General features: G+C 40.6%; 1 protein-coding gene and 1 non-coding gene across 3 annotated transcripts; one reads left to right on the forward strand and one right to left on the reverse strand.

Moving 5' to 3' along the window:
• Positions 1–25,054: 25,054 nt before the first annotated feature.
• Positions 25,055–197,503, reverse strand: MYO6 (myosin VI). Of its 2 annotated transcripts, XM_075554868.1 has the most exons (33): positions 197,276–197,503; positions 169,969–170,112; positions 129,682–129,824; positions 119,815–119,884; positions 114,116–114,189; positions 109,854–109,983; positions 107,678–107,783; positions 104,943–104,998; positions 97,201–97,298; positions 96,490–96,654; positions 90,697–90,777; positions 87,800–87,980; positions 83,774–83,918; positions 81,259–81,416; positions 79,740–79,831; positions 76,259–76,331; positions 74,609–74,736; positions 71,133–71,228; positions 70,451–70,624; positions 67,573–67,611; positions 66,353–66,446; positions 63,397–63,527; positions 63,227–63,304; positions 61,354–61,483; positions 59,099–59,189; positions 58,035–58,185; positions 55,870–56,078; positions 55,149–55,227; positions 48,768–48,928; positions 36,115–36,218; positions 34,966–35,097; positions 29,755–29,970; positions 25,055–29,050 (listed from the first exon to the last, which is right to left on the reverse strand). In XM_075554868.1, exons 3-33 carry the CDS (start codon positions 129,796–129,798, stop codon positions 28,851–28,853), a joined length of 3,759 nt encoding a protein of 1,252 aa, XP_075410983.1. In that variant the 5' UTR covers positions 129,799–129,824; positions 169,969–170,112; positions 197,276–197,503; the 3' UTR covers positions 25,055–28,850. The 2 variants fall into 2 exon arrangements, with proteins under 2 accessions (XP_075410983.1, XP_075410982.1); XM_075554867.1 differs by lacking the exon at positions 169,969–170,112.
• Positions 186,660–186,849, forward strand: LOC142453883 (U2 spliceosomal RNA). The gene has a single exon (XR_012785456.1). It is a non-coding gene; the product is annotated as a U2 spliceosomal RNA (small nuclear RNA).
• Positions 197,504–209,166: the final 11,663 nt, after the last annotated feature.

Genomic DNA, 209,166 nt, shown 5'->3' on the forward strand with positions numbered 1-209,166 from the left:
TATGGCCTTAAAAACACGTGGTGCCGAACGTGAGCCCTGTTTGCTGCCAGTGGTGTTTTAATGAACTATTGAAGTTAATGTTTACAAGTGATAAATGGAGAGAATATTTACAACACTGGATGCATGGTGCTTGAGACACTGTAAGTGTCCAACGCTGCCTGAAGGACCTCTGGTGACAGTGGTTCAATGCCGAAAAGGTGGTGTTCGGAACTTGCCAGCTGTTTCATAGAGAAGCATAAAGCAGTCTGCTTCTGGAAAGATTTACAGCTTTGGAAAAGTTGTGGGACCGTTCTACTGCGTCCTAGAAGGTCAACTGGACATTCCTTAGCTGGTTTCGTATTTTTGGCTTCATCTTACCTCGTTATAGCAACCCAACCCCTGCGGGTTTCCGAAACTGCAGCTGCTTACGGGAGTAGATCGCCCAGTGTTTCTCCCAAAGAGCTGCTGGTGGTTTCAAGCTGCCGGTCACGTACTAGCCCACCTATAGTATCGAGCCACGTGCAGGTGTGAGAGCACGTGGCAGCAGCAAACCCAGTCCAACCCCCTCCAGATCGGACGATGAGGTTTTTAGTAGACAATTTATCAGCTGCTGCCATGTGATCATTTCATTAAATTTTTTTCCAGAATAACGCTTATCTAAATCCCCACACTATTTTTTCCTGTTCCTTTCTTTCAGTGCGTTTGCTTTGTTGTTTCCCCCTTTAGAATATTCCCTCCTCTCTCTGGGTACTGTAATTCACTGCAACATCTCACAGAAACTCATGGAACCTTCAGGTGTCAGACAGTTTTCAAGTTACATGAAGTCCCAAATTCAAAGGTCCTGCTCTTCTTGCTTCCATCAAGGCTCAGTCAGGAAAGGGAGGTCACAAACAAGGGAAGGCTTTTATGGAGATGTGTTTTACCTTTCAGCTGATCGTGATGTTGTTGCTGGGTGCCATGGAGTCAGCTCCCCCTCAGAGCGACCCTAAGGGCAGAGAATGAAACACGGCCCGGTCCTGTGGCAGCCTGGCAATCCCTCCCATGTTTGAGCCCATTGTTGAAAACTCTGTGTCAATCTATCTTGTGTATGGGCTAGCACATTGCTGCCCCTCCACTTTTTCCTCCAATGCCATGAGATGAAGTCTCGCCATCCTTCCTTCAAAGGAAGCGTCACTCAAGTCCCACCCTCCAGGAAAGTAGGGTCTAAAGATGCATGCCACCCTGATGCTGTAATAGAGAAACGCACTGCCAGGTACTGGATTCCTCCTCCTAGTGACCCCAGAGCACAGAACGGACCTGCCCCTGTGGATTGTGAAACTGGAAATAACTCTTTAAAGGGGTAGAAGTCCTTGTCTCTCTCCCATGGGTTCAACCTGCCAGCCTTGGGGTTATTGGCTCAATGCCTAACCCGCTAGGCCACCAGGGATCCATAGTGGCGCAGCTCCTCCAAAATGGGATCAGGTCTACCAGCACCAAGGCTAGAAGCTACAGCTCGACACAAAGTGTGTTGTGGCAAAGGAGACACTGGCTAGAAGGGCCGTATTACATAATGAGCTACATTTCACTTTCATCTTGTTTGGGGAGGTGGAAAGAAAAAAATAAATGCTTTAGAGAAAGCATACGTGCAAACTCTAGTACACACAGTGGAAAATTCCCCTTCAATTGCAATAAAGCAAGGGCCCACGTGAGACCAGCACCCGGTCAGATACACACACTGTTACAGACTCCCAAGCACCCACTGTGTTTTATGGGGGGTGGGGGGGGTAGGGGGTATACTTTCTTGTAAAGCATTCCTGGTATCACTAAGTCTATACCATTTTCTTAGGAGGAAATAAATACAAAATTAGTATTTTGGTGAGAAAGGAACAGGAGTCTAGAATTAAATGTAAGGAAACATGCAGGTGACGATTTTCTATCACTGTCTCTCCTTTCTTGCAATCCAGCCACTATAGCAGCCATTTCACTCCTGGTGTTCCAGAGTGACTGGCTGATCCCGACTTTCCCTTCTGGCAGTCTCCTTCAGTGTCAGCTGTCAAGGTGACTGACAGGCAAGCTGATTAGAATGCCCTCCTACTACAACCAGCCAGTCCAACTGGCTGATCATGCTGCCTATTAGGTCTCTAGACCCCAAACGGAGATAATTACTTCAGGTTCCCGGAGAAAGGACTTCAATTCCAATTGACACTTTGTGTGGCTCTATTGCTGGTGTGGTCTTTTGTAGTGCTGAAGCAGAGCCGTTCCCATCCCCCAGCATCTGAGCGATCAAAATCTCAGCTAATACTGGGAGGTCCTTTCAGCAAATACAGAAAATCTCCCTGATTCAGGTTTTGGACTTTCCAGCATCTACTTGAACTCATGGGTGCTAGTCCTCTTTGCTGAGGAAACTCTCCTTAGAAGAGAATTAAAAGGGGAAATCTTAGGAGAGAAAGAGGGCATCTCCTGGAAAGACGTTCTCTTTGATAGTAAATACTTAGCTTTGCCGAGAGGAGAGGATCTCAGTAGCCCATCACTTTAACCTTTTCCCAGTCAGGACTGCTCAATAGAGCGAATTGAAGTTACTGGGACTCACACTGCTTGTCCGTTGCTTCCTTCCCTCTTGGCAGAGGTAGGAGATTCGCGTTTGACCCTTGCAAACTTCATTCGCACAACCAGGGAAAGGTAAGCACTGCTCCTAAAATCACCTAGCCTCCTCTGCTCCCAGCCTCGCCAAGAATAACCCTCAAAGTGTGAATGAAACCCCTATGCTCACACAAAGAGGCCCAAGTTTGTTTGGCCTCATTAATAAGAGAACTCTTCCGGTGACAGCTTTGGTTTAAAAGAGGGTATGAGAACAGAGATTTGATATAGCAGCAGAACAAAAAAAGGATGAAATAAAATTAGGGTAAATATCAAGCAAAACAGAATCATCTGACCCATTCTCTATGCACTAAATAATCATTTTAGAGACTTATGAAACAACTGAGCTTTTTAGTGATTGTTGTTAGACGCCATTGAGTCGGTTCTGACCCATAGTGACCCTATGCATAATAGGAGATACTGCCCAGTCCGCTCCATCCTCGCAATTGTTCCTTAGGCTTGAGCCCATTGTTGTAGCCACAGTGTCTGTCCATCCATCTCCTGGAAGGCCTTCCTCTTTTTCACTGTCCCTCGACTGTACCAAGTATGAAGTCTTTCTCCGGGACTGGTCTCTCCAGACAACATGTCCAGAGCATGTGAAATACAGTCTCACCACCCTTGCCTCTAAGTAGTGCTCAGGCTATTCTTCTTCCAAGACACAGCATTCTGTCCTTTTGGCAGTCCACGGGTCTTCAACTTTCTTTGCCAGCACAATTCAAATGTGTTGATTCTTCTTTGGTCTTCCTTGGTCAGTGTCCAACTTTCCCACACAGATGAAGCAACTGAAGACACTATGGTGTGAGTCAGGCAAACCTTAGTCCTCCAAGTACCATCTTTGATTTCAATACCATAGTTTTATTTTTTTTTAATCATTTTATTGGGGTTGCTTATTTCCATGTGCTGCTGGTTTCTTCTTTGGAAATAAAGCACAAAAGATGACTGCACAGGTTGAAGGGTTATAACAGGTCCTGTTTGCTACTTAACAGAGAGATAGACATCTCCTCTGGGTCAGGATTCCACGTAGACTTGGAGCTATTTACATGGTCTTTCTCTGTGTCTTTGTGTGTGTGTGTGTGTGTGTGTGTGTGTGCATACTAAACCATTTTTAACTGTTCTTAAGTATATAAAACAAAATCATAGTTTAACATTCATATAACAGGTGAAATTTGGAAAATGCATAATATAAATATATAGTTACAGATTGTGTGTAGCTTAACTCCTCACTGCCTCGAGGTGACTGGACAGAGCACGATTGTACCTGCTATTGCGTTATTGCGATTGACACAGTTCGTGCCCTGTGGGGTTAGCCCAGGACCTGAGACTGAGAGCAAATCGGGCAGCTGGGGCCAGGAGGGAAGGTTTGTGCACAGACCTGTCTAGCAGCATTCGGCTTCCAGGCCAGTGGCCAGGGGCTCTCCTGGCGGCCGGGATCGCTCTGTGGCGGCGGTGGGGCCCTCGCCCAATCAAACGCTCCTTTCTCCCCGGGCCAATCCCCTAGGGTCACTCACTGGAAGCTCTTGGTTATCCGAGTCTGTCCAATAATCCCATCAGCACAGAAGGGCTTTCTCTTCCGCACCACACACACACACACACACACACACACACGCTCAGTCCTGCCTCCTCTCCTCTGCTCCCCGCCCCACCACAAGTCTTCTCTTCGCTGCCATCTCCTGGTCCTCCAGCAAGTGCTCGCTCCGAGTGTTTCTTAGCGCATCCCTGTCACCCCCTCTGCGGCCATCCGCTCAGGAACCATTGTGTCCATAGGCCTCAGGAAGAGGACAATCCGGCTCCTTGGGGGGGGGGGGGGGCTAGATTTCTTTTTCTTCTTTTTCCAAACTTATGGATTATAAGAATCTTGAAATAGTCAGTTACTGGTTTTTTGTTTGGTTTTGTTTTAGCTGTTACAGACACTCAATGCCCAAGCAGCAAAACACATTTGGTAACAACTCCCACCCCACTCAGCCCCTGTTCTGACGCAGGGTCCACCCTAGGCATCAGGGGCCAGGCCGGTCAGGGAGTGGTACAGCAGTGGTCAGTGGAAGCGATCTAGAGCCTCAATGGGATCAGAGACCACCTTGTCTGCCACAAGGACCGCAAATACCGCTGGGGCCCAGGCAGTTGCTTGTCGCTTGTTATGTAAGGTCCTTAGAATTCCCAGCCGACTCTGTGGCAGCGCCTGACAACAGGGAGAGGTAGGATTCGGTGCCTGCAGTGAGGGAAGGAAACAGAGGTTCCACATCACTTCAAAAAGGAATCTGGGAAGGAGATCCCACAACCTTGGGAGGGAGAGCACCAGACCCTAGCCAGCAGCAGAGAGTGGAGGTGGCAGAGGAAGTACCTCCGTCCCACTCTCACCCCATCCTTCTATCTCCTGCCAGTCTCCCACGGGCCAAACGGAACCTGGAGCCAGAGGGTGAGGAAGCCGGTTGATACAGGCCTCTGAAGCGGGTCCCCAACACAGTATGACACCCCCCCCACCTGCCATAGGAGTGTACCAGTTCAGGTTTGTGGCTTCCCTGATGAAGGAAATCGTGTGGAACTGGGCATCAGAGGACACTTGTGTATCTAGATTCGAGACCAAGTGAATGAGCAGAAAGCATGCAGCATCTCACATTTTATGATGTTTACACACATCGCTCAGTCAGACCAATTATTTCGTTTCATTTGCAAAGTTCGAGACAAATTCCAATCAGGTCTCTTTCTTTTCACCTGAATTCATCTCACTGAGCTGCGTAAAGCCCGGGTGGAAAGGCCATCGTGGGAAAGGGGTAAATCTTCCCCCGAGCCTATTTTTGAACTACAGAGAAGATGAGAGAACTTGAAGATTCTGAGGAGCTTTCTGGGTGAGGACCGTTCTGCACTCAGATTGGTGACAGAGCTCTGGGCCAGTCCTTTAAGTGCGGGTCAGCCATCCAGTGGGTCACTAACGCCTGCAGGGGTGCCGATGTGCAGGAGCGACGGGTTCCCACTGCACTGGGGTAGCAATGCCCCTTTGCAAGCCCCTGAGTGACTTACTCTAGTACAAAGAATGGCCAGCGATGTCAGCACTTCCTGTGACATATTAACCGGAAAGCAGAATAAATCACGTTCGCTCATATTGCACCAGCATCCCGGGCAACTGGGGCCGCCTTCCATTTAGACCATGATGAGAATGCATCAGGAGCTTCACGGGTTTTTATGCCAGTTGACTTTGCAGGTTGAAGGATTTTAAAATGCAAAACTATATGTAAATTATCCTAACTGATTCTCTTCTTGAATTCCTAAGAAGCTTCTTCAAAAACGGGCAGACCCACAAAGAGGATAAATGGGAAACAGTGAAATGAATGATTGTCTGGCATCTAGGATGCATCCAGCTCACATGTAGAACCACGAATTCATTCTCTCTGGGAAACACATACTTTTCAAAACTCCTGCTTTGGATGGAATTGTGCTCCCCAATACGGTGTGTCGATAGCCTAACCACCGTACTTGTAAGCATGACCCTTGTCCACATGGAAATGGGGCTTTCTTCATTGATTAACCAGGTCAGACCTGAGTAGAGTTGGTCCTAAGCCAAATCACTTCTGAGCTAAAAAGAGCAGATCAGGCTCAGATACACACACATACGCACGCACAGGGAGAAGACAGACATCAAGGCACGTCAAAGATCTCAGGAGACCGGTAAGGAGGGACCTCTCACTAGAGCCCAGCACTGAGCTCAGGTTTCTAGTCTCCAGATCTGAGAGAAAATGAATTCCTCTCTTTGTTTATTTAGAGTAGCAGTAGATAAAGAGTACTGTGAGTACCATAGATGGCCAGAAGGACAAACAAATCTGTCTTGGAAAAAGCACAACTAGAATGCTCCTTAGAAGTGAGGCTAGCCAGACTTCAATGTACTTGGGGCAAGTTTTCAGGAGAGACCAGTCCCTGGAAAAGGACATCCTGCTTGGTAACATAGAAGGGCAGCAAGAAAAGAGGCGGCTTTGGGATGGACATGGTAGCTGCAGCAATGGGCTCAAACATAATCTGAAAATTAGAGGATGGCCCAGGGTAAGTTTCTCTTGACAAGAGTTAGAGTGGATTGATACCACTAACAACCAGAACAGCAAGCTAAGACAACTCTCATCAGATCCCCACCTCTCTCTCATTCTCTCTTTATTCATAGAGAACCACCAGAGAGGCAGCTGGAGATGTGAGCAGGAGGGACGTTGGTGGGCACTTGGTTTCAATGGTGAGTTCTATAGCAGGGAACACTGAAGCCCAGGGATGCCAACCTCACTCCCAAAGTCGCAATTTCTGATGGATCCGAGTTTTTATGCCCCAGTACTTTCCATGAGGCTTCAGCATTGACAAAGGGAAGAGCAGGTCCACTCGGCCCAGAAACTGTATGTTCTCAGGAGGAGAGGAAATAAACCCAATAGACTGCTGTGGGTTCTGTGGTCCCTACATGCCATCCCAGATAACCTCTCAGTCAAAGGATGTGTTTGCTCACATGAGTGTTGGGTACCAGCCATCGCATTGAGACACAAGCTCTCCTGCCATCAGGGCCCCATGATGGTTTTGTAGACCATTCCTTTATAAAAGAATCTTTTTGAAATTTCATTCTATACTGTGTTGGTGTGATGGTGAACTATATCCAGGCTGGGCTGGGCACATTTGGTCTTAGGATTCAATGAAAACATTTTCATTAGCTGCCTGAACTATGACAGACACTAGCAGTGTGTGTGTTAGTCTGGGTAGACTAGGGAAACAAATTCATTGACACTCATATATGTGTAAGAGAAAACTTCATATCAAGAAGTAATTATGCATCTATAAGACATCCCAGCCCAATCCAGATCAAGTCCATAAATCTGATATTAGACCATATGTCCAATACCACTCTATGAATTCCTCTTCAGACTCACGCAACACATGCAATGATGCCAAATGACACACAAGTGGGCACAAAGTTTTGGGGATCCAGTGGCGGTGGAAGCATCTCCAGGGCTCTGGCTGCCATCAGCAGGGCTGCATGTGGCTTGTGAACAAGAAGGTGTAGCAGAGTGCCTGTGCCTGGAGGAACACAGGAGTTCCCCAGCATCCTCAGGAGAAGGCCATGCCCACACAAAGGCCTCATTGGCTATGACTTGATTGACAGGCTAGACTCCACCCCTGCACTCAAGTTGACAGATTATGTAACTGCCACAGTGTGTTTTCCTGTACCCTGAAGAATGTGAGTGTCATTCTCTGATTCCCAGGCAAGGTTTTCCGCTCCTAGCAAGACTTCCAGGCTTGAAAGCCACAAGGGCTACGAGGACCTATGGAGCGCCCAAAGTCCGATGGACTCAATGGCAGTGAGTTTGTCTTGTTAGTTTGAAAATAGTGCTTCTGGTCAACTCAAACCTCCACCCTTTCCATTAGCACTACCGTCCACTGGTATGCTCCTTAAAGCCATGCCCACAAAGCCTTGGTTACAAGCTGGTGTTGGGGTACGGGTGGGGGGTTACGAGGTGACACTAACAGGTACCTCTACTGCTGGTGGCGTGCCTATGTGGCCCCATTTACCCAGCTTCTGACTCATCTAAAATCGGATTACTTCTGCCATGAGGCTTGGTCAGCCTCCAGACACCAGAACCACTCTAACTCTGCCTTTTTTGAAATCCACAAAGATGATCAAGGAGTTTCGACCACATTCTGCCCGCTGGGCAGGCCTGACCTGCCACTGTGAACCGAAAGTACTAATGGCTCTATCAGAGGTCCCCTGGAGCTGCTTCCGCCTCCGCGCCAATTCCTTCTAGGCCTCGCTTCTCGTCACCGGTGGCCTGCACCGTGGTGTTAAAGAAGACAGAAATCAGGCTGGGCCTTTTACATCCCATCCCAAAGTCCAGCATCCCTGCTTCTGTTGCTCTTGCGCGCCATCTAGTGAACAGTAGGCGTCATCACGTCGTCAAGGGAAGCCTTGCACAAACTCCGGTCACAGCCGGTCAGCCCCTGCCCAGCCCCGGGTTAACGGCCTTGGACAATTGTCCTTCCCCGGGAGATGACACAGACACAGAGCCAGTTCGCTTTCTAACACTTGAGAGGGACGACTAGAAGACAAGAGAATGATGAAGTCACAGACTAAAGACTGAGGCAGAAAGAGCATCAACCTAGCCTCCAGGCGGACAAAGCACAGGATCCGCAGTTCCAAACCACCAGCGGCTCCTGGGGAGAGAGATGAGGCTTTCCACCTGGAAGGACGACCGGAATGCTCCTCAGAGGCAAGGATGTTGAGACTTCGTCGCACGGTCTGTGGACACGTTGTCAGGAGAGACCGGCCCCTGGAAAAGGACATCACGCTTGGTAGAGTAGAGGGGTTGACGCAGTGACTGCACCTATAGGCTGGGGCGCAAGAACAAAGGTGAGGGACAATGGCCAGGACTGCGCCGTGCTTACTTCTGTTGGACCTAAGGTCGTTCTGGTTCAGAACTGACTCAATGGCACCTAACGACAACCCACTAACAAAGAGTTGCCGTCCCGGAACCCCATGGGATTCTGTGTCGTCTGGGATTGCCCTGTCCTCCGGGATTGCTCTGCCGTGGACTGCAGTAAAGACAGTGAGAAGGTTGACCCAGGAGCCCTGGCCCCGCTGTTGGCGAAGCTCTGGCTGCTGAAAGCAAGGTGGGCTGGGCAAGGATGCCAGGATTGACTGGGTGGCAGACTGGCTTGAAGGAAAAACCATCAGGGAGGCGAGGCCAATCAACGCAAGTTGTGTGGAATGCAGAAGGCCTGCAAGGCTGGGGTGTGGGGGTACCAGAAGCCCTGCCCTCTTGGGTCTGGCCCGTAGAAAGAACCTGCTTTGTAAGTCTAACCAAGATGCCTGTACCGCTGAGATCCAGGATCTTTGCCAATATATAAACCACTTGACTTTAACTGCAAGCACCCCAAAATGTTCCACACCAGCAACTTTTACATAATTTTTTTCTTTTTTTAAATCATATTACTGGGGCAGGGGTCTTACAGCTCTTATAACATCCATACATCAAGCATATCGAGCATATTTGTACATATGTTGCCATCATCATTTTCTTTCTATTTGAGCCCTTGGTATCAGCTCCCAAAAATGCTGTTTTTGATCACATGATGGAGAGCTGAGAGACATCCTTCCTCAGCCAGCCTTTGAAATTCACACAATAGATATTATATAATGAAATCCAGGGAAAGAAGCTGATATACAGAATGTGCTTATGTTGAAAATCTCAGACTTCCAGCACTACAGGGAAGCTCCCTTGTTTCAAGCTCTGTTCCTTGCTGTCCCATTGGAACAACTTACAAACCTCACTGCCAGAGGCCTGATAGGGCAGGTAGAACTGCCCCTGTGAGTTTCTGAGATTGTAACTCTGTACAGACGGAAGAAAGCCTCATCTTTCTCCCTCAAGGTGCAGCTGGTCGTTTCAACTGCTGACTTTGTGGTTAGCAGCCGACCTGTAACCCATTGCCACCAGGGCTCCTACTGGGCGGTGGGCAGAGAAAATGGAGCCACTTCGTGTCTAGTACAGTGGTTCTCAACCTTCCCAATGCCCATACCCTTTACTACAGTTCCTCATGTGTGGTGATCCCCCAGTCATAAAATGATTTTCATTGCTACTTCATCACTGTCATTTTGCTGCTGTTATAAATTGGGTAACCCCTATGAAAGGGTCATTCGACCCCCAAAGGGGTCTCAACCCACAGGTTGAGAACCACTGGTCTAGTATCAGGCTACACTTCCTACAAGGGAACATTCCATCCCTTGGAGTGATAGCAGACCGTGAATGTGGAGCTCTTTTTGAATCGAGAACGTTTTGTTCAAAGGGACCCATTCTCCAATTAGCACCTGGAGCCTGAAATTCCATTTTGAAAACCATTAGAAAGATGTCTGAAGCCACACATTGTAAGCAGATAAATCCAAAGTTAATCTGGGTTCATACTTTCTAACTAAAATGAGCTTAATTTCCCCACCCATTTGGATGAGGTCGGCAATAGCTCCTTTGTCTAGTCTGGAAGACTTGTGAATATTCATGAAAATACATGCCAAGCAATAACTGGGTCTTCAATAAATGGGAGCATTTTTTTTCTATGTAAAGAATTCTCTTTGCTACTCCTGGGAAGGCAGAGGCACTTCAGACACAAAAGTCTAAGAGAAATGACATCAGGGTCCTGATTATGGCCAGAATCCACACAGGAAGCACCGGGACATGTGGGAGCCGGGATGGACATGGGCCTTGCCCACCAGTTGCCTACGATCCCTCACCATCTCCCTGCCATAGAGTCAATGACGACTCATAGCGGCCCTGGAGGACGGGGTGGAACTGCCTCGATGAGCTTCTCAGACTGTACGTACCTCGTTACGGGAGAAGAAAGCCCCTCTTGCTACTGGTTTCAAACCACTGCATTGGCAGGTAGCAACTCCACTCCACTGCTCCACCTGCTGCTGCCTATCGGCCCCCTGACACTTCGTGACTCACTTGGGTTGAGGGCCCTGGGCTGCCTCTTCAGACATATTGTCAAAGTTGCTCTGCAAAAGAGAGATCCACATGGGCCAAGGATAGAAAATGAAGAAATATTGCTAGTAAGCAATTACTATCAGCCCAGAGGATGCCCCAAACCATAGCAGGTATTTATTAAGTGAGGTACAGTCTCATGAAACCCCGCTAGTGCCAACCATAAAAATGAGCTCTTTAAAGGAGATTTATGCAAATCCAGGAAGCTAAGGCAATTACAGACCCATTAGTCTACCTATCCATCATGAGGACTCAGATCCACGCACAGTTAGGTTATGGCTCAAAAATATTCTTCTAGGAGAGGGCAGCTGGCTGTTCCCCTCCTAATGCACCCCTGAAGGAAGGGCGCTGATAGCTCGTCCTGCCTCTTGACAAGTCTGAGCTCGTGTCCAGAAGAGAGCATCTAGTGGCATCGTGTTTACATTATTGACCAAATCAAGGGCAGGGGAGGGAGCTCCGGTCCATTTGTTCCGTAAACTTACCCAGGGATGCGTTATGGGAAAAGACAAATATTTGTATGGCTCTCAAATGATGAGTCCATCTTTCTAAGAAAAACAATGCCTTTGGGCTACGGCCAAGAAATAAAATAACAACATAGGGGACGCTTTGCTAAAGAAAGTTCTGCTCCCTAAAATGTCGCTCGTCTTAGACCCAAGTTCTTCTCTTTCGTCTCTCCCAAGGCACTTGCCCCCCAGAACCAGCCCCCATCTGGGGCTCGGCTGTGGCCTAAAGCCCAGTGTTGTCGCTGCCCCTTCAAGAAACCTGGATGTAGAGGGAGCTGTCAACCAGTTCAGGAAGAATGTTCTTCCGGCAGTGACCGTCGCAATAGTATGTGTTGTTTCACAAATTAATGGGGTTAAAAAAAAAATGGTCTCTTTCCATTCTAATTCTAACCAGTTGCAAATTGCCTGCGTGGGCCACATTAGCAGGCGGTCCAATAGCTCCCCCGTGTGGCCCTTCCCTTCCTGTGACTTCCCTTCACACAGTCCACAAAGGGAGGCGTGGTCCTCTGACCAGTGAGCACCAACGTTCAAGGCCTTGGCACAGTCCAGTTTCACCAAGTCGCAGTTTCTTCATCTGCAAAGTCAGGGCGACTCGTGTAAATAAACTAAAAAATACCTATGTCTAAAGTTCCATCTATCTAAAATACGAATTTTCACATAAGGATAAAAATATAAGCCTAATATATATAAATATATATATACGCCTAAAGCAATATGCTGGTCTGAAATTATTAGTGCCGCAGGTTTTGAAGGGCCCAGCTGATATCTGTTGGCTGAATGAATAACACTTGTTGAAAGAACGAATGTTGTCTTAGCACCTCAAAAAATAGGTGTAGCTAGCAAACAAAACCTGAGCCCGGTTTATTGATGCTTTCTGCATCTGCAGGCTGCTCATGAATAAATGACATGGAGAAAACTGGGTGCCTTTGTTCTTCAAATATAGCTGATTCACGGCCCCCCAGTGTGGGCAAAATTCTCTTCCCGGATGATGCCGCTCCCTTCTCTTAGAGGAGAGCCTGTGTGGGAGGCGGGGACTATGCCTGCCCAGCTGAAGGAAACTGCGGCAAAACAGAAACCTTTACTTTCATGGGGAAACTCTTGAATTAATTAATGCTTTCTGTGATCAAAAACGCCCTACTGCTCTTCAGTGGGGCAAAACCTACGCATGCAGTCAGCTTGCTTGGCTCAGCCTATTTCTCCATGCAGAGAGAGAGGGGCAGAGCCTGTGTAATTCCCTGCTGGCTGCCCCTGGTTTTCAGGACCATGGCCCTAAAGTTGCCAACAGCTGCGAGTGAGTGACTGAACCAGACCCTGGAGGTGAAAACACCTGGGTGGTCAGGCAGGTGTGAGTTTTTCTCTAAGGAGTGGCAAGGCCCCTTTAACCCAGCCGGCTTTAAGAAACAAACTCTCTGGGGAAGTCAGCATTCCCAGTTGGAATGCCTTTGCGAGTGTTACTGGGTACCAACCAATACACCACACCAAACTCTCCAGCCACACTCTGATTCCGAACGACCACAGAGCGCAGACTAGGACTTCCCCACGGAGTCTCTAAGGCTGGCAATCTGGAGAGGAGCAGACGTGACGCCTTTCTACTGAGGAGCTGCTAGTTTTAACTGCCCACCTTCTGTTAGCTGTCGAGCACTTGTACCACAGCGGCACTTGGGTTCCTTCTACAAAGGCAGCCCCTCTTTAAGCAGGGTTCAAAGCCCTGCCCTTCACCATGATCTCTCCTCTAACCTCATCCTCATGGACTAGACAATGGACTGGGCGTCTGGTCTAGAATGATCCGTACCCTGTACATTCCTAGTTAGCTTTCCCAAGGCTTCTTAGAACTCAATCCTATGGAGCCAAGGGGAGTCAGAGAAGAACTGCTCCCAGGTTTGCCAAGGAGAAATGGCTAAAACACACACGCCTGCCCTGCAGTTCTTCAAGAGAACAAGTGTTAGTAAATGCTTGTTGAAAGAATAATCTGAGGATAAATGCTGGGTGTGCTTCCCCGGAAGACCCTTCCCGGGCAGGAAGAACTGGGGCCTGAGGAGCAAGCAGCCTGTTCTGGCTCCCCCCCCCCCCCCGAGACCATTGCTGTCTCTACCCCAGACGTCACTGTGTGCAGTTCTAGACAGACAGGCCAGGGCTGAAACCTTCTGACATTCTCTTGCTTTAGTATAGTCTACACCTGAAAGAATTTAAGATAACTATGAAATTAGAGTAACGCAGAACTAATGATGAAAGCAGAACAGAAACAAGAAGTCTTTTATTAATAGGAGGGAGTGATTACCCCAAAGGAAAGAATCTTTCACATTAAAGTCTCAGCAACTAGCAAAAACTCCAAAACCCATTATCACGGAGTCAATCCTGACTCATCATGACCCTATAGGACAGAACAGAGCTGCTCCTTAGGAGTCTGAGACTGACACTCTTTCTGGGCACCAACAGACTCATCTTTCTCCCACGGAGCAGTTGGTGGGTTTGAGCCACTTACCTCCCCGTTGGCAAGCCAGCACTTAGCCCACTGTATACCAGGGATCCTTGGAATCAGCAAACAATTGTGCACTATGCATTCATTAAAGTAAGGAGTCATTCTGAGTTCTCAAGATTGTCCACAGAATAACTGATTGCTATGTATAAAATGGAGTGCTGGTGGTGGTGTGGTTACGTGTTGGGCTGCTAATCTCAAGTTTCACAGTTTGAAACCACCAGCCACTTCCCCCAAGAAAAACTGGGTTTACTGCTCCCGTAAAGATTTACAGTCTTGGAAACTCACCGGGGCAGGTCTACCCTGTCGTTTAGGGTCGCTATGGAGTTCCACTCAATGGCAGTGAGTGAGTTATGTACACTTTCATAAACAGTTACAGTCTTAGAAACTCACAGGGGCAGTTCTACCCTGTCCTATAGGGTCACTGTCAGTCAGCACTGACTTGATAGCAGTGATTAAATAAATAGAGGTCCTAAAATAAGTTTATAATGTATGCCTGCCTTAAAAAAAAAACTAACAGCAATAAGAACAACAAACCTCTACTTTCTAAAGCAGTTGTGCCCAAACCCTCTACTTCCTGCAAGCAGTTGCTCTCCAAATCAGCAGCATCAGGAACAGTCTTAGAAATTCAAAATCCCCACCCCCATCCCGAGTCCCCTGAATCAGGGACTCTGTGGCAGGGCTGGCGTTCCATATGCTAACAAGGCCGCTAGGGGCTGCAATGCACAGTCACGTTTGTGCAAACCATCCGGGAATAAATATGTCATCACAGCGGCTGCGATCTCGTTCAAAGATGCGGAAGTCTGCAGTTCTCTTTTCACTCCAAACTGGTATCCAAACTGAGCGACCCACTCCCAAATGAGGGGAGGAGGGGAAATGCTTCCGATCGGGCCACCACCTTCTGCCAGTTCCACTGCTTCGGCATCATGCATTAAAGATCTGCCCTGTCTCTTACAGCTGACCAAGCAGATCCCTGCAAAGCCCTGGTCTGAGGTCAATGTGCCAAGTGTGTGATGAATGAGTGGCCCGAGGAAGCAGTGTCGCTGCAATCCGGATCACCTGGACGCAGGCCTCTGTGGCCGCACAGCGGGATGTGAGGACATTCTGGGAGAGGGAGTCACATGCAAGTAAGTCAAGCACACTAACTCAGTGACAAACCCAGGCATTCATGGCTGAAAACAGTATCAGTTCTGTAAACCTGTGGTTCCCAAACTCCAACAGGTGTTGAAATAACCAAAAGGAGGGCTTGTTAAAATGTGCATGGCTAAGTCCAGCTGTGTTGTTTCTGATAGAGTAGGTAGGCCTGGGTTAGGGCCCAGGGGAGGCTGATGCCGCTGATCTGAGAACCAAGTTGAGAACCATTGCTGCGCACGGCCTGCACAGGCTTTTCTTAAGACCAACAGGGAAGAAAAGAGCATCAGCTTCAGAACTACTACATGGGCTACCCTAAGTAGGAGATAGAGAGATATATATGAATGGGGTCACCGTAACTCAAAACCACTTCAATGGCAATGGATATGTGTGTGTGTGTGTGTCAGCAAGTCATTTGCTGATGTCATTGCATCTGTTACATGTAATATTTCTACCATAAAGACAAAATTAAAGATAAGATGTATAAAGATACTGATCATAAAAGACAATAATGGAGAAAACTTTTTTCTAATGAAAACTTGTTTTACTAATGAGATATTCAACTTACAACAGAGCTGTCAAAACGGAGCCCCATCGTACAGTGCCTATTTCTTGTACTTTCTTGGGTGTCACCACCCCCACCCACCACCCCCCCCCCCCTTGCAATCATCAAGTCACCATAAAAAGATCTGGGAAATATAGCACAGTGCTATGTGAAATTGATCACATAAATCACTATTATCTTTCGGTTTAAATGTTTCTACAGCATTTGTTCTTAAGGCAACATGAAGCCATGTTAAGCTTACTGTTTCAAAGGCTGCTTTTTTAAAAAAACTAGGACATTTTCTTAAATGTGCGATACACTATCATTTTAATGAATGCCTAGTTCATTATGCAGATGTGTCAGCACGTCTAATCATGCCTTCACTTGCAGATGGTGAGGCTTTGAGACGCTCCTTAGAAGGAGGGAAGGGATTGAGCTGAAATTGGTGTGAGGCAGACTTTAGCCTGTAGGGGGAACCTGAAGGGGTCTAGTTCTCCAGGTGCCTTGATGAACAGAGTAGCTCCACCTGCTAATTGCTGCCCTCTGAGGCTCCTGCCGAGCATTCCCTGGTCCTTCCTCGAGGAAGGCTGCCAATGCTTTCCCACCTTCATCTTCTAATCACACACACCTGAAAGTTTCCTCAAGGACTGGCCTCTTGCTCACCCTAGTGACCATCTGCTTTTTTTTTTTTTAACAAGATAAATTATACTTTATTATCGGATGTACCATAAGGATTCCTTAAAAACTTCACTTAGGATATGCCTCGGTGAATATTACACAGCTTGTAATAATGAAATGAGTATTTCAAGCATATGATAAGATTTTGATATTTATCAGAAGGAGATTTGAGCTAAAATATATATATATTTTTTTAACAATTTATTGGGGCTGATACAATTCTTTTCACAGTTCATACATATACATACATCAATTGTATAAAGCACATCTGTACAGTCTTTGCCCTAATCATTTTTTTCTCTTTTCTTCTTTTACATTTTATTAGGGACTCATACAACTCTTACCACAATCCATACATATACATACATCAATTGTATAAAGCACATCCATACATTCCCTGCCCCAATCATTCTCAAGGCATTTGCTCTCCACTTAAGCCCCTTGCATCAGGTCCTCTTTTTTTTTATAGTCAACAAGAAACCAAAGAGATTTTCGCCTCTTCCTTAATGGCATGTAGCCTGTCCCTGTGAACACTTCAAAGATAATTGCTGTACCCCATAGTGGTTCAGAGGCAAGGTACTGGTGTCCAGACAAGTCATGATTACGTTTTTGACTCAGCAATTTACTATTCAAGTGTCCTTTAGCAAATTACTTAACTTTTCTAAACCTTGATTTCCTTATTGGATGATGAGACCAACAGAGCCACCTCATTAAATAATTGAAAGCAGTATAGAAAATTATGCTTATAAAGCATCTTTACAAAGAATATAAAGCGCAGAGTATCCACTCAGGGAAGTAAGAACGACGATGATGTGAATTCAGCCAAGTGGATCCCAATGAGAAGCCCAACACGGTTCGTTATAACATGTGACACGTGCTTCTAAAGTTCCTCTGCAAATGACAATGTAGGAATGAATGTTTATGGAACAAGCATTTCAAGCCAGCAGTAAACACACGGACTACTCAATATCAAAAGTAAAATTAGTTCCTTCCACCCACTGCGATGGAGGCTATTCCAGCTCTGAGTGAGCTACAGGACAAAATGGACTGCCCCTTTGGGTGTCCACGTCTGTAACTGCATACGGGTGAAGACAGCCTCATCTTTCTGCCATTGAGGGGCTGGTGGAATCAAACTGCCGAGCTGTGTCAGCAGCTCAACGGGTACCCACTGTGCACCAGTGCTCTGCAGCAACGATCCAAGATGAACATCAAAACTATCTATGTATGAAAATACTTTAAAAATAGTTCCATCATCTTCGGCTAAAAAAAATAACTCTCTAATTAAGACCCCTACCCTCATGTGGACTTCCGTAGGAAAGAAACACACCATGAACAAACCGACGAGAGGAAGATCTGATCGAGTGAGAGGAAATAGTTACAGCATATGATAGACAAAGCTCTTCTCAGTCATAAGAACTCTTTCAACATTAACAAAGAGACAACTGCCTTAACATTAAAACGGGCAAAGGGATGCAAATTCATACTCACACAGATGCAATTTATAGCAGAAATGCTAATGGCCAAGAGACATTCAATCTCACTATACTCCAGGAAATCTAAAAACAATGGATTTGCAAAAGAAGGCGGACACTATCCAGTATGAGTAACACTGGGGGAAACTGGATCTATGAAGCCTCGTCGGTGGATGTAGATTAGAACAGCCTTCTCTCAAGAGGAAGCTGTCCATCAAACTTAAAAGTGGACTCGTTTTAGGCAATTATACGTGTAAAATGAGTCACACGTGTGCACCACGCTAGGTGTACAAAGAGCTCACATCATCTCTTTGAATCTTAAAACAGTTGCCCGCCCTGTCAGCAGAGGATGGCTAAATAATCTACCATTCTTCACGGTGGGATACAGCAGTTAAAACATCTCCGGCTCTACTGTGTCTGGCACAGGAGAAACCCATAAAGAGAAAAGAGTAACAAGGAAGCAGATGCGCTTTATGTAATAAATGAATAATATACCTTCGTACTTTTAAGTATATTAGATTTAACCGTATGGCACTACCATATTGTCGTCAGCAGCTTTGTTGAGTTCAATCCAATGGGCAAGTACCTGCAGACCCAAATCTGAAATGAGACGCACTTGACCGATGCCCGTTCAGAGAAAAGGGGTTGGAGGCCGTGTTTTTACCGTGAAATGTAGCAGGTGTGTGATTTTAAAAGAATGAAGGAGGAAAAGAAGGGGAGGAGAGAGAGGAAGGGCCACAATGAGCTCCTCCCTCGTAAGGAATAAGACAAGGGTCACGGTGCGGGCGGAGGGGAAGGAGGCAGTTGCAGACCTCTCGCTGCATCTGAGCGTATGTGCCTTCGTCAAGGAGGCGGGCCGTGGTGCCTCGGTTGAGGGCTCAGCTGCTGACTATAGAGTCAGTGATTAAGCCCACCAGCTCCCCACCCCCTCACCCACGCCCCCACCCCCGAGCAGGAGGAGGCAGCCTGCTTTCATTGGATTCATCGCCATGGAAACCCCATGGGACTCTTCCACCTTGCCCCACAGGTGCAACCTGAAGTTGAGTCTGGTCATTTTACACGTTCCTTTTTCTTAGGTAAGAAAAATTGCTTTCATTCTAGGTTGTGATAGGGAGATCATAAAGCAGGCTAGAGGGCTCTGGGCAGGACAGCACTCAGTGTTTGCTGTGTTCCTTTTCCTCCTCGTGTCCTGCTTTTGGTGTGGGAGAGGGGAGGAGCAGGAGGCGAGTACTGATTGAGGCGGCTGAGTTGGAAGAGCTGATGCCCTCAAACCAATTCAATTAAACAAACATTTTGGAGTACTCCTCTGCCAGTCGAACTCCCTGCCATTGAGTTCATTCTGACTCAGAGTGAGTCGATAGAGCAGAGCAGGGCTGCCTGTCTGGGTTTCCCAGGCTGTAACTCCTTATGAAAGCAGAAGGTGGATTTGAACTGCAGACCTTGTGATTAGCCATTCAATATGAAAACCACTATCCCCCACCAGGGACACTCAGCCAGAATTGACCAATGGCAGTGAGTTTACGGACGTGCTGGACATCATGATAGGGGATGGGCAATAGGAGGAGAGAAAGAAACTCAATTTCTTTCTAGAAAATTAGAGAAATCCTCAACCACCGCAGTTCTGCCCTCTCTGGGACAAGTATTTACCGATGGCTGTAAGAGAACGGTAAGTAGTGAACCGACTCTCCGTGGCCCCAGGACAAACGCTCAGGAACGAGGAAGAAGAGGGCAGGCGGGGCGGCCTGAGAGTCCGCCGGGGTCTCCAGCTTCCCAAATCCCCATGGCCGGGTCCCCTTCCCATCAGTTAGCTCAGTCCCTCAAGGCATGCCAGCATCTTTGTGACTGGCAATGTGCTTACAGGGGTCTTCTGCCGTCGTTTAAGTCTCATCAGCTGTATAGGAAGACAATGCGAGGTTCGAAGTTTCGCTCCGCCCTCACTAAGCCTAACCATGGACAACCTGCTGCCGCCTCCTCCGCCCCAACTCTCATGCTTATAACGGGACCAAAGGAATAAACTCATAGGTTTCGGTAATAAATTAGATCCCTCACAGGGTTAATTCCCCGAGCAGGCCGGCTGCTAATAACATGGGTTTTAAGGGATCATTCCTAAAGAAGTTCATTTCTCAGGGAAATCAGTCCTTACCTGCCCCTTCAACCTAAACTTCAAGCAAACCAGCTCAGAACACTGTGACTCAGAACACTGTGACGTGGTCTGAAGAAGAGTCAAGGCACCTGGTTGTTGTTGTTGTAGCGCCTGAGAGCGATGAGCGATTTAGCAATGATGCTGAAGACAAGGCCAGGACGCTGAGCCCATTGACACACAAGCACTTTCAACGGAATCCGCTCTTCCTGTCTCCCACAAAGTCATCACCACTCATTCTCTTTCACCCCTATTTTCTCTTCTATTTTTTCCTGCATTCAATATTTATGAATACACTCCATACATTTTTCATTTCCCTCAAGTTTAGAAGATCTATACATAGCTTCCGTTGCACGAGGACTTTATAAACATCGTCCAAGAATAAGCAAAATTTTCATTTTCAAAGGTCCCCTTCTTGAATTAATGAGGTTGACTTTTACTAATAACAGTTTTCATTCTACATACACAGAAAAAGCAAATCCAGAGCTAATTTTGAGTAAATAATTTATGACGTTTCCTCTTCAAATAAAAACATTTTCACTTTTGCCCTTTAATACGCGTAATGTATTCTCTGTGCCACTATTTGCAATAATGAAAATTGTTTCCAAATATAGGAACCAGACTAATCAAGTGACAGTACAAAATGCCATTAATGGGGAGATATTAGTAATATGGAAGCACTTGTTACTACTCCAACAAGGGCACATTTTTACTCACATTTTACTCAAATATGGAAAAGGAGAATCATTTTTTTTCTGTAAATACCTGCCTAAAATCTTTTATGAGTCCTTTTTATGAATAGCATTGGAGGTCCTGGGCTGGGAATATAAGGCAGATTCAAAAAGTTTATGGAATATTTCCATCATCTTTTAATTTCATTATCCACAGATTTTTTTTTAAGATCCCTTGAATGTATGGCAGGGATTAAAAATCTGGTTCAGTGTAGAATTTGAAATGGTCTGTGGTAGTTACATAACCTGGTATCAACTTTGGATTTGAGAGGATTAAGAGTGAAGGAAGGAAAAAAAAAAAAGAGTGAAGGAAGGAGTCTAGTCTGTCAATCAAGTCATAGCAACAAAGCCTCTGTTGGGGGCATGGCCTTCTGAGAATTCTGGGAACTCCTGGATTTCCTCTTTGGAGGTGGGAGAAACACTCTCTTGGCTCATACCCTGGAAGACATAACAGCTGACAAGACAGATGGGACTACACTACTGACCCGGTCTTGGCACAACAGACTCCATTTTAAGTCCTGCACCTCTACCTTAGCTCAAGACTGACCCCTAACCGACCTCCCCTCGCCTGCTCAACCTCAAATTCTGGGAACCAGCTCGTCCCAAAGCCAGAATATTTTCTGAAGATATGGTCACTCCACCCATCCCTGACATATAGATAAGATTAACGACCTTTTCCCTTCTGAAGAGCCTGTGTACGCAGATCCTCCCCAGCTGTGCCTGCCAGCAGTGGGCACAAAAAACACCACCAGGATTTTTTCCCCGGTGCAGCCTCAATAGCTCAATACCCTGAGTTGCTGAACCCGCCTGCAAGCTTCTCAATAAAGCCTGCTTCTAAAACTTCGTTAATTGGGTCTTTGATTCTCTTTTCACGTCCAAATAAACCTTATAACTACTGCCCGGAGTTGGAGAAGCCACATGGAGACCCCAGTCAGGGCTGAGATTCTTACAACGCCACTGGATCCACAAGACTTCCCACCCACTGGCCTGTGATCTTCCTGCATTCTGCATCATTGCATTTGTTTCATGAGTCTGAAGAGGACTTTTGTAGATTGGTATCAGACTTATGGACTTGATCTGGGCTGGGTTGGGCTGGGCTGCTTTCTCAATATTCAACTGCTCTTGTATATAAAGTTCTTTCTTATGCATATACGATTGTCTATGAATTTATTTCTCTAATCTACCAGACTAACACACCCTCTGATCAACAACTCATTGAAGCAATCACTTTAAGTCTCTCAGCTTCCTTGGGAAAGGGAGGCTCAATGATCCTCTCCCCTTCCCTTTTCTCCAAAATGTGATTTCTGGACTCACCGTGTCTTTGGGAAGTTCCGTTTCCCTCAACCTGTGCTGTGATCTCTCCATTCTGAGCCAAGACCTCTGCCCACCCACGGGTATTCTCAGCAGCCAGCCATCCCCCACAGCCCCCAATCAAGACATACAGGAACCAACGAATGATGCCCTGCTCATAGTGGGAGGAACAAGGAACTCTTTGCCCTATGTCCTCAAACCACCTTCTCCCTCTCCTTTGCTCTTGTCCCATCAAGTACTGGGATTGACATAGGATTCTCCCTCCTTTCTACAAGGATAGATTCCAGCTTCCTTTCCCAAAACTATAGTGGGCAGAATGTTGCCAGAAGGCAGTTTTGTAATAAGGTAACAGACAACGGGGCTTCAAAAAGTTAGCGGGAAATTACTTTTTCATTCCATTTTTCCACGTACCCTTTCTGCAATGTAATGAAGAAAAGTGTCTATATTGCACTCAAATCCTACTGCATCTATCTAGAAGTGCCTCTAATTATACTTGACCTTCCAATTTTAGATATTTTAAAACTGCGCAAACAAAATGCCCTGTTACAGAGTTGCTTTCCAGAAACCACAACTCAGAACTCAAAAAGTAACCCCATGTTTGCAACCTGAGTTTAAAACTCATGTCTCCCCTGAGCTCTGCTCATTTTTCAGCAACCACTGACTACGACACAGTAAACCACCAGTAAGCTCAGAGGGCAGGCAGAAAGTGTGCTGTGACCAAATGCTAAAGAAATGCCCTGTACAAATATGTGATCCATTTTTAGGTATCATAATTTCCCACTAAGAAGGCATAACGTAACAGCACTGCTGGTGTTTACAAAGCCAGGAGACGCGCTGTCATGCTTTCGCTCTCTTAAGTAGGTCACCAGACCACCCAAAAAGCCCAGCTTCTAAAACAGAGGTTAAAAAGTTCCAGTGTCTGCAAAATAACAAGGTAAAATCCTGCTTTTATATGTTGGATTTAATCACTGAATTTCAAGGCAATTAAAAACATTTCTGTGCCCAGTGCTGTTTCAAGTAGAGATAACTAAAAACACTTTTCCTTTGCCAAGAATTTCTAGTTTGTTTTCTTTAAGGAAAATATGCATATGTATATTTCCTTAAAACTATATATGTATTTGTAAAGGTTTCATAGAGTAATTCTGATTGAAAAGGGAAATGCAGAATTCCAAATTTTCATGGGCTCTTTACTTTCTGGAGTAATGAACGGTGCATGCCCTTCTGAGACTATGGCTCTGAGAAAATATTTCAATTTAAACCAGAAATAATCTTAAATGAAACAACAGTTTAACTTAAGTAGTAAGGGGGGACAAAAAATGATAACCTTTAAAAAATCTCTTTATGGGATCAAATTGGTACCAGGGACTCTAATTGTAAGATTAGCTGGGAGCCTGAGGGTGCAGACAGTTGATGCTAACGAGGGGACAATTCGAAAGGGATGTTGAGAACGGCTGCACAGCCAGAAGTATGAGATCAACGTCACTACATTGTCCGTGCAGATATGGCTCAATTGTTCTCTATTTTGCTACATGTATTGTCAACAGCTGTAAGAAAACAAGGACGACTTAGAAGAAGAAAACAATTATGATACATCAGGTGCTTACGGAAACTGCTTCTAATGTGTGAGTAGCCTGAGCTGCAGGCAGCAGGATTGCTAAGCGTCCAGTCTTGGTTCTGAGGAGCACCGCCATCTTATGTGACGTCACTGCTAGCCTGTGACCTCGCAGCAGTTAGCAAAGATGGTTGTCCTACTTTCTCAGTCCAAGAGACGACAGTTAAAGCACTTCCACAAAAAGCAAATACGCCCCTTTTAATAAGATCATTGAAAGTCATTGACACTGGATAGCATGACTTTTCAAAAGCAATCAATGCAATGTCTGTGCCGATTTTACCACTGCCTGGCAGTTTGTCATTCTGGGGTGACCTGTGTTACGATGCTGGAAACACCTGCCACTGGCCTGGTGAATGCTGGCACTTGTTAAAATCGTGGTAGGCCCCCTTAAACACATGAAAAGTTGAAAAACCTATCACTACTACAGTCTGATAACACTCTCCATCCTTACATTTCAGCTGTGCCAACTAGTGTAGGAGATGTCACGCTGGGGGGCAAGGAGTAGTTCAGAACACTACCATCTGTGGGCAGGCAGTCCTCTTTGTGCGGTGCCTCTCACTCTCTGTCTCGCCCATTTTTTGCAATGAGCCATTCTAAGCAGCCAGAAGGGAAAAAAAAGGCAAACTAAGACTGTCTGTGTCTCCTTCTAATCTCAGAAGACGCACAGGGATCACAGTAAGTTCCAAGCAACGGGCATGGGGTAGGCTGTGCAGACCAGCTGTCTTCACAGCCTTAAGATGTCTTCATTTGGGTCCTCAGTCCCTATACCTTGTGTCTTTCCACAGACAGGATGAGTAGGGCCCAAAGAAAGGAAGCCAAGATTTGGCTTACATCTTGTATAAGCAAGGAGGAGTTGGTGTGGCTCACACATAGTTCTTCCAGTTACCTGTGGAGATCTTATATGAATATGGGCCAAAGCCCAAAGATGGTTTAATTACCATAATTCCTTGCCTCTTCTTACAGCTACCTAGGAAGGAGCTTCTAGTCCTGGTGACTGGTTGAAGTTTCAGGATCCCAAATAAATAAAAAGCTCACGATCATCAAGTTGATTCCAACTCACAGTGCTCCTGTATGACAGAGTAGAACCGGTCCTTTGGGTTTCCGAGGCTATAAATCTTTACGGGAACAGAAAACCTCCTCCTCCTCCTAGAGGCAGCTGGGGGTTCAAACCACCCCCCTGCCCCCCCCATAACCAGCATGCCACATCTTCAATTCATCCCATTTGAGGGATGCCAACAAGTGCAACATTTACAATTCTTTGTTTACAATGTGCTATTAGCTGTATTAAAAGCACAAGATGCAAGAGGAAGTTCACCATTGAAAGCATTTATTATTTGTATTACTGGTACATCAGTAACTTAGGCAAGAATCTGATTTACATTTTTAATGGCATGAGGAAAAATTAACAGTTGCAACTAAATAAATGTTCTTAAGTATAAGGAAATGACCAATTAGCATGCCTCGTTTGTATTTTGAAGGTGAGATTCTGCATCTGTACAAATTGGTAGGAGAGACTCTCATTGAGAATATGCATTGAGTGTTCTTGATTATCTCCCAAAAGACTTTGGAACTACCCAAATTTATTTCAAATCTTATGAAGACAGAAGAATAAACCTGATTTTATTCAAATATCTGGTCCAGGCATGGGCAGGCTCTAGGTAGGGCTGAAAATATTTCCACTTTACCTTTTCATGAGTCTGTGTGCAGAATGGTTAAATGGTGTAGACCTTCCCCAGTGGGGCAGCGCCGTCTCGGCAGCAAATGACTAATCTGCCAGGTTGCTATCTTGACCCAAGTTTTAACAACTACAGATTATGCTCTTCAATTACACACAGTTGTAAAAGACAGCAAACATCTATAAGATCTTTGGTGCCTAAAATGTCTCAATGTTTTTCCCATCTGGGGGTTAGTCTTCGTGGGCACATAAAACTTCCCCTTCCACCACCGCTCTCTTCCTGCCTAGGCTCTTACAATTGTTCACCCTGGTTTTTGCTTATTTTTTATATCCCTTGCCCCCCTTCTCCCTTTTTGGTTTATCTTCTGGAAGAAATTATGTAATAATTTTTATTAATGGTAAATAATAGAAAAGACTATCACACTTGAAGATACAGAATGCTAAGAGAATCCCTTTGTAAATTCTCAGGGAGCTACTAAAAATATTTGCTTATTTTATTTCTCAATATAATTGGGGGGAAAGGCATGTATATCTCCTTAATGATTTACTAGTAAATTGTTTGACCTCTGTGGATCTCTGTTCTCTCATCCATAAAAGGAAGTAGGCCTGCCACTAGCATCGTAGGAATTGACCAGCTGATTGATTCGGTATTCATTCTGCAGATCCAACAGTACTCTTCATGGCCTGTGGGTAAAGAAGCCAATGATCCACCTATTCAGATACCCTGAGAACCACAGACATAACCTGTGAATGAAAATGCCTATCAAGAAATGCCTAATTAATGAAATGATACAAACAGTACATCTTCATTATTTTTCTGGCCTGTGGTTTTCTATTCTCTAGGCAAGCTTCCACAAGCACTACTCTTTTTCCACCAAAGATGCTCTTTTCTTGGTTAGTTGGGGGCGTGGGGGAGACGGAGGGTTTTCTTTTGTTATCTTACTGGGAAAAAATTAGCTATAAAATGTCATTTGCAGAAGAAACTGAATGTGAATAACAAGCCCTTTGTGTGGGCTCCAGCTTCTAGTTCACAAATCTTAGCACTACAACTTCACAACCCAGAAACTGTAGGGTTTCTCTTGCCTTGTGTGGGTTCAGGAAATGTCCTTCTCTCAAGGTATACCACACCTCACAATACAGGCCTCATTTGTCAGTGCAATTAGGAATTATATCTGCAACTGAACCAAAGGTGAAAGTATTATATGCTCACATCTTAAAAAATCTATATGTACCTAAATAATCTATATGTACCTACCTCTGCACGAATATCTTAAGGCAGGAACTGCTATTGAGCAAGACAAACATTTCAGAATTAAAAGAATTTTCTGGTTCAAACTTTTAAGTAATTTTAAAATGATTGATGAATACATGAATTTACTTTTGATTCCTACAGTTTTCTCCTACCTCCTAGGGGCCTGATTATGAATACAGTAAAGCAGCTGCATTAATGTTTTTTAGAGTTCTACATCCCTAAAAAGTCCAATGAAGTCCTACTTTCTCCAGCAATCAGACCATCTGCTATATGTAGGTTATGGAAAGTCTACGAGAATTAGGACAAATCTCCTGATAGCCAAAATTAACACGGGAAACTATTTTAGATAGATAAATTCTAGGATAGTCTTGTAACAGAATTAGAAACAAAATGACTTATAATTAACTATGCCTTTATTAACTATTAGAGTCAAAACTAAGGACTTGTAACAAGGTTTTCCTATGCTATATTTCTTATGTCGCTAAAAATGTTACTTCATTACAATGGTTTCAGTAATTTTATCTAGTGGTTATTAATATATCTAAGGGATACATAAACAGTTTTTGGAACTAGGATAAAGGGGTAAGTCATAGAAAATCAATTTGGATACTAAATTTTCTTCAAGGAAGAAATTTGTGACTAGTTAGAAACAAAGCTTTATTATACCTTCCCTTATACAAATAAACAATGATTAAAGGCCAGAAATCAGAAGAGAGATAATCGGTCATTTATTTCAATAACCACATCTTCTGTCACCGACCATGGGGACCAAGTGACCCAAAGGTGGGTGACTCAGTGCAGTACTTCATACAATAGACAGGACCATCTGCTTTCTCTCATAGAAGACAATGATTTGCACAGTGTCATAATAAATTAACATTTCTGTACTAAGACATATTATCAGAGAAGCAGTTCTTAAAATAGTGTTTATAGCTCAGAAACACCAATCTAATCAGTCAGAAAATATTTCCTAACTGAGGTATCCTTTCTAAGGAAAAAAAATCACTGTGAATGTATTCAAAGGCTAGGGTCTTTAAAAATTAGAAGAACAAAGTACAGAGAATAATTTTATTTTCTAATTTTATTCTAAAGTACAAACAAGACTTCTCAAAATTATGTCAACACAATTCCATGATGCATTTTTTGTCTCCAAATTCCTAAGAAGAAAGTCATAAATATTAAGCTTGAGTCAGCTGACGTTTGATCACAAATAACAGCACACGAAGAAAACTTCTTTGTATACGTTCTTGGTCTTAGTGAAACAAGCAATTACTACATATAAGGCTTGTGAATTACAAATTCTATAAAAGAGCTCTACTAGTACCCAAATCTCAAAGGCCAATAAAGAATGTAGGAATGAAACAACAAAGGTTTGAAGCAGAACATTAGCTTAAACACATGAAACAACTTGGACAATATTCTGATACTAAATTGTAATTGAAATGAAATTGAAAAACTATTTGAATTTCATCCAGTTAAATCACAGTGCCACCAAAAATATGTTACCTATTCTAAACAAAAGTTATTTCAAAACTTTCAGGTATTTTAAACTATCTGAATTTACTTTTTTATTTTTTGTCCAACATAAAATGAACAACTTTTCAGCAAGACTGTACTAGATAAGAAAAAAACGTCTGTGCAGGATACTGCAAGCACTGCCTTTATTACAGAGTATTTCAAACACACAAATGTCCTTTCTAGAACTCTAGACCTTAGAAAAATTGTTTTACTCAGACGTAGGCATGTTAGGAAAGAGGGGAAAAATATAAAAACTTCCGCCTTTGGGGAAATGTCCATGAATTTCTGAAAGAGTGAAGAAATTAAACAGCTTTCCAGACCAAAACATCAGTGACTTGGCCATTTTAAGTGCCCTAATTCTTGTAAAAAAAATTAAATTTAGGTTTCATTATTCCAGTTATACGGTACTATGTCATCCTTAAAAGACAAGTATTAGGACTTTTTAAAATTTAATTTTTTTGAGAACAATTATGAGGGGTGTACTTATGGTGGTCGGTTGGCAAAGAGTGAGATATGCCAGAATCCACCCAGGGTACTCAGTGTGATCATAATGGGAAGTTTGAGAGAGACAGTGGAAAATAATCTTTAGGTCCCAAATTCACTACCACAATTAACCTTAAGCAAATTAACAAAAACCCATGATTAATAAAATCTCTTCGCTTTGTATGGTAGCTCTAACATGATCATGGAGTGATGGAACAGCTGGGACACACGCCTTCACGACACGGTTTACTTTAATAGATTCTGCAGCATGGCCGTGGCATAGGTGGGCCTCGCCTGCCTGCTCTCGATCGCATTCTGAAGATACTGGATGCCTCCACAGCGCTCCCAAACTTCTTCAAACTGTCTTGGCAAAATCTCAGCCCCGCGCTTTCGAGTGAGGCCTGTCTCTTCGAGACTGAGCTCACACATCTCCATGTCATCCTTGCCTGCAAAAATGTGACATCAGAAAATCACATCGCTTTCTCAGATAACTTCACATCATTTTTCACATCACTCCATGCCCCAAATGATCTTCATTCTAAGTGATTCGAGAAGTCTTTAGTTTACAACTTCTAAGCTCACAGTAGAGTTGGGCTGCTAACTGCAAGGCTGGTGGTTCAAACCCCAGGTCACCGTGTGGGAGAAAGATGAGGTTTCTGCTCCCAGGAGACATCCAGGCTCACACACTCTGCAGAGGGTGGCTATGAGTCCCGGCTGGCTCAATGGCAGTGGGTCTTTTTTCCCCTCTAAGATATATATCTGCTTAGTGAATTCACCAGAAGTAATTAAATGTGTTGCCACCAAAGACTCTTCCAAAACTAACATTTTAGTTGATTAAACAAGTTGTTGAGGTGAATAAAAAATTCTTACTTCCTCAAGCCATTATAATTCAACAGATACAATGAATACCAATGGAAAGGATCTTAGGCCAAACAGCAAGTCTGTGCTCTTTATGTGGATGCAATACATTCAAGCCATTGTGCACCTTATGAGCCAGCTCACCCTCCACTAATTGGAGATGTGCTTTAACTGCAATGCCCCACCCCTTCAAGCCTGAAATTTAATGAACTATTACACATATATTATAATGTTTCAGAGGGTTATAATCCATTTTTGTTTCCCACATGATTTTTATGTGGACTATACACACCAGCCACAAGAAGGATGGGTGGTTTGTCAGGATGGAGTTCCATTTGGCGGGCAATCCAGGGCCCATCAAAATGGGCATACCACCAGCCTTTCTTCTTGCTCTGCGGGTCTTTGTACTGGTCAGCAGGGCGGATGAAGGGGATGCGGAAGAAGCGCTGCTGCCGGTTCATTTCGATCTGCTGCCTGGCAGGGAGCTGAGCGGTTGGGTTCTGCTGAGCTGTGACACAGGGCAAGGAAAGTTACACTGGCAGCCCAAGGGAGAAGGAAAATGACCTTTGGTCCTAAAATGCACCCAGGGGGAAAAACTCCCAAGGAGGCAGAGAGGTTCCTAGCACAAATTTTAAACAAAATGTAAATGATAATTTATTATAAATATAATTAAGATTACAACTTCTTAGCATTGTCTTTCCCTAAAGATATTCCCCAGCAATGCAAACACACACACACACACACAATCACCACCACTAAACCCATAAATGCCTACAGTAACCTACAATAAACTCACGTGGCAGAGAGAAAACCTAGTATTATCTACCAGATTCATATGCTCCCTCCAAATAGTTCAACTAGAGATTGCAAAGCAACTTTTATAGGACTATGATGAAACAAAAATGAACAATAATTAACAATAAAAATAGGTCCATGGAACCACAATTTCCATAAGAAACACCAAAAAATTTTATTTACCAAATAATTTTGTCATTTAAAATGTCTAACCAAATAGAAATATTTTATTAATGCTATTTAGACAACCCAATGACAATAAACACAACACACACACACAGAGCACATGCGTTAACTTTCCCTCCAAGATATTTCCTTGCTCTGAAATCAACTTTTTCTTAGTCTAAAATCCACAAAAGCATTTGGAGAGTGTATAATACTTGGTTCCCTTAGGAAAGTCCTTGTTTTTCTACAGGTATGGGGAACAGCATTCATACCAATCTTTCTTTCACTGCTCAATTTTCATTACTGAATAGTTCTGTTTTCATTTTATCAGGAAATGTAAATATTCCTCTGGGGCAATGACTTTCCATCCTTAGCAACAATTTTAACAATTTTTTGTTAGCCTGTCTAATATGCTCTATACTCACAGCTTTAAACGTGTACCAACAATTTACTTAAAGGCTAAATGTATCGGTGAAAAATGATACACTATATCTGATATATGCCAATAACAGTATCCTGGCCTTTGTGAAAATTTCCAAATAGTGAAAAGATAAAAATACTCTTCTACTTTTTACATCAAGAAAGAGCAAAAGCCTGGCAAATGAATTTATTTGCAAAACAGAGAAAGCACAAGGCAGCTAGCAAAGCAGCTGGCAAAGCTACTTGCCCAAGGAGAACAGAAAGGAGCCCCGTTTTGTTAGTGACTTTAAAAGCCCTCATCCCTTTAGCATATGAACAGAAACGCGCCTTGTCTGCCTTGGTCCCCGCCCCCACGGTGGGCCCCTCTCGGGTTTTCAGAAAATTACTTACGTTGCCGGGAAAATACACTAACATTTTAAAAGGAGGAAAGTTCCAACAGCTCAAACAGTTAAATAGGTCTTTCTCTCCATCGTCGGTAGTGACCTGGACCCCAATGTTGGTTGAGAAGAAACTTACTCTCAGAGTGGTGTTCACTCGGGATTTACTGCCCCTGCTCTTTGGTAACTTCAAGGCACATGGAAAATAAGCGCCCTCCGCATGTAAGGCAGGGGTCAACAACTAAGAAACCATCAGGAAGCCTCTCTCCTGATGGACAGGGACTGCTCTTTTGCTAGGAAAGCCTGCACAGTACAAAGATAGACATGAAAAACTTGTTTCTTTCCTATCGGCCCGTTTTCTCCGAAAGTGTGAAATACGTTGCACAGGTCGTGTTGTAAGTTATTTGAAACAAACTGAAATTAAAAATACAAAACGGGTGCAACTAGTAGTTGGGTGAATATGGCACTTTGCCAAATCATGACTACTCATCAACTGATTTCACAAGAAATTTACTGTACACTACTGCGGCCTGAAGAGGCCTGGTGGCACAATGGTGAGAGCTCTCCCCTGCCCGTCAAGGCTGGTGGGTGCTGGGAACCGGTCAACCAGCTACTCCACGGGAGACAGCTGTGGCAGCCTGCTTTCCTAAGAAGGTTCAGTCCAGGAAACTGTGATGCAGTTCTTTGTGGTCGCTGTCAGTCAGAATTGACTCAATGGCAGTGGATTCAGGGGACTTAATGCTTTTAAATGCCGAAAGATGTGCATCACAGGAAGCTAGTAAAGTAACAGGATAATCCCTTCCTCCTTCACGGCTATCATACTGCCGCTGTGCACGTTATCATCTCACAGCCAGTGAGCCAATTCCAATTCAGACACGCCACAGGACAGAGCAGACCTGTCCTTTGGGTTTCCGAGGCTCTGCACCTTAGCAGGAGCAGAAGGGCCTACGATGCCAGGGCTCTGTCCCCGTTAGCACACAAACGGACGTCCTGTCACAGTGACCGAAAATAGTATTTGAAACCAGCACCTAGTTAGTGTCCATTCTAAAAGATGAGCTGCCCATCTAAGAGAGTTTTGCTACAATAAGATAGTGTATAAGCACAACTTAAAATGTTATTTTTCTAAAGAAGAGCAATATGATAAAATGAGTTCGATTTTGTTTTGCGTCTATAGAGTTCTAATACAAGAAACATGACAAATTAAAATATATTTGCTTACAAATCAACCACTAATGTTGTACACTTAAAATTGTAGCAAAACGGAGTTTAAAAGACGTTAGTAGTTTATAAAGTATTTTAACCCATCTTCCAGTTAGCTCATGAGTTACCACCTTGGACTTACGTGAATTGTTCAAAAATGGTGCAAAATCTGCGAACAAATATTTTATGTTGAATAAAATATAAAAATGCCAAAACTGTTACATGAGCATTGTTCTAATGACTAAATCTTTCCCAGCATTTGAGGTGGTGACTAACAAGTAACTATGTAATCTACAAGCCAAATAGTCTCAGAAACTACAAGTGCTGCTTACTGAGTTTTTAGCTACTTGATTCATCGTGCTTTTGAAACTCTTTTTTGGCGCACATATGAATGGGATCAAAAATTTTAAATTACATTTCATTCTGAATTTTGTGACAGAAATAGCCAAAATAAAAGTCCAACACCATGATTCAATGACAGACATTATAGTGTCTTTTAAACAACACCAGATTTTCAAAGGAAAAATAGTGACTTTTAAATTCATCAAAAAATTATGTCCTTTTGGCAACATATGTACAGGTTTGCTTGATATAATTGATTTTTATAATATCTGATTTTTAAAATTATATTCTTTGGCCAAGGAAAAACCTGAAATGCTTTTGGAATACAATACTTTTTAAAACAAAGTATATTATAATTTATTCAAAGTGATAAATCTTAAATTCAGGACTTTTTGTTTCTGGAACTATAAAATAAAAATATCTTTCAATATCTTTGGTTTACACAATTAGATATACCCACTCCTCACTTATCAATATAGCTAGGATCCAAAGGCCAGGTTGTTATTCAAAAATCAGTGTTACGCAAAAATCGAAGATGACTACTTTAAATCACCCAAGTGACAAATTACAATCATCCCATACTAACAAATTCCATCATCACATAACTTCCAACTTAGCATCACTGCATACTAACAGATTCCATCACTGCATAAACTGCCACATTTTGTCATTACATAATTGGCAATTACAACACCACCTAACTAGCAAATGACATCATTTCAAATCTGTCAAACGAGTGAAAATCATGGCCCAGTCAGTTGACACAGCCGTAACTACCAGTCACCATGCTTCACACCTTGCCATATCCTCCTGCTGAATGTGCGCCATTAATAAGAAAAGCAATCAGAGGTTGTTTCTATTGTTGTGAATGTGAAACGTGAGACAAGCAGACAGATAGTCAACACGTGAAAAGTGGGCATGTGACCTTTAAACTGTAGTTCTGAAAACCCATCCCTGCAGTAAGTGAAATGAGGGCAGACAGAAAGGCGGCCCGAGGCTCCTTGCTCATCGGGACAGGAGTTCACTGTGCTCCTCCTCTTAAAGTCGGCAATACTCATTTATATGTATTTTTCTTTGAATTTTTTTTTTACTTTGGGGGATTTGGAGCACATATATCATTACAAATTTCAATCACGTCAAATAGAATTGTACAATACTAATTTATATTTTTGTTAATCAGATGTTGCCATTATTTATTCTTCTGATACATGATGAGTCCCGGTCTTTCTAAACATCACACAACAACACACAAGTTCGGTTCCTGGTAGGAAAGGGACCAGGACAGCTTGTTGTCAGTGGAGCCATTTGGCAGTGTGCTTCCTACCACCTTCCCTTGGGACTATATTCCTGGGTCAAAACACTTTATATGAAATTGTGTGTGTGTGTGTGTATGTATAAATAGGTATACATACACACACATGCAATGCATATTTTTCAATTAGAAGTTACTTCTATCCTAAAATGGATCTAAAAATGGTCCATAAACTAATTCTCTCAAGGTTAAATTTATGTAAATTGTATACAAATCACATTGGACTATGTTCTTAAATAATTCCTAAATCGTTTCATATACTTGAGTGGAATGCTCAGAAAATTTTCTTCACCTACTCTTTTGTTCTTCTAAATAAGAAAAAAGCTTTTGTTTAGATAACAAGATCTGGTTTTGAACATATTAATATATTTCAAAAATAAAAATTATTTCCACAAGCAAAATTCATTTCACATGTAAAGTAGAAGATTCATGATGTTTATATTTTCACATATAATCTTTATGTGTATATCTACATGATAAGAATATGTATTCACAATTCTATCTATAAGCTCTTCAGTAGATAAGAAAAAATTTTACCTCTAAATATATTAAAACAAGTAAATTCAGTATTTCTAAACAGATATGGCATATTCTATTGAATATTTAAATATAAGGGAAGTTAAAAATGTTTATGAAAATATAGACTTGAAATACACTGAAATTTTCCATTGAATTTTTTGAAGCCTGCTCATACATATTCAAGAGAAATAATGCTTATAAAAGATAGGTCTTTAAAAAAAAGATAGGTCTTTATGTTTATGTTAGGTTCAAAGAGTCACAATTCTGAACAAAGATTGTTTATGTGTACATTTTACCCAAATGTCTTACATATAGCTATATGCAATTATATCCATATACTTGAGAAGACTTAAAAATACAGATTTGGTTTTACCATAGTCAGTAACAGACTTTGGAGCACGTTGCTCTGTTTCTGTATTTCTCTTCTTGTTCTTGGATTTCCAAGCATGATACACTTTTAGTCTCCTATGAAATTCTTCTCTGCAAGCTGCCAGGAGCTCAATATCTATCAAGTGCATAGAAAGAGAAAGAAATGAGCATTTTAAATAAATCATCTCCCAATTAATTATCTGTAATATACATGGTTTTTGTTTTTAATAGTACTAAATCAAATATAAGCTCTCAGGAGAGAGAGGTGAGCATTCTGTAGGCATTTGCTACACTTTACTACTATCGTCTGAAATTTGTTCCACACAAAATCACAGGTTAAATAGGCTTTTTTAGGTGAGTACCATATATACTTGAATATAAGCCAACCCGAATATCAGCCTAGAGGCACCTAATTTTACCACAAAAACTGCATTAAAGATGTGCTAAAAAGCACAGCTTATACTCGAGTATTTACGGTAAATCTAATTGGAGACATTAAGGGACTTATACAAAGCCCGAGACCTTGGCAATATAATAAAAAGTCACAGTGTTCAAATACAAACTTATAGTTATGTGCAGCACGTTTTTTGTTGTAACAGTGATTGTTATTTGTAATTATGCCAATAAAAATCAGTGAGGAAAGAAAACAAAATCAGTGACGAATTTGGTACAAGCTTTGACAACTTAGTTCCTAGTTGTAGTATGTTGAACCTAAATACCATGATTTAAACCTGAAAATGACTATGTGGCATATGATATTGTACTCTAATTGCTCCCTTGGAAGAAAACTGGCTTTACAAAGAAAGGATGGCCATTATTATCTTACTTTGCATTCACAGATCAATATATTCTGATATTAAACATTTCACTAGTATGAGTAACTTTAAAAGGGTCGGTCATTAATATAACCCAAACCGTAATCTGTCTTTGCTTGTCCTTGTCAACCTATTCCAGAGATACACAAAACAGACTGAATAAGCTCGTCTTTCTTCTGGCTTTGTGAGTAAGCTAGGTCTTGATGTCAAAAGCAAAGTAGAGATAGAGGGTAGGTTAAGCTGATTCACATATAAGGACAACAAACACAGCACCCCACTCCAGGTACTTGCTTTCTCAGCGATGGGCCCTTCCCACTGCAGTCCGCTCCAGCACTCACCACAAGAAGTGTTGATGGTATCACGCAGCTCTGCATATTTCCATTTACTAAGGTCATGCTTCTTGGTACCGGCAGCTGCTTTGGTAGCTTGTACAGCAGGACCTCTGTAATTATTAGATATTTTTATATATTTATACCAGAAATATAAATGAGATGTTGACTACAAAGAAGGTCAGCATAAATTTGGGAAATGGAAAAAGCTACTAGGAAAACATACAATCATGTGTGTGTCCTTGACAGATGAGACTAAAGAATGGTGTACACAAAAATGGCAAGTGTAAATTAAAATTTTCTACCACACTTCTTAATAATCATGCTTGATTTTAAATGAGAATTTTCAATCAGTATTCTATACCGTACACTTCCTCCATGCTCTACGTTTCAATGGCATTACTGATTCTAGTGCCTATATGAACTCCTGCAGTAGAAAATGCATTTAGATAGCTTTCTGGCAATCAAAAGGAAAATCCTCAACATACTTGAAACATCAGTAAAATACAAAATCCACTAAAAGAAAAGTAAAACAATAACCCATTGCCTTTAAGTGGATTCCAACTTATAGAGACCCTACACAGGACAGAGTAGAACTGCTCCATAAGGCTTCAAAGAATATAAATCTATAAGGGAGCAGAGAGCCTCATCTGACCCCCCTGGAGCAGTTAGTTGGTTTGAATGGCTGACCTTGTGGTTAGCAGCCCACATTAATGGTTTATGAGCAACTACACCACACTGCTCAACCACCTGCAGAGCCAACTGAAAGCTACAGATGGACAACTTCCCCCAGAATGCCCTGGGCACTTGCAAAGTTCACAGGTGAGTCGCTGAAAGACTACGCGCGCTGCCAGGGACTTGAAACCTTGTGACTTCATAATGTCGCCATGAAGAAAACTGCTACAAGCAGATAAAATGACACCTTCTTGAGTGTTAGGTGGGCAACGATAACTAGTAAATGGCAGGGTGAGAGAAAAAGTTTATTCAGCAAATGAGGCAGAAACGGGCATTTCAAAGGGCTCGAGGACTGGCTCTTGCCCCACGTGTCAAACATTTGTGTGGGGAAAGAGAAAAGAAAGCTAAAGCACGCACATTAAATCAGCTTTTTCAAAACAATGCCGCTTGGTGCTTAAGGCTGTTGTTTTGTTTGTTTGTTTTAATGTAGATAATTTGAGATCCTTATTTAGCTAATTTAAGACAGAATAGAGTTTGGGGTCTTAAAGGCTGTTTGCCAAAGGAGCAGCCATTGAAGTGAGATGTCAACACTAGTATCAGTGACCAAAGGATTAGGAATCATATAATCTGAAGCCAAAAGAGAGAATAGCATCAGAGCCTAAAATGTGAGAATCTGGTTTGCAGAAGGCTATGGATGACGGTAGAAACCCAAGATTTGCAAGACCTCCACAGGAAAGAAGTCTCTGGTGATTTCCCTCTATCCATAATAGAGGGATGGGAATAGACTGGTTACCAGAGAGTATTGGAGAGATGATTTTAAGAGAGCAAAATGATGAACATGACTAGATAATTAAAACCTTGTCACATGATCCCACCTCTGATACATGTTGGTCCTGATCTGGTTTTCCACATTTTCTGTTTTGCTTTGTTTGGGGGAGGTTCATATTGGGCTTTTTTTTAATGTATTTTGTTGTTGGGAATAGTAGCTCTCGTGAATTTTTTATGTTTTTCTGATTTTGGGTACTCAAGATTGATGAACCTACAGAGATAATGAGTACACTAAGGGTTCCTGAGGGGTACAATGGGGAAGGGGAGGTAGCGGGGAGCTGATATCAAAGTTAAGAAGGAAGAGAATGTTTGAAACTAACTGTGGTAGCAAATGTACAATACTGCTGTATGTGACTGAACTATGGAATGATATATGTGTATTAGTTCACAATAAAATGGTTTTGAAAATTTTTTATATAATATATTGAAACTTATTTTTCAACAAAAAATCATATCATTGTGAATGTAGGCAACTGGACATCCCCTTACAGAAAGGTCATGGGGAGGAGATGAGCCAGTCAGGGTGCAGTATAACACCGATGAAACATACAACTTTCCTCTAGTTCTTAAATGCTTCCCCCCACACACACACCAACTATCATGATCTCAATTCTACCTTACAAATCCTGTTAGACCAGAGGACGTACACTGGTACAGACAGGAACCAGAAACACATGGAATCCAGGGCAGATAAACCTCTCAGTGCCAATAATGAGAGTAGTGATACCAGGAGGGTAAGGGTAAGGTGGTGGAAGAAGGAACCGATTACAATGATCTACATGTAACCCTCTCCCCTGGGGGATGGACAACCGAAAAGCAGGTGAAGGTAGACATCGGTCAGTATAAGACATGAAAAAAAAATTATAAATTATCAAGGGTTCATGAGGGAGGGAGGGAGGGAGGGAGGGTGGGGGAGGGTATGGAAAAAATGAGAAGCTGATACCAAGGGCTCAAGTAGAAAGCAAATGTTTTGAAAATGATGATGGCAACAAATGTACAAATGTGCTTGATACAATGAATGAATGGATGGATTGTGATAAGTGTTGTAGGAGCCCCCAATAAAATGATTTTTAAAAGATACGCCAAGAAAAAGCTGCAGACAAAATTTTAAGTTCAATGAAAAAGAGGAAGAATGAAAACATATCACATTTTAAGACAGGAAAAGATGCAGAAATAGTATATGGGCTAACATGTTACTTCTGTTATCACACAAGGAATTTCTCCTCTATTATCTCTGTTGTAGTTAAGTGCCATCGAATCAGTTCCAACCGATAGCGACCCTGTGAACAACAGAACAAAACACCGCATGGTACTTCCCCCTCCTCACTATTATTCCTATCCCTGAGCCCCTTGTGGTGGCCGCTGTGTCAGTCATTTCGGTGAGGACCTGACTCTCTGTCACTGTTCCCCTTCTTACTGAGCAGGCTGTCCTTTTCCAGGGACTCGGCTCTCCGGACAACATGCTCAAAGGATGATTTATTACTTGCAAAGCAAGTTCTCCTGAACAGGGACAGTCAGAAAATGAGCTAATTTATCCATATCTGATCTCATCAGTTTACATTTTGGAAGAAACTAGCAATCTTGGTAAACTATCAAGTCACAGATGTGTAATGAGACTGTTACTGAAAAAAATGACATTTGAAATTGTATAACTGTTCTTGAAGTAAAGAAAATCATTCCTGTAATGTTGAGCTTAACAAGGAAATACAGTGTTTTTGCACCTTTGAAAGGTCTGTTTATGCTTTCATTTAGAGAAATAAAAAATAGCACCCTATACAGTTAAAAATTGCTAAGCAGAGTTATGATTAATCACATATAAGACTGGCAAAAGAATAATGCGTGTGGCCAGTGGCCCTTCTTCCACCATTATGGTTGAAAGCTGGTTTAGGCTTGTGGTATGATCTCTACTTTTCAAAAGCTGTGACGAGTGATTTTCCATGTGGCTTTCTGTTCTTAATTGCTTTGCTCAAGAGAGCCAGCTGTGTGTCAGCAAGGTCTCGCTGCTTCCCTTCCCAGAAATCGTGCTGTAACACTTATTCCAAAATCTTTTCTTTTCTTTTCTGCTTCCTTAAACCACCATTCAATAAACTAACACAAAAATCTCTTTTTTCTTGCACTTCCAGGAGTCTTTTCTAACTGAGCAGCTGAAAATTATTATCGCTTCTTTTTCTTTTGAAAAAGGAAGTAAATTTACATAATATGCAGTTTTGTAGATTGGCAGAATATACATGTGTTCTGAAACTTAAAAAAATAACAATGACTTCATATGATGTCTTAAAATACAGTTTCAATATTCTTAACTTTTCATTCGCACACCTCATACAAAAATATGCTTGCTGAAACATGTGTGCAACATCCTGAGGAGCACGTGAAAGCAATGAACTTCAGTGCTTTTAATAACTCTGGAGATATTAAAATAGTGAAATAGCTCTAGAGATATTAAAATAGAGAAATAAAGATGCAATCTGGTTGCTGAGATTGGTTATAAAGGCAATCATATAAAAGATAGAGTAAGGTAGTAGCAAAAGTAACTTCTGATTTTAAAAATATATTAATTTAGCATTTTAATTAATTCCACAATTTATGATTGGCAGGTAAAATGTTATTGATTCGTATCCATTTATCAAGGCATTGACTAGACCCTGCCAGGGCTGCATTTTCACACTAGTGGTTCTGAAACTACGTGCTACGGTGCAGCACCTCTCAGGCATCCACACTCCCTGCCCATGGCCTGTAACAAGCACGGAGCTGCCCAAATACCAGCCCTAGAGAGAGGTTCAAAATGATACAACGGTCATTTTGTCGCAATGTGACAGAAGGTCCCCTTACACAGGACTGGAATGGTGGGGGACACTGATTCTCAGGGCAGTGTCACAAACAAGGAATTATCCATCCAAAATGACAACGGTATACAGATCGAGAAGCACAGATTTTAAAAACATTGCTTTTTACCATTTCCCATGTTAGGGTACAATTGAAGGGGAGTGATATTTTTTATACAGAAAATTTATATGGAAGAGACAGACTATTCACATATCAGGTACTGGTCCAAGTAATCAAAAGTGTTATGCTCATATAGAAAATTTACATGACAGAGACAGACTATTCATATATCAGGTATTGGTCCAAGTAATCAAAAGTAATTTAAAAATATGATTTTGAGGTATGCTTTTATTTCCCAAATTATACTACACTAACCTATTCAAAATTTCTGACATTTCTTTGGCCATTTGTTCCCTGTAAAAAACAATAATACACCATGGTTATATAAAAGACATGCTATATAAATGACTTTAAATGCTAGCATCTTCCCTAGGGTTATTGATTTATTACCAATTTACAATTACTTTACTTTACCCGAGTCCATGATATAAAATACAGCAGAACTTCTATTTAAATTCAGCTGAACCAACTTGAATACTTCTTCTTTAGCAACAAGTAACTTCTAGATAAAATCCCCTGAGAACCAAGCTTTGCAGTATTTTTAAGCATAGGATGCCAATAGCTCTCTCTAATTGCACAGAGAAACCAGGCAGTGTATCTTCTAGACACAGATTCTTGTCCTGTAGTTGCTCAGTAAACATGAATTAGACAAGACAGAAAGGTGATAAATCAACCTGCAGTGTTCTACTGTGTGTGAGCTTAATAATATTCTGAATTCAAAGCTCTAACATTCGAAGTCAAAGCATGCTTAAAAGAAGAAGAAAAAAGAACCCTACAAGTACATGAAGCTCTTGTTAAAGATCTGAAGCATTCTGACCTTGCAAGCCATGTTTCCCAAAGGCAAAAACTTATTTTTCTTTTATTCCCCACAAGAGTGTAACTTTTCTCAATATTTGCTTAATTCTCTGGAATGTCCATTACAGTTCATTAATGGCCTTATTTTCTTTTCCTGCTCTTTGTTCTCTTCCTTCCATAATTAATAATATTCTTGCGTATTCTACTCCTCAGACTCTGATAACCTCAGAACGTGAAAAATCCATACAACTTGTAAGAAAAAGTAGGTGTGTTTGCTTTTAGACGAACTTTCGTTTCCTAGATGCCTGGCACCAATTAGGACCCGTATTGCCAAGGGAGAGAGGACTCCTGCATCCCAATTTCCTCGCAATGAACAACGGCTACAACTGGTCCTGATAATCGTAGTCTAGCCAAGTAAACACACTGAGAAAAAATTTTGTATTTCAAAACCTATGATCAAGTGTAACATAGACAAAATACACAAACACAATTACCGTATATACTCAAGTATAAGCCAACCCAAATATCAGTGGAGGCACCTCATTTACCACAAAAACTGCATTAAAAATATGCTGTAAAACTCGGCTTATACACAAATATATATGGTAAATAAAATTTATCTTTTTGTTGTGTTCCCCAATCTCTTCATAAAGTTGTAGTTTCTCGGGATTTTCAAATTCAGGGTGATTTCAAACAATATTTTCAGTTCTATTCTCACTCGACCTCAACAATTTCTGTCTCAGTGTCAAAGGGCATCCCTAGTTTTTCCCATCTCTTTCTTCTGGATTTTCCTCCCTTTCTTTTCCCACAGCAGGTTTCAAGCCTTTTAGAGCTCTTCCCACTTGATCTTTGACCTTCTGTAGAAATCTCCTTCTGCCAGGTCACCACACAGGATGACAATGGCTACTGACTCAGCACTCCACTGGGTCCTCTGCACTGGGGTTTACCACCAAATGCCCTGGTCAAAAAGACTCATGTCTCTGATGATGTTACCAATCAGATGTCACTAACCGAGGCTTTCTTCTTCTGCTTTGACCAATGTGGAATTAAATGCTCACAATTTTACCTTAGATGTAAGTTGCAGGACTTATTTAATACACTGTTTGTACTCTATTATGCAATCTTTTCAGAAATTATTTTCTTATAATTATTTTGTGTACTAAATTTTTATTTCATTCCAGTGTAAAGGGTAACTCCAGAGCAGCTATTCTTAGGGAGGCCAAAAGTGCCCCCATGAGAGTCTGGTGGCAGGATGGTACCAACAGCGCTGTCCGAGCAGTCTAATGGCCTGGGTGGAGATGGGGCAAGAATCAAACATTCTTCACAAGGAAAAATTGTCCCACTGTCAGGTGACGTCACTGTGTCCACCAAAGTACAGAGATTGAACTGTCATATACATGTACAAGGGGTACCGCCCCCCAAAAACAAACAAATCCTCACACCGTCCTGAGCTATGTATTTAAATTTTTTTCAAAACAATCTTATCATCTTCAAAATACTCTCCAGTACACTTAATATATTTGTCAAATCTGAGATTCCATTTTTGGAAACACTTTTCAAATTTATCTGTTTGGATAGCTGACCGCATCTCCCTTATTTTTTTCTCCATCTCTTGTAAGTTGTCAAATCACTGTTATTTCATGTCCCACTTCATTTGTGGAAACAAAAAGAAGTCGCATAGCATGAGGTCAGGTGAGTAAAGTGCGTGGGACAATGCATGTTGCTTTTTGCCAAAAACTAGCACACTGAGTTGACTGTGTGAGCAGGTGCATTGTCGTAGTGGCAAAACTAGTCCCCCGTCTGCCACAAATCAGCCTTTTTTTGTTGTACATGATTACGCAATCTTTTCATAAATTCTAAATAGAACAATTGATTAAGTCTGACCTGGTGGAACAAATTCTAAATGCACTATCCCCCTCACATCAAAAAGACAAATGAGCATCATCTTGATTTTTTATTTCACTTGACAAGCTATTTTTGGGTGAAGTGATGGATTGGTGTTTGCTTTCAGGGTCGAAACTAGCACCATGTCTCATCACCAGTAATGACCTTGGGAGGAACGTCTGGGTGCTTCAGGGCTGTTCTTTAGAAGCACAGCATGTTCGAGTTGATGCTCTTTCCGGCTCAGTCAGATCCCCCGGCACACATTTCACAGAAACAATTCTCGTTCCCACACCTCCCATGGAAATTCGCTGAGCCGAGCTCCCAGACAGTCCGGATGACTTCCCCATCTCTTCAATGGGCCATGGGCTTCGAACACAGGTGCGTGATTTTCATCCATTCAGGATGTTGACGAATGTCCAGAACAAGGTTTGTCATCAAATCGACATTTCATCTTTTTGAAACGAGAAATCAACTCCTACACTTGAGTTTTCCCCATAGCGCTGTCCTTGTAAACGGTGTTCAACATCACAACAGTTCCTACAGCACTTTTCCCATGCAAGAATCAAAATGTCACAGTTACATGCTGCTCTCGTAAATCAGCCATCACCAAAAACGAAGTTCAAGCGAAACTGCTTTCAAGAAAAAGTTCACTGTGACCAGAGAGAACCTTCCCAGGCACTGCCACTGGGTGCACTAGTTCAGTGAGTTGCTCAGTGTTCACCTAGTGAGAAATGTGTACTACAAAAGGTCTGTGTAGCGGAGATTTTTCTGATTCAGCAGGGAGGGGGGTATCCCTCACACATATGTGTTTTCAGAGTCTAACATGTAAGTAACATCTTTGCATGGTTTTAATAGTCACGGAATTTTTCTGCGGCTGGAACTATCGTTTAATCTAGAAGAAACTGTACTTTGCTTCATTCAATACATTACCAAGGATAGTTAAACATTTCATTTGGGTGACTGCACTGACCTGCTGTGTACTTGTCAAATTCACAGTGGTTCGTTGTTTAAGTAAAAGCGTTTCTGCATTTACTTATGTCTTCTGCTGCTGTTGAGTCCATGCATTGTCATATTAAAATAAGTATTATTTTATTATAAGTGCCTATACTATCAGTTCTCTATATGAATTAACAAGCGGGCCTCGAAAAAATTTGTGGAAAAATTTAATTAAAGTTTAATGCAATTTTTCCACAAACTTTTTGAAGCCCCTCATATTTGAAAGGATTTTTTATATAGACCATATCATTTACAAAACATTTGCTATTGATATTAAAGATGGACATAGTAATGAACCATCACTTAAAAAGGGTTAGCTGAGGTCCTTAAAGCTGTTAAAAAATCAGATATTCTATGTATTCCAAATGTTATTTGGATTCTCCCTCTAAACTTTTATAACAAAACATTAGCACCAAATTTAGAATTATAATGTCAGATTATGACATCATTTGGATACTGGTGGAATGAACTATTTTATATTAAAAACTAAGCTTTTACCTTGGGGAAAGCATTGACATTGCTTATATGAACCTATCAGGGATGAGAATCTGCCCAGTATTTAATTGCTAATCATGCACTTTTGACTGGGTTTCTTTTTATTCTGTGGTGACAGAGGCTTCCTACTATAATCTACCTGGATTTTAGATTTGACTCTGAGTTGTACAGCATTCTCCATAGGCCACATCAAAAGCATCTGATTCAGGAAACAGTAAACAGGACTTAACCGTAAACACACCCATTGCAGATTAAAGGAACTGCACTACTTCCTCCCTTGGACTGCGGGCTGTAAAGCCCAAGGAAGAGAAGGTGAGAACCACAGCTACCCCAAGGCCATGGGTATGGGTGTCAGTAAGCTTCCTTCAGACCTCTTGATTTGGAAGCTGGCCAATAAGAGGCAACTTAAGACCACCTTCTATTTGCCACCTCTGTATGTTCTTAGTTTTTGAGATAGGTCTTAGTTCTGCAGACAGAGTCCTGCCTTAGAGAACTAGTGCTATTCAAATGTGTACCTAATATCTAACCCCCACTGATTTCTTTACCAAAAAAAAACCCTAAGCTAAAAAAAAAAAAGACTTTATGACTTAACTACTGTCTTGGCCCCACAAAAAGAAAAATGAGTTATATCGTTCTCTTTATCTAATAAAAAAATAACTTGAAATATCCTTCAATAAGTAAACTTACTTTTCAAAAAAAAAAGCACTCATACGCTATCTAAAATTTTTCAAAACAGTACATGAAATATTGAAAGTGGGAAATGACATACGGGGTCATTTTGGGTCTTGTTCCATCATTTCTGTGAAAAGAATATACTTTAGTTAATACCACAAACAAATGATTGTGAACATTTTGACTGTGAGAATTTGTTTTAAGTACTTCATTTATTTTAGAACTCTATTATATTTACTCTATGTATGAGAATTTTAATATATTTTTAAATCTTGATTAAAATTGATTAGAAAATGAATTAAATTGATTCAATTCAATGGAAATCAAACAAAAATATTATATCTAGATTTAAAAATTCATATGTAGTGATATTTTAAAAAATCAAAAATGTTACTTTAAATAATTTAAAATCACTTTGTATGAAGGATCACGTATGCCATAGAGTGAGATAAGATTTTAAAATATACTACAAATGTGGAAAATAATTCTTACTTATAAATTACAGGATGAGAATCCACGCTGAAAAAGTAACTTAAAATTATTTATTGCAGCAGATCCCATGTATTTATTTTTAATCTGTCACAGAACCGAGCAACTACATTTTAATACAATATGTTAAAAAACGGTTTATTCCGAGTCCTGATTAATCCGCTATTGAGAGACTCGTGCTAGCAAAGATAAAGATGCGTATTCTGAAACATTCTGACCACAGTGCACCACATTATCAAGCATGAAACTGCGCACAGAACATCACCGTGATAAAGTGCCACAGCCTGTAGCGAGGTTGTTCTTACTACTTAGTTGGTTCTGACATGTGGCAATGCCAGGTGCAGCGTACACAGAGCACAAAATAACCATGAGGGTCTTAGGAAGAGAGTCCTTCTGAGCTGCTGAAGGGTCAGGCGGAGCTCTGGGAAAGACTTAAACAGCCATTCCTGGTTCTCCTAAACCACAGGAGAACAGAATCCTTCTGCCTGTCAAGGCCAGAACGTCGGAAATAGATGCTAATTACTTAGTAACAGGCTTTCCCAGATAACCTCTCATTAAAGGTCCTAAATGGTCCACACTTTCTCAGACACCACCTACCCTGGGAGTAGCACACCTTTTTGAAGATAAAAACTGGTCTGCCTAGGAGCCATGTGGCTCCACTGAGCCCCCAGCAATGAATGTCAACCACACTGAAGTCAACCCTGTCAAACGCAGTGCTTCCTCGGAGAGTCACACTTACGGCGGCTAGAGCAGACCCGCCTCATCGGGTTTCCACGCGAGTACTATTTATGGAAGCATCATACCACATCCTTGTCCTGTGGGAGGTTCAAGGTGTTGATTTCTCAAGTAGTAGAGAGGAGCTTTCATCACTGCATCACTGCATGCCTTACCCCACTGCCATCTAGTGCACGCCGACTCACAGCGGCCCTATCGATCAGAAGAGGACTGGTTCCTTATGGTTTCCGAGGCTGTACATTTTCATAGGAGCAGACAGCCTCACCTTACTTTCATGATACAAACAGTGGGTATGAACCACCAACCTTGTCATTAGCAAGTCTATGCTAAGCACACTGCTACCAGGGTTCCGTCAAAGTCATAAACCAAAACCAAACACACTGCCATCCAATCAGCTCCAATTCACCACCACCCCAGAGATCTAAGCACCTACGAAGCTAAGGGACAGCAGCGTGAAGACTTTCATGACAATGAAATGCTAACAGGCCAGTCATCCAACTCAAATCCAAACGTGGATCGTTATCATATTTATATTATATTTATATTTCATTTATTTGAGATGGTCAAGAGTTAGAATCAACTCAGAAGCAATTAACAAGAGCAATCTAAAGTGTTTTCAGTACATTTTCATATACAACTGAGACCCTCAAAAAAAAAGTAAGAGGAAAGCAAACTATTTCTGTTGTCAAGGAACCCTAGTGGCGTGGTGTGTTACACATTAGGGCGATAGGCACAAGGTCAGCAGCTCAAACCCCCTGCCGTACCACAGGAGAGAGATTCGGTCTCAGAAACCCCCAGGAGCAGTTTTACCATGTCCTATGGGTCACTGTGAGTTGGAATTGGCTCAGTGGCAATGAAGGGGTACTTTTGTTTTCCCTAAAGTAAAACTAAATCAAACTCACTATCAAGTCAGTTTCAACTCATAACAACCCCATATAGCAGAGCAGAACTGCCCCATAGGTTTTTCAAGGCTGTAAAGTTTACCAAAGCAGGTTTCTTCCCAAAAGTAGCTGGTGGGTTCAAACCAGCAACTGCCTGGTTAGCAGTCATGTGTTTAACCACAGTACTGTCTACACACTCACTGCTATGGAGTTGATCTAACAACAACCCTTATAGAGTTTCTCGGGCCATAAGCCTTTACAGGAGCAGACAGCCTCATCTTTCTCCCAGGGAGTGGCTGCTGGGTTGGAATCACCAACCAGCCTGTCAAACCAGTGCTTGACAGTGCCACCAAAGCTCATTTTGGTACCAGGGCTCCTTACAATCTAACCACTGCCCTGCAATTAGAAGCCACGAGTTTCCTTTCACAAGGAAATAGTTCCACCTACTGGTTGTGCTTCAATTATATTTAAATTCTGAAAAGCATGGTTACAGATATTCAGATTGATCTCCTTAGATACATATACACTCGCACATACAAGGATCCCACAAACTAATTTTTCTTTTTTTTTTTTGCAGTGTGTATATAACTAAACAAAACACTATTATGTCCATTTTTAAATAATGAAGCAAAAAAAAGAATAATGAAGCAGACACAGTAAAACTTTCCTATAACTTTCAACATCCACAATCCTCCATACCATTCTAAAATACAAAGACAATGGAAAAAACAAAGGAGACAAAATATTTCAACATGCTTAATCACTCTTCTGGGAAAGGACAATCCATTTATTGTGAGACACAGAGGAGGGATTTACCCTCATTTTAAATGTTGGGATGTATACTGTCTTCAGCACACAGTAGCACCTTGGCATTAGGAAACTCATAACCTCAACCTCAAATAATTTAAACTGCATTATACTAGATCCACTTACACCTATACCAGTGTATGACAGGTATGCAAAAGTTGTATTTCTTTCTATTTAATATTCTCAGAAAATTTCAGCATAGAATTTGCAATGTTTTCTGAACAAAGGGCTTGCTAACTGAAATATCAATTTTAATTTTCAATAGCTTGACTCTGTGATGGAAAAGTAAATGTTCAATGCATGAGGATATGTAAGAGGGTAAAATAATTTTCAAATACTTCTCCGAGAGGACCTAAAGAACATGACTCCCCCCACTTTCCTTTCACATGGAAATGAGAAGCAGAGAGGTGAAGAAAGCTACACAGAGGACCCCTGCTATACCACGCCCAAGGACCCGAGTACCTCCGTAGCGCTGGGTCGGCCTGGCCTTCCTCAGTAATGAGCTCCGCTTCACTCTGGGCGATCCGCAGGGCCAGCTCCCGGTCCCGCCGCTCCTGTTCCAGAACGGCCTGCTGCTGAGATTCCTCCTCCCGCTGTCTGGCCAGCTGCTCCTCCACTTCAGCCTGCAGAGGGCAGAGAGCCAATTTCACCCACAGACCTCTGCTTGTTTACTTGATCATCATAATTATTTTTAAAAGAAGAGTCCTTTATTAGAGAATACCAATTGTTCAGCCATAATCTCCTTAGTCCCTGTCTCATCTAAATTAAGATTCATGCTCTCAAACCATCTTCTGCTTTCTCCTAACCAACTCCAAAATAAGGTAGAGAGACCACAGCTTGGACAATTCAAATGAGTATCTCAAGCACCATTGATATTCTAGGTATCACTAAGACTAGGAAGAAAGGCCTGGAAATCTACTTCAGAAACTCAGCCAATGAAAACCTTAGAAATCACAGAAACTGTTCAATACAGTACTACAAAATGAGCCCCCGAGGGTGAGGTCCAAGTACTACGATAGGGGCCAAACTCAACCCAGGGATACATATGGCAGCCAACTAAATAGGAAGGGAAAAGGTGTGTGTGGAGGGGGGGCGGGGGGGGTGGAATGGGACACTAATCCACCCACAGGAGAGGGAGAGAGAGACCAGGCTTCAACCCGGTACACCAAGATGTAAATACAACATACTGGCATGTACCAGTGAACTAAGAGCGAGGTCTGCGGAGGCAGCCCCAATCCCAACTATGTGGGCTGCACCCCACCCCCACCCCCAGGAACACACTTCAGAGGACAGTGCTGAAGCTACAACTTGATGAGAAGGATACGTCTGATCAGAGCACATGGGAGCAAATGCCGGGGGGTGGAGTGGGAGGGGAACACATCCAGGCCCACCAAGCCCCAAGGATGATATTCCTGCTCAGAGCAGACAATGCAGAGAGAGGACCAGAGGGACGGCCCCACCACGATGTCCCTCACTGAACCATAAGGCTACGGGGAACAACCCTGGGGACACAATGCAGGAATTGTGCCTGATCTACCCCATCAGACTGGGGCAAAACACCAAGGGCATTCAAAAGAGCAGGGAAGCAAAGCGAGGAATCCCTGGGGAATACTGAAAATAGACTTGGGAGACAAAGTGTGGAACCCCATCAGACTCCACTGGAAAACACTCCTAAAGGTCAAAAAATAGACTTGCAACTATTTGTCGGCTTTTCCTTTTTTGTCATTGGCTTTCTTTTTGTTGTTATTCTGTTTTGGGGGGTTTTGTTGTTATTGTTTTGTCTTCCTTTGTTGTTTTGTTCAGTGTGATAGTTAAGGTTTATTGTGCCAACCTGGTCGATAAACACATGTGGAATTTTAATTGAAGGGCTGAAAGCAGTGAGCTTCGCCTTTCTTGATCTCTGGTCTCTTATTCTCTGGTGGTCAGAGTAGTGTGTGGCTGCCTTAGCCAGTTCTTTGCCTCAGCTGGCAAGGCTCACTTCCTGCAAGACAGCCCTGAGGAGAAGCCACATGGACCTACCCTGATACAGCTCTGGGTGCAAGGAGACCTCTGCCAGCCCCATGGAGCCCCCTGCCAGCACTGAGATGCTTATAAGCTCACTGATTCGGGTTTCCTTCTGCATTCCGCATTATTGCGTGTGTTTTGTGAGTTTGAAGACTACTTTGTGGATTGGTGTCAGACATATGGGCTAATGTCAGACATATGGGCTTGGACTGAACTGGGTTGGGATTCTTGCATATTGTACACTTACCTTTTATATTAAACTCTCTCTTATATACATGAGTTTCTGTTGATTTGCTTCTCTAGTCTACCCAGACTAACACATTTGACTTTGTCTGGGTTTTGCAAAGCTTAATAATGTCTCTGCATGTCTATATAGATAAGCAGGATAAACAATTCAGAGGCAAAAACAACAAAACTGATGGTTCCCGAGAGATACGGGAAAAGCGGAGGTGAGGGAAGGCAACCAACCCAGGGACAAGGGAACAAGTGAATTAAAATCAATGGAGAGAAGGACGTAGGATGCCTAGTGGGGCGTAGCAGCAAGGAATTAGTAAACCTGAATAAAGGCCGAACATGACAGTGGGACAAGAGGAAAGTAAAAGGAAACAGAAGAACCAAGAGGCCAAGGACAGTTATAGAGGTCTAAATATATGCATATTCCGAGATGTGAATGTAACATACTGACATGGACAGGGAACCAGTGGAGAGGTCTGAGGTGCCAGCCACAATTCCAACTACATGGACACCCTCCCCTCCCCCCAGAAGAATTTATTTCAGAGGACAACACAGAAGCTGCAGCTCAGGGCGAGGGACATGTGTGATCAGAGCACATGGGAGCAATTGAAGGGGGAAGAAGAGAGAGTGGAGCACATCCTGGCCCACCAAACCTAGAGGACGATATCTCCGTTCAGAGCAGCCAATCCACAGAGAAGACTACATGCCTGGTGCCACTAGGAGACACGACATCCCTCACTGACCAATAACCCTACAGGGGACAACCTGGAAACACAAGGTGGGAATTGCGCCCAATCTGATGCCATCACACCAAGGCAAAACACTAAGGGCATGCAACAGAACAGCAAGGGGAACAGAGCAAAGAAGTCCCCAGGGAATACCAAAAACAGATTTTGGGACCAGGGCATGACACCCCATCAGACTTGACAGGAGAACACTCCTAAAAGCCAACAAACAGACCTTGTACAGGCTTTTATTTTTTGTCATTAGTTTTGTTGTTTTGTTTTATGTTGTTGCTTGGTTTTGCTGTCTTGTTTTTGTGCATGTTATTTTCTCCACAGGTCTGTCTAAATAAGATAGGCTGGATAAACAATCTGGAGGAGAAAACAATGGGACCAACGGTTCTGGGGGGACATGGGAAAGAGGGAAGTGGGAGGAAAAGAAGTGGTGTTAACAAACCCAGGGACAAGGGAACAACAAGAGAACCAAAATAGGTGGTGAGGAGGGTGTAGGTGGCCTGGTAAGGTTTGATCAAGGGCAATGTAACCGAGAGGAATCACTGACACCCAGATGAAAGCTGAGCATGATAATGGCACAAGAGGAAAGTCAAAATTAATAGAGGAAAGAACTGGGAGGCAAAGGGCATTTATAGAGGTCTAAATAAAGGCATGTACATATGTAAATATATTTATGTAAATATATAATTATAAGGAAATAGATCTATATACATATATTTATATGTTAAGTATTAAGGTAGCAGAAGGACATTGGACTTTTTACTCAAGTACTCCCTCAACACAATAACACTTTGTTCTAATAATCCGGCATTCTGTGATGCTCACCTTCCCAACACAATCGCTGAAGACAAATGGGTGCATAACCAAATGTGGTGAAAAAGCTGATGGTGTCCGGCTACCAAAAGATATAGCGTCTGGATTCTTAAAAACTTGATGGTAAACAAACTGCCATCTAGCTCAGAAGCAACAAAGCCCACATGGAAGAAGCACACCAGTCTGTGTGATCACAAGGTGTCGAAGGGATCAGGTATCAGGCATCAAAGAACAAAAATATCTTATCATTGTGAATGAGGGGGCGTACAGATTGGGGACCCAAGACCCATCTGTAGGCACTGGACATCCCTTTACAGAAGGGTGGCGGGGAGAAGACAAGCCAGTCAGGGTGCAATGTAGCAATGATGAAACATACAACTCTCCTCTAGTTCCTAAATACTTCTTCACACACACATACCCACTATCATGATCCCAATTCTACCTTACAAATCTGGCTAGACCAGTGGATATACACTGGTACATATAGGAACTGGAAACACAGAGAATCCAGGACAAATGAACCCTTCAGGACCAGTGGTGAGAATGGAGATATCTGGAGGGTAGAGGGAGGGTAGAGTGGAAAGGGGAACAAGGATTTGCATATAATCTCCCTGGGGGATGGATAACAGAAAAGAAGGTGAAGGAAGATGTCAGACAGTGTAAGATATGACAAAATAATAATAATTTATAAATTTTCAAGGGTTCATGAGGGAGAGGGAGTGGGAAGCGAGGGGAAAAAATGAAGAGTTAATACCAAGAGCTCAAGTAGAAAGCAAATCTTTTGAGAATGATGATGACAACAGATGTATAAATGTGCTTGACACAATGGATGTATATATGGACTATGATAAGTTGTACGAGCCCCAATAAAATGATTTAATAAATACAGGCATGGGTACATATAGATATAAAGGCTGCAGATTGACATGGGCCTCGACTCAAGTACTCCCTCAACATTAAGAACACCTTGTTCTAACAATCCAGCATTATGTGATGTTCACCTTCCTGACACAATCGCTGAAGACAAATGGGTGCATAAGCAAATGTGGTGAAGAAAGTTGATGGTGCCTGGCTATCAAAAGATATAGTCTGAAAGGCTTGAAGATAAACAAGTAGCCATCTAGCTGAGAAGCAACAAATCCCCCATGGAAGAAGCACACCAGCCTGTGTGATCAGGAGGTGTCAATGGGATCAGGTATCAGGCATCTAAACCCAGAATAAAATCATACCCAATGTGAATTGGGGATTGGGGGGATGCTATGGAGCAGAGACCCAAAGCCCATTTGTAGGCAACTGGACATCCCTCACACAAGTGTCACAAGGAAGAGATGACCCAGTCAGGGTGCATTATACCACCAAGGAAACATACAATTTTCCTCTAGTTCTTTGGTGTTTCCTTCCCCCCCACTATCATGACCTCGATTCTACCTTACAAATCAGATTAGACCAGCGCATGCACACTGCTATAGATAACAGTCCGAAACACAGGAAATCCAGGATAGATAAACCCCTCAGGGCCAATAATGAAAGTAGAGATACCAGGAAGATGGGAGAAGGTGGGGGGAGAAAAGGGGAATCAATCACAAGGATCAACATATAGCCACCTCCCGGGGGGACAAACAACAGAAAAGTGGGTGAAGGGTGACAGAGGACGATGTAAGATATGAAAATAATAATCTATAACTTATCAAGGGTTTATGAGGGAGAGTGGGGAGGGAGGGAGGAAATGAGCTGATATCAAGGGCTCAAATCGAACGGAGATGGTTTGAAAATGATGATTGCAGCATGTGTACAAATGCGCTTGACACAACAGATGATTGTGTGGATTGTGATGAGATGTAAGAGCCCCAATCAAAGTATTTAATTAAAAAAAATGAGCCCCTGAGGTTGGAAGGTCCTAACAATACACCACAGCCGCAACAGTGGATTCAAACACATCAACAATTATAAAGATGCAGGCTGGGCAGCATTTTGCTACATTTGTACATCCTGGGCCAGGGGCACCTTGGTGGCAACCAAGGATAACAACTAGATAGACTATCAAAACCAACACCTAGACATCACGTGCCAGAAATGTTAAGTCGTGGATCTGCTTTTTATTTATTTATTTATATTTTATTTTTAACAATTTATTGGGGCTCATACAATTCTTTTCACAGTTCATATATATACATACATCAATTGTATAAAGCACATCTGTACAGTCTTTGCCCTAATCATTTGTTTCTCTTTTCTTCTTTTACATTTTATTAGGGACTCATACAACTCTTACCACAATCCATACATATACATACATCAATTGTATAAAGCACATCCATACATTCCCTGCCCCAATCATTCTCAAGGCATTTGCTCTCCACTTAAGCCCCTTGCATCAGGTCCTCTTTTTTTTTCCCCTCCTCCCTCCCCATTCCCCCCCCTCATATGCCCTTGGTAATTTATACATCGTTATTGTGTCATATCTTGCCCTATCCGGAGGGATCTGCTTTTAGAAGATGTTCTGAAAGTCAAGACAAATACATGATCTGTTACTCTCAGACACAGGACTTTTTTTAAAAATGTGAGCATGAAAAAATTGGAATTCTAATTGGTTAATACCAATAGCTACAAAGTTTTTAAAATTATTTTTAAAAATAAGTAACTTTGTTTCAAATGAATATTCATTTGACATTCTACTAGGTAATCTAATAGCAACACAATACCAAAAAACTAACATTTAGTGAACTAGATACTACTCTCAATGCTCTGACATGTCTTAACTCACTTAATGCTCACATCTACTCTTTATCCCCAGTCTAGAGAGAAAGCCACCGCCCAAAGGGTCCTAATTGTGACTCCTGCAGTATCACATTTGCGCCAGTGACCGAGCAGGATGTGGACTGACATCCTTTCCTCCCTAGTCCCTGCCATCGCCACCTCAGAAAGTGCGTTTGCTCTCAGAAATAAACTAGTGATGGCTTACTTAGTCCACCAAGTACTTGTTTGCACGTCTCCTCTTTTAAAACTTGGAGACTATTTTCATACCATCTAATCCAATCATTTAACAAGGGCACACCTGAATACGTTTTTCATCATCTTCCCTTTTCTTTCTCTCTTCTTCTTCTTGTTTTCTCTTTGCTTCCATCTCAAGTTTCCTAACAACGATAGAAAACTCTTTAAAATGCAGTAGAAAATAAGAAATCCTTTGGAAGGCAATAAAACAATTACTAAAGAAGGGTTATGGAATGGGACCCACCTTAGCCTCCTGCTCATATGCATTACCAACACATTTTGAATAAAATAAACTCTAACTCTACTAACAGTAATTTTGCTAAAAGAAAACAAATATAATTAATTATATTCTACAATTTTTCAAACTGCAGATTGGCTTGGTTACAAATCCTAGCAGCAAGCTCCTGATTACATGTGCATCTCTCACTCCTTCAACTATAAAACCCTTACATTTTTTCAGTCTATCCTATCGTGAAGACTTCAAAAAAATTGCTAGCTTTTAAACTATAGAAAAATAGTAGTACCTTTCTCTCAAGCTTACAAAGTAAGATGTAAGCAAGAACTTTTAAAAAGAACTTAAGAAATCCTCAGGGAAAATTTGGGTTACAGTTGGTTTTATCCTTCTTATACAATAGACTATAGTCTCAACTTTTAAACCTATTCAAAGATTAATTTTTAAACAGAAATATTTGTTTTTAAATAACAGTATTCATGTCACCCCCAATATCAAGAGTTCACTATTCTGGACATGTGCCCGTCGAGCGGCCACGCGGGGAAAGCCTTACATCCGCCTCTCCTCCTCCTCCTTTCTCCGGCGGTGCTCTTCTTGCTCGCGTCTCTTTCGCTCCTTTTCCATTTCTTCCTGAATACGTCTCAGCCGTTCTGCCTCCTCTTCCTGCTGCTTTTTCTTCTGCAGTGCGCTCAGGAGGTCCTCTGAGCTTTTAACGAGTGCATCATACTCTCTCTGTATTTGGTCCCTTGTCATCATAGTGGACTTACAACAAAAGAAGAGCAGTGTGCTTTAAAAGCCATCTCTTCACACAATCATTTAACCCCACTGGAGAAAGTAACAAGTTCTAGTTTTTTAAACACCTGAGATTAGCTATTTCAGTTAGGTGTTTACTACTCTTCAGCAAAATGTTCGAATAGTACCAAAAAGTCTTTGCGAAATTAGGAACGCCATCAAAAAATAGCTGGTTGGCTTACTTATGTTAGTATTTAAGCTTATAGCTGGGTGACTTTAATTGATAATGGCATTGAATAAACAGAGACAGCCTCTGATTCGTAAAGTCATCAACATTATCTGCAGCACTAGGTCTCACCTTTCTGATACCGCGACCCTTTCACACAGCTCCTCCTGCTGTGGTGACCCCCAGCCCCAACCATAACATTATTTTCACTGCTACTTCATCACTGTAATTTTGCTACTGTTACGAATCAGGTGACCCCTGTGAAAGGGTCGTTCAACCCCCAAAGGGGTCACAACCCACAGGTTGAGAACAGTGTCTAGTCTTCTTTCTCCGTTCTTCTCCCAGAACAGTACTACAGTCTACATAAAAATATTTGCAAAAATATTTGCAAAAAATAATACTAGAGGCTCACATTAAGGCATTTTCCTATTCCAGCTAAATCTAGTGAACCGAGAATGTACAAGTCACAGTTGACCAATGGTTTAACACTCAGTTGCTAACTGAAAGGTTGACAATTCCCTGAAAGTTCTATCACATCACAAGGTCACTATGAATCAAAATCTACATGATGGAATCTAAAAATAATAAAACAATCAAACACTCATGTTTTTATTATATAAAAACATGAAATGAGATGGAAAATGTAAGACCCTCAAATGCAACTTTAGTAATAAAAATTAAATATAATTCATAAATAAGCACATAAAATTTTAATCTCACTAGTAATCAAATAAGGGAAAAACATTTCTTTAAAAAGAGGACCCATTTTTCACATAAAATTTAAAAGGAAAAATTAATTGCTACCTTTTCTAAGTCACTGCCACTGAGCTGATTCTGCCTCACAGCGCCCCTATGGGACAGAGCAGAATTCCCTCGATGGGTTTCCAAGACGGTGGATTTGAACTGATGACCTTGCAATTATCAGGGCAACATATAGCCCATGACACCACCAAGACTCATAGCAGTTTAAATAAATTATGTCATATTTAAGAATGGTGGTAACTCCACTGCCACAGAACCACGCAGCCTCATCTTCTCCTATGGAGAGGCTGGCGGATTTGAACTGCTGGCCTTGTGGGTGGCAGCCCAATATCTAAAACACCCATCACCAGGGCTCCTTATTTTATAACATATAGAAGGTATATAACACAAGACTAAATGTTGATTATGGGACACAGGTTAAATGTTGATTATGGGAGGAGCTACAAAAAAGTATGAGTAAGTAAAATAAGCTAAATGTGTTGGTGTGGGGGGATTTAAGTTCTTTTGGATGGTTTTATCCAAAGTTGCAATAATATAATATTTATTTTATAATTTAAAAATTAGTATTAGGAAAGCAGAAAGCATCAAACAAAATAATTTTGGTCATCAAAGAATCGAGAGAGATTTCAAGATTCTTGACCTGTTTATTAGCTTCTGGTTTTCCATCATTCAATGTGCACTGATTCTCAGTTGTGATTATGAAAAGCTTATAAGCAGAACATAATATTTAATTATTGTTTGGGATACTAATTACTATTTGAGGACTAAAATCTTTCATAGGAGTAAATGTGAACTCTTCCTTTTTTTCTTTTTATACTGGAAAATTTTAAACATAGAAAATACCATATACTCCACATCCACTTGTCACCATATGGAATTAATACTCATTATTGATTTATATCTTTAAAAATAGAAATTTTCTTATAAATTTCAAGGTAATGAACAAAAGATATCATATTACATTAAAAAGTGAACATTGTTGGAAAAAAGGTGCATACCTTAATTTTAGCCATCAAAGCATCAATAGAAATTTCAAGATTCTTGACTTGTTTATTCACTTCTGGTTTTCCATCTTTCAATGCGCTTACTACTTCGTTAAATTTATCAAGTCGCTTTTTCAGGGTGCCCACCTTAACCAGGCCATCAATGCTGTAAAGATGTTATGTCATCAGTTTAATTTTTATCATTTAATATGTTTTTAACAAGGAAAATGCTAAACAATGTAAAAACTCTACTTATTTTTCCACTATTATTCATTTTTTTCATATCTCTTGTTAAGGATCAAAAGAAATAACCAAACATGGGTGTGAATGGCATCAATGCTCGATCAATGGAATTCAAGTCTTATATATTTAGAATGACAAAATCTTAAAACTCAAATTCTAGACTAACAGAAAAATGATCTAATTTCTTGGAAAGCTTTCAAAATTAATAGTTGCAAGTTTAAAACGTGCAAATGCTGAACAGCTAGCTATGTAGTGCCAACCAAAATTCAAACCCACTGTCATCAAGTGGGTTCCAGCTGATATCAACCTTACATAGTTCTTAAGAGCTATATATATAAATAAAACTTAAGAACAATAGACATATAATTCTTTACAGGAGCACACAGCCTCATCTGGCTCTCAATGGCCAGATGGTGGGTTTGAACTGCCAACCTTATGGTTAGCAGTTCAATGCCTAACCCACAGTGGCACCAGGCCTCCAGATAATTCCTATAATCTTAAAAATATGGTCAAAATATTAATGAGTTAGTGAGAATATGTTTTAGTAATTCAGTAATCAGCCTCTAGCAATATCGCTTTGGCAGACATCAGGAAACTCAAGTCACTAAGAAAGTCAAAATTACCACTCTGTAACCATTCACTTTAACCCTTTATGTTACATTTCTGTAAGTCCTTTTGTAGAAAATGAGGGAATGAACTAATTTCAAATAAATATTATTAATAAAGACTATTTTCTCTTTCCACAGAGGACACGAGAAAAGAGAAAACTTCTCGAGCTTCCCGTGGCACCACTGTCGGATGAGGCAGTTCCATCACGGCACTGTTCATCATCTCACCGAGGTTTGTGTCTCCGCTTGCAAAGCCACATTCGAACAGTTTTCTGCATTTTGATACAGGCCTCCGCTCGATATTTTATTTTGTTTGTCACTGTATATGGATATAATAAAACACTTTAAAACATGCAGTTTAAGTTAGACATCAATTTACAAAATATACACATTCACTTACAGAAAGTTATACTCAAGTCAAAAACCCACTGCCCTAAAGTTGAGTCCAAATTCTGGTGATCCTATTAGGCAGAGTAAAAATGGAATGTTTCCAAGGTTGTTCAACATGTTACAACAGACAAGAAAATCAAGACCCAAGTTAATTCCTTATATTTAAAAATAAAATCCTGGATAAAACGTACTATTTTTAATTGCCATTAAGTTAATTCTGTCTATCTGACAGATTCACATTTTAAATACATCCCTATTAGACCCTGCTGGTTCCCAAAATCTCCTGAGGAACATCCGTTCATGAAACATTAATAGGGTATGCTTAAAAAATAGACTCACTCAGTCTATTAAGTTTAGAAATGGCTATATCCTACTCTTCATCTTACAAATTCATAATGAACACATCAAATGGGGCATATGAGATCATTCTGTACTAGAGGGATCTATTCAATTTGCTACCCAGAATTCTCTAGAGTAATCTGAACCTGAAATATTTCTTTGAGCAACCTAGGAAGATGCCTGCCCAGTTACTGCCTTCAATATTGCTACCCGCAAGCCCAAGTGAATAGGACAGCAAAGGCGATTTCAGACAGTGTGTTTAAATACAACATACAAAGGAAAAAGCGTTGAACAATAATGACTTGCATTTATATTTTACTTGGAAAACAATGGTGGGGAAAAAGAATCTCTTTGACCTTTACTTGTTTGTTTGCTTCTTTTACATTTCCTGTTTCTCTAAATTCACCAGTGCTTAACAAAGGCCCCAGTGATAATCTGTGCTTGTAGCATGCCTTTCCATTGTAGATGTTGGTAGTCGCCATCCAGTCAACTTGACACCTAGCGACACCAGGTGACAGCATGGAACTGCCCCAAAAGGTTTTCTGTAACCTCTCAACTAGCACCAGCGGGGTGGGTTAAAGGAATGTAACTTTTTGTGCGACCAGCACTGTTCTCAGTGCTGTCATCTGTATGAGAGTGAGGGGGCAGACTAAATTTAAATGAAGCCTCTGATTACCACATTGCAAAGATTTCCAAAGGCTAAAGGGTGTTCTAAAATTACTCTGTTCTTCCCCTTTATTTTGGATCATAGTTAAGTAGTTGCCATGACCTGATGGAAACACACACAAAGGCAGTTCTGCCCAGGCTGTCAGAGACCAGGGGCGGAAATCGCTGATTAGAGGGAGAACACTCTACAAAGGCAAACTGCGGTCAGTGTGAGAGCCACTGAAACTGCGGTGCAAGAGAGCACGAGAGGCTCCAGCCAGCTGCTGGTAACAGAGAAGAAAGACTCCACGATTTAGAGGCAGAATCAACAAGAGTCTGTTCAATTGTGAACTCTGAATGACTGTCTATTGATGGTGATGTTATGCGTGTGGAAAAAGAAAGTCTGAGAGATCAGTGGATGGTATGGGATGGAGGAAGAAAGAGAAGATCAAGACATCAAGGGTGCTGCGACCTGATGAAAACTGCCGTTCCTAGAATACATTCAGTCCCTGGGCAAAGCAAAGTTAGCCTGGCTGCCCAATCATAGGTTGATGGTTCAGGACCATGCAGAGTTGCCTCTGCAGCAAGTCCTAATTATCTACTTCTGAAAAATCAGCCGTTGAAAACCTCATATAGCTTAAGTGTCTGACACTCATGGGTCACCAGACCCAGAATCACCTCCAGGGCAGCTAGATGGTCATAACACATTCAGATCAAGTGAGAAATAAACTCTCTGAAATGCACACATGAACATAGCCTGTAATGACTAATGTACCACGTACTACATGTGAGGTGCTGCTGAGGATTCAGGGACCCAAGGAGCAGAAAGGCAGCCCCAGTCCCCCTGCACTCACAACTGAGGCAGCTTTCAGCACTCCACTCTCGGCCATGCAGCCCAGTCTGACTCAGAGCAACCCTCCATAATAGAGCAAGATGGCCTCTGTGGGTGTCAGACTGTCAACTCTTCACAGGAGTAGAAAGCCCATCTATCAGACTGCAGTTAGCAGTCCAATGAGTAATGCAGTATGCCACCTGGACTCCTTTGCAGCACCCACACACCAACTCGTTCCCAAACACGGAGAGCTCTCGGTGTGAAAGAGAACACCTACATTTGATGACTGAGAGTGAGCACCACTGAACTTTCTTCCAGCGACTGCAGGTGAGCCAGTGATTGACTCTCTTCACCAACTCTGCTAAGTGGTCAGGGTCAGACTTCATGATCTGATCAAACTCTGCAAACTAGGAAGCAAAATAATTTAATATCAGTATCAAAGGATAAACTGTGTTTAAATATTCTCATAAACAGAATAGATGGAACATGAAGCCCAAATTGTGAACTTCCTGGAAATGCCCACATGCAACTGACGCAGGTGCAACTCCAAAGGTCTGAGAACAGCCAGACACTCTCGGCTACTCTGTGGCCTTTCCCCTCTGTCTTTCTGTTTCTGTGGAGACTGTTACTATTAACTAGCAGATTTGATAACAAAGTTTTCAAGAAAAAATGAAATGAGCTAATTAAGAATGAATCAAAAAGCCACTATACTGGTAGCTTTGATTTTGGTCTCCCCATAGTCTCAGACATCCTTTATTGTTTATCAGTAAGTGAAGACAAGCTAAGCATTATCAGATAACACAATTATTTTGTCTCCCAACCTCCACCCACGTTGCAATCAGAGGTATGAAATTGCTAGTAAAAGACAACACAACTACTCTAGCTAAAGGTTAATAATAAAATGTCCACTGTCTAAACACAAAACTATGTACTGAGCAATAATTTCTATCACTTCTCAAATTTCCCACTTTAATATTAAGGATTCCATAAAGCTATCAACTTCCTGTCTACTGTTTGGGTCAAAATTAAATATAATGAGATTAAAGATCTTTGGATCTTTACCTTAACCTTCCAACTTATCTTTCAATTGTTGACTCTTTCTGGACATGAACAATATCAACTGTTTCCTCTAAAAGCTATTAATTCTGACTTAATTACTGTAGCTCTGAGTTAACAGAAATGCTGGTTTTGTGAAAAGCACATAGAACACCTAACCAAGGACACACGTGTACATCCTTATTCTCTTCATGTTTCCCTCTGAAGGAAGCAGGATGAGTTCTCTGACATACGAAGATTCACAGGAAAGTACATGCATTGGTAATGTAGAGTAACATTTCATCTCATGCCCCAAAGTGTGAAATCAGTTATTTATTATGATTACGTCAGACTTAAATGCACTAAAGATATTTGATGATTCTGTCAAAAACAAGAATGATCAACTATTTAAATATAGTAACAGCTATTTTTAAATTTATGAGACTGAAATTATAATTATTCAGTCCACATTAAAGAAATTAGGAATGTTGAAAAATACTACTGATTGTGAATAGAGTTCAAAATTATCTGTGTTATATATGTTTATTTATGAGGTATTCTAGAACTTTCTTGCAACTCACTATGAGGCCCTGGATATATTACAGCTCTAGGGTTGTATGTTAGTCTAAAAATTAAATGTTGCATACCAAACTCTGTGTGTGTGTGTGTGTGTGTGTGTGTAATTCTAGGATTTGAAAGAAGCTGGCACAAAATTCAGTCCAATATCTTATACTTTTCTGTTTGCACAATGAAGACTCAAGAATATTATGAAATCTTAAATCATTAAAAACAGAGTTAATGTTTTTAAAGCCTTTAAGTATGTTTGAAATTAAGTATTTCTGATTAACTCTTAAAAAAAAAGTAAATGAAGTACCCAGAGTCTGACACTTACAAAGCTGAGTAACAACAAAAACCGCAGAGAGAGTATTACACCTTGTAAACACCTCCCAAGGAGGAAGACTATGTGCACACATTTTGCTCATGTATGTTTTTATGCACGGTGTCAGTCACCATATGATTTAAAAACAATACAAACAACTAAATATTTTAAAATATTCACTAGCATTAACTTGTCACTCTTTATGACATCCAATTTCAAACAAAAATTTGTTTACCTTGCCAGGTCGAAAAAATACTTTTGTTAACCCAAACTTATAGTCAACTTCATTTAAGCCCAAAGCTTTAAACAGAGCCTGAAAAGGAAAATAATAATGTCAGAAGGTAACTAATTAACAGGACAGACAGCTTATATAACTCCAGAAATTTCATCATGGATGGATTTTACCTTACAAAATAGTCTTGGGTCCAATCTTGCAAGCTTGTCTGGCATGTATTTTTTATACATGTTATAGAGTTCATGAAATGAAGCTCGTGAGGGAAAACCACCCTGCATCAGGTCCAAAACAGACACCATACCTAGATTCATAAACAAGCACAAATCGTTATTTATACTGCACGGAAATCCAATCACACTTCATTAGTGATCAAACTATTACAAAATGAGATTCACAAAGGGGAAATTTAAAGGAATTACCAGCAATGCAATATTACATAATAAATGTTTTTATATTCAATACACCCCAACTTATCCACTGCTTGAATCTTGAGGGCAGTCAGTGGTGGTTCAGTAATAGAATTATCTCCTTCCATGCCCAAGACGTGGGGTTCATTCCTGGCAAATGTAGCGCATGCCCAGGACCATACATGTATCAGTAGAGACTTAGGTACTGCTTTGATACTAAACAAGTTTCAGCAAACTAGAGAAGAAGCCCCAAATCTATTTCTGAATATCAATCAATTAAAATCACAATATCATTATTAAGCAGGTCATCGTTTGAATCAAGGGCCATCTCAGCAACAGTAGCTAACGACAAAATTGTAATAGACAAATTTCTATTAGAATCAAATGTGACCACTTTCTAGGGGCAGAATGCTAGCTCCTAGAAATCTAGCAGACTTTGTATCTCTTCTTCCACCAGAAACTCCCATGGCACAACCACATGTATAAGGCAAAGGCCTGCTTCAGGTCACTCGGGAAGCCCTGAGGTTGAGAATAAGATTCCTGACATTGTCAGGTGTCAACACGTCATTTCCAACTCACAGGGACCTTATTTATGCACAACAGGATAAACCCTGCCCAGTCCAAGGCTATTTTAACGGAACTTGTTTCGGTTCATTGTTGCAACCGCTGTACAGATCCATCTTGCTGAAGGGATTCCTCTTTTTCACTGCCCCCCTACTTTACCAAGCATGATGTCCTTCTCCCAAGACTGCTCTCTTCTGTAACATGCCCAATGCATGTAAGACAAAGTCTTGGCATCCCTTTCTCTTCAGAGCACTCGGGCACGAGTACAGAAAAATGGAGAGGGCCGAAGCCTTCAGAAAAAGCAGGATGCTGGCCAATGGACAGAGTCACGGAAAAATAGTGAGCCTCGAATGCAAAGCTGTGACTGAGGAAGGTCAGAATGTGGGACGGCAAGAGGGAAGAAATGGTAGTCTAGCCAAATGCATATCAGCTTCACGGAAGCTGAGGGCACTGTATTTACTGTCTACAGTTTTCTAGAGAAGAGGTTGAGTAGGAGTCATGGGACCATCTGACCTGAGGTTGTGATGGGAGAGTTCAGAAAGGGGCTCTGCAGAGCGGAAACACAACGAAGCAGCCCACGGAGAGGAGCTTGAGGTTTGTAGTTAGCTTTTACACATTTCATTTTAGTGATGTAAAATTGTTTCAGAATAAACCCAGTGTTGCTCAAGTAATTTTCAAGCAGCATTTTTAAATCATTTTATTGGGGGCTCATACAACTCTTATCACAATCCATACATACATCAATTGTATAAAGCACATTTGTACATTCGTTACCCTCATCATTCTCAAAACATTTGCTCTCCACGTAAGCCCCTGGCATGAGCTCATTTTTCCCCTCCCTTCCCACTCCTCTCTTCCTCGTTGATAATTTATAAATGATTATTTTGTCATATCTTACACTGTCTGACGTCTCCCTTCACCCACTTTTCTGTTGTCCGTCCCCCAGGGAAGAGGTTATATGTAGATCCTTATAATCGGTTCCTCCTCTCTACCCCCACCTCCTCCACCCTCCCAGTATCGCCACTCTCACCACTAGTCCTGAAGGTACCATCCGCCCTGGATTCCCTGCGTGTCCAGTTTCTATCTATACCAGTGTACATCCTCTGGTCTAGCCAGATTTGTAAGGTAGAACTGGGATCATGATAATTGGGGGGGAAGGGGAAGAAACATTTAGGAACTAGAGGGAAGTTGTATGGTTCATCATTGCTGCACTGCGCCCTAACTGGGTCATCTCTTCCCTGCAACCCTTCCATAAGGGGATGTCCAGTTGCCTACAGATGATCTTTGGGTCCCCACCCGGCACTCGCCCCTCATTCACAATGCTATGATTTTTTGTTTTTTGATGCCTGATACCTCATCCATTTGACACCTTGTGATCACACAGGCTGGTGTGCTTCTTCCATGTGGGCTTTGTTGCTTCTGAGCTAGATGGCCACTTGTTTACCTTCAAACCGTTAAGACCCTAGACTTTTATCTCTTTTGATAGCTGGGCACCATCAGCTTTCTTCACCACATTTGCTTATGGACCCACTTTGACTTCAGCAATTTTGTCGGGAAAGTGAGCATCATGGAATGCCAGTTTAGTAGAACAAAGTGTTCTTGCATTGAGGGAGTACTTGAGTGGAGGCCCAATGTCCATCTGCTACCTTAATACTAAACCTATAAATATATGCACATAAATCTATTTCCCCATCCTCATATATAAATATATTTACATATGTGCATGCCAGTATTTAGACCTCTACAAATGCCCCTTGCCTCCTAGTTCTTTCTTCTATTTCCTTTTACTTTGCGCTTGTCCCACTATCATGATCAGTCTTCATTTGGGTTTCAGTAATTACTCTTGGTTACATTACCCTTGACCATGCCCTACCAGGCCTCCTACACCCTCCTCACCATCGATTTGGATCACTTGTTCCCTTGTCCCTGGTTTGTTAACACCACTTCCTTTCCCCCACTTCCCCCTCTCCCATGTCCCCCGGAACTGTCGGTCCCGTTGTTTAAGCAGTATATTTCTCATAACTAAAGTAAATACAAGATAAAGATCTTGTTGCCCTTAGAGAAAAGATAGTTATAAACTATTTGAAAACACTAGACCTAATAAGATGTATCTGAGTTAAGATAACTGGCCTATATTATAAAAGTATAGAAATACCTGAGCATTGAAGTTGAGACAAAATTTGAGCGCCTTCAAAGTGATGGCTTGTCATTTTTAAATTGGGTTTGATGCAACGAATAAAGCTTGCTCCCTGAGGGTACAAAGATATTTTTGAGATAACCAATTATTTTTCCATTTCTATGAATAACAGATACTTGCAGAGCATGCCATCATTAACACATGAAACTCTCAAAATAATCACTAAGGAATCTAACATTTTAGTAGTATGTTTTTATAATTAATAAAACATGGAATGAGTTTCCGCATGATATATATTAGACATTTTATTTATGCTTTGAATGTTAAACACTGCTATTGGTAGAAGGGAGACCTTTCACGGTGCATTGTTTGAACTTATTTAAACGATGCATTTCACAGGCTGACGTACATGGGATTTTATTTTGGCTTCCAAAATATTCATGTGCCATGTATTTTTTTATAAGAAAATACCCCTTGATAACAGAAGTATAACTTGAAATCATGATCCCAAAGGTGAACCATCACCCACTTCAAAGTTTTGTTTGAAAAAGACTATTTTCAAAAGCATAAAGGCATTCATTTGAATCAGTGATCAATCACATCAAGCTGAATGAGGCAGAGAATACGGATTACGTGGAAATGAAACTGAGGGCTCTGGCTAATACACTACACAGCCAAAAATTGCTTCTCTTCAAAGCAGTCACCTTGCAAAACTGTACAGTTAATTCACTGCTAACAGTTTCAGAACACATCTTAGAAATGAGTTCTGCTATAAATCACAGAAGTATCCTTAAGGTGTTAGAGCAAGGAGACACTGGAACGAACTGAGTGGCCCCGAAGCAAGGCCAGCACTAAGGTACAAGCAAAACCACGTGGCCGGCAGAAGGGCTCTGAGAGGAAGACTATACTCAGTGAAGCAGGTCTCGGACAACATGTCTTTAACTTGGGACCCCCTCATTTACACCCGCCTCCAATAGGATCCTCTCAATTGAAGAACATTTGATGGGTTTTACATATTTACAAAATTATTTGCAATTGCATATTACTTGTCCGTTCTACTGAAAAGCCTAACAAAATAATAACTCTTTTAAAATGCAACTTTTGAAACGAAAGAAAGGTAGATAAACATGCATTTCTGGGCAGCGCAGGTTTACTGGACTTATATTTAGGTAATCACTCATAATAGCTTAGGAACACCATAAAGCAATAAAACAACAAATCCTTTTAAATATACTCACAGTACTTCGAAGTTTATCCAGAAGCAAATTTAACTGTGTCTGTAAAATAAATCAGTTCACCATTTCAGAAATTTGAAGTGCCCAATGACATCACTTAATATGTATAACAATTATAGAATAAAATGGCATGCCACAACAACCACATACAACATATTACAATTTGGCAACTTCCGTACAAGCTCTTTAACAAACAACCTCATGCAAAATGGCTAGTGTAATGTCAAAGCCAATAATGTACTATAGTTAGACGTGTATGATTAAAAGATAGAAAATTAGCAATTCTAAAAACCATTCATGCTTACTCACAGGTGAGGTGACTATGGGAAACATGCACACACAGTGGAAGAACTAACGATGACTACCTGTTTGACTATGTGGCAAGCGAGGCGCCGTCTGAGCCACATGCCATTCAGGATGAAGTCACTAGCAATCTACACGAGGGCTGCTCCTATGACTTAGAATAAATAATACCGCCCTATCTAGCTACAGAAACTCTTTGCACAATTCAACTATTTTTCATACTTGGGCAATTTCCTCAAAATAACATTTGAAAATATATATTTCAAGCTACTATGCTGCCCTGCTTTTAATAATATTATCTAATTATAATTTTCCCAAATTCAATACATTAAAGCTATTTATTTACTACTCTGCAAAGTGAATTAACTACATAAAATTATTTTATCAGGGTTTTATACTGATGTGCTCAATGTGCTACTTACAAAGGAGGAATTAAGATGTTAATTCTTAAATTATCATACTGGATTTATCGTGTGTTATAATTAATAACAAATATAGGTGACTTTTAAGCTTTCCATGGATATTATTGTGTTTAATTTTAATTAAGGATATATTATTAGTCTCCACTAGAGGTGAAAACACTGAGGTCCGGGAAGGTAAATAGCTTTCCAAGATCATGGTGCTAATAATGGCAAAGACAAGACTCCAACACAGCCTAACATGAACGCTTATCCTTGATACTACAAGACCCTTCACGCACGAGAGCGCAGGATTAAGTTATAAAAATGGAATGAATTCACCATTTTAAAAAAATTACGTCATTTAAAAATCTTATCTATCTGGCCGGCCAGCATATACAACTAGAAAGAAAGCACAGAGCTGCATGAAAAGAAAACCACTGTCACCAAGTCCATGCCCCTTAATACACAGACTAAGCACAGTACCCTTCAAAGCAAGGGAGAGAAAATACACCGGGGTCGGAGCAGCCGCAAAAATAAACTAACAGCAACTAAGAAGAGAGCAAGAAAGACAATGACCCCCAAACAGGGGCCAAGGACCATGCGCATGAGGACAAACAACTGCCTTCTGCACCTCGTGCTGTTAGTAATCGACTTTTAATTTCAAAAAAATACAACATCCATGTTTATAATCACTGATTAATAAAGATTTCCATCAAAAGAATTACTTTTTCTTAGATACTGGCAGCTATGTTTCAGTACGTGGAAAAAAACCACTTCTTTGGAAAACTTTTTGTTCCCACTGATGTTGGGCTTACTAGGTTTTACCGTTAACAGCTAGTCTGGATTGGCTTTACTGCTCCCTGCAGCTCGAGCAGGTGAAATGTTTTATATTAACGTCTGCTTTAGCTCTCAGCAGTGTAACATGTGGTAAGATGTTTAATGAATCAGATCCATTTCATGCAAATTGCTATATTTAAGCCAATCTCTTATTAAATGTTTATGCAGGAAATTTAGACGATTCAAATAAGAGAAAAAGTACAACTCATCAAAATAAGTAGGTGCTCTTAAATAATATAATTTATAATAAAAGTTAAAGGGTTTCAATTTTATTTCAAAAGTTTTCTTGTATGTTTATGTTTAAGATTAAAACCATCAGTTTTTATAATCTGATTTTTCTGAGTAATTTACAATCCATTTAAACTCCAAGGAGATTTGAAAAAGCTTGCATACATCAGTTAATAACATGTAATTTAAAAGACATCACACTTTACTTTAAAAATGTTTTAACGTCAAGGCATATCCAGCATTCTTTTAGAAATACTTTGTAGGAATTTTATTTCTTTGTCCTATTCATTTAGTTCAATTTTCATTAAGCTTGTGACAAAGGTTTCTCAATTATTTTTCCTATGCTAAAGCCTCAGTAGTACCCCATTGCTAAGACACATCTTGTGGAAATTCCTTGAAAGGGCACACCAAAAAAATTCCTGATCTGAAATTCATGAAACAAATTAAATGTTCTTCAATGTTAAATCAACAACTTGAAGGGTTTGCCATATCCAAGCATTTATCTTTCACAGAAGTTATTAAAAGCTTTAAAATCAAATTTTCGTGTAATATGCACATCCGTGAAGCCACTGTGAGAGAAAACACACCGAAAGGAAGGGCAAGCTGAGTCATTAATGTGAGGTGGGCTCTTTGCGGCTTTGCAGCCACTCTGTACACAGGGAGTCCATGAAGGTGAGCATTTACCTGAAGCCCCTGGCTGTGCCTGCTTTTCCTCTCTCAACTCAACTAGTGCTCAATCTCTAGCCATCTGGAGCTGGACTACTCCAGCTTAAACCAACGCTGAATCAGGAAGGAAACAGAAAACAAGTGGGAGAGAAAAGGTTGGAAAGTCAATCGGACAGTCAGCAGAAGCAAGAACATTAGGACAGGCGATCAGAGATGCTAACTAAGCACCAAGAAAGAACATATTCAGAAAAGTGCAAGCATTTCTGTATGTTCAATAATTAGACATACTTTATGATGTTTTACATACACATGTCAACCTTGTAGGAACTGCTACTGAACCTTTCTCCGGGCATTTGTAACAAGTGGTCTACATTATATCTTTTAGAGTATAAAACAACATAATTTATCTGAAATAAACTTAGAAATCACATTTTTAACACAAATACCTTAAACTTGTTTCCCACACTGATGAAACTGAGCTTTCCTGCTTTTTGTTTAGTATCTTTGTTGTTATTTGTGGATGACTCAAACAATTCTCGAACAAACTTATCTCTGGATTCACATATTAAGGACTCAAGAGACATGTGTAGGGCATCATTATTCTTCTCAACAAACTGGGTCTGAAAAATCAAGAAGCAGGAATGATTCAGCCTCTCTTGTGATAATATTCCTTACCACAGTGCCCTCCCAATGAACTTACTGTGACGAGGACAAGAACTCCAACAGGGCCTGACACGTGTGTGGCACAATGGTTAGGCTGCAAACTAAATGTCTGTAGTTCAAAGCCACCTGCCTCCCCCTGGTAGATAGTTCACAATCTGCTCCCCTAAACACTGCAACCGAATGAACTCGGTGGGGCTGTTTTACTGCATGCTACAGGATGGCAGAAAGTCAGAGCCGACTTGATAGCATCCACGAACAACGATGAGGAGCATCGGGTCCAACAGGGGCCAGCAGGCAATGTAGCTACTGAGCACTTAAACCATGGGAACGGTGGAGGAGCTAAATTTTATTTGAATTAATCTCCATTTTAAACTACATCTCGCTAGTGATAATCATGTTGGACAGCACAGTTTCACCATCAATCCAGCCCTCCCCTTCCACCCCCCAAGTAAAAGATATACTCACTGTTTCGTAGCACACTGCTCCTGCAAAATGCCTAATAATGAAGCCTTCATCATCCCTAATATTCCTATGGACTGCGAGTTTAGATTTCCTGGGAATCTGAAAAACAATACATAACCTAGTCATTGATTTATCAAAAAATTACGTAATATGCATTTACAAAATGTGTGCTATAAAGTATCTTCAAATTTACAAAGGAACTTATCACAGGCTCCAAAATTACATTTCTTTTAAACTTAAAATGTGTTTTAAAGTTCCAATGAGATCTAGAAAATATTTGGTTCTAATTTCTTAGAGACAAAAGGAGCACGATATATATATATTTAATAACAAGTACATATAATGGATTGTGATAAGAATTGTATGAGGCCCCAATAAAATGATTTCTTAAATAAATAACAAGCACATATAAGATGTAAGAGGCATTTTTTAAATTAACTGATTTTTGCTAAATAAAACAGGAGGTCTCAATATGGGTTACTTACTTAGATTCACCCGGAGAAGGCTTGTAACTCTCACTGTCTATTTCACTTACCCATCAGGTGGTTCTTCATTCACAGTCAGAGCTGAGAACCATTACTTCGAGAGTAAAACCCTGAAATCAGTCTCAAGCAATTTGACCGATTTAAACCATACATCCTAACATACTTAGACAATAGGCCTGTATTTATTGGAGGAACCCTACGGAGCAGTTCTACTCCGCACATATGGGGTCACCGTAAACTGAAATCGACTCAAGAGCAACCAACAGGTCACTTGAGAGGTGGTGGTGGGGTGGGTTACATCGTCAGCAGTGCCAGGGAAACCACAGGCTGCTCCTCAGCTCGGGGAAAGCCGGCCGGCCAGCCTCAGAAGCCCCAGGAGCAGTTCCACTCGGTCCTGTAGGACCACTGTGAGGCAGAATTGACTCAATGGCAGTAGTCTATCAAAGTGCAACATGTCTTACGTGTATATTGTTTATTAATTTGGAAATGCTTTCTGAGTCAAAATTACATCTGACCTCAAACTAACCTTAGGTTAAGAAAGAGAGCGAACTAGGACTTCTCATTTAAACGGGAGCAAACTAGGACTTGGGGGGGGTCTTAGGTGGCTAACTTAAGATCAAAGAGCTAACAGACTCCATGCTGCTTTTCTCTCTGTAGGGGATATGTGAGAGTCTGGGGCCTAAGCCAAGCTGCCAGGACCCGACTCCCCAAGCTACCACGTCCACACTGGGGGATTCACAGCGGCTACTTACCCTCTCTTTGTTATCAGTTGGGCTGCTAACCTCAACATCATCAGTTCAAAATCACCAGACGCTCAAAGGGAGAAAGACTAGGCTTTGAACGCCCAGAAAGAGTTACTGTCTTGGAAATTCACATGGGCAATTCTGCTCAGTCCTGCCAGGCAGCTTTGCATCAGAACTGACTCTATGGCAGTGAGGTTTTATTTGTATGACTCCTACTAGTAACTACCTAATATGATTGTTGTGAGGATTGTATTTTAAAAGTCAAGCAAAACCTTAGAGCAGTGTCTAGCACATATTAAGTGTTCAAGAAATGATTTCTTTAAATTTCTCAAATTAATAGAACAAAAGCAATGGCCTATACATTGCCTTGCTCGGTTCTAAGAAAAGTGGCCACAGCACAGGCCTGGCACTTGCTGTCCTTTTGGTTAGAATTTCATGAGCAATTTGCTATCCGCTACTAACAAAAATGCTAAGGGTTCAAACTCACCTGGAAATTGCACAGAAGAAAAAGTCTGGCAATCTGCTTCCTGAAAAACTACAGCCCAGGAAACCCTACAGAGCAGTTCTACTGTGTGACCCCAGCATCACACGCAGCGCGGGATGACTGACGACAGCTAACAATGACCAGGGGCGGAAGGACAGATGCAGACAGACAGATAGATCTCAATCATCTTCCATCTTATTCCGGAGTTGATGAGTGTATACGCATTGCTCTAAACCAATCGAGTGAACGCACAGAAAAAAGGCTCCGCGTTTCAAGGACTCTTTAGGAATACAAAGTTCCAGGTTAATGGGAGAGGAGGTTGTAGGATTGAGTCCGTAGAGAAGGGTAACAGAATTACATCAGTTTTCAAACAAATCCACTTGACCTTTGGCCCACAGATTCTTAACTTGGCTAATGAGGCATCGAAACAAGAACGCCCACTACCCCTCAATCTCCTGGGTGCACTACAGCACCAAGTGCTACCCTATGGTCAAATCTCAAAATAATGTATGATCTGGGAGGCATCTGCCGGTCGGTTCCTTAACTCCACTAAGCAGTGTTCTCTCCTTGGCGAGTGTGCAAACACTTTACCTGTTGCTGTGTCTGAAACTGACATTCCATTTCTTTGGCGCTAACCTGGCTCTTTCTGACCCAATAATAAGCTGTGCTTGTATTATTAGCCCCAGTGAGACTGATTGACTGTAGCAATTAGAATTGGAGCTGCACAGGAAATGCACACAGTGTGGCCTCAGGGATACCTGGTCTCCTGCCCAGTGCTGCACAGGTTCAAGCAGAGCTCTCTGACCCACAGCAGTTGAGGGAAGCAGGGTGTCTCCCTGCTGCTCCGTGTCTATTTCCCTCTAGTCCTGCTAACGGCTCTACTGCCTCTGCCTCTACTCCCTCTCCAGAAAAGAAGACCAACACGAATCTGCCAATGGTCTAATACAGACTGCTTCTACCAGTCAGGGCATTATTCTAAAGGCACAAGCGTCATGCTGGCCTTACACGTGGACAGACAGAGGGCTGTGACCTAGGATCCCTTGTGATTCCTGACGTGTGGTCAAGGGCACAAGGAGACAGCAGGTAACTCTCTTCTGTATCACAGATGGGGAAAGATGCCCAACATGGTAAGCAACTGCTGGACAGAGGCAGTACCCTGTAGACAGAGTTTTTCGATTCACCCACCATCTCCATCACCGCCAGTCGCTGCAGTCGGCACATCAGCTGTCCCATCACCACTGCAAGTTAACACTTAAGCCTGCTGGATACACCCACTTTCATTCCCCCCCCCCCCCCAGGTCCGGAAGACTTTGGTGTGTGACCTCTTAAATGTAAAGCCTGGAGGACTCTCTGATCTCATACTCCAGCCTCTCCTCATACCTCTTTCCACCCAGAGGGAAAAAGCCTTCCTTAGAAGATCATCAGCATCAAAACAATGCATCGGCATTGACAGAAGATGCTGCCCTGGATATGGTACAGTCATTTTAAACCCCATATAATGGGGTTTAAACATTTCTTTTCCCATCCCAAATTTACTGCTATTGAGTCAACTCTCCAACTCAAAGAGCCCTAATAGAACAGAGAGAGGTGGCCCATGGGGTCTCCAAAGCTGCAAATCCTCATGGAAGAAGCAAGCCTGCCACATTTTCTCTAGCGGAGCAGTTGGTGGCTTCCAACTGCCAATGTTTCTGCGAGCAGCTGGACGATTGATCCAGGGCCCCTTTCTCTTCCCAATTACCAGTCTCAATTTTGGAATGGTACACTCACAGTGAGCCGGAAGTGATCCTTATGCTTCTGGTGAACTGCAGATGTAAAATGCTGGTCACTTGGCTGGGGAAGCCGGTTTTCTTCATCCAAAATATCCAATATTCCCACTAACTTTGCTTCAATTAAATCTATTCCAATGGGGGGGGGATTTAAAATGTTTACAATAGGATAGAAACTTAACATTATAAAAATACATAGTTAATAACTGATCACAAATTTCAAGAACCAGTAAGAAGTACTGTAAAAGATGGCTCTATACAGTCTCTAAAAGTCTATGAAAGGTAGACATCTAGTATTTCAAACCTGACAATTTATTAGAAAATGAAAAGATATATTTTACAGAGGCAAAAGGAAAAAAAGTCACTCCATAAAGAAAGCAAATTAATCTAAATATATTTCATCTGTAAGCTGGGACAAGAAGCTAAAAACCTAAAACGATCTCCTGTTCCAAGTGGCATCTACACTCCAGATGAAGCAGCCCCAGGAAGCTTTGCAGACGCCGCTTTTCTCCTGCCGGCAGACATATAGTCAAAGTGCGCTCACAGAGCAAATCTACCCAGTAACAGCGCGTGTCCTTGCTCCTTCTATCCAAGCTTGCATTTTCCATGTTGCTCCTTCTATTTGCTATCTTGCTCCTTCTATTCAAGCTTCTATTCAAGTTGAAAATTCGACAGTTTGAATTTTCCTGCCTGTCAAACACAGCTATAAAATGTGGACTGCTTAAACGATGGGATTTAAGAATTGTTGAAGACTAAGTTTCAAAGCTACGTGACACACAAATTCAAGACTCTGGTGATGCCGATCAGAGAACGGCGCTCGTGGAGAAACTGGAGGGGTGTTCTTAGCTGAGCCATTGATGGCACTCCTGATTGGTTGGACAGACGGTGACGAGAGCTGAAGGACAAACAGGAGAGGAGTTCCACACAGCCCCCGGCCCAGAGGAGGGAGAGGATCTGGTGTGCCAAGTGGACTTTGCAGGTAAGATAGGCACGTGCTCTGATTAAAGTTACACTGATAAAATAATAGCACTATTATTATAATACCGTCTTGTCCAAAGCTAATGCATGAGTACTATATGGTCAGATTGCATTATTTGATGCTTTTAGAGATGGGATCGGAAAAGGAAAGGTGACACAGTGCTTACTGGAAGTCTCCAGGGAAATACCTGACAGTTAAAAACAGAGAATAAAAAGGCAGATGCGGTTCTGCCACTGCATAGACGTATCTGGATGTGACATGTAGAACTTCTGGAGCCAACCTGTAACCAGGTCGAAGACACCGGCAACGAACTGAGGGTGGAACAGAGCTACTCACAGGAAAACCAAGCCTGGCCAACGCGCGGAGCCTGGCCAACTGGGAACTCATGCGCCCCTCTACTCCTCAAGCAGCTCAATCTCTCCAGTAAGTGATTTCCATTGCAACCTCTTCAGTAGGAAGATGTCCATCATCATACGTAGAACAGACTTTACAAAACTGTTCAGATAATCGAGTTTGAGGCCTTGACAGAAACCACTCAAGAACCTCTCCCAAATATCATGATCTCAAGTCCCTTAGCCAGTCATAACAACTACAGAGGACAGAAAAATTACTACTAAACTCATTCACTGTATCTTCCCATATATGCTGAAAGTAGAGCTACATCATACATACCTATACAGTCCTGGTTATCGACATAATGTACTTCATTAACTCCTAGGCCTTCTTTCTGATAGAGTTCTTGTTCCTAATAAATGAAATAATCACAATAAGCATACTTGTATTTACTCTGCAACATGAAACATTCTGTGTTCTGTACCATGTCTGCCTATAACATTTATTGATTTGTCAGAGTATAAAGATTTCTATCAAACTTTGAGATAATTAAGGTTTATTGTGCCAACCTGGCTGATAAACACGTGGGATTAACTGTAGGACGGAGAGATAAATGGCTCTGTGAGCCTCGCCTTTCCAGTTCCTGGGCCTCTTGCTCTCCAGGGTGCAGATGCCTTAGCCAGTTCCCTGGTTCAGCTGGCAAAGCTCACTTCCTGTAAGACATCCCTGAGGAGAAGCCACATGGACCTACCCCGATGCAGCCCTGGGTGCTGGAGCAGCCGTGTGGAGACCCCCGCCAGCGCTGATATGATTACACATTCACTGACTCAGCTTTCCTCCTGCAGTCATATCATTGTGTGTGTTTTGTGAGATGGAGGAGGACTTTGTAGAGCAGTGTAGGACAGAGGGGCTAATGTTGGATTTATGGGCTTGACAGCACTGGGTTGGGAGGCTTTCTTAATGTACACTTACCCTGTATATAAAACTCTCTTTTATACATATGAGTTTCTGTGGATTTGTTTCCAGTTTACCCAGACTAACATAAACTACTCTGGGATGGAGAGGGGAATCTTACAAGACACTAAGGGTGTGGGGGAAACCTTGCCCAAAGCAATGTGCTATTAATATAAATGGTTAACAGACATTTATCTTAAAGATAAGCACTTTTCTTGAAGTTTCCAGAGCAGTGATCAACACAGAGAACCCTACTGATAACCACTCAAACTCCAAAACCATGACTTTGAAATATCCTTTGCAATGTTAAAGTTGGGGGACTTCTCAGTAAAACAGACTATGTGTCAGGGCCAGATAGTAAATACCATCAGTTGGAAGATCATACAGTCTCTACCAAATTGCTGTACTGTGTCACTGGGTGAAAGGAATCACAGATAATAGTAAACAAAGAAATAAAAATTTATTTGCAAAAGAGGTGGCTAGCCAGATGTGACCCCCAGGACTGTAGTTTTCTGACCCATGGAATTTTCAAGGGAACACAGGAACTTAATTTAATCAATCTTTAAAGTATATATATATATATATATATATATATATATATATATATATATATATATATATATATATATATATTTTAAAGGAAGCTTCCTTTTGAAAGTATCTCTTACATGTCCCAGTAGCCCTATTTTCAAAAATTGGCTAGTGTCGATTCTGACCGTCTGTAGCAAGACACCCAAATCAAGTAAAGAGCGGTTTGCTTTCCCAGACCTTCATGCTGATAGACAATGGTGTCATTAGGTGCTGACTCACAGCAACTCTATGTGTGTGACAGAATATACAAGTACATACCAAAGAATATACAAAGTACATATCATTTGGAAATAAATGTAATTTGGAAAAATGATGTATGAACCAAAATTGAGTCCCTATATTTAATATGTCTAATATCTTCATTAAATATATACATACACACATAACCATTGATAGATATGACATGCAATGGGCTTAGATTAATGTGTGTTTTAACAATCTCTGATTGTTGAAAACATTTCTGTCTTTCTAGAGGGTACTGTCCAGTTAAATCCAATCCTGAATTTAAAATGTACATATTTAAGACTATAATAGAAAATAAACATAAATCAAGACACGGTTCCCTCTAATACAGTTCTTCTTTGTAAATACAACCTCTCACTAGGTTTTATGTGAAAGGCAAAGGTTAGAGATTGCTAAGCAGAAAGGATGCGCGTAAAACATCTCATGGTAACTGAAGAACGAATGCAGTTAGATGAAATATTTTTAGGGAAAATATCTCGCTCAGAAAAGCCATGGTGTTGTTAGAGAAGCACTAGGCTGGTAACTGCAAGGTATGCAGTTCAAACCCGCTAGTCGTTCTGCAAGATAAAGATGGGACTTTCTATTCCCATAAAAAGATACTGTCTTGGAAAGCCAGAGGGGCAGTTCTACCCTGTCCTATAGGGTCACTATAAGTCAGAATTGACACGATGGCAGTGAGTATACTATATAAGAAAGATTTTCTCTGTGGCACAAATAGTTATGCTCTCAACTACCAGTTGTAAGGTTAATGGTTCAAACCCATCCACTAAAGCCACCTCAAACAACAAGCCTGGCAATATGCTTCTGAAAAGTTACAGCTGTGAAAACACTATTAAGCAGCTCTATCTAGAGTTGGAATTAACTTGACAGCAACTAATGACAACATTATATACGTAAAGGAGACCCAACGGTGTAAGAAGTTAACAAAAGTTTGGCGGTTCAAGTCCACCTACATGGACTTTTGAAATATACTCTTGTTTCTAAAAAGCCAGGCATGTGAAACCTAGTGGAGGACCGTCCTTCTGATATACATGGGACTGCCATAAGTCGTCCTAATGTAGCTGGTTATATAAGTAAAGTGTACAAACTTAGAATAGTGCAGGAAGCCCATAAACAATGAGACACTAAGGATGGGGGAGGGAAGCTGGAATAGGAAAGAGATATCTCACATTCCTGCAACCATATAGACCAACAGAATTCTGGAAGACAGCAGTTAGAACACAGAAAGGAGCAGTCTTGTTGGCCAGCAGCCATGAGTATAAGCTCAGACTCCTGTGACCTTGTAAATGGCAGCATGTACAGAGAACTGGGTTTCTTCTGTAAAGAAAATGCAAGGCTTGAAGACCTCTGAAATTCATTTAATTCTTGTGTCTTCATTCAGTAAAACTTATCTCCAAAAGTACAAATGAGGCAAGCTCAAGGGTCCTGGTAGGAAGCACTGCAGGTGTGAACGATCAAAGGAAAAAGTAGAGAGACTAACAACAAATCACCTGAGGCAAAATCAACTTGACAGACTTGCACTTTTGTACTCTTTAGATAAACATAAAGTAGCTTTATTCGACTTGGGATTTTGAGTGCCCGCCATGTGCACAGTAATTTACTAAGGAGCAGACAGTTCTTTATCGGACTGGAGACATGCCCAAGCCAAACGCTCCACAGCCCATCAAAACTCCTGGCTGGAGGGTTTGCTACCAGAGAGAGCATGTCGAGTGGGCAGAAGCAGAGAGACTTGTCAGAAGGGCAATAATGAGAGTACAAAGCTGCTTAGAAATAGACAACAGAATTAGAAAAAGAGACAGCAAAATTAAGCTTGATAAAAATCACTACTAAGAAGCAATGGATGTTCCTGGCTTCTGACGAAGCATCTAGCAAGGACTGGAGCCCAGAGGTCCAGCAATGCCCGAATTGAGGCCAATGTGCCTGAGCAGCAGCAAGACTTTAGTGATGACCTGGGTCACCAGGCAAGGGGCACACCTCTGGGCCTTGAAATTTTAAGTTGCTTAATATAATTCTTAAATATAATGGCAATTACCTCCTTCAGAATCCTTTCATTAAAAAACTGTTGAAGTTTTTCATTGCAATAGTTGATGCAAAATTGTTCAAAACTGTTATGTTCAAAGTACTCTGAAAATATAAAACCAGAAGCAAGAGTCATCACTAGGGCAACTTCCTACTCAAATTCCCTGCAGGATAGAAATTTAATACGTCAATGCTTAATTGAATATTAGGTAAAAATAAATAAATGTAACTGTTCTATGCTACACAGATACTTATTTCAAAACTTGACTTTTGTTAAGAATTAAAGTAATATTAAAATACCTTGTTTCAATTGACAAAAAACGTTTGTGTCATACGGAATATCTTAATATCTTATGGCAAAGTATGCTAGAGATAAACCACTTTTAGCATAATTTTTAAAGCAGGAATTATTAGAGTACTCCAGGTTAATTAAAACAAAAAAAGGCTTAAAATATAGGAGCTTTGAAATATTTTTGCTATTGGATCTAATATTTTATGTATCCAATCTATGGATACTAATTGCTAAAATTAAGAAAGTGTACTAGATAAACTCTAAGCTCATTCGAGGTCTAACTTTTTTTGTGTCTCTGTGTGTACTACATTAAACGGCACAGATCAGGAAACAAATGTCTGAGGACTGTGAAATCCTCATTCAGTCACAGGTGCGCCTCTGCATTCAAACAAGAGGTTTACTATGAAATCTAAAGCACCCAATGAATTAGACTGGCAAACAAAAACTCTGCCCCTCCTAAAATGTGAATACAGACACCTTCCTTAGACAAAGGCAAATAAATCACAAAGGAGTAAGATGCCACTCCTCCACAGCCAATGAAACAATAAAGCCCAACTCAAAATTGGTCCCCAAAGTCAGATTTATTTTGGAGATTTTACAAGCCTTTCAGAAGAAAGCAGCGACACTGAGATGTAAGAAACGCATTGCAGGTCAGGTTGCACAACTTCAAAGGTGATCTCAGATATTATTTATTTTGGTCTTCATCTGGTATAAAATTAATTTGAAATACCTATTTTTTCACAATTAAAGCTACAAATTTTATACAAAATAATCAGGTTGGCTTATAATCAAGGTCAGCCTACACCCAGCTTTACATACTAGGCAAATATCACATTCATGCAAATGAGAACACTCTGTACTTTCTGCACAATTTTTCAAAGCACATCAGAAAGTATATTAAAAATGCTCGTGACTTAATTATGAGTTTGAGTAGCACTCAAGAGCTTACTTTACTCATTTGTATTAAGAGTTTGGAGCCATCCCTTTATGACAGTAATTTCAATAACCGTGTTTAATTTTAGCATTAGTGTGACCAAAACATACCATGAATTTTTCAAAAAGCATCAGCTTCTTATTTAAACTATATTATGAAATGTACGTTTGTGTGTACAGCTTAAAGTATATTAGGTAAAAAGTATTACAAGAGAGACAAGCTCACTTTTTAGTATTTTATTTTACAATAATGTGGAAAACCAAATGAAAATTTATTGAACAAATACAAAGTCACAGTTATACTCACCAAATCCAGCAATATCTAGAACTCCAATAAAATAGGATGATGTTTCAAAAGGGAAGCACTGATTTACTCTGTTCACCACATGATCAAAGAGATGGCTGTAGACTGTCTTTGCCAAAGCATCGCGGGCATTGTTGGCTTGCTCCACTTTCAAGGGCACCCTAGTACAGGAACATGACACCAGTGAGAATGCTTTGCTGTGCGGTTTTGTGAAAAGGATGCCTGACACCTAAGCACAATCACTATAAACAACGAAATACAAAGGTACCTGAATCACGTGTAAATAAGCATAAATGAGACTCTGAGAAACTGTAAGAGAAGAACTAAATGAACTGCATGCTATTAAATTAAAATATCATCTCAGTCCACTGCCACTGAGTTCATGCCAACTCAGAGACTCTACACGCAGAAAAAAATGGCTCCTTTAGGTTTCTGAGACTGTCCATCTTTACAAACAGGCAGCCTTGTCTTCATCCTGCGTGGCTTATGGGTTTGAACCGCCAACCCTATGGTTAGCACCACCAGACTCCTTTTAAAAAAACTATCACCTAAATTATAAATATAGATATATTATTGGTTATAAGAACTTTGGGCCTGAAAAAAAAAAACCCTTTCGAACCTTAATTTACACTTCCCTACAGAGCACTGGGCAGAGTGATTACGAGTTGTGCTTCTATCCTAAAGGTCCGCAGTTCAAAACTCCTCAGGAGAAACACAGGGCTTTCTACTCTCATAAACAGTTACAACATTGAAAACCCGCAGGGGAAGTTCGACCCTCTCCTGCAGGGTCACTATGAGTCAGCATTGACTCAATAGTAGTGAGTTTTTTATTTATGCAAGCTAGATACATAAAAAGTTACTCAGATAATGGTCTTCCTTTTGATTTTCCATAAATACAAAAGAAATTATACTTAACTGGGGGTTATTTTAAAATGGTAACTTGTTTATATTGGGGGAGGTTACATCTTAAAATGTGAATTATCCACCTCTATTATGTGATACTAAGTAACCACAGTGTGCCAGTACTTGATGCTGCATATTCAGACGCAGCCTCTCCCCTTCAGAAAACTACAGTCTTAGGATGGGAGAGGGGCATCAAGGAAAATTCCCAAACACTGTGCTAAAAGCTGTTGGAAAGGGATGCGTGGGGTATCACAGGAATACCAGAAAACAATACATTTCAAAGGTTCCTTGAAGTCATCCAGGTCAGTGTGACTCTTGAATCCTTTCTCAATAGTGGGGTCTGAGAACTAAAACTTCCCACAGGAGAACCCTTTCTCAAAGTGAACCCCCTGTGGACACCTCATACCCATACCTAAGCCCCAGAAAGAAATGTTTGGGCACAAAGGGCAAGTAGCAGAAGCGATCCCCCAAGGCCTGCATAAAACCTTTATGGGTCACTCACCAGGCCTCTGAGCAACTATGTGGTGCTGCTCTATATCCGCCTGGCCAGGTTTTTCTTTATAGTAAAAATAAATAACTAAGGATTAGCAAAGAATCAGACTAAGAATACTTTGCTAAGATTTTCAGAAACGTTGGCACTACGGTATTCTTATGGTTCATAGTTCTACTCTAGGACCCACTAGGACCCACGAATTGGGCTCAAGTCAATAACAACTGGCTTAAACATTCTTTTTAATCCATCTTGTTTTAATTTGTTGGGAAAGTTACAGAAATATGTCACTAAAACCCACCGACTCACTGCCATCAAGTCAACACTGACTCATGGTTACGCCCTGTCGGCTTCCACGAGTAGGACGCTTTAAGGGAGTAGAAAGCCTAGTCTTGCTCCTGCAGAGCTTCTGGTGGTTTTGAACTGCCAACCATGAAGATTGCAGGCCAATGCATAACCACTATGCAACCAGGTCTCCTCTAGAATCCACAACCAGTCTTATTTAGCAAGCGATGTAGGAGCTGAAAATTTTATCGTGTCTCAGCATAATAATTCAAATAATATCTTAATTTCCAGTGACAAAAGCAAAAGGGAATTAAAATATGACACTGAACCAAATACATGGCATATACCGAGACACAATCTAGAAGTGGCTGGTTGTTGATGTTTATCTGTAGCTATGCCCGCATTCTCTTGTCATTGCAGTTTTCTCTCAATAATCCTAAAGGTATGGGGAAATTCCATTTGCTAGGTGTTTAACATCACTTTTACATAGTACATGCACCTTTTGTTTGCATGGAAATACACTCCTAAAGTAAAATGATCTAAAGCATACAGCAAATCTTGAATTATACAATTAAGTCATATTTTAATAGTTCTATAAAAGTAAACCTCTTTTTTAGCTTATAAATTTAAAGTTTGTATCTTCAAAGAACAATTTAGTAGCTATGAAAATCCCCATCTATTTATAAGGTATTTTATTACATGAGAAGCACAGAATTTTCATCTACCCAGAGGGATTTATAAGATTATAATAAAAAGAATGAATTATGCACACAGCCCAACTTTAAGATTCAACTCCGCGACAAAGAGCACACAGCATTTCTAATGAGTTGAGGAACTTACTTTATAACTGTTCCTTTGGTGCCCCCTGCTGTCGTAAGCATGACTCTCGTGGTTAAGCTCACACGAAGGTCGTCTTGGTCCAAACCCAGTAACTCAGCACAATGCTCCAATGACTGAGTGGATTTATTCTTCAGATTACAACCACCTAAGGACATATTAATGAATACACTAACTTAATAATTTTACATCAATAAACATTTGCATATCATTTTAAAGCCCCTTTTTTAATTACACTTTATTTATATAAAACTATCGTGTATGTAAATTCTTGGTTTCACCTCACTTTTTCACCACCCTTGCCAGACATGCAGAATGTCAAGGTCACCTCAAAGCCTTCATGTAGAACAAGTCCGTCAATACTAACCTGACAGCATTTCATTATGATGATCCTGTAAGCAAAATGCACTGATGAATTAGTCTTTGTGACATATATTAAATATATAGAGACATAATGTCCTATTAAAATTGGTAAGTCTCCAAACCTTCAAAGAAAAATGTTGTGTCAAAAGTAAAATAAGTTTTAATATGTTCACTTGGATAAGAATTTGTGTCTATGCATGTGTGGACGTATGTAGGTATTTGTGTTGCTTAGAGATGAAGGGAGAGGGTAAGCAGCGGGCAATTATTACTACCTGTTCATCATAACTCTATCAATTTCTATTTATAAGACTGTTAGAAAACAATTTTATAGGAAGACAGTTTCCTACCTCACTTTTAGCCAGTTGATAGGACTCTATCACTTTTAGTGCTTGACTTTTCTCATCTATAAACTGGGGACACTAATAATATCTCATTTATAAGGTTGTTATAATTTTGAGTAAGTTAACATATGCAAAGTGTTTGCCTGGCATACAATAAATAGTGCCTGATACACAGTAAGAACTACATAAAACATAATTACTATTCCTATATTATTACTGCTAATAATATATAAACATACTTTACATTCTACAATTAAGGTAATTTTAATGGGATCTTCCAGCTCTTATACTAATCCATACAATTGTATGAATCATGCATATTGATATACATGTTGCCATCATACAAATATTTTTAAAGTCAATATTTAAGTAAATACTTTATTTCAATACTGGCTAACTCAAAAACTGCGAAGAATATGTGAAAATCACAATGGGAACCTTCACTATGACAAATCAGTAAGATAGAAGAAATAGACCATGAGATCTTATTCTAATTATCACTTAAAACTCTTACAGTGTTAGTACTGTGTGTCAGATATTAGTATCCAAAGCTCCTCACAAATATTTATTTGTTCCTCTTTTCAAGAACAAGTAGAAACTCTTGTGATCGCCGCGTTACAAGGGAAGAGACTGAGACTCTTGTAGCCACTACACGGTTGGGTCTGAGATATTCATTTTTCAGCAGCACAGGTAACTAAACCTGACAGTAACTAAATCTCTCCATTTCAATCTTCCCATTCATGAATCAGAACTCTCAGGGAGCTTCAGTGATCTGGGGCAAAGGGACAATTAACACATGCTCCAGAATTACTGTAACTTATGATAAATCCTGGCTCACATTTACGTTTCACAGATTAACCACACACAGTATTTCCTTTTTCACAGGTTCAAACTTCTTTGCTTATCATGATCTTTAAATGAAATAAAATATATGAATGGTCTGGCACATAGGAGACCTATTTTTTAAAATCATCATTTCCATTTTTCTTGGGCCCATTAACAATAAGCATAACTCGTGCCAGGTACAGCTATGCACTAAAAGCACTCCTCGTGGATTATTTTATATTTGAAGGACGTAAGGCTCGGAGGGCCTCTGGGGGGTGATATTCACATCCAAGCACTGACTGGGCTGTGACTACCCTTGTTAATGTGCAGCACACATGGTTGGAAAGCAGACTGTTACAGATGCAGTTAGGTTAAAATACAGAGGCAGTTGGCATCCTATCATTTGATTGCCCTTATGACCCATTTAAGTTTGTTCTAGTTTTTAATTTTTTTCCGCGTTCTTTCTATTGGGATTTCATCTGTTTTACTTTGCTCTTCTTGTGAGTTTGGTTTGTTGGTTAGTGCTTTTCTGTATATGAAATCGGGGATAAGAAACCCATCGAGAGAGTAACTAGACCGTGTCCCCTGTGGGTCCGGCAGAGGGTGGTGATGGGAAATGGGGAGCTAATAAAAGTGAATACAAGAAGAAAGAAAATCTCCTTCACCTGCTTGTGGGGTGATTGCGCAGCCCCTCTTGGTGTGACTAGGCCAGTGAATTGAATGCATGGGAATGATGTGCCAATAAAACTGTTGAAAAACTGACGAACTAATAATTATTTATAAATTATCAAGGGTTCCTGAAGGAGGGGGCCGGGAGGAGGGGAAAATGAGGAGCTGATGCCAGGGGCTCAAGAAGAAAGCAAATGTTTCGAGAATGTTAAGGGCAATAAGTGCACAAATGTGCTGGACACCAACAAAAAGGAAAGGAAAATGAAGCCCGTGTACTGATTAGTATGTACAAGCAAGTCCAAAACCATGAACATTGTATTAAACACAAGTCTCAGAATGTGATGTGACTGCTTCTCCCGGCATCCTCCATCTGGCTCCACACACTTCTGCAGGCGATGCTTTCACTGCTCCACCCCTTCCTGATGGACTTCTGTGCTCTTTGATTGTGCACCACATCAAAATGGCAGTTCTGATATTCTTGAGGAAGATCAAATCATGTTCCTTCTAAGTGTTCTTTCAGAGTGGGGAACAAAAACCAACCTAAGGAGGTCAAGATTGGGACAGGCGGGTAGATGGCATGAGCTTTCCCAAAGATAATCTAACAGGCCCACCCTTGCTAGCCTTCACGAAGGAGCAGGTACCTGGTTGTGATGGGGAGGCTTCTGGGCAACTTCCCTGCTATTGACTCACTAGCGGGGTTTCTATTTTCTTTTAACCTTCATAATAAAACCCCACGATCGTACTGTCTGGCCTTTGGGAAAATCTACCAAGACAACGCGCTTGGAATCCCCAAAAGGCACAACCTACTGAGCTGATCCCTCTGCATTGAAGTTAACTGGCCCAGCAGACTCCCTTGGAGGCCGCTGTTTGGATTGAGTCCCTTTTCCCCTTGCAGACACTGTGGTGAAACTAATACAAGCGCATTACTGAGACATCTTATCTGTAGCCATTCACCAATCCCAGCGCCACGTTTAAATACGTTTTGTTTGGAATAGCCCATGCATGTGAAAACTAAAACTTTAGTAGCAATACTTGTTAAATCTTACTCTCCTACATATAAGAATGGGTATGGTTGTGTCCAAAACAAACTTACCTATATGTAACTCAGTCCCACACACTCATGGATCAGTTACAGGATGACGCAAAATGTCTTACTGTTTATGTATGCTGAGGCTGACAAGTTGCTATCATCCGGCCATAAAAATATCCTTTTTCATTTGCACGAAGCACAATATATTAACATTTACCATTAGTAAAGAATATAGGCATACATGCCAATATATGTTCAATTGCCATTAATTTATCTAAATTCAAACCAGCAAAGTTGAAAAATATCAACTATATATTAGTAAATGATAGAGAATTAACATCTTTAATTATAGAGAAAACATAATGATGTGCGTTGAAAATTTTTAGAAGCTCAGCTGTTAACCAAAAGCTAGTTTAAATTCATTCAGCAGCTCCAAGGGAGAAATAAAGGTAAACTGCTTCATAACATTTGCAGCCAACAAAACCCTGTAGGGCAGTTCTGCTGTGTCACATAGGATCCATGGATTCAAAACTTGACGCAACAGGAACCAATAACAAAGTGACTTGTCCTTCCAAAAATATGAGGTTGAATATCATTGATTTGTTCAGAACAGTGCCCAGAATGACAGGTAACCAAGTATCCCTCATTTGGAAGATTCATCAAACAACACCTGATAGTCTAGGAACCTCAAGGTATGTATTAACAAACCTGCATGTAAACATATCCAATTACATATGACCAAAAAATAATGAAATTTCTCTGTAATTTTATGCCGTTTATACAACAAAATCAAAAGTCAACCTGAAGTGCTGCCGGCTTCCTCAAAATCAATATTTCCCAGGTGCAGGACACCAGCTACTACTCGAAATAGATCAAGCTTCTCTTCATCACCCAGACCGATCTTCTTCATGGCTGTGCACATCCGAATGAAATCCCCGTGGTCGTCTAGCAGAGGGTCTTTCAAGGCGCCCGCCTTAAGATGCTACCAAACAAAAGGTCACCTATCAACTTGTTTCTATAACTCCAATAGAACACACTTCCTAGTGCGCTACTTAGCACATGCAAAATGAAAGATTTTCTATGGCAAAAAATGTAGTATTCTAAATAACAATCAAAAGGTGAATGACCAAGTAAGTATTATGAGGTTTCTCTACATTATTTCTTACCACTGTATGTGAATCCACAACTACCTCAATAACAATTTCCGTTAAAAAAAATCAATGGGATGTTTTCCAATTGAATTATAATTTCAACCCTAAGATATTTTAACACTAAGATATTCCATAAAGATATAAACTGAGTGGAATTAAAGAGAATATCATCAGTTAAAACAGCCGAATCCACAGATCAAAAAGAAATGAGGTAAAAAACTAGTATAAATGTATTTACATTAGACACTTAGCACTGCATGGCCTTCAGGTTAATTGTCATCGGCTGCACCAAGAAACAGGCTGATAGTAGGTGGTTGACAGAATGTTTTCAGACTGAGAATACTTTTTAAAAATATGTATTAATAATCATTATGCTTATTTCAAGGATAATTTATGCATTCTATTCTGTTGTACATAAGGTTGCTCTTGATCAGAGCTGACCCAAAGTTACAAGAATTTATATAATGACTGAAAGCATTTCAGAAAATTAATAGTATGGAGGTTTTTTTGTACTTCTTCCTAAAAGAATATACTCAAAGTACACATTTGTTGAACTTGTAGCAAACTAGGAAAAAGAGAAGGCAGTCAAGTCTACAAAAACCAGAAAGAGGAACATATAAGGTACTGGATACAAGATGAAACTAGGAATCTTCCAGAATTTCTGAGTGAAGCAGTACAGTGAACCTTTAGATAACAAAATCAACTGGCCATTAAGAACCTTACAGGAAAATTTTCCAAAAAGCTCAATGGCTTCCCATGTGAAGTTGTAATTATCTTTCTGCAATATTTTTAATGTTCAATTATGCTTGTTCAAAATTTCTGGAAAATGTCTACGTAGTGAAATCAATTTCATTCTGCAAAGAAGCAAAGGAAACAACCACATGCAGGCAGATTTAAAAGAAAGCACATCATATCATGCAGAATTTTTAGTCTCCCAATTGAGTGCTTCATTAAAATTGTTTAAATCAAATGTAATAAACACATTGCTATTGTGAAGACTAAGAATACTGCATTCTCTCAAGAAGGACATAATTTTAAAACATTCTAATAAAATTAGGGAAAATATTCTAATTATTCAAAATGATCACCTCATCCTCCTGATAAAGAAGACAGAAAAAGTAATTTAGAGATATTAATCCACTGCTCATGTATGTACATGTAAACAAACAATAATGTGATTACTAACAGACAAGTATGCTGACTCAAGAAATCAACCACATTTTCTTCTTTGGAGAGTAAACGCTGGTTTTGTTTCCACTCTAATCAGTTTTCCCCAGGTCAAAAGATCAAATGTATATTATTATTTGTTCCTTTAGAGTAGCTGTAATATCCCACTAAGGAATGTTTCTATTATCTTAAAATAAAAGAATACAGTTTGTATATTATCAGGATACTTCACAAAGCCTTATTAAGGCAAAGAAGCATTCCATAATAAGTATTAATGCTACTTCTTAAAATGCCAACCATGGCTAAAACATAAAAATTGTGATTTATAGTTCAGAAATCTCTGCTTAAGATGAGATATAAAACATACACATAAAAACCAAACAAGACTCATCTGCGTAGAACTCAAAATAATGGAAATTTGTATTTACTTTCTATTCTTCTCTATGACTGACTCTATTAAAGCCATAATTCTCATCATTCTCATTTAAGCATTCAAAAATAAGTGACTCATAAATCCCACAGTATTATAAACCAACTACAATAAAACTTGTGCAATTAAATATTTGACATAAACATTTTGAAAGAATTGACAAAGACAATATTAAATAGTATCTATAATAAATCCCTATTTATCATTTCATAATTTAAACACCTTGGATATAAAACTTAATACAGCTTATTACTTAAGGACATTGAATAGAAAATTATAAGTGATCGTGGATTTTAAATTCATGATGTAATGTCTTATAAATAACACTTAAAAGTATAATTGTACCTAATTACTCTTAGAAATAGTATAATTTAATGAAATCAATATATAACACTATTCATAAGACATTACAGAAATATGATGCTTGGAAAATAAATACAGTAATTTATAAGCAAGAATGTTTACTCAGTTTATTATCTACTTCATGACTTCAACCTTGATGTAGACAATAGAGTGTAAAACATATATTTGATATTTCTGTACACTGTTATATCGGAAGGGGCTTCAAAAAGTTCATTTTAAAATTCCATTATCTTTTCATTTTTTCATAAACTTTTTGATCCCCTAGTATTCTATATCCCAAATGGGTAGACCATGTCAGAGCAAGTTTCGAAAGTGCTGATAGTGAGTGACTCTTTGACAGTTTAATATGACCATATTTGGAAAGCATATGCGGAGTAGCCTGACCTCTCCAAACCTGCTGGTTCCACGGGAACAAAAGAGGCACTGAGTGCTGCACTGTGAGAGATAATGAGATGAACACTCCAGTTTCCCTCCCCTTTTTTTTAATGCATTAGGCAAAAAGTAAGATACATTAGGCAAAAAGGAAGATATCTTTCAACGTGGCAAATATGCACTGAATATTTTAACAAAAAATAAGTCTACTGTACCTCAGGACTTTTGCGGTTCTGTAAAATCTGTTTGTCAGTTTCTTTGTTAGCAAAGTATCTAGTGCAGCCTCGGTTTAAATACTATGACAAAGAAATAAATAATATTAATTAGCAATATAATCCATAAGAATATAGGAAAAAACAATTTGTTAAATAGGCTAGCCATAAAGAACCTCAAAATAAAACCTAAGTATTGCTCTCTCAACTAAAATTAATACTGGGATATACCAGTTTATTCTTTGTAATCAAACCAGAGATCTTAAATATCCTCTCTCTCTGAAAGATTAAATTATTACAAATCAATTCCACAAAAATTTCCTATTTTTAAAGAGCAGGAATTTTAAACCTCAATACCAAGTATCCATTTTAAAATACAGTTCATAAATACTACAGATAATAATGAAAACTGCCATTTAACTTAAAGATTCACAAACAAGGACCTTCTTTTGGGGTTAATATTTTAAGTAATATTTTAAATTTGGAAAAAATAAGAAATTCTAACCTTCACTTTCTGAAGTTGGAGGGGGGATGCTAAGAGTCAGTTAGTCAAAATATCTTTCATATTTACTGATAGCTAAAATTAGATACACAAAAATTACAATACTTCCTTTATTGGGCCTTTTTAAGTATTAAAATAACATTCTTATTTAAATGATTTACTTTGCTGCCCAGAAGTATTTAAAGGCCAAAAACTTTTAAAACACAGAATAAGAGGATCAACTGAGAAGAAAATCATGTATCAGTTTCAAAGAGAATAGCCATCCACATTTGCTGGGGGTAGATTAGTCAAGATGAAGATGGAAAATCTTAAAAGACAACTCAGCTTTTCATAAACCACGTCCCTATGATCAGCCTGTGTCACGGTATGACTTGTAAAATTAAATACACAAAAAAATCAAAATAAATACCAGGAAAACTTTACAGCAAAGTTTTAATAATTTGGGGTATAAATAAAGAATATAGATAATCCCCCAGTATAATGAAATAGTAAAATGTAATGAAATTAGACAATGATAGGCAGAGTGAATGCTCCTACCCTAGAATCTTTGTTGGGGGAGGGGGTAGCAGGAGAGGGAGGATAATAATGGTAAAGCATTGTCAATTGACTATTTCAAAAATAGCTCTTTTTAGTAGGATAACAGTAGCTTAAACATGTAAAGCCAAAGCAAATATTTCTTTGCTAGCAAGTGTCTTAAACCTTCCCCCCCGCACCACCTCCAATCCCAACTATTCTACTGAATATTTGCCTTTGTTTTCTTCAACTTTTATATACCTAGAGAAGTTGTAAGTATTCCTATCATCCATTCCCTTTCTATTCAGGCTTTCTTTACATCCAAGGAGCTTCACATGCCTACATGGAGCCCTGGTGACGTAGTGGTGGCAAGTTGGGCTGCTAACCGCAAGTCAGCAGTTCGAAACCACCAGCAAGATGACACTTGCTACTCGTATAACGATGTGCAGCCTCGGAAAGTCAGAGGGGCAGTTCTACTTCCCCTATAGGATCACGAGCCAGAATCAGCTCAATGGCAGGGAGTGTGGTATGCTTAGTTTACATGACTACAGGGGATGCGTCCTTACATGCGGGAAAAATATTTGAGAAGTTCAGATAACAGAAATATTCTAAACCTTTTGCTGTCTAAAGTACATGTGCAGTTACTACAAATGTTTTCAAATGTATTTCAAACACAAATGTTCTCTTTACTTAGTAAACAAAGAGGACAGTTGTTTCCTAATGTGGACGGAGTGATGCAAACAAAACAAAAATCATGAGCCCGCCTGTGGTGTTTGTTGTTGTTCACAACTTGATCCGTATGTGATCACTGGGGGCTCAGCTAAGCTGAAGGGAAATCCGGGGAAATTACCAACACTCTTTCAAGTGACTTTAATGCAGAATTATTTGGGGAGAGAGGAGGTAGGATAGGGATATGTATATGCATGCATCTGAGAGAAATAGCCAAGATAGAAGCTGTACATGTAAGTGACCACCGACCAGACTCTCCTAGAAGAAATAAAATTCGGCCTGCTGGAAGGTCCTGGCCTTCTCTTGGGATGCCTGGCACTGGCACACGTGTCCGCGCACACGGACACTGAGAACGATGGCGCGGGCTCCAGGGAGAAAGAGGCCAGATGAGGGAGCAGCTCTGTGCTGAGAAAGCCACCCCAGCAACACTCCACTTCATTCAAAGCACAGCACTTTGCATTCCTTTCCTAAAATTCACACGGGGCCATTTACGAGCACATTATAAATCATTGAACGAAGGGGTGAACTATACCAGAGCTGAACTGCATGTCACTAAAGCTGTGGGAAAAAGGAACAGAAATGCACATTAGGCTTGCCTGGGTCCTCACTGGCACCCCTAGACCCCTCTGCAACCGAACCATGTATGTGAAGAAAAATACACCCCCGATCTTCATTTTTTCAAAAGGGGGTGTCCCGGCGACATGGTGGTTAAAAGGGGCAGCTGCTAACTAAAAGATCTGCAGTTGAAGCCCACCGCCACTCTGCAGGAGAAAGGCCTGTAGAAGAAGAGGAAGCCGCTTCCACAGAGAAGTACAGTCTTGGGACCTATGAGGCAGTTTTGCTCTGTTCTACAAGGACACTATGAGGCACATCAACTCAAATGCCGTGAGTAATTGTAAAACACAGATATAAAATCATCGCGCCAAAAATGCATCTTCTATTTTCAAAATATCATACTAGCCGTTTACTTTAAATGTAGTGAGATCTAAAAGCGGGATGTAGGACAATCTAACAGACCTCCAGAGAGACAGACTGACACAGTCCCTGCAACAATGGACTCAAACATGACCGTGACTGTGAGCATGCACCAGACAAGAGGCTCTCCCTCCGTTGAGGGTAGGGTTGCAATGAGTCGGAACCAACTCAACAGCAACTAGCAGCAACCAAAGAAGGCTGATCATTCAGAAGTATATTAAATGATGCATTTTAAAACACTAAAGCTTAAATTTTCTGAATACATATTAGAAGAAACGTGAAATGCTGAGGAGCTGGGCTGCAAAACTCACTCACATAAACTCTCTGCCAATGCTTCTCAAAGTGACCCCTTCTGGATTTCTGAGGCCAACTGTTTACGGGAGGAGAAAGCCCAGTCTGTCTCTCTCGGAGTTGCTAGTGGGTTTGAACTGCCAATCATGCAGCTCACAGCCCAGTGTGTAGCCATTATAAAACCAGGGCTACATGTTGTACACATAGGGAGTAATAATTAAAGGTAATCATGTGTGTTCTAATTCTAATCTGGATGATTCTCATTTAAATAGGAATATCAAAATCCCCGGTTGTAGTGTGTGCAAAACAGACAGACTGAAGTCCTAAGCTACCATGTCCCAACCTGTGGAAATTTGGAAATAAAGTTCTGGCCAAGATATAACTAGCTTTGTTTAAGAACAGGCCGTTAGAATGGGCCCTAATCTCTTTATCACGCACGTCCTTATAAAAAGAGAAGGGACACAAATGGAAGATAGGTATGTGAAGGAGGAGACAAGGAGTGAAGCTATACTCCCACCGTCCAAGGTCTGTCTAAAGCTAAGAGAAACCCAAAGAGCAAAAGAAGGCTCTTTCCCCAGAACTTTTGAAAAGAATATAGCCCTGCTATCACTCTCACTCCAAAGTCCTAGCCTCCACAACTGTGAGGCCATGAACTGCTGCTATTTAAAAGCCATGTGCCCGAATGACTTCAAGCAGACTCCAATTCAGAGTGACCCTACGGGCCAGAGTAGAACTGCCTCTTGTGGTTTCCAAAGCTGTCCATCTCACCTGGAGCAGAAGCCTCATTCTTTTCCCTGAGTGGCTAGTGGACGAAAAATGCTGACTTGCAGTAAGCAGCCCATCATGTATCCTACATCACCACCAAAATTTGTGATAATTTATGCCACGCACGCAGCAGCTCTAAGAGACGAATTCACCTGGGTAGCTTGATTCAACCTGCATCCCTTACCCTCATCTGTGATTCCCATGACAATCACCAGTTCCAGAGTCAATTCCAACTCAGCGAGATCCTGTGTGTGTCAGATAGAAGGCAACTGTGTTCCGGTGGGCAGGTTATCGATGACTGGTGCTTTGGAAGGAGACTGCAAGGCCTTGCTTCTGAAGCACCTCCACCTTTTGAGTTAGGAGACAAGCACATCTGCACCGCCCTAGAACTCCATGTACCCCCTCACAGGGACACTCTCTCTCGCTGAGACTCTGGACATTACGCTCACCATACTGCCAACCTTCTTGCAAGTGGACTCGGCATTCCACAGGAACTTCTGTCCTTGGCAGCTCTGCCTCTGTTCACCCATTCCATCTTCAGAGTCTGGATTCTGGCACATGCGTCTCTACATTATGCAATCTCCTGGGGAAATCTCATCTACACCCTGTCATAGTTTTAACACCACCAGAAGACTGACACTTTCCAAGCCTGCATCTCTAGCACTGATAATGACCTTACCTTCAAGTTATATTATACCCAACTGTCTTCCAGATATTTTCACTAAGATGATTCCAACTGAACTCACCCTGTATGCCTGACCTTCAATCTGGCCCCAGTGACAGTATTTACATCTACCCGGAAACTGAGTCAAAAATTGAAAAACCCTTTCAGACTTGTCCTTCTCATACCGTAATACATGTCCACGATCTACACATTTCCCTCCTAAAAGTTTGTGTATCCCTCTTCTGTTATTGCCATTGCTGACTTAACTCAGGACTTGAAAACTACCCAAATCAGGCACAGTCAAAATCCTCAGTGTTACAGAGAGAAGTGCTTTCCACGGGGGTTCCAAGGCTGTGCTTTCGGACACCTGTCTTCAGGCGTGTCTTCCAACCTATTTTGATTAACAATCAAATGCTCAGCCATTTCTGCCACCCAAGGGCTATTTAGATACGTAGAACCTCTCGTTTCATCTATTGATACAGTACAGGTTCCCAATCATTCCACCACTGGTTTTAATTTCTACCTACCTCCTGGATCCCTCTCTCTTTATTTGCCATGTTAATGCCAGAGTAAAGCACAGTTCGGATATCTCCTATGCTACCGGAATAGTCCTTCACCAGTTTATTAACTACACAAGTAAAACCAAGCTCACCAGTCTCACCTCCCACCACTTTCCACCTCACCCTTTAAGTCTTTCCTGACTCGGTTCATGCTTTCCCATCTACCAGAAATATCTTTTCCATTCTTATCCAGCTGATACCCCCTCCAATAAGCCTTCCTAAAACTCCCAGCCTGCTACAGCAGCCTATGCATATCTCATTATTATCATTCAGCATATTATACTTTAGTCAATGTATGGATGTGTGTTTCCCACCACAGTCAATGCTGCTCAAGAGCAGGAATTGTGTCTTCTTCTTTTTTTTTTTAACCGCTGGCACAATAAAATAAATACTGCTGGGCAAGCAATAAATATTTGGCATTGAACTGACTTAAGAAGGGCAATCATATGTCCTTTATTAATATTAATTCACTTGCCAAACTGTTTTTACAGATAAGTCAAAGGTAATGTTAAAGCTAGCATTACAAAACTATTATAAATTTCTAATTAAGTTTAAATTAATAAGAAGTTTAACATGTATCCTTTTACGTATCCATTACATACCTCATCTTATTGTGTTATGAACTCAGCTGTAAATTTCAAGAGATCTACTAAGTATAGCTGTCATTCTATCACATTGCACTTTATTTAATGAAGGCTACATATAAACAGTTAACTAAGTCATACCAGAACACGTTTTAGGACTAAAGGCAATTCAATCTGTATAACTTGTATAAAATTTCTTCTCAAGCAACCTACCCGAAAATTATCTGGGGAGCTCAAGTGGAGTTTTTCTCGAATGTCTTCAGAAGCACCAGCACACAACCTATAAAAGATATGGTAGTTCCTTTCCTCTTTGCCTTGAACACAGATCCTAGATTTCTCTAGAAGATAATGTGAAACAAATCCTCCAACAACTGAACTCTGTAAACAAAAGAGGAAAAAGATATTTTTGCATTTAAAATCTTACAGCAAATTTATAAATGCTAGATTATCTTCTTTTCTAATCAACAACTATTAAAGAGATTGCACTGGTTATCAAATAAAGGGAGGATATTATAACTAAATGCATTTTAAAGTATATACAGAGGTCAATTTGTCATTTCAAATGTCGTCATTAAAACTTTGAAGTGAGGGCCAGTAGAATCACAATGGCTTCGCACCATACCTTGACTCAGATTCAGCTGGAATAACTTACAAGAAGAATAACTCAAGGCTATAATCAATGCTAAAGCCAAATCTGATATTTGGGTTATAAATTATGAAAGGAGCTTGGAGATTATTCCTTCAAATTAAGTAAACAGACATAGTCCTCAAATTTTTTAACGTAGAAGAAACTCATGATTCACTGAGTCCAAGGTCAGTTCCAACTCAAATTCACCAAGAAATGAGGGAAAATAAACAACTTCATCAAGATTTCTCCATCATTAAAACTCTGCAAATGTGCCCCCTAAACTCACTCACACTTACCTTTTCATTGAAATGTATTTCCACAAATTTTCCAAATCGACTGCTATTGTTGTTTCGAACAGTCTTTGCATTTCCAAACGCTTCTAAGAGTGGGTTGGCTGTTAAAACATTGCATCAAAAAATGAATGTAAAGGAAAATTAGAAACAGTACAAATAGTATGATTCCATTTTCTAGACAGACAAAAAAGGGAAGTCCTACTAAGTACATTAACAAGGAGAAATTCACACATAACGTCAAGACTCACAAACTTTTATTGCTGTACTATGTTGTTGTCGTTGTTAGGCGCCATACCAAGTGAATTCCATACAACAGAGGAAAATTTTCCAAAAGGTTTTCTTTTTTTTTTAATGCCAAAAGGTTTCTTGACTGTGATTTTACCTAAAGCAGATTGATTTTAGTGTTCAGGCACTATTCAAAGTGATAAGCCGGAACCAAGCTCACTGTCATTAGGTTGATTCTGATTCATAGAAACCCCCTAAAACAGAGTTGAATTGCTCCTTAGGCTTGCCTGGGCTATCAACCTTTCGGGGCAGAGCGCCTCATCTTTCTCCTGCAGACCGGCTGGGTAGGTTTGAACAGCCAGCTTTGGGATTAACAGCCCAGTGCTTACCCTGCTGTGCCACCAGGAGTCCATATTCAAAGTGACGGAGAAGGGAGACTGAGGAGGATACGATCCAGGGCTTCTGCTCATAATAAGCTCAGTCTGAGAGAAAGGTGTAACCAGTGCACTAGCTGAGAGCACATGCAATCAAGGAGTCAGGATGGCGTTGCTATCATTAGGTAACAGACTTTACACATAACAGTCTAGGCTGAGTTTTATAGGAAGAACAGGTATTTGCAAAGTAGGATACGGGAAATGGATTTTAAAAAGAATAGCATATCAGATGTCAGAGACCATAAAAAAGATCTCGAAGATTTATCTAATTCTCAAGTGAGTTTGCACATCAAATAAATGAATCAGAACACTTAATTTGTCCTCTGTTGAGTTAAACCACCATTTGTTCTTCCTCATTTACCATGTTTATTCATTTCCAAAGGATGATTTCCTCATAGAAGTGTGCTTTAATCTAGCAGGGAGCAACAAAGCCCACGTGGAAGAGGCACACCAGGCTTTGCCCACATGGAAGAGGCACACCAGGCTTTGTGATCATGAGGTGTCAACGGGAAGAGGTATCAGAAGTTCAGAAACATGCACTCAAACCAAACTCACCAACAAGGAAATTGGACAGTCTCTCTCAGAAGGGCCACACAAAAAGGATGATAAATCCAGGGTGCGGTATGGCACTGATGAACCACATAATTATCTGTTAGTTCTTTAACATTTTCACCCCTTACTATTAAGGCTATGATTTGTTTTACCTCATTAATCATGTTAGATTTGAGTATGTTCATTTGTATATTTAAGATTGTTCAGTACATGAAAGTCAAAATAGATAGCAGCAACAGTAACAGAAGTAATGGTCCCCTGAGGGTACAGGAAGAGAGAGGAGGGGAAAGTGGGGAAGAAGGAGCTGATATCATGGATGATTGTATAACTCCTCCACTCAGTGGGATTAAACAACAGAATTGTATGTTAATGGCTATATAGTGGATTGTGTAAGATATGCTAATGAAACTGCTGTTTTAAAAGTATGCTTTACCGAGGGTAATCCATTACTGATCACATCCTCACATCTGGTGGCACAGCACCAATGTTGAGAACCGCAAGCAAAACTAGGAAAATGTTATGGTAAGATGACCTCATTAACTTGAAAGACCTGAGTAATGCACAACTTCAAAACTATTTACGACAGTTGCATTAATTCTCTCCACATGCAGATCTTATCTCACTGAAAAGCACGTACAGCCTTTGCCTTCGCTGGGCCCTAACAAAGTGCAGGAGTACAGACTGTCCTGTCAGTTTCTATTCAACCGAAAATGTTAGCAAGTCAAGAGTGCTACAGCAAGGTTCAGCACGTCATGGTGCTTACGATGCCTGTTTATCTGTCAGTTCCACAAATTAGTGCTATGCTCTTGGAAAGTTACTTCATCTCTGATTGCCTCAGTTTCTTACCTGTAAAAGGGTGGTGACAACAGTATCTTTCTCATTTTATAAAGATTTAAATGAGGTAATAGATTGTAAGTAAATCACATAGTAACCAATACCTAATACATATGCGAACATCACCATCATTATAAATACTCTTACTGAGATCCCCTGGGGGAAAGGAGGAGGGAAAAGGAGAAAGATGGCTCAAAGGGCCCTAAACACCTTCAAAGAACTACACAGAGGTCAGAAGGAAGGACACCCATGCTTCAACTAGGAAAAAGAGACTATTAACACAGAGGACACAGTAGAATAGGGGGTTTATCTTAAAAGCAATATCAAGTTCTCAAAGATCTAAAACAAAAAATATGTATTCCAGGTACAATACAGAAAATGAATTAAGATGAAGCAAGAATATAAGTGGGGACACCACACAGGTGTCCATAATGTGGGGATAAGAAGTACCAAACTAAACATGATGGTAATCTTAAAATCAAGTTTCCAAACAGGCTATATACAAACACAAATAGCACACAGAAATCACCTTCTTAAGTTGATTATTTCTAAAAGCATTTTGCCTGCAAGAGCCCCTCAATTTCCAATAGCCCTTCTCCTTCTTTCTTCCGCCTTCACACACACACACACACACACACACACACACACACACACACACACAAAGGGTGGTACATCTCAATTTTTTATCATAATATGAAGGACTTCAATAAAGTTCATGGGAAAAATCCATTATGATTTTTAAATCCATTATCTTTTAATTCCATTTTTCCACAAAAATTCCACATACATTGAAGAGCAAGAAAATCAGTTCTACAAAACAAGGAGGCCAGAAGAACCTCCTCTATTTCTTTCATTTAATCAACATGAACCTGTGGAGTGCACACCATTTGTAAGGTTAGGATAGGCTAGGAGAAGTCTGGTGGTATAACATTAAAGCACTGACGTGCTGCTTTAAGAGTCGCTCCACGGAGGAAGATGTGCGTGGCAGTGTGAGTCTCTAAGTACATAGCCTTGAAAACCACATGTGGCAGTTCTACTCTATGACTTGGAATAAATTCAATGGCAGTGATTTAGTTTAGTTTGGGGTTAATCTAGGAACTTGGGACATAAGATAAAAACCCAGTCCCATATGGACAGCCCCATTATAAGACACTACATCCCTCACTGACCCATAGCCCAACCAGGACAACACTAGAGACGCAGAGCAGGAATTGCTCCCAATCTGACCCCGTACACCAAGGCAAAGCACTCAGGGCGTGCAACAGCAAGGGGAGCAGAACAAGGAAGTCCCGAGGGAATACCAAAAATAGACTTTGGGGCCAGTGTGTGGGACCCCATCAGACTCGACCAGAACACTCCTAAAGGGCAACAAACACCTTGAACTGTTTATAGGCTTTTCTTTTTTTGGTCATTGGTTTGTTGTTTTGTTTTCTTTTGTTGCTTTGTTTTCCTCTGTCTTGTTTTTTGTGCATATTATTATCTATGCAGATCTATCTAGATAAGATAGGCTGGATAAACAATCTGGAGGAGACAACACAGTTTGGGGGATGGGGGGACACAGGAGAGGGGGAAGCGGGGGGGGGGGGGGAAAGGAAGTGGCTGTTAATAACCCCAGGAACAAGGGAACAAAAAGTGATCCAAAATTGATGGCAAGGGTGGGGGTGCTGGGGGCCTGGTGGGGCTTAATCAAGGGCAATGTAACCAGAGGAATTGCTGAAATCCAAATGAAGGCTGAGCATGATTGTGGGACAAGAGGAGTGTAAAAGGAAATAGAGGAAAGAACTAGGAGACAAAGAGCCTTTATAGAGGTCTAAATACAAACATGTACATATGTAAGTATATTTATATATGGAGGAATATATCTATGTACATATATTTAAGGTATCAGATAGACATTGAACCTCTACTCAAGTACTCTTTCAATGCAAGAACACTTTGTTCTATTAAACTGGCATTCCATGATGCTCGCCTTTCCTGACAAGATCGCTGAAGACAAAGCAAGTACATAAGCAAATGTGGTGAAGAAAGCTGATGGTGCCAGGCTATCAAAGGTTATATAGTACCTGGGATCTTAAAGGCTTGAAGATAAACAAAGCGGCCATCTAACTGAGAAGCAGCAATGGCCACATGGAAGAAGCACACCAGCCTGTGTGATCAGGAGGTGTCGATGGGATCAAATATCAGTATCAGGCATCAAAAAACAAAAAATCATATCATTGTGAATGAGGGGGAATGCTGAGTGGGGACCCAAAACCCATCTGTAGGCAACTGGACATCCCCCTACAGAAGGGTCGTGGGAAGGAGACAAGCCAGTCAGGGTGCAGTATAGCAATGATGAAACATACAATTTTCCTCTAGTTCTTTAATACTTCCTCTCCCTACTATCATGATCTCAATTCTACCTTACATATCTAGTTAGACTAGAGGATGTACACTGGTACAGATAGGAACTGGAAACACAGGGAATCCAGGACAGATGAAACCCTCAGGACCAGTGATGAGAGTGGTGATACCTGGAGGATGGAGGGAAGGTGTGGTAGAAAGGGGAAACCGATTACAAGGATCTACATATAACCCCCACCCTGGGGGATGGACAACAGAAAAGTGAGTGAAGGGAGACGTTGGACCGTGACAGACATGAAAAGATAATAATAATTTATAAAATTAAGTGGATTCCTGCCCCTCCCCCGAAAAGAACTTGTTCCAAAGGACGACATTGACCCTGCAGCTATGGGAGATGGACATATTTGATCAGAGCACACGGGAGCAGATGAAGGGGCAGGAGGAGAGAGTGGAGCACAGCCTGGCCCACCAGGCCGTGATGATGATGTTCCTGAGTAGAGCAGCCAGTCCACAGAGAGAACAACATGGCTGGCCCTACTATGAGACATGATGCCCCTCAGTGACTAAGGGCGATACAGGGGACAGCACCGGAGACACAGTGTGGGAATTGCACCTGACCTGATCCCACCACACCGAGGCAAATCACTAGGGGAGTGCCGCGGAACAGCAAGGGAATGGAGTGGCAAGGTCCCCAGGGAATGCTGAAAGTGGACTTTGGGGCCAGGGCGTGGTGCCCCAACAGACTGGACTGGAAACGCTCCTAAGGGCCAGCAAAGATCCCTGAACTAAATACAAGCTTTTCTCTTGTGAACTGTTTTGTTCTGTTCTTTTTCAGTGGTTTGTTTTGGTTGTTTTGTTGTCTGGTTGTATACTGTTGCTTTGTGTTCCTCTGTCTAGTTTTCGTGCATGTTAGTGACTCCACAGGTCTGTCTGAATAGGACAGGCTGGATGAACTATGTGGATGAAAAACAACGGGACCGACAGTTCCGGGGGGACTTGGGGTGGGGGGTAGGGGGAGGTAAGGAAGTGGTGTTAACAAACCCAGGGACAAGGGAAAAACATGGGACCCCAAAGGGTAGAGAAGGGGGAGTGGCAGGCCTGATGGGAAATGATCAAGGGTAAGGTTGCTTAGAGAAGAGGTATACTCTAGCCCAGGTGGCGATGAAGCATGGTAGTAGGGCAGGAGGAAGGTCAAGGGAGATGGAGGAAAGAGCTAGGAGTCAAAGGGCATTCATGGAGGTCTAGACAAAGACATGTACATGCAAATATATATAGGAGGTTGGGGAAATAGATCTTTGTGTCGATATTTATAGGTCAAGTATTAAGGTGGCGGAAGGACCTTGGGCCTCTACTCAAACACCCCCTCAATGCATGAATACCTTCTTTTATTAAATTGGAACTCTATGATGCTCACTCTCCCGACACAACGGCTGGAGCCAAAGTGGGTGAACAAGTAAATGTGGTGAAGAAAGCTGATGGTGCCCGGCTATCAAAAGAGATAGTGACTGGGGTCTTAAAGGCTTGAAGATAAACAAGCGGCCATCTAGCTCAGAAGCAACAAAGTCCACATGGAAGAACACACCAGCCTGTGTGATCGAGTGGTCCCAAAGGGATCAGTTACCAGGCATCAAAGAACAAAAAATCATATCATTGACTGCACACCTCCATGATAGGATCGCTGAAGACAAATGGGTGCACAAGCAAATGTGGTGAAGAAAGCTGATGGTGCCCGGCTATCAAAAGAGATAGTGTCTGGGGTCTTAAAGGCTTGAAGGTGAACAAGCGGCCATCTCGCTCAGAAACAAATAAGCCCACATGGAAGAAGCACACCGGCCAGTGCGATCACGAGGTGCCCAAGGGACCAGATATAAGGCATCATGCAAAAAAAAAAAAAAAGATATGTGTGTGTATGTATGTGTATATATGTGTATATGTATATATGTATGTGTATATATATATTATATTAAATGAAGGGGGAAGTGCAGAGTGGAGACCCAAGGCCCAAGTGTCGGCCAATGGAGATCCCCTCATAGAGGGGCTTAGGAGAGGAGATGGGTTAATTAGGGTGTGAAGTAGTATCGACGAAGAACACAGCTTTCCCCCAGATCCTGGATGCTCCCTCCCCCCAACTACCATGATCCGAATTCTACCTTGCAGGGCTGGATAGGACAGAGGCTGTACACTGGTACATATGAGGGTTGGAGGTACAGGGAATCCAGGGTGGATGATACCTTCAGGACCAAGGGCGTGAGGGATGATGCTGGGAGAGTGGAGGGTGAGTGGGTTGGAAAGGGGGAACTGATTACAAGGAGCCACATGTGACCTCTTCCCTGGGAGAGGGACAGCAGAGAAGGGGGGAAGGGAGACCCCGAATAGGGCAAGATATGACAAAATAACGAGGTATAAATTACCAAGGGCATATGAGGGAGGGGGGAAAGGGGAGGGAGGGGGGAAAAAAAAAAGAGGACCTGATGCAAGGGGCTTAAGTGGAGAGCAAATGCCTTGAGAATGATTGGGGCAGGGAATGTATGGATGTGCTTTATACAATTGATGTATGTATATGTATGGATTGTGGTAAGAGTTGTTGGAGTCCCTAATAAAATGTAAAAGAAGAAAAGAGAAAAAAATGATTAGGGCAAAGACTGTACAGATGTGCTTTATACAATTGATGTATGTATATGTATGAACTGTGAAAAGAATTGTATCAGCCCCAATAAATTGTTAAAAAAAAAATTTATAAATTATCAAGGGTTCATGAGGTAGAAGGGGGCAGGGAGGGAAGAGAAAAAAATGAGGAGCTGATACCAAGGGCTCAAGTAGAAAGAAAATATTTTGAGAATAATGATGGCAATAAATGTACAAATGTACTTGACATAATGGATGGATGTATGGATTATGATAAGAGTTGTATGAGTTCCCAATAAAATGATTTTTAAATAAATAAATTGGCGGGGGGAGGGGCGGAACCTGATCCCATTAGAGCTTACATAAGGTGGGAGAAGACAGGAAACATGAAGTTACTCAAAAGATGATATTTGAGCGAAACTGAGATGTTCTTGATGTTGCCGTCAGGAATGTGTTAAACTGTTAACCATAAGGTTTTCAGTTCAAACCCACCAGCCAATCCATGGGAGAAAGGTGACACTCTGCTCCCGTAAAGATTTACGGTTTCAGAAACCCTGGCCAGGGTTCCTATTAGCCCGAATCAACTTGACGGAGAAGGGCGTGCGGGCGGCAAGGAGGAGAGTCTGTTGTATCTCTGGGGAAAGAGAATCCCAGTTCACTGAGAGGGTGGATGCCTCAAGTTAACTTCATCACCTTCTTCACAATGAAAAGCACTTAAAAGATTAGCGATACCTTCAACAATTCGGTCATCAATATCTTGGCCTGTTCCATAGGATTCAGTCAGATATCTGTAAAACATACGATAAAACAAATTCAGATGACAGTAATACTATATGTATTTTAGTTTTAGTAACATTTAATAATTTAAAGCAGAAATTTTGTCATTTTTTATATGTTTAAATGAAAATATTCTGTGATTCCCTTTCTAGATGTGTTTAAAATTCTATTCAGATCACCTTTACCATCCAAATCAGCATTATTTCATTAAGCAATTTTTGGAGAATTCTGAATAAACCAATTATTTGGTTTTCCGTCTGATGCACATTATATTTGGGAATATTCTATACTGTATGAGATTGCAAAGTCATTTGAAATTGGCTATTAATTCAATCAAGAACATGAAGCAGCATTCCACTAACCCCCTACAGCAATCACAACCCACGCTGTGCTGGGCTGAACTGAACAGTACGTGATAGACTGGCTTTGTGTCTGGCATCTTTCAAAAACAGGGCAATCTTTGACTTACGGTATAATTTAATTTTCTTAATTTTGTACATTGTTAAAAGCATCTATCATCCATATTCACCACATGACTATTATATACATTAGAGAATAGATCAAATTCCAAAAGTATTGAAAAGCATTCAGTTAATCAGAACAGCACATGCATAAAAAACTCTTAAATTACTTTTATGTATATAAAGGACACACACACACTGGAATAAATAATGGCAAAATTCCCAAACTGTGCTCCTCCACAACTATTAACTCAGAGTGGTAATAAAGTGAGAACACAAGAGAATTCAGAAGGCAGTGGTCCGAACAGTAGCTTCACTGGTAGATTTAGCCATTCTGAGTCTCTAAATTGAAAGAATTGTAATAAGTACTGCGTCCTTCCATTTTTAAAATGTTCTGATTTAAAATAAAGTAAAATGAAGTATGGGGTGTTTAATTGGAAGACAATGCATATGAGAGAAGGCAGGAATCTATCACCCTAAGCACAACATTAAAAAAAGGCTGCAGCTACAGCCTTGTTGCTAATTGCCGTCAAGTTAGTTCTAACTCATAGCGACTCTTTAGACAAGTAAAACCATTGGTCTTGTTTGAGTCCATTGTTGCAGCAGATTTACCCAAAGAAACACGTCTTTTGATCTCTTGATTGCTCCATGAGCACTGATTGTGGATCCAAGGAAGAAGAAATCTTTGACACCTTGAATCCTTTCCAGTCTGAAAGGTTTGAAGGTAAACAAGCGGCCATCTAGCTGAGAAGCAACAAAGTCCCCAAGGTAGAAGCACACCAGTCTGCATGATCATGAAGTGTCAATGGGATCAGGTATCAGGCATCAAAGACCCAGAATAAAAAATCACATCAATATGAATGAGGAGAAGTGCGGAGTGGAGACCCAAAGCCCATCTGTAGACAATTGAACATCCCCTTACAGAAGGGTCACAGGAAGAGATGAGACAGTCAGGGTGCAGTACAGCAATGAAGAAACATACATCTTCCCTCTAGTTCTTTAATACTTCCTTCCCCCCACTAGCATGACCCCAATTCTACCTTATAAATCTGGCTTGGCTAGACCAGAGCATGTACACTGGTACAGATAAGAGCTGGAAACACAGAGAATCCAGGACAGATAAATCCCTCAGGAATAATATTGAGAGTAGCCATACCAGGAGGGGAAGGGGAAGGTGGGGGGGAAAGGAGTAACTGATCACAATGATCTACATATAACACCCTCCCTTGGGGATGGACAACAGAACAGTGAGTGAAGGGAGACTGATCAGTCTAAGAAATGAAAAAATAATAATTTATAAATCATCAAGTGTTCAGGAGGGAGGGGAGAGGGAGGGGGAAAATGAGCTGATTCTAAGGGCTAAAGTAGAAAGAAAATGTTTTGAAAATGATGATGGCAACAAATGTAAAAATGTGCCTGACACAATGTATGTATGGATGGATGGATGGATGGATGGATTGTGATAAGAGTTGTACAAGCCCCCAATAAAATGATTTTTTAAAATATTTTAATCCTCTCGCCATTTATCATGATGTTATTGGTCCAGTTGTGAGTATTTTGGATTTCTTTACATTGTGCTGTGATCCACACTGAAGGCTGAAATATCTGATCTTCATCAACAAGTGCTTCAACTCATCCTCACTTTCAGCAAATTAGGTTATGTCATCTGTATATCACAAATTTTTAATAAGCTTTCTTTCCATCCTGATGTCTCATTCTTTTTCATAAAGTCCAGCTTCTCAAATTAGTATACAGCTTGAGTGTGGTAAGAGGATATCATCCTGATACACACCTTTCTTGACTTTAAACCAGGAAGTATTCACTTTGCTCTTTTCAAATAACTGCCTCTTTGGTCCATGTACAAGTTCTGCATGAGCACAATTAAGTGTTCTGTAATTGCCAATCTCCTCAAAGTTATCAGTTTGTTATTATCCACTAATTGAATATTTTTACTTATTCAGTGAATCCAATGGTAGGGATATTGAGAACAGAAGGATTAATTTTGAAGAAACAGTCCTAGATTGCCCTGTCTAGCCAGGATTGGTCTCTTCCAGGATCTCCAGACAAGCAGTAAGTCAGAGCTGGCTTCAATAGTCTGCCACTTAGCTTCCCAGGACGTGTCTGTTCTCAAAGGGGAGAGGACACAACGCTTCACACTTATTTCACAAGGCACAGAAGAGTACGAAATATCAGCCTGTTTAAACTTCTCTGGATCATCTGAATACTGACCTTAGAACAAATTTTGTATTTTCTGTTTTGCCAGCTCCTGATTCTCCAGATACAATGATAGACTGGCTCATCTTGAGCACCTTCATGTCTCGGAAAGCCTTATCAGCTAGGGTCAAAATAAGACATTAGTAGTGAACAATGGATCTCAAACAAATTTACAAAGTAACTGAAATTCCCTTAAAATAATAAGTACTTACTCCCAAGGAAGGAAAGGATAAATGAGTTTTACAATAAAAATCTTAAATGAAAATTATTCCAAAATGTTCAATACATTTCTAAGAGTATTCTTATTTTGCTGCCAGTTGAGTAATTCAAAATTCAAATAAACAACTGAAATCTGCGCTAGACTATCTCTGTATTATGAGCTACAGCCCGACACTCATGAAGACAAGAGCAGATCTGCAGGGATAAAAACTGCTCACTCTGTGTAACTAATGAAGTCCCCAGAGAAAAGTAAGCTGTAACAAGCTTCTAATTAAGAAGCCTGGCAACCAAAAAATCTACTGGAGGAAAATAATTATAATTGTGGAACAAATCTGTAAGGGTTTTTGTTGTTGTTTTCCCTGTGAAAACATGTCCTAGACTTTATCAGCACTTCAATAATAGGCAAAATTAACTGCCTGGAATTTCCTAGACTGTCAATTTCAAACACACATACACAGACTGATAACAAGCCTATAAAAATTGTCAAAGAATCAATTCCAACTCATAGCAATCCTATAGGGCCGAGGAGAACTGCCCTATAGTGTTTCTAAGGCTCCATGGAATCCTAACAGAAGCAGATTGCCTCCTCTTTCTTCCATGGAGCAGCTCATAGGTTCAAAGCACTGACTGTCCAGTCAAACACCAAGCATTTAAACCCTCCACCACCAGGGATCCTTGTAGATCCATCATCATAAAATATGAACACTAGACCAAACAATATCCTCATTAAATTTTAAAAGAACTAGTTGAGCCCACTCTAATTCTGGACGTTGTTTAAGAGATTCCCTATTAAAAATATTTTTAGTTTCAAACCAGTTCCTGACTCATGTGGCTCTACAAGACAATTGGTTCTCACTTCAGAGATAAGCTATTCATAACAACCAAGAAAGTTTTATATGTGACTTTTACTCAAAGGACCAAAGGCAAGACACATGCTAGAATACGGCCATCCCCTTGAACAATCTGTCAACACCTCTGTCCAACATATTTCCATGGAATCATTCTAACTCCTTTTATTAGCACTGAAAGGCTAAGTAAAATAAGGACGGCTTACTTTCATTTTAATCATCCAGCTTCCCTCCAGTAGTTAGTGTGCTCACATTCAGCATCTAAGTCTTGTCCCATTTTTGCCAACTGGCAGGGAAGATGCCAAAGCTCGCTGGGCCTCTCAGGACAGGAAGTTTACCTGCTGCTACACTGCACTTGGACTTTACCCTGCCTAGTAGCACCACAATCGGCCACAACAGGCATCATGGGGAAGAGACAGGAACACTGCATTAGTACCATCGCAAAGAATGTCATTATTTAACTGCTGGTTAGGGCTGGCTCCGAAGGATTATCTGACACCTTGTACATACTGCAGTCATCAGCTACCAAAAAGGGTAATTTCTAATTTGAATCAAGTAACATGTTTTCCTGTGCCTCAGAGCGATAGTGCTATAAAATGAGAGAAAGGTCAAGATCAATACTACTGCCTTCCCACGCTAATTCCCAGGGACCTGAAGCTATACCACGGTCAATACTATAATTTTATGAAGCCTGGACACAAGATAATTCATGAAAGAAATCTACTCTTATAGTTCAAATGTAGCCTACCAAAACACTCACAAAGTATCCCCAAGGTAACAGTTGGGCCTGAAAGCTGTGAAGGAGGGTGATGTTCAAGGGGAGCTGGGACTCCTGCTGAGGGGTCACAAGTTTTTACTGTGTCCTGCTTTGAACTGGGTTCACACACTATGAGGAAGTAAAACTTAACACAGAAAATGTATACAGAACTCAAGAGTTGGCTGCAAAGGTACTCTCTGCCTTATGTAAAATATATCTGTGTTGCTGCTAATGCATGCAAAATGCATTCAGGTCCTCCAAAATATATAGTTAATGCATGGTATTTTGGGTTTTTTTTACCTTCTCAAAACACACACACACACGCCAAGTTGTACAATATAAGGAGTCTTAGGATAAAATGACATACCGATTGCAAAGACATGAGGTGGCATCGTGCCAAGAGACTTTCCTTGGTATGACTTTATTGTTTCTGAAGAATATATTTTAGGTATGTCAAAATACGGGTTCACTGCAATCAAAATGTTGGCGACATATGTCTAAATTGGAAAAGCAAAAATATAAAATTTTCAGATTACTATTTTCATTTAAAACCAAAGTTTACACAAGTAATAAAGCAAGAAAACATAACAAAAGAGATCAAATACATTTTATTTTTCAGCCCCCTATATAATTAAGACTCCCAAATCTCACTTTCGGTCCTAAACATTACTGAGTCTCTATGAGCCCATTTCTCTCCAGCTCCAAAGAAATGTTTAAGAGCCCTAGCTGTGTAGTGGTTCCACATGGACTGCAGGCCGCATGGTTGGCAGCTCCGTGGGAGAAGTCATGGGCTTGCCGTTCCAGTCAGCAGTTAAAGTCCTGGAAATCCACAAGGGTCGCTGAGCCAGCACTGACTCGATGGCAGTGAGAAAGGCTTACTTACATCTTCTTCTTCCGTAGGTATCTCAAACTCACTTGCTCCTAAGTCTTGAGTTGTTTTTGTTGTTGTTGTTTTAAGTCCTAAGTTGTTAAAGAGCCTAAGATAGGTCGTAGGACCCTCGGGGTCCATCCTCACCACTGAATGGCAAACACTAGTTTAGCTCTCTGGTGACCACTTGGTTCAAGATTTCTGTGAAACAAAGCATGCTAAACATTTCTTAGAACACCAATAGGCTACCTAGTTAGTGAGCAATGTAACCTTACTTTTTTTTTGTTTTGTTTTAAACGTTTTATTAGGGGCTCATACAACTCTTATCACAGTCCATACATATACATACATCAATTGTATAAAGCACATCTGTACATTCTTTGCCCTAATCATTTTCTTTTCTTTCATTCTTTTTTTTTCCTTTTCTTTTTTTACATTTTATTAGGGACTCATACAACTCTTATCACAATTCATACATATACATACTTCAATTGTATAAAGCACATCCATACATTCCCTGCCCCAATCATTCTCAAAGCATTTGCTCTCCACTTAAGCCCTTTGCATCAGGTCCTCTTTTTTTTCCCCTCCCTCCCCGCTCCCCTCTCCCTCATGTGCCCCTGGCAATTTATACATCGTTATTTTGTCATATCTTGCTCTATCCGGAGTCTCCCTTCCCCCCCTTCTCTGCCGTCCCTCTCCCAGGGAGGAGGTCACATGTGGATCCCTGTAATCAGTTCCCCCTTTCCAACCCACTCACCCTACACTCTCCCAGCATCGTCCCTCACACCCTTGGTCCTGAAGGTATCATCCACCCTGGATTCCCTGTGCCTCCAGCCCTCATATGTACCAGTGTACAACCTCTGCCCTATCCAGTCCTGCAAGGTAGAATTCGGATCATGTAACCTTACTTTTAAATTTGGGATTTTACTGTGCTTTTAGGAGATAAGCAAAAATGTACCTGTAAAATTTATAAAATTCTTTACTGGGGAGGGAAAACATTGTGGTTTAGTTACATTGGCATCCAGGGTCACATTTTTATCTTTTCTGTTTCCAGGGGTTGGGAGGAAATGATGTGAAAATCCTGACCTCTCAAACTATTCATCTAGAGTTTAAGGAATGTGTCCAAAGATATTTCCTGGACAGGAGTAATAAGAATAAATTCCAGATAGTAATTTTTCTATGAGGGACAAACGGAGTAACAGAGATTTTACTAACCGATTTAGGTTAGCTATTGATTGTTCCTCTCAAACCTGGAGGATATGGTAATCCAGATTAGTGAAAAATATAAAAATGTCAAACTTAAACCCATTCTAAAGTGCTTCCTTCCCTTACATATATTACAGTTATAGTGACTATGGGAGTTACATAATTTCATATCAAGTAGATAAGGAAAAGTGAAGGGGTGGAAGGTAGCTTGCCAATCCTGTCACCCCCTGATGGTACCTCTTTGTGGGCAAGGCCTTCTTATAAGAAGGGTCCTAGAACCTCCTCCTTCTCTCTGCCTTCACTTTCCAACTATCTAACCCTGATGGCTGCCCGTACCTAGAGATACATCCACCACCACTGGATCCACAGGACTCTGCAGCCACCAGCCTGTGATGTTCCTGCATTCTGCATCATTGCATGTGGCTTTGTGAGTCTGAAGAGGGGCTGAGAGACTGGTATTAGACTGAGGGGCTTGATCAGGCCTGGGCTGGGATGTTTACTTGATATAAAATTACTTCTTGGCATATATGAGTGTCTCCAGATTTGTTTCTCTAGTCAAACCCAGCCTAACACAGAGACTATAGTAATATATTGCTTTTTAATGTTTTTTTTACTACTAAAGGAATAAGTGGCCAGAGAAAAAAATGCCTATCAACCATGACTCCAGTTAAATATAAAAATACTGAAGCTACAACCAGGAGTGCACAAAGGCAGACAGCCACAAACAAACAGCTGCCACGTACCCAAGTGCAGGCGTGCTTTTGAAGAAGGAGCCAAAGAAAGTTATGTGATGCAGACAGTATACATGAAGCACTGGTTTTTCTAAGAACCAGGTATTCTTTTCTGCCAACTATGCAATTTAGAAGACTGGTAGGTCAACTGCATGGAATATCCATTTTTAAAGGGGAACAGCTAATATCTTTAAAGTACAATTTGTACTTCTTATAATTTCTCAATTAATAGTGATCACAGGCCACAAGTGTGATTACTGCTACAACACCAAAAGCATTAACAGACCAATGAAAACCCCATGAGCATTAATCCTTTGAATGAACATCCCAGGTAAGCACAAACGATCTCAAATAAATTATCATTTTATGAAACCAAAAGATCTCCAAACATCAGGAAGATACTGAAATCATTAAGATTTGCTCAAAGGTTCCTCCATTACCACCATGCGATGTATACTATGTACATTTGAAAGATGATATTTCCTGCTTATACCCAAAATAATCTTCGTGCTATTTTATTCATTGTAAGTTAAGTGCTTTAACAAATATAACACTAAAGATTTGTATTGTCTCAGAGCCTAGACCATCATTCAGCATGCAGTAGGTGCTAATATGAGCATGCCTATAGAATGAATTTTGCTTCTAGCTATTTTCCTAATCGATAATAACATTTTCATTTAAATATACCTTAATTGTTTTTTAATTGGAGAATGTAAAGCCATAAAATTAAAACTTGAGTTCATGCATACATGCAAGGGAATGCTCTTCAAAATATTTTGTTGAAAAATTCCATTCCCTTTTTCCTCAAACTTCCTGGACCTGCCTCGTATATCCAAGAAATGTCAGGCAAACTCTTTGAGAAAATGACTAGCTCAGTTCTACTTCCCAGCTGTCATTACTTGGACAGATGGTGAAGACTATAAAGGTAATTTAGTCAGAATTAAGTAAGTACAATTAGGCAAATTGATAGTGATATAAAAGATTGAGACTGTCATTTGATCTAGGAGGTGTCAAAGACGCCATGTGTTTTCTTCGTTCAAAAATAATGAGTCCCCTCTTAACAGAAGAGCTGCCGTGGTAATTTATCTCGAGCCAACAAAGGAATTCGCCACTAGATCATAGTAGAATAAAATGTTGTACACTGCCAATGAATAATTATAATTAAAGCATACCAGTAAAATAGCCATCTGAATGATTTCATGTAGCCCTGGGCGTTCACACTAAAGCATCTTGTTCTTTTTTCTTTTTGTTTCTATGCTGGATTTTTTACCAAGCTACCTAGCGCTTACTCAACTACTGCACCCACTACATCCTGTGGCCAGCACTTCTGTGTTACTGCAGTTTCCTCAAATAGTGCCTTCTGATCTAATAGGAATTTTTTCCTATTCAAACTTTAACATATATTCTCTATAGGTTGCTTTAAGGTCTCTGTTGAATAATGCAGAAACTGAATTTATTAAACAGAGTTATAAAGAGACACCAAAAAATTAAATATATGTTTTTAAAATAATCTGATATTTTTAATATGAAAGGTACCAAATTCTTACTTCATTTCTACTCCAAAAACATTGAGTGCCTACTAGATGCTAGGCATATTCTACACCCTGAAATTATAGTAGTAAATTAGTATATTTCTGTTCTATAAGGCTACTACTATACTTATTATAGTAGTAAATAAGTAAATAATCCTAATCCTGATAAAGTACACTATTTAACAGGTTCAGAACATGTATGATTTCTTATTGTGGAATCTAAAGTCCAAAATAATTAAACAGTAGCCAGTACAATCACAAAAACTTAAGCCATATATAAAATACTTACATAAATTCTGTCTTTACTGTAGCGAACTTTGATGTTATGGAGAAGCGTGGCTTCATTTAAATACATCAGCGAACCTTAGAAATAAATATTTATAAATCATTAGAGGGTTGGGGTAAAAATAATACTAACATAACCTAAAACCATTTTGACTCGTGTTACAAATTCTGTTAGGTTAAATTTCATTCCAGTTTTAAAGGCCTTGGTTCATGTAAAACTCAGACTGATTTAAAATATACCCAGTTCACAAACTTGTTACTGCAGCATTTTTAAACAATGAATATCCACTGGTGAGTATATCCTGTCTGCTGATGAAGGAGCCACCTGGTGAGGAATACTTTATGAGTCCATAATGTATCTTTAGAGATACAACTCAAAAGATAAAATTTCAGTCTCTCCAAACAGATATGATTAAATAAGAGTCTTAGAGAAATTACATAAATCCTGATCCTAGACATGTAGCTCATTATCTGCAGAATCAGGATGTTGCTGTTGCTGGGAGGTGACAGGAAATCAATCTCAATTCAGACAGACTCCAAAGTAGAACTACCCTCTTCTCGGGGAGTCGTCGTTGGGTGAGATTTATCACCAATCTCTCAGTGAGCTCTAACCACTGCACAACCAAGCCACTTTAGAATCAAGATACCTTCTTTTCCTGACATCTGTGCCACTACTATGTCAGAGCTGACAGCTGATCTATTGCCCTAGCCTCCAATCTCCAGGTGCCTTTCCTGTAGCCCTTCTATGGCATGCTAAGTAGATCTCACCCCGACTGTTCCAAACATTTTTGTCTACTAGTACTACCATTTTTTTCAGTCATTCAGATTACTCAGATCACCTTGGTGCTGTACCTTACTCTTACCACTTTTCAGGACTTTATCTCATAAAACAAAGCGAAGACAGCTCCAGGCTCATCACTGACACTCATGATCTGAATTTCTAAAGCGGCTCTCCTTTCTTTCCATTTCTACTGCCATGCCACCGGTCTAGTCCTCATTACCTCTTTTCTGACCACAGTAGCCTCTTAATCATATAGCATCTCAGTTTCTCTTCCCTAATCTATCCTGGTGCTGTTCATGACAGTAGAATTGGCCCCCAACTCAGGACAACCTCATCTGTTACAGAGTAGAACTGCCCCAGTTTTCTTGGCAAGGCCTTTCTTCCACTGAGCTTCTCGGTGGACTTGAACAGTCAATCTTTCAGTTAGTATCTGTGGTAGTTACATAATCTGTTGTCAATTTGAGGCAACAGTGAAGGGGTGGAGTTCAGCCTGTCAATCAGGTCACAGCTTGATGACCTCACTTGGTGGCGCTAAGAAGCTAAATAGCTCGCTGGAGGAGGAACACATGCTCAGTCTCTGGGAGACATTACTGATGAGCCTGATGGAGCTAGGTGATGCAGCCACAGCCCTGCGCCTGAAGAAGCCATGAGGAGACTCCTGCCAGTGCTGAGATACTTCTACCACCACTGGATCCACAAGACTTTCTACCCACTGGCCTGTGATCTTCATGCATTTGGCATTCTTACATGGCTGTGTGAGTCTGAAGAGGATTTTATAGATTAGTATAGGACATATAGGCTAATACTGGACTTATGGACTTGATCTAGACTGGGCTGGGTTGGGATGTTTTCTCAATATTCAATTGCTCTTGTATATAAGGCTTTTTCTTCTATACATGAGTGTCTATGAATTTGTTTCTCTAGTCAACGTGGACTAACACAGCATCTGATCACAAATTGCAATTGCCACCCAGGCTCCTAACCCTCATTATACCTTTCTCCTGCTCAGTAGGTCTACATCAATGACCTAAGTTCACATTCAAATCTGACCTTCAAATTCACTATTGTTGATCATTTTCCAAAATTCTCTTCAATGTGCTATAAGTTGTAAGTAGGCTAAACTATCGAATCCAAATATCACTAAATGAGTGTTACCTGCCTAACATATTCTCCACATTTCTCTTTAAGTTGTTGTTAGGTGTAGTGTGCCCAACCCCCTTGCCTCTCATCTTCTGTCAGTCACCTGGTTGTGTAAACTTTTCTCCATTCCTCTAAGAAAGAAGGCCAGTGTCACATGGCACTCCACTTAGAAAGAGCATCCAATGCCCCTGTAAAAAGTGCGTGACGGCTGTTTTCTTTTCCTCGCTTCCTTCCACACTGACCACTTGCCTTCTTGGGGGTGTCAATTAATTAAACCAAGTAAGTCTCTCATTGGTGATATATCCTCCAGTGACTAAAAGAATTTATGTATATGTCTTCATCTTAAATCACGCTATTTAAACGACTCATTTTCACAAAGATGTGGAAAATGAAAAATAGAAAAATATTTGCAATTTTTGGTTTGTCAGAATCATTAATGGTAGGTCCTGATGAACTAAAATTCCAGAATTATGAACCTACGGCTGTTCACAAGAGTCTCAAAATTAGCTTCCTGCTCCCTCCAGTTCCCCAGCAGTCCATCTTTAGACAACTTGGTTTGGCTATGTGTATGCGCTCTTTTATGTCAACTTTTTACATTTTATGCCAAAGTATACATACAATTAATTATACTCAAAATAATCTCTAAAACTTTAAACATTTGAAAATAAGACAAAATATAAATAATAAGCATCTTGTGTTTTGTAAACTTAGTCAGTAGTTCTTTACAATACTACGTGTATTTCTTGACATTCCAAAACTTTCCAATGAAGACCCTAAAAAGGTTCTAAGGAAGTCTTAACAGCATTATGAATTCCCTGTTAAATTCTAGAATCAAAAAACAACAAAACAGGGGCATCTCTAGTGGGATGGGGAGTCTCACACTCAACACTGTCAAAAGTGGTAACACCAAAATTATACCAAGATCCCAGGTAGCAATGGAAAAGGGGGGGAAGGTGGCTTGCGCCACAAGGGAAGGATTGGGGAGAGATTAGGCTGCCAGCCAGCCCTATCCAAGGGGAGAGAGGGAGACACAATGATTTACTTCATTAGATGGTACCACTGTTTATGAAACAACCAAGAGAAACGCCCAAATAACTTTTAACAGCAAACCAAAAACCAAAACCACTACCACTGAGTCAATTTTGACTCATGACAGCCTTATATAGGGTTTCCAGGGCCATAAATTCTTACAGGGGCAGACAGCCTAAAAAGCAGCTGGTGGATTTGAACTATTAACCTTGAAGTTTGCAGCCCAATGAGTAATCCACAATTCCACCAAGCTCTTTAACTTTAAACACCCACCCACCAACAGCCATTGAGTACATTCCTACACATAGTGGCCTACAGGTTTTCTGAGGCTGTAAATCTTTATGGGAGTAGATAGCTTCATCTTTCTCCCACAAGGTGACTGCTGGGCTTGAACCAGTGACCTTGAAGTTATCGAGCCAACACGCACCCAACACTGTAATTCTAGTCTTATTTTCTATCTGAAGTCATTCTGCTACTGACAGAGAGAAAGTGAATCAAGAAAGTTTTGGGGATCCTTTCAGTTGTGTCATCTATACTGTAGTCTCTCGAGTGCTAATAGGTCATCCACAGTTTATCATAATATTCTCAACTGCTAACAGATGACCTGTACACCTCACATAGTACAGACTCCCACACTGGAAAGACTCTTGTAAGTAGTAATAAAAGGAGCGCTAGTGGTGCAGTGGTTAAGTGTTCGCTGGTAATCCGAATATCTGCAAGAGAAAGGCGTGGCAGTCTGCATCTGTGACTCGGACAGCCCAGAACAGTGGTTCTCGACCTGTGGGTCACAACCCCTTTGGGAGTCGAATGACCCTTTCACCGGGGTCGCCAGATTCATAACAAGAGCAAAATTACAGTTATGAAGTAGCAACAAAAATAATTTGATGGTTGGGGGGTCACCACAACATAAGGAACTGTATTAAAGGGTCAAGGCATTAGGAAGGTTGGGAACCACTGGCCTAGAACCACCTAACCCTTGGGGTGGTGCATATCCCTTGCATCACTAGGGCTCCTGACACCTAGCAATAATAACTGCTAACATTTATGAAGAACCTATAAGAAGTCAGGAACTGTGCCAAACAGTTATTAAATAGGTCATCTCTAAGCATGCAACCGGGGTCCTGGTGTAGTAGTGCTTATGCACTGGATTGCTAACTGCAAGGTCAGCAGTCTGAAACCACCAACTGCTCCATGGGAGAAAAGGGGGGGCTTTCTACTCCTATAAAGACGTACAGCCTCAGCAACTCATAAGGGCAGTTCCACCTTGTCCTGTGGCATCGCTATGAGTCAAAATAGACTCAATAGCAATGAGTTTAATTGGTTTGTAGGTTTGGTTTTGTCTGTTTTAAGCATGATAGATATACTACTACACATTTTACAGATGAGAAGCTCAAATAGGAGAGGCAAACTGACCAAGGACACACTGCTTCCCAATTGCATAGTCAGAATTTGAATTCACAAATGCCTGACTTTCCAGTCCCCAGTTCTCCCATTACCCTACTGCTACATACTGCCTCCCTTCAGAGTGGGAGGAAGAAAAAAACTTATTCAATTGTGAACTCCAAGAAAATCAACAAGGGAAACCTATGCCTTTCTCTTACCTCTTTTCTGTTTCTACTATCAGAAACCTTTAAATAAAATGCATGAGAAGAGGGCATGATTCTTATATATTACCCCCCACACATCAAAAAATCCTGAAATCAGATTATTGTTTTATTGTGAAAATAGTTTTATTTCCACCACACATGCTAAGATCATACTTATAAGTCATACATGAATATCATAATGCAACATGTTTAATGTTTAAGATAACATTCAATTATTAATTGCTAATCATTTTGGTTTTGTTTTTAAGTTTAGTACCTTCTAACAGTGACAATCACAATGACTTGATTTCCAAATGATTGAACTAGTGATGACTATAAAAATCTCCTAATTCCTCCCCCCACTCTCATGACCCCAATTCTATCTTACAAATCCAGCTAGACCAGAACATGTACAATGGTACAGGTAAGAGATGGAAACACAGGGAATCGAGGATGGATAAACCCCTCAGGACCAATAATGAGAGTAGCGATACCAGGAGGTTAAGAGGAAGGTGGGGGGAGGGGGGAAATAAAGAGGGAAGCTATCATAATGATCTACATATAACCCCCTCCCAGGGAGAGAGGCAACAGAAAAATCTGTAAAGGGAGACAGCAGTTGGTGTAAAACATGAAAAATATATATATAAATTATCAAGGGTTCATGAGGGAGGAAGGGTGGGGCAGAGGGTAAAATGAGCTGATACCAAGGGTTCAAGTAGAAAGAAAATGTTTTGAAAATGATGGTGTCAACATATGTACAAAATGTGCTCGACACAATGGATGGATATATGGATTGTGATAAGAGCTGTAAGAGCCCCTACTAAAATGATTTTTTTTAATCTTGATGCTAGATACAGTTCAAAATAAGTCTTTCAAAACTGTTAACAAGACTATTAGTTCGTGTATCCAAGTAAATTTCTACCATCCCCCACATTTACACAACAGAAATAACTCTAAATCGATATTCAAGCAAGCCTTTAACCAAAATACAAATGTGAGACAATAATGAATTCAGGATTGAGTTCCTGCATTCACATGAGCTTCATGTCAAAAGCCTGCTTTCCTTCCAAAATAGTATAGTGCATCCAGTAAGTTAACCACTAATTTACTTTTTGGAAGAACTGTTTCCTTCCATTTCCTGAGAACTACTTTTAGCTTGATACTTACAGTTATCTTCAACATCCTTTTTACTGTCCTCTTCCGCAGGGAACACTTGGTTTATAAGTGCCAAAAACGTCTAGCAAAGAAAACGAAAGAAAGCCCATTAAACTAGAGGCCTATAAATAGCAAGAAAAATAAAGGAGCTTAATTGGTTACATACAATGTAATCATGGTAACAATATGCTCTTTATGAAAATGTCATGAAAAATGTTACTATTTAATAAGTCACTAACCCAAAATCAGAGTAAATTTACTCATATGCATTATCCCTGAACATAAAATCAATCATGAAAAATAGGTAAATAAACATTCTAAGCTATTACAATCAGAGTGGAATAAAGCAAAAAGTATTTTAATGTTCAATTTCCATATATAAATTATTAGTTTAGGTATAGCTTTTCTAAAAACAAACATTTTTATGTTTACATATACAGCAATTTTATTACTTTATAGAAAGGAAAAGGTAACATTCAATCACTCAGCTATAACAACATAACAGACTGTAATTTCATTAATGACAATATTTCAGTAAAAACATCTACAGAAAAAAAATTTTTAAACCCACCCTAGTGCCACTGAGTCAACTGTGACTCACAGTGACTCCACATAGGGTTTCCAAGGCTGTAAATCGTTATAGGAGCAGACAGGCTCGTCTGCCTCCTTAGAGCAGCTGGTGAGTTGGAACAGACTTGTGCATAGTCCAACGCTTAGCTAACACGGCCACCAGAGCTCCTTAGAATATCACACAGTGCAACAACAAAAATGTTTTCTTCTTGCTGTCTTGGTCCTTAGGTCTGCCCCGGTGTATCTGAGGCACTGACTCATACAACTGCATTGGACTGACTGCATCAGCTTTAGTTTCTTAGACATGGTGTTCCACTCAATTTTGAGCTATTAATTTATACCTATTAATTTATTATCCTAATTTTAAATATGAGAATTCTGACCCACAAATTACAGGGTAACACAAAAGAGGTAAGAAGTATGTGAAAAAGAATTAGGCGTTAAGGGATTCACAAGGAATGCGCGTGTGTGTGTGTGTGTGAGTGTGTTTATTCATAGAGGTTAGTTGGTTACACAATGAGGTGCTAATCACTCTGCCTTTACAAGATTTAAAACTTAAACACCCAAAGGGGCAGTTCTCCTCTGTCCTGTAAGGTCACTAAGAGTTAGAATTGACAAGGTGGCTGCAGGTGTTTCTTTTTGATCTGGGAGGCTGTGCAGTACATACAAGACTGCTAGTTGAATACTGCAAAGCCAGAACATGGCTTGAAAAGAGAAAAAGAAAATAAAGAAAATTGAAAAGGCATATAAACAGACGGTGTGAGAGCAAGCTAGTGTGTTGAAAATATAAGACTTGATGGGATTTTGCATAAATATTTTGAAGATCTAAACTTTTCTCCTTTAAATTATGCAGTAAACATTTCAGAACGTTTTACTGTATAGAAGTCAATGGGTAATTCATGTTAAATGTTTCAGAGGTGAGGTTGTGTAAGCTTCTTTATAAGAAAAATTCTACCTTCTTTCATGAGCTTCTGTGCACAAGTGAAACAGTTGTTCTACTTATCACAAGATTAGGACATTTTCATTTTACTAAAAGAATCCGAACTCTTACAGACCTACTTTAAATTTCAGAATATTTGAATCTCTAGTTATTACACCAAATTCACTACCAGTCAGTCCATCACAACTCAGAGACCCTACAGGACAGAGCAGCCCTTGTGTGGGTTTCTGAGGCTGTAAATCTTCATGGGATCAGAACGTCTCACCTCTCTGTTACAGAGCGGCTGGTGGGCTTGAATCGCTGAGCTTGTGCTTAGCAAACACATAACCCACTAGCCATCAGGGTTCCTTATTTATTACACAATAACTCTTGTTTCTTTCCCCTTTTAAGATAAAAAATTAGAACTGTCTGCTATTCAGTTCCTAAATGGCACTTGGGGAAAATTCGAAGCTCATGTAATTTGCATTGTTCAAATTCATCTTTGGATGAAAGAACATCATGCAAAGTATAACTTGACCTACATCTTCATTACGACATAAACGACTTTACATAAAGTCAGCATGCACTTCCTCTTTCTCTGGCTAGCTAATACTACTTTAAAATATCCTTATTGTTTATGAGTCTGCAGAGTGAAGAGTGATAGATGGCATGTTTCTGTAACTTGAAAACCAGAACTGACAGGAGAGAACTAACACCGTTTCTGGAATCAGCAAGTCAAAGATACCCAGAAACAAGTCTGACATTGGAGGCGATGTAAAACAATATCCAAAAATAGTTGGTAAAAAAATATATATAACCATGAGTTGGGGGAAAAAAAACCAACAGAGGGGGAATGTACTCTATCACCAAAAGTTATGGTTGACACTCGAGAGTTAGGATATCATCTGTAAGGGACAATAGATTATCTCAAATAACTCCAAAGAGAGTTCTATTTGGTCCATGTTATTCTAATAAGTCCCCTATAAATTTGCACTTTGCAAACAATTGCAATTTCTCTGGTGGCTTAAGTTTTCTTCTACATCAAATAAAGCTCTAATGAAAAATGGTTCAATTATTTTAAAGCATTATTTACAGGTCAATATAAACAACACACACACACACACACACACACACACACACCCCGCCCCAGGAGAATGAACAGCAGAAAAAGTGGGTGAAGGAAGACAACAGTCAGTGAAAAATGTAAAAACAATAATAATTTATAATTTATCAAAGGGTCATGATGATGAGAGGGAAGGGGGGGGTAAAAAAGAGGAGCTGATACCAAGGGCTCAAAAAGAAGTAAATGTTTAGAAAATGATGATGGCAATATATGTACAAATATGCTTGAAACAATTGATGTATGGAATGTAATAAGAACTGTAAAAGCCCCCAATAAAATTATGTGTGTGTGTGTGTGTGTGTGTATAACAAGTTGAATAAATGAAATCCAGCTGGTAGGACTACCTCAGATTAAGTCATACTCAGCTTAGAAATTAAGTTTGCTTTTAAAACTCTGGAAGTGGATTATTTGAAACCTAGGGTACATTTTCTTGAATTTTATTAATGTGGTAGAATTTCAGAGACTAGACCAAAAAAACAGAATTCATTCAGAATGTGAATTTAGCATATTAATGGTATAATAGTAAGTCCCACCATCTTTGTCCGTTTATCATATTGTGGTGGCTCTTATGTGGCTGTGATACTGGAAGCTATACCACGGGTATTACAAGTAAAAGCAGAGTCACCCATGGTTGACACTCTAGAATTGAGGTATCACCATTGACAGGTTTCAGCAGAGCCTCCAGATTAAGAAGACAGACTAGGAAGAAGAACCTAGGGATTTAGTTCTTTAACGACTGGCCAGGGACTGTAAACAGCAGCAGAATATGTGGTAGAGTGCTAGAAGACAAGCCCCTGAGGCTGTAAGGCACTCAAAATACCTCCTGTAAAGTGACCTTATTGAGGCATGAATGCATAAAGCTTTCTTTCAGGAGCTTCATTTGCTGACATGGCATGACTCAAAGTAAGAAGAAACAGCTGTGTGCATTCATTAAAAATTAAAATATGGCATGTACAAAATATGCATCTAGAAATTTTGAAAATTGTCAAGAATAAAAGGCAATACTTAAAGATCAATATGCTAGAAAACAGGTTCCCAAACTTATCTGGCCTATGCCCCTATTCAGACAAAAAAAAATTCTGCACTCCCTGGCATTCAAAACCTTTTTTCACTATGGCCCGTAATCCAGAATAAAGTACAGGTATCTGCTTTTGCTCTCCTGGATCATTCTAGTGCGCCCCACAAACTCTTAATCTCACACACATAGCAACCCTATGCAGCAGGGTACTGCTGCTCCTGTAGGTTTCCGAGAATGTAATTCCTTATGGGAGTAGAAAACCTCACCTTTCTCCCTTGGAGCAACTTGTGGTTTTGAACTGCGGACCTTGTAGTTAACAACCCAGTGTGTAACCCAGTACACCACCAAGGCTCCCCAAATGTATCTCCTGGGGGCACCTACTTTGGGAAGTTGAAATAGACTGGTATGGGCATTTAAATAGGGCAGTTATCACCTACTCTGCCAGAAACAACAAACTGAAGAACAGCATCGGCTTTACCATCAGAAAGAACATTTCGAGATCGGAAAGGACCAAGTTTCCGTGACAGGATAACAGCCATACTACAACAAGGAAGACCAGTTCATCCAACAGACCCTCAAATGTATGCACTGACTAAGGAAAGAGAACCTGAAATTTTGTATCAACTTCTGCAGCCTGAATTTGATCAGCCAGCAGCAATCAGGATCATTAATAATCACTGGTGACTGGAATGCTTACACTGAAAATGAACAAGAACTGATAGTTGTAAAATATGGCCATCATAGTAAAAACAATCCAGGAGAGCACATGATGGAATTGTGCAAGAAGAATAACTATTCATGGAAAATGCCTTTTTCACAGACAGAGAACTCACAGATGGAATACACAGCATTCACAACGACTACAGAGAAGAAAAGAGGGGCGCACCAAGCAGTGTTTCATGTTGTTAGAATCGACTCATCGGCAACAATAACAGGAGTTAAGAAGGTAGAACAAAGAGTTTCTAGAAAATGAAAGTTAAGAGCAGGAGTGAAAGAACATAGTGAATCCTAAAAGATGGTTTCTCAACCCTGCCCTCCATTTCCCAGATTATCACCAGTCCCTATTTTCCCCTCCCCTTTACTGCCCCTAGGCAGAGAGAAAGAAAAGCTGTGTTTCACTCTGGGAATTGTTTTCTCCTGGCTCTTGAGGGGGGTTTGTTTGTTTGCCCCACTCAATCAAAAACCTATCCGATAACAAGTAGAATGAACAGAGGGTTCACATACACACAAAGGAGATACTTATCATCCAGCATCAAACACCTACCATATGTCAAACACAATGCATCAAGTACTGATGGCAGGACAGACAGAGACTATAGCACCTGCGATTGAGAAGATTACAGTCTGATAAAAAGAGGAAGACACTTGCGAACCGAGTAACTCCAAAGAGAACTAAGGACTTATCCCATTCATTAATGGAAGGAGTAATCAATTGTTGATTCTAGTGCATGGCAGGGGAAGTTCGGTAACTAAACAAAAACTTCATAAAGAAGAGAGCCATCCACTTAGTTCAGATGCCCCCCCACACACACACACACAACTACTGTAAGGAAATAATTAAGGCTTGCACTCAAAGTATGCCCTGTTGTCATCTTTGAACCAAATAAACCAAGTTTAACTTGATTAGAAAGGCTGTCTACATAAAGCAATATGTTCTTTCAAAGAATTATCTCTACATGATTTAAGTGAAACAGCAACTCACAGAGATAAAAAGCTTCGAACAGAACTGAGTTTATGTTACTGATGACTAAATAATTTGGGAAAAACTACTAAGAAAGGTGGCATAACTCAAAAAATAAGACCAAAGTCATAATATTGAACATTTCAAAGTTATGGAAATAGTGTTGCTCTGCTCATTTTTACCAAAATGAATGAGTTCATTTACTTTTTAAGAAGGTGACCGCCATCCACAGATGAACAGGCACTTGCTAAGCAACGGTCTACGGAAAATGGAATTGCAGCCAAAAGGCAAACTCCGAGAAACAACACAGAGCCCCAAGCACTATCTGCTTCGTGTTAAGAACTTGAAGAACACTGCAGAAGAGAAGACAGAGAGCAGGAAAAACAGACAGAAGTAAGCATTGGGCAAGAGGAAGGAAGAAGATTATGGGCTAACAAAAGTAGCCAGGCAACAGAAATATGGACCCTTCAAATATGGAATATGAAATCGATTTAGACGACCAGAGTGAACATTTTAATGGAAAATCATAAATATCATAATGCATAGCATGTAATGTCTCATTTTGATCATCTCCGTCTCAGTTTTTTATTCTGTAACATACAATACATGTACTTTCTTACTATGAGTCGATCATAATGCTTTATAAGTCATTCTGCCATCCAGGAAGCGCTCCCCATTAGAGGACCACTCCCTCTTCTATACTCCTACTGTCCCAACATGTGCATGTCCTCAACTCCCTTCGTGCATCTAGTGTTTAATAATATTTGCAAAAAAATCCACAAAAACAAAAAATATTTCCATGTTCCTGGTTTCTATACCATGACATAGCTAATTTTAAAAACTGCTGCATTTTAATCTTTTTAATCATCTGATGATGATACATTACATCCTACAAGCCAAATCACAGAGTGGAGGAGGTTACTCTTAAAAGCAATCCCTGAGAATATTTTTTAACCTTAAAAAAAAAAACACAGAAGTGGGTGAACAAGTAAATGTGGTGAAGAAAGCTGATGGTGCCCGGCTATCAAAAGAGATAGTGACTGGGGTCTTAAAGGCTTGAAGATAAACAAGCGGCCATCTAGCTCAGAAGCAACAAAGTCCACATGGAAGAACACACCAGCCTGTGTGATCCAGTGGTCCCAAAGGGATCTGTTACCAGGCATCAAAGAACAAAAAATCATATCATTGACTGCACACCTCCATGATAGGATCGCTGAAGACAAATGGGTGCATAAGCAAATGTGGTGAAGAAAGCTGATGGTGCCCGGCTATCAAAAGAGATAGTGTCTGGGGTCTTAAAGGCTTAAAGGTGAACAAGCGGCCATCTAGCTCAGAAGCAAATAAGCCCACATGGAAGAAGCACACCGGCCAGTGCGATCACGAGGTGCCCAAGGGACCAGGTATAAGGCATCATGCAAAAAAAAAAAAAGATATAAGTGTGTGTATGTATGTGTATATGTATATATGTATGTGTATGTATGTATATATATATATATATATCATATTAAATGAAGGGGGAAGTGCAGAGTGGAGACCCAAGGCCCAAGTGTCGACCAATGGAGATCCCCTCATAGAGGGGTTTAGGAGAGGAGATGGGTTAATTAGGGTGTGAGGTAGTATCGACGAAGAACACAGCTTTCCCCCAGATCCTGGATGCTTCCTCCCCCCAACTACCATGATCCGAATTCTACCTTGCAGGGCTGGATAGGACAGAGGTTGTACACTGGTGCATATGAGGGTTGGAGGTACAGGGAATCCAGGGTGGATGATACCTTCAGGACCAAGGGTGTGAGAGACGATGCTGGGAAAGTGGAAGGTGAGTGGGTTGGAAAGGGGGAACTGATTACAAGGATCCACATGTGACCTCTTCCCTGGGAGAGGGACAGCAGAGAAGGGGGGAAGGGAGACTCCAGATAGGGCAAGATATGACAAAATAACGATGTATAAATTACCAAGGGCACATGAGGGAGGGGGGAATGGGGAGGGAGGGGGGAAAAAAAAGAGGACCTGATGCAAGGGGCTTAAGTGGAGAGCAAATGCCTTGAGAATGATTGGGGCAGGGAATGTATGGATGTGCTTTATACAATTGATGTATGTATATGTATGGATTGTGGTAAGCGTTGTTTGAGTCCCTAATAAAATGTAAAAGAAGAAAAGAGAAAAAAATGATTAGGGCAAAGACTGTACAGATGTGCTTTATACAACTGATGTATGTATCTGTATGAACTGTGAAAAGAATTGTATGAGCCCCAATAAATTGTTAAAATTTAAAAAAATGAAAATAAAAAAACACCGATTTTTTTTAAATAAAGCAACTTCAAATTTGAATTCACAGTTACTTACACAGTGTCCTATTTAAATTGTATGTGTTACATTGGTTTTCTTATGTATACTTGACTAAGTCTAATGAGGTACAGTTGAACGCACAAAGTATTGAAGTATGTTACCTTAATGATAGTGATTTCAAAAGGATCGTCTGGGGAATTGCACTCTTTAAAGAATGTAAACACTGTCACTGAATTTTACATGTAGAATTTGTTGAAATGGTGTATCCTTTAATGTATATATTTTGCAAATTTTTTAATTAATTTTAAAAAAATATTTAAAGTATGAACAAAGCATGTACCTATAAATCATATTTCTCCTATGCCTGAATTGAATTATTTTGTTACCTGGCAATGTATTAGGTCATAATCCAACCCTATAGGACAAAATTGCCCCAGCAGGTTTCCAGGGCTGTGGTCTATACAGAAACAGATTGCTACATCTACTTCCCACATAGTAACTGATGGGCTAGAACTGCTAACCTTTCCGTTGTCAGTCACATGCTTAACTTAACAGTGCACCACCGCTAAACTCACTGCCATGGTAAATTGCAACTGAAAGAGACCCTGGAGGGCAGGTTAGAACTTGCCCTGTGGATTCCCGAGACTAACGCTGTGGGAGCCGAAAGTCTTGTTTCTCCCCTGAAGAAGCGAGTGGTTTCCAATACTGACCACTATGCCACCAGGGCGCCCTTCCTAATTAAAACAAAAACAACTCACTGCTACGGAGTCAATGTGACTCATAGCAGCCATGTCGGACAGGCTAGAACTGCCCCTGTGAGTTTCTGCGGCTAACTGTTCACAGGAGGAGAAAGCCCCGTCTTTCTCCAGAGGAGCAGCTCGTGGTTTGGAACTGCAGGCCTGACGGACTGAACCTCTACGGCACCCTTCCGACCAGTGATTCTAACCTAGGGAGCAGACTTTCCCTTTCAGCTTGGCCCTGTGGGTTACATGGCTTACAAAAGATATTGCAAAAATGTTAATGATTTCAAATATATAAAAATAATTTATCCTTTTTTAAAAAAATTTAATGTGTTACATTGTAAGTGTAAAAACACTTTTGTCATTTCTTTCCTGAGCCTATGTTCAATTGGCTGCCTCTAACCTGGCACCTTCTATACTGCGCATTGAGGCCCCGGGGTTATTTACAGTAACAGAACAGTTTTGTCTGTGAAAGACCTCATGAGAAATCCACCTTGGTTTCTAAGGTTCCCAGAAGGATGGCAGTCATATGGCATTACCTAACCATGTATCAGTGGAATATAAATTATTCATGCACATTTTTCAGTCTAAAGTACTTAGGAACAACATTCACACATTAAATTTAATCCAAAAATATTTATTAAGATGAAAATTGTGAGACTGTCCCACAAACCAAAGGCCCTCCCTCCCCATGAGCACTGCAAGCGCGGCGCTCACAGCGGGTGCCTCCACTGCATGCAGTTCATGGCTCCTGACCGCTTGTCCCCAGACCCCGCTTTCAAAGTGGCTAGTCCATGTCTAAGCATTAAAAAAACAGGCATCGTGGATACAGAATTAAAGTATATTTCATTATAACAAAAGTAATAATAGATATGTAGGTATGTTTAAAACTGAAGTATCTTCACTGACTAGAAATATTTGTTCTCAAACCCTATGTCAGTAATTTAAAGTAAATGAGCCCCTTTCATAGACAAAGGGAAAGAATTATCTAGAAGATAAGTCGAAAAAGCAAATTTTGATAACATTCACTTTTCAGATTCTTCATAACATATCGAGTATATTACATTTAGATTTGCAGTACAAATTAGTAATACAGCATAAGAAATAAAATAGACTCCTGGTGGTTAAACACTCACTGCCAAGCAAAAACCCAGCGGGTTAAACTCACCAGTGACACCATGGGAGACATGCTCCTGAAGTGATTACAGACCAAGAAACCTTCTGCAGTGGTTCTACTTTGTCAGTCCAGGTCACTATGGGTCACAATCTACGCTAATGCACACAGCAGCAAGATAACTCTTCTGCTTACCTGCTTTCATTATACACCTATTTATTTTAAGAAGGTAATTGTGAAAGACATTCCTTCTGTTGAATTTTACCAAAGGACATCATTTCTTCATGAAAGTGTGTACCTCTGATTTCATCAAAGTCCGTGTGAACAGAGGATTCCTTTACCAGAAATGTGCTTTCCAAGACATTGTACTAGGAATATCTGCTTCGTTAAGGGAAACACATGAAAGGAAATCAAATTTTCTTTCTCACCTTTCCTTTCTGGTTCAAGGGTTCAATTGTCAAGCTGTCGGGACCAATATCCACAATATTGCCCATCTGGAATCCATCTGTGGGGTGTGGCGCCCAAACGGGCTTTCCATCCTCCATTGTTGAAGAAGGCTACCCGCTATGTCCTGTATCAAAGGAACAAATAAAGTAGCATGAATAACTTTGGAAATATAAAATAAGTAGCATCATGTTTTTAAAAATAAAATGCAAATTTCCACATGATCACTGCAACTCACTTCCAGAAGCAAGCATGCCCTCGTGCCACAGGCAATCCCCTCACGCCGCTCTTCCCAGCCCTACTCTCCAATATCCACCTTCTCAGCCCCTAGGTGTCACCAGCTCCACTGCCGCACTTCACTGCGGTGGGGAGACTCTTTCACCATCTAAAACATTGTGCTTTGCACAACACACTGAACAGCCACCGTGGGACTAGATGGTAATGTGTGATGTCAGCTAAAAGCTGAAACAAGTCCTTTGGACCTGAAGGGTTAGAGGTCAGGAGAGGTTTGACACATCCCTGCCTCTGGGAAACTTCCTACCACCTGAGGCTGTAGGAGTTTCTCACCCATCTGTTCCTCATCGAACCTCTCGCCCATTGTTGCTGTTCATATTTTATTTGAGGCAAAATCTATACACCGTGAAATGCACAAATCCTACAGGCATATGTTGATGAGCTTTGACAAAAGGATACACCCATTTAACAAACACTCCAAGTCAACAAATTAATATTCTATCACCTCAGAAAGTTGCCATGCCACCTTCAGGTCAAGCTCCACCCCTCAGAGCCATTCATTATTATGGTTTTTAATCACCATAGACAATTCACACCCTTCCTTAAATTCCATACAGATGAACCCAAACAACATGTATTCTTTGTATCTGGCTTCTTACACTCCAATGTTTCTGAGGTTGAGTAGTGTTGTTTACTACTCTACTGAACAACTACACCACAACTGTTCGGCTCTTGTCTTATTGATGGCCATTTGAATTATTGCCAGCTTTTGACTATGTGAATGCCATCCTATTTTTCTACCGTGTTCCCATCAAGCTTCATTCATGATGGCATTCTCAAATTTACCATTTACAATTTTGGCTACTGAGAATAGTCTCAAGGGTTCATGACAAGCAGAACAATTGATTTTTGAGAGCTTGGACACTATGAGACAAATATGCAAGCAAATCAACTAATGCGTGGCCCTATATAATATAGTTTTCCATCTCAATGGGAACTATTGTTCATTACTTATCTGCTTCTAGAACAGGGTTGCATGTGTGTCATGATTCTTCTCCCATCAAGTCTGGGATCCCCTTGCACATGTTCTCAAGTCTAGTCTCTCATGAAAATCAAAGAGGTGTGTATGTATTTCAGTCATAAAAGAAGTTGCTGCAATGTGCTCACTGATAAATGTCTGCTATGTGACTATATGAAATGACTATATGCTTGCCCCATCCAATAAATCCCATTAGGCTTACATGTAATTTCTAAGTTACCAACTTCGGTGAAGATTGTCCAAAGAAGTGGTTCCATTCTAAAGCTGACTGTGGGGACGACTGCACAACCCTTCTTCCTATGAATGAACTATTAAATGTATATCAATAAAGCCATTTTTAAAAGAACTCTTTTTAATTATATATGTATTTGTTTTAAGTCAACACTGTTTCACTAACATTGCCACACATACAGAAATGCCCTGTCCCTAGATAGTTTTATCCAATCCGATGGTTTAAATACCATCTATACAAATTCTCAAAGGATGCCCAAACTTATTCTCTAACCCAGATTCCCTCTGAGATCCCAGATATGCACTTCTCACTGCTTACTGGACACGTTCTTGTGGGTGTATCTAATAGATGAAACAATATTATTATTCCATTCAAGACAATGGCATCCTATCCATTTGTAAAGTCTTCCCTGTATCAGTAAAGGCAGTTGAAATCAAGCCTGGAGCTATCTTCGATTGCTTCCAAATCTTTATCATCCCCAAATCCTGTCAGTTTAACCTTCAACCAACAAACAAACATTTATTACCATTGAGTGGGTACCAGCTAATGGCAGCCCTATAAGACAAGGTAGAACTGACCCCTGTGAGTTTGAGGCTTTGACTCATTACATGAGTAGAAAGAACAGTCTTTCTCTCACATGGAACAGCTGGTGGTTTCAAACTGCTGACCTTGTGGGCTGCAGAGCGACTCTTAACTGCTACGCCACCAAGGCTCCTAGTTACCATCAATAGGCAACTCAAATTCATATATGCTTTTGCATATTTCCTACTATCCTTGTCCAAATCACCATTACCAGGGCTTCTGCAATACATTTGTCTGCTTAATTCTGCTCTTGGCACTCTTCACAGACGGCCAGTAATTCTCCTGAAAAAAATAAATCTGGTTATGTCATCCCTGTTTTATCAAGGCTTTGTCCTCTGTGTCTCTAAGACCCAGTACATAGCAGGACTCCAACATCACTAGGTTAATGAATGAATTGTCCGCACTGTTTATGAAGCGTAGAATGAGATGGCAGAGGCAAAAGGTCTTTAAAGCTAAGTTTGAAACTGGGCTTCACCACTTTTTTTACTAGCTCTTTGAGTTTGTGCAAATTATTTAGCATCTCTGATCTTTATCTGTATCCCTCTCCATACTGTGAGATAGGATCACTTACCTTACAGAATTGCTGTAAGGATTAGGTGACATAAAACTGAGCTCATCCGTCTACTGGCACCCAATAGCTGCTAGTCACACCGCTCTTTCCTTTCTCCCATATGTCTGGTTTGAAGCCGCCAGTAAGTTTCAAGACAATGGTCTTGTGGTAATCCGAGATACAACCAGAAATGACAGAATCTTTCTCAGGGATCCTTTGGGAATAACTGTCTAAGTGAGATTATATATAAAGTATCTAAATGAGAGAAATAAAAATCACAGGAAAACAAAATTCTGAAGCTCCTAAAAAAGACGTAAAATTTATCTAAATTATTCCAATTGTCTTCCCATTTTTTAATTTTTTGCTGCAGTTTCCTAGCTAAGATAAAGCAATTCATTTTTCCAACACACACCCACAAGGACTGGGAAAATCAGAGGCAAAAGACTTTTCTAATCCAAGAGAGCTGAATCCCAAATCAGCATTGCAGAAATATGAAGCCAATCTAAATTATACAACAGAATACTCAAAAGACAGAAAAAGTGCAGTATTAGAACTTGTAGAAGCAATCATAAAAGCAGAGGCTCTAAAATTAAGACTTAGTAAAAGTGAGAAAGCGATTCCTAATGCCACCCACTCGCACACGCCATACTGTTAAACAGAATGCCCAGGCATGCCCCATACCACCACCCCAAGAGAAATGTAGAGGTCTATTATCTGAAGATAATAAAATAATTTTTTTAATTTTAAAATAAAAAATTCTTTAAAATTCCCGGCACAATGAAGAGTATGCATAGAAAAATTGCTTCATGCAGAGAATACCACTATCCCCCGGGCTCTGAAACACTAAACAATCAGATCTCTGGTCTCCAGAGAGAAGACGGGAGTTTTCCTCTCAGAGAATCTGACCAGCCCAAGGAAGAAGACTTATGAAAATAGCATGGGTTTATCCTCACAAAGTGACCACCCCAAGCACCTTACACAACAGAGTCAACTACAGCCATCTACACATGCTCTGGGCAGCACTTGGCTTGTGGTCCTCCATTCTTAATCAGGGGTGTAAGTACCCAAGAATTACTAGAAAGTCTCTAACAGGGAGAAAAGAAAAGAAAACCGATAAAAAGTAGAAGATGACAACTCTGAGAAAGCCAGAGAACACATAGTAGTACACAGACGAATTCTCAAATCTATCCTTAATATCATCAGGGACATAATAAATTCTCTCTGTGAAGAATGTACAATATACTATAAAAAGAGCACTAGAAACTAAAAAATCAAGGGGGAAAAATCAAGATTCGCCAGAATGTTGAGAAGATAAAAAAACAAAGACAAGCATCAGAAAGCAAACAATAAAAATAAAAGTCGGAAAAAAAATTTAAGAGATAGAAAATGAGAGTAAAGAAAAAAAAAGAAAATGAGAGTAAAATTGGAAAATAAGATCTGGAGAAACCGAACTTCATCACCTACCGCCAAGAAGATAAACAAGAATAAAACTTGAAATATCCAAAGGAAATTCACCACAAATGAAAGGCATGATTTTCTGGAGCGCAGCCAAGGCCATCAAGCCCTCAACAGAGTGCTTTAAACACAGATCCACACATCAAGACACCATTGAAATCACACAGAGTAGAACAGTCTGACTCTGGAGACAGCCACAGCGAGCACTATCATCAGGGACAGCCATTACCCGGGGGCCCACGCTAATGTGGCCCAGTCTCTCACCTGGACTCGGCTGTTCAATCATGTGCTGAGAACATATCTATACGGGATGAAGTAGTAGACATTCACTTTCTCCCTCTATTAAAGTTAATATTATTTTTTCCACAGGTAGCATATACTTTTAAAATCAAGCAATTATTTAAATATGTATCATGTAAATTAATGTTCATAAGTGAGTCTAATTTATACATTCCACCAGAGAAGACAAAATTTGTGTTGACCGGTTGGGGTGCCCCCGAAATTCACTCTGAAAACTCCGGAAACCAGCATTCACTCTTACTGAGCACGTTTACACATGAACAGTACTTGAGTAGATTTTGGAAAATAATTTATTTTTAAGTTCCCAAATGCTGGCTGTACTAGAGGGTACCCAAAAATATCCAGAATTGCGCTGGGCAGGACGGAGCCTTCATAGTACGGATTTTTCCTGCTAGGCGACCGTGGAGCCACTCACTCGGAGTTAGTGCACGCCCAACACCCAAGCATCGCCTGGGAAGGTTCTATCCAGTCGCAATGAATTTTTTCACAATGAAAGTATTTGATAAATTTTTAATTTAAGTACAGGGGCATCAACAAGTTTGTGGATTCCAGGATATTTTAACTCCATTTTCTTGGAACGTTTCCCATGAGATTTAGGGGGATATCACAAGATAATTTTTAATTTAACTAAAATTATTTACCACTCCTGAATAAAACAACACAATTCAAATTTTTTAAAAAGCAGTTTCACTCTAACCTCAATTTTTGGGAGGGCTGATTTACAAGAACAGCGTGCAACTGGGAAATTTTGGTTTCCTGCTTGGGTGAAATGCTGCATAAACTGCTGTGATGTTGAACACAGCTTACCAGGAGGGAAACTCAAGTGTGCGAGTGGTTTTCCTGTTTCAAAAAAGGTGACATGTCGATTGATGGCAAACCTCATTCTGGCAGTCTGTCAACTTCCCAAATGCATAAAAATGTCAACCTGAAGTGCTTTTGGAATTTGTTTCCCCAGGTCAGACTGTTAACTAAATTTTCTATTTAAAGGTTCCGAAATGATTGCGTAACAGTGTGCAACAAAAAGGCCTGCTTTGTGGCAGACAGGGGCCTGGTTTTGTCCCTATGACAATACACCTGTGTACACAGCCATCTCAGTGCACCACTTTTTAGCAAAAATCAGCATGCCTCTCTTGTCCCATGCACCTTATTCCACCTGACCTTGCTCTGTGTGACTTCTTTTTGATTCCACAAATGCAGAGGGACATGAAAGGACAGAAATTTGAGGATGTAGAACAGGTGAAGGAAAAAACGAGAGAGGTGCTGTCAGCCATCCAGAGGACTTTGAAAAATGTCCCAAGAATGGATTTGCAGATATGACAAATGTATTAAGTGTAATGGAGAGTTCTATGAGGGTGATAACACTGTTGTTAAAAAAAATTTAAACACAAAGTTTAGAAAAAATTTTTCCAGTTTTGGGAGGGGGGAGGGGTACCTCATAGTATATGCATTTCAGAAATATAATGAAAATAATCATCAGAATAATTTAAGAAAAATTAATTTCTGAAAATTTTAAGGTAACAACTCAAACTCACTGCTCTTGAGTTGATGCCAAATGACAGCGATCCTATAGGCCAGAGGAGAACATTCCCTGAGTTTCAGAGAGTAGCACCCCCATCTTGCTGGAGGACTCCAGGCTGATCCTGAAGCTCGCAGGCCAATGCATAACCACAGTGCCACCAGGGCTGCTTTGTCATGTACTGAAATCACTCAAGGAAAAGCGAGGCACGCCCCATCATCAACTGAAATTTCATTTTTAGTACTTAACTGGACAACTGAAGTCAGCACTAGCTGCAGAAGGCAATCAGCAGTGTTTCAGAGGTCCCACACTTCCTTTCACTCATTCTTTGAAAGGACAGAAGCTTACCAACCTGAAGCTCCCTGGAGAGCAGGCATATTGCCGGTCAGAATGACCAATGCAGTCTTCTTTCTCTGCCATGCTAGTGAAGATCCAACAGGACTGTGGTTCTTCCCCTTCCTAAGGCCGAGACCCTTTCACACAGGTCATGTGGTGGTGACCCCCCACCATAAGACTATGTTCGTTGCTACTTCATCACTGTAATTTTGCTACTGGTATGAATCAGGCAACCCCTGGGAAAGGGTCGTTCATCCCCCAAAGGGGTCGCGACCCACAGGTTGGGAACCGCTGCAATAAGGACCATGGACACAGACAGAACTCATGCCGCAAAACATCAGCCATCATCTGCCAAGTCACCATTTTCTTCAAAGATTACCCTTTAAAATTAAATTATAGTTGTAAGTAAACTATATTTTATAAACTATAAGGTGTAAGTAAACACCTTACATTTTAGGGCAGGGGTCCTCAAAGCGCCGAGGAGATTTATGCGGCCCGCCAGGTGTTTTTGTTGCCGGTGCCTGTCGTGCTTAGCAGCCAACTCGCCCAGTGTGCATAGGAATTTGTTCATAGTTTTTTTTAAAAACTATAGTCTGGCCCTCCAATGGTCTGAGGGACAGTGAACTGGCCCCTGTTTAAAAAGTTTGAGGACCCCTGAGCTAGGGTATTGGAAATCAAGCACCTGTTAAAAGTATTTTAGGGTTTAGTGTCCAGAGATGGCTAGATCTCAAAAAGAAAGAAAGAAGCATTAAACAAGGAAAGCAGAATCCTTCCACAACTTCCTTCCACAATCATTAATTCTGTTGTCAACAATTTGCTACATACTGTCAATGTGTGGACAGAGTGAGAAAAAGAGGCAGGGTGTCTGGCCTTAAGAACCTTTTAATCTAACAGGAAAGCAATCACTAGGAATAAGACAGTAAACAAAATTGGCAAAAATCTCTGCCCTCAGGTATCTTAAATTCTAGTGGAGTGGGGAAGTAAGAAGGGTAGACGTATCATATGTACCATTTTTAAAAGATTACTCGCTCAGCTGGCTGTGCTCTGGCCATGCTGATCCAAACACTGTTATGCACACCTTTGGCTAACGAGTTTTAAATTGGCAACACTTGTCATCTGTATCGGTGTATCCTGAAGGCTATTAACTTCCCTCCTGTCTCGCTAACATGAGAAAACTGGGCACCAAGGAGCAGTGGGTGTACATAGCACAACCTTTCACTGAGCCTCTCAGTTCCACACGGGGACTTATCTGTACCAAAATATCAAAAACATGCCAGCAAGGTTCCCTTTAAGCACTGAATTATCTTTGAAACCGCTTTCCTAGAAAATGTTATCCTCTCTAATTAAGATATATAAAATATGGGTATCATTTTGCTATCCGATTGAATTTAATTTAATTTATTAATATTGAAACATTTTGTAACTACCTTAGTTTTATTTTATTTTGTGACTACCTTAGTTTTATTTTAGCATCAAAAAACATGCTTTCAAAATGAGATGACACCATAAGAAAACAACTCAAGATTAACAAGATCCAAAAACTATAAATTTCTTCAGTTTTTCTTTAATATTTTATTATACTTTAAGTGAAAATTTACATAGCAAATTTATGTATCATTTAGTAGTTCATACACAAATTGGAAGATTGTGCCTGTATAAAAATGGTCCTCCATATGGGTGCATAATCAAATGTGGTGAAGAAAGCTGATGGTGCCCAGCTATCAAAAGAGATAGTGTCTGGGGTCTTAAAGGCTTGAAGGTGAACAAGCGGCCATCTAGCTCAGAGGCAACAAAGCCCACATGGAAGAAGCACACCAGCCTGTGTGATCACGAGGTGTTGAAGGGATCAGATATAAGGCATCATCAGAACAACAAAAAAATCTTACCATAGTGAATGAAGGGGGGAGTGCAGAGTGGAGACCCAAAGCCCATTTGTCGGCCACTGGAGATCCCCTCACAGAGGGGTCTAGGGGAGGAGATGAGTCAGTCAGGGTGCGATGTAGCACCGATGAAGAATACAGCTTTCCTCCAGTTCCTAAATGCTTCCTCCCCCCCAACTACCATGAGCCGAATTCTACATTGCAAGCCTGGATAGAGCTGAGGTTGTACACATGTACAGACAGAAGCTGGAGGCACAGGGAGTCCAGGGTGGATGATACCTTCAGGACCAGGGGTGTGAGGTACGATACTGGGAGGGTAGAAAGTGAGTGGGTTGGAAAGAGGGAACTGATTACAAGGATCTACATGTGACCTCCTCCCTGGGGGACAGACAATAGAAAAGAGGGTGAAGGGAGACGCTGGACAGGGCAAGATATGACAAAATAATTTATAAATTATCAAGGGCTCATGAGGGAGGGGGAGCGGGGAGGGACGGGGAAAAAGAGGACTTGATGCAAAGAGCTTAAGTGGAGAGCAAATGCTTTGAAAATGATGAGGACAAAGAATGTACAGATGTGCTTTACACAATTGATGTATGTATATGTATGGATTGTGATAAGAGTTGTTTGAGTCCCTAATAAAATGTTTTAAAAAAAGAAAACACCAAAACTGCCATAAAAAATAAATAAAAATGGTCCTCTGCTGAAACTGAAATACGGCAGCAGCTTAAATAACCATCCTTGTGTCAGTGTAATTCAAAATTTTCAGGAACTAACCTGTCTAAATGTAAGCAAAACCACAACTTAGATGGTATGTTATGGTTAATAGCTAGCAATCAAGATGACAAACAGTCTGACCATCCATAGACTTCACAACCCACACACATCTCAACTCTCACTCAAAAAAGTGCCAAATACAACAGCAGATGATTTTTACTGACAAGTGGCAGGGTCATTTTAATAAATGACCACTCTAATTCAGGGCACATAGTCTGCCTAAAATAGTTCAATAAACATGGGCAGGGATGGCGGCTGTGAGACACAGCAAAGGGCAAATACAAATGATTACGAAGACTAAACCCTGGGACCAATTTAAATTAAAAAAGAAAAGTAGAGGGGGTTATTCCACAATCATGTTCCATAAATGACAATGATTGATTCCGACTCACATTCAAATTGATTCCGACTCACGGGGACATGTGTGCAAGGGGACAACTGCTCCACAGGGTTTCCAATGTTGTTACCTTTACAAGTAGATCACCAAGCCTCCCTTCCAAGGCCCCTCCTCTGGGTGGGTCCTAACCCCCAACTTTTCAGAAAGTAATGCAGCACTTAAACATTTGTACCACACGGAGACTCACTAATAAAATATATAAAATACAAAATAAGTTTCCCATGTAATTAATCAGGCTAATCATCTTATCTGGGCTACGTGCACACGCATACATCACACAAAGGCAGGGACTGAAGTCGCGCTGAATTACCCTTTCACAGCTGATGCGGAAGGAGCCTTGGGGGCACAATGGTGAAGTGCTCAGCTTCCAAATGACAGCAAGGTGGGCTGAGCACAGTGGCGCCATGGGAGAAAAGGCCAGCGCTCTGTATGGTCACAGCCTTGAAAGCCTGCTCTGTGAGCTCTACACTGTGAGTAGGAATTGAGGGGGCAGTGTCCAACAGCTGATATGGAGTTTAATGCAGTTAGGGAAAGGGGAAAAAAATCAAAACTACAATTTAGCAATCACTTACGACTATGTATTAAACATTATAAGTAAATTTTAATGAAAGTGTTCTCTGACTTCATGTAGTGTTTTCTACTCTCAGAGAGGTTTCTGTGACAGTCCTATTTGCCTACCCACCCAAGTCCCACATATGCTAACACTCCCTCTTCTATTTTTCTTTTCCCATAATATGGAACATCTAATGTACTGGTATATTCCCCCTATTTAAAGTAAGAACTGCTTCAATCCATGGACTTGGTTTGCTTTGCTATTATGCATTTGGAGTCCTAGAACAGTGCTTGGAACACAATAGGCACCGGTTAAATGAATAAATTAATTTTATGGTCTTTCTGACTATACAGTAACTACTAGTACTGCAATGAAATAAGAAACCAAAAGCAAAGAAACTTGGTTTGCCTTCTCTAGCTCCAGAGCAAAGATAAACCTTTCTTTCGATCAGGCTTTCTGAAATACTGGAGGACACTGGGCCGCCTTACTTTTCAGCAGCTCGAAGGGCTTGGCTCCTCTTGATTGTGTCAAGATCCAAAACTTATCCACATGTTTACATTAATTCAGTGTTAGACCAATTCTGATCTAGCAGATTTGGTAAAAACTTCACAATGCCTAGAGCATTCTTATAACGTGAAATGTGTTCAGGAAGGAGTTTTACAACAATATGTACATTTTATTTTTCCTGCCTTTAACATGTAATTAAATCACACAGTAACTATTGTACAGTATTTGACTCCTCAAAACATTTGGGTTTCAAAAACAAAAAGCAAGCAAGTACAACAAATCTTTTTCTTTCTTTTTTTAAATCATTTTATTGGGGGCTCATACAACTCATCACAATCCATACATGCATCCATTGTGTCAAGCACATTTGTCATTTGTTGCCATCATCATTCTCAAAACATTTACCAACAAATCTTTCTCACATGCCTAGTCCTAGTGTATTAGAATTCATGAAGGGAAGCCAGCAGAACCACATAGATACTGTTTAATTAAATTTCCCAACCCTTTTGGACAACAGGAACGTTACTAGTTTGGGGTAGAACAAACTGAAAAATATACGACAGACAACCATCAGAGAACTAAGATGCCAAGTGTCTAGCAAATTTACTCATTGATGCTACTGCTGTTGGCTGTTAACTGCTGTATAATTGGCCCCCAGCAGCCCTGTGCAGGAAGCATTGCATCCACCGAGATCAGTTGCGCATTGTGCCATTGTGAGTCAGTTTTCATTGGTTCCTTTTCTAAGTCAAGCACGAGGTCTTTCTTCCTAGTGCTTCTTCTGTAAGCACCACTGAAACCTACTCAGCAACAAAGAAACACCAAGGACATAGCCCTCCCATAAAAATGCTGGAGGAGACCCTAATTTAAGCTCAGGTCACTTTTACAACTGGAATGCTTGTGACTGAAACACTAAGGAACTAGTAGCGTTGCTGTGGTTTGCCTTCAAGTCGACTCAACTCCCGGCAGCCCTGCAGAGGGCGGAAACCTGGCCGCAGGGTTTCCGAGAGGCACTCTGCCGACAGACCACCAGCTGTCTTTCCTGCGAAGCTGCCCACGGTCCCACTGCCAAGCTTTCATTAGCAGCCAGAGCCAGCACGGCTTCTTTGTCAAAGTGTAAACGGCCTTACACCTGATTCTTTATTCCACAAGTAAGAGCGATCCATCTGATAGATTTCTGCATTAGAAAGAGCGCTGGGTGCTGGTAAAAGACTGTCGGGCAGAGTCGTGCGGTGAGGAGAGAAAGCAGGGCAGCATCAGAGCAGAGCGAGGCAGGACAGGACAGGGCGGTGCCACAGAGCAGCTGAGAACTAGTGCCCCCACGGACAGGCACACTGCCGGACTGGGTGACGGCCGTCTCAAATAAACAGCATAGGACTAACTTGGCCCTCTATGCCCTTGATTACAAGCTATCAAGTGGCCACACATTTTATGAGATACCCTCTTTGTCCACTAAGAGTAAATTCACACCTAGGGATTTCTGATCATTACAATCTGCTGGATTTTAATTATTTCTTAAATCAAATATATTAATTACTTTCCACCCAACTTAGCATTTGACACAATGGGTTGGATAAATAAAATGAGCAAGATACAGTAATAAACAAAACATAGATTACAAATACAAAATTTCACCCAGTAGTTGGCAAAATTCAATGTTTCTTGTTTTTGATTTTTACTTAGAATTTGACAAACTGCCATTAAACAACCCAAATGAATCCAAAACAACCAAGAGAATTTTTCTGAGAAAATAATCTGTTCAGAGTTTTGCGTTTCTACAAAACTTGAGACAAACATAACTTATAAATAAGTACAATCCTTCAATAAAAAGTGCTTTACTGGTCGCAGGGAAGAACCAGTCAGGGTGCAGTATAGCAACGATGAAACATACAACTTTCCTGTGATTCTTTAATGCTTCCTTCCCCCTCCCACTATCATGATCCCAATTCTACCTTACAAATCCGGCTCGACCAGAGGATGTACACTGGTACAGATAGGAACTGGAAGCACAGGGAAGCAAGGGCGAATGATCCCTGCAGGACCAGTGGTGGGACTGGAGAGACTGGGAGGGTGGAGGGAAGGTGGGGTCCAAAGGGGGAACTGATTACAAGGATCTACATATAACCTCCTCCCTGGGGGACAGAGAACAGAAAAGTGGGTGAAGGGCGACATCGGTCAGTGTAAGACATGAAAAAATAATAACAATTTATAAATTATCAAGGGTTCATGAGGGAGGGCGGGGGGGGGGGCGAGAAATGAAGAGCTGACACCAAGGGCTTAAGTAGAAAGAAAATGTTTGAAAATGATGATGGCAACAAATGTACAAATGTGCTTGATGGACTGTGTTAAGATCTGTGCAAGCCCCCAATAAAATCATTTTTTAAGTGCTTTACTAAAACACAGCAATTTTGTCAAAACACTTTAACAAGTTAGTCCAATAGCTATCTTTTCAGAAACAAAATTAATCACTCTCAAATGTAAAATACTACTCGTCAAAGCTCATACAGCAAGACAGCCTCTCAAAAGCACACTGTATAGGGTTACAGGGCTTACGTTTCCCATAACAAAGCTAAGAGTGAAGCAAACAGTTTATTTGTTTTGGGTTTGTGTTTGGTTTTTTGGGGGAGTTTTTTGTTTTATTTGGTTTTTTCCAGTAGATCTCACAAAGGAAATCCTTTCCTCTACTGCACTTGGCATTTTGCCTTTACTCCTAACAACCAGCCTGGCTGGGAGTGATTGTTTTAAGTTGCTGCCTTCTGCCTGCACCAAAAATGCCATCTTAAGGAGCTTTTACATTAGCCACTGTATACATACAGTCCCTTGTTACTGACATCAATTACGTCCATAAACTGTCACTCAGAGTAGCTCAGTTCTCATTCATTCTCTGGACTTAATTACAGTGATTATTCAAGAATTAAAATTCAACTCAGCTGCAATTTAGTCTCAATTCACAAGAATCACCATGCTAGAATAGAATCTGTTAGAACTGACAAGTATTCTTCAGAGGAAAACTTTCTTTGCACTCAGGGTTTGAGTTTCCTTTTTTTAGTTCTAATCACTTGTTCACATTAAAGAAAGGTCATTCAACTATTCTCCTAAATCCCATTCAAAAATTCAAACTGCTTCATAAAATGTAATTTTTTTAAATATACTTTTTACATAATTTTTAGATGAGTGATAAATAAGTTTTATTCAAAAGTCAAATATTCAAAAAGTTTTATTCAAAAGCACAGAATAATGGATGTCATAAATGTAAATGAATTGAACATCTTAAAAAATGGTATAAATAGTAAACATTTTATTATACATATGCCTGGGCTTCAAAAAGTTGTGGAAATTTTCGTTATATTTTCATTTCATTTTCCACAACTTTTGGAAGCCCCCTCCACCCTACTCTGCCAGTCCCTGGTCTCTTTACCAATGCTATAAGGTTTACATACGAAAAACAGTCCCCCTCTCCTGTCCAGATGCCTGCTTGTTTTCTAGGTTTCTCCCCACCTGTCACTCTGGAATTCCCTATGCCTTTTCATGTCCAAAAAAACTCCTCAGTCATAACCAAATACTTTAAGGGTTGGAACAATGGATCCAGAGCAGCAGTTTTCAACCTGTGGGTCGTGACCCCTTTGGAGGTCAAACGACCCTTTCACAGGTAGCCTAAGACCATCGGAAAACACATATTTCCGATGGTCTTAGGAACCAAGACACTGCTCCTTTATCCATCTCCAGGCGTGTTCGCCCACATGCACACACACGAGTACCCTGCGTGAAGACTGTTACCCATACTACACCATGCTTAAGACAAAATTTCATTTATTTGTCATTAGAAATAAATATTTCACAATATTTTGTGATTAATCACTATGCTCTAATTATGTTCAATTTGTAACAATGAAAATTTATCCTGCATATCAGGTATTTACATTACAATTCAAAACAGTAGCAAAATTACAGTTATGCAGTAGCAACGAAAATAATTTGATGGTTGGGGGTCACCACACATGAAGACCTGTATTAAGGTTGAGAACCACTGCTCTAGAGGCTTAGAGCCACTGTCATTGGGACATCCAGGTCCACACACCATCTGATTACACAAACCAGGCAATTCAGAAAAACACTGTGATACTATCTTTACCTCTCTAAAAATGTACTGCCCTATTGGCTATTTCTCCTTCCTGGGAGTCTTACATAGGACACTGTATTTATGGCTGCTGCTTTTGTTTTCTCATATTTTCTTTTATATTATTCATCTCTCCCTTTACCCCACCTGTTAGAAATGCTTTTTGGTTTTTTAACCCTTACTTTCTAAGCCTTTTATTGATTTTTTTCTTCTATAATTGTATTTTTAATTTCTCTCTATTGCCAGTTTCTTTCCTGTTGCATCTTTTTCCTGTTGTTTTTGCCCTTCTGTTTCACAGAAAGGTTTTTCCTCAACACATCTAGTTTTCCATTAATACTGAAGTACTGATTAAAAGCCAACAATGAGTGTATAAACAGATCAGAACTATCCCCTGATAGACGTCGCTCTAGGGTAACAGAGCAGCGTCCAACATTTCTTTTTGGAAGGTTCTCATCAGTTAGTGTCTGTTGGTCTTCCTCTGATACAGTTCAGTTTTCCAGAAACAAGGCTTCTGATCCCTGGAAAGAGTTTTCCACCCTGCATCCTCCCCCTTGCCATCGAGAGTAAATGGAGTTTTTCATTAACCGCTTAGTTTTATCTCGTCACCTCTTGCTGATCTGCTCCTCTGCAGGAACCTAATATACAGATTCTTCTGTTTTCCCAAGTCAGATAAAATCTGCTGTCCATCTGTTAAACTTTCCACCAAAAATCATTCACTTATTGCTGCCTTCTCTCCTAATCTCCTTGCTCTAGTCAATTTATACATTTTTTTAAAATCATACACAGTGATTTTAATGAAGTTTCAGGAGAAAGATAAGAGTTAAGTAAGTGCAGTTAGTTCTCCATATGTAACAAGAAATCAGAGAAAACATTTCTAGAATGCACTGTTAATTATTTTTATCATTGCTTTGGGGATGTTTAAGAAAGCTTATTAATCTGAAAACATGTTACAGCATTTTTTATTTTCATTGTCTTTTAAAAGCCCTGGTAATTTATTAATAGTCATTCCTTATTTAAAAGTAGTGACTTAATCTTTAACCGAATGCTATAAAATTACTTCAGGTGATGGGTTTACATTCTTCCTGAGTTAAGAGTGTCACGAACTTTCAATATAAATTAGCATGAGGGTTCCAGTTCAGACTCTTTAAGTACATGCACAGGTTTATTCCAAACAGACAAGAGATGTTTAACCAGATCTGCGCAATCAGTGGCTGGCGCAGACATATTCACCAGTAATGGGTTTCTGATGCCACTCAGATTCAGGACAGGGAGGCTGGCTCAGGATGTAGCAGCTGGTTTGGGGATCCAAAAAGATAATCTTGACACGTTTTCTTGAACACAGTATGATCTTGGCAGCTTACTAGGGGGGAAAACTGAAAACTACTTTAGAAATATTATTAGGATGCTAGCAAACATTATTGAAAGTACCAAGAACTGCCAAAAATAAATATATCTCTCTTGAAGAACACACAGCCAAAATGGTCCTTAGAAGTGAGGATGATGAGACTTTACCTCATGAACGAAGAGAACATGCTTGCTAAAAGGTCAGTGGGGAAAAGGAAGCCCTCAATAAGAAAGAATGACACAGTGGCTGCAACAAGGGGCCAGCAAGATGGGGCAGCTGTACAGTGACACTACAAGTCAGAGCACCTCACAGCGGCAACACAACCATCATGCACCTGCTCATTCAAGGGTACCAATGGCTGTCCTACAAGAATTTCATTAGGCTCAGAGAGAGACATGTCTGATCAGAGCACACAAGAGCAAATGAAGGGAGAGGAAGAGAAAGTGGAACATATCCTGGCCCATCAAACCCTGAGGATGATATTCCCACTCAGAGCAGCAAAAGCACAGAGAGGACCATAGGCCCGTCCCCACTATGAGACACGACGTCCCTCACTGACCCATAGTGCTAAGGGGGACAACACTGGACACAACAGTGCGGGAAATGCACCCAATCTGACCCACCACACTGAGGTGAAACACTAAGGGTGAACAATAGAACAGCAAGGGGAACAGAGCAACAGAGTCCCCAGATAATGCCAAAAATAGACTCTGGGATAAGCAAATGTGGTGAAGAAAGCTGATGGTGCCTGGCTATCAGGACAGATGAACCCTTCAGGACCAGTGCTGAGAGTGGTGATACTGAGAAGGTAGAGGGATGGTGGGGTAGAAAGGGGGAACCTATTACAAGGATCTACATTTAAAACCCCTCCCTGGGGGACAGACACCAGAAAAGTGGGTACAGGGAAACAATGGTCAGTGGAAGACATGAGAAAATATATAATTTATTACTTTATAATTGATAATAAATTTATATTAAAATAAATTAAATTGATAATAAATTTCTATTATCAAGGGTTCATGAGGGAGGGAGATGGGGAGCAAGGGGAAAATGAGCTGATACCAAGGGCTCAAGTAGAAAGCAAATGTTTTGAGAATGATGAGGGCAACAAATGTACAAATGTGCTTGACACAATGGATGTATGTATGGATTGTGATTAAGAGTTGTACGAGCCCCCAATAAAATGATCTTTTTTTAAAATAGACTTTGGGGCCAGGGTGTGGCACCCCACCAGAATCAACGGGAAAACACTCCTTAAGGTCAACAAACAGACCCTGAACTATTTACAGGCTTTTCTCTTTTTTTTGTCATTTTTTTTCTGTTGTTTTGTTTTCTTTTGTTGCCTTGTTTTGCTGTCTAGTTTTTTGTGCATATTATTATCTCTGCGGGTCTATCAAGATAAGATAGGTGGGATAAACAAGCTGGAGGAGAAAACAATGGACTGCTGGTTCCAGGGGGGGACATGGGAGAAGGGAAGCAGGGGAAAGGAAGTGGGTGTTAATAAACTCAAGGACAAGGGAACTACAAGTGATCCAAAATCGATGACAAGGAGGGTGCAGGATGCAAGATAGGGCTTAATCACAGGTAATGGAGCCAAGAAGAATTACTGAAACCCGAAAGGAGGACGAACATGATAATGGAGCAAGGATAAAGGAAATAGAGGAAAGAACTAGTAGGCAAAGGGCATTTACAGAGGTCTAAAGACAGGCATGCACATATGTAAATATATTTATATATGATGGGGAAATAGATCTATGCCCATATATTTATAGTTTAGTATTAAGGTCGTACATGAACATTGGACCTCTCCTCAGGTACTCCCTCAATGCAAGAACATATTGTTCTAGTAAACTGGCATTCCATGATCCTCACCTTCCCGACATGATTGCTAAAGACAAAGCAGGTGCACAAACAAAAGTGGTGAAGAAAGCTGATGGTGCCTGGCTATCAAAAGAGATAGTGCCTGGGGTCTTAAAGGCTTAGAGATAAACAAGAGGCATCTAGCTGAGAAGCAGTGAAGCCCACATGGAAGAAGCCTGTGTGAACATAAAGTGTCGATAGGATCAGGTATCAGGCATCAAAGAACAAAAAAATCCTATCATTGTAAATGAGGGGGAGTGTGTAGTGGGAACCCAAAGCCCATCTGTAGGCAACTAGACATCCTCTTACAGAAGGGTCATGGAGGAGACCAGCCAGTCAGGGTGCAGCATAACAACAATGAAACACAACTTTCCTATAGTCCTTTAATGCTTCCTCCCCTCCACTATCATGATCCCAATTCTACCTTACAAATCCGATTAGGCCAGATGATGTACACTGATAGAGATAAGAACTGGAGACACAGGGAATCCAGGGGGGAGGATCCCTTCAGAACTAGTGGTGAGAATGGCAACACTGGGAGGGGCGGGGGGAGGAGGAACTGATTACAAAGATCTAGATATAACCTCCTCCCTGGGGGACGGATAACAGAAAAGTGGGTGAAGGGAGACGTCGAATAGTGTAATATATGACAAAAAATTTATAAATTATCAAGGGTTCATGAGGGAATGGGGAGCAGGGAGGGAGGGGAAAAATGAGGAGTTGATTCAGCCAAGGGCTTAAGTGGAGAGCAAATGTTTTGAGAATGATGAGGGCAATGAATGTACAAATGTGCTTTACACAATTGAAGTATGTATGGATTGTGATGAGTTGTATGTGCCCCTAATAAAATTATTTTTAAAATTAAGTTTAAAATGTCTGATAAAATTGATGTATGGATTTTAACAAGAGTGTAAGAGCCCCTAATAAAATGATCTTTAAATAAATAGATAGATGAATGAATGAATGGAACTGGAAACACAGGGAATCTAGGACACATAAATCCCTCAGGACCAATAATGAGAGTAGCGATAGGAGGGTAAAGGTAATGTGGGGCAAGAAAGGGGGAACTGATCACAATGATCTCCATATAACCCCCTCCCATGGGACGAACAACAGAAAAGTGGGTGAAGGGAGACATCGGTCAGTGTAAGACATGAAAATAATAATTTATAAATTATCAAAGGGCTGGGAGGTAAACAGAGTAGGGGAGGAAGGTGGGGGAATGAGGAGCTGATACCAAGGGCTCAAGAAGAAAGAAAATGTTTTGAAAATGATGATGGCAACATATATACAAATGTGCTTGATACAATGGATGTATGTATTGAATTGTGATAAAAGCTGTACAAGCCCTCAATAAAATGATTTTTTTAAAAAAGAATTGGTGCCCTCCCGCAAAATCTTCATATAATTATTCTCTAAAGCAGGGGTCCTCAAACTACGGCCCGCGGGCCACATGTGGCCTGCCGAGGACATTTATCCAGCCCGCCGGGTGTTTTTGCCCTATTTGTTTTTTTACTTCAAATAAGATATGTGCAGTGTATTTGTATTTGTTCATAGTTTTTTTTTTTAAACTATAGTCCGGCCCTCCAACAGATTTGAGGGACAGTCAACTGGCCCCCTGTTTAAAAAGTCTGAGGACCCCTGCTCTAAAGCTTCACAGTATCTTCTTTGGATTTATTTAAGTGGGAAATACAAGGTATATTAGAAAATAAAGTCATTAATATACATTAATTGAATAAGCACATGACTGGAATACCAAGTTCATAATATCCATTTTATTATGTCCATTTGATAAAAAGGAAAATAAGAATTTGATGAACTAAATAACATGTGCAAGATCACAGCTAATGTGACTGATTTAACATTAAAAGTATCTTTAGTATGAATTTAAAATCCCAACTGCACAAGCGCCTGAGGGGTAGCACACTGGACAGCATTCCTGTGAATAAGATTAATGGTTTCTAGTCAACGCAACACATTTCCTATAACGCTTACGTTTAAGCAAAAGGTAGACTCAAAACTGGGCAGATACTCCTTGTTCATACTTTTGTCAAATTATTCCATAAGTATACTTTTTAGTACTGATACATACATGGAGAAACATGACAACATAAAGGTCCAGAAACTGTCTCACAGGAAAATTTAATCAAGAATATTCAGTGCGCACAAGCTTCCTCTCATTCCTATTACCCATCCCCAAATACCTTTAAATATTTATCTTCTTTCATTATTATAAAAAATTACACCATTATTTTAATGAGTTCTCTGGGTTCTGTGTCTCGGAACCACAAAAGTTTGAGGAAATACCTCATGCGGTGGTGGGTACTGGTCAGTCCACAGCCCGAGGGTCAGGCAAGGGTAAACCAACGCTGGAGCTAGAGAAAGCATTCCACCCCTGGGTCTGCCAGTGATGAGACCACAGCCCCTGCTTCACACTTGGCTTATTTTATATGCAGCAGGATAGCATTGCAGGAAATCCTGTCACAACTACTCCCGGGTGAATCCTATCAGTATCTTCCTCAAACGTCTTACGAGCCAAAATGAGACCACAGGCTCGGGTATATAAAAACTAGAATTATTGTATATCCTATAAGGATTATGACTGGAAGGATCGTAATAATTCAGTAGAATTCAAGTACAATGTCTGGACATAGGTTCCTTAGTCCTCAAAGAAACAGCGTTACTTTTTTAATCCTTCAGAAGAGTCTGTAGTAGGAAATCTGCCCCGCGCAATACATAATTTCATTTCACTGCTGCTTCCATGGGCACTGATTATAGATTCGAGTAAAATGAAGTTCTTGGCAAACCTAGTATTTTCACAGCTTATCATGATGTTGCTTATTGATCCACCTGTGAGGATCTTTTTTCTCTATGTGGAAATGTAATCCATATTGATGGATTTGATCTTCAGCAGTAAGAGTTTCAAATATTTACTTTCTGAAAGTAAGATTGTATCATCTACATACCGTAATAAATCTTCCTACAATCCTTGAATTATTTGGTCAGCATATAAATTGAATATAGTGAAAGAATAGAATCCTGACATACACCTTTTCTAATTTTAAACTATGCAGCATCTTGCAGGTCTATATGAATGAATGACTGCCTATTGGTCTATACATAAGCACAACTAAGTCCTCTGAAATTCCCACTCTGTTAACCATAATTTGTATGATCCACACAGTAAAATACCCTTACCTAGTCAATAGAACACAAGTAAACACTTGTCTGCTGCATTCTGTTTTCAGCTAAGACCCATTAGATATCAGTAATCTAACTTCTAAATCAAGCTTGAATTTCTGGCAGTTTCCTGCTGATATACTGAACAATTGTTTGTTGTCGTTATAATTTTGTTTTTTAACATTTTATTGGCATATCGTATAATTCAACAGTCCAATCATGTTCAGAGGTGTACAGCCATCACCACAATCCATTTTAGAATATTTCTTTCTTGAACCCATTATTGGCTCCCTATTTTCCCCCAACCTCCCTTGATAAACCCCCCAGAAACCATTAATCAGTTAGTTTCTATAGATTACCTATCCTTGATTTCTTATACAGAAAGACATTTTTAAAAAAAACTAATAACAGGAGACTCCGGATAGGGCAAGATATGACAAAATAACGATGTATAAATTACCAGGGGCACATGGGGGAGGGGGGAAAGATGAGGGAGGGGAAATAAAAAAGAGGACCTGATGCAAGGGGCTTAAGTGGAGAGCAAATGCTTTCAGAGTGATTGGGGCAGGGAATGTATGGATGTGCTTTATACAATTGATGTATGTATATGTATGGATTGGGATAAGAGTTGTATGAGTCCCTAATAAAATGGAAAAAAAGAAAAGAGGAGAAAAAAATGATTAGGGCAGGGACTGTACAGATGTGCTTTACACAATTGATGTATGTATATGTATGAACTGTGATAAGAATTGTATGAGCCCCAATAAATTGTTAATAAATAAATAAATAAACAAAAACAAACTAATAACAAAGTAAAACAGATTAAACCTCAAAAAAGGCAGAAAAATCTTAAAAACTAGAACAAATTTAAAACGGATCTAAAGGGAAATCGAATGATAAAGGGTTAAATTTTAGCCTAACAGAATCTGCAACAATTTACTTTCCATTGCACTGTGCATGGTACCAAACCAAAGCTATTCTCATCCGTGATCTGTGGTAGAGGGAAGTCACTGAAGGCTTCATCCATATGTAGTTCCCCTTCACTTATTTTTTAATTGAAACAATTTTAAAATGGGTCAAAAGGGAGATCAAATGATAAAATATTACATTTTAACCAAACTACATCTGCCATAATGAGCTTTACAATGCTGTCTAATAACAAGGCTATTCACAGCCCTCAACTATTGTCAGATGGGATTCTTTGGAGCTCAATCCATGTGGGAACCCTGCAGACGGATGTCGGTCTTCTGCTGGCATCCACGGCCTTCGGCGACTGGTTCTGAATGATCTTCTACCCAAACAGCACCGTGACTGGCATACCAGCTACTAAGCAGAATATCAAAATTTGACTGATCTTAGATAATAAACTATCAATAATTAATGCTACTGTGTCCATTTCCAAATACAAAAACAGAGTCAAGGAAAAGTTGAGTCATCCATAGCCACAGAACACAGCAGAGCACCAGGACAAGGCTCCTCTTTGTCCATTCATTTGCTTTCAACAAAATTGTGCCAATTTCTTTACTTTTTTGGAAAAATATGTTTTTAGCAAAGCCTACTGGTAAAAACATTTCACCATAGAAAAGTCTAGCCTTTACTTATTATTTAATACCCCCTTTTTTTTTTCAAGGAAGAGTTCAAATGAAAGCACCATGGTTCATATAAAGGCTTCAGGAGGTTCCCAGGAAAACGAAATCAAAAGATAATGGAATTTTCCCACAAACTTTCTGAAGCCCCCTTGTAATGTCACAAGTCATTTTTTAAATAGTTAGCAAGTAATGTGCCTTAAAAAAATAAACTTTTAAAATGCTCAATTCAAAAGCTTCTGCTTCATAAATACTAAAACAGATCCTGGTAACAAGTCACAGTGGAAATATTTTTTTCATTTTTTTTAATATATTTTATTGTGTATTGGTGAGTTTGCATAGCAAATTAGGATCTCATTAAAGAATTTATTTAAGAAACTTTAAAAAGAAAAGAATTATTATATATATTGTTCAATGATATTTGGCTACATTTTCACATTCTATCAACATTCTTTTTTTTACAAAAGTACTGTTTCACTAAGGGTATAAACTCAAAAGGAAAGAACTTAGGAGCATCTGCGCTATCATTTAAAGGAGACCCCAAGTTATCTGCAGTCAAGTGTTCAGCTGCTACTACATTCTAGCACATACTAACAAAATGTAATCATTTTCAGCCACTTGATCAGGTTTCACAACATTACAGTATATTTAAATTTATATCATTAAAATTTAAGAGTTACAACAACAAAGGCAATGCACACACACAATTCCCCATTACCAGAAATCACAAGCAAGCATCTGTAAGCAGCAGCCAGGCAAGATGAGCAGGAATGAGTCAACAAAAGGTGCTACACTCATAGGCATATGTTTAGCAGATGACAGTTCTCTAAACATATCTGCATATACTATAAGTAGATACATGTTTATAATAGAGCAAACAAGGGCAAAGGTATATTAAATTCTTAGCTATACGTAAACACCTGGAGGGAATGAGTCACTGGGCCTGCAGGCCTGGGACCATAGTCCAGGGGTCAGAAAAATTTATGGCAGCATTAACAGGGCTATAAACATGCTATATTCTGTTTTATTCTTTAAAACATGAAACTCACTTAGAAAAATCCACAACTAGGAAACAAATCAAAATAAGAAATTCAACAAGAGACTAAAATTTTCTGAATGCATTAGTCATTCTTCACAACTAAAAGTCCAGTCATTATGCTAAAGCAGGGAAAAATCAATCTTGTAATTTAAACTGTTATGGCAGCTGCATAGTTGTATGTATACTTAATTGACAGTATATTTGGAACCACACAAAAAATTCCAGAAACGTTCCATCTGAACAGTAGTCCAAAGCATGCAAATTAAAATAGCACACTATTCTTTGCTTGGAGAATTAGAAAAGTTTTCACCGGAATAGGCAATGCAAATGAAAATAAATTAGAACTTACACTTTAAATACTGAGTGAACCAAAGCCCATCTATGGGCAATGGAGCATCCACCCTCAGAGGGGTCACAGGGAGGGGGTGAGTCAGTCAGGGTGCAGTTGAGCACTAATGGGTCACGCAATATACCTCTGTTTCCTGGAGGCCTCCTTACCCAGCCTCCTCCCACCACCACCACCCTGCTATCATGACTTCAGTGCTGCCTCCCAATCTAGACTAGCCGGGAGCATGTACCTAGGTATATGCAAGAGATAAAACTCACAACACATGGAACCCAGGAACAGGAATGGGAATAGAGATACTAAAAGGCTACGGGAAAGGGGGAGAGAGGAGGGGAGGGAGGGGGGCACAGATCGCAATGAATAGCAGATAACCACACACCCCCAGTCAGGGGGAAGAACAATAGAAACCAGAGGGAAAGGGAGACAGCGGTTAGAGTGAGATTTGAAAATAAAATTAACAATCTACGATCTATCAGGGGGCCATGGAGGATGAGGGGAGTGAGGGAGGGAAAAAAGGAGGAGCTGATCCCAAGGGCTCAATGGAAAGTAAATGTCTAGAAAAGAATGATGAAATATATGTATTAATATGTCAGATACAACTGATGTACAGTTTGTAACAAGAGTTGTAAGAATCACCAATAAAATGGGAAATAAATTTAAATAAATGCTGAGTGAAAACGGTAAATCAGGACAACAGGTTAAAAAAGAACCATGGAGATGCATAGACTCTTAAGAATGTTTAGGCTTTCTGACCTGGTATTCTCAATCATAAGCATAAATTTTTAAGAAAATAATCAGAAGTCTACCTGTAAATATATGGTCTGAAGTTATAGTTACAAAAAAATCATAAGAGAACTTAGAAACAAGCTAAATATTAAATGATAAAAATAGAAAACTAAAAATCAGTACAGAGCATTGCAGTATTTGAAAAGTAAATAACTACTGCTTTGATTTTTTTTAATCTGTAGAAGTTACCCCAAAATTTGTATACATTTATAAGAGGGTAATATATCCTGAAGCTGCTGTTGTAAAGATCTAATAAAATACCCTATCTTAAATGTTTTCCCATGCCAGCATGTTTAAGCTGAGATATCGTTAACATTCAATAGACTCCCTATAAAATTAGTACTGATTAGTTTTCATAGAATTACATAAAGTAATTGTGCATTTAGGGTTCATCAAAATATTTTAGAGCCAATAAAACCAGATAAGGGACTGGCAAGCACAGCACAAATCTGAGAGCAAAGCTTACTTTATGGCTGATGACCTGGAACAAGTACTCTAGATAGCAGTGAGTTATAGACCTCTCACCATCTGCCCCGCATCTCATCAGTTGTACCTGTACCATACAGAGTAATTCGCATTTTTAATGTTACACATCACCTAAATTTTTTAATTTGCTTATTGCATAGCAAATACTATCTCTTTATGTACAATCTCTCGCCTCTGTTTTTAGATCGACCAGACCCAGTCCTTCTCCACTAATGCAAGCCCTCCAGTTCTCCAGACTGATGCCATCTCAAACACTGCTACTCAGCTTTCCTGCAAAATCACCCAGAACCACGCTGGCCATCACCTCCACGCTGGAGCACCCCGCATGCCTCAGCCAAATCTCCTTTTCTCCTACCATTCCTTCTCGCCTTTGTGCCCACATATCCCACACAGCAGGAATTTTTTTAATAAATCATATTATTGGGGGCTCTTACTGCTCTTATAACAATCCATACACCAATTGTATGAAGCATATTTGTATATATATGTTGCCATCATCATTTTCAAAACATTTTCTTTCTACTTGAGTCCTTGGTATCAGCTTGTCTTTTTCCTCCTCCTTCTCCCACCCTCCCACCCCTCATTACCCCTTGGTAACTTATAAATTATTATTTTCATATCTTACACCGACCACTGTCTCCCTTCACCCACGTTTCTATTATTCATTCCCCTGGGGATGGGGGGTGGTGGTATACGTGGATCATTATGATCGGTTCCTCCTTGCTCCCCCTTCTCCCCCCCCTACCCTCATGGTTTTGCTACTCCAATTATTGTTCCTGAGGGATTTATCAGCCCTGAATTCCATGTGTCAAGAGCTTTTATCTATACCAGTGTACATGTTCCAATCTAGCCGGATTTGTAAAGCAGAACTGGGGTCATGTTACTGGGAGCAGGGGGATTAAAGAACTAGAGAAATATGTTATGTTTTGTTGGTGCTATGCTACACCCTGGTTGACTTGTCCCTTTCTTGTGACCCTTCTGTGAGGGGATGTCCAATTGTCTACAGATGGGTTTGGGGCCTCCACTCTGACCCCCATTATTCACATCAATATGATTGTTTTTTTGGGGGGAGGGGTCTTCTGATACCTGATATCATTGATACCTCATGATCACACAGGCTGGTGTACTTCTTCCCAATGGGCTTTGTGCTTCCCTCGATGGCTGCATGTTTAACTTTTAAGCCTATAAAACCCTAGATGCTACATCATCTAATAGCCAGGCACCATCAGTTTTGTTCACATTTGCTTATGTACCCATTTTATCTTCAACGATCATATAGGGAAGGTAAGCATCACAGAAGGCCAGGTTATTAGAACAAAGTGTTTTTGCATTGAGGGAGGATTTGAATAGAGGCCCAATGTCCATCTGCTACCTTAATACTTAACATATAAGTATATGCACATAGAACTGTATCACAATCTTTATATATTAATATATATGTATGCATATACTTATACATAACTATAAATGTCTTTTGTCTCCTAGTTCTTTCCTCTATTTAGCCAGAAAAAATTTAACACAGGAAATTTTTATTGCTAACATTTACTCACTCAGGTTTTCCCATTAAGCTGACTCACTCACTCATTGCTATCGGGTCAATGCCAACTCTAACAAGCTTGAAAATAGGACAGGGTAGACCAGTCCCTATGAGTTTTCTAGACTAACTCTTTACAGGAGCAAAAAGCACTGTTTTCTCCCAAGGAGCATCTGGTGGTTTCAAACTGCTAACCTTGCAGATCACAGTCCGATGCATAACCACTACACCACCACAGCCCCTTAACTGAAGTACCCTAATAATAGGGATCACATCTGATTCTTGTTTGTATCCTCAAACCAAGGGCACAGTAAACCCTCTAGAAATGTTACATGCATGTTGGGGGGGAAGGGGGAGGATGAGGTACACTAAGTCCATCATAGATAATTTACAAAGGTAAATGTATCCTAAATATTCCAGTTACATTAAAACTGGCATCATAGAAAATTTCTAATAAGAATATAATCCAACTTTTTATTTACCAAATTTTTTTCTAAAAGAAAATGACTGACTCACTCACACTCACTCACTCTCTCACTAATTCAATCACTCTCTCACTAATTCACTCACTCACTCTCACTAATTCACTCACTCACTCTCTCACTGTCTCACTCACTCTCACATTCACTCACTCTCTCACTCTCTCACACTCATTCACTCTCACTCACTCTCTCACTAATTCACTCACTCACTCTCACTAATTCACTCACTCTCATTAATTCACTCACTCAACTCTCTAATTCACTCACTCTCTCACTCACCCACTCACCCACTCACTCTATCACTCACCCACTCACTCTCAGTCTCTCTCTCACTCACTCACTCATCCACTCACTCTGTCTCTCTCTCTCACTCACTCTCTCACTCACTCATCCACTCACTCTGTCTCTCTCTCTCACTCACTCTCTCACTCACTCATCCACTCACTCTGTCTCTCTCTCTCACTCACTCTCACTCACTCACCTACTCACTCTCTCAATCTCTCACTCACTCTCACTCACAAAAAAAAAAGAAAATGACTAAAGAGTTATACATTTTATATTCATTTTGGTCATTATGACATATCAAGTCATAATTGGGATTTTGTAACTGTTGCTGACGGGAGTAAATGACAAGTAAATATTACAGCAATATTAATAACAATACTAATATTTTAATTTAATTATCATGCTATTATACATATTTTTATATATAATTTTCTCAGAAATACCCAAGGAATCTTAAGTCAATGTAGTAAAGTAGGAGATATAAATTCATGTTTTTTAAATAGTGGTATTATGCTTTTCCAAAGTTTTTTAAATAAAAAACTTAATATAAAAGTAACTTTTACTACAATGCCACCAAGGTGACAATTCTAAATTGCAAGTCTGATTCTGAATTATTCAGTTTAAAGTTTTTCAGAGATTTCACAATGCTTATAATAATTTTCAAAGAGCATTTTAAACTAGGACTCTTATACATACAACAAAAATATGCCTAGATAATCCCAGAGTTATGATGGTCATCAGTGAGAAAATAGGGACACACTTAAGAATTCTATTCGGGAAAAAAATGAGGAGCTGATACCAAAGGCTCAAGTAAAAAGAAAATGTTTTGAGAACAATGATGGCAACAAATGTACAAAAGTTACTTGCAACGGATGACACAATGGATGTATGTAGGGATTGTGATAAGAGTTGTACGAGCCAAAAAAACAAAAAGAGTTGTACGAATCCCCAATAAAATGATTTTTTAAAAGATTTCTATTATAGGCCACAGACATACTACTAAATATAAGAAAGGGCACACACAATAAAAGACAAAATAAATGACTGGGACCTTCTAAAAATAAGACATGTATATGTATCAAAAGTCTTCATTAAGAGAATCCAAGCCGAAGTCCATCTGTAGGCAACTGGACATCCCCTTACAAAAGGGTCATGGGGAGGAGACGAGCCAGTCAGGGTGCAGGATAGCAACGATGAAACATACAACTTTCCTCCAGTTCTTCAAATGCTTCCTCTCCCCACCCCCCGGCCCCCACTATCATGATCCCAATTCTACCTTATAAATCCGGCTAGACCAGAGGATGTACACCAGTACAGATCGGAACTGGAAACACAGGGAATCCAGGACAGGTGAACCCCTTAGGACTAGTGGTGAGAGTAGCGATACTGGGATGGTGGAGGTAAGGTGAGGGAGAAAGGGGGAACCGATTACAAGGATCTACATATAACCTCCTCCCTGGGGGGCGAACAGTGGAGAAGTGGGTGAAGGGAGACGATGGACGATGTAAGATATGACAAAATAATAATTTATAAATTATCGAGGGTTCATGAGGGAGGGGGGATCAGGGAGGGAAGGGTAAAAATGAGGAGCTGAAGCCAAGGGCTCAAGTAGAAAACAAATGTTTTGAGAATGGTGAGAACAGCAAATGCCCAAATGTGCTTGACACAATGGATGGGTTTATGGATTGTGATAAGAGTTGTACAAGCCCCCAATAAAATGATTAAAAAGAAAAGAGAGAACCCAAGGAGTGGGGGAAACATTTTTGAAAATAACACAGCAGAAGGGAACTAATCTCTAAAAAGACGCATAACTCGGTTTTAAAATAGGACAGACAGCTCCGCAAAGACAACATACAAATGCCAACAAATATAAAGAAATGTTCGTAATCACTAGCCATCCAGGTGATGCAAATCAAAGCCACAATGATATATATCATCTTAAATCAACAATGGCAGCCAAATTAAAAACACACACACAAAAATAAATGTTTGAGACCCTAGGGTGTGGAGAGATTAGAACCCTAATAGGTGGCGCTGTAAATATGCAGAACAACTGTGGAAAGCAATATGGCGCAGCCTCAAATAACTGGGAAGAGATCCCACTGCTGGCTCTTCCTCCTAAAGAAATAGGGTTAATAGCACCATCATCAGATGAACTTGTGCACACACCATGTAAAGCGCTGCTGCCAACAACAAGAAGATGGAGACTCCCTCAAAGCCCATCAGGAGAAGAATGAATAAAGAAATTTTGGTAAATATTCATACTGGAATACTATGCATCACTAGAAAACAATGATGAAACACCTCAAGGTACAGATGGATCTGGAGAACATGCTAAGTGAAATTAGCCAGTCACAGAAGAACACATATTGAATGAGATCACTGTTATAAAGAAAATTACTTTCATACCAAAGGGAAAATATTTAGGGATTACGCAGAAGAAGGCAAGGGAGGAAAGACGAAGCAAAAGGCTAGAGGATTGACAACTATTGACTTGGGTGAAGGGGAAGATAGTAATCCACCAAAGAGAAAAGAAAATTCAAAGGAGGGGGTGTAGGGTAAGCTACTGGGGGTGTTGAAATGTAGTTTGAACTGTAGAATACAAAAACTGATTATCTGAAATGTACATAATTTGCATTTTGTAAATTGTTGTTCCTGTTTTTAATGGAGCTACATACAGGAAAGTGGCTCTTTCTGACAGCGGTCAGGTGGGTGTAGACTGGGAATGCTGCCTTTCCCATGCACCTTCATCAGCAACTCCTAAAGATAACCCACGGACAAAGGAAGGCCACCAGGGTGTTATGGTGTCCAAATCCTTGAGCACAGCACAAACCAGGCCTTTGTTTTGAACCAATTTGTTGTGCACCAAACACACTTTGTTGTTTGCCACCACACATACAGCATACACTCAAATGCCCAAGCTAGCTCCCAGGTTTGTCTGTGATCTCCTTTCCACCATCCCTCACCACTCTGTTCATCCCTCTTCCAATGAAGCCTGTAACTGACCTCCAACTCCCTGGGAAATGGCTCTTATGGACCCCCAGGGAAGACATTCTTCTGACAGAATACATAGAGCATTTTTGTTACATTAACTTCTACATGCTACCAAATTGTCTACATGGATTGTGGAAAATACAGGGTAACTGGAGGACTACTAAAAATAACTGCAATTTTTCCCAAAGCACAAACAAGACAATTTTGAGATATTCTTCAAAATTATAAACTCTAACCTAGACTTGTTTTAACTTTTCTAACATATACAGAAATATCTTTGTGGCATCTTTATCTGTGTCTACAGCATTATGAGAGATGTTTACTTTAATGTACAATAAGGCATAGCAGATCTGGATGCAATTAAAGACAAATGAAAATTATTAATTATGAGTATGATTGACAAAGAAAAAAGTACAAATAAAAAACTGAAATAACTGATGTCAAGAATGAAAATGGAAAGGGGAACCGATAGCAATGATCGATGCATTAACACCATCCTCACACCCAGGGGGATGAACAACAGAAAGATGGGGGAAGGGAGACAGCAGTCGGTGTAAGATATGAAAATAATAATAATTTATCATTTAACAAGGGTTCACAAGGGTGGGAGAAGATATCATTCAAATAGCATCAAACATTATCAAGTACCTAGGATAAATCTAATTTTAAAATATGTGCATCCCCCAAAGATATGTATTGATTGTAAAGTGGAAAATAGTAATTTTACATATAACTGGCAGACACCAACTTAACCAAATGACCAAAATTCTGCTAACTGTATCACATCACTTCTGAAGCACTCATGCCAAAAATATAAACTGAATATCATCATCAGGAAACAGCAGACAAGACCAAAATTAGAAGCTTTCTATCTATATTCCTCAAAAATGTCAAGGTCATGAAACACATGGGAGATGAGGAACTGGCTCCAGGTGACGGGAGGTTAAAGCAACATGACATGACAATGAAATGCAACACAATTCTGGATTTTCTTCCCAATGAAGAACGCATTTGGAACAACTAGTGAATTCTTAATTTGGTGTGTAGATTCTGAACAATTGTATTGACCATTGTCTGTGCCCAGTTAAGAGAATAATTTTGTCTTTAGGAAATAGTCACTGAAGTGTTTGGGGGGGCATGCCTGCAACCTACACTCAAGAGATTCTGAAAAAGATTAATTATGTGCGTGCGCATGCGTGTGTGTGTGCGTGCGCGTGCGTGTGCGTGTGTGCGTGCATGTGCGTGTGCGTGTGTGTGTGTGTGCGTGCAGTGTTCTGTTGAGAAATCTATGTAAAAAGTATACAGGAATCCTTTGTATAGTACTGTTCCTGCAACTCTTCTGAAAGTCTGACCTTAGAAAAGTACAAAAGTTAAAAGAAAAAAGCATTAAAGATTATGGCAGAAAAAAATTATAAAATATTCAGAAAATTCCGCAAAGATCTAAACAAATTAATGATTATACTATTTTCTAGATGAGAAGACTCTTAATACTATAGATATTATTTCTCTCCAAAGTGACCTACAGTTACAATGCAATTCAATTAAAATTCCAACAGATTTTTTTAACCTGATTAGATAACACTAAAATTTATATTTTAGGGCCAAGAATAATTCAGATACTCTTGAAGAAGAACTAGATGGGAAGTCAAAATTCATTATAAAACTACAACATGACAGTGTGGTAATAGCACTTTTGTCTACAGACTAACTGATCATTGAAACTGAATAAAGACTTATACATGGTACTTAAGTTGCATCAAAAATAGCCATGCATAAAAAGGATTACTTTTAAAGTTGAGAATAAAATTTTTAATGTGGAAAAAAACACGTAAAATAATGTAGAAATGTTTTTTGATAAATGTCATAGAACACCGAATATACTTGGACTTGAATGAAAAAACAAATTGAGCCTTATCCTACCTCACATTATACATGATAGAAATCATGTACAGGTAGAATATAGATCTACAGTGAGGCTTCAAAGTGTCTGGGGGAAAAGATTTCATTATCTCTTAATTGCATTTTTCCAATAACTTTTAAGTTCCCTCATACATGTGAAAGGCAAATAAAAAAGCTTCTAGAAGTGTATATATAGGAGATTCTTTTCATGAACTCGGACTTGGAAAGAATTTAGAACAAGGCACAGTCTGTAAGCACAAAGGAAAAGGTGCATAAACCTGACAAATTAAGAACTTGGGTTCTTAATTATCTTAGCATGCCATCGTTCCTCAAAGGACGGCACTTCAGCAGAATTTTTTCAGCTTTTCTTACGATATATGTTGCTGGGACTTAACAACAAAAAAGTGAATGAAGGGTGACAGAGGATGCTGTAAGATATGAAAATAATACTCTATAACTTATTAAGGGCTCATGAGGGAGGGAGGGCAGGGGAGGCAGGGGTAAAAAATGAGGAGCTGATCTCAAGGGCTCAAGTAGAAAGAAAATGCTCTGAAAATGATGATGGCAGCATATGCATAAACATGCTTGACACAATGGATGAATGTATGGATTGTGATGGGAGATGTAAGAGTCCCCAATAAAACTATTTAATAAAAAGAGAGAGAGAGAGACTCTTAGTTTCAAAAGACTAACTTATTGGGGAAAATATCATATAAACCAATTCAACTCCCACATTATGCTGAACTCAATCCTCTGTTTACCCAAAATCAAAATAGATTGCTTATATTTCCTTCTCCCCGTACCTGAGTTTTAAAAGCCATAATGAACCAAAAAGTGAGGATCTCTGGAAATAAGTAACAAAAGTATATAATATTAAAAGAAGTAGTTGGCTATTAATGAAAACTATTTTTACAGAATGTACTCATTTTAGTGTATTTTATATTTTATTAAATTGCTATCCTTTCATGCAAAAAAAAAAGTGAGGATCTCCCTACATATCTGCATTTGTCCTTCCACGGATCAATAAATTAGACAACAAATGGCTCAGAGCTTTAAACTCCATCACCACCCCTTAATGCCCAGCATAATGGTGTTCTAGTTCTCTGCCAGATCTCTATTCTTCATTCCACCCTCTTTTACTTTGCTTAAGTAAACGTACACACGTCCCTGATCATCTCTACTCCTGTCACATCCATGATTTTTTTATTTTCCCTAGGCTGATTGTAGTGTACTCTTAATTCTTTCAACAGCACCCTGTTCCCTGTGCCAAAGTGGATTGTTTCAACTTTTCTTCCAACTCCAGACCCTTGTGTCGCCTTTCCTCATCTGAGCACTCTTACACCACCAATCCAGGGCAGATGATCCCTTCAGGACCAGTGCTGAGAGTGGCCAGACCAGGAGGGTAGAGGGAGGTGGGAGGAGGAAAGAGGGGGAATGGATTACAGAGATCTACATATGACCTCCTCCCTGGGCGATGAACAGAAAAGTGGGTGAAGGGAGATGCCGGACACTGCAAGATATGACTAAATAATAATTTATAAATTGTCAATGGTTCATGGGGAGGAGGGGGGGAATGAGGAGCTGATGCCAAGGGCTTAAGTGAAGAGCAAATGTTTTGAGAATGTTGAGGGTAACGAATGTACAAATGTGCTTTACACAATTAATGAATGTATGGATGGTGATAAGAGTTGTGTGAGCACCTAATAAAATGATTTTTTTTAAAGTCTTCCACTGTGCCTCCTCCCCACTGTGCCACAGAAGGCAAGTATTGATGAACAAAGACTATACGCAAACATCTTCCTTCCATCGCTTGGTACCAGCTGTCCTCAGGTCCATTCCAATTCATAGTGGCCACGTGCTTATTACTAAAACATAGACTGGTCTCTTTGATTTCTCCAATTGTAAGATTCACAAAAATTCATTTTGCTGTGTATTTTAAAAGACGACAAATTTCCAAGCTTTTCGATAATACTGGAAATCACTAATTGACAGTCAAAACTGCCATATAGGGGGTCCTAGAATTTAGTAGGAGCCTGGGGTACACTGGTTAAGCACTTAGCCAAGCAAATGCTTTGTGGCTAGACCTACCCAGCAGTCCCAGCGCGGGTCGGCATCAGCTTAGGCACCTAACAAGAAGATTTTAGTAGAGGTGCCTCACCAAAATAATCCATTTTATTCACCTGTTAGACACACCCAAGACCTTGTCTAACTACAGCAGACATCAGTATTTGCAGTTAGTGAAATGTTTAAAATGATAATAACAAATGAGATATCAAATGCTACATTAGAAGTGGAATCTACCCTTTCTGTAAAGTGTCTCATTATTCAAATAAAGATCTCCACCCTGTGAATTGGTCACCAGAACACAGGAAGGGAGGGGTGCTTAAACCCCATTTAACTAGTAGTCAATTTGGATGCCCCAATTTCACAAATGGGCTTCCCGGTTCAGTGAACCATGTGATCCATGCAATATTTCCCATCTAAAATCAAAACAAGCCCTTGTGTGTCTGTAGGCTCTTTCTCAGGACACGGAAACACTGGGAGAAAGCTAGAGGCACCGCGGGAAAGAGAGACTAAAAGGCTCTCTGGGGGTATCAAAGACTTACCCCTTGTTCTTTTGTGAAAGCCTAAATTTGCAAGAAGCAGATTTCAGAGCGGTCCATGAAGACAGCCAGAATCCTTGGCTAAACAGAGAGAATCTGTTTTCGGCTTAAGAGCTAGTATGTGCAAAAATAATGGATATGGGGCAAGGAAACAAGGGCAATGGAAACAGGCTTACAAGGAAAAAGGGAAAGAAGAGAAAGGAAACATGAATCTAGGGATGAGATCTCAGAGCTAGATGAAAAGTGTGACAGCCTGAGCAGCAGACTGGTTAGGGAAACAGTAACTCAGTGCATGACGCTAAAGGACCAGGAGGCAAAAGGGGAATTAGAAGGGATTTCTCAGCCATATAAATAACTAAACAGAAGAGTCCTTTATATGTTTCTTTTTTGTTAATTTTTAGAACTAATAAAAAATAAGATTCCGTGGAAGCAGCAGCAGTAAGACATCGTTGCATAGAATTATCAGGTTAAGAGAAAGAAGACAGAAACAAGATAAATCCACAACAAAAAGCTATTTTAAATTGATACAATGCTCTGTAATTAAAGAATAATAACTGTATTCCAGTGTATTGTTAACTTCCAACAAAATGTCCAGAAAAAGCAAATGATCCAAATGGAAAGGAAAACATGGTTCTGAAAGTTCTACTGAGTGAAGCTCATTCCAAAATTATCTCCATTATCCAGCCCACATTTTACAAAATTCGCCTCGCCTTACGTTAATATTTGAAGTAAGGTCACTCAGCATAATTAGTTTCACGCGGAACTCCAGCACAACTCCTCATCTGTCCATGTGCGGTTTAGGTAACACTGCACTGCCCCCATCCTTCGTCTGATCTTATCAGTAGTTTCTCCAAGGGCCACTAGAGGAAACATATGTGATCTTGAACACCTGGAAAGGTGATCAACACGTCAACTCCATTTTGTAGATGGAGGTGCTCATACAGTAACCCTCTCACGGGACTGAATGGTTCAAATTCTCCCAGGGCAACAACGTCCTGTACTAAACACATACTCTTCTGGACCCCAAGAGAAACATCAGCATTCCATGCACACAAGTTGCACTTCCCTTGCCGGAAAGACTTCTCCCTATTTTCCACGAATTGCAATTGTACTCCTGCTTCAAGAATTAAGAAATTATCTCTCCTCCTTCCTTCCGTCTTCCAGCACAACCTCGCTCAGGACTGGGTGCCCCTCCCTCTGCATGGCCAAGATACACTTTTAACTTCACACAGCATTCGTTTCTTTCTGCTTGGTTTGACCTGGACTTTGCTGATCAATCTTAATCTCTCCTTTGAGCTCTGGTAGGGAACCATGTCCTACCCATCCCTATGCTATATAGAGAATTAGTAAATAGTTGCTGACTGAACACATCAGGAGTGAATTCCTCATCCATCCAAATGGTTCAACATCTGTATGTTAAGTTAGACCCTGCAAATTCATCTCTATAGAATTTCTAATGTATTATGATCAGAGACTTCAAATCCCCTAAAACAAACATACTGTATATACTCGTGGATAAACCATATTTTCAGCACATGTTAATGCAGTTGTGTGGTAAAATTAGGTGCCTCCGCTGATATTCAGGTCAGCTCATACTAGAGTGTATGCGGTATATGGTAGTAGAAGCAAAACTCTTGAGGACTACCTTAGTATAGCCCATAAATCCAGGATAAACGGCACACATCTACTCCTGCAGGCCACTGGATTGCTCCAGCACTCCCCCTTCCTCACCCCTAGGGGGCTGCAGGAAGGCCCACTTTGGGAAACACTGACCTAGTTGATTCCAATTCATGGTAACCTCATGTGTGTTGGGGTAGAAATGTGATCCATAAGGCTTTCGATGGCTAATTTTTCTGCAAATTGATTTTCAGGCCTGTCTCCCATAGCACCTCAGGATGGGCTCAAATGTCCAAATTCTTAGCCAGCAACAGAGTACCTTAACTATTTGTGCCACCCAAAGCTCACAGCCATAGTCAATTCAGATTTACAGTGACTCTATAGGGCAGGGTAGAACTGTGCCTGTAGATTTCCAAGGCTTCAACTCTTTTATTTTATTTTTTGGGGCTTCAAGTCTTTACAGGTATAGAAAGTTTCATTTTTCCCCTAAGGAGTGGCTGGTGGTTTTGAACTGCTGACCTTGCAGTTAGCAATTCAATGTGTCACACTACGCCACTACCCAGAACTTTTAATTGATAAACTCTCTGACTCAGCCCTTCCTCATATAAGATTGAAGTAAGGAAGCACATATCCATGGATGTTTGTTGTAACACTGTAAGAGAAAAAAACTGACAACAATCTAAATGTCTATCAATAAAGTGGCTTTAAAAATAATACTATATCTGGACTATAGAAAGACATGCACCAATTAAAGATAATAGTTTCCAACATGTACAGTACAAGAAAATACATGCAAACGTAAATATCTGTACAAGTCTAATACTGTAAGTAATAGTGGAACACATGGAATTGTAAAAATTAGAGGGCGAGGGGGAGGGAAAAAAGGAAAATGAGCTGATTCCAGGAACCCAAGTGGAAGGTGAATTTTGGGAATGATGAGGGCAATGAATGTATAAGGGTGCTTTACTCAATTGATGTATGTATGGATTGTGATAAGAGTTGTATGAGCCCCAATAAAATGATTTATTTTTTTAAAAATCAGAGGGCGGCAGTGCTTACTTCCGGAGAGAGAAAGGCATCCAGCTGGTCATCTAAAGAAATGGCAACTCTATCTGTAGCGTTTTCACTTGTTTTTGGCTAAAGAATGTGTCATTTAAATTAAACACCATTTAAAATAGATTATTCAAAAGCAGGAGTTACTTAGGTATGACTATGAAGAGATAAAATTTTAAAAGAGGAAAAAACTTCCCTGATAACAGACCAAAATGTGGGATTGTCCTTTCTCAATGGTAAATGAGGAAAAAAATAAAGTGTCACTCTCCAATCATGCACTAACATACACGCTGAGAAATGATAATAGTTGATTACAAAAAATAAAATCTAGGCAAAAGTAGGATATTTTTCTAATTTGTAAATAAGGAAGGCTAAATTTAATTCTTAACAAATAATACATTAAAAAATGACAATACTTATTTCTAAGTTGTGGTATTATCAATTATTATTTTCTTTTATATAGTTTATATTTTCCAAACTTGTTACTTTGCCACCCACTTTTTAGATTTGTGTTTTAAGTAAAAATTTATATGGCAAATTGGATTCTTACTTAAAAATTTCTATAAAAATTGTTCAATGACATTTGGTTACAAATTTTTTAATCATTTTATTGGGGCTCGAACAACTCTTATCACAATCCATACATATATCCATTGTGTCAAGCACATTTGTACATTTGTTGCCATCATCATTCTCAAAACTTTTGCCTTCTACTTGGGCCCTTGGTATAAGCTCATTTTCCTCTCCCTTCCAGCCCCCCCCTCCCTCATGAACCCTTGATAATTTATAAATTATTATTATTTTGTCATGTCTTACACTGTCTGATGTCTCCCTTCACCCACAACATTAGTTACAATTTAAAGTGTTATATTTAAAGTAACTTTTATCAAGAAAAGCCCTAAATTTTAACTGATGCAATAAGCACATATATGTGTCCAAGTGTAACTATCTTTCTTACATAGTGAGATTATTAACTCTAAGGCCAGAAAGAAAAATAGTTCACAAAACTGCATGATAGAGGGTTGAAAACATAAACCAGAACATACACAAACTTGTTAAATACAGCTTTTAAATTTTTCAAAGGGATTTATTTCACTCTAGAGGTTGATGATAGAAACTGTGCTTGGCTCCTAATGGAAGGGCGGGAGGCCGGAGTCCCCCACGGTTCCCCACAGGCAGAGGACCAACAGTACACTCTGAAAGCCCTGAGGAACCCAGGGCTACCATGCCACACAGGCAGCTGTCAGAACCAGAGTCCTCAACAAAACTCGGGCAAAGAAGCACAGCTTAAATAGGATTGTCACACGGAGAAATGATCTCTGCCACGTGTCCTATGCCACATCTTTCCAAATTATTAATGAAAGAGTTCTACATTGTCTCCGCTGTTTCACCTTTTTTTTACTCTTCATTACCATCGCTGATAGTATTCTGTGCCTGCATTAGTCTAGGTGCTCACAAGTATCTTCAGTTAAACCCCGTGTATCCCAACCGCTCCACCCCAATATAGTTTATGTGGATGGGATGATCTAGGTATTGTATTTGCATAAAACAATTCTGTTTAAATGCAGGCAGTATGGTCACAGCCCAAAGTTATAATGAAATGCTTCACAATTATTCACTGAAAATTAGCATTTATTGAGCATCTATTACAATGGGACAAGGTACTAGATCTTGAAGACAAAAGAATAAAATCACTAGCCAAACTGAGTTAAATCTACAGAAAGGGAAAGGCAATTACTTTATACATCAATACTTAAAGTGTTGGCATAAATTATTTATAGATGCATGGGGCTGGAAAAGAGACAGTAAAGGTCGGAGACTAGGATAAATTAAACTGAGAGTTAAAAGGTAAATAGCATGAATCTTAAAGTGGAGATATCAGGATTCAACCTACCTTGTAAATGATGTTAATTACTGTTATTGGAAATACTTCCATCAATTCCATTGAAAAGCCATTTTCCACTCCTTCATAGCACTACTGAATTTCTGATACAGACCATATTCCCTCAAACAAATGAATTATTCAACTTTGACTCAAAAACTCACTGCCAGCAATGGATTTTGACTTAGAGTTACTCTCCAGGGCAGGGTAGAAATACCGCTGTGGGTTTTTGAACCTGTAACTCTCAGGAGGGCGGAAAGCCTCCTCTCCCCCGAAGAGTACCTGGTGGTTTCAAACTGTTGACCTTGCAGCGAGCATGCCAACTCAGAACCACTACACTACCAAGACTCCTACATTTTGATAAGACCTCAAAATTATTCCTCAATAACGAAATTAGTGTTAAACGAACAGCAAGTGAATAGAGCAGAAGACTTGACTAGCTAACTGGAAAAGGAGAGGATCCTTTTACAGGTCACATACACCGTCCGACCTGTATTTGGGAATCAGCTCTCAGAATGTCAGCAGATCAAACAGCATAGCTCTCAAGCTAGGCGACTGAGCTTTGGCAATGCAGCCATCCACCTAGGGTGCTTTTATCCCCATATGCTACCCTCACATGAGCCAAGGTGGGCCTGCAACCTGAGAAGGTATATTTCCAGGCTGGACAGCTGCCACGGCATCTCATCCAAAGCATTCGGGGACGAGGCCAAGCCCGCGCTCAATGCCGAAGCTGAGGCAGCAGTACCTCTGTATGTGTTCTCAACCCAGAGGGGACCCGCGTGCTCCCTTTGGCGCCTGCTAATAGCCACAGAAGAATGTTCTTACCCTCGTTACCGTGCAGATGCTGCCTCTCTCCGTGCACCACCGCAAACACACATTCCAACTCCTGGGAGGAACAAGATCCTATTTATTGAAGAGAGCTCATGGCCTATGGGGATACAAGTGCAGTTCTGCAAAACAGCACCTTCTCTGCAATGTGGAGAAGACAACAGAAAAGTAATCTTGTAGACATCGAAGTAAAAATAATTCTCCATCTAAGGCATCTAGATTTTTCACAAAAATAGAAGATGGGATGGGAATTGAAAGCTAAGAGACTCCTTTTTTAAAAATAATGCTAATTTTTAAAATAATACTAAATTTTACAAAATCTATCATTCAATTAGGTATAAAATTTTAAACAGAAAATGTTTATATTACCTGTTAAATAAAATGCCTTATAAATTTATATTTGCTTTGGATTGCAAATTTATATGGGAGGGGGCGAGGAGAGGTTTTTAAGGTGGACTGGTGAGTCCACCAAGGTAATCTATAACCCATTCTGATATATTACCACCACCGTCCAAAAAACCCTCCAAATTCATGGCCATCGAGTTGCTTCTGACTCATGTTGACCCTATAGGACAAAACAGAACTACATCTTTGGCTTTCCAAGACTTTAAAGCAGTGGTTCTCAACCTTCCTAATGCTGTGACCCTTTAATACAGTTCCTCATGGTGTGGTGACCCCCAACCATAAAATTACTTTAGTTGCTACTTCATCACTGTCATTTTGCTACTGTTATGAATTGGGTGACCCCCAAAGGGGTTGCGACCCACAGGTTGAGAACCACTGCTTTAAATCTTTACAAGAGCAGAAAGCGCCATCTTTTCCTGTGGAATAGCTGTTAGATTTGAGCTGCCAACCTGTGGCTAACAACTCAATATATAATCCACTCTACAGAGTAAGCAGTCAAATAGTTGTAAATGAATAAACAAGCAAAACAAACTGATCTAAATGTCTCAGAATGCAGCTTAAGTGCAAACCTTTCTTTATAGTATCTTAAAAAAAAATGCCTAAACCACATTAGTCTTCTTTCCTCCAATTTAATCAATTCCAGTTTCTTAATATTTTCTCCCACTAAATGGTTTATGAAATATAAATGTGTGTAGATGAATTTGGTCACTGTTTTAATGATCACTATATCTACTAAAATCACCAATATATGTTGCCATTCAAGGCCCCAAAATTATCTCCATTCTATATAACTTCAGGAAATGAACTCATGCCTACCTGACATGAAAAAAGAGAAAACAATAAGGAAAAAAAAAATCCTCAGCTCTCCTCCTCTCCAACTGAAGAAGCATCTGCTAACTTCTGTACCCATGACTGATGTGAGCCAACTTTTGTCGAGGCTGGTTTACTGTGCTATTGATCCTCTACTCCCAACTCTTCCAGAATCAGAATGTAGTATCGTATTTCTATGCTGGTGTTAGTCTTTTCCTCTATTAATGGGATCAGTAAAACAATGATTCCTAATGTAAAATGCTTCCTTTATAGTCACAGCAAAAATAGTCTTCAAAGAGGAGAATTTTTTTAACTGGATTATGGAGAAAGCATATGAAAATTGGGCAATTTACATTAAAATTGTTTAATTAGCTCAATCTTTAAGTATGTGAATGATCAGGAATAAAAATGTGTGTATCTGTGTACGTATATGTATTTATATGTGTAGATGCACATATAGATAGGTTACAGAGACGGAGCAATTTAAGTTAGGCAAAAAGAATCTTCCTAAGTGAGAAACTGAAGACAGAACAAGGCTACAGAAACTTCATCTACAGAGCTCCTTAAGATAAGGATTAGAAAAAGAGAGCGAGAGAGAGAGAGAAGGATAAAACAATGAGTAACCTGTTTTGTGTGGTGTAGATATGGTCTGCCAGGAAACAGAGCTGATTCAACTAGACTTGAACTTCTACTCTGCAAAATTTGTACTTAGTATGCCATTTTAAAAATTGTAAATAATTCCTAAGTATCCGCTATAATATCTGTTCTTGGTTACTCCTCCACAGGACACCACACATTTTAATACTTAATGTCTAAAACCTGAATTTATTTTAGTCATTGAGACTTTACTCATTATCTGACTGTAAGTTTTAATTTCATGATTTAACATAAAAGAAGAGATAACTGCACACTGGAATCAACTGGGGACTTATGAAATTATCTAACACTAAGTCACCACTCCAAGACCCAGGCTTTAAGAGGTCTATTCTATGGATCCGTCTTGGCTTGCTCTCCAGAAGATCAGCAGTTCAAAGTCCACCACCGGCTGCACAGGAAAGAAATGAGATTTTCTGCTCTCATGCAGATTTTCAACCTCAGAAAATCAAAAGGGCAGGTCTGCACTGCCTTATGAATTGAAATGGACTCAGTGGCAGTGAAAAGCCAGAAGCTCTGGCCTAGACATTGTGAGAAGTACACTATATTTGTATTAATTTGTGCCAGACATTAATAAATGAAAATTCTGTCACCTTTATGTTAATACAGAAATATTTGGAAAGTGATCCCAAATATTCATTTATATTGTAGAGAGGAATAATGAGAAAAATTAACATTGTTTTATAAAATTATGTAAACTTCAATATCCCAGTTCTATTTTAGCTAGCTAATTTTCAGTCCTTACATTTTATTTACACAGAGATTCAGATTTGGAGGCCCAAAAAACCCACTGTAATTTTGATAACGAATAGACTGACTCGTCTGCCATATTGTGTTGTCTGGGGTGTTGCTGTGCTTCTGGAGCTATGTCATTAGCAATTCAAATACCAGTAAGGTCATCAATGGTGGGTGGGTGTCAGCAGAGTTCTCAGACCAAGGCAGACTAAGAGGAAGGACCCAGTGATCTACTTGTAGCTTGAAAGAAAAGAAACTGTCCAGTAGAAACTTACTAATGGCAGCAGGTCACTACTTGATCGAGTGCTCATGATGGAAGGCACTCAAAACAGCACCAAGGGAGGTTTGGCTCCACAAAGTGCAGTCGTCTTTAATGATGTGGAGAGAACAAGGTTCTCAGGACTTACATTTATTGACAAGGCAAGATTCAAAAACAGTTGCAAACACCCACTACTAATCTCAACAACTACTATTATGTACAGGGTAGGATTCCAGGAAAATCAGAAGTCATCATAAATAAAATGGAACATAAAGAAAAATATCCTAGGCATTGGTAAAGTGAAATAAAAGAGTATTGGTCATTCTGAATTGGAAAATCATCTGAGCAACGATGCCAGAATAACCAATTAAAGAGGACCTATGTCCTACTCATTGTCAGAAGGAACAGTTCAAGAGCTGTCCTGAAGTCTTACCACTGTAAGTGACAGGATCATACCCACATGCATACGAGGAAAGCCACTGAAAAGAACAGTTAGTCAATTTTATGCAGATGCCACTAGCGCCAAAGATGGAGAAAATGAAGATTTTTACAAATATCTGCAATCTGAATTTGATCAAGATTCACTGTAATTACTGGTGATGGGAATGCCAAAGCAGGAAACAAAGGATTGTTAGTAGGAAATTTAACTGTGGTGCCAAGAATTACACAAGAAATGACATGATAAGATTTTGCATGACCAATGGCTAATTCACTGTAAATACAATACAAACAGCTACTATACATGTGGGCCTCACAAGACGAAAGTACCTGAAAGCACTTGAATAAAACTGATTGCATCTGTATTAACAGACAATGGGGAAGCTTAATTACCATCAGGACATGGTCAGATTCCAACCATCAAGAGCTCATAATTGAGTTCAAGTTCAAGCTAAAGAAAATTAAAACAAGTCCTGAAGAGCCAAAGCACAATCTTGAATACATAGCACCTAAATTGACCCAGACTACCTCAAGAACAGGTTTGACACAGTGGTTACTAATGACCAAAGAATCAGATGAGTTATGCGATGACATCAAGGACACCTTACATGAAGGGAAAAAAAGGTTATTAAAAGAGGGAAAATGACTAAAACACAAAATAGATGTCAGAAGAAACCCTGAAACTTACTCTTGAGCATAGAGGGACTAAAGTCAAAGGGGAAAAAATGATGATGTAAAAGTGTTGAATAGATTTCAAAGGGCAGTTCAAGACAAAATATAATAATACCCAAAGAGCTGTTGTAATTAAAACACACACACACACACACACACACACACAGGATTTTTTAAGTTTAAAGAACTGAAGAAAAAAACCAAGTCTTGAGGTTAATTATTGGGGTATTCTGTGGACCAAATATTGAACAGCAGAGGAGAGATCAAAAGATCCGAAAAGGAACTGTGTTGTCCAAATTAGGCTTCGCTATTCCCTAGGTTCTACTATCCATTTCAGTGGCTACACAGATCCAGACAAAATGTACAATTAAAAATTTATTAACAGAAGTTGTAATGACAGTGAGAAATGCCCAGTATAGTTGTTTATCAGCACGTTACAAAGTCTTTTCAAGTCTGCTAATAGATGCTCAAAGGGGCATAAGCACTGTACTGGAAGCCTCAACCCAAAGGGACTCGGCTCAAGCGCCATAGATCAGCAAACCCAGTTCCCTGTATCTAGGGCCCAGAGGCATCCTACTCCAGCAAGCCTCAGCCCACTTCACTTCCTGAGTCAGCACGCCCAGCCTTCCCAATTAAATGCCCAGTGGCATCCTACTCCACCAGCCAGCCTCCTACACAAAAGCACTCAACTTGCTCTGTAGGTTGTTCCATGCTCTGACTGCTGGTTCTGCTGCTGCTCCTCTGATGTTGTAGCCATGCTCTAGATCCAGAAGGTTCATGGCACCAGGGATTTCTGGTCCAGAAGGCATGCTTCTGTCCTGTCTCTTGTTGGTAATAAGACCCTTCCTTCTACTTCTCAGAGGTCTCATTTTATATTCAGCAGGATGACATCCTAGGGAATCCTGTTTACAATTACAAGTGAATCCGATCAGGATATTTACCCACTTCCTTCCCACAACGGTGCAGGGATAGGTGCTTAGGTGGGAGTTTAGAGACTTTGGCTAGAATAGGCACTTTTAATAATTCACTTCGCCAGCAGGAATACACGCAGTCTCTACATCAAAAAGAATGTGTCAACATCCAATCATTTCAGGAGATAGTATATGATTCAGAGCTGATGGTATTAAATGAAGAAGTCCAAACTGCACTGAAGGCATTGGCAGAACACAGGCCCTAAGAATTCAAGGGTGCTGTGATGTTTTAACAAGTAGCTATAATACTAGACACACGTTATGTCAAGATATTTGGAAGACAGCTATTTGGCCAACCAACAGAAGAAACCCCTATTTCTGCTCATTACAAAGAAAGGGAGTCTAACTTAGTGACAAAATTAATATCACACACAAGTAAAATTCTGCTGACTATAAGGCAACATGGTTGCAGCAGTTCAAAGGGGAACTACCAGAAAATCCAGCTGGGCTTGCCAGAGGATAATGGAATGAGAGAGAACACGATGACAGGTGGGTCTTGACTAAAAGCAGGCAATACCAGAAAGAAATTTAGCCCTTTCTTACTGACAATGGAAAGGATTTTGATTGTGTGGATCACAAATGACAGTTAACATTACATTGAATGGGAATTACAGAACACTTCATTATGCTCATGAGGAACCTGTACACAGCCCAACAAGCAATAATTCACACAGGACAAGACGATGCTGTGTGGTTTAAAATCAAGTAACATACACATAAGTGTTGTATCCTTGCACTATACTTATTCAATCAATATGCTGTACAAGCACTCCAAAACTATAATCCAGACTATATAAAAATGAACAGAGGTTCCTAATTTGAGGAAAACTCATTAACAACCTGGAATATGCAGATAATATCTCCTTGTTTACTGAAAGTCAACAGGACTTGAATCAGTGAAAATCAAAAGACTACATCCTTCAGTATAGAATACACCTCAACATAAAGAAAACAGAAAACAACTGGGTCAGTCAGCAACATCATGACAAAGGGGAAAAGTATTGACAGTGTCAGAGATTTCATTTTAGACGTTGGATCTACAATCAGAAGTCATGGAAACAGCAATAAAGAAATTAAGTGATATATTTGGCAAATTTACAACAAACAGCCTCTTTCAAGTGTGAAAAAGCAAAGATGTCATTTGAAGACTAAGATGCACTTTGAACAGCCCGTTGTCTTTTTTGTTTGTTTTCCATTGTATTTTCAAACACCTCATTTGTATTTAAAAGCTGGACAATAAATATTGTGGCAGTTACATAATTTCCTGTCAGCTTGAGCGAAGGAGTTGGGAGTAAAGCTTGTCAATCAGGTCACAGCCAATGAGGCCTCTGTGTGGGCATGACCTTCTGAGGATTCTGGGAACTCCATCTTCCTCCCTGGAGGCTCGACACAGTCTCTCTGTTTCACATTCCTGTTGACAAGCCACATGGAGGCATCCTGATGAAGCCAGAGCCCTGGAGCTGGAAGAGCAATGTGGAGACCCACACCAGGGCTGAGATGCTTCCACTGCCACTGGACCTAAAAATCTTTCCACCCACTGGTCTGTGATCTTCCTGCATTTGGCATCATTGCATGGCTGCATGAGTCTAAAGAGGAATTTATGAACTGTATCAGACATATGGGCTAATATTGGACTTAAAAAATAGACTTGATCTGGACTAGGCCGGAATGTTTTCTCGATATAAAATTGCTCTCTTATATAAAGCTCTTTCTTATACCTATATGAATGTCAATGAATTGTTTCTCTAGTCTACCCGGACTAACATAAATATAGAATCCAAAAGAAGAAGCAATGCCTTCAAATCACAGTTTTGGCAAATAATATTAAATGTACTGTGAACTGCCAAAGGAACAAACAGGGCTGCCACGGAAAAAGTGCCACCCAAATTCTGAGGCGGGAGAATGGCAAGGCTTTGCGTCATGTAGTTTGGCGTGTTAACTGGAGAGATGAGGCCCTGGGAAAGAGCACTGTGGTTGGTAAGTGGAGGGTCAGGGAAAAAGAAAGATCCTCAGGGAGTGGACTGACAGAGTTGATGGAACAATGGTCTCCAACCCAGGAAGGCTGATGAGGGCGGACGGCGCCAACGGGGCAGTCCTTTGTTGTGCTATACAGCGGGTAGCTGTGAGTCAGAGCGGCTCCACAGCACTAACAGCAGCAACTACACAGCACAACTGCCACATATTTCTGACTGGCATTGCAGCCTGACAGCTTCTTCCATAGAGCCTTTCACCATACATTTAGCCTGTGAGTTCTACATCGGCATTGCAATGGGTTATTAGAACCTGGAGATAAAATGAAGAATACTAGTGAAACCCACGTACACAGTTTGCATTAAAAACAAAACCAACAAAACCCTGTTTAAGCATGTCGCTCTGCTCATGTGGCTAGCAGCAGACAAGTTCTCTCAGTAATCCACTTGTCTTAGTCTCGTTATTGGGCTGCTAACCACAAGGTCAACAGCTGGAGACCTGCAGCAGCTCCACAGGAGAAAGATGAGGCTTTCTACTCTCACAGAGATTTTCAGCATTTACTGTCTCAGAAACCCACAGGGTCAGTTCTACTCTGTCCAAAGGGCTGTTATGAGCTAGAATAGTAGTGAGCTGGTAGGCTCATTGGGATGACTTAAAGGGCAAATCCAAACAGTGACTTCCTGGGGATCTACTTGGAAAGTTAAAGTCAAGGCAAAGAGGACATCATGGCAAGTGTGCTTCGAGACTCCGAAGGAGTAATTTTGACAGTTTTCTTGAAGGGCCCAGGGCAATCACAGGGGCTACGAAGAGTGTTACGAAGGTGGAAAGCTGCTTTCGTTCGGGGGAAAGGTGTACAAGGAGATGTTTTCCATTCAACTCACACCTGCTCACTCATTCTTTGAGGGTAGCGAAGGCTGTCCTACCTACAATAATTCTCTTGAGAAACCCTACCCCATTCACCTTCCAACTCTGATCTTGCCCCTTCAGACTTCAGTTCCCCAAACACAAGAAACGCCCAAGAGGAACGTGGTCTGGGTCCCTCGAGGACGCCGAGACTGCCGTTTAGAAGTGGTGCCCATCAAACACGGGATCTCCAGGGACAGCGAGAGAAGGAACCACCACCTCCGCAAGCCCACCGGCCCACACGGAAGATACGACCAGAAGCACTGTGAAGGAGCGTCAGGCAGGGCATGGGAAAATCCATTTTCCTCTCATTTCACTTTTCCACCAATGTTCTGAACCCTCGTGGATTCACATGTTTATATTTCTGTTTAATAAAGGCTTCCATGGTTTTGCAAAATCCTTTTTGACTTACCCTCCAATACAGGCTGTCCTCAGTTTACAACATGGTTCCTTTCCAACAACTTTTCTGTCAGTTAATTCTGACATAAAGCAGAATACCTCATTTTTTTCTAGTTATTATTATTATTACCTTTACAGATCAGGCCTTTGTCCTTTGCAGTTGAAAATATTACATCTAATAATGCTAACATCAGCAAACTATGCATTGTAACAACATATTACTAACAATAAGAGGCTAAAAAAGCCTAAATGTGGTTCATCATAACTTGAATACAGCATAAGCTGTGATGACATGCACCTATCCCAGTCAGCTGTGGTCAAGTCAACCACAGACTCGCGGTGACTTCATGAGTGCAGAATAAAACGCTGCCTGATGCTGTGTCATCCTCACAAGTCGTTGTCAATTGGATCACTGTAACCAGATTGTTTATTAGTCAATTTTTAAAAATAGATCACCAAGCCTTTCTTCCAAATCTGTCTTAGACTGTAAGCTTTGCAGAAACTTGTTTAATATCATAGCAACATGAAAGACTCCACTGGCCGACAGATGATTGTGCATGGGGGTGTATTTGCTAAGAATCAAACCCAGGTCTCCCACATGGCAGAAAAGAATTCTAATAAGCTAGCACTGCCCCCACATTGCAATTTGTTGTCTATAATCTCATTTTAGCAAACAGAGTGTTGCAAAATAATCATTTTTTAAAGGAACAGCAAAAATAAAGGTATCTCTAAGGTGAAGCAGAGGCAGATAGAAAACAAAGATATACAAGGCGGTGCCACCAAAAAACCCAGAATGGTGCTGGGCAGATTCTTGCTTGCATAGTATGCGTTTTTGCCAGTAGGAGTGCATCGAGCAACTCACTCTGAGCTAGTGCCCCAGTGGGAAGGTTCTCTCTGGTCACAGTGAATTTTTTCATAAAAGCAGTTTCGATTGAACTTCGTTTTGTGATGGCCAATTTAAAGACAAGAGTGTGCAGCTGTGAATTTTTGTTTCCTGTTCAGAAAAATGCCACAGAACCTGTCGTGATGTTGAACACAGCTTACAAGGACAGCACTAAGGGAAAAACTCAAGTGTATGAGTGGTTTTCTCGTTTCAGAAGAGGTGAAATGTCGATTGATGAAAAACATTCTGAACATCTGTCAACTTCCCAAACATAAGAAAATGTTGATTCCTAGTACATGTGGAGTTCACTCCACCAGGTCAAACTGTTAATTAAGCTTTCTCATTAGAGCAGTGGTTCACAACCCTTTAATACAGTTCCTCATGTTGTGGTGGTGACCCCCAGCCATAAAACTATTTTTGTTGCTACTTCATAACTGTCATTTTGATGCTGTTATGAATCAGGTGACCCTTGTGAAAGAGTTGTTCAACCCCCAAAGGGGTCACAACCCACAGGTTGATAACCACTACATTAAAGGTTCTGAAAAGATGTAGTAAGTGTCCAACAAAAAAGACCTGATTGTGGCAGATGGGGGACTGGTTTTGTACCACAAAACGCACCTGCCCACACAGCCATCTCAGTTCACCAGGTTTGAGAAAAAAACAGCATGCCTCTCTTGTCCCACGCACGTTACTCACCTGACCTCACTCCAAGTGACTTGTTTTTGTTCTGCGAATACAGAGGGAAGTGAAAGGACAGCGACTTAAGGGCACAGAAGAGGTGAAGAAAAACACGAGGGAGGGGCCATCCAAACAGATGAGTTTGAAAAAATGTTTCCGAGAATGGAATTGCAGATTTGTCAAATATATCAAGTGAATGGAGAGTACTTTGAAAGTGATAAATTTGTTTAATTAAAAAAATAATAATAATACATAGCTTTGAAAAATTGTTTCCAGTTTTGGGGGTAGCTCCTCATAGAAATGGATTTGGGGATCCAAACTTAATTCTGTTCCAATCTAAGAACAGTTAGTTCTTACGACATGGCCCTGCGGAATCCATGCCTTCCTGAAGGAAACACAGAAGACGATATGAGTGCAACAGCAAAGTCTGGTGGGAAATCAGATGGTGCCTGGCTATCAGAAAAAACAGTGTCTGGGATCTTAAAGGCTAGCTTTCAAACAAGCTGTCATCTAAGGGATAGGTTAACTACGCCCACATGGAAGAAGCACACCAACATGAGCGATCCAAAGATTGCAAATAATAGAATCCAAATCCAAAGGGGAGAAGGGCATTCGGGCTTAAATTGTGAACACCTGCTTTTCAGAAAACTGTGGATGACAGAGGAAGCCCAAAATGCATCTACACAGGGAACAAGCTTCCAGTGGTTTCCCCGTGAGCAGGGATGAGAGCAACAAGGCCATCACACACCAAGTACTGTAGTGACCATTATAGGAGATAAAAGTGAAAATCTGAAGAGGAAAAAAATAAAGGAAGAGCGAGTCTTACAAAGTAAAGACTAACGAGTAGAGGGGTAAAAGAGAAGGTAACACAGGCCAGAAACTGACATTTTCAAGGAAGAAAGAGGGGCAATGGAGACAACGTACACAGAAAGGTAGAAAGTACCTCAAGGTAACAAGGGAAGCCAAAATGAAGAAAAGAATTTCAATAAGAAAGGATTGCCAACATCATCAAATAATTCCAAAGAAGCTGATGACAAATGAAAATAAGTCAATGGATTTGGAAATGGAATCCGTGTCAGCACCGTAGGTGAGACAAAAATTATACCGCTGGCACACCAGCCTGTGAGATCACAAGGCGTCTAAGGGATTAGATAATCAGGCATCAGAGACCCCAAAAAAATTCATAGCATTGTGAATTAGGGGAAGTGTGGAGCGGGGACCCAGGGCCCATCTGTGGGAAATTGGACATACCCTTCTTGAAGGGTCGCGGAGAGGAGACAAGCCAGTCAGGGTATAGGGTAGCAATGATGAAACATACAACTTTCCTCTAGTTCCTAAATGCTTCCTCCTCCCCACTGTCATGAGCCCAATTCTAACTTACAAATCTGGCTGGACCTGAGGATGTACACTGGTACAGATAGCAACTGGAAACACAGGGAATCCAGGACAGATGAACCCCTCAGGACCAGTGGTGAGAGTAGCGATACCGGGAGGGTAGAGGGAAGGTGAGGGAGAAAGGAGGAACAGATTACAAGGATCTACATATAACCTCCTCCCTGGGGAACGGACAGCGGAGAGGTGGGTGAAGGGAGATGACAGATGTGTAAGATATGATAAAATAATAATAATTTATAAATTATCAAGGGCTCATGGGGGAAGAGGGAGCGGGGATGGAGGGGGAAAATGAGGAGCTGATACCAAGGGCTCAAGTGGAAAGCAAATGTTTTGAGAATGATGAGGGAAACAAATGTACAAAAGTGCTTCACACAATGGATAGATGGATGGATTGTGATGAGTTGCAAGAGCCCCCAATAAAATGATTTTTTTAATTATACTGCTGTGAATTAAAAAGTAAGCAGAGAATAAAATAGGAACAGCTAACACAGCCTTCTCTTTTACTGGTAAAGGAAAGAGAAATAAAGCAAGTAAATTCAAAAAGGGCGCTGTTTTCAGTTTTTGTTTATTATTGTGGAAGCCACACTTTTAAAAACTTAATTCAGGCTTATTTTGGATAAGTTGACTTAATTATATATACCTAATTATAAGTTTAAGAAACAATCTCTCTGCAAACAATTACCTATGGATGATGAAATGAGATGACATCTGGGATAAGATTCACAATTGTTGTTATTGTTGGCAGGGCCTCATCAAAGGAATAATAGTTAGAATGAAAAGAGCAACATAAGACAATTCTGAGTTGATAACTGTTTGACATGGGCTCACATGTTCTTGTCTCCTAACCTGAAGATGTTTAAAATATTTCACACCAAAAAAAAATTTTTTTTAAAGAAATTTCTCTAAAACAGTCTCTAAATCGTATGCTCTCCTAAATGCCAAGTTAATGATACTGATTTTAATCAGAGCATTTTTTAATCATTTTATTGGGAGCTCTTACAGTTCTTATTACAAGCCACTCATTAATTCTATAAAGCATATGTACAGATGTACTTACGCTGCCATCACTTTCTGAACATTTACTCTATTTGAGCTCTTGGTGTCAGCTCCTCTTTTTCCCTCCCTCTCCTAGAGCATTTTTAAAGAAAGTTATTATATATGGTGATGATCATACATGCTGGAATACCTCAATTATTCATCTGGTCCTGTAACTAACTGAATAAAAATTAAAACTGACTGCCGTTGAGCCTATTCTGACTCAAAGTGTTCCCTTAGGGCAAGTCAGAACTGCCCCTGTGGGCTTCCGAAGCTGTATAGCTTTCCAAGAGCAGTAAGCCTCACGTTGGCTGGTGGGCTTGAACTGCTGACCTTGTGACTACCAGCCCAACATTCCTAATCATCTGAATGGGTTAAATAAATACTCTCTCTTTCCCACATTTTCTTCATACACTGTACTTCAATCAAAACAATAGCATGCAACAAAAATTGAACACATCAGCAGATGAGAATCCAACTGCCGTCTATTAAGCCAGGCACTGAAGAGATTGACAAAAACAGCGCCTCCCTTCGCATTTTTTGTTTTGGAAAAGAGTTACATTTTATAAAATAGATGTTATTTTTATTAACATGTATTTATTCTTTTTAGATGGGTTAAATACTGAATTTCTAATACAGCAAATATCAATAGATATAGCACATGTAAAATAAAAATCATTATGGAGTCCTGAACATTTTAAGAATACAATGGCTTCCTGAGACTGTTTTTTTATTTGTTTGTTTGTTTGTTTGTTTGAAAGAACCACCATAGGGTTTTGTTTTGTTTTTAATAAATCATCTTATTGGGGGCTCTTACAGCCCTTTTAACAATCCATACATCAATTGTAGCAAGCACATTTGTATATATGTTGTCATCATCGTTTTCAAAAAATTTTCTTTCTATGTAAGCCCTTGGTATCAGCTACTCTTACTCTTTTACAAAACCTGGCAAAGTTTTCGCTGGGTAGTTCAGGCCCTCAAGTCATTCACAATTAAGTGAGCGTACAGGCAACTAAACGAATATATTCATACTGATCGATCACATACCTCTGATGAACATAATACAAGTGTAATTCCAAATACTAAATTTAGGGAGGCTACATGGACTGAATTCAAGAGGTCCCAGATAGATTCAACTAGCTACAGGAGAGAGCAGAGCAGGCAATGAATGGGTCTATTTGAACAAGAGGAAAAAGATGGGAAATTGTTCCATGAGAATTGACTGTTCCCAAATATTCTCATGGAATAGCAGGATAGCAGGGTAGCAGAAGTGTGGTGGGTGCTGCAGTAAATAAAGGGGTCAAGTACATACATAGTCATGTATCAGCCGAGTTTTTCAGCACCTTTTTAATGCAGTCTTTGTGGTAAAATCAGGTGCCTCTGCTGATATTCGGGGCAGCTTGTACTCGAGTATATACGGCAATGAGGCCACCCACCAGTGCCACTGCCAGCAATTCAATTCCACCTCACAGTACTCCTATGTAAGCTTTCCGAGGCTGTAAACTATTGGAAGCAGAGAGCCTCGTCTTTCTCATAAGGACCAGCTGGTAGTTTTGAGCCACTCACCTTGTGGTTAGCAGTCTAATGTTTATCTGACAGTGTCACCAGGCCACAGTGAGTACCAAATCTCACAAATAAAGGTGGACTCTGCAATGACTGATAAAGGGCTGGAGCATGGTATCGAGCAAGAAACTATTCTGATCGGATTTGAAGTATACCCCTAAGCAGTCGACAGAGCAGAACGTACACTGAAGAAAAGAACCAAACACCGGGAGCTGCATCCGGAGGGGAACCTATCAAGACCTACACTACATGGTGTCCGAGGGGGAGGAGAACGTGAAAGGCACCCAGGTTTGGCGATGGATAGGCTCTGCCAGGTGAGGAGGGAAGAGGGGTGGGGTACGAGGCTTCTCAGCTTGAACAAAGTGCGTCAAGGTGGTGCCACGTCCTGAAACAAGGGTAACAGAGATGCAATTGTCTGGAGATGGATTTGATGGGAATACATGAAATGTGAAGACATCTGTAGAACAACGGTTTGGAAATGCTAGGCAAGAAGCTAGCGGATGATTTTTTTTTAACCTGCATAAAGATGAGAAGTAGAACCAAGGAACTGACAGAATATAAAAGAATGGAGGGAGTGGAGCCAAAGGTCTGGCGTTGTGCGAGAACATGGAAAGTGAACAAGGCAAAAGGCAGGGCGGAGATGAGTCAGAGACCCAAGGCCGAGCATGGCCACAGAAGGCCGGCAGGCAAGAGTTAGACGCAGGAGGCTAAGTTGGTCAGTAATTGAAGCGGTTAGGCAGAACAATGATCTAAATGAGGGCAATGGACCTATTAATTATTAGGCGGTTACAGCGTCGTCTCTGTTGAGTGTTTAGGGCAGAACAGGATTACAATGAATCTGGGTTCACCGTCTCATTAGCAAGGGGTCTGGAACCTGACATAATTGACCACAGCTACATAAAACTATGTTTCCAAACATTTCTCTTTCTTTGTGTGTTTCAATTTTAATATTTTTCATAAAAATGTCTCCCAAAAACAAACCCTGTTGTTTTTAGCAAATTTATTTCAGACACATAAAATACTCGTTCTTATTCTTTAAACAGAACACGAGAATTTTTTTGGCCAAAAAATAGGGCACTTTAAATCTGAACCTTTCTTCTTAGCATAGGAGTTCAGGTGTCACAGTGGCTAAGGGCCCTGCTACTGAGGGCAAGGTCAAACCTACCAACCTCTCCAGGAGAAAAAGCGACGCTCCTCTGTTCCTGTCAAGAACAAAGCCTAGGAAACCCAGTGGGGCCGCTCTACTCTGTCCTACGGGGCTACCTTGAGTTGAAATGATTCAAAGGCAGTGGTTCTTAAATTTTTACCATACATAAACGTAAAGGACATTTTAGTGCAAATCCAACAAATGACTTTTTTTTTAAACAAGACTTATTTCCCAATCCCTTTTATTGGCAATACCAAGCACAATGTAAGATCCAATTCGATTCTCACGAAATCGGGGCTTCAAAAATTTCATGGGAAAAATAAATCCATGATCTTTTCATTCCTTTTTGGCATAATTTTGGGAGCCCTCTTTTATTTACATCAAATGTGTGTTTAATTTGACCTGTGTTAAGCAAAGGAGGCCGAGGGCTTGGGCGTCTGGGGTCTGACCACAAGGTTGAAGCCATCCAGGCACAAGAGACAGATGAGTCTGCTTCTGTAAAGACTGTCAGTCTCACGCAGGGCAGTGGGTTTGGTTCAAGTTTGATATACTTATGCAAAGCTAGTGTGCAAATCAAAACAAAACAAAAACACCTGTTTTATTAGTATAATCTAGAAAATAATCATTTGTTTTACAATAAAAAGATTTTCCCTTTACAAAAGAAAATACTAAAAAAAAAAAAAAACAACCAAGAACCTATTAGTGTTCCTTTAAATGGTAGCCTCTCCCAGGATCGTAAAAAGTTATCATGCGATATTTTATTTGACTTACACAAAATTGTATAGGAATATATTTGTTTAAGGCACATGAGTAGGTATTAAAACAGGTGGTCGTTAATTGCCTTTGAAGGCAAGAATGATGTAGACTGGGCATGTCCAGGAAGTGTCCCTGGCAGGAGAGGCCGGGCACTGAGCAGAATAGCAATCTGTGGGAGAGCCTGGTCTCAGGAGGTGGGGGCTTATTTATCTACAGAAAGACAAGATCCTACAGCTCTGATCTAAGTCTTTAAAAAGGGGAGGGGGAAGGAGGTACTTTGGAATTCTAAACAGGATCCCATTGGAGCAGCTTGAGCCACCGGAGCAAGTTCTTTAGACCTCAAAGCTCTCCGCTGTAAAATCAAAATGAAAGAATGCCTTATAAAATACTGTTTGACTTACAGTTGGCCTTCAAGAATTGTAATGTTCTAGGATCGTTTTAAGGAGTCCCAAGGCACAGTGGGCTGCTACCTACAAAGTCAGAAGTTTGAAACCACCAGAGCCTCCTTGGAAGACAGAGTCTACTCCCGTGAAGAGGTACCATCCGGGAGACCCACAGGAGCAGTTCTATCTTGCCCTAAAGGGTCACTGTGATCCAGAATAAATTTGATGGGGGTGAGTTTGGTTTGGAGTTCAAGGGTCATTGTACTTCACTCAGTCAATCCATAATTAAAACAAGTTGCCATTCTCAAAACCATCTGGCACAAACTGTTGACTGCCCAGTCATGCTGACCTGCTCAGCTGTCTGCATATTCTTAAACTTCTAATCTGTATCAGGATTCTAGAAAACAGGACAAAAGTCTAAGAGATTCTGGGCTAGTTCCTACAATAAATAACTGTCCACCTTTTGACATACTAGCATGTCTGTTAGCAGGCTAACTCCATTTTCACCAATCACTCAATAAAATCACCAAATTTAACTATTAGTTGATAGATTTCTAATGTATGCTGCTGTCCTCAAGAACAGACTTCTCAAAAAAAAAAAAAAAAAGAGAGAGAAGAACAGACTTCTCTTATCGCTTCTCAGCCTTTGGCTAAGATCAAGTGCAGTATCTGTTCTTATCAGTTTAATATCTGATACATCCTCTATCCGAGAACAATATATTATTAAATGGATTTTTGGAATTAGGAGATGGAATAGGAGCTTGCGCCCACTCCACACATCGACCTGGTATTGTGGTACCTCCAGGAACAGTACACTCCCTTTGGGGAGCAAAAAAACAAAACAAGAACAGACTTCTCAGTAAAATTTATTCCTATAAAATATAAATTTCTGATTGAAAATTGTTTTGGGGTTTCTAAAACATCTAGAGTGATACCTGGTTACAGCATCGAGCATTGAGTTTCTAGACAGAACACCAACACAATACATGGTAGAAAAGTCTCTGAAACAAATATATGCCTTTCCAAAGAGTCATTTGAATACATGGCAAGCATTAACCTTTACACTAATGTTTCCTCTGCCATCTCAGTGAGCAACACAAGCAAAGATTTTATATAAAATCCCAAGGGACACATAAATCACCTTGCTTTTCTCAGCTGCCAGGTCAACAATGATGCACAGGAAAAGAAGCCAGCACATTCTTCTTCAACCCCTATGAAGGCATAGACTTCATTCTCCCCAAACACGAAGACCAAAAGAATAAAAGAGGCAAATCATGCCCACAAGCCACAATACAGCTGGCTCATCTAATTTTAGAAAAAAAATAACAAGGAACAGAAAAAAAGTTCTCTCTGGTATAACTCAATCCTTAAATCAGGGAAATTTGAAGAACATACCAAGGGAAAACAAACAGCCTCAGTTCTTTCCTGCAGGATACTTCCTAATCAGTGTCAAATAGAAACAAACGAGATGATTTTAAATGATTTCATAGCACTCTGAACTCTCCCCTGTTGGGAGGAAAAAATCCACTTACAAAGAAAATATCTAAACGTGTGATTTTCGAGCACAAACATGCAAGAACGTGTTTGCCTCCTTGACCAAAGACAAGACAGAAATATAAAAATGCATACATCCACAGCAGGGGTCCTCAAACTTTTAAACAGGGGACCAGTTCACTGTCCTTCAGGCCTGTTGGAGGGCCGGACTATAGTTTGAAAAAAAACTATGAACAAAGTCCTATGCACACTGCACACATCTTATTTTGAAGTAAAAAAACAAACGGGGCAAAAACACCCGGCGGGCCGGATAAATGTCCTCGGCGGGCCGCATGTGGCCCGCGGGCCGTAGTTTGAGGGCACCTGATCCAGAGGTACACATACACGTTAAATTCTCAGAGGCAGAAGCTTGTTCTTTGATTGATATGCTCCATCCTACACAATGTGGCTCATTCTTTTCCGTAGCTGAGACCTCTACCACTATACCACCTGGGCTCAGTAGCTCCTGCTCCATCTGTACAGTGTCTGTATTTCTCTTCCTGAGACCACCAGGCAGAAAGGGAAATCACAGGACGCTGTCTAATGGTCTGTGGGAGAGTACTGGTCATCTACCAGGGCCCTTTGCACCATCGCGTCCAAGAAGGAAACAACTTTCTTTAAAAACCCTCAGCAATGTATTCAAAATAAAGAGCCTGAATTGATACCTTTAGTCAGAACTACGAGTAACTCAGTAAAACCGGCATTAGTGAAAGCCAACTGCAATCTATTTTCAGGGAAATTTAATGTGACTTTGAAAGAGCTTGTGAGGGAAGAACAATTACAATTAAACCTGCAAAAGCAAGAAGCTACAAGGTGGAAACCTGTGAGAAAAGAAAACTCAAACTTTTCACCACGACAAGTGACGGCAAAGTGGCACACGCTGTCCGATGTGGAGACGCGCACGACCGGAAAGCCACGGCAAGGCCGTGCCACCGAGCGCCGCTCTCACAGCTCGGCCGGGGCGTGCAGCACCCGGCAGCCTTGCTTCCATTAACCGTTAACGAGAGAGGGTGCGTTCTCGCCTTTTGGGTATCCAGAAAGTCTAAGTAAATAGAAGCTATAAATTCCCAAGGGCAAAGAACCAGTTAAGCTTACTTGCCAACTTTTTAAAAAATGTAGTTACTAAAGACATTTCTTTTTATGTGAGAAAATATTTATTTCCTTAGACCAAGGCTATCTAAAGATGAAAATTTCCAAAAACCTCATCGAAGCATCTCAATGTTATTATAAGTAGTGCTGTTTAAAAAAAAACACACTCACACAAATAAACAGGCCTAGAGTATATTTCCCGTTGGGTTATAAAAAACATTAAAAGGCCCTAAATAATTGCTTAGTTATATGGGGGGGGGGGGAGAGGGAGGAGACAAAGTCTGCCCTAAAAGCAGATATACTAATATAAGAAAAGTAGTTCAAGGCGTTTTGCAGATGTATTGCAATGCTTAAATGCACCAAAGAAATGACGCAAATTCCCCACTGATCTAATTAATGCCCTAGTTAGTCTCCACTTGCTCCACTCTATTTGACTCCCACCCCTTCTCTGTGTAGCGCCGATCCTGGGAGGACAAGCCTGCAGAGAACAGCGCCTGGGCCCCTCAGCCAGCCTCTTCAGTCGGATTCTAGCAATGAAGTCACTGGCCAAAGACCTGAAGGCAGAGGGAGGGGAAGTCGGGGAACTTCCCCCTCTCTCCTGCAAGTCTCAGAGCCACAGCTCCCAGCTCCCTCCCACAGGCCCTCCTCCACAAAGCCAGCTCTCTGGGCTCTGGTAATCCCCAGAGAAGGAAGGGCTTCTCATTGTCGCTGGTCCCTGGGTTCTCCCTAACCTCTGTAAATAGTACCTTCTTTTGGACCATCAAGGATTAAAATCTCTTTCCTGCCAGGACCCTATCCAATTAAGAAGTTTTAAAAGGTCTTAAGATTCGTGTAAACATGTATTAGTATATATTATTGTTATGCACATAATTGCTAAGAATCACATATAACTAGTTCACTTCCAACTGAAGCTGGTTAACAGCTAAAACAGCCATTACAATTAATTTTAGGTTTGAAATAGAACACTGCATTGTCTTCTAAAGAGGAATGCTATAAATCCCAAATAAGCTTCAAAAGAAAGATCAGTGAAGAGATTCCGGTAACTGATATTTCGCTTCCTTCTACCACACAGTGCCTAGTTAAGCCAAACAATTTTTGTTGTTATTGTTGAAGCCCTCTGTAAGCACAAGAGGAATAAAAAGGTTTGAACTAGTGGTTCTCAAATTTTGTTGTGCACGTAAAAAACAGGGAAGCTTGTTAAAATCCAATGGCTGAATCATACCCACTCTGCCGTGACATATGATTTTATTACTAGCTGCCCAGGTAATTCTGACGCACATATAAAATTAAGAGCGACCTGTAAGTGGCCAACCTCCCAATGCTCTAACATGACCAACAAATCCAACACAGTAACAATAACCGTGCCCACTATGTGCCAGGCAGTGTGATACATGCTTCACATGTATTAGTAGGTAAGCCAGTCTTCACAAGAGCCATCCCAGGTAGGCATCATCATTGCCTCCATTTTACAGAGGCAAAACTGAAGCCCAGAGAAACTGTGCAATCAAGGCCATGAGGAGTAAAGTCAGGATTGCTTCAGGCCAGCATCCTTCATACCCATGAGCAAGACAGCAAGTCTTGGAGCCTAAGTACAACACTGCAGCCCCGGGCCCTCTGCAGTATGAACTGCGCAGTTAGGAAGCAGGACCCAATCCTCCTCAAGTGAGCTTTCTCCACTCACGCTCTACCCACACTGTTCATTATCACGTACTGGTAGAACATTACAATCCTGTATTTGGATATACTGTTCTCCCATGTGGGTACCTATTGTGTGCTAAATAGTTTTCAGGGCTTTGGCATCAGACAGAGCTGGCTTCCAGAGTCACCAAATGTTCACTGCAATCTACGGCTTACGTGATGTCTCTGTGCCTCAGTTTCCTAATGTGTAAAATGAGGGTCATACAACAGAAAAGTGGGTGAAGGGAGACATCAGTCAATGTAAAACATGAAAAAATAATAATTTATAAATTATCAAGGATTCGAGAGGAAGGGAGGGAGGAAGGGGAGGGAAATGAGGAGCTGATACCAAGGGCTCAAGTAGAAAGAAATTGTTTTGAAAATGATGATGGCAACAAATGTAAAAATATGCTTGATACAATGGGTGGATGGATGTATTTTTGAAAAGAGCTGTCTGAGCCCCCATGATTAAAATGATTAAGAAAAAAAAGAGGGGGGAAATGAGGGTCATAATACCAACCTCACTGAAGCTGAACTAACATACTTAGGTGTCAATACCTGACATACAGTGAGCACTCAAACTGTAGCTGCTATTAAAATTATACTCTCTTAGTGGTTACAGCACTCTTCAGGAAAAAGCCAGGGCTAGACACTCTCCTAAAGAAGTACAGTCTCAGAAACTCAGGAACCCACAGGAGCAGCTCCACCCTGCATCATGTGATCACTGTGAGTCAGAATCAACTCGATGGCAGTGTCTGGTTTTGGTTTTGTAGCACCAATGTACTGGTCTTAGTTTCCATAACTTTCTCTTTCTTTCCCTGAAACTATGGTAAAAGATCACACTAGTGTTTATCAAAAAAGCCCTGGTGGTATTGTCAGGTTGGCCTGCTAACCACAAGGTCAGGGTTTCAAACCCATAAGCTGTTCCACAGGAGAAAGTTGAGGCTAGCTGGTCCCATAAAGATTCATAGCATTGGAAACCCGATACAGGGTCACTAGGTCAACCAGATGGCAGTGAGTGAGTGTGTTCATCAGAAGGATGCTAGGAACGGGGCGCATCTCAATGGCCTAATGGTCTCCAGCACACTGATGATCAGAAGAAGCATATTTGAGAGCAAATGAATTTTTAACAACCCATTGCCATCCAGTCAATTCCAACTCATCGCAAACCTACAGGACAGAGAAGAATTGCCCCCCATGTACACCAAGGCTATAAATCTTTTTTCTTTCTTTCTTTCTTTTTTTTTAAGGCTGTAAATCTTGCCAGAAGCAAACTGCCACCTCTTACTTCTGTGGGTTCCAACAGCCAAGTTTTGGTCAGCAGCCAAGTACTTTAACCACTGTACTACCAGGTAGCTCTCAAATCATACCACTTTGACAACTGTCTATTTCCCAACCTCATGATCAGAGCTGTTGATGACACACTGCGATGAAGAGTCTATAATTACGTTCATTCAACACAATAATGAAATGACACTCAGCACCGGGACTTGAATACTCAGAACAGTGTCTGACCTATATAGCACACGCTCAAATATTTGTTGAGTGAATGAACACACACAGGAGCCAACGCTGACACACCTTAGGATTTTAGTGACTCTTTATAAAGATGGGTATAATCACCAAATTTGATGCCAAAGTGCCCGGTATTAAAAGGTACTTTATAATTCTCCTTTTTAGAAAAGTGTTGGCTAAATAAATAAATAAATGTTGGCTTTTCTTTAAAAGCTCTCCAATTAGAAAGGTTAATTAGAATACTCAGCTCCATTAATCTAATGAAAATGATGCATCACGCTCACCCCCTACCTTCCTTTTTTTAATTTTTAAGTTTTTAGCAACCATAACTTGAGTGATTCTGATTTTTCAGAATTTCTGAAACCATGTGAATCAAAGTCATAAGACAAAGTCAGTCAGTGATAGGGGCCAGTGATGGCTCAGTGGTACAATTCTTGCCCTTGGTACAGGAGACCCAGGTTCAACTGCGGCCAAAGAACCAACAGGCAGCTGCTGCTCCTCTTTCAGTAGAGGCTCGCGTGTCACCGTGCAGCTTGAAAACTACTTTGAAACTACTTTGGCAGTTTTCAGACTAAGATTGATAGATCAGAACGAAATGCCTGTAATCTAATTCTGAAAAATCAGCCCATGAAAACCCTCTAATTGTGGAAATGGCACAAGACTGGGCATCATGTCTGTTCATCTGGGTTGACTAGAGAAACAAATTTGTAGACATTCATCTGTATATAAGAAAGAGCTTTAAAGACAAGAACAGTTGAATATTGAGAAAACATCCCAGCCCAGTCCAGATCAAGTCTATAAGTCCAATATTATCCCATATGTCTGATACCAATCTATAATGTCCTCTTCAGACTCATGAAACACATGCAATGATGCTGGATGCAGGACAATCATAGGCCAGTGGGTGGGAAGTCCTGTGGATCCAGTGGCGTTGTAAGCATCTCAATGCTGGCAGGGGCTTCCACGGGGCTCCTCCAGGTCCAGGGTTCTCACTGCCATCAGCACAGCCCCATGTGTCTTGTCAATAGAGAGACTCTTGGAGAGTCAGTGAAGAGAGAGAAGATTCCCACCTCCAAGGAGGAAAATGCAGGGTTCCCACACTTCGCAGGAGAAGGCCATACCCACACAGAGGCCTCGTTGGTTATATCTTGATTGACAGGTCAGACTCCACCCCTTCACTCGTCATCCTCTCAAAGTGACACCAGATTCTGTAACTACCACAATGTCCATGAGTTGGAGATCACGGTGATGGCAGCAAACCAAATGCTACCCTAAACATCTAGACGACAGAGAACTACTCAGTAGGGTGGAGAACTGGCGTCACTGCTGTGGGAATGAATAAATAGAGGGTTCATTCTAAACTCTGCTGACCTTCAAGAAGTCTCATAATTTTTCTCATCTTCAGTCTCCAGAGGTAATAATAAACTCACCACCCCAACCCCATCTCACTCATCAAGTTGTGTTAAGGACCAAATGTATGTAAAATGATTTTGAAAACAATACTTCATACAAGTAGGATATTCACTTGTGCATAACCTCTTTGGATTTTGAAAAGAAGGGCTTCTCTTTTTTTCTCTCCCAATTTTATGTCTTAGTCACTCTTTCAGTTTCCTAGATCTAAAGGTCTGCCAGGTAGGGAGGAACCAGTGCACACCTTTAATTATATCTCAAACACAGTAAGCCCTCAGTAAATATTTGTTGGAAGAGACTCATTTACATATAATAGAAACCAAAAAGACTAGCACGTACAATTCACTGCCTTCGAAAGGATAATCAGGAGGTTAATTTCAAATAAAACAAGTGAAATCTAGACAAAAGATGCCTGTACTGATGCCACCAGCACCACCTGCCTTTGTGCATGACACTCAGGATGGAGGAGCTGCCTGTGTGACTACGCACTGAAGGAATGTGCTTCAGTGTTTTGGTTTCACCTGAGACCGGCTCTCTGCGTTTCCTCTAGATTTACTACTCAGAAGAGCTCTAAAGATGCCAGGTCTGTTCTTCTGGTTTTACTTCAGCATTAAAATGGGGAAATTTTCAGGTCATTCCTTATTCCCGATTTTAAAAAAGAGTTTATTTTTTAAATCCATAAACAGAAACATATCATCTAATACTTGCATTTTGAGATTAGCCGTCCACGCGTGTGAGAGAAGAACTGTTCCCCACAGTGTCCAATGGCTACCTTTTCAGGGGTAAATTGTCAGAGGCGCCCCCGAGGGAATGCAAACTGCCCGGCCTCCAGGAAGCAGTCAAGCACATTAATCTTGTGTACCACCCAAGGGTTCCTTCCACACATTAAACAACACCTCAAAAATACAAGTTAGGAACTTACTTCATTCTAACAAGTTCATAAATATCTATAGCAAAAAAATAACAATAATAACCAAACAGCTATGTCATAGATCATCCTTCAATAAAAGCCTTTGGATTCTGGATTTGTATTTATAATCAATAATATTGGTACAAAATTCCTAATAGTTCAAACCAACTAATGAGACCATAGTCTAAAACTCTAGCTACCCAATTCATCCTCTACCCTTTTCTGCTCATTTTCCCACCTCCATTCTATTACTGAAACATGACTTTTGATCCGTTACAAGAGATCAACTTTATGTGCTCATTTTTGCTCTCTTTGTCTACCACAGCTCAAGGGACATTCCTAAAAGAAACAAGAGCCATAAGAAGGATGTGTCCTAATAGTCGAGGTGACAATTTAATCATAATCTCAAAACAAATTTCCCCCTCGTGGGATTACCTAATTACATAATATTTAAAATATAGCTATTGTATTTATGGACAACAATTTTATTTCGGGAAAATTTCAAAGTTTTATCATAACCACGAACATTTCATTTTAACTATAATGAAAACTAGTACTAGATTACAGTCCAAGTCTAGTGCGTCTAAAGACCATTAAATAAAAAGCATCACTTGCAATATCTCCTGCCTTGGCCTTGCAAAAGAATAAGGTTTGTTTAGGCAATAATTTAGACTTCACCTTATTTGTGATAACTGCGAGGTATAATTTTACTATCTTATTTAAATTTTTTGAATTTGAATGCTTTCTTACACCAACTTTTTCCAATAAAGTCCACTATGAAACCAAATATATAAATAAATCAGGAAAAGTCATCACAATGATGTATATAGTTCTGGAACCATATCAGAAATGATCAACAACATGAGATCACTTTTTGACTTTGAACTTAAGAATGAAGAAACACACACGGAATTCTAAATTAGGTCCACTCCGAGTACTTCCTTGAAACCTCTTGTTACATTCTTTTAACATAATACCAGTTCTATAGATTTATTTAAATAATCTACCAATAGAGCTGAAATCCAGGCAACCAGGCCTGGGAGAAAGAACAAAAGCTCCAGGGTGAGAAGCTTCGGGTATAAATCCAGATAAACAGCACCGTGAGTGAAGTGCTTAATTCTCCAAGCCTCCATTTCCCCCGATGTTAAGACTACACCACCACTCACCTCAAAAATGATTTTCCAGAGCAACCAGCTCAGTTAGTGTTTCACTGACGGTAGCCGGCTAACTGGGTGACATTCTTACCCTCCTAATAAACTGACTCAGAAATGATTATGAATTGTCTTATGACAAGCATCACAATTAAACTGCATGGGATTTATTAAAAGTGGTGTTCTTTTCACAATCCTTTAAAATATGGTACTTTTAATACACAGAAGTTACGCAGAGGTCAAAGATATCTTTTTGAAGCTGACATTTTTACATATCAGAGAGGGCTTCAAGTATCAACCGACAGTGAAAATTGGCTTTTGTGATCCTGTGTTTGTTTCAGTATTTGGGGTACTAGTATTTATTCGAATTCCACAAGGTCAAACCTATAAAATTTTCTATCTTGGAACCCAGATACCGCAGGTCCTCCAAACAATGGGCCACATGATATACCACAGACTGCAGGCAGAAGTCACAACAGGATGAGAGGACAGCCTCCAGCCTCTCTCAGATTTCCTGGCCACTGTTATTTTAAAACTTGATCACACAAACATAAACAGGCGGAAAAACTCCATCTCAGATAAGCCTCCTGGGTTAGGCTCTAACTACTGCTGGAATCTTTTCAATCCCTTGCATCAAATGCTGCATGAGCTCACTCCATTTGTCTAATGTCTCTAGGACTAACGAAGAGCGTCCATGCTTTGTATATCATGGACATAGTTTTATATCTAAGGCCTCCTCTTTGTGACTGGCACTGCGTTCTAAAATTAGTTCTTTAAAACACAAATGTAACTTACAGCATGCAAGCAGGCCATACAAAGGTAACAGCAAATGTGCCGAAAACAAAAATGACTTCTATTCACCACTCTGGATGTGATCCCTGTGCGACTGAAAATACTCAAACTAAGCTGGATATTTAAAAGTCAATAAGCTATTTTTGAATGGCTGTATTGTTTCCAGCTCCGGCCATAACTCACTTTGTAACATTTGTGGTGTTTCTAAAATTGATGATAAAAGACAGTATGCTAAATTCACTAAGTAATTTCCAACTGGAAAACCACAATACCCAAGACATCTATGAAGTTTAGTTAATTTGTACAGAAATGCTGCTTTGCTGCCAACCTTTGTACTGTACCCACTACCAACTCAAGTTAAAGATCCACATTTTATGGTGCGAGGACGTTTCCTGTTAAGCCTTAAGACTACTAGACTTTAAAACTCTCAAGTGCTGACTATCTTTAGCTGTATTGCTAAATATGCCCCCACCAGAAACCAAACTTTTATTCAATTCGGGCAGTGGTCCTCACCTGCGACTAAAGCTGCAAGTGGATTTTGCTGCATCTCTCCACCAAAAATGTCTAGCCAGATTAAGGTCTGTTTTCTGAAACTGTGCAGCCCTATTTCTGACACACATGCTCTACTAGCAGCATTAACAAATTAGTCCTCACTTAGGGCAAAAACTTCAGACTTCGGTCATTTTAAGGAGTCTAGGAAATTACCACTTGTATTGACAGAAGCAAGCATACTTTGGGTACTGGGCGATCTACGAATGAAAAGACAACTTTGGAGAGTCCCAACCTAGTCTCCAAATGATTAAACTGTACAAAACGGCTCCTCACATCCCAGAACAAAACGCACTCTTCCTGCACGGAAGGTTACACTTGTTTACAGAAAGAGAACCTAAAACGATCACGGGGTGGCCAAGTCAGAGGTGGACACCTGAGTGGTGAGCCTCTGAGACCAGAGAAGAAATGCGACAATAAGCCCGTGAAAGGAGAGTCTCATTGTCCACCTGAGGAAATGTGAGCCACCACCGGCACGAAGAAGGGCGGCCGCCGGCGCCCGGGCACGGTCACCGCCCGGTGCCGCCCATCACCTGCTTCACCCACCTGCGTCCTGGGAAAGGGAAACGAGCCGCCAGCCCGGGCGCAGGGCCTGGCCGGGAAGAGCTTCGGGGCACTTACCGGTGCGGGCGCAGAGACAGGTGTGCGGCACCGGGGTTACCTGTCGCCAGTGAGACTGGGGGGCGTGCGTGAGCGGTGACGAGGAGCAGGGAGGAAGGACGACGCGGGCGGCACAGGGAGCGGGAGGTGACCACGGCGGCCAGGATCCTGCTCGCTTCCTGCTCCGACAGCTCCCCGGGGCCGTCTCCGCCCGCCGGCCGGCACCCCGCCGAGTGCCCGGCTCCGCCGCTGCGCACGTCACGGCTACGGAGCGCCCGAAGGGGCGGGGGCGGCGCCGGCCGGGGCGGGGTGGCGCTCGGCGGCGGGCACGCGCTCCGGGAGGGGGCGCCGGCGCTGCCTCTCCGGGGACCCCGCCCCTCTGTCCCCCCCCGGGGCGGGGCGAGCCGGCGGCGGGCACGCGCTCCGGGAGGGGGCGCCCGCGGTGCCTCGCCAGGGACCCCGCCCCTCTGTCCCCCCGGGCCAAGGCCGCGCTCCGTGAGGGGGCGCCCGCGGTGCCTCGCCGGGGACCCCGCCCCTCTGTCCCCCCGGGCCGAGGCCGCGCTCCGTGAGGGGGCGCCGGCGGTGCCTCGCCGGGGACCCCGCCCCTCTGTCCCCCCTGGGGCGGGGGCGGGGCGAGCCGACGGCGGGCACGCGCTCCGTGAGGGGGCGCCCGCGGTGCCTCTCCGGGGACCCCGCCCCTCTGTCCCCCCGGGCCGAGGCCGCGCTCCGTGAGGCGTCCCCGGCGCTCCCTCTCCGGGGACCCCGTTCCTCTGTCCCCCACCCCCCCGGGGCAGGGCGAGCCGGCGGCGGGCACGCGCTCCGGGAGGGGGCGCCCGCGGTGCCTCTCCGGGGACCCCGCCCCTCTGTCCCCCCGGGCCGAGGCCGCGCTCCGGGAGGGGGCGCCCGCGGTGCCTCTCCGGGGACCCCGCCCCTCTGTCCCCCCCGGGCCGAGGCCGCGCTCCGGGAGGGGGCGCCTCCCCGGGGACCCCTCCCCACTGTCCCCCGGGGCGGGGCGAGCCGGCGGCGCGGAGCCGTGCGAGCTGGGCCGGGGTCGCCGCCGCCGGGACTTGGCTGGGTCCGGCCCCAAGTCCTGGCTCCTCCGGCCTGGGCACAGCCCCTTCCTGCAAGCCTATTGTTTGCGGCCGCTCCAGACTCGGCGCGCTGGCTGTGCGGACCGGCAGCCGCCGGAATCCGACCTCGGGGGAGAAGCTGTGGGCCAGGGACCGGACCCCGGGGTCGGCCGGCCGGCCGGCCCAAGCAGCACCGCCCTCGCCCGCAGCGCGGTCCCGGTGGCTTCCCACGAGCGGGTGGCCCGCACCAGCGACACGCTGTTCTGCTTTGGTCGGGGGGGATTTTATGGTTATTTTTGTTTGGGTTTCGTTGGCTGGTTTGTTTTTTTGTTGCTCTCCTCTACTCGTCCCTCCTCCAACTTTTTCATTATTACAGCTCCGATCTTTATTGTGTATCAAAACAGTATTTACTGTTTGTATGATGGACACATCTGTGAATTATCATTTGAACTTAAATATGAAGTAGCTATGCAAATTTGGATTAGATCGTAAAAGTTTACACTGCCTTCATGACCAATAGGAGCTGGTCTTTAAATGATACCTGGCTGTGGTGGCAACTATCACAAACTGGACAAAATGAAAATTGAGTTCACTCCCTCCACACCCCATCATTTCCAATTAGCAACTCTGAATTTTAGGGAAATCTAGAAGATTCAAGGAAGGAGAAAGGTTCTCATACTCAGCTGGTCCACAGTTCCCATATGACCATGTATGTATGTTAGCATACGATTAAAAGGAAAATTTTAAGAAATAGGGAAGTAAGAAAGAGGAAATGAAACCATGAAAGGAAATAATTTGCAGCAATCTCAGAATTTTAAATCTATATTGCCAGGTAGATCTTAAGTATATATGTTAAACTCTACTTGCTTATTTAGTTGATTATATCACTCACTGCCATCAATTCCATGCCTCCTCACAGTAACCCCATAGGGCAGGAAAGAACTGCCCAGGTGAGTTTCCTAAATTAAATCTAGGCTAGAAAATTTCAGCTTTATCTTAGGGAACTGGCTGGTGGCTTCAAACTACTCACCGTGCCGTTAACAGCAAGGTCACCAAAGCTCCTTGATGATGGTGTTTAAATTACCTAAGACTCTTTCTTCTTCCCCCCTCCTAATTTCAGAGTCATAAATTCCAATACATTCTACATCATAAATTAGTTCAAAGTTGATACATTTTCTATTTATCCTTCTGCAAGCCTTCATCATCCTTTAGCTGAAATTTTGACTTTGCTCGTTCTAGTTCGCTCCCTCCACAAAAACCCAGATTGATTCTGACCCAGAGACTAAAGCATAACATAGAACTGCCCCTATGAATTTTGAAAACTAACTACAAGAATAGAAATCCTCATCACCTGCCCCCAAATGGATGATGTCAACCATTTACAAAATCCTTGCACCTTTCAAATAAATTTAAACTCATTTATGTGGAATATAGAACGTTCACACCCTCGATCTACAATCATCGACATGCCATGCTCTCTCATGACCACTGACCCCACTCCATCCGTGCCTAATCTTAGTCTCATGAACTCAGTTCACATAAATCTGTGCTTCTCAACCTGTGGGTCACGGCCCCTTTGGGGGCCGAACGACCTTTTCACAAGAAAACACATTTCCGATGGTCTTAAGAACTAAGACACTATATGTATATATATATATACCATATTAAATGAAGGGGGAAGTGCAGAGTGGAGACCCAAGGCCCAAGTGTCGACCAATGGAGATCCCCTCATAGAGGGGTTTAGGAGAGGAGATGGGTTAATTAGGGTGTGAGGTAGTATCGATGAAGAACACAGCTTTCCCTCAGATCCTGGATGCTTCCTCCCCCCAACTACCATGATCCGAATTCTACCTTGCAGGGCTGGATAGGACAGAGGCTGTACACTGGTGCATATGAGGGTTGGAGGTACAGGGAATCCAGGGTGGATGATACCTTCAGGACCAAGGGTGTGAGGGATGATGCTGGGAGAGTGGAGGGTGAGTGGGTTGGAAAGGGGGAACTGATTACAAGGAGCCACATGTGACCTCTTCCCTGGGAGAGGGACAGCAGAGAAGGGGGGAAGGGAGACTCCGGATAGGGCAAGATATGACAAAATAACGATGTATAAATTACCAAGGGCATATGAGAGAGGGGGGAATGGGAGGGAGGGGGAAAAAAAAGAGGACCTGATGCAAGGGGCTTAAGTGGAGAGCAAATGCCTTGAGAATGATTGGGGCAGGGAATGTATGGATGTGCTTTATACAATTGATGTATGTATATGTATGGATTGTGGTAAGAGTTGTATGAGTCCCTAATAAAATGTAAAAGAAGAAAAGAGAAAAAAATGATTAGGGCAAAGACTGTACAGATGTGCTTTATACAATTGATGTATGTATATGTATGAACTGTGAAAAGAATTGTATGAGCCCCAATAAATTGTTAAAAAAAAAAAAAGAGAAAAAAAAAAAAAGAACTAAGACACTGCGCCTCTATCCTCCAGGCCCACATGCAGACTCGCCCACATACAAGTACAGGCATGAAGACTGTTACCCATGCTATATACCATGCTTCAAGACAAGATTTCATTTATTTGTAATTAAAAATAAATACGTCACAATATATAGTTACATATTGTTTTGTGATTAATCACTATCTTTGATTATGTTCAATTTGTAACAATGAAAATAGATTATGATTCATAACAGTAGCAAAATTGCAGTTATGAAGTAGCAACGAAAATAATTTGATGGTTGGGGTCACTACATGAGGAACTGTGTGAAAGGGTCACAGCATTCGGAAGGTTAGAACCACTGACTTCAAGGCTTGTTTCCATACAAGCGGCCATTTAAGCGAGATGTCAACTAAGTCCACATGGAAGAAGCACGCCAATATCAGTGAGCAAAGGATTGTAAATCATAGAGTCTGAAGCCAAAGGAGAGAATAGTATCAGAGCCTAAATTGTGGGATTCTGGTTTGCAGAAGGCTATGGATGCCCGATAATTTGGGGAGCTCTGTACAGGAAATAAGCCTCCGGTGATTTCCCTCATTCCGTAACGGAGGCATGGGAATAAGTTGGTTACCAGACAGAGTGGGTTGGAGGGATGGCAATAGGAGATAAAAGTAATAAATCAGACTTGAACAGTTAAAACCATGTCACCTGATTGCGCCCCCCACCCCCGACACACATTGGGCCTGCTCTGGTTTTCAACATTTCCTGTGTTCCGGTTTGTTTGTTTGTTTTTCATATTGGGGTTTGGCTAATATATTTTGTCATTGAGGCAGCCGTTTGAGTTTTTGTTAAGTGTTTTTCTGGTTTTCGGCATATGACACCCAGGATTGATGAACCTGTAGGCACGGCAAGTAGAATAAGGGTTCCTGGGGGGTAGTGTGGGGAGGGGGATAAAGGGGAGATGATGGCAAAGGGTTCAAGAAGGAAGAGAAGGTTTTGAAACATTGGTGTGCCAGTATTGTGCAACATGGCTTAATGTGATTGAATTATGGAATGATATATCTGTATTAGCTGCCAATAAATTTTGGGGAAAAAGAACAATTCTTATTTTCTCTGTCCTATCTCCCTGGAAAAAATACCTTTTCTTTATTTTCCAATGCATGCATCATTTCATTTCTATATGGTAACAATTGTCGAGTGGCTTTACAATTGCATTTTGGAAATGATGATGGCAACATATGTACAAATGTGCTTGTGATACCATTGATGTATGGATTGTTATAAGAACTGTAAGAGCACACAAGAAAATGATTTACTAAACTAAAACATATTTGGTAATTGCGACGACATCATGGCCATATGTTTACCCCATAACAACCCTTCAAGACTGAGTTCTTTGAAGTAAAATTTGCCCCAGGATTTCATTCAAGTTAGCACATTGGCTATCATAATAGTGCTAACATTTATTGGCTGCTTAACTGCGTGCTAGCACTGTGCTAAGCACTTTACAGAGCCCATGGCAATAAGTCTTCACAGCCCTCTCACGTAGGCAAGTGGGCACTGGCGTTTGCCTGCAGGATTTCTGTATACCTGTAGTACTTGGGAAGCTGTCATGATGTTTCATGAGGCAGCCTCCCTTACTTTATGGAAACTGATTTGAGCCAATGTTCCTTTTTAACCACTAGGGATAGTTAGGACACAGGCATGGCGTGGGGCTTAGGCTGATCCAATCAGATGCCCTTACCTGAAACTTGAAAGCTTTGCAAAGTGGTGCAAAAATGCATGGGTGGATAGCAATATGTGATAGTATCATGGGTGAGCGCGGCAGCAATGGCATACTAAATGGATGGCCTGCACATTTTAGACACTCAGTCCTCCCTCATTCCCCGTGGCTCTGTAACATACAAGGGGCTTCAAAAATTCGTGGAAAAGAGTGAACATTTTTCATGCGCTTTGTAATGCTGGGTTGTGTTGTAACCTTCCAGGAGATACCTATTCTGAATAATTAGATGATGTCTCTGTCACCTTCAGTTCAGAAGCACAATTGATCCATCGCAGAGTAATCAGAAATAAATGCTTATTTAAATGCGGTGAAGAAAGCTGATGGTGCCCAGCTGTCAAAAGATATAGAATCTGGGGTCCTATAGGCTGTAAGATAAACAAGGGACCCTCTGACTGAGAAACATCCAAGCCCACATGGAAGAAGCACACCAGCCTGTGAGATCACAAGGCGTCGAAGGGATCAGGTATCAGGCATCAAAGACACCCCCCCCAAAATAAAAAGATCATAGTATTGTGAAAGTGGGGGAGTGCGGCGTGGGACCACAGGACCCATCTGTGGGAAATTGGACATCCTCTTACAGAAGGGCCGCAGGGAGGAGACGAGGCAGTCAGGGTGCAGTGTAGCAATGATGAAATATACAATTTTCCTCTAGTTCTTTAATGCTTCCTCCCCGCACTATCATGATCCCAATTCTACCTTGCAAATCCAGCTGGACCGGAGGATGTACACTGGTACAGATAGGAACTGGAAACACAGGGAATCCAGGACAGATGAACCCCTCGGGACCAGTGGCGGGAGTGGCGATACTGGGAGGATGGAGGGAGGGTGGATTTGAAAGGGGGAACTGATGACAAAGGTCTACATATAACCTCCTCCCTAGGGGATGGACAGTGGAGAAGTCGGTCAAGAGAGACGTCGGATGGTGTAAGATATGACAAAATAATAATAATTTATAAATTAGCAAGGGTTCGTGGGGAGGGAGGAGGAAAAATGAGGAGCTGATACCAAGGGCTCAAGTGTAGAAAGCAAATGTTTTGAGAATGATGAGGGAAACAAATGTACAAAAGTGCTGGACACAATGGATGGATGGATGGATGGATGGATTGTGATAAGAGTTGTATGAGCTCCCAATAAAAGTGATTTTTTAAAGAAATAAATTCTTATTTAATGAATAAGTGAGACATTTATAAATAACCTTGTTACTTCTAAGAGAAATATTGGTCATCTCTGATTATTAACTAATTGTCACTGATGGTACAACCAGCTGGAATGTTTGGGGAAATACAGGAAATAAAACAAGTCTCTCAGAGAAAGTCCTGAGTGAGATCAAGAGGGGAAGCAGGCATTGCTTTGGAAATATACAGCTTCTGTTAAGGATGATGGAAGAAAGTGGAACAAATGCTGCGATAGTTGTACAACAGGACGAAAAGTATTCACCTGATTGAATTGTACAAGTTAATAAAACATGTTGAAATGGCACATGTTTTGCTCTTTGTATACACCCCACAATAATTTCTTTTTAATTTTACCTTAAAATGAAAGCTACTTTTGTAAACTGGAAAAAGGAAAGTTACTGTGGTAGTTAAGCAATTTCATGTCAACATAATAAAAGAATAAAGGGGTGGGGTCTAGCCTGTCAATCAGGTCACCATCAGATGATTGTGCCACCTGCTGGGCGTGGCCTTCTCATGAGGATCCTGGGAACTTCATCTCTTCCTCCCTGGAAGCAGGACACACTCTCTCTCTGTTTGACCTTCCTGTTGAAAAGCCACCTGGAGCCACGCTGACAGCACCTGACAGATGCTTCCACCTCCACTGGAACCAAAAGACTTTCAACCAATGGCCTGTGATCTTCCTGCATTCGGCATCAAAGTATTTGTTCCATGAGTCTGAAGAGAAATGTATAGACTAGTATCGGACATATGGGCTAGTATCGGACTTATGGATTTGTTCTGGAATGAGCTGGGATGTTTTCTTAATGTTTTCTTACTCTTTGTTATAAAGCTGTCTGTTACACATATATGAGTATGTCTGGATTTCTTCCTCTAGTCCACCAGGACTAACACAGTTACAAAATACACAGTTTAATTTAATAAGAAGAAATAGTCTTTTTAAAACCTTTTATTAGGGGCTCATACAACTCTTATCACAATCCATACATGTACACACATCAATTGTATAAAGCACATCTGTACATTCTTTGCCCTAATCATTTTCAAAGCATTTGCTCTCCACTTAAGCCCTTTGCATCAAGTCCTCATTTTACTCCTCCCTCCCCGCTCCCCCCTCCCTCATGAACCTTTGGTAATTTATAAATTATTATTTTGTCATATCTTGCCCTATCCGGCGTCTCCCTTCACCCCCTTTTCTGTTATCCGTCCCCCAGGGAAGAGGTCACATGTAGATCCTTGTAATCGGTTCCTTCTTTCCAACCCACTTACCCTCTACCCTCCCAGTATTGCCCCTCACCCCCTGGTTCTGAAGGTATCATCCACCCTGGATTCTCTGTGCCTCCAGCTCCCATATGCACCAGTGTACAACCTCTGCTCTATCCATGCTTGCGATGTAGAATTCGGATCATGGTAGTTGGGGGGGGGGGGGGGAGGGAGGAGGAAGCATTTAGGAACTGGAGGAAAGCTGTATTCTTCATCAGTGCTACGTCGCACCCTGACTGACTCATCTCCTCCCCTAGACCCCTCTGTGAGTGGATCTCCAGTGGCCGAAAAATGGGCTTTGGGTCTCCACTCTGCACTTCCCCCTTCATTCACTATGGTAAGATTTTTTTTTTGATGATGCCTTATACCTGATCCCTTCAACACCTCATAATTACACAGGCTGGTGTGCTTCTTCCATGTGGGCCCTGTTGCTTCTGAGCTAGATGGCCGCTTGCTTACCTTCAAGCCTTTCAGACCCCAGATGCTGTATCTTTTGATAGCCGGGCACCATCAGCTTAAGAGGAAATAGTCTTTTTTTTTTTTTTTTTGGTTTTTTATTTTATTTTATTTTTAATTTTAACAATTTATTAGGGGCTCGTACAATTCTTATCACAGTTCATACATATACATACATCAATTGTATAAAGCACATCTGTACGGTCTTTGCCCTAATCATTTTTTTCTCCTCTTTTCTTTTTTTACATTTTATTAGGGACTCATACAACTCTTATCACCATCCATACATATACATACATCAATTGTATAAAGCACATCCATACATTCCCTGCCCCAATCATTCTCAAGGCATTTGCTCTCCACTTAAGCCCCCGAGGAAATAGTCTTAATGATATTTTTTCTTAGGGTCTCTTAGCCAAAATTCATATACCACCAACATATCTTTCCTCTATACTGTCCCTTTAGCATGAAAAACTAATATTTAATTTTGTTTTTCCTGTGAGGTGTTGTTGAGGCTGTTCCAACTCATAGAGACCCTATGAAACACTGCCTGGTCCTGTGCCACTTACATAATTGTTACTGTATTTGAGTCCATCGATGCAGCCACTGTGTCCATCCATTCTGTCGAAAGTCTTCCTCTTTTTTGCTGCCTGCTCCTGTCTAAAGTATGTGAGACAGCTCGCCATCCTTTACTGTAAGGAACATTCTAGCTTTACTTCTTCCAAGACAGATTTATTTGTTCCTTTGGCAGTCCATGGTACTTTGAGCACAATCTTTTACAGCAAGGATGTTACTTTGCACCTGACTCAAACATGGTATTTCAGTCGATTCATATGCAAGTAATATTTAATGTAACTACTATAAAATGAAAAAAATTTCTAAATAAGATTGAATTAGTTTGATCCTTAATTTACTCTCTAAAGAAAATAGACTAATAATATACTTTGGAAATGTAGCCAAAGCCCATCTCCTTAAATACTTTCATTGAACTGCCAAATGTTTTAACAATGCTCTTTTTTCTAAATTTTACATGAACGTACGATCATTTGAATATGGGCAGAGCAGAGTCTGTTTTTTGTATGAAGAATTGAGGAAATATAACTTAACCAAACAGTAGAAATACAAGAAGGTAAATGAGTGAAGGTCATTCTGGAGCAGTAAATCTAAATTAAAGCTAATTTTAATACCAAATGAACAGTGTGAGAAGGAAGAGCAGCGTTTGGAACCAAGGTGAGGAACCAGGATCCAGGCCTCCCTCTCCAGACGTGTGACCTGTATAAGTCATTTAATCTATCTGGGACTCAATTTACTCATCAATTAAATAGCAATGATAATAATACCTCCCTTAAGGAATGGATTAAATAAGATATTACAAAAATGAAAGCACTTTGCATACTCTAAAGTATTCTGCAAACGTATATTATCAATGCCCATCCATAAAGCATATAAACAATTAATAAACACAAATAAATTAATACATTCACATATAACCTAGAATTTGTTAAATGCTAGGAAAAAAATTTAATATATGTATTTGAGCAAGAAAAAAAGTATTTGATCTTTAAAAATAGAACCAGTATTAAAACTGAATTGAAGTTAGCTATGTTTTATCCGTAGAGATGAATACGAGAAGACAATAACAGAGTTTCTTTGATATATGCAGTTTTGTTAAAAGCTGGACATTAAAAATAGAAATTAATATAAAAAGCATAACTCCCAAAATGTCTTATCCTGGGGAAGTCTTCACTCTAATGCCATGAGTGCAGAAAGAAAAATAGTTTAACATAACTGTTGTACATTAAGAATAAATTATCATTGAATCTATGGATATTATTTAATTTTTAATTACATGAAAAGGATTTGTGTTTTTCTTGAAAAGGATTTTTAAAGCTTTGAGAAGGCAGAAAAAATAAGCACGAATCAAATTTAAATAAAATAAACTATATTCTGCATTAAAAAAATCCGCAACATAATTCTGAATGGTCAAAGTTCCCAGCTTAAACAAACAATACATAAACTACAACACAACTCATTATATTTGAGATCTTTAAAATTATGATTTATCAGTCATTTGCATACTTGTTCAGACTGTAGAGCTGAGTCCCTGTGGTTTCGGAGGGATGTGAATGATGGGGGAGGAAGTAGAAAGCCTCCTCTTTCTCTCTGGAGCGGCTGGGGTTTCCCACTGCTGTTCCACAGCACCAGAGCCACTGTGATTCAAAACGGACTAGATGGCAGTTTGCTTTTGGTTAAAATGAACCATTTTCAGGGATTGATTGATGTGTCATAAACCTAAATCACATTAATATGATCATTTTAGCATCGAGCTGGAGTTGGTCGCCCCTGTGCAGATGTTTCTGTTAGCACGCTCTGTATTATCCAGAGCGCTTTGTTTACATGACCGTGAGCTCACTGGAGCCTGGAGACCGGGTCTCTGTTTTTCTGTGGAGGTGCAGCCTTAATGCCAGGCACAGTAGAAACGTGGATTCAGTGACCGTTTGTGGGATAGAACTGAGCTGAATGAATTCTCGCTCTGTCCGGTCCAAACTCTTGACAGTGGCAATCCCTCAGAAATAAATATTTTTAGAGCTTTTGTTACAGAAGAAACAAGAGCTTGTCCAATCTTCCTGAGAACATGGAATTTTAAATTATCATTCCAGGTGATTCAATATTTATAAAGTATTTATATCCAGAGTTGTCTCCTTTTTCTAATAAATTACTTTCCACACTACTTATAATTGTTAATTTCACCAATTAGCCTTCAGTTTTGTTTGTGCCAGAAAATATGCTTTTGCTGTCCTATACATTTATTTAAAGAAAACATGTATACCCTCTTTTAAGCTTATGAATTAAGTATGTAAATCTGACACTGTGTAATCCAAATAAATAACAACAGGAAAAGATTGGGATGGGGAGAACCATTTTAAACACCATATGCTTCTGGAAGTATTTATTATTAATTAAAGAAATGAAAAGATTGGTCTCCTTTCCTGAAAAGAAAACACTGTAAGATATTGAAAAAGATCAAGGAATAATCACTGACCAGGAAGTGCCTAGTTAACTGTGTGTGAAGTTAAATATTATCCAAAGTTAATAATAAACTAATGTCTCAAGTGAACAAAGCACCAGATGAATCCACATAGTAATAACCAGAGTTTTAAAGGTACCTTAAGAAGTTATGGTATTTAAAGTGTTATTTTAGTTTCTTAGCATTTTAAACGACTTTGTCTTGGAAGAGTCACAGTAAAAAGAAATAGCATGGCTTTCTGAAGCTGCTGCTTAGATTCTGATGTTGCCCTAAAAAATAGCTGTCACCATTACCACCAATAAAGACTGTTTGAAGCAAAACAAAACAAATGAATGGCAGGCTTGGATAAGAAAAATGTTTAAAAATCAAATTGCTATGGAAGAATTTTTTTGTTTTTCCGGAGATATCAAATATATTGAGGTGAAATAAATATTCAGTTTGCATATGTACTAATAATAGGAACTTCACCAAGCTTAGTTAATTACCTGTCATTATTAGGTGCCATGGAGTCAGTGTCAACCCAGGGGGGCCCTATGCTCAACCCGTGAAACCCTTCCCGGGCCTGTACCAGCCTCACAATGGTTCCTGTGCTTCAGCCCATTGTTGCCCCCCAGGAAAGCCCTCTCTTCCCGGGTCTTCCCCTTCTGTTGCTGCCCCTCTATCAAGTAGGATTTGCTGCTCCGGGGACTGGACACCCTGGCCAAAGCATGTA

This window comes from Tenrec ecaudatus, chromosome 7 (assembly GCF_050624435.1).
Source record: "Tenrec ecaudatus isolate mTenEca1 chromosome 7, mTenEca1.hap1, whole genome shotgun sequence".
Lineage (NCBI taxonomy): Eukaryota > Metazoa > Chordata > Mammalia > Afrosoricida > Tenrecidae > Tenrec > Tenrec ecaudatus.

What these genes read in the sequence shown, in the direction of transcription:
- MYO6 (XM_075554867.1), bottom strand. Translation starts at nt 129,798, where the DNA reads ATGGAGGATGGAAAGCCCGTTTGGGCGCCACACCCCACAGATGGATTC. An exon ending in CCTTGAACCAGAAAGGAAAG is followed by an intron (nt 119,885 to 129,681) that starts GTGAGAAAGAAA and finishes TTTCTTTGCTAG; the next exon opens with ACGTTTTTGGCACTTATAAA. An exon ending in AGGATCACTTCCGGCTCACT is followed by an intron (nt 71,229 to 74,608) that starts GTGAGTGTACCA and finishes ATTGTTTTTCAG; the next exon opens with ATTCCCAGGAAATCTAAACT.